The sequence below is a fragment of the Setaria viridis genome, chromosome 3 (genome assembly GCF_005286985.2).
Source record: "Setaria viridis chromosome 3, Setaria_viridis_v4.0, whole genome shotgun sequence".
NCBI lineage: Eukaryota > Viridiplantae > Streptophyta > Magnoliopsida > Poales > Poaceae > Setaria > Setaria viridis.
Window position 1 is genome coordinate 17,698,192 of NC_048265.2, and position 280,946 is coordinate 17,979,137.

At 46.3% G+C, this 280,946-nt stretch overlaps 24 protein-coding genes, 3 long non-coding RNA genes and 2 pseudogenes across 31 annotated transcripts; 17 read left to right on the forward strand and 12 right to left on the reverse strand.

Annotated features, from left to right (window-relative positions):
* Positions 1–9,030: 9,030 nt before the first annotated feature.
* LOC117847975 (uncharacterized) lies at positions 9,031–10,707 on the reverse strand. Its single transcript, XM_034729285.2, has one exon. It carries the CDS (start codon positions 10,372–10,374, stop codon positions 9,655–9,657), a length of 720 nt encoding a protein of 239 aa, XP_034585176.1. The 5' UTR covers positions 10,375–10,707; the 3' UTR covers positions 9,031–9,654.
* A 13,788-nt stretch (positions 10,708–24,495) lies between these two features.
* On the reverse strand, positions 24,496–30,380 carry LOC117849579 (serine/threonine-protein kinase Nek4). 2 transcript variants are annotated; one of them, XM_034731174.2, is made up of 15 exons: positions 30,055–30,380; positions 29,488–29,729; positions 29,335–29,401; positions 29,181–29,246; positions 29,061–29,107; positions 28,928–28,973; positions 28,767–28,847; positions 28,644–28,686; positions 28,484–28,533; positions 27,676–27,757; positions 27,524–27,573; positions 27,301–27,374; positions 27,011–27,062; positions 26,283–26,924; positions 24,496–26,199 (listed from the first exon to the last, which is right to left on the reverse strand). In XM_034731174.2, exons 2-15 carry the CDS (start codon positions 29,583–29,585, stop codon positions 24,760–24,762), a joined length of 2,838 nt encoding a protein of 945 aa, XP_034587065.1. In that variant the 5' UTR covers positions 29,586–29,729; positions 30,055–30,380; the 3' UTR covers positions 24,496–24,759. The 2 variants fall into 2 exon arrangements, with proteins under 2 accessions (XP_034587065.1, XP_034587064.1); XM_034731173.2 differs by having other exon boundaries at positions 30,040–30,380.
* Positions 30,381–38,579: 8,199 nt separating this feature from the next.
* LOC117850965 (histone deacetylase 8) lies at positions 38,580–41,762 on the forward strand. 2 transcript variants are annotated; one of them, XR_004639412.2, is made up of 4 exons: positions 38,580–38,964; positions 39,100–39,680; positions 39,765–39,989; positions 41,256–41,394. XR_004639412.2 is itself a non-coding variant. In XM_034732854.2 (3 exons), the coding sequence occupies exons 1-3, from the start codon at positions 38,676–38,678 to the stop codon at positions 41,556–41,558; spliced, it is 1,173 nt and encodes a 390-aa protein (XP_034588745.1). In that variant the 5' UTR covers positions 38,584–38,675; the 3' UTR covers positions 41,559–41,762. The 2 variants fall into 2 exon arrangements, 1 of the variants encoding a protein (XP_034588745.1); XM_034732854.2 differs by lacking the exon at positions 39,765–39,989 and having other exon boundaries at positions 38,584–38,964; positions 41,256–41,762.
* Positions 41,763–51,173: 9,411 nt separating this feature from the next.
* Positions 51,174–55,862, forward strand: LOC117847989 (uncharacterized). Its single transcript, XR_011897790.1, has 4 exons — positions 51,174–51,521; positions 53,067–53,186; positions 54,184–55,503; positions 55,682–55,862. It is a non-coding gene; the product is annotated as an uncharacterized lncRNA (long non-coding RNA).
* A 4,239-nt stretch (positions 55,863–60,101) lies between these two features.
* Positions 60,102–62,634, forward strand: LOC117850150 (protein LEAD-SENSITIVE 1). Its single transcript, XM_034731955.2, has 3 exons — positions 60,102–60,261; positions 60,389–60,462; positions 61,695–62,634. The coding sequence occupies exons 1-3, from the start codon at positions 60,242–60,244 to the stop codon at positions 62,417–62,419; spliced, it is 819 nt and encodes a 272-aa protein (XP_034587846.1). The 5' UTR covers positions 60,102–60,241; the 3' UTR covers positions 62,420–62,634.
* Positions 62,635–70,971: 8,337 nt separating this feature from the next.
* On the forward strand, positions 70,972–72,894 carry LOC117847222 (DIBOA-glucoside dioxygenase BX6). 2 transcript variants are annotated; one of them, XM_034728390.2, is made up of 3 exons: positions 70,972–71,133; positions 71,367–72,271; positions 72,377–72,894. In XM_034728390.2, exons 2-3 carry the CDS (start codon positions 71,408–71,410, stop codon positions 72,659–72,661), a joined length of 1,149 nt encoding a protein of 382 aa, XP_034584281.1. In that variant the 5' UTR covers positions 70,972–71,133; positions 71,367–71,407; the 3' UTR covers positions 72,662–72,894. The 2 variants fall into 2 exon arrangements, with proteins under 2 accessions (XP_034584281.1, XP_034584282.1); XM_034728391.2 differs by lacking the exon at positions 70,972–71,133 and adding an exon at positions 71,140–71,288.
* A 2,659-nt stretch (positions 72,895–75,553) lies between these two features.
* Positions 75,554–76,824, reverse strand: LOC117848016 (uncharacterized; annotated as a pseudogene).
* Positions 76,825–90,743: 13,919 nt separating this feature from the next.
* LOC117849096 (U-box domain-containing protein 27) lies at positions 90,744–92,518 on the reverse strand. Its single transcript, XM_034730692.2, has one exon. It carries the CDS (start codon positions 92,460–92,462, stop codon positions 91,104–91,106), a length of 1,359 nt encoding a protein of 452 aa, XP_034586583.1. The 5' UTR covers positions 92,463–92,518; the 3' UTR covers positions 90,744–91,103.
* A 6,601-nt stretch (positions 92,519–99,119) lies between these two features.
* Positions 99,120–101,413, forward strand: LOC117850605 (pentatricopeptide repeat-containing protein At2g20540). The gene has a single exon (XM_034732465.2). The coding sequence runs from the start codon at positions 99,290–99,292 to the stop codon at positions 100,937–100,939; it is 1,650 nt and encodes a 549-aa protein (XP_034588356.1). The 5' UTR covers positions 99,120–99,289; the 3' UTR covers positions 100,940–101,413.
* Positions 101,414–101,564: 151 nt separating this feature from the next.
* On the forward strand, positions 101,565–103,641 carry LOC117850412 (RING-H2 finger protein ATL8). Its single transcript, XM_034732239.2, has one exon. The coding sequence runs from the start codon at positions 102,574–102,576 to the stop codon at positions 103,282–103,284; it is 711 nt and encodes a 236-aa protein (XP_034588130.1). The 5' UTR covers positions 101,565–102,573; the 3' UTR covers positions 103,285–103,641.
* A 3,122-nt stretch (positions 103,642–106,763) lies between these two features.
* LOC117849640 (actin-1) lies at positions 106,764–110,213 on the forward strand. Its single transcript, XM_034731257.2, has 5 exons — positions 106,764–107,068; positions 108,177–108,244; positions 108,328–108,721; positions 108,814–109,427; positions 109,844–110,213. Exons 2-5 carry the CDS (start codon positions 108,188–108,190, stop codon positions 109,907–109,909), a joined length of 1,131 nt encoding a protein of 376 aa, XP_034587148.1. The 5' UTR covers positions 106,764–107,068; positions 108,177–108,187; the 3' UTR covers positions 109,910–110,213.
* Positions 110,214–110,699: 486 nt separating this feature from the next.
* On the forward strand, positions 110,700–111,385 carry LOC117849642 (histone H3.2). The gene has a single exon (XM_034731258.2). The coding sequence runs from the start codon at positions 110,782–110,784 to the stop codon at positions 111,190–111,192; it is 411 nt and encodes a 136-aa protein (XP_034587149.1). The 5' UTR covers positions 110,700–110,781; the 3' UTR covers positions 111,193–111,385.
* Positions 111,386–114,185: 2,800 nt separating this feature from the next.
* LOC117848483 (fructose-1,6-bisphosphatase, cytosolic) lies at positions 114,186–117,683 on the forward strand. The gene is made up of 11 exons (XM_034729913.2): positions 114,186–115,001; positions 115,321–115,395; positions 115,547–115,608; positions 115,739–115,805; positions 116,122–116,235; positions 116,323–116,409; positions 116,509–116,579; positions 116,687–116,752; positions 116,908–116,994; positions 117,130–117,205; positions 117,402–117,683. The coding sequence occupies exons 1-11, from the start codon at positions 114,795–114,797 to the stop codon at positions 117,513–117,515; spliced, it is 1,026 nt and encodes a 341-aa protein (XP_034585804.1). The 5' UTR covers positions 114,186–114,794; the 3' UTR covers positions 117,516–117,683.
* A 1,105-nt stretch (positions 117,684–118,788) lies between these two features.
* Positions 118,789–120,492, reverse strand: LOC117848484 (soluble inorganic pyrophosphatase). Its single transcript, XM_034729914.2, has 7 exons — positions 120,212–120,492; positions 120,052–120,080; positions 119,788–119,961; positions 119,605–119,670; positions 119,374–119,494; positions 119,195–119,276; positions 118,789–119,085 (listed from the first exon to the last, which is right to left on the reverse strand). Exons 1-7 carry the CDS (start codon positions 120,369–120,371, stop codon positions 119,043–119,045), a joined length of 675 nt encoding a protein of 224 aa, XP_034585805.1. The 5' UTR covers positions 120,372–120,492; the 3' UTR covers positions 118,789–119,042.
* Positions 120,493–121,345: 853 nt separating this feature from the next.
* LOC117848485 (sm-like protein LSM3B) lies at positions 121,346–124,897 on the reverse strand. The gene is made up of 3 exons (XM_034729915.2): positions 124,659–124,897; positions 123,775–123,870; positions 121,346–121,606 (listed from the first exon to the last, which is right to left on the reverse strand). Exons 1-3 carry the CDS (start codon positions 124,773–124,775, stop codon positions 121,526–121,528), a joined length of 294 nt encoding a protein of 97 aa, XP_034585806.1. The 5' UTR covers positions 124,776–124,897; the 3' UTR covers positions 121,346–121,525.
* A 4,377-nt stretch (positions 124,898–129,274) lies between these two features.
* LOC117849097 (uncharacterized) lies at positions 129,275–130,233 on the forward strand. Its single transcript, XM_034730693.1, has 2 exons — positions 129,275–130,121; positions 130,217–130,233. The coding sequence occupies exons 1-2, from the start codon at positions 129,275–129,277 to the stop codon at positions 130,231–130,233; spliced, it is 864 nt and encodes a 287-aa protein (XP_034586584.1).
* Positions 130,234–135,550: 5,317 nt separating this feature from the next.
* On the forward strand, positions 135,551–137,578 carry LOC117850531 (uncharacterized). The gene is made up of 2 exons (XM_034732376.2): positions 135,551–136,021; positions 137,148–137,578. The coding sequence occupies exons 1-2, from the start codon at positions 135,854–135,856 to the stop codon at positions 137,304–137,306; spliced, it is 327 nt and encodes a 108-aa protein (XP_034588267.1). The 5' UTR covers positions 135,551–135,853; the 3' UTR covers positions 137,307–137,578.
* A 7,230-nt stretch (positions 137,579–144,808) lies between these two features.
* On the forward strand, positions 144,809–147,952 carry LOC117850084 (tubby-like F-box protein 8). Its single transcript, XM_034731871.2, has 5 exons — positions 144,809–145,066; positions 145,645–146,197; positions 146,351–146,438; positions 146,694–146,826; positions 146,917–147,952. Exons 2-5 carry the CDS (start codon positions 145,832–145,834, stop codon positions 147,686–147,688), a joined length of 1,359 nt encoding a protein of 452 aa, XP_034587762.1. The 5' UTR covers positions 144,809–145,066; positions 145,645–145,831; the 3' UTR covers positions 147,689–147,952.
* A 2,157-nt stretch (positions 147,953–150,109) lies between these two features.
* LOC117846861 (uncharacterized) lies at positions 150,110–160,258 on the forward strand. The gene is made up of 2 exons (XR_004638481.2): positions 150,110–150,295; positions 151,566–160,258. It is a non-coding gene; the product is annotated as an uncharacterized lncRNA (long non-coding RNA).
* Positions 160,259–163,860: 3,602 nt separating this feature from the next.
* LOC117846860 (bZIP transcription factor 12) lies at positions 163,861–166,949 on the reverse strand. Its single transcript, XM_034727963.2, has 4 exons — positions 166,088–166,949; positions 165,885–165,956; positions 164,978–165,007; positions 163,861–164,252 (listed from the first exon to the last, which is right to left on the reverse strand). The coding sequence occupies exons 1-4, from the start codon at positions 166,679–166,681 to the stop codon at positions 164,175–164,177; spliced, it is 774 nt and encodes a 257-aa protein (XP_034583854.1). The 5' UTR covers positions 166,682–166,949; the 3' UTR covers positions 163,861–164,174.
* A 10,054-nt stretch (positions 166,950–177,003) lies between these two features.
* Positions 177,004–179,348, reverse strand: LOC140222103 (protein ALP1-like). The gene is made up of 2 exons (XM_072292302.1): positions 177,651–179,348; positions 177,004–177,549 (listed from the first exon to the last, which is right to left on the reverse strand). Exons 1-2 carry the CDS (start codon positions 178,360–178,362, stop codon positions 177,092–177,094), a joined length of 1,170 nt encoding a protein of 389 aa, XP_072148403.1. The 5' UTR covers positions 178,363–179,348; the 3' UTR covers positions 177,004–177,091.
* Positions 179,349–200,588: 21,240 nt separating this feature from the next.
* Positions 200,589–204,309, forward strand: LOC117850955 (protein YIP4a). The gene is made up of 3 exons (XM_034732845.2): positions 200,589–201,071; positions 203,406–203,480; positions 203,600–204,309. The coding sequence occupies exons 1-3, from the start codon at positions 200,589–200,591 to the stop codon at positions 203,858–203,860; spliced, it is 819 nt and encodes a 272-aa protein (XP_034588736.1). The 3' UTR covers positions 203,861–204,309.
* A 10,459-nt stretch (positions 204,310–214,768) lies between these two features.
* On the forward strand, positions 214,769–219,785 carry LOC117848218 (polypyrimidine tract-binding protein homolog 3). The gene is made up of 15 exons (XM_034729549.2): positions 214,769–214,937; positions 215,169–215,234; positions 215,383–215,454; positions 215,538–215,614; positions 215,896–215,977; positions 216,938–217,070; positions 217,515–217,579; positions 217,662–217,711; positions 217,798–217,839; positions 218,038–218,089; positions 218,186–218,234; positions 218,326–218,339; positions 218,483–218,590; positions 218,838–218,981; positions 219,070–219,785. The coding sequence occupies exons 2-15, from the start codon at positions 215,178–215,180 to the stop codon at positions 219,457–219,459; spliced, it is 1,335 nt and encodes a 444-aa protein (XP_034585440.1). The 5' UTR covers positions 214,769–214,937; positions 215,169–215,177; the 3' UTR covers positions 219,460–219,785.
* Positions 219,786–220,302: 517 nt separating this feature from the next.
* Positions 220,303–225,014, reverse strand: LOC117848220 (protein LIKE COV 2). Its single transcript, XM_034729551.2, has 8 exons — positions 224,714–225,014; positions 223,609–223,661; positions 223,405–223,514; positions 223,034–223,201; positions 222,554–222,651; positions 221,296–221,422; positions 220,899–221,018; positions 220,303–220,648 (listed from the first exon to the last, which is right to left on the reverse strand). Exons 1-7 carry the CDS (start codon positions 224,843–224,845, stop codon positions 220,912–220,914), a joined length of 795 nt encoding a protein of 264 aa, XP_034585442.1. The 5' UTR covers positions 224,846–225,014; the 3' UTR covers positions 220,303–220,648; positions 220,899–220,911.
* A 1,379-nt stretch (positions 225,015–226,393) lies between these two features.
* On the reverse strand, positions 226,394–228,817 carry LOC117848219 (uncharacterized). Its single transcript, XM_072292765.1, has 2 exons — positions 228,212–228,817; positions 226,394–227,338 (listed from the first exon to the last, which is right to left on the reverse strand). Exons 1-2 carry the CDS (start codon positions 228,534–228,536, stop codon positions 226,653–226,655), a joined length of 1,011 nt encoding a protein of 336 aa, XP_072148866.1. The 5' UTR covers positions 228,537–228,817; the 3' UTR covers positions 226,394–226,652.
* A 6,584-nt stretch (positions 228,818–235,401) lies between these two features.
* LOC117849098 (uncharacterized) lies at positions 235,402–238,096 on the forward strand (annotated as a pseudogene).
* A 3,634-nt stretch (positions 238,097–241,730) lies between these two features.
* Positions 241,731–245,870, reverse strand: LOC117849886 (protein S-acyltransferase 8). Its single transcript, XM_034731619.2, has 5 exons — positions 245,581–245,870; positions 245,070–245,255; positions 244,672–244,965; positions 243,078–243,311; positions 241,731–242,542 (listed from the first exon to the last, which is right to left on the reverse strand). Exons 1-5 carry the CDS (start codon positions 245,623–245,625, stop codon positions 242,012–242,014), a joined length of 1,290 nt encoding a protein of 429 aa, XP_034587510.1. The 5' UTR covers positions 245,626–245,870; the 3' UTR covers positions 241,731–242,011.
* A 28,364-nt stretch (positions 245,871–274,234) lies between these two features.
* On the forward strand, positions 274,235–277,878 carry LOC140222366 (uncharacterized). 2 transcript variants are annotated; one of them, XR_011897792.1, is made up of 3 exons: positions 274,285–274,737; positions 276,183–277,479; positions 277,621–277,878. It is a non-coding gene; the product is annotated as an uncharacterized lncRNA (long non-coding RNA). The 2 variants fall into 2 exon arrangements; XR_011897791.1 differs by lacking the exon at positions 277,621–277,878 and having other exon boundaries at positions 274,235–274,737; positions 276,183–277,574.
* Positions 276,928–280,734, reverse strand: LOC140222365 (uncharacterized). The gene is made up of 4 exons (XM_072292766.1): positions 280,602–280,734; positions 280,002–280,286; positions 279,156–279,854; positions 276,928–277,960 (listed from the first exon to the last, which is right to left on the reverse strand). Exons 1-4 carry the CDS (start codon positions 280,659–280,661, stop codon positions 277,199–277,201), a joined length of 1,806 nt encoding a protein of 601 aa, XP_072148867.1. The 5' UTR covers positions 280,662–280,734; the 3' UTR covers positions 276,928–277,198.
* Positions 280,735–280,946: the final 212 nt, after the last annotated feature.

Genomic DNA, 280,946 nt, shown 5'->3' on the forward strand with positions numbered 1-280,946 from the left:
AGCCATCAACCCTAGTTGTAGAATTACAAATCAACAAAGCATCCATATTCTTGTCATAATTCAACTACTTATTTCTACCTTATCGTGGCTTGCAGAAGTAAGTTCGCAGTAATCCTAAATGAGCTATTCAGCTCCCTGGGAAAAATTGCCCAATCGTGGCTTGTAATAACAAGTCTGCAAAATTTCAACGAGCTACTCAGCTCCCTAGGCAAAATCACCCAATCACAGCTTGTAATAACAAGTCTATGAGTCATTCAACTCATTGGACAAAATCGTCCAATCGTGGCTTGCAAAGCAAGTCTGCAGTAAACTTCATGAGTTAGTTAACTCATTGGACACATCTATCCCTTGGCGGCCTGCAAAAAAGAAGCCATCAGTACCTCAGGAGTTAATTAACTACCTGAGAGACTATCCACCAGACAAATCTGTCTACTCGCAGCTTGTAATAACAAGCCTGCAGTTCTAGCCTTTCCAGAGCGTAACATCAATACAACTCAGAGACGTTGTAAAGATAGGCTCTAGTCATCGAAACCCTAAAGAGACCTTTATTAAAGAAGTCTACAGCCCAGGCAGCTTGACTACTCGTGCACCGCAATAAAGGAGCACATAACAAGAGTAATCACAACTAGCACCTGATGAGGATCATCAAAGAAGCCTTGTGCACAGACACTCACATCTACTGTATGAGAAAATATCAGGGAAGATTGTAAGATGCACTAAAACAACAAGTCGAAAGCAACAAAGATTGCAACAAGACTTAGAAATATTTACATTACAAAGCATTCCTATCATGTTTTCAATATAGAACTAATGTTTGCGTTAATACAAAACTACACAAGGACCAGATGATTGGCTACTTCTTCTACAATGGGATCCATATCCTGCATGTACTGCTTGAAGAGCTTGTCAGAGCAGTCCTCCGCTATACCTTCTACAACAGGAGCCAGATCAGCTTGAGGATAGAAAGACTTAATGAAGCTCAGCAGTTGCTTGGAGACAGACTTCGCCATCTTCTGAATGTAGCTGGTGAATTTCCCTGGCACGTCCTTGAGTACTTCAGATAGCGGATGGGGCTCTACACCTTCAACATGAGGCTACACCATGTCCGCTATTGGCTGGGCCGCTTCAGATATCTCCTTCCAAGTGAGTTTGGCAGCTTTCAGCACAGCTTCGCGCTCTCAGATGGTCTTCATGCCATTGACCAGATCAACCTCGCCATCCTCGCGCATCTGCGTCTCTTTCTCTAGATCATGCTCCAACTTCTCAACATGAAGCACCAGCTTGTTGTGTTGATCTATCACTCAGTAGAAGGCATTTTTCCAGTTGGTGATTGACGCTTGAAGCTCTGGTTCCAATTTCTTATATTTTGTGCAACATTAGCATGGGATTAATAAGAATTGACATACAATCAGTAGTCGACGAACATCAAAGGAGAAGAGACTACCTTCAATTTTGTGATTGAGAGACTTATTGCGAGCAACAAGATGCTCCTTCTTATCCTCCAGGTCTTGAATCTGGTTCCGGAAGGCCGCCATCGAGCTGTCGTGCTTCATCATCAAGGAGGAGACATACAGTTTTTCTTTAGCAAACTCTTTTCCAGTGCTTCAGCATGAAGTACGGTATCACCATACCCCTCAAGCATTTCTAACTTACGACGGGAGCGATTGATCAAGTCCTTGAATTTAAAAATCAGTACTCATGTTAACACATGCGCGCCAGCCATTATGCCAATAGAGAAAAATAATTTCAACTCACATCTGCATAATTGCTGAGATGACAATGCATCTCCCTGGTAGCAGCTACCATCTCTGGGTTCAACAGTGGATCATCGATCAGCTGGATATCCTCCAGAGTTATCTTCCTAGTCCTGCCAATTTCAGCACCCGTGGTCACATGTGGAACCACGGCAAGACCACCAAACATCCCAGGCTCGGAGGATGAATCAATGGCCATGGCCCTAAGGGCTATCGTCGCCTCGACTTCTATCTCTGGCTCGGGGGGCCATATCCACAGCCACGATGCTAGAGGAAGTTGTCGCTTCACCCAAAATCAGTTGCTCGGGTGTTGCAAAAGCAATAGCCATGTCCATAGCATCCACCATCTCCTCGGGTACTTGTTGCTCGGGGGCTGGCAACATAACATTAGTCAAAGACAAAATAACTTCTCGCATCAACGTTACTACAAAGAAAATGGCAACTGGACTACTCATCGTTGCAGGGTATTCCTCCGGCTGTGGACTTGCTGGGGCCGGGGCAACATCTTGGGCTGAGATGCCATCGCCATTGGTCACGGAAATTGAGCCAGGACCTCCAAGGTCCATATCAGAGGATTTCCTGTATAAGACAAAGCTTTAGCGACACAACAAGTCGATTTTGAGTTACAATTAGTACTCGAAAGGAGCATAAATATTACTTTGAAGACCTCCTCAGCCGTAGGGTGGGTTCACCAAACAGTCGTAGTGGCTTGATAGTTGACGACGGTGCTTTCAGCGCGACTTGCACATCCACAATAGGATCTTGGCCAGCTTTGAGCTTTGCCTCTGTTGCTTGAGTTGTGTCTGTGTCAGTAGGGTTCACCACCTAGGGAACAACCTGAATGGCATCTTGAGGCTCTGGATCATCCTCAATCTCGATCAACTCCTTGGTGATTGGTGACTTGTTTTGAGCGGCCACAGCAGTCGCCTTCTTCGCTTCGGTCGCCTCATCGAGTACCTGCAAACCACCAATGTCATCTTGAGTAGACACGGTCGTGATATTGGAAACGCCTATCGAGAGTACACGATCCTCAGGGTCTTGTCCTTCCTCATAAGTAATTACCGTGGGAGGCACATCTTCTGTGGTGACAAACTCCTTCAAGACCCATTTTGCAATAACGATTCACTTCTTCTTTGGTGGTGGAGGAATCGTAGCTTCAAGATCATCAGCAGCTGAGCGTTTCTTCACCGCAGAGGAAGACCCAACCTTAACAGACGGCTGAGCCTTCACATCATCCGCGGCATTAGAACTAGTGTCGTTGGAAGACTCGAGCACCTCCTCCTTCAGGTCATCGCCTATCATGTCTTCCCGCGTAAACAAGCGAGAAGCAGCTTCACAAACTTTTTCAGATCCGAGAGGAGAGGGAGCAGAGAAGTACAAAGTAACATCTTCCTGCAAAGAAAGACAAGTTAGCAAACCCAACAACTTCAAATAAGTACTCAGGGGCTATGACCATGGGTACTTACAGGTTTTGGTGGGTTGGTGGCAGTGAATTCCCGCACAATAGTGGGGATCTCGCCCACATTTTTGAACATTCACTTGAGCTCCACCATGACTTCATCCGTGCTGATTTCATCATAAGTGAATTTGGAGGGATCGTCCAGGCTGGTGTATTGATAGCCATAGTGGCACCTTTGGTGCAAGGGCTGGATGCGTCGCTTCATAAAACTGAACATCACTCCGATTCCAGTAAGGCCCTCCTATTTCAACTACTATTCTACCGATCAGCTCAAGTAGTTGGAGGCAATCTCCATGTTTTGGTTCATCAAGCCAGCGGTTGCTGCATGAGGGGCGATCCCCATCAGCTTGGGTAGTTTCGGATCATGGTTGCCAATGTAGCACCACTTTTCCTTCCACCCAACATTGGAGTCTATCAACTCATAATCGAGATACTGGCCACTTGTTGTCCCCTGCATCTGGATCCCGGAGCCTCCAACTAAGAGAGTATGATGGCTTCACACGGAAAAATATCTGGAATAATTGAAAGTGCGGCCTGATCCCTAGAAAAGCTTCGCAAAAATGAAGATTGCAGTATGGAGGATCCCAATGGGGTTTAGATGCACCAACTCTAATTTATAATAATGCATTAAACCTCAGAAGAAATCTGAAGAGGGCAATGCAAGGCCTCGCTTGATAAAATGGGAAAAAATTACCGTCTCATTGGGATAGATCTCCAACGGGCAGGCGTTGCCATAAGCAGATCTCCAGTTAATGAATTTCTGATCTTGGAGTAACTTGGTAGCTACGAGCGCCTTGACTTCCTCATCTTTTAGAATCGACCACTTCCAGGCATAGATGGGATTTGGCGGTGTGGCCTGATTGGTTTTCCCATATTTGGGTGCCGGCAACTGCAGCTCCTTGTTATCAGACCTTTTCTTCTTCTCGCCCTCACCCGCTTTGGATGCAGCAGTCTTCCTTCCCATCTTTGATGTCACGAGCGTTTTTAGTCGCATACGCTCGGGGGCTGCTTGGTGGGGGGACGGCGGCGCAGGTGTTCATAGATCAAACAATGGCGGCGGCGGGCTAATGTGTGGAAGTTGGAAAGGTAAATGGCAACGGTAAAATGGAAGGGATAACTTCCTCCATTGTTTATCATAATGGTGCGGTACAAACGATGCAAATAAAGGGATTTTTTTATTTAAAGGATCCTCAGAATTTCGGCCACCTGATTGGTGGTTACCTTTATTTTAAGAGGAGATAAGATCTCCTTCCAGAGATAATCATGTTGACCAAAGGTTGACCCTTATACCTACCAAACTAGTCGACTAAAAGGCTCGGGGGCTGTGTGCCACGTGTCCATCAACAAAAAAGTTTTTTCTCTGGATTTTAAGGGAAAAGTGATGCAAATTACAGATTGACCCTCAGCCTGATTCTTCGATTCAACCTAAGGCTCGGGGGCTACTCCATATGGAGTGCAAATTTCATCACACTTCCATATAAAATTCAAGATTGAAGGATATGAGACTGAGTTAAATGAGGCTTGAGAATATTCTAGCCGCATGGTAGTTTTTTGGGTGCCTTTGAAGATTCAACCAGATGAAGTACTCAAAGAGCACCAATACTAGTCGGTGAAGTCTGCAAAGTACACAGAACTGCTACATTTGACTAAAAAGTATTCGGAGGCTTGTCGTACATACATCTATGGGCCCACTAGAAGGTTTGAACAGTCCTAAATATGGGGTTGGACGCCAAGACGCATCTGACATGAAGACCATAGTGCAGGATGGCGTAGTCTACATGGAAAGACTAGAACTAGTCGAGGATTAGGAAAGTACTCGTTGTAATAAGAGTAAAACTCCTCTAGTCGTATCCGACTAGTATTCTTGTAACCAACCGACCTGTAACCCTACCCCTGGCAATATAAGGTGAGGCAGGAACCCCCTCCAAATCAATTCAATCCAACCAACACACAGGACGTAGGGTATTACGCAATCTAGCAGCCCAAACAAGTTTAAATCGTGTGTCTGCATTTACCTTTGAGTTCTTGATCTCGACGAGCCCCACTAACCAAAACACTACCTCAGGCACCCCCCGGTAGGTTGCCGATTTTAAACACGCCAAGTTGTGAACCGCAAGCGCACGGATCATCGTAGCTTTTCCCTAAGAGTATTCTATCTAAGGTTTATCAATCTCTGGATCGGCAGCGAACTGACTAGGGATTTCCATCTAATCTAATGGATTAGTCCTAACATGAAGCATTGATTGCATATGAAGGCAACTTGTTGTAAATATCAATGGTATGAATAAGTGTAGATCACATCCACAGATATATATGATATAACACCACCAAGGGTAGCAAGAGCCTATCATCTTCTAGTTGTAATTCTAGCCAACGAGCATCACATCATGCATCTCATCCAAAGCAATTTTTAAATTACTACTACCTACGGTCAACCTCACGAAAATCCCCACCCTACTCGGAAGCAAACCCCGTCATGATCCCCCTATCGGCGCAAGCAGTTTAAGGGCACGAACATAGGTAAACATGTCGAGCTATCATGAAGGATCGACATACTAGATCTAATCACCATGATTACATAAAGCATATCATGTAGTCTAAACTAGCATTAGACTAAAGGACAAGCATATTCATGATAGGTAGAAAGAATAGAAGGAGACAACGAATCGCTAATAGATCGGATGACATAAAGAACATTGCTCATATTATATAAGTATTTAGATCATCACCTCTGAGTACATACCATTGACGATCTACTACTAGCTCTCCTGAACTCCACCATGTCACAACCGCGCAGGGAGGCCATAGCGGCTAGGGTCGGCCTATGCCATCTCCTAGATAACTCCAAAGACTTGCAGCGGCCCTCAACTCCCTTTGGTGTATGCCTTTGATTTCATCGAGTTCTGGTGGATGGATCTCGGGGCTCGGTGAATTTTTGGGGTATTTATAATCTGGAGAGCACGTGGCAAAAATTGGAAGGTAATCGGGCAAAGGAACACCCAGGTCGATCGGCCTAAGGGGGTCCAGGCCAATCGGCCTGGGCCTTCCTTTCATCGTCTCACACCTTCCTTCATCGCCAAGTCTCCCCTAATGTTTGGGAACCTTATTTTTGTATGAATGTGGGCCTAGCTCATCGATAGCCCCGGGATAAGGTTGGATCTTGGTATCTTTCCAAAGTTCTGGTTGCTTCCATCTTTGATCTCGAAGTGACCTTGCCATATCTTGTGAAACTTAGCCCCTCAGTGTTCTTGGAGGAGTGCTTGCCAAGAATGAGCATGATCGGGCCCCTAAGGACCCTAGGCCTATCCGCCTAGACCTTTATAGCCCTTTTTAGGCCCGTTGGCCTTCGTCTTTCTCTGGGTTGTTGCTTGTCCAGGGCCTTATCCAATTATGCTCCAATATAGACCAATTTCCTGCGGAAACAGAATATCCTCCAAAAATACAATACAAATGCGAAAACGGGGTTATTTCAAGAAGTGGCGGGTTAGTATAAGAATACGTGGGACTAAAAGTGTGTAGATAACGAGCGTCAACACATGCTCGCTGCAGCCTCCAGTGGCGGGATCCCTTCCACCCACCGGCTCCTGCGACCAGGACCGCCGTCCCTAGCGGGCGGCGACAACAACCTAGGTGCGTTGAGGCACGGCCACCTGGGCGACGCCCTAGGCCATGCCGGCCTAGGTGTCAAGGGAGGTGGCCGGGGCCCCCCTGGGCAGCCTGGGCGTTGGCCATGGCCAAGCCGTCCTGGGCAGCCAGGGCGGCGGCCTTGGCCCCCTGGCAGCTAGGGGAAGGGTGGTGCGGGTGAGGTAGCTCGCGGATGTGGAGGACGACCAAAGACCACTGCTGCTTTGTCGCCGTGCGCATCCTCATCACCAATCCTCCATTCGTCGTTGATTTGTTGTCTGGGGACCGGACATGACGTGCTGCAGAGTTGTGCTTGAATTGAATGATGACCGATGGGATGCTTGAAGTCACACCTCAAAGCAAATTTTATCGTTGATTGGAGGAGCGCTCGCGAAAGAACATAACCATGACCGCCGGCGATGGAGCAGAGCAACCGCGGTGGAAGAAATCCTCCCAAGGGACACTAACATACGGGTCCCACAATAAAAGGGTATAATGGAAAATTCGCACAAAAACATCTTATTCTAGAGCCAAGTGGGTAGAGTAGCTCCATGTTTTCCTGGATCCCACACCATCAATAGAAGGTCTCCAGGTGAAAACTTTATAAAAAACCGTGGGTAGCGGCAGTGGCGACTATCATCATTTCCTCGGTGGAGGCATCGTTTTGGAGATTTTTTTTACCCAACTCGAATTTTTTAACAGCTACATGTATCTTGCTTATCCCCGCTTGCCACTACCTATATTAGTGGAAGTGTGAATACTTTTGATGCGGTATTTGTTTGGTGGTCAGAATGTCAATCAGCAGATGGAGTTGTTTCTCCTCCCAGTTGTTGGAATTGTCTCATACTTCGGTTCTACTTTTACCTGATGTGGAGAAGTTGGTTCATTGGAGGCGATTTTACGAAACATGCAGCGAAGAGAGATTGCTAAGTAGTTTGTTGGAAATTTTGAGTTTCTTCTTTTTCTTTGATTTTGTTACTTTGGTACATCGGATCTTCTGATGTCTTGGCTACATGTTGACTTGAAACATATACCTCTATGTAATGTTTGTGATCTGATGCATTCTCCAAAGAGGATGTCTGAAGTCGGAATATTATCTTCTATTATTAAAAAAATTCTAGATTTGGTGGAGTGAAGCTGCATGAAGGTGAAATTGGTGGGGTGGAGTTTTTTTTATAAAGTGCTTCAAGACAGGGCCACGTTTGAGGGCTTTCCACCAGTTGTCCGACTTTGCACATGAACCCAGTCTCTGAAATGTGAGGAACGGCCCTGCATACTGGAGCACACGAACGTTGTTGATTTCAGATACTAGGTGCTAAATTTTATCAGTGTCATATTGGATGTTCGGATGCTAATTAGGAGGACTAAACATGAGCTAATTATAAAACTAATTGCAGAACCTTATGCTAATTCGCAAGATGAATCTATTAAGCCTAATTAATCCATCATTAGCAAAGGTTACCGTAGCACCACATTGTCAAATTATGAACTACTCGCGAATTAGACTTGCAATTTATATTTAATACTCCTAATTAGTATCAAACATCTGATGTGATAGGTGCTAACTTTAACGGGTGTATCAAACACCCTTTATCAGGCGACATCAACGTACCTCAGTTGTTTTTGCTTCCTCCTCATTCCTCAAACTGTCAATAGGTCTTGATTCTGAGTAGTAGCACAGAGCAGAGAGGAGCAGTGCCCGTGCTAGCCAGCTAGAGTGGGGCCAGCAAGCAAACAAACACGAGGCGCCACGCCGCAGCTTTCTCTAGCTTTTGTTGCTACGACACGCACTCCTCCACATCACAAACAGTATCCTCGGAGTATCGGGACGCGGACAGGGTAAAAAAAACTCATTTCACACGCAAGCGTCCATCGTTCGGGCACCAAATTACGGCGCGCCTGATGCAGCAACGCCCTGCACGGCTGCAACACCTTGGAGGCTTGGGCGTTCCTAATTTGGGAATGGTAAAATTGGCATTTTGCTATAAATACGCAACTGTAGCATTTCGTTTGTATTTGTGAATTATTATCTAAACATTGACTAATTAGGCTCAAAAGAAATCTTGATAAAACTGTACAATTAGTTTTTAATTTCGTCTACATTTAGTATTTACCGCAAGTTTGATGTCACGAGAAATCTTCTTTTTGCATAATGTCAAAGTTGAAAATTTAGGTTACTAAACATGACCTTGGTACAAGAACAAAGTACGCACCATCACATATTCACTTCACGTGCACGCTTTCCCTTGCACACGGACGCACACACATTGACATTTGCTGCACTGCTACTGGTAGTAGGACACTGGCATCTCACACAAGCTTTACTTTTAGCTTTGGAGCATGCGTTACAAACTTTAGGGAGTGTTGGGATCCCAGCTAAAATTTAGTTCCTATCATATCGAATGTTAGTATTAAATATAGACTATTTATAAAATATATTGGACTATTTACAAAACACATTGCATAGATGGAGACTAAACGATGAGACGAATCTAACCTAATTAGTTCATGATTTGAGAACATACTACCGTAACCATTTGCTAACGATGGATTAATTAGGCTTAATAGATTCATCTCGCCATTTAGCCTCTAATTAGTTTTATAATTAACTCATATTTATAATATTCAGTCCTCCTAATTAGCCTTCGAATATTTAGTCCTCCTAATTAGTCTTCGAATATTCGACATGACACCAACTAAACTATAAACTTTTAACTCAGGATCCAAACACCCCTTTAGCAACGTCACGGTATCATATTACCGGCGAGATTTGCAGCAGCCCGAGCTATGGTGGGGAGTGGGGACTGGCCGGGAGGTTCAGAGGAGGCACGGGGACGGAGGGCAGAAGAGGCCGCCGCGGGGCGCCCAGAGGTCGGCGAAGGCGGTCAGGATGAGCGGGTGGTGGCGCGGCGAGTTGAGCGCCAGGAACTGGTGCAGCAGCGCGTTCAGGTCCTCCCACGCGTACATCTCCTTTTCCGTCACCATCGCCACCATCGACTCGCGGAAGTCCTCGTACGGCGCCGCGGACTCCACCTCCACCGCCACCGCCACCGCCTCCTCCTCCTCCTCCTCCGGCGCCGCCGCCGCCGCCCTCCTCCCCTGCCCCCTCCTGCACTTGCTGCTCCTCCGCCGCCGCCGCTGCCGCCTCTGACGCCTCGCGTGCTCGGCGTCGTGATGATGGACCCCGTCGTCGTAGTCGTCGAGGGAGCTGGTGTTGATGGCGTACGTCGCGGGGCCCCACGAGTGGAGGACATCGGCAGCGGAGGAGCCTGAGGTGGCCGTGGTGGTGGAGACGGAGGACGTGAAGGCCGTGGTGGTGGTGGTCGACGTCGACCACGACGACGCGTGCGGTGAGTTGGCCTTGCCGCCGACGGCGCCGCGCGCGTGGGACTTGAGCGTGGAGATGAGGGAGCTGAGCAGCCTCGCCCCGCGGCAGGTGCAGCCGACGTCCACCACCACCGGCGGCTGCTGCCGCGGCAGCTCCAACCTACCGCTGCCACCACGTACACGCCGATCCCAACCCCCTGCCAACGACATGGTCGCTTCGATCTGGTTAGTATCTTGCTCTCTGCTTGCGGTTTGACGGTGTCACACGATCTCACTCTGTCACTCCTTGTAACTGGCGTCACCTGGCTTGGTACGGCTTTGTGACTTCACTTGTGACTTGTGAGCGGGGCGACTCGTGAGCGAGAGGAGGGGAGCGGCCGGCTTAAAAGGTGGTGGAGTGAGCGAGTGGAGAGAGAGGGGCGGCCGGGCGGTGCCATGATCGCGGTGAACAGTGAGGGATAAATTGAGGCGCCGTGCGTGACGAGATGTTGCAGCTTTGGCAACTAGGGAAGGGAGCAAGGGGCGTATAGGCTAGCCAGCCAGAGGTAGCTTGGGAATCATGGCGGTGCTGTGAAAGCGAACCGATGGTTCGGGGCGTGTTGCAGCGGTTGCAGAAGGCAGTGTGTCCGTCCGTCCATCCACGATTCCACGGCTCGCTTGATTTGACCCATCGTCGGTGGTGGATCGATCGAAGTTTATTACCGTGGTAAAATCCTGTGCAACCGTGAAAAGGATATTTCGTTCGAAAAGAAAACGTGAAAGGAAGGGTATGCTACCCTATTTCATTGCGAAAAGCTGTAGCAGTAGTGCAGTACCGCCAGAGAAATCAATTTCTGTGTCAGCCTTCTCTTAGGTCCTGTTTAGTGTCCGGAATCCAAACTTTGCCACTGTGAAAAAGAAGATTTCCTATCACATCAAACTTGTGGTACATATATGAAATACTAAACGTTGACGAAATTAAAAACTAATTACACAGTTTAGTTGTACTTTGCGAGACGAATCTTTTAAGCTTAATTAGTTAATGATTGGATAATAATTCACAAATACAAACGAAACGTTACAGTGCTATAGTGCCGTACAGTGATTTTCACGACGCCAACTTTGCTAAACTAAATAAGGCCTTATTCTAGTAGCTCGGCGGTGCTCTGTCCTTGCTACAACGTGCACCTTTTGTACATGGTAAAAATGGAAAATCGGTAGCAGCACGAAAGCCTGGCTCGAGTTGACCAACTTATGGCGTGAGGACAAGCGGCTAGCAGCTGAGGGAAATGTGAGAGGCAGTACTAGTGTACTGTACACTACCGTCCTGTGCGGAGGTAAGCTAGCTAGGTACGTCCGGCAGTGGGGCCAGTAATCTAAGGAGAAAAGGACACTGTCTGGTTATCTACGGGCAAAAAAAAATACTATCGTGAGCGTAGATAGCTTAGAATGGTATACGCTGCACACAATAAAAATCAGTTTAAAATGGTAGATAACGTCACAGAACAGTTACAATTGAATTTTCTAAAATAAAGTTTGCATGCTACACATAATTTAAGAACTACAATGATATTTTCAACATGTTCAAAGTTCTTGAGTATCTCAAGTGTATAGTCTTCCAGGTAGGATATGGTTCACCGCTAAAGTAACATGAAATTCAACTGAAGTCCTGACTTTACCAGTTCTCATGTCATGTATGGAGCTGTAAAATAGAGCATCATCTAAAAATTAGAAACATGTATATTTCCTTGGGATCTTATATTTTTAATCTAATGGAGATTAAGCTTAGTCTGATAGTCTCAAAACTTAATATTTAAAAGGGTTCACATGATTGAAGGGGCAGATTAAGAAATGCAAAACAGTAAGCTTGAAAGTTCGTGTTTACCTAGATCTGAAACACACTACATTGTGTTTTACCATGTAACATTCCTGTGTTCTTTTACTGGATTACTGGAGAGAGCAGCACATATTGTCAGGTCCAATTAATACAAAACTGTGAAGCACAATGGCAAACTCTGGAGGAAAGGTACCAAACGGAATAACCTTAGCAATCCCATCACCTTATAGAGATTTGCTCAACAACTACATTTGAACAGTCAGCTGAAAAATAAGCATAAATTGGAGACAGATAGATGCAACACCAGCTAACCCAACTTGCTTTGCTACGGGCTTAGATCATAATCAAATAAAATAACATCAACTTGATATTTAAACAATTATGAAGTTAACCTATAGTGAGATAAATCATTAACATTAAACATATGTTCCTATTGTGAACCTTCATATTGAATATTGATATAGGAGAGCGTTGCTACGGGCATCAGATAAACCAACCGGACATCAGAAAAATAATAACAATATCCCTGAAAAATAATGAAGTAAACAAACAATGCACAAACTACCTGCATACACTTGACGTGTTGTAACCAAATAGTAATTGAGAGAATAAATTACTTATGAAACTAAACTCTAGCCATTTTTTAATTACAACAATGGACATCTCATAGTAATGATTTACTGCATTTAATTAGGCTTATAAAAAGCTTTCCCCTCAGCTCAGCTTTTGTTAAGCCATACATCTACAGCGACGTTCAAAAGAAAATGTTTACCTTCAAGGGACAAACTAACACAAAGATAGAAAACACTCAGCTCACTCTATCCAATTACGAAATGCTTATAGCTTCAGCCCTGACAAAAATGCTGTTGAATGGCTCTAGACCTTCGTGGCTTCCAATCAAAACTCCATTGTCAAAAAAAGGCCAAGTTGAAGTAAAAAACCGAGAAGATTATTACACTTCAGATTGGATGACTTGGACATCTAATGCTTTCAGAGTTGTTTATGAGATGATCCAACCATGTCCGGCCAACACCGTGTCATCAATTTCACTTAATAGTTAGCTGGATCAATTGTTCTTAAAAAATAATGAATCCAGATAGCATTATATTGTTATAGTCAACTCACCTTCTTTCCATGTAAAACACAGAACAAAGTATCAGAATTTCCCAGAACCAATGCCGACAATGGAACCCTGAAAAAGGAACGATGATGCCACTTGAAGCTCGACCTCCAACTGCTCGTGCTCAAGCTTGTGGCTATGGAGTAAATAAGTTGGTCAGAATATTATTCCGCCTACGTAAATAAGTTGGTCTCATCATTTATGCACCATTGTTGCAACAGATGGCGATGGGAATGTCATATTTGAGGAGGATGACGAAGAGGATGAAGCTTACCTTTTTGCAGGACAAGGTTCACCTCGGCGCATTTATGTCACCCTTGAGTTAGCTTATTTCAAACATCTAATATTTCAAGCTTATTTCAAACATCTAATATTTCATATACGTTCTAATTATTAAAAGGTGATGATTGGGATGCCAACATGGATGTCGATCTCGATATGGCTAATGAAGATTCCAGTGAACCCGATGTACCGGATCCATACGATGAGGTTTACGCCAATGTCCCCGAGGAGACGCACATGCTCAAGCCAGTGGATAACTGCGAGCACTGCAACGCAAAGAAGTTTGAGTCCGAACCACCTGGATTCTGTTGTCGTAGTGGACAGGTTCATCTGTCCACCTGTTGACACCGATTTTTGTCCAGGGTCAACTGTTGAGCATAATGTTCCAAGAGCTGATGAAAAAAGAGGCAGCCAGGGCAAGTTAGGCACATCCGCCAGGGTCGATGACGGAAGGATCAGAGCCCCGGAGCTGATAGAATCCAAAAGAGCACGATGCGGACACGGTGTCTCCACCAAATAAGGGAAAGCGTGGAGAAAGTTATCTTAGATAGTTTTTAGGCAATAATTGTAATAGCTCATGTCGTAATCAACTAGGACTTTAGCTTGCTCCAGGGTATAAATATAAACCCATGAGCCTGTAATAGAGATATCTCTCGATCAATCAATACAATCTTTCGGCGCCACGCCGCCAAACCCTTAGGACTAGGAGTAATGTAGCTTTTTGACGAGTTCCTTCTAGGCGCAGGGCTGCATCGGTTTCGATCTCAGGCGAGCTTGTAAGTACCATCACTCGGTCATTATGACCTCTATCAGAACTTTCTAAGTTAAGTCTTATATTCTGATAGTTGTGTGGCTAGTTATCGAGTTCTTTTAGATTGCAAGTAGAACTTTCTAGGCTTTGTCTAGTATTCTACTTGTCTTCGACGTTGCTCAAGCTATCAAATGGCTTAGATCTGGTTAGGCTGTCTTCATCATTTCCCTTGCCTTGTTTAAGTTCACAATTATTAGATCGTATCGGCTGGTAGACTCTGTATGCTTTTACTGCTCTATATATGCTAGGTCCAATAGATCTTTACCCCTGCCCCTCGTATTGCTAACCATCAGGCCTCTAACGTCAGCGTGCTACCATTGAGAGCCGATGCTTCAGTCAGGTCTTATCCATATCTCATGAAAGCATGATGATGTCATTGGGCCGATAGGGGTGCATGCGAGGCCTTGGTGCCGCGAGCCTATCTGTTAAGATTAACGGGTCGAAGTTAATGCCCTCTCACCGTATTACCTTGTCTAAGTTCAATTACATGGTCATGACATTGATAATATTTTGTTACCTTAATAGGCTTGTAAGTGGTAGGCAAGAGGTCTTTTACATTGTCAAATCAAGATTAATGCCCTCTCATTCGTGTTGCCTTGTCTAATACACTTATCAAGATATTAATTAAGATCTATTAATGTATCTAGCTTGCGTACAGTCAACATCGGCTGGTCCTTGTTGCTATGTTCTAATCTTTTAAGTTAGTAGATTGATGCCAATGTCCTCTCATTCATGTTATCTTATCTGAGTTCAATACACTTATCAAGATATTGGCTAGATCTGTTAGTTTATCTGATAAGCACATCGTTAACAAGGGCTCCCTTTTATGGCTGTTGCGTTACAATGCTTTATCTTAGCCCGTCGGCTGACATAGTGGATGGCATATGCCATTAATATTTTATTTATTTACACCGCATGATTACATTGAATCTATCTATCATGGTGTTTAGTCAAAGAATGCCTACCTATGAGTCCAAAGGCTTCGCCGCCTATCAGCTCATGAATTTTACGTTTCCCTTGTCAATTGCAAGTCAAATTGACTGGCATGCATTGCACCACTCGTGAGTTGATTTGGAGCCTGCACTGGAGTTAAGCAGGTCTCTCAAGTCCTTCATGTTGTTCAACGCAGAAGCTTGAGGTCTAGATTTTGCGTCAACACCACCCCTGACACACCACCGGAACTCATGAGACTGTGTTCGAGCTCAAACGTTGATGCTAGGCACTTTTGTAAGAACATCAGATATTTCAATAGCCACTTCTCTTTCACTTCTCTATACTGTCAGCTTGATCGTGTGACCACGACATGCGAAACTATGGTGTGTACACATTCCGTGCACATGGCCAAATTTACCATAACATACAATCATTTGGTAAAGAGGAGGGTAAAGAACCTAGACACCTCGAACTTTATTTTTACAACGATGATCCGTCTCTTGAGCATAGGCTCAGCAAGTGCCATGAGAAGTCTACCCAAAAAGACAGGGAGGTCATCCAGAGGATGGTGGACATCTTTCATGGCATTAATCCCTATTCGGAGCATCTTAGGAGTATGGGCCAGGTTGACAACCTTGAGGATTACCATGTCGCGTTGAACCTTGACCAATGGCTGGACCAGAGAACATATAACATGCCATTAATGTCAGAGGTGTAGCCATTTGGATTGAGAGGAGCGAGCGTCGGGGCCAATTCGAACATAGTGTTGTCCTCCAAGGGAAGGATAGGTCTATACATGGCATTTGGTCCTATCATGGGTGCTACGACACACTCTCATACCCACTATTCTTTGCAAGAGGTGAGCTCAGGTGGCACAACTGCATTCCAAAACTTGGTGTGATAGAGGCTGAAGTCAATAAAGCTCGAACGATCCACAAGGCGCGTGCTGAGGGTGGTGGCGACAATGATGCTGGTAACTTCAGATGTCTTACAAACCCAAAACATAAGTTGCGCATGCCATCAATCACCATACTAACTTCAACAATATTTATGTGTGTAGGGTCTGCTGGGAATAAATGTGTCTCCGTGCGTGACTACTATTGCTACAAATTCTAGATGTGACCTGGGATTTTTAATCCAATACTATACGGCAAGCGTCTATTCCAGCAGTTTGCCGTCAACACCTACGTCAAGATTGAAAGCTCGCGTCTAGACTACATTCGCAACAAACAGGACACTTTGAGGGCTGACCTGTACCAAGGTTTGGTTGACAGCATGCGTGCGGGGGAGGGCAACGCTAATAATGTTGGAAGGCGTACTGTGCTGTCACCGACATTCATTGGAGGACCCCGTAATATGAGGCGTCGGTACATGGACGCAATGGCTCTGGTGCGAAAGTTTGGAAAACCGGATATCTTCCTCACAATGATATGCAATCCTAATTGGGATGAGATCAAGAATGAGCTTTATCCCAGCCAGAGTGCACAGGACCGTCTAGATCTCGTAACTCGAGTGTTTAAGGTAAAGTTGGAGGAGCTGAAGAGGAGGTTGATGGACAAAGACATACTTGGGAAGGTCCGTGCCTACATATATGTTGTGGAGTTCTAGAAGAGGGGCTTGCCTCATGCACACTTCTTGCTAATAATGCAAAGGAAGTACAAGATCACGTGTCCTGAGCAACATGACCTGCTTATCTCTGCAGAGCTACCAAACAAGAAGAAGTACTCTGACCTCTGTAGGATGGTGATGAAGCATATGATGCATGGCCCCTGCGGGACGCTTAATCCATTATGTCCATGCACAAGGGGACGTACTTCATGCAAGAACCACCCACAACCATTGTACAATTCAACATCGCAAGGCAAGGATTCATACCCCATCTATCGGCGACGTGATGATGGTCGTAAGGAAAGAATTCGAGGTCATGTCCTGGACAATTAGTGGGTCGTTCCATACAACCTGTACCTGCTGCGTACTTTCAATTGCCACATAAATGTTGAGGCATGTAGTAGCATTAAGTCAGTGAAATATCTATTCAAGTACATATACAAGGGCCATGACAGAGCGTCTGTGGCTGTTAGGGAGGCTAGCAAAAAATATGACAAGGGAAACATTGATGAGATCATGAAGTACAGAGAGGCCCGGTGGGTGACTGCCTTCAGAAGCATTGTGGAGGATATACTGCTTTGACTTGAGCAAGAACTATCCACAGGTGCAGTAGCTGCAGCTTCGTCTTCTCGAAATGCATATGGTTACATTTTATAAATGGGACATGATCGAACGATTCGTCAAGCGTCCAGGTGCCGACGAGTCAATGCTGACAGCGTACTTTGACTACAACAGGCTTCATGAGGAAGCCCACGGAATCTTGTACCATGACTTTCCGAAGCATTATACTTGGAAGTCTAATGGTAAATTTTGGAAACCAAGAAAAAACACTGTATACCAGGTCGGGAGACTCATCTCGGCTCATCCAGGTGAGGGGGAACACTACTTTCTTTGGGTTATCCTAAACAATGTTGCTAGGGCTACTTCATATAAGCACCTGAGGACTGTTGATGGTGTGCTCTTGCCTTCGTTTCGTGAAGCTGCAGAGAGGCGAGGTCTAATCAAAGAAGACAATACACTCAATGAGTGTCTTACTGAAAATAGTTTGTTCCAAATGTCATCCTCATTGCGTAGGCTCTTCGTAACAATATTGGTATTCTGCGAGCCAAATGATGTGTTTGGCTTGTGGACAAACACCTTGACGCAATGTCAGAAGACCACCAGCGCAACAATCCAAACCCAAGTCTGGTGCAACAAATGGTTTTGATTGACATTAGGAACATGTTGCAGTCTATGGGGAAGGACATAAGGTCGTTTCCTCTCCTAGAAATTTACGACGCATATGACGACACTAGCGGTATCCCTCGTGGAATATTTGAGGAAATAAGCATTGAGCAAAACTCGAAAGATGTGGGATTATATGATTCCCTAAATGAGGAGCAGAGGGCTGCCTACGATGAGATATTGTCCAAAGTCGACACTGAACAAGGCAGTTTGTTCTTTGTCGATGGACCTGGCGGCACAGGAAAGACATTTTTGTACAGGGCACTTCTCGGAACTCTGCGCAGTCAGAACAAGCTTGTTGTTGCTACAGCTACATCTGGTGTCGCAACGTCTATAATGCCAGGTGGGAGGACAACCCACATGTTTCAAGATACCCCTTACTCTTGAGGATGGCTGTTGTTGTAGCTTCACGAAACAGAGTGGTACTGCCAAGCTACTACAGCAAGCGTCTCTCATCATTTGGGACGAAGCGTCTATGACAAAGAGGCAAGCTATGAAAGTTCTAGACAACAGCCTACATAATATAATGGGCTGGCCGGGGCTGCAAAAAACTATTGTCTTTGGTGGGGATTTTAGACAAGTCCTCCCTATTTTACGGAAAGGATCCAGGGCTTAGATAGTCGATGCTTCTCTACGGAGGTCATATCTTTGGGAATCCATGCGCCACCTTAAGCTCGTGCGCAAAATGAGGGCCCAGAGTGACCCGTGGTTTGTGGATTATCTGCTGCGCATTGGTGGTGGCACAGAGGGGGTTAATGGAGATGGTGATGTACATCTTCCAGATGATATATCTGTCCCGTGGTGATTCTTAGAAAGATCTTGACAGATTGATGAAATGCATCTTTCCAAACCTCAATGCAAACATGACAAACAAAGACTACATCACCTCTAGAGCGATTTTATCTACACGTAATGATTGGGTAGATAATATTAATATGAAGATGATCGGCATGTTCCAAGATGGGGAGATGGTGTATTATAGTTTTGACTCCACAATTGATGATCCGCATAACTACTATCCGTCGGAGTTCCTAAACACATTGACTCCCAACAGGCTACCTCCACATTTGCTAAAGTTCAAGATCGGCTCTCCAGTCATATTGCTTAGGAATATCGACTCTGCGAATGGACTCTGCAATGGTACAAGGCTAGTGGTTCAAGGCTTCCAAAGAAATTCGATCGATGCTAAAATTGTGCTAGGACAGCATGCCGGGAAGAGGGTTTTCCTTCCTCGAATATCGTTGTGTCCCTCTGATGATGAGATGTTCCCATTCCAATTTAAGAGGAAGCAGTTCCCTATTAGGCTCAGCTTTGCCACGACGATCAACAAGTCACAAGGTCAAACTATACCAAATGTAGGTGTGTACCTACCCGCACCTGTGTTCTCTCATGGTCAGTTGTATGTTGCTATGTCTAGAGTCACAGCCAGAACGAACATCAAGATCCTCGCCCTTCCGCCTAACGCAGAGGTAGAGGAGGAAGAGACTAAAAAGAAGGAAAAGAAAAATGCTAAAAGGAAAGAGAAGGGCCAGGGTAATCAAAATGACAAGGAAAAAAAGAAGAAAAGGGTACCAATAGTAGATAGCACGTATACGAAGAGTATTGTATACGAGGAGGTTCTAACATCGTGGGCGAGGTAATATAATATTTATTATTCGTGTGTATCTTACACTTTTCATGCAAATTGTTCAAGTTCTAACTCATCAATTCCATGTTTCTTGCTTTTGCTAGGTAATTTAAATGCTTTCTCTGCATTCAAATTTTGTATCTACACGAGCTGCTAATTGTCGATACTGTTGGATGCAGGTCTCAGGATAGCAATGTTCAGTCTAGAGGTGTGCACATATCTGATACTGCAGTGCTCTATGCTCTGTTGCTGCATCACTACTCCCCTCTCAACTGAATCGTACCAACATTAATTCTCTCAGGATAGGCCTTTCTTGTTTGTTCTGGTTCAGTATTCGATCTGTGCAGTACGCCTTTGTTTTAATTAGTATTGCTTGGGACTACGTATCTGTTGCTGTTTTCGTAGAATGCGTGTAGGGATTGTGATTTTTAATTAAAGTAATCAGCACGCCTGGACAGCACACTTGGAAAGTGGTAACATAGCATAAAACTGAAACTTACATCCTGTTGTCAACTATTGCTTAAAACATTGTAATGTGGATATTTAATTGTTTTGATGAATGAACTTCACAAGAATATTTTGTGATCTGTGATGTACTTTAGCTTCTTGATTAATTCTAACAGGAGCAGCAAGCATCTGCTCAATTAGTTTGTGATTAAGGATGTTCTAATATGAGGAAGTACCAATTTGATACTACATCAGAGATGTAGGTTAACTAAGATTTTTCACAATCTTTCTTTCTCACTGTAACTGCCAGAAATTTCATGTTCTTGATTTCCTTATGAAAAAACTTTCACGAGAAACACCAATATCTACTGTGTCAGAAGGCAGTGAGCCACAATATTTTACTAGGTTCTTCAGCTGGGACTCAGGAAAATGTTTGGTAAGTAGTTTATGTGTGTTGCACCAAAAATTCAGCTATCTGGTGGTGAGCTCTTTAATACCAAAGTCAGTAAAAGGTACAGAGAACACAACTCTTTAGTTTCCACATCTGACAGAACACAGGGACCAAATGTTGAGTACCTTAGAGCAACTCCAACAGCTTTGCCATCTCCCTCTCCAAGCCAAAATTTGGCAAGTCGGCTAAAAAATCACAATCCAACAAAGTTGTTATCCGGATGGTCATCCCATCCGGCTTGCTAAATACTCTTCCACACTCTCCAAACTTAGCAAGCGGGTTTGGCTTGCCAAATGTGCAATAAAGAGAGTACGAAATGGAGAGTCTGTTGTAGTGAGAAATGGAGAGGCTATTGGAGTGGATGGAGAGTGTAGATTTTTAGAGAGGAAACTAGCTATTGGGATTTGGAGAGTGGGAAATGGATAGTCTGTTGGAGGGAGCAACTTAATATGAAGAGGAATCTTTTTGCCAACTTGGATAGAGAGCCAAATGGAAAGTGAAAAATGGATAGTCTATTAGAGTTGCTCTTACCTTTCTTGTCTGCGAACTTTTTGCAAAATGAAGCAAGCCCTGAGGCAGAGAAGGCTACAGGAGGAGGATGCCACATGCGATGGCGATGCTGGCGAAATTGAGAGGGAAGGTGATGAAGGGCGCATGACTACCCATATGAATGCCTGACAAGTGACAACCAAAGCTGAAGTTCCTGTCCCCGACGTCGACGTGACCAAGCAAGAGGTGAGCAACCAATATTCCACTTCGCAGTCGTCAGATTAGATGATGACATTCACTTACTGTTATCAGGTGAATGCAGTCCTACTTATCATCAGCCAAGTTCAGAGAGAAGTTCAGCATGATGAGAGCAGCGTTCTACAAGCTCTGCAAGTGGAAGTAGAACAAACTGAAGTCCGGTGTTCAGCTCTTTTAGCATGCCAAGGTCAAGAGACAGCAACCGTTTGTGAGGACCCTCTGAAGAACTATCCATCTACTAAAATTGATATATTCTGTAGCAATACAACATAGTATAATGGTAACTGAGGGCTTTATATTGGATGTAAGTGGTAGTTGTCGGAGTCTGGATATCTGTTGGCCAGTTGCTAAGTTATCAAAACTTGTGTCCAGTACTGAACTACGACATGATGGCTCCATGGGTTGCTTCAGGTTAACAACAATCCTCCAGTAACATGGCGCCAATGAGAGGGCGCACTGCATGTAAAGATATAACCAACACTGGCATGGTTCTTTTTTTTACTGTTTTTTTTACCCTGAAGTAGTTTTCTCTGGTTTTCCATAAAGTGCTTATGTTATTCCCTTTTATTCAGGTTCCTAAATTCAGGTGTTTGAAAGGCTGGAAGCAAGATGAGGTTAGCTTAGTTCTGAAGCTTGCTTTCATTCAGAATATATTTTAGCTAAAAGTTTTAAAGATCTTTTAGTTGCTATTTTCTTTAATTAATTATGTCAATCCTTTCGTAGGCAAGCATCATCTGATTATTAAAAAAATACTGCTACAAGAACTTCAAGACATGATCATGGAGGGTCAAGCCCAATATGTGGAATGAGTTTGACAATTCCTGCCCGAGTTTGGGCTCACGTACGGGGTTCTACTACCAGAGCTTCTTGAGAGTGCACGGGTATAGGTCCAAGGTTTCTGCTGCAGATGTTGTGTATAGTGCTTGAGGACAGGTTTTACATGACATGTATTTTCCTAAATACCGGTTCACCTGCCATTTCACTAACGTAATGAAAATGACACAAGCATTCTAGTTTTCTAAGTTTGAGCTGCCCAATGACCATGAGTTTAAAAACTGAGAAGGGGACTTTCCTCTGTTTTAACTCCCCCGATTAGCGAATGATAGATCCACAGTTGAGATGCAAACCTGATTCTAAAGTAGAGGGGGCAAGGTATATTTGTTTATTTTTTGTTATCTCTGGTAAATATACTTTGTTACAAGGTCCTATGTGATTTTTAAAGATATGATAAATTCCATCACATGTGACATAATATTTACGTAAAAACTTGTTCACGTTCGAGATAAGATTAGGATGCAGCGGAACTTAATCGGTCATTTAGCGCACGAAGCGAATGGGTATCGAATATGTATTCCTGCCATAATAAAATATTATCTTAGTCGCATCATAGGTAAATAAATATTATAAATTTGGTTGGTCTTTGGATAACGTTGCATACCATGTTTTGTTTAATGACATAACTATAATCTTGAATGATATACTTATTCCATATTTATAATTATTTTCATATTATTATTATCCTGTTGAATCTTATGTGTATTGCAATATAGATGTATCTTATGTGTATTGCAATATAGATGTTTAGTTGCCAGCGCAGTCCAACACTGTACAGCGTAGCGCGTACGGGCTGCACGAGCCACGATCGCGTACGACGTGACTACGCGCGTACGTACCGGTGTGTAACGTCAGGCGTCAGGCCTGCCGGCGCGTACTAGAAAATACACAGTACACGTACGAACGGACGTCGCGTGGGCACGCTGCCACTACAAGCAGCAGAGTAGTATCAAAGGTTGTTGCGACGTGCAGCTGATGATCAAAAGCCGAAATTTTTTACCGTCTTTCTATGATAACGACGGCCCCAGAGCCGCCTGTAGCAATCTTGAAAAGCCCAGAAACTTTCCTTCTTTCCTCAAAGTAAGACTGTACCGTAGCAGCAACGTTCAGCGACGATCGCACAGTGCGTATCTGCTTTCCGTACGTACCAAGCTCGATGGCGCGCTGCGCTCAAAGCCGAATAACTACTGCAGGCTCGCACCGATCATACCACGCCGGGCCCTAATCATGATCGAATCCGGCACGGTTAGCACTTTAACACGCACGCACACGCACACCAGGAATTCCCATCGATTCGCAGCTCGCCGCGCTGCGGTGCTTTTAAGAGATTGTGCGGCATATGGCTCACTGTCAGGTAGCAAAGGCAAATCGCACAGTTTCGGATACGTTGGAACGAAAAGGCGGCCGGATCAGCCGAATGCCACACGAGCTGTCAAGCTCGCGCGTGTTGCCGAATTTTCCAGTGCTGCTCTCGCTCGCTCATCAGTCATCATCATCTGCTGACGTGCTGTGCTGCCGCGAGAGGTTGAAACGACAGTTTTGGATCAAGAAGATCGGGCCTTGGTTGCCCCGCGGCCCGGCCGGTGCCCTGTGCTGGGCTCAAATTGTAGCCCACTCATGCATGTCTTCGTGGGAGGTAGGCCTGCTAAGGAATGAAAACGGATCGTGCTAAAGGAATGAAAACGGATCGGATACAAACGCATATATACAGATACAACTATAGATAGTTATTATTTTTTTTCGAATCAAATACGGATACGAATAGTACCAAGATGTGTTGAATAATGATATTCGTCCTATTCGCATATTAAATGTTCAACTTTGAGTATCCAAATTCGGATACGGCACATATTTTGAACGTCCGGATTCGGATACAAACTATCTATTAGAGTGTCTGGATCCCTTCGATCGGATGAACGAACAGATAATATCCGTATCACCTTCATCCCGCACAAGGCATGAGGAACAAGAGTCCATCCAATTTTTCTTTAGATGATCCTACTCATTTGGTACCCGTTTTTAATTCTATCTGCACCACATGTTTCTTAAGATAGCTACCCACATTATATATGCTTTGAAGTTAATTTATGTTTCTTAAGATAGCTACCCACATTATGTATGCTTTGAAGTTAATTTATTTGTTCTATCAACTTAAATGTAATGGTACTTAACAACATATGTGTAAACTTGGTGGCGAATTGATCTTCTACATAAATTGAGACCAGACCATGCAACCTGAGTTTATGAAATTTGACACAATGTCTGTATGTTTCTATGTATGTTACATATTATCTATATAAGTTGATGCAATATATCTACATAAGTTGTTCCAATCTATATAAGTTGACACCAAATTAAAGACAACATATTTTAATATGGAAAATGGCATTGGAAACTTGGAGTATTTGACTGTTAGCTCGAACATATGATCTTTCGGCATCACAACGGAGGAAAAGCTTTTATTGCTGTTTACAGTTCTTGGCTATGTACAACATACGCCAGAAAGAATGGAGCAATCAGAAAAGGCAAAAACTGGCAACAGAGACCACAAGCTGTCTTCTCAAAAAATGATAAAAAAAGAAGAAGAAAGAAGACCACAACTCCTCAAGCTGCTGTAAGTTTGAGTAACTCAGAGCACTGCTATTACCAAATCAAGCGGCTCCAAGCGAAATCAACCAATCATTAAAAAAAAAACTCACAAGGACGGGCGACCTGCATCGTCGCTCATCATCCCTTTTAAACTTCTGGCCAGCCAGATAGCGGTTTCTCGTGGAGACACCTTATTCTTCCCAAACGGCTTGAGAACAATGGCGAGCTCCTCCAACCTTTGGTTCTCCAGCAGGTCCGCGGAAAGCTCCAGAAGCCCTTCAAGAGCCTCAGCTCTCTGCCGAAACGATGTAACATCAAGTACTTCCTTAGTTGGGGGTGCCTCTTCCTTCATTCCGTTACTGATCTCTGATGTGGCAGCAGATAACTTTACCAAATCCGAGGTAACTTGCACTGTGGGAGCAGCATTGGCTTCTGAAACATGCGATGTAGCAGTAACTGATGAGGTGCGTGCTGGAGGCAGGGTGTTTGATGAACTGCTCCTTGCATCAGCATCTTCTGGTACCACATTCAGGAGTTTGATGATATCTGTGCTCTGAGCTTCCCTTTGAACACTTTCTTGTGTTGGCTGCTGCTCATCATTAACACGGAAAGTGCTCTGTCTCGTGGTCTGTGCAACATCATCAGCTGGAGGGTTTAAATGAGAAACTACATGTTTCTTCCATGACTGAAGAGAAATGGGTGACTCCAACAGTGTGCTTTTTGTTGCTGGAATAGGAGCAACTTCTGGTGCCAATGAAATAGAAGGAGCTACTTCCAATGCTGATAAAATAAGAGGGGCTTCTGGTGCTGATGAAAGAAGTTCTTGAACCGTGAACTTATCCTCACCGCTTTGGAATGTGGTGCTCTTCTCATGCTGGCTAGATTGCGCATCATCCTTGGAAACAAACTCTTGTTCAGAACTAAGAAAGGATGGCTCCAAAGCAGATCTCAGGATTGAACCACCATTATTAGTCACAATAATCTTGTCAGTGCTAATTTCTGTGGTGATTAGGTCATCCTCTTCGTTGACAGTATTGGGTGCAGAGCCTGTACATGGTGAAATCAAGGAGACAGGTGAATTAGGATCAGATAGTTCAGAGTGGTCCATATTTTCAGTACAACCAACTGTAGAATTTGAGCAAGCACTGCTGTGTTCCTTGGTTGAAACAGAGAAAAATTCCCAAAGATTTGTTGATTTTGCTTGTAAACCATCCAGTTTCATATGCTGTCCTTCTGAAGGATTCATAGAAATCATTACATTACATGAAGGATTACTGAGAGCATTATCTGAGCAACAGGAAGGTCGCTCCGGAGTTTTCTCTCTTTCTATTGTGACCTTGGTATAAGCTCGTCTTGTCACTGTGACTGGGAGGCTTGGCGCCCCAACGCCAGCTTGCCTCTGAGGGCTAGGGCGTCTAGTAGCAGGTGGTGTCTTGCTCTTAATTTTTCCTGAAGCCACAGCACCATTTTCTGTGATCAGTTTGGCAGGTTCAGGAGTTGATGGCCCAGCAGTTTTGATCTTTGGATTATGTTCAGCAATAGGTGACTGCAAGACCGGTACCAGGAGACATACGTAAGCAATATATAGAAAAAGTTGGATTTCGTACAGAAAAACAAGTTAACTCATACCAGTTGCTTCAGGGGTGGTGATGCTTCAACTTGATTTACATGTTCGTCGTGAGATAAAACGTTGCCAGACTTTAAACTGTATGGCATATCACCGTTTGTCCTTGAAACCGGTAATGGTTGATCTACTTGATTATTATTGCCGAGGCCAGAACTTGGCTTTACACCACCTCTGACAGGAGAGTTGATTTCTCTCAGCCGGCTCTCCTCTCTAAGGGTTGTCATTATCTTCTCAATGATCTTTGGTTGCTTAATCTCTGTTCTTGGGTGGTGGTCAACATGTATAGATTTAGATGAATCTTGCCTTTTAAACTGAACACTTGAATTATCTTTATTGCCTCTTAGATCTTCAGGTGTTGAACATTTTTCATCTGACATAGCTTGATCCACAACTCGAATGCTTCCAGTATCAATGGTCTTTCTATCAGAACTTGTTCCGCCTGATGTGCTTCTGTCACTTGACTGGGTACTGTCTATGTCACTACTAGAAACGCTACTGCTTTGGCTGTCAGACATGCTTCTCTGACTGCTCCGTGAAGTGGGTAATGGTTTCTCTGGCACCCGCATGGGGTTTGAAGCATCATAAAGAGGACGGTATTGATTAACATAAGGTTGCAGGTATGGGTTCTTCAGGATTTCAGATGCCTGTTCAAATAATATAACATATATTTTCACGATCCATATGAAAGGAAGGCAATTATCTGTAAGGTTTAAGCTTCATAGTAGCTTACAGTAGGTCTATGCTCTGGACTCTTCCTCAACATACTTTTGATTAGGGTTTTCCTGTACCCAACAGTAAAGAAAGATCTTATAAGCCATATATTCTATATGAAACTCCTCAGCAATATGTGTGTGGAAAAATGCAAAGAAACATTTAGCAGTTTGCTGTTAAGAATAAGCATTGCTTATATAGAGTGCATACCATGTGAGGGAATTGGTTACCAGGATCACTTTTAAAAACATGCAAAGGACAGCTGCTCAACTTTTACAAGACCTACACCATGCAGAGAAGTACACTTACATAGACACTGAGTAGCAGGCAGGCAAGGGACCCATGGAAGATCGATTTATCTTGCTTATTAATCCAGCCATATCCTGCAAGAAATGCAAAACAGGTAAGGCCATCAGAATTTTTCAGACTACGCGCATTCAATTTTGTTATGAAATTTCCAACTCATCAACCAAGGGAATCAACTTCTGGGTAACCATTGTGAAGTAAAAAAAACAATCTGATAAGAACTCACAAATGCCTTGAAGGCAGGTCGATGAGCTGCCATCTCATACATACAGCACCCTATGCAAATGCATATATGTTGAATTAGAAATTTAGAATAAATAGTCAGCCATGTAAACATCTAATATCACAAAGAAAACTGAGCCAAGTAATATGTAATACCAAGAGACCAGATGTCTGACTTGAATCCATAAGGAATATCAGCCAGCAGCTCTGGGCACATGTAATTTGGTGTTCCAACAACCTTAAGAAAGCATGGTGCCACAAGTTAGTGTACAATGTAGAATAAGAATTACACTTCCACATTTTCCATAGCATGTCTACATGGTTCACGGTAATAGGATGAAATATAAAGGAAAAAAATTCCTTTTCCATTGGTTCTTAATTTTAATTCCTATCTTTACTTTTGGCCTGTTTGGTAGGGCTCAACCTGATTCTAATTCTCTATGGGAGCTGATTCTCCAACAGTAGTGATTCTGTGGCTGAAAGTGATTCTCTGTGATTCTTTATGATAAACTTTATGGATAAAGAGTTTCTGTGCGATAAGTGAATCAAGAGAAGCTAGTTTTTCAGCTCCAAGCCCCTCGGTTCATTTCAGGGAGTCACTTCACGGAATTAGCACGGAATCACTTCTACCTGGAAAACTGTTTGGTAGAGCTCCTCCTAGATTCAGCGTAGAAGCTGCTCTGAGAGCTCTGCCAAACACACCCTTAGAATTTCCTTTCTTCCACTAGAATCTCTTACTCAAATGAAGGTTCCAGTTCAGTGGTAAAATGAAACATAATCCCAATTAAATGGTATGAGAAATATACTCATGATTCAGGACATACACCATTGTTAGTGTCTTAACTGATGTACGATATGAGTGATCAATAACTCAATTTTTTTCCTATAAACAGGAAAATTTAGGACCGCACCATTTTGAGATAGAAACAAATAGAAAGGAAGGAAACATGAAGGAAGATCATACCGATGAAGCTAGATCATCTTCCTTTAAAGTCTTTGCTAGGCCAAAGTCTCCTGCATAAAAACCAGATAATACTGTAACTTGATATGATGAAGCATAAAAGAAACAAATGTAACATGTCAGTTACAGACTGGCATTACTGTATTTGTTATGAGAAACTAACCTAGGCGTATGTCCTGATCTTTGGTGAGGAATATGTTGGAGCACTGCGAATTTGAGGAAGAAGCATGACCATCTATTGCATACAAAAATCGACAATAATGATGATCTAATTATATGCACTTACCTTTAGGTCACGATGCAGAACATAGTTCGAGTGCAAGTAGTCTACAGCCAATACCAATTGAGCGAACCATTTAAGCAATACCTGAGAGTTATTCGGTGTTATGTGTGCAATGTGGATGATTCACTTCCATCAATTAGATAAACAGACATGTCATCTCATACCTCCTCAGGGAAGTAAGTACCATTTGATTTCTTCATCAGCTCATCCCTGAAAAACAAGATCAAAGTGAGATATAATACAACATATAACGTGGCAAATAAAAGGCTAGCCTCCAAAGCCCTAAATCACACTCACATATCTCCACCTTCACAATAGCCCGTGACAATGCAGACATAACAACCCTGCATAACTCACCCTGTCAATCAAACGAGTTCAAACCAAAGAAAGTATGAACAAGTTCCTGAACTTACAAACCTTCTCAACCCAAGCCTCCTTGAATTCAACAATGTAAGGGTGCTGCAGCCGAGCAATCAGTGCCATCTGCAATTCACTTTTTCTCTTACTAACTCCTTAAGGCACAGCCAATGAATCAAATACAAAGCCTAAGGGTTTTCACATTGTTACCAACCTCTTGATGGGCAGACTTACGACAGCGCTCCGTCTGCCTCGCAAGCCGGATTTTCTTCAGCACATACCTGCAAGGCAAGCATACAGTCACTTAAACGGAAGGGAGAAAGTCATCTATAGCCTACAAACTGGTGGATGGGTGCTGTTTTCTTACTTCTTCTTTTCAATCTTGTGATTGACAAGGATGGCAGCACCAAAGGCTCCACGGCCAATCTGCTCCATGATTTCGTACTGATCCATCCGCGACTCCATGAGCCCCAATCCGTGACAAAACAACCAGAGCCTCGCAGCAGCAACACCGCAACAGGTGCGTCAATAGCTAAATAGCCGAACCAGTCACATTTCGCCTGCCCAAGCCCAAGTGGGGCTCAAACACCGCCGCATCCTAATCGAACTCTGCAGAACAAAGCACCCAGACACCTAATAAGCCAAGCAGCTTTGGTGAAAGCGCACGCGCTATCACGTGGCGTCCAATCAAATCCACAACATGTGCCTTTTCTTAGAAAGGAGAGGTGATGTAACATTGTTACGCAGGAAAGTTTTTGAACCACGGGAATCGATGAACTAGGCCGCGAGAATCTAGTGCATCGGTTATCCGAAACAGTAGCGGCAAATTTACTACTGCTTTCGCAGCAGTGTTGCACACAGCACGCTGCTCCCACCAACCGCAACCGGAACCCGGCGCCGACGGAGAAGGGAGCCTTACCGCGGCGGTCCACACCTGCATTGGCCAGCGACGAGAAGCAGTACCGGCGACGGCGAAGCTTCTCCTCCGATTCCGGCGACGATGGCCGGCGGCGACTGGACGGCGTCGCGGCGAGATCTCCCGCCCCGTGGACGCGGCCGCCTCTGCTCTCTCGCGAGCCGCGCGGGGCTCTCGCGGCTCCGCCTACCGCTCCCTACTGGCTCTGGATTTGATTTGGCTGTTGGTTTGCGCAGTGCGGCGTAGGCGTAACGGCGTGGGGGACGGAGTTTTTGCTCGGCGGCTTTTATACGGCGCCGGAGCAACAGCCGGCGGTGGTGGTGCGGTGGGGTTAAAGGCACATCAGCAGGAGCCACAAGCCAGGGAGATGGCTGCTGGTGCTGGGTTAAAGGGGCCAATATTGCAAGCGTGGTGTCCACCTTTTTTTTATGGGGCTTCCACTAATTACTGTCATCTGTCATGTGTTATAGTGTTATAAAATTTCACTAAGTACTGTTTACCATGCTGAAAGGAATTACCATTTTAAAGAGTAATTTTCACATGTTCATTATTTTAAACCCGTATTTAAAACAGTATAAATTCAAATTGTTTAATTGGATTTCAAATGGTCAGATTGTTTAATTGGATTTCAAATATTAAAGACCATCTCAGCATGTTGGGTAGTACTAAAGATAGGACCACACCTAGAAAGCACAGCCTCATCTAGCTTCTCATTTGACAGTAATTTTTAGGAAATACGGTGAAACAAAGGCACATTGTTTCAGCTTCACCTTTTTCTCATGAAAGAAATGTTGAAGCCAACCACAAATATAGAGGATGCACCTATTTGCGCACGAGTATCATAACATGGAAATGCTATGCCTTAGGCTAGTTGGGCTGGTACATCAGCTTCACTCACAAGAATAGTGTCGTGTGGAGTGTGGTCCTACAAAGTACAGTACACATTTATCTTTGTTGCCATAATTTTTGCGCAAGCTCATGTTCATCACTCTAGCTTTGTTTATTTTTGTCACCATCAACAACTCGTTTGATGTAATATCATTGTGTGGCAGATTAGTATAAATAATATACAAACTGACCATATGAATCTGCTGGGTTTGCTACAAATATGTGGCAACCATCCAACAGAACGATTTGATGTCTGAACCAAGTTAAGGCAGAACCATTATTTAATCCACCCCCACAACAATTTAAAATATTTTCTCAAGAAAAGAAAGTACATAACGTACTACATCAGATATTGTCCTACATGTCGTTTGGCATGACCAACTATACAGTGGCTGTCTGCGGGGAAAAAAATATACAAGTGGTCAAATTATTGTTCACATGCATATCGATCATGTCAACTTGCCTGACATTTCTTTCTAATAATGTACGTATAATGTATGGCTGGTTCATTTCGCTGTACTGTAATGTACTTTTAGCAGTTTGTTATTTTGGGCCAATCAGATATACAGATAGTAGATCCTCTAGAGAACGGTTTATGTTTAACGGTTTCTCCTCGATTGCAGCGTCAGCAAAAGGCACCAGAGCATCAGAATCAAAATATCAATTTCCTCCCTAAAAACATCAATTATTTCCCCAACCCGTTAGATCAAGGTAGAGTATTTCCTGGTAATTAATCGTATGCACACAATTGTAGAGTAATAAATGAGCTGCCATGTAGATAATTGTGATGACATGGCACAGTATTTATAAGGTAAGAAAAGAAACTAGTTTCATGAGGATGAAACCATGTGTGCACTATTTCCAAGATAGTTGTGCCTTGCATGTAGTTTTGGAAACAACAAAAGATGAAACCATGCATTGTAAATGTATGAACTATTTCATCTATGAACTGAATGCACTCTTGCTTATGTGAGAAAATATTGCATTAGAGAATGACATAATTAATTTTTAGACTACCGCCGATCACAGCCTAGTAGGAGACAAGAGATCCGGTGTTACAGTAAGTAATTAATTTTTCTGCAGGGCGGTAATAATTAATTTCTGGAACAGCGAGGTCCCGTTTGGTTACTTTGGCTTATTTTTAGCACCTGTCACATCGAATATTTAGATACTAATTAGAAGTATTAAACGTAGACTATTGATAAAATCCATTACATAAGTGGAGGCTAAATGACGAGACGAATCTATTAAGCCTAATTAGTCCATGATTTAACAATGTGTTGCTACAATAAACATTTGCTAATGATGAATTAACTAGGCTTAATAAATTCGTCTCGCCGTTTAGCCTCCATTGTTCAATTAATTTTATAATTAACTTATATTTAATCCTTCTAATTAGTCTTCAAATCTTCGATGTGACATGAACTAAAAATCAAAATCAAGTGAACCAAAGGCCTGGACTGCGCTCATCCGGTGATGAGTGAAGAGCTGCACCGTCCCAGTCCAGGCTGCAGCAGCATCATCGAGTACAGGATAGTACGGGGCTGCTCAAAATATACGGGCGCTGCTCACCTGCCTCACCAACGTCACATGCGGCAAAAACCGCTGACCCTTCTTCTGCCGATGACAGGTGGGTCCGGAGGTCCAGGGCCAGGTGGACGGACGACGTAGCTACAGCGAGATAACGCCATGTCGGCCAAGGTTCAAACCGGGCGTCCTGCGGATGAGGAGGAAAAGGAGTGCAGGAGCACAGAGCTGCACGTGACGGTCCCGTGCCTGTCGCTCGTGCTCTCGTGCTGCTGCTCCGGGGCGAGCCGCGAGCTCCAACTCCGAGGTCGGGTCAAGGTTGGGTTCACTCCGCTGGAACCAAAGCATTGACCTGTCCGCCTGTCAGAAGTGTTGCAGATGACCACAGGTAAAACGGCGTGCTGGTGATTCTCCATGCTCCCTGCCGGTGCTGGTGCCGGTGCTCGCGCACTAGTGGTAGTGAGTAGTGACTGTCATTAAGGTAACAGTGACTGCAAAAACATAGTGGGCAGTCAGATTGAAGCACCGGCCACAGCTACAAACTTCACCGAAAAAAAATCCTGCCTCTCAAAAACTCCTAAGGAATTTCACTGCATTTATCTTGAGAGGCAAGTGAAATCACCGTATTTTTGCTCCTCAGACGACAATATCATTGCGAGTGATGATTAAACTTGGACGTGTGCGTGTACCTGAGACGACGATGCGATCGATGCATGCATGATTACTGTTCCAAACGGCAAACGTATGTCACGGGCTGATGGCTGCTGGAGACAAAGGGCATTGAAGATAACCGGCCTCGTCTCCTTAATTAAAATCCCGAAAGCTAGCGACCGACCCCGACAAAAAGGAAACAAACGAACGAACCCATGAACCGTACGGTTCGTCGTCACCTCTTGCCCCTAGTGGCCAACCTAGCTGCTTCCACACTGAAAATCCAGCTCGAAGGTCCGAATCGCAGAGGCTGTACGCGTACGAAAACCCTCTATGGTTGGTGCCCCGTCGGCGTCCGGGAGCCACAACGGCGACCGGCGCCCAAATCCTCTCCTCGCCGTCGCAGCTGCCGTTCAAGCGAGCCTGCCTCTCGCGAGAATACCATCCCGGCTGCGAGGAAACCGGGTCGGAGATCCAAGAGAAGGACGCCGCAACCGCCGGAGAGGACACGCGAATACCCGACGAAAGCTACCGAGCGGAGAGGCGCGGATCGGAGAGGCAGCGGGCGACCTAATTAAAGAGCGGGGGGTTAGGACATTGATCACCCCTCAAGCCAGCGACTGGTCAGGGACGCTTTCGGGTCGGGGGCGTGCGCGAAGGGTCGTGTCGGAGGGGAGGCCTGATCCGCCGACGGCGATGGCTCGCTTGTGCGCGCGAGTGATTTGATATCCGCTTTAATTTTCTGGTAAAGTACTGTACTTTAGCCTACTTCAATTATCGATCGGGGCTTGATTTGGGATAGATTCTGGAGAGATCGCTTTGTCCGCCTAATGCCGCCGGGCCTACCTGCACCTACTTGCGGGAGGAATGCGGACGGCGACGGCGGATTTCGGAGGGTTCTACGTAGCAATCAGCGCGGTGCGACGTTTCTGTTGTAGCGGCCTTTTTGCACTGCGAGCCGTGCAAACCTCTCTCTGGAAGAGTTAGCGTTCCTGTCGTTTCATTCGTGCGGGAACCGGATGGTCTGATTTGAAGTTTGGATTAGCATCCGAGGATGACCCAAAATATCGCTGCAAAACGTACGGTAGTTACAGGCGGTTGCGGCCCCGGGCTGAACCGGTGCCATGAAATGCAAATTCCATTTACTGCGAATTTCGCATTGAACTCCACAGGAAATACTAACATATTGCATGATATGCACACCTCCAATCGACTCAACAACTCATACAAGATTCGATCCTGATTTGATCGGACGAAATGAGCCATTCGGGCCAGGACAGGAGTCTCCGCGAAATGGGGTCATCATCGCAGGGTTCAGGGTTGCTTCCACAGAAATGGGCCACACCGTACAGCCAGCCACAGGTTACACCAACCAACGCGAAGCTATCCTGCTGGTTGCGGCAGCATCTCGGTCGTGTGTGCCCCAGGAGGCCAGGACGCGCGCACGCGACCGGACCTGACCCGAACCCCGCAACAGGAATCAATCGATCGCCGTCGAGGCTGGAGACGGTGGTGGGCTGGTGGAGTCCACGTGCGGCCGCGTTGGCCACGGAGAGGATGCCGATCCGGCCGGGAGCAGCGGCACGTTGCCTGCATTACTGCGTACGAGCGTGACGCCGGGCGCCTCTGCGGCGAGATCGCACTCGCAGACGCTGTTGCAGGCTTGCATCAAGCATCATGAGCAATTGCCTCGTCGTCATTGGCACCCATCAAATCAAATAGGAACGCATTTAAACTTGGGTTTGTACTTTTGTTGGCAGAGACGACATGGCATTCAGATCGTAGTGCCACGTCTTTAAACCTGAAGTGCTGGGAACTTGTACTGGTGTCTGGTGGTACGTACCCTGCTGGAGGGTCTGTCTACGACTCTACGTCACTCAATAGTCAATATCCGTGCATGGAGCTCGGGTGAGATAATCAGAAATGGTGCGAGAGGTTCCTCCATGCATTTTCTTTAAAGAAACACATTCTATGCATAGCAACGAGCTTCTTGAATAAAAGGTTAGCTCCGCTAGTGATCGTAGCTGATCTTTCCTTTCTTTCTTTCTTTTTTAAAGTAATTTCCATTCCTTTCTTCTTTATGGGAGGTTTTTGTGAGCTCCATGTGATCCATTGGGGTAGGGGGCTCCATCCCACGTTGGATCCATCCTGATTGTGTCACCACCTAGAGTTAGAAAAGAATGGTTCGGGTAAAAGATTCATATTTGGGTTGGATAGGGATGGCTACCGATAACGGTTAGATGACGAGGCAATCCGGTGGTATGCCGCTAGCTACATGAAGAAATGACTAATGGTGGTTGAATTCGCACGACGGGGTGAGCCGTAAGCAACCACAATGATTATTGATAAGTAAAATGAAGGTAGAAGCGTCGATAGATGAGCGGTGAGATCACTAGCAGCCATGCACGATGGAAAACAATGATGGCACCTGTGTGGTATGCCGTGGCACCGATGGTTGTCCTACGACCCGCGGAGAGAGATTGGCTATGAGACATTATTGATAAAAAAAGCAATAGAGAAACGTCCTTCTTGTTGCTAAGAGAGCGGACAAAGATTGTGTTTTTGGTTATTTTGTTACCAGTAGCAAAGTCCACAGATCTTTTTTTCTTATTTTAAACCAATCTTACTATTACTAATCGGAAGTGCAGACACCTAGGAATCCCTTAAGTCGATATTTTAGAAAAAAAGAGAAATCCTAGAAAATTCTCAGAAAAAAGTAAAACATCTAGCGTCCTAGGTGGACACTTTAGAAAAAAAAGAGAAATCTCAGAAAATTCTTGTAAAAAAGCAAAATATCTAGCCATCAATTCGCTAGGCTCAATCATTATAGCCATTGGATTTAATATATTTTCTAAAAAAATTATCCACCTATGAAAATAGTCTAAAATAATTCCTAAATCTATATCTAAATTACCCACCTATGCCATTATATAAAATAAACTAAAGTAACTGCTTATCTTCATCTAAATTACCCACCTATACCATTATAAAAAGTAATTTAAAATAACCCCTTAAATTTGCATCTAAATTGCCCACCACTAACATTATAAAAAATAATTGTATCTAAATCACCCACGTATACCATTATGAAAATTTGAAAATCACTTTCATTAAAAATATACCCAGAGGGCAGAGGTACATCAATATATGATTTTAAAGTATATACACGTGATGTCTATCACCATTTATAAATATATAGAGGAAGCGATGAGGATATAGATTTTCATGTTAAAATATAGCTCAAATTTAGAGTCCATAAAGAAATTCAAGCGCATACATACAATGTAAAGTGAAAAGAAAGAAAGAATCTAAATATGGATGAAAACATCATAGAGTAATTACTAACTAAAGACTATCAGAATCGGTTGAAGATAATAATTATATATTTATGTAAGTATTATGTTGGCATATTTAACAAATAAGAGAGAGCTCAAGGTAACAATTTTGATAGTAAGCTATGTGCCCTTATTTTTCTAAAATTTGAGACTGCGCATTAATTTTCACAAGATGCATTAAAAAATTCTTACAAAATTCAAAAATATCTGAGCATCAGGCTCTAGTAATCATAGCCATTAGTCTATTATGTTTTCTAAAATTTACCCACCACTATTATTGTGAAAATATTTTAATAGCATATGTGACATACTTCCTCCATCCTGAAAAGAATGCAATTCTAGCTTTGTATATGGACAAACGTTTGTCTTGATACAAAGTCAGAATTGCATTCTTTGTGGGATGGAGGCAGTAGGTGGATAAGTTTTTAGAAAATATAATATACCCTAAATTGATATCTAAATTACCCACCTCTGCATTATAAAACATAATTTACAGTAACCCATAATATTTGTCTAAATTATCTATAATGACACTATAAAAATAACTTAAAATATCTTTCTCTAAATTACCCATGTATGTCGTTATTAAAAATAACCTAAAGTAAGCACCTAAATTTAATCTAATTATCTGCATGTTTATTGTATAGAAATATCTAAAAGTAAACAAATATATAATTCTAAATTATCTATTGTTTTGTCAATATAAAAAATACTAAGTTCAGGTATATATGCATGATGTGTGTCACCATGTAGACCATTCAACGCACCTCCATACATTGCATTTAACCCGTCCCGTCCCGTTTTCCACATTTGACCCGTCCGTTTTCATATTTACGGACAAATTCAGAAACAGGACGGGAAGCGGGAGAGGGTCTATCCCGACCGTTTTTAGCCAGGATGAAATCGTATTTATCCCATATTTGATAAATCCGGGATATACTTAATATGCATAGTATGTACCTAGCTCTAGTTCAATACTTTTATGGCCCAAGAGGTCATGCTAGCCATATGTTTTCTACAAGATCATTAGCGTAACCGTCCTTAGAAGTACCAAAACGTGGTTGGCAACTAGCAAGCAACAAAAATCAACAATGTCATGTGCGTGCGTACCAAAGTATGAGTTCCCGTTGAAGTACCAGTTCCTGTCCATTTTCATAGCCCCATTCATCCTGCTTCCACTCCCGCTCCCGTTCCCAACTATTCCAAAACCTGTTTTATTTTCTGTGATAAAATATGGTAACGAAAACGGGAGATGGGTTTTCCTGTCCGTTTCCATCCGTTTTCATCCCTAGTTGTAAGTGAAAAAAATATGAATTTAGATGAAAAGGTGTACAGAGTTATTACCAATTAAAACCAATCAAAACTGAAGTATTGTAAGAATATTAAATAAATAAAAGAATCGCAGATAAATAATTTTAATCATTAGTTAGAGAATCTAATTTTAAATAACTATAATTTTAAAAGTATTAGACCATGCGGAAACATGGGTTGATGAATTAAGTCTATAATAATAGATTCGGCATTGAATGAGTTAAAAAAAAACTTTTCAGCTGATGAACAAACTTCAAAGTCCAGACCCCCCCTGTCTCGAAGAAAAAAAACACAGGCGCACATCGTCGCAATTTACAGTATTTGCGTACAGTGAGATACTGACATCTAGCAGGTAAATCCATCTGCCGACACGTTATGCATTAAAGTGTACTTGTCCACCCTTGATCTGAAAACAGTTTACCTGTCTACCGACTGAAGACATTTTCTTACTGCCACCGAGTACTGCATGCTGCATTGCATGAGCAGCAGCCAGATATGACACTGATTTTTTTTTTTTGAAACGAAGATATGACACTGATGGCCTTAGCCACTGCCTCATATGCCAATAGATTACATTAACTTGTGTTTAGTAGTACTTGCTGGCTTGCTGCAGCCTGCAGGTCCAACTCAGCCTATCGGGTACTGTACATTTTCATTGGGCAAAAAATTAGAAAAATAAAGAAAGATGCACAAGAGAAATACTCTACCAAAGGCCCACATGGAAATACCACACGAAGCTCTCTTACTCAAACTTTGGGCCCATGGGCTGTAAGGACCAATTGCGTCTTCTCTCTATCACTATCAAAAAACCAGGCCCTCTCAAAAAAAAAAAAAACAGGCGACTCTGCTGAACGCAGTCAGTCAGACTGAGGCGTTGAACAGAGGGAACCGCCGCCACCGGAAAAATCCGCCCGCGCCGAGCTGCCGATGGCCTCCGACTCCTCCCCGCCGGCGGCGGAGGGGTCACCGCAGGGTCCGGGGGATAAGCTGGCGGTGTTCTGGCACGAGGGCATGCTGGCCCACGACGCCGGCCGCGGCGTCTTCGACTCAGGTCGCGACCCGGGTTTCCTGGACGTGCTCGACCAGCACCCGGAGAACGCCGACCGCGTCCGCAACATGGTCTCCATCCTCCGCCGCGGGCCCATCGCGCCCTTTCTCTCCTGGCACTCCGGCCGCCCCGCCCACGCCTCCGAGCTCCTCTCCTTCCACTCCTCAGGTCAATCCCCAAATCCCCTCACGAACCTTCTTGTAACCAATTATTACTGCCTTTCCCATCGCATTCTTGAATCTTGATCGAACAAATCATTAACCATCAACGGTATATTCTCTAAAATCTTGTTGTGGTTGGCAGAATACATAGAGGAGCTCGTGCAGGCGAACGCCACCGGAGCCAAGAAGTTCTGCGAGGGCACGTTTTTGAACCCCGGTTCCTGGGGCGCTGCGCTTCTGGCGGCCGGAACCACGCTCTCCGCGGTGAAGCATATACTAGACGGGCACGGGAACCTGGCCTACGCGTTGGTCCGCCCCCCTGGCCATCACGCGCAGCCCAACCGTGCTGATGGCTACTGCTTTCTGAACAATGCTGGGCTTGCTGTGCACTTGGCTCTGGATAGCGGGCGCTCAAAGGTTGCAGTAGTCGATATTGATGTTCACTATGGGAATGGTACAGCAGAGGGCTTCTATCGCATGGACAATGTGCTTACGATTTCTCTTCACATGAGGCATGGGTCATGGGGTCCATCGCATCCGCAGAGTGGCTCTGTCGATGAGATTGGTGAAGGCAAGGGGCTTGGGTACAATCTCAATATACCTTTGCCTAATGGAAGTGGAGATGCTGGGTATGAATATGCTATGAATGAGTTGGTTGTTCCGGCAATTGATAAGTTTCAGCCTCAACTTCTGGTTTTTGTAGTCGGTCAAGATTCTAGTGCGGTAAGTTTAGTTCATATTGTGTTTTACTTACTACATTGCATGTTACATCCATTAATCTTTTTACAGTTCCATGTACATGTGCAGCCTATCCATTATTACAGCAGTCAATTTTGCTAAGTAAAGTTTCCATTAGCAACTAGTGGATATGGTTGGTCACTTGGTTGACAAATAATGGGAAGAGGTATATGATAAAGTGGAACAGCTATCTTCATGCTAACTTGTGCTTACTGGTGTGATGCTGAATGCACATACACGAAATATATCTGGGCATTACCTTCCCCCTACATGTGCTTTTGGTGATTTTGAGCGGTTAGTTGCTACCCTTATATCATCAGGGAAATTTTAATTTCATAAAAAACCAGTCTATATTAAATTGGCGGAAGTAAATTTTGCTAGGTGCTGTTTACATTATAGAGAATATTGCTGCTACATTCACTGTGTAGCAACTTTTGTCGAAGTTGTTCAGATGCTCTTATTCTCTTTTCTGCCTTTCCTGAGACTAACTATAAAAGACAGAAACTACTTTGTGGGTTGTGCTAGCTTTGATTGCTCTCCTGAGACTATCGCCTGTAGTGGGTAGTGCTTTGATTGGCTCTAAACACCTGGATCAGCAGAACCATGTTTGAAATCTGGAGTTTTTCATCATTCCCATTGTTTGTTGCAAAATATGGGAATTCTTGTCTGTAAACACATCTGTATGCATCTTCAGCATCTACTTCACACTTCCACTTGTGGCTGATACCGCGAGTGAGTGCACAGTTGTGGGATCACAGGAAGAGACCTGAGCAGTCTGCCAACCAGAATTGCTGTGCTAGGTGTCTGCTTCTGGCTGTTGATCCTATGAACTCCACTGCTGCCCGCCTACCCCTCTTTTAGTCATCTCCTCTGTCTTGACTCTTGACATTAGCAAAAACTCCTCGAATTGCTCTGGGGGCATTCAACCATGGTTTCGTGATGGCCTTCGCAGAGATGACAAACAAGCGCACATGTGCATCATTATGACTTATGACAGCCACAGGCCAGAAGATGAGACACATTTTCCAATTTGTTGTATAAAAGATTATTATCGGGTTAATTTAATTACACAGGCCCTAAGATGATAGGTGTATCCCAATTCGTTATATATATTCTTGTAGGGTTAATTTCACAGATAAAATAGAAATTGTGTATTTATGTGGTAAAATTCTCTATGTTAGTTTTGTATGGTTCATCTGAACCAAGTCAAACTCTAGGTTTAAATAGAGGTTCCTACATAAACCCAGCTCAGTTTTGATAGATTTAGATTCTAGCGGAATCTGAAACAGTTTGCTTTTAATTTTTTTCTAGTTATGTGATGAGTTTCTGAAGTCAGATGTTGCTGGTTCGGTTGGATGAGACCTAATTTTACATTTCCCCCCTTGCTTTTGTTTATCAGAATACTCTTCAATGCATTGGTGGTGAAGGTGAAAATTGCACATATTGTCGTATTCTTAGATATGAAGGGTTTTTTTTACATGGCATAATGATGCTGTTTTCCTTTTAAACTGTGTGACACTCTTAAGTACTACTGATTTAATTTCACTTTTTTGTGCACAGTTTGATCCCAATGGAAGGCAATGCTTGACCATGGAAGGCTATAGGAAAATTGGGCAAATAATGCGGAGCATGGCTGATCGACATAGCAATGGGCAAATATTGATTGTCCAGGAAGGGGGTTACCACATTAGTTACTCAGCATACTGTCTGCATGCAACACTGGAAGGTGTTTTGGATCTGGATGCCCCACTACTGGATGACCCGATAGCTTACTATCCAGAGGATGAGAGATACACTATGAAAGTTGTTGACATGATCAAGAATACCTGGAAAGAATCGGTCCCTTTCCTGAAGGACATCTAGCAATCACGTTTCCCTCAAGTTCAAATCGTTTACTCTCTGCATCCATGGTCTTCTATTGGAACTAGAACAATATTGCACATTGCATTGTACATTTATAGGCCTTTTATGAACCCCGATCCCCTTGCACTGTTGCACAAGACAGATCAATGTTCTTGCACCATGGTTTGCCATGTCAAATACAGCATTGTTTGTTCAGTTTCAGAATACCAGGATCTCGTTAGCCTGTCGATAAGCAGCCGATCCTTTCCCTGAAAGCTCTTGGTTGAGACTGACAGTGGGCCATGGTACCACTGCCCAAATCTTGATTGGCTAGTCCGAGTAAAAGTATCCCTCCTGCTCGCTACCAGAATCGGAATGTGCTTCCAATCTGGCTCAGCTGATGGTCCAAATTGCCGCATGCCAAGGCCAGTCAATTCCAAGGCATGAAGCATATATGTGTTAGAAGGAAAAACTCAACGTTTGGTTCAAAGAATCGGATCCTTTCTGGAAACGACCGGCAAGAAAAAGGAACGCACCTCCTTGATCTTAGCTAGCTATTTAACCACTTTTGATCCAAACAGAGCTAAATTAGCTAAACTTGCTAAAGTTTAGCTATAGCTAAAGATCCTTAAAAAAGTTTAACGGGCTAAATTTAGCCAAAAACAGGACCTAGCTAAACTAGCAAACTATAGCAAGTTTAGTTGTAGCTAAAGATCTTTAGCTGGTTGAGTTTAAGCAACAAAAGACCAAAATACCCCTCATTCATTCACGCCCACCGGTTCCCGTGCCACCTCTCCCCGCACACTGCCCGTCCCCTCTGGCGCCGCCTCCCCACACCCCCTCCCCTCCGACGATGCCTCCCCTGCGCGGGCGTCACCTTCCAAGGAGGCGCGGGCCGTCCAGGCGGGCCACGCGCGCTACAATGGGCGCGTCGGCAGGATCTGAGCAGTCCCGGGCTAATCTTCACGCGGCGCGGTCGGATCTGAGCGCAGGACCGGCGCGAGCCGGATCCGAGTGTAGGATCGGAACCTGTAGCCGCGTAGCACCCCGACCGTCGTTGTCGATGTGGTGCACCCCCACGGTGATCCCTAGTGCGCACGGGCCAAGCGGTGGCGCTGCGACCCGAGCTCCAGCGTGGCCCTAGCAGAGGCAACACCCTCCTTCTCCCCGGCCACGCCATCCGCGCCGTCCCCCTCCTCCCTAGCCACACCCTCCGCACCGTCCCCACCTCGTCGTTCTCCCTCGGGAGGCAGAGCTGGAGCGCGCGCTCCGGCGCAACGCAGAGCTCGAGGAGAAGGCGATGGTCGCGGAGTGCCTGGCGTGGATGGGCGTCGCCAGGAGCCACGAGGCCATTGCCACTAGCATTCGCGCCACCCTCGACCAACTCGTCCAGTTGCCCTGCAGTGCCGTGGTGACCGCCAGCGGCGAGGGTGAGGCTGAGGACACCCAGTCGTGCTGCTACGAGGCACCCTCCGCGCCGCGTCCAGGTCCGAGGCTGTGCGTGGTCGTGCAGGTCCTGCGACGGCGGCGAGGCGTGCGTTCTGCTGCTCCCATGCAGGCACCTTTGCCTATGCCAGGCGTGTGAGGCCGCCGCCTACGCGTGCCCAATCTGCGCGGCCGCCAAGAACGGCGCCCTCCGTGTCCTGATCTCTTGATTCGTGGAAGTTCACAGCTTCTGATCTGGCTGTGCTCGTTGCCAAGACAAAACGGCCTTCCTGCCAGAGACCAAGGGGCTGGCTTTCAATTTTTTTTATTTTTAACCTATTTTTAACTAAAATTTTAAAAATAACCTGTCCGGAAGATTATTTGGGCCGGGTGACCCTTTTGCCCGCACCAGGCCGCTTGGCGTGGCAGGAAACCTCTACCACGCCACATGTACTGGCGCGGCGCGGCACGCGGGCCAACTAGGCGCTGACGTGGGTGGGCGGTTGTCGTGCCATCCCGCCTGGCATGGAAGCACCCCCTACCGACCTCGCGCCGGCTCACTCCTCTCTCCCTCCCTCCTTTCTTCTTCCTCCAGTAACCCCGAGCTCAACCCTTGCACACGCCGCCAGCCGCCTCCACCCCAAAATCGACCCAAAATCTGACGATTTTGGTGAGGGAAAAGAGTGAGAATTGGTCAACGATTTGTGTGGAAGGTATCCCCCAACTTTTTCCCTTGGTTTAGCGTTCCATTTGGTAGATCGGATGATGTTTAGGTGAGCTAGGGTTAAGTTGTTGATTTGAAATTTTGATGAAATGCAATGTTGTTATGAGTTAGATGATGCGTAGTTCATACGCAATAGAGTCTCTGCCCGCGATATTGACGTGTAGAACTTGTTGAATGCTTCGATTTAGGTATATATTCATCCAATTGTGTAATGTACATGAGATGTGTAGTTTTTTTTTAATATGTCCAATATGTTTAGTTTGTAATATAGTTGCTATAGTTTATATGGTGAAGTGTTTGTATTTTGTAGATGGATTGTTTAATTTGTATGTTTGATGGTGGGATTGTGAAAGTTGGTACGCAATTGTGTAGTGTACATGACATGGGTATGTTCTTTTTGCAATATGTCCAATTAATTTGTTCAATATTTTTATTTCTTAATAGAGTTGCTATAGTTGATATGGTCAAGTGTTTGTATTTTGTAGATGGTGTGTTTGTATTTTGTCGAATTGATGTATATAGTGGTAAAGTAGATGGATTACGTGTTTAAAGTTTATTTGTGTATTAATTTATGGGCACTTGATGTGCAGGTGAGATGACATCGTCCGGTTGTGAATACAAGCGGCGTAGGTGGTACGTGCGTCACGTGGGTGAGTCCAATGCTGGTGCTCCCGTACCTCCTGCCCTTTCGGTACCTCTTTGTAGATGTGGCGTGCAAGCTTAGGTGAAACAATCAAGGCATCCAAAGACAGCTGGAAGAGCCTTCTATGTGTGCAAGTGGACTTTTGATCCAATGCCTTCCGCGCCTTGTGATTTTTTTTTCAGTGTATAGATGGACCTGACAAATATGATCCTAGGATCCGCCTATTCCCATACCATAGCACAGAGCTTAAACCATACCATCAGTTTAGGCGTTGGATTCCTCCTCCACCAAACCCACCTAGAATGACCGAGGAGGAGAAGCAGGAGGCTGCTTGTAGGTGTGTGAGGGATCCTCCCATGTGCAAGTGTGAAGTTGCTGCTAAGCTTATGCGTCCTAACTTAGGGGTTCCACCTAAGTTCACTCCATTCTTCGATGCTCGCTAAAGACTCATGTAAGTTTATTATAAGAATGTTAGTATGACGTGTAGCAAGCAATGATAGTTTTATTGATTTATGGTCATTTTTAATCTTGTCACCGGTTTTATGCAGGATGGGTGGCCGTTATGTGATTTCAATGAGTATATCTACGGGCCAAAGGTGATGTGGCCAACGAAGGAGGAATTGCGGGAGTTCGAGAGTGGAAAGGCACCATGACCATGTGTGTCCTCTCCTAGTCGTAGATGCAAGTGTGGTATATTGGCAAGAAAAGGTGTGGTGCCTTCTGAGCTTGGATATGGTTTGTTCTATGGCAATGCACATGGCGAGTACTGGGTGAGTAACTACTCATCTCTTTTGTGTTTCTGAGGTTGGATCTTGTTTCAAATTTGTAAGAATATGAAAATCTTGTTGCAGGATGGAAGGACATGTGATTGGGAAAACTTTTCTAGTCGTTGTGATTTATTGTTAAAGTTGGGTAGTATATCGGAACCATGAAAGTCAAGACAAATACAAGAATTGATATAAAATATTAGGAAAGAGTATGATGTGCCTATACCTGACGACGACTTGCTTTGGAGGAAAATATACCAAGACATGGTTCGGGAGACTGGAGTGAAGCCTGAAAGACTTTATGCGAAGGAAAGTATTATTAAATATTGGAGGCAGAATAGAACCAAGTATCCACGACCTCTAACTGAAAATGAGAAGAGAGAAAATAGGAGAAAGTTGCAGGAGGAGAGGGAGTTGGAGAAACAAAGGTTGAGGGAGGAGAGAGATCATAAAGGTTTTGTGGTTGATCCGAATGCGAAATACCCTATGGGTTCATGGGAAGAATATTTGCAGCAGGTTAGGGCAAGGAAGAGAAGGATTGAAATAGAAGAGTTACAAGAAAAAGCGGAAGAGGCACAAATGGAGGTGATGAAGGCACTTGTTGCTGATTTACCACTCGATAAGGTTAATGTGGATAAAAAAGATAAGGGAGTTGTTATTGCGGGAGATGATGATGATGATGAGTTATTATGTGAAGGTGACTCCGAGTAGATGAACGTGTTGATTGAGTTGGATCATGTTTCTCTTTAGTTGTCAAAACTATGTTCATTTGTGAGACAACTATGTTTATTGTGAAAACTATATTCATTTGTGAGAGAACTATGTTTATTGTGAGAATTATGATTATTTGTTGACCAAACATGTAATATGACCAAACATGTAATATGTTATTTGCATTGAGTGTGTGTGCGTGGTCGTAGTCAACGTTTGCATTTTGATAGTATGTTATTTGCATATACTATTACAAGGGCTATTTCGTTCAATACCACAAGTCATTAACGATTACTTACTTTGTTCATGGATAGGGTACAAAATTACTTACTATTGCTAATACCATACTTTGTTGCAGCTACTTGGATAGTTTCGTGATATTATTGGAAACCTGCAAGGCAACAAGTGTCTCTGATTTAGCACTTGTGATCTCATACGGAAGGCAAAAATAGAGTAACCACCAAGGCAGTCCTTATTTTCTTCCTTAATCAACGACCAACTTTGAAAATTTATAATTTAGACATAAGCAACTGATTTGTGTAAATTGAAGTGAGGTATTTCTTTGTTCACTCTTAGATTAGTCTCCTATAAACCCTTGTATTTCTTTGTTAGGTTAGTCTCCTATAAACCCTTTGCCTAATAGCTTGAGAGGAGGTACTGTTGAGAGGGCCATTTGCCACGCCAACCTGGCTGACGCGGCAAGAGTGAGCTGCCGCGCCAAGTGCATACAACTTTTAGTAGGTTTTTAGCGGATGGGGGGGGGGGCAAGGGGGGAGAGGGGATGCCGCGCCACTCCGGCTGGCTGGCGCAGCAGGAGTGAGCTGCCGCGCCAAGTGCATACAACTTTCAGTAGGTTTTTAGCGGAATGTGGGGGGGGGGGGGACGCCGTGCCACTCCGGCTGGCTGGCGCGGCAGGAGTGAGCTGCCGCACCAAGTGCATACAACTTTCAGTAAGTTTTTAGTGGATGGGGGGACGCCGCGCCACTCTGGCTGGCTGGCGCGGCAGGAGTGAACTGCCGTGCCAAGTGCATACAACTTCCAGTATGTTTCTAGCGGATTGGGGGGGTTGCCACGCCACTCCAGCTGGCATGGCAGGAGTATGCTGCCACGCCAAGTGCATTCAACTTTCAGTACATTTGTAGAGGATGGGGCTGGCCGTCGCGCCACTCTGGCTAGCGCGGCAGGGCCCGCCAAATCCTCTTGAAAGAGAGGGGTGCCCTGGGGAACATGGACACAGGTGGTGCATGAACACGGATCCTCGTGTTTCTATTTTGGATCCAAATAAAAAGAATAAAATCCATAGAAGCTCCTAACTAAAAATGCGATTTCTAAAAATTTTGTCTCTAGCATGACCATTTGAGAAAATGTGAAGGAAAGTAGGGGAAATGGCTGATACCACAGCAAGAATTCCTCTTTGGCTGATGAAACTAAAATCAATTTTTTGTTGTGTTTTTTCTGACGCGGCTGTAGATGATGTAATTATTTGCTTCATCAAATTGTTCCCTCTCTCCCCTAGGTTGCCTGAGCTGACCAGTACCAACATTTAGTGATATATTGAGCTATAAATGAGAAATATGTTCACGAAAAAGATCACGAAGCACAAGTATGTCACCAAGCAAACATAAACCATCATACGGACAGAAATCAAACTAAAATCCAGCTTAGTCTTTTACACACGTGACAGTTCCAACAGTCTTATACACACAGATAGCACGAATTGCACCATAGTCTTGCAGTATTGTACACCTAGTGCAACACACTTGAGACATGCAAATTTTATTGTCGTGGCCGCCGCTGAACCGGGGGGCTAAAAGGATCTCTCGAGCGACGCTCCCTCCTTGGATGCATGGGCAGCACATTGGCGCTGCCAATGTTGGTGTGGTCCCGAGAACGACGCCGGCAGGGCATTCGAGTACAAGCTGCAGGTTCCTACGAAAAAATTGAGCAGGAGGCATGAAGGTGTATGACTCTTTGGGAATTGAACTAAACAATCCAGAATAGAATTTGGGGAAACTGGTGAATCTACCTGGCTGGACTCTTCCTGCATCTGAGTCACAAGTGGAGCATCCAACATGCCGGACATCTCCAGTTCCTCACCATATGTAGGGTCGTCATCCTTGGACTGGTTACCTTCAGAGTCCTCGCTTGCCTAATGGGACGCAGGTGCCTTGCCTCGAGACCTCCTGCTAGTACCTGCAGCAGTGGATGGTGATGCATTCCTTGGGGGAGTCGCCAATGGAGTCCACCATGATCCTGAAGAAGTGCCCTGGCCATTGCTCCCGTGGTGCACATTTGTGGTCGACATGCAGTTCATCCTCATAGCCATCGCCTGCAGCTTTTTTAAACCCTCTGCAACACGTAAGCAGCATACATTCACCATTATGATATTGAGAGGGATACAAAGGTAGTACGGGCATCAGTGCAAACTTGGTTGTGCTTGTACCTCTGTGAACTGTGAACTGACGAAGCACACCATCACCGGATCCGACTGCACACTCCATGACCACGCCCGCCTCGTTTGTAAGCCTTGCAAGCTGCTGTCCCTGTACGCATAGTTTTGATTCCATGATTTATCAATGTTACGATACTGTGATTACATTCCTTCGGAATGGATTCGGACAAACTGAAATCTTACCATGTAGTCATAGAGAGGTGCATGCTCAGGCTGTGTCCCATACCGTGTCACCGTGTCGTACACGTCAGCTATATCATCGGACGAGTCGGACGGTGCATCCTCAATGGGCACATTACTCCAAGATGGCTTCACTTTAGTTCTTGTGGAAGCACAGTACCATCGTATGTACTCATTATTTGGTCCTGCTCGCCAGTAAGGCCCATTTTCAGGATCGCATCTTTGCCTGTTCTCCCACTGGATGAGGTACTGAGCATGCTTCAACCTCCAATCATTCTCCTTGTACCTCTTCCTGCGGTCGATCCTGCATCACAAATTAGTCAAGTTATTAGTATAACATGTTAAATGTGTGTATCAAAGAAGCGAAGTGGGTAATGATTCATGCATACCTGTGCAGTTGCTATGAAGTCGATAATTCCAAAGGAGGGCACGGTTGCATCCTACCAAACTGCTGCATCACCCTATGTGGCATGTGGAACTCTATGACATAGTACAAGATCATTGGAGTCGTGCACCTCCACAACTCTCTGTCTCTATAGCACATTGGTGAAAATACGATTTGGCTCAACTGCTGATGGTTGTACGGTTGCCATTCAACCTTCAAAAATTGGTACACAACAGTTATTTCATAGGTCATTATATGGAATAGAGCTTAAAAAGACTGTGGTGACCAAATTACCTGGTGCTGCGTGACAACGTCCAACTCATTTGTGTAGGCCCTATAGCGCCTATCCGGATTGCCATGAATGGGCTGCACATGCTTCCACACATGATAGAATATGGGATGAGCATCGTTTCGATGCCATTGCTAGAATTTGAAAAAAATCCAATTGTTTGCATGGTACGGAAGTTTTGAGAACTGCAAAGAGAAAAAGGGAAGTCACTGTTGTGACTTACATCGACGCGAAGACGGGAAGGTCGACCCATGGGCATTCGCTCCCAAATCCAGATTTGCAGTGTTTGTGTACACCCTCCAACATTTGGATCCCTCGCAGTGCATCTGAGGGCCTCACACACCTGCCTGTACAGCCATGCGAGGACCACTAAGCCCTAACTGTACAAACGGATGTTGTCCCAATCCTGACCCAATATTGGGAGAACCATCCAAGACACCGTGTTCCCGGCTGCATCAGGAAGGAGGAACGTGCTGACAAAGTGCCATAGCCAAACACGAGCGTATCTCTGCACAACCTCATCATTTGCTCCATGAGGGCAAACGTTTAAGTGCTCCCTCAACCATGCGGAGCTCACACCGGAGGTCTTCTTGGAGTTGTCTCTATCCTCTGGCTCTGGCGGCCTAATCCCAATGTGCTTTGCTACCATGTCATGCCAATTCTCGTTCTGTATGTGTAACACCCGCCATTTTTAGTCATCAAAGTGACTTTGAAGAATTGAAAGCAATTCGAGAAGAAAAGAGAAAGTAATTGACCGAAAATCAAATTCGGGTCAAATTTGGCCGAAATTTGAATTTTGAATTTGGAATTAAGAAAAATTCGGCGAAAATATAGAATAGCAGTGTAAAGATGATCTGAACTTAAGGGTCAACAATTTGGAATAATATTTGATCCTAAACACTCAAAAGAAATCAGAGAAGGAAATGAAAGACTACGTTTACTATTCACCGTACGAAAACAGGAAATCAGAAAAACAGCTTCAGAGTACATTTTGGAAATTAAATTCTGATAAATTTCTCAAATAAGTAAATCAGGACAACTATACCATGTTAAAGTATGAGCTTTGGACTCCAAAGTTTGGGTGTTGTTGATCAGAAATAGCAGAGGAAACCATTTCAAATGGAGGCCTAAAGTTGGCACTTTGTCACAATCGGCAGCTTTGCTGAATTTTTGGTTAAGTCTGAAAATGGTATTGAGTACCTGACTTTAGGACCAATTTCTGGAGAAATTTCCTTAGAAGTGAGCATATGTTTTTGGACATTAGTGTAATATGGACTATGGATAAGGTAAATGAATAGTTGTTGTCCAGAGAAAGTAGAAGGTTTGAATTCAAATTGGAGCCAAAAGTCAGCAATTGAGCTGATTTCGAGGTCCTGGCTGAAATAACTCTAAGTCTGGAAAATATGATGAGTATCTATTTTTGAAACCGAATTTTGCCCAATTTTTCAAGTAAGTGAGCAAAGACAACTAGACAGCGGTGAAGTATGATCCTTGGACATGTTTAATAAGGTGTTGTTGCTCAGAGATAGCGAAAGAATCAAATTTAAATCAAAGCTCAAAGTCAGCACTCTAGCTATTTCGGCCAACTCTCGAAGCTGCATAAATCCTAAGTCTGAAAACCGTGTTAAACAATAATGTTTGGAGCAAATTTCAGGAAAATCCAGTGCAAAGGTTATATGGTTTCTGGTGCAAAATGGAATCATTATTAGTTTTAGAACACAAATAGGGAGTGGTTGGCCTATATGGAATACAATTGGGCTACTGAAATTGGTGCTAAAGAAGGGTAAACGACCACAAGTGAAGCCTGTCGAACTGAATCGCTAAAATTCAGTCACGGTACAAGCTGACAGAGACTTGGAGCTCCAAAATCTCGACGTTAGAGTACTCATCTCGGGTAAAGGCCAATCTATTAAATGGAGTGCTTGGATTACTCTACAAGTTTGCTTAAGGGAGTTCTACGAGTTGAGATGGAATATCTTGAGCAAGGGAGGGATGAACAGATTGTTTGAAAGGAAGAAATAAGAAACAGAGCAGCGCGGCAGTGCCGTGCCGCCGCCGGCTCTCACGCACGATCGGCCAGCAAGTAGTCACGTAGGCATGCAAGTAGTTGAGGTGGATGGCATGCAAGTAGTTGAGGTGGATGGCATGCAGCGGTAACAATTTGGGTAAGTCAAGCTTCTGTGCCTATCCGTTTATCCCGTTGGATTTCACCGTGACGAACACAGAGCTCGAGCGAGCTAGCGCCAGCGCCGGCCATCATCCTCGCCGTCAATTCCTTTGCGCCACCGCCCACCAACAACCCCTGTAACCTCACCATGACGCCCTAAAGCCGACCGTTGCCCAGTTTTTCGCCGTCGAGCTCCGAATCGCCGCCCTACCGGTCCGCCCGCCGCCACCACCATCCGCCGGTGAGTTTCTTCGTGCCGGTCCTTTCCCTTTCAATCGTCGGTCCTCATAGAGTACCTAGGTCGTATAGATGCCGTAGGTTTCGCCGGAGCCCCTTTTTGTGCCGCCACCGAGCCTTGCGCCGGCCGGCCGCCGGCCATGGTGCCGCCGCTCGTGGGGAGCACGGCACAGGCCACCTCCGGGAGGGCCGCCGCCACATGTGGGGGAGTCTCGGCTTGGAGATGCCCCCAGCCCGGCCGCGCCGCCGGGGAGGCGCCGCCGGCGAGCTCCCGCCCCCTGCGGCGTGCGCCCCTGTTTTGGCGCAAGGAGGAAGGAGATATGCGCCAGGGGGTTGTGAGGAGAAGAAGGAGAAGAAGAAAGGCCAGCCGCCGTTTTGGGCCGAGAGAGAGATGCCGGCCCAGCTAAGCCCGCGCGGCATAGAAGAAGAAAAGGAAATAGGCCGGTCGTTGTGCTTGGGCCGGGAATGCCGCGTCACGGAAGGAGAGGCCCAGGTGGAGGGGGAGAGAAAAAGATGAGGGCCGACCGCTCGTCGTGGGCCAAGGGGAGGCGATGGCCCAGCTGGTCGCGCGAGTAAAAGAGGAAGGTGGGCCGGCGGAGGAAAGAAAGGCAGTGGGCCAGAGTGAGCAGGCCGATTGTCGAAGAAAGAAAAAGAAAAAGAAGAGGTGGGCCGGCGGGTGAAAGAGAGAACCGGTGGGCCGTTGAGCGTTGGGAAGGAACAAGCTGTGCGGCCCAGGTGAAGTTAGGGAAGAAAGAAAAAGTGGGCCGGCCGGGATTGAGAAAGAGAGGAGAAGGGGGAGCCGGCCCAAAGAGAAGGCTGCCGCAAAAAAAAAAAAAGCCACGCGCCACGGGTTAAAGATTGACGGGCCACCTTTTGGCCCGAGGAAGGGTGCCGGTTGTGGGCCCCACTTGTCAGAGAAGAAGAAAGGGAGAAAATAGGAGACCGGATGGGCCCTAGGTGGAAGTGATGGTGGGTAGAAGCAAGTTGGGTGAGAAAGTTTGGGCCGGGGGTTTTAAGTAAACCTTAGGTTTTCCTTTATTAGATAAATAGATTAAAGGCTGTTTTCACCATTTAATTCACATGAAATTCTAGAAGTGCCCAAAGTTAGTGAAACCAATTTTATTAGGATTGCTTTATTTTCCTTTATGCATTAAAATTCTTAAACCCTAGGAAAAATAATAAAAATTTAGGTATTTATTTAATGCCTTTTTATGTAAGGTATTTAAATAAATGCTTAAACTTTATTAAATGTATAAAACTTGAAAATGCTTTATTATCCACAAATTATTATTAATTCATAGGAATTAGGTTTTTGAGATTAGAAAATTATTATAATGCTTTTAAAAATAAAAGAAGAGGTCTAAGGTAGGTTTAGTAAAGGAAATAAAAATGGTGGGCTAATCTTTAGGGTTTTTGTGTGTTGGCTTGCAACTTTATCATGATAAATTGTATAGTCCTTGTTGGCTTGCAACTTTATCATGAAGGAAAGTTGTATAATCTTGTATTTAAAAGTTTTGCATCTCTAACTCTTGCATATACTGAATCGTAGACGTCACAACTCCTGAAGTGGAATTCATGGAATTCAACCGGAGGTGGACAGCATTCGCGAAATGTGGAGTGCCTCTTTTAATGAACAAGTTTTCCGAAGAACTAACCTTGTTGATCCCAGGCAAGCCCCGGTGCATTTATACCTATCTATTTTAGAGTCGTCATTTCATGTGACTAGTTATAGGTTATTTGTTTATTGTATGCACTAAGTCTAGGAGTTGGATGAAACCTATTCTTGTGTATGATCCTGCCTTGATTTAAGGACATCTTTGCCACTTGTTCAAACCTTAGAAACTACCCAAGTCTAGAATTGCTTACTTGCTTACCTGCTTGGTTTACCAACCTTAAGGCAAACACTTAAGTCATACATGTTGCTTATGAAAGATAGTTTGGAACATGGAACCAGACAGAAGCTAGAGATGTAGTTCTGTCTGCTAGATTAATCTGGTTAAGGACCGATCCGTGTCTTAACCATTGATCAAGTGATAACCTCTGATCACTTACTGGGTATGGGACCAGTAAAGCCCAGTAGATTAGTAAATTCTATGATCAGGAATGCTTCGTACCCGCATTTGACGTGCTGGAGATTGGCAGGGGTGTAGCCTGGAACTCACATGGAGATCAGGCCAGACGTGGGGTCCCATGTGGGGGTGCATCCCTGGGTCCGGGTAGTTGTATTCCTAATCATTAACTTTGCTAATCGAGAGGTTGTGAGATACGACCGGAACAGTCGTATAATGCTGGTGATCAGGGTACTCTCCTGCAGGATGTAATTAGATCCGGATCGTCGCAATTCTCGGTTATGAATGCACTTGATCGCTGTTGAGCATCGTAGTATAAACTCATGCAATATAAAATCTCCTGTTGACAAGTACTGTATGATTTAACCGCTGTGATTGCTTTTACTTCTGTTATCATCTAGAATGGTTAGGTAATGACTTAACTCAAATAAAAGATAAAACTAAGGCCTCACTTATAGTAAGCTTTTTCGGCAAAATTGTGTCAACCAAGCACACCCAAAGGCTGACATGCATTCCAAAGAAAAATATTATATTGGTTAGTCGGGTAAGACTTGCTGAGTACTTCGTACTCAGGGGATCCCTTGTTGTTGTTTTCAGAAAGCCAGCAGGGACCCACCGAAGAGGAAGCCCCGAAGACGTAGGGTATCTTATGAGTCTCATGATACTCTAGAATAAAACTTAAATGTTTATTTTTAAATTCTTAAGAACCACGCTGACCTGCATGATTAAGTTGTTTCAAACTATGGTTGTAATATATCGTACCTTTGTTATGTCTTTAAAAATGTAATATTTGTTGATGTTATCCCATCGCGGATATTATCCTGATGTATGGCTATGAGACACGTCGTGGATCCTTCGAGGAGTCCTAGGGACACTCGACGGACTACCGGACTTAGGCTGTTTTAGGTGCGTTTCGGATAATTGCTGTTCCGACAGCGATTAGGTGCACTTAAACCAGCTTAAGTTGGGCGGTTCCGCCACAGTATGATTCCCGTCACTGGATGCCCCTCCAGTGGAAGACCGAGTATCATGGTGATGTCCTGCATCGTGATGGTCATCTCTCCAAATGGGAGGTGGAAGGTGTGAATCTCCGGACACCACCTGTCAACCATAGCGGTCAACAACGGTCCATCCATTGGAGGGACACCTGCAACAACCTGAACCACAATGTCTAGGAATCCTGCTCTCTGCAGGTAGTGCGCGTAGCGCTCATCCCACCTAAATGGTGAGTGCACTATCACCTGTAGTGGCTTCAAATCCTGCAAAACAACCAAATAATTGGATATAAGATTATTACTTACCAACAAGCAAATAGACATAGATGCAAAAGGTGGTTTCAAAAAAAAATGAAAAGTGAATGCATTTGAGATGAAAACTAGAAACCAAAACTACAGAAGCTCATCAACTCTAGAACTAAAGGGCTGCTAAAGTGTTAAGTAACACATATCTGATATAAATGGCATTTTCAGTAGGAAATTGTGCTGATTGTACACAAGAAACTAGAATGGTGTTTTCCATCACCGTTTTCAGGTTCAAACTTAATGTCAGCTGAGAATTAGACATAGTAATATTAAGGGACAGACTTAGCATCCAGTTATAAGATTTTTAGAACGGCTAGTCATATTTTCAACTTGCAAGTCAAAATGCATGTTAAGCACTATTGTGACAAATTAGCAAGCATTGATGAGAATAGTTTATACCAAAATGTTGCAATTCTCATCCTAAGGTACATATTCATCAGCATAAATTTTCACATTGGGGCATAATGAAATGGTACGGACTAGTAATGTGCATGCTTACATTGCCAATTTGTTTTCTACTTTTCTTACAGATATTTAAGGAAACACAACAGGAGCCTCTGGGGACAACTTATTTATCAACCAACTATTGGTTAATCCTGAACTTAAATTTTGATAGGTATAGTGTATTTTCTAGTCAGATATCTCGTTCACACTATTCTGAGGCTCCTTTCACAAGTAATGGTCATTTGAATAAAATTAATTGAGCATCAGTTGTCATGTCCAAATATTGTTTAATCGACAAGAATCTATTATCTTTCGTCATAACGCCAGAACTGATGCAGTAACTCGTGCAGGTCGGCGAGGTGGTAGACGCGGTGCTGCAAGTCGTACGTGACCTCAAGAAGCGGGTACGCTGGGGCCGCCATCATAAAAAACAACAAACAACATTCATTAGTAAAAAGGTTCATTGTATGATAAGTACAGTAAAAATGAAAATTTACTATCAATAAATGCTATAATGATAACCATGCAAAATATGAGCAACGCGCCTACCCTCATGTTGGAAGAATGCAGCCTATTAGTGTTCACCCTAGATTTCGTGGCGTTAGATTTTCTATTGCAGCATGTGCAATTCTTAATGATCTTGTGGCACTTCGAGCAATGATTTTCCGACTTGTCCCCATCAAAATCACCAGTGCCATAATCTGCAGAAAGCCTCCCTTGCGACATGTCCATGTCACCTCTCAAACGCTTATTTTGCCTCCTTCCTACTTTATTTCTCATCAAATTGGGGTTGGGCACATACCCTACCCCTTCATATGGCGTCCATTTTGATGGATCAAGGTAAGGTTGAAAGTTAGATTCCCATATTCTGATGGTGTACTCCCTAGAGTACAACGGTGACATGTACAAGGGGCTTTCATAGTTAAGACCTATTCCCTTGCCCATTTGTCCTTATCCTCCATTTCCCCCTTCAACCATTCTTTTGCATCATCATTCAAGTCCTTCACTAGATTTTCTAACTTCTCACTAAATTCTATCTCCGTATGTACCTTACATAAAGTCTTTAATTTTTCAATCACGCGATCGTTCTTCTGCCGATGCGACATGTTGGTGGCAAAGTGTCTCATGCACCACCTATGCACAAGCGGTGGACAACCATCCATGTGGTCGTTCGCACAATTTAGGAGCCCATGGTGCCTATCCGAAATCATACATACTTGGTGTGAAGGTCCAAGTACATGTCGCCAAACTAGTTTCATAAACCATGACCAACTCTCATTGTTCTCACTCTCGGCCAAGGCAAAAGCAAGAGGCACAAGCTGCTGTTGTGGATCTACACCAACTGCCATCAGTAGTGTACCCTTATACTTTCCGATCAAGAATGTACCGTCCACAAGTATCATAGGACGACAATGTTGAAATGCCTCACTACATTGAGGGAAGCACCAAAATACCCTTTGAAGCATGTGCTTCAAAACTCCATTGTCAGGATGCATCATGCCACATGAGTCAATGAACCATTTAACCCCGGGATTGTAGTACGCCATAGCTGTGAGTACCCTAGGAACCATGCCATACGACTCCTTTCAGTCCCCCCAAAGCAGGGCAACGGCGTGTTGCTTCGCCCACCAGGCCTTTGAATACTTGACACGATATCCACTAAAGGTGAAGATGGACTCCACGAGGGAGGGCACCGATGTCTCCCTATCTTTACGGATAATGCCTAGGATATGCCGCCCAAGGTACTTTGCTGTGCACTAGATGTGCACTCACTTCGGCTATGAAGAACGACAAGTATGCGGTTGCACAACATTTGAAATCCTCCATTGTCGAGTGCTTGATATTAGTTGAGACCATACACGCCAATGGCATCCTTGCTTGCACATCACATTGTACCTTAAGTTCTTGTCGGAGTGAACTACACTGAAAGGTTATGTAACCTCACTGCGTAGTCAGCCAAGAAAAACTTCACCTTCTCAAGACTTTTGAACTTCATTCCCTTCTTAATCACTAGACTCTCACCAAAGGGTATCCCTTCGGAATTCACCATACTAGATTCACATATGGCTTTGTGGACCATACTTATGTCCTTATCATTGGGAACGAATGGCAGTTTGGCATTACGTTCTTTCAACAACCGCAACTCGTTCTGGTATAAGAAAAACATTCGTCCATACGACCAATGTTTTGTACATCATGCACGGTTGCGGTGTCGAACTGCGGTCCATCCTCTTCATATTCTAACTCCTCGTCCTCATTTTCATGCCCACCACTCTGAGATGGTGACTCCTCCTCTGCCTCGGCACCTACTACCCTATCTTCCTCGAATTCACTATCTTCGGAACCCATAGATACATCACCATCATCTATATTTGCTTCATCCCTCTCAAAAGTGTCATTGGGAAAATCATCATTGGCAATGGCCAAGTCAAAAGCAGATTTTGTTTCACCTAACACGTGTTGCAAAATTTCTAACTCCTGGCTACCATTACGATTCACTACTGCCACTTCGTCCCTCAAGACAACATTTGGGCCAGGCATACGAACAATTTCAACTACAACCTCCAAGCGTGCAACATTTGCTTCATGAATAGTGCTTCCAATTTGAATCGGATGCCAAGTTCATGAGAACATAATGAGCTCTAGCTTTCCCACAATCAAAACGACCTCTCAATATCATCTCATCCACTCTACATCCATACTTACTCATTGCACGGTCAACTAAATCAGTAAAACTTGAAGGACCTTCGAAGAATTCAACTGACTCATTCATATTCTCTAACTCTCTATTTTGTTTCACAATACCACCATCAAAAAAACGAACTAAACGATCCATCTACAAAATACAAACATTTCACCATGTCATGTACACTACATATTGCACATATTGGACATATCTATTGGACACATTCCACATATTGGACATATTGCAAAAAAAATATACATATCATGTACACTACACAATTGGATGAATATATACCTAAATCAAAGTATTCAACAAGTTCTACACGTCAATATCGCGGGCAGAGACTCTATTGTGTTTGAACTACGCATCATCTAACACATAACAACATTGCATTTCATCCAAAATTGAAATCATCAACCTAACCCTAGGTCACCTAAATATCCTCCGATCTACCAAATGCAATGGTAAAATACGGGAAAAAGTAGGAGGATACCTTCCACACGACGCAGGGATGAATTTCCACAACTTTCCCCAAGCCAATCGCCGGAGATTTGGGGGATTTGGGGGTGGGGCGGTGGCCGGCGGCGTGGAGGAGGAGGAAGAGAGGAGGGAGGAAGGAAGAAGCCGGCGCACGTGTGGAGGACTGGAGCTGCCGCGCCAGGCGAGCTGGCGCTACCACATCAGCGCCTAGCTGGCCCGGCGCTGACCCGCCTGCCGCGCCGCGCCAGCGTGGCAGCATTCGCCACGCTAGTGCATGTGGCGCGGCATAGGCTTCCTGCCGAGCCAGCGGTCTGGTGCGGGCAAAAGGGTCACCCGGCGCGAATAATCTTCCGGACAAGTTATTTTAAAAATTTTCTTTAAAAATAGGTTAAAAATAAAAAATTCCTAGCTTTCCTGCTTCTCAACGAGGGCATGAGCGTGGTAATTGGTACGAGTAGTTTGGTGCACGCTCCACTTGAGCTTGAGCAGCTAAGGATTCGAAGTGTGTGCGGAGCTGCATGACATTAAACGGGATTGTGTGGGTGAAAGAGGAAGAAAATTAGCTGGTGAATCCAAATACCTCAGCTGAACTTTAGCTAGTCAAAGCTTAGCTGGCTAAAAAATAGTCTCTGGATCCAAACAGGATCTTATTTGGCTGGTGGCCAACGTCTTCCTCCGTCACATCGCATTGGCATCAGATTCTACCTGGACTCCATACGCTTGCTGCCCTTTCTACGCCACCTAGCTTTTGCAACAATCATATTCCAGAGTCAATCTGAGGTAGTCGGTCTATCTTCAGTCCTGGTGTTTTCAGTGAATCCGTTGTTGGATGTGTGAATCTGTTGTTGGATGTGAATCCGCTACGATATGAGAATCACTTGAGATGGCAGCGCGATCCGGGCACGTCTATTTCGCTGAATCGCTGCTTGCGCTGTTCGTGCAGTCACTACCACATTGCTATGTGGGCGTCGTGCTCCTCGATTGCCCGTGCCGCCGTGACGCACATCAAACCAAAGAATTCGTTGCAGCAGGTTATGCGACGGAGTTGTTTGCTCGTCATCATCAGTTCCAAAAACACTCGAACGAAACGCGTTTTCGCCGCGGGCCGTGCCTGCCGACAGCGCTTGTGCTGCTGACCCCGACCGACGAGGCAGCGAGTAGCGACTAGCGACCATCAATCAATCAGATAAACTTCGCCGTTAAGTCTTCGGCATGTTCCGTAGTCAACGAGCAAGATAATCATTGTCAGTGCGGATCATCCTGTTTGGCTCAAACATTGCTTTTGTTAGGATACCACTCGAATGGGAGTGCTAAAAATTATCTCTACAATTTTCTTGTGACAAGTTTGCAAAAACCATTATTCAAAGCGGTGAAAGATTTGTAGCTAACTCCCAATTTTTTATGCACGGTCAGTTCTCAAGCCAATCCACACATGACAATTGACAAGAGATATGAAGGATTCCGGACAACAAAAATACTGTTCTCTTCTCAAAGCAGAAACTCCACCAGGATACTTGCTTGAGCCGGCCAACAGCAGTTACGGGTGTCACGCACGCGTGAGATCAGCGTCTCGTGCATCCTACGGCCGACCGCTTTCCCCTTTTTGTCCTTTACTCAAAAGCGCAAGCCACCCCTTCGCTTCCGTTCCGTCCCTCTCATTTCTCCCCTTGTTCTCTCTCCCTCTACGCCGCCTCCGCTCGCCGTCCCAAATCGGCCCACCGGCCGCGCCAGGCTCCCCGTCTCCATGGGTCTCCTCTCCAACAGGTTATCCCTCAGACTCCATCCTTCTCTGTTTTCTGTTCCTAGATTCATCCGTATTGGTCAGTTTGATCTCTGCAGTGCGCGGTTATTTTCCCCCTTTTTTGAGATTTTTTTCCTCCTGTTGGAATAGGATTGGGAAGGAGAGCCTCAAGGCGGGGGATCACATCTACTCGTGGAGGGCCGCCTGGGTCTACGCGCATCACGGTGCGGGAATTCGTCTATTGCTCACTCCGTTGTGTTCAAACTTTGTGATTGGATGATTCGATCGGATTGATTTGGCTAGGTTTTGGGCTCATAGATTTGCGAAATGGGTGACTTGAATATTATGCATCGGTCTTTATGTCTCATGCTGTTAGATAACGACTAAATTAGTTGATGTGTTTATACCTCATTACCGATGTTGGGTATTTTGGGTTAGCCGCGGATTCATTTGAACTGATTGTGCTTGAAAATGTTGTTCGGAATGAGGTAGCTGCTCGGGGCTGATACTCATTCGCTAAATATCTTGCACACCAAAACCGTTTGATGAGCATAATCACAGATCGTTGGCTTGTGCATCAAATCAGCATAGATGATTTCTACATACCGTCCAGGGTTTGTTATACTGTCCTCCAAAATTCGAAGTCCAAGCTTAATAGTAGTATGTTGGACAAAAGAAAATAGAGAAAATCCTATGGAAGTTCTTTCCTTCCAAAGGGGGCCTAAGCTGGCTGTGGTTATTTGCCTTTCTTTCTTTTTTCTCTTCTTGTTTTTATTTACCATTTCCTAAAATTTCTCTTTGCTGTTACTCTCAGGCCCTAAGAGTCGAGTGGAATAGATGGTTAGTAACTTATGAGACACTTTGATTAGTGTGACTGCATGAGCAAATCATTCAATTCCTTCATCAAAATGCATAGGCAATTAGATTACTTTTCCCCCTCAAAGCTGCAGGAGAGCTGCCCTTTATTATATTAAGGCAGAATAAATGATCTGATTACATTCAAGGAAAAAGAAACAACAAGGACCACACGGCCCTTAGCTAAATAGAAAAGTAAGCTCCACAAACTAAAGGAACAACCACGACCTGACCTGCGGGAATCAAACTACTTTTGAGTGCTTTGTCCAATGCATAAATTTTATTGGGTTTAATTGACCGCCATTTGAGATGCGTGACTTGGCAAAATGAAATTTCTACAGCAGATTATGTATCTTGCAATAGTAACAATCTTGCGGTAACTCTGTAGGAAATGATCTGGGTATTTTGTTGGGAAAATCAAATGTTCATATTATCTGTTATATGCCACTCATTGTGTCACTGAAACGTGGATCTGAAACTGAACCCAACCTATCATTGACGCATTGAGGAATTTGTCAAACTTTCAATGCATACAATCCTGTTTTGTTTGAGGTTCCATTCACAGTAAAATATTGCAGAGGTAACCATACTTTTCTCACAGGAATATATGTGGGTGATGATAAGGTGATCCATTTCACAAGAGGAAGGGACCAGGAGGTTGGAACAGGAACTGTCATTGATATTATTCTTGTGAGTTCTGCACCGAAACGAAGCGACACGCCATGTCCGGTATGCACCAACGAAGGCAATGACAGCAGCACGGAGACAAATGGCGTAGTATCCTCTTGTCTGAACTGCTTCCTGGGTGGGGGTGCCCTCTACCGTTTTGAGTATGCGGTCAACCCAGCTCTCTTCCTTGCCAAAGCGCGAGGAGGGACGTGCACGCTTGCTCCCTCTGACCCTGATGAGGCGGTGATCCGCCGTGCCAAGTACTTGCTGAGCAACGGTTTCAGGTGCTACAATCTGTTCAAGAGCAACTGCGAAGACTTTGCAATATACTGCAAGACTGGCCTCCTTGTGGCGGAGCGGGGTGTTGTTGGGCAGAGCGGGCAGGCCATCTCCATTATTGGTGGACCTCTCGCTGCAGTAATCTCAACCCCGTTCCGCCTGGTCACCACAAACATCTACGGAATGGCAGTGATGGCCGTCGGGGTGTACTGTGCCAGCAGGTACGCAGCCGACATTGGCAACCGCCGCGATGTGGTGAAAGTGGAAGTCGAGGACCTGACTGCGGGACTGGCGAGCGGCAGGATCCGTGCGGTGGAGAACATCGCCCAGCTGGTGGTTCCTGCAGAAAGCCCGGCAGCAGCCACAATCGCAGCTTAAAAATGCAGCACTGCTGTTGTAATATCTGGAAGATTTACATCAGTCGAGACCTTCATTACTGCCAAGTGTATGAGTTGTTTGTTCTTTGTGTTCAAATGTGCTGAAACTCTGTTGAAGTGAGGTTTCCATCCGGCAATGTCTGTATGAGTCTATCGTGTATCACTTGCCCAGTGTTGTGCATCAAGATTAAAAAAAATGTTGTGTCTTGTTCGTAATATCGAACTTGAGTTCTAAGGAAACTTTGTTTATACCATGACGCAGCTTGAGAGGGGTACCTTTCTGCCGCCAGTGAATTTAGATTTTTCTCACAAGCAGGACCGGACTACCGAAGGGGCTTCATTCTGATAGCTGAAGTTTGTGCACGACAACAACCTTTATTTGTTGATAAGTATTGTTGACACTTTGCGTCAACAGATGCCTGAGCTGCCGATACAATATTTTTATTTAGCCACAGTTAAAATTTGGCTGCTATTAGTACAGTAGAGTATTATAGTAGAGATTGGAGCAGTGGTTCTAGCGTTTCCTGGATCATGGCCAATTGAATCGTCTTGTAGCCTCGGTTATGTGCTTCAGTGCTTGTGTGCGAGCATCCCTCGACCGCCTCGAATGGCCCAATACATCGGCTCCTGCAGCCAAACGAACAAGCACAAGCATGTTTGCATATACTTGAGATACGTGTTCATTGTACAGTTGTACGATAAGGTGGGTATGCAACTTTTCTCAATGACTTTGACACAACGAGAGCAGTGTGTCCTTGTCATCTTTTTTGCAAAAAAATAGAAAGCTCGTATGGGTGACTAGTAACGTGCGACTGAGGAGGCGTTTGGATACCAGGAGCTAAACTTAATTTAGCCTTATCACATCAGATGTTCGGATGCTAATTAGGAGGACTAAACATGAGCTAATTATAAAACTAATAGCAGAATCCCTAAGCTAAATCGTGAGACGAATCTATTAAGCCTAATTAATCCATCATTAGCGAATGGTTACTGTAGCACCACATTATCAAATCATGGACTAATTAGGTTTAATAGATTCGTCTCGCGATTTAGCCTAGAGGTTGTGCAATTACTTTTGTAATTAGCATATGTTTAATACTGCTAATTAGTATCGGAACATCCGATGTGATTGGATCCCGTCTTCCAAACACCCTGAGAGAAGGGGCAAGGACGCGTTACGAAAATCCAGTAAGCAGTTGGGAATTGCTGACCTCCTAATGGACTTGTCACGCGCAGACAGGAAAGTGACTGAGGCACCGTCGATCGGTCCGCCACGGGAGCCGCCACCGGCGCCGCGGGCGACTACAACCGCCAGCGAGGCAGCGAGAGCTGCAGGCGTTCGACGACACCAAGTCGTGAAGGGCCTTGCGGACGCGGGCGCCACGGCCGTCTCCGCCATCTTTCCACCATCCGCTGGACTCCCTCCGTGGCTCCGTCCCCCTGCGGCAGTGGTGCCCATGGTGGCACGGTAACGTGGTCGCGACCATCGCCGCCGGTCATCGACCTGTCCTGAGCGCGGTGGGAGGAGCTGGTCCACGGGGGAAAGGCGGTGGCCGAGACGGGATGGTTGGATAGCCATCAGGTGTATAGTGTACTGACATTGTGAATGTGGAAATGGAGGACCTGGCGGCCGGACTGGGCAGCGGCAATACCGCAAGTCTGCAATATCCGTGGGGTGGAGAACATCGCTCAGCCCGTGGCTCCGGCCGGCGGCAGAAAGCCCCGGCTGAGGCCACACTTGCTGCTTAAAAAAATGCAGTATTGTTGCTGTGGCATCTGGAGAGACGTACTTCGTTCCAAATTGTAAGTTTCTAAGTTCGTACATATGCATATAGATATTTCTTAATAAAGGAAATAGTTCCGGTCTCTGCAACTACACACAATCAAGTTGTTATATCATCACTTAAAAGCTAAACACAAAAATAGGAAAATGAGTACACATAGAGTATGAAAAATTCAAAAGCATAGTCTATTATTGCTTCTCCATCCATTCTTGGCGAATATATCCAAAGCGACGATCTCTAGTGCTTTGCTCGCCGAACAGATGGTCTCCCTTGTGTCCTCATGCTACAATAGGGACCAAAAGTGCAGCCAATATGCTCCCCTGAAAATAACATGCATAAATGAAACGTTTTTTCTCAAACACCAGATCGTTATGTATACACCAAATAGCCCACGTAAGAGCTGCCACCCTCACAAAGATTAAAGTTTTATCTTTTTCTGCAATGCCTGTTAACCAATTTTCAAGCATATGTCTTATTGATCTAGGTGGGGTTAACCCAGTAGCTATCTGAACAACTCTCCAAATGTTTGTTGACAATTAAAAAAGAGATGTTTGATTGTTTCATTACAATCACATAAACAACACTTATGACTCCCAACCTAGTTCCTCTTACTTAAATTATCCTTTGTTAAAATGACACCTTGTTACTGGTACCTAAGGAAAATCTTTATCTTTAGAGGAATCTTTAGCTTACATATGAATTATTATTGAACAGCACACCTTGGTTTATCAAATACTCATACATAGACCGAACTGAAAAACATCCATGTCGATGTAGGTCCTAGACGAAAATATCTCTGCCTTGCGAAAGCTGATAGTTAGCAATTTTAGCTATTAGGTTGTACCAAGCAATCAATTTATCCCCAACTAATACTCTTTAAAAAGAAATATTCAGTGGTCTTTGATTCATAACATTTGCTACTGTTGTATGAGGATAATTGGCTATATTATACAGGCTAGTAAATTGCCCTCCAAGTGGTTTGGAGCCCACTCAAGTGTCCTCCCAAAATCTGATTTGTGAAGAAGGTCCCACGTGTCAGAAAATCTCCCTGACCTTTAATAAACCCTTCCAAAAGCGTGAGTTTTCAGGTTTAATTTGAACCTGAGAAAAACACTTTGAGCTCAGATATTTATTTCTGAGTAGGGTTTGCCAGGTACCTTCTTCATTGAGTAGTTTAAATAACCATTTACTGAGAAGGCATTTATTTTTAATCCAGAGATATGTTATTCCGAGACCCCCTTGATCTTTGGGACAACATAAAATATCCCACTTTGCTAGATGATATTTCCGTTTATCATTGTTGCCTTGCCAAAAGAACCTGGACCTATAGAAATCCAATCTTTTAAGGATACCTTTTGGGATTTCAAAGAAAGACATCATGAACATGGGAAGGCTACTTAGAAATGAATTCAATAAAACCAGTCTACCCCCATAGGATAGGTGTTTGGTCTTCCAAGTGCTTAATTTACGCTTGAATCTTTCCTCGATAGTGCTCCAATCCGCATCACAGAGTTTACGGTGATGCATCGGGATGCCTAAGTATCGGAAGGGATATGACCCTAGGCTGCAGCCAAACAAACTAGTATACTCTTGTTCATAATCTCACTTTTGTGGAAGTTTATTTAAGTCTTGATAACTGTTCAAAGACAGAGAGCAATAATTTCATATTTTTAGCTTGCTCCAAATCATGGTCCATGAACAAGATTGTATCATCTGCATATTGCAAAATAGACAACCCATCTTCCACAAGGTGAGGAATGGCCCCTTTGATTTGATTATCATTCTTTGCTCTTTTAATCAAAATAGAGAGCATATCTGCCACTATATTGAAAAGTATAGGTGACATGGGATCTCCTTGCCGGAGCCCTTTATTTGTTTGGAAGTAGTGCCCAATATCATCATTAATTTTGATGCCTACACTTCCTCCCGTAACAAATCTTTCAACCCATGCACACCATTGATGGAGAAATGACCATTTTACCTTTCAACCCATGCACACCATTGATGGAGAAATGACCATTTTACCTTATCGTAGGCTTTCTCAAAGTCAATTTTGATAATTACCCCCATTAAGATTTTTAGTATTTAATTCATGGATAATTTCGTACAATATCACTACTCCTTCCATGATGTTTCGACCTGGTATAAACGCCGTCTAGGAAGGTCGAACCACCTTGTTAGCTACCCGCATGAGTCTATTTGTAGCAACCTTGGTGAAAATTTTGAAGCTTACATTTAGCAGGCAAATAGACCTATATTGTTGTATTTTTGTCGCTTCCTTTATCTTTGGAAGCAGGGTAATGACTCCAAAATTGAGGTTGTATAGAGGGAGGTGCTCTTAAAAAAATCCTTGAAAAGGGCTAAAAGGTCCGCTTTTATGATATCCCAGAACACTTGATAAAATTCTGCTGAGAAACCATCAAGAGCTTTATTATGTTCCATTTGGAACACTGCCTCTTTTACCTCTTTCTCTGTAAATGGAGCTATGAGGAATTTATTCTCCTCATTAGTCACCTCAGGTATATCCTAATTATTGTTTTCCACCAAGAGTAAAATTGTTTTCATCTGGTGGTTCAAGAGCCCTTTATAATAGTTTGTGATATATGTTTTTAATTCAATATCACCTACTATAACCCCCTCTGCTTTTACGCTACCTCTAAGTGCATAGTAAAAACTATGCACTTAGAAAAGTCAAAACGGCCTACAATTTGGAACGGAGGGAGTACATCAGTCCATCTGCTTGACTACTACTGCTAAATGCACGATTTGTTCGTTTATTGTGTTCCAAAATCTGCTGAATCTCTGTTGAAATGAGCTTTCCACCCGGCAGTATCTGGACGAGTGGTCTGTCCGGTGGTGTATCGAGATAAAACAAAAGACTGTTTTGCGTGTATTTCCTTAATCCAAATTTAACTATTTTCAAAACGAATTGCGTTCATGCAACAACGTGAGAAAGGTCTGTTTCAGCCGTCAGTTTCACTTGTTCGGAAGATTAATGCTTTCCTCACAAGGACACTATTGCGTTGTTGCATGAGGTACTTCATTCTGGTGTAGACAGCCAGTATGACAACGGAGATTTGCGTGGCTTTATATATCTACATGGGTATCATGCGCGTCAATACGTGAGCTGCTGATTTAAATTTTTACGTAATCGCAAACCCAATTTGGCTGTATGGGGAGCATCTACAGCAGTCCCCTAATAACTATTTCTCAATAACTAGTTAATATGATATCTCAATATCATTTTCATTATTATTGGGATAGTTGCTTTTGCAGTCTCCCAATAATCTCATCCCAATCCAACCACAATATTGGGAGAGTCGCAACTCCTTTATTTAGATAGAGTCAAGGTGAATTATACTTTTGTCCCTATAGTTATTTTTTTAAGGCTTCCAGCATGTGAGTTGGATTGGGAAATAGGATCTGCCAGAGATGCTCTAAGAAGTTAGTAACAGTAACATTAGGAACTACTCAGTCATTTTTATCCTTTTAGTGAGTTACTTGGAAGCAGATGAAAAAGGTCATTTTTACCCTCATGCAACAACGTGAGAAAGGTCTGTTTCAGCCGTCAGTTTCACTTTGTTCGGAAGCTTAATGCCTTTCCACACGAGGAGACTACCGCGTTGTTGCATGAGGCACTTCATTCTGGTGCAAACCGCATGTATGACAACAGACATTTGCGTGGCTTTATATATCTACCTGGGTATCATGTGCGTCAATATGTGAGCTGCTGGTTTAAATTTTTATGTAACCGCAAACCAAACTTGGCTGTATGTATGGTCCAAGAGTATCTCCGTTAGTCCCTCAATAAATATTTTCTAATAACTAGTTAACGGGATATCTCAATATCCCTTTCATTATTATTGGGAGAGTTGCTTTTACGGTCTCCCAATAATCTCCTCCCAATCCAACTACTATATTGGGAGAGCCACAACTATTCCTTTATTTATGGAGAGTTAGGGTAAATTATTGGAAAAAGAGTCACAACTATATTACAGGGAAAAGAGTCGTAACTATATTGGTTTGTCCCAATAATTATTGGAAAAAGAGAAAGGGAAAAGGAGCATGGTGGAACACTATTTTTTCATTAACTCTCATAATATGGTAGTTCGACTGTGGGATGGAGATATGCTGGAGATGCTCTACACAAGTTAGTAATAGTAACATATGGAAGCACTCGATCATTTTTATCCTCTCAGGAGGTTACTTGGAGAAAAACGTAACAGAAGATCTCGTTTACCGAGGCATGCTCTGACCATTACCTTATTTAAATTTGAATTTTCTATTTTTTAATCATTGTATTTGTGGACACCAAAAAGTGTGTTGACGCAAAAATTAGGAGGCGACCTTCACGTACTAACACACGAAAGGCCTGGGAGATCCGCTTTACTCCGACGCAGGTCATGTAGATCAGCACGCATGGTGTGCGCGGGCGTGCCAGTCAGTTTGACCATTCAACTTACAAGGAGAAGATGATCCTCTTGAAGTCCGAGGCAACCGGCAGATCAGGTCGATGTGATCTTGGCACCAGCAGTAATAATGATGTAGCAAAATAAAAAATGATGAATAAATATATCGGCTATGAAGCCTATTCTGATATCTTGATGAGCGTGAATGGTTCATCGGATATCCAACCGATTTAACATAATTTAGCAATAACCATCGGCTAGTAAGCCGATAGGAAATGGAGCGTCGTCAAGTTCTTGCTCCACCGTAGCTAGAGCTGCAAAACCGATGAGATCTAAACTAACGTCACCACCAATATTTCTAGGTGAAACCACAGCGATGCGCCCGGTAGTTGTAGCCTAGAAACACTCAGCAGAGCGTCAATCTAAACCCCGCCAGCCGATGAATCTAATCACAATGGAACTTGATTCCAACAGCACTCGAAGGGTAGCCAAGATTAAGATGCAACAGGCTATTAAGCAATCTATCTATATGATGAACCAATTTATAGCTAATTAAAGCAAACTGAATGGCAAGACGATAGAACAGATAAATATCAGCCGATGCAAGCTTAATCAAGGCAGGATAACTGGTGAATACCGTAGATCGAGATAGAAGCGATGTGCCATAAGTCAAAGATATAAGATACTCGATAGCTGGTAGATGAAATTAGATGAAACTACAGCGATGCACCCGATAGTTAAAGATTAGAACACCTGGTGATGAAACTTGTAGCTTGCCGGAGATCGAGGTCGATGCAGCCCAGCTTGCTAGAAGGAACTCGTCGAGAAGCTACATTACTCCTACTCCTAAGGCAATGGCGTGAAGCTGAAAAATAGATGCGTAAAGGTAAATATGTTTGTTTATTGATCGTTGGATGATTTACAATGAGTCACGACCCTTTATATTTATAGGGTGCGGTGGACTTTTCGTACAAGGTAAGACTCTAGACTTAAACCGAATATGACTAACTTAATTCAGTTACCTTAATTATCATTCCATATCCTTCCTACGTATAATAATAAATTATCACATGCAAGACCCAAAAGAAATAATACAATATTCTGGCCACTTTGCTAATCACTTCAGATAATGAAAATCTTATGTGATTTGCTCTATATACCATTGCTTCCTTCATGTAGACATCACGGACTCCTTCTGGCCGGAACATGTTGAACTTCCTTGTACGCACGCCTCGTATCGGAACCCGACATGATCATGCTGTATTTCCTTCGCCATGCAATGTGAATCCATTATTTTTCCTTATTCTGAAATTTACTGAAACATCATCCAAAATCCGGTGTGAATAGTATTGTTGTCGCCACTAGGTAGTTAATAGTGAAATTGGCAAAATTTCAACCGGCAATCATTGTGTATGGATCCCTTAGACCGCGTACATGGAAATTAGAGTGGGTTGTAGTTATTTTTATTTAAGCATGGCCGTCAGGATTTAAACTCGAGGCATTTGACCGTGATACCATATTGAGTTGTATGTACCGACCAATCCAACCGAAAAGTTTAAGTTGATGGGGCAAGATTGACAATTCATTTATACTAACACTCTCTATATTTATGTTTTCTTATTTTCCTATCTTGCCCTTCAATGCTTGAAATTGATGTTTTTAGCTTGCGTGTGCGATCTGATTTTCTTCTTGCCCTTCAATGCTTGAAATTGATGTTTTTAGCTTGCGTGTGCGATCTGATTTTCTTCCTACACAACTTCACAATGGGTGTTTTACTTTTGTTTTATGGGAAAGTAGCAAAACTACCTTTGTCTGTCAATAAATTTTCATGTATCTCAATTGTTTTACCGCCAAATATTTTTCGAAAGATAAAAGGATAGACGGGAAGATATTCCTCGATATTACACTATCTATATTTAATGTAACACATTGGTTAGTCCAAAATTAAATTAATTAACATCATACATATAAAAGAATAGAGGGAGTAGCATTGACGGTCCAATCTTATATAACTCAACTGGCTTTTGATGTGGCTTCAGATGCTCCACCAGTGTTTAGTGCCCCTGTAATTCAACATGTGTTGCACCCGTGCCGTGATACTCTCCTCTTCTTACGCATCTTGTGACATCGACTATCAAGCGAGGATAGTTATCCTGTCATTATTATTATTAAAAAAGAAAAGCTCAAATGGGCCACGTTTCTTGTTTTGGGAAATATAAAAAGGACGGCTATGTGGCAATGTACGATCGAGATAGAGTAGGAAGGACGTTTTACCTCCGAGTGAAGACTGAAGACGATGTTTTTTTTTTTGATAAAGACTGAAGACGATGTTTATATACGAAACAGTAGGTACAGTCGCGACGAAAGGCCTTTGGGCCAAAATTTCCTCATGCGGCCTAGTGGACGGGACCATACGGAGACCACGACTGGGATATATCATCAGCTCGCCATACATCTCATTTGGCGGAACCAGATCAACATTTCTTCTTCGTGTGCATCGCATCTTCACCTATAGCAACAGGGTAAGAACCTGTATCTCCTCTCACTCTTCCTTCCTCGGGGCATGACCCTGAGCCACTTCACGCCGGCGAAGCCGATAGTCGTACAAGTAGCTAGCTTCGGCGTTTTGCTTGTGTGCAGTTTGAGATATGTTAATGGCGACAGTTGCAGTGGACATGTCTGGAACACACGAATTTTCACGTGGAAAATCTAGTAGTACAAACGAGTTTAATTAACCTGTGTTGATTTGTCGCAGAGAGCAGCGAGATCGAAGCAGCGCCGATCATTCGATAGATCATGTCCGCCACGAGAGCCGCCGCCGGCGTGGGAGGCTACGACCGCCAGCGCGAGCTGCACGCGTTCGACGACACCAAGGCCGGCGTGAAGGGCCTCGTGGACGCTGGCGTCACGGCCGTCCCCGCCATCTTCCACCACGCGCCGGACCCCCTCCCGGTGCTGCAGCAGGCGTCCGGCGACAGCAACGTGGCCAGGACGACCATCCCGGTCATCGACCTGTCGTGCGCGCGGCGGGACGATCTGGTGCGCGGGGTGAAGGCGGCGGCGGAGACCGTGGGGTTCTTCCAGGTGGTCAACCACGGCGTGGCCGGTGGGCTCCTGGCCGAGACGCTGGCCGCGGTGCGGCGGTTCAACGAGGCGCCCGCGGAGGCGAAGAGGCCCTACTACTTCCGGGGCAACGCCCGCAAGGTGAGGTTCAGCTCCAACTTCGACCTGTTCCAGGCGCCGGCCGCCAACTGGCGCGACACCCTCTTCTGCGACCTCGCGCCGGAGCCGCCGCGGCCGGAGGAGCTGCCCGAGGCCGTCAGGCACGTGATGGTGGAGTTCGGCGACGCGGTGCGGGCGCTGGCCGAGCGGCTGCTGGAGCTCCTGTCGGAGTCCCTCGGCCTCGCCCGCGATCACCTGAGGGAGATGGGCTGCGTGGAGGGCCTCGGCGTGGCGAGCAACTACTACCCGCCGTGCCCGGAGCCGGACCTCACGCTCGGCAGCACCAGGCACACCGACGCGTCTTTCCTCACCGTGCTCGTCCAGGACGACATGGGCGGCCTCCAGGTCCTCGTTGATCGAGGGGACGGTCGCCGGGGTTGGCTGGAAGTGCCTCCCTTGCCGGGCGCGCTCGTCATCAACATCGGTGACCTTCTTCAGGCATCCTCTCGATCACACTTCATCTCTTTTCATCTCTCAGTTAATTTCCCTATAAGTTGTTTACTCCTTCCATTCTTATTTGCTCTCGTTGTCGAACGCATGCAGCTTGTTAGCAACGGCAAGTTCAGGAGCGTGGAGCATCGGGTTTTGGCGAACAAGAGTAGGGACACACCGAGGGTTTCGGTGGCGGCGTTCTGCAGCACGGACGTGATAAGGTCCACGAGGGTGTATGGCCCCATCGAAGAACTCACGTCGTCGGATGGCAGCGATCCACCGCTTTACAGGAGCATCACCATTCACGAGTACCTCGCGCACTTCCTCAAGAAAGGCTTGGATGGTCGCCACACGCTGGACCACTTTCTGCTGCTGCAACCGACTCCTACCGTGTAGATCCAATGCTGCGGTCACTGCTTCTCAAATGAAATTTGGAGTTGCTTTGCGAATAAAAAAAAAAGGGTCCACTAAATAAGCAAGGAACCCAACATGGGGAACATGATTCCAGTTATGAAGTAGTAGTAGTAAAATATTATGCTAGTATCCTCGGTGAACCTTGTGTGCATAATAGTTTATACTATGTCACTGTTTACCACTTGCGTCAAAAAAAAAGGTTTACAATTTGATAATCTATCTCGTTCATTTTTTTTTGTGTTGTGATATAATAGGTCCATAGGCCTTCGGTGAAGACTTCTAAACGATCCTAACCCTTCTCACTTACTCACGAGCGGGCCCGGTCAGCACACAATATCCCGGCCTTGACCGAGGGTACTGGCGCGGGTAACGGCGATATCTCGCTGCCGGCGAGGTCTCTGACGACGAGACCACAACGACTAGACTCACCCTGCGCTCGCGCATCGAATGGTAGTGGTGTTTCCCTGGTTTTGACACTGCACGACGACGAACGACGATAGCGGCGGCGGAGCAGGGCGGCGATAGGGTTCGTGGCGGCGTCCGGCTAAACGATGGCGGCCCGACGCAAACAAGCCACACTAGAAGCTTCGCCTCGACTCAAAAAGCACGACGCGCTCCAGAACCAGGGCTCTCCACAGCCAGAGCAGAGCTCTCGACTATGGCGTGACTGAGGCACGCGCACGGTGGCACTGGCGCTCCGACCAACCTGACCACGCTCCAGCGCAACAAGCAGCTCCTAGAGCTTCTAGGACTCACGCGTGATACAACAAAACCCTCAGACGATGCTTAAAACTATGGCAAGGTGATGCTCACAGGTGATGGCTTGGCAAAAACAAGGTCGGCGGACGGGGGTTGAGGAAGATGATGGTGGGAGAGCTTTGTGGTGATCAGAGCTGCACAAGAGCTAGTGGAGGTTGTAGGGGACTTCAAGGCGAAGATGTGGGACGAGGGAATCGACGGATGATGGCCGGACGACGGCAAGCTTCGCCGGCGACCCTGGGGTGGTTAAAATGATGTGGCGGGAGGAGGAAGAGATAAATCCAACCGACGGATCGGTATTTATTCAAATTTTTACCCTCCTTGACCGCGCCACCTCTTGCATGCACGGAGTTGTCCTTGCGGCTCGCTTGCGTGTGTGGCACGGACGAAACCGACGTCCTCATCGGCGGCAAACAGCTACGTGGCAGCGCTGCGTTTCTTTGCACATCCCTCTCTTCTTCCAAATCCGCCATTTTCACTTCCAAAATACTCCCCATTTCGAATCCAAACTCATTTGATTCCTTAAACCAAAGTTGTAGCTTAATCATAGAGCTTCATCTTCTAGTTTCGCTCTATGGCCAAAAGATCAACCAGTCTCTCAATTTGTAGCTCCGATGTTCAGGCAAAACACTGCCATTCAGTGTTTAATGGCTTGCTCGAGTCAGTTTCGTCAGCTAAGGGTTCAAAACAGTTTGAACTTGCAAACTTTGAGCTCAATTAAAATACGATATAATTTGATTCTCTGCTCAATAACTCACCCATACTGACCACTAGATATCCAATCTCACTTTTTTTCCAAAAGTATCCAAAGTATAAATGTAAAATCTCTCAGAAATTTAGCTCAAAGTTGGTCACTTGGTTCAGTTTTCAGACTTGGATTTTTCTTCTTCTGAATTTGATAGACTTGACCTTGTTCAACACCTTTGACCCTGGATTTGAGACATTTCTGATGTCATTCTTGGTTCCAAACTTGATTCCATCATGTTATTCACTCTCCAAATTCTTTATTTAAATTTTTTCCCATTTTTTTCAAATTTGAATCTTTTATTTGAATTTTTGACCAAATTTGACCTTTTTCAATTGAGTTGACAAAAAATCATTTGATCTCTCTTTCAAGATCATCATTCAATTTATTTTCCTTAATGACATTTGATTAAGGGTTCCAAACATAGGGGTGTTATAATAATCGCATATGCCTTCATGTAAAATTCAACCTGAGTCAAAAGGTCTAAAGAAAGCTGGAACCAAAAAAAATTATTTTTACTTAATTTAGCTTGAGAATACATTATTTGCATCAAATTGTATACTTTATGTTTCTTTGTAGAATGCACGAGGGAGTTGTGAACATACCTACATTACAACATACCTTAATAATTATTCTAACCGATTACAAATGAAATTGTGGATCAAGAATATTTTCAAAAGTTATTTAATCCTAAAAAGTCATTGGTTTACTGATTTTTTAACTATGAAATATTTAAATACTATTTTCTAAATTTTTATTATCACCGCATGCATGTCACACGGGCACCTATGCTAATAAAGCAAGTTAGTAAAATGGGAACGTGTGCGTTGAAAGCACAAGCCTCTGCTTTTATTTGCGCATGCAAGAATAAGAATTATGTTGATCTCGCTATCTTTACATATTTTTAGGTACAAAGAGAATGACATTTGAACAGATGAAGTAATCAAAGAAGAACATTTGACAATATACCGATTCCTTCAATTGGAAATATAAGTCCATTAGAACATTGAAATGGTTTTCACGATCAGCCTTTAGCAATATCTGTAAAAAATATACTATATAAAATAGAAAGGGTTATACATTAGCCTGTTCTGCTGGACTTATAAGCCGGCTGAAAAGCCAGAAACAGCTGATTTGTTGTAAGAGAAAAATACTGTTCGATGGCTGATAAGTCGGCTGATAAACTGAAGCGAACAAGCTGGTTACGTAATTTTGTAACAAATCTAATAATGCCAATGGTGTGTTAATCTACTTTTTTAATGCTTATGGTTAAATGTAAAAATATTTTACTTAGGATAGCCCTAGATAGACTTGTATTTCTGTTCCGAGGAAGTAGTTGGAAAGGGGAGAAATGATCTGTTAAACAGGAGTACCAAACAAAGTATCATTTTTTTATTACAATTCTTTCTATCTCACATGTATACCCCTTTTCCCCTTAATATACATCATCTGGACATGTATATATATGATCTCTATAAATTACTTCTGAACATGATCAAAACCTGAAAAGAGAAACAACAATGCATAAAACAATCTCAAGCATGGTAACAAATAAAAGACGGGTTAAAATTACGGCCTGCAGAGAGCGGCTTCCAGTCCTTGACATGCCAACGCACTGCTCCACACGTCGTCACCGCCGGAGATGCCGCCGTGGAGGCTCATGGCGTCCTCGGGCAGCGGATCGAACGGCTCGTACTTGGCCTCCGGTTGCCACGTCGACGGCAGGATCAGATCGCCATCGTCTGTCGACAACCCCAGCGAGTCGTAGCAGCTCTGGTCCACGCTGAAGCCGAGCTCCGCAAGCACCTCCGTGCGCGCGTCGGGGCACTGCGGCGCGGCCGCTCCGGGATCCGCGCTCGCCGGCGTGGAGAGCTCGCCGAACGCGTCTTGCCTCGTGAAGGGATGGTGATCCGGCGGTGGCGGGACGTCGGGGCTCATGTCACTTGACGACCCTCTCAAGGCGTCGAGCGATTCCGGCAGGATGGCGCACGGCTCGACCGCCGGCGGCGGCTGATGGTTCAAGAACTTGGCGTACAACAACGCCAAGTCGATCGTGGACCCCTCAACCACGGCCGGCTTGTCGGCGGCGGCTTCCATCGGCTGGCACAGGCCGGCCGGGCTGCCGACCATGCCTTCCAGGAGCAGGTCCGGCCGCAGCGTGCCGGGGAACGACGACGACCGCTGGTAGTACGGCGCCGTCGCGCCACCAGCAGTACCGGTCGCGGCCGCGTCGACCGGCATGGCCCGCACCGGCTTTCCCCGGCGGTTCTTCCGGCAACCACCGCCGACAGGCACGTTGCGGAGGGAGCCGCCCTTGGTCCAGTAGCGGCGGCAGCCCTTGCAGAAGTACCTGGGCTGGCTGAGGCTGTAGTTGTTGTAGTAGCAGAACTTGGTGTTGGGCGAGTCGCAGCGCGGGCAGTTGGGCGCCACCTCCACGTTCGGCCGGTACCGCCGGTGGTCGAGCAGCGCCGCCGCCCGCCGCCCCGCTGCGTAGGGCGGCAGCACGTTGTCGTAGTGAGGAGACAACATCCGCGTAACGACGACGATGTCGCGGTGGTGCATACGGTGGGAGGATCTCGGAGCTCTCAAGAAGGCGCGATGATGAGGAGAGAGCTAGCAGCTTCATCTGCCAGAGGAGATCGAGTGTGGATGGGGCCGTATATATATGTGGGGGAGAGGGCAACAGGACGACGAGTGGTTTCCTTCATTTCTTTCTCCGGTTGGTGGCACGGTGGTACATGTGCATGCGCGAGCGGCGAGTCTGTGCTGCCTATCGCCACGGATGCGTCCAAGCTCTGTGTGGCTGTGGCTTGCAGATCGACATGAGTGAGAGTGAGTCCCTGTGCGGTGAAACGGAAAACTGGCAAATCAAAAGGTACCAGCCCCAACAACCAGTGTCTGTGCAGTCCCTTTAACGGCTACAGCGATGCTGATGGTGTCGCGTAATGGCGCCATGACGGCGTGACGCTAACAGCCATGCGAGAACAGTGCGTCCCATGGCCATTGATGGGAATGTAGAGAAAAACTTTCAGGTTAAAAGAGCGCCTGAGCAGCTGAGCTGGAGGTTTAAATTAGCGAGGAGAGCGCTAAGATCGACCGGCATCAGGTCACGATCGCAACTTCGCTAGGGTTTAATGCATGTCTCGCACGACTTTGGAGGAAGCCAAACACTCTACTAGATGTACACAATACGTGTGTGTGTGTCTATATATATATATATATATATATATATATATATATATATATATATATATATATATATATATATATATATATATATATATGTATATATATATGCAGATCATGGACACAGTACAAAGCTAGAGCTGTGTTTGCGCGATTGCTGGATTTGGCGCTGTTCATGTAAGGCTGTACTCCGAAAACGAAGCACTCGGCGCCATGGACACAAGGTGAACGCTGGGCGCGCGCTGTCGTCGCTCGATCGCTCGCCGGCCGCGGCCGGCATGAACTCGGCAGCCAGGTGCAGTATATAGCAGACTAGGAGGCCGTACGTCATCGTCGTCGTCGTGTGGTCCAGGCTCCTCATGTGGCGGCCTTACACGTGAGGTACGGGGACCCGGGACGAGCTCGGGAAGCAGATTCTCCGATCCTCGGGATCGCCGACGACGACGTACGTTCTCGTATCGGTGGGTGGTTCGTCGGCGTCGTCAAGCGTTGCGTTGTTCGTTCCGGCGTGCCAACTTGTGGCGTGATGCGTGTCTATGATGATGCACCCCACACGTTCACGCATCGGGACGCAACGCTTTTATAACCCGGCAGCCCGCGTCAGTCATTGCATTGGATCGGCCACACCTACAGATGCGTGCCCGATCTGGGCAAAACGACGCTGAGGGCGTCCATGAACTCGGAATGGGTACAAACAGCCATACAGGGCACTCTGCGTGTTCATGGATGTCCACACAGTCGCGTACCAAGGTCGTGTTCATATGTTGATCAGCCAACGCAAATGTATGTATGCCAAGATGATGGGTATTCTGTTGTTCACGTAGTATCGGACACTGAATAAAAGTTTCCAAGATCGACCAATCATGCGATGCTGCAGGCCGATAATGCACGGCCGGACCCAGCGCCACCCACCAAGCAAGCAGGTGCAGTGCAGTGTGCAGGGTCTAGCTCGCTCACCCTCTCACGCGCAGGACATGCCAATACGCCAACCTGCTGCACAGGTGCGTGCTCGCAGCACGGCGCATCCGTCAAACAAACAAACCAGCAAAACCACCGAAGCGCGCACCAGGACCGGCCCCCCGCGCCGCGCGCGCGTCAAATACCACCAGCTGCGCTGCGCCCGCCACGCCACACGGCCGGCCGGCACCGAGCCGCAGCACAACACAAATCAGCCGATCTCGACCGGTCGTCCACACGCCGACGCAGCAGCCTCGTCCTGCCTGCCTCCGTGCGCGCGGGGGCGGCCAATCAATAGCCCAGCACGGCGCGCTGTTGGCGCGCCCGCCCGTGTCCTAGCTGGCTCGCTCCTACGTACCGCCGCCCCGCCGCACGGCACGGCGGCCCATGCCATCGCCGCGCGCGCGACCTCTTTGTGATGACTCGCGAACGGCCGGGGCGAGCCTTGTTTGTCCCCCCCTCCCCGCGCCCGGCAGGTGGAGACGCGACGGGTCTCGATCGACCCACCGGTCGGCGACAGCGACGGCACGCTACGGCGACGGGCCGGGGTGGCCGGGCTCCTCCTCTCCGATCCGGATGGTGGGAATGATGAGCGCCCGCCCGCGGGGATATTAACTCCGGGAGAGCGACCGGTGGCAACGGAATCACATGGGCAGGCGCTGGCTACCTACGTGACTACGTCGGCCATGGACGACCGTTCAACCGCTGCGCAGTTCGGGCAAGCCAACGACCGCCGGGCGGTGTTGACCCGGCTGTGCACGGGACGTTTTCGACCTCAAGGCTATGGTGTTCTCTTGCTCCGCGCTGATGCATGCACGTATGTCCACAACTAACACAAGTAAGTTCGTTGCTCTACACTGCTAGTACGTGGTACGCGTCAAATTCGCCACAGAATCATCAGCTCCACACATGCACATCGTTCGAAGTTGGATTGGGATCTGGCCACACCATGGTGACCCGACCCTCGTCCACGCCCCCGGGAGCCGGGACGGGACGAGTCGGCATCAAGGAGCCGAGGTAACGTGGGCCCGGTCCAGACGCCGATCCGTTTGCCGCGACCACGATTGGGATTGATGTAACAGAGATGGCCCTGGAGTTGGACTGTTCACCATGTGTGGGCCTGCTGTTTACTTGGGGACTGTTGCGGCAACCGGCAAGGGTGCCTCTCCCTGTTCCTGTTTGAAAAGGACTGTTGTTAGATGTATAAAAGCTGCATTCTCTCCAAAAAAAAATTGTCCATGTTGCGGCAAAGGTTCCTCTTTCTGCTCCTGTTTGAAAAGGACTGTTGTTAAATGTATAAAAGCTGCATTCTCTCCCAAAAAAAAACTTAATTGAAGCTGCATTCTCTCACCAGAAAAACTTGATTTAAGCTACATTGCGATCGTACAAATACTAACAAGAGCCTTTTTTGCGAGGAAACACTATCAAGAGCCTGCAGATAATGTAACTAGTACATATTTTAACTTTTGTATATGCCATCACTACATGCTAAGACAAAACACTTACAATATCCTGGAGATACATAGCAATGCTTTTCATTACCACTACTATAGGTTAATGCAGAATATCTTGTCACTATCTAAAGTACCACAATTTGCTTATGGTTCATTTTGCTGATGATTTAAATCATTCCGGTTGCCTCCTTTTCTATTGTTGTTAGTTCATATTATAATTTTATCCCCGCTAAAAACTAAAAATTTTATTCGGTGATATATATATATATATATATATATATATACTTGCCTCGTGGAGGTTTTCAGATAATTGTACTTGTAGGTTTGTTAGGATCTTTGCCATAGTGTTTCATTTAAAAAAACTCAATCCAATAAAGCTGTAATGTCAGGTAGAAGTATTTCGGATGAAACAAGTATGAGTAAAAATAATTGTCATGCAACAAAAACCTCACAAACATGAAAGAGAAGTGTAGGCAGGCCATGAGTACAAAATTGATGTTTCAACGATTCTGTCCTGACGCAGAACTGTTCATGTTCCGATGTGACAAGCTGTTGTCATGATTTGCCGAATGTACGCTGGTACGTATCTGGATCTTATTGTCTTATACGTACATACGTACGTACGTACATGCATGCATGCATACATACATCCTGCATTTCACGTCACGATTGATGTTCCCGTGCTTGCGAATGCGGCGGAGAACAAATAAGTCAAGCACGCAAATTATTAGCGGCTCGGGGGTCTTGTTAGGTTCACATATATAACCCACATCAAATCATTGTTGCCAACATGTCGTCGGTTATACTTATATGTCATGATACTGTGCCATCCAAGTAAGTACTGGTACCTGCAGCTTCTAGTCTTCTCCAAGTGCTGAAACATGACGGTGTGAAATGCAGCAAACGATACATGTTTATGCATAAATCAGCAAAATTTCTGCATGTGCAGCAGTGCGCAACACTAATTTAAGCAAGGAAGAACAAATAATAGATCCAGATCCCAACGGACCAACGAGCAAGCTAGCCAGCTGATGGGGCGTTAACATTGGAAGAATCGCTACTGAACCATTGGACTGCATGCATGTGTGTTGGTTTCAGAAACCTGGAGAAAACGATTCCTCCACTTTTGCACATGTAGCCAACATGGCCTCATTGAGCCATAGTTTGTGATTCTGGCCTCATTGCACCTACGAGCTTCGATTCCTTTCAGGACCAAGGGGCTAAAATCTGGTTTCGCATATATGAGACATCGACAGGAAAAGCGGGAATTTTTCGTGGAACGAACAACATATGAACTTGCTACTGCAATCAAACCCTGCAAACACAGAATGACAGGACACGGGTCGTTACTCATTAGCCGAACACAGATTCATTACATCAAAACGGATACTGCTCATCTTGACGATTTCCAATTGAAGCTCGAATCAATCCGCACGGCGCCAAAGTAAAGCTGCCGACAGCTTAGTGCATGAAGGGCTCCCTCGCTGGATCGCTTAGCCTGCACGCCTCAGCTGATGTAGCCCGCTCTCGCTCGTAAATTAATGCCGCGAACAACCGGGGTAGCGGCCGGCCGGCCAATCGGTGCTCCGAGGAAGAGGCTGGACCCGGCAGCCGAGGACGGCGGTAAGGCGGGAGAATTGATCGAGCTCTAGCGGAGAAGCGGACCATCTGCACACGCGTTGGGCTTGGACACAGTGGCAGGTGCAGGACGACGGACGGCTATTACTCGGATTGCTGGAGAGAACACTCAACACTGCACGGCTACAGAGTACACTGACCAGAGAAGCCAACAGGCTGGCTGGTTCGCGATGATGAGCCACCAGGAGCTACGAAGGCGTAAAGAAGGCGACGGTGATCGTTGTCCAATTGCCAGAGTGCAGTGGGTGCTTCGGGTGGGATGATCCAACATTGCATGGAGATCTGGTATGGTATCATGCGCCCGGGGCAACGCGGATGCAGGAGGGCCGGGAGACCGTAGCATCTAGAGTTCTAGACTTGTAGTCATGGACCATGGACGTCATCCGCCATTGCCCACGTCTAGTACAATACACAGATCACTATTCACTAATGGATAGCAATTAAGCAAATAAAGGCTCCTTACTCTCCTAGCTACTATATGCGTGGTCAATATTCTACATACCCCTGGTCCGATTTGCTTGTCAGTTGGACGAGGACGTGGACTAGGCTACGAGTCATAGACCATGGACGCCAATTGCCCACATCTAGTACATCACACATGGATAGCAATAAAGCAAATAAAGGCTCCTTACTACCTAGCTAGCTAGTATATGTGTGGTCAACATTCTACATGCACCTGGTCGATTTGCTTGTCGGTTAGACGAATGGTCATCTCTACAAGATTAACAAAAAATTATGACAATAATCATGGCAATGAAGAAATTTTCTAATAATGAATCTATTCAAAGTATCCCTGTGCGGAAAAAAAAATCTAAATACTCCACGTATCCACGATTGCTAAAGCCGATTATGCAAATGCTTCTATTAAGTAGTAGGGATACCTAATCTCCAGCTCACAGTGCACAAATAGGGGGATTTATGTAGAGGTTTGGCCTTCTCTTATGATGATAATCCCACGTCCTATATTTTTTGCCTTGATTATGCTCGGCATAGACAATTATAATAGGGGTGTGTGGGTGTGCTCGCCATTATAACGACTAGTGTTTTCCTAGAAGTTGAGGGTGCAAACGGAGTTGGGACAGCGAGCTATACTAGCCATAGATAATGCGTGTGATCATCTTGCCCATTTTATTAATATGATCAAAACTTGGCATTGGACGCTTGAGGAACTATGGTCATCTTGTCAAGCTTCACATAGATGTCAGATAATCATTATGAAAACCTTCATCAGAATAGCCCGTTCTCACTGCAAGGTCAGGTGATTAAACAAGTGGACAAGATTAAACAAGTGGACAAGTTCAGGAAACACTGTATTTGGCGAGGAGCTGACATTAATGCAAAGCAACCCTCAAAAGCAGCATGGCCGTAACAAAACCAAAATCTGAAGGTCTTGGAGTCCTAAACCTTATAACTCAAAATGAAGCCCTGTTGCTTAAGAATCTTCACAAATTCTACAACAAAGCTGATATACCTTGGGTTAAGCTTGTTTGGGAGAAGCATTATTCCAATGGCAAGGTGCTGGGTCTTGTTAAGAAGAGGTCCTTTTTGGTGGCGGGACATTCTCAAGTTATTAGACTCCTTCAAAGGAATGGCTTCAGTGGCAATACGTGATGACACCACTTGCCTGTTATGGGATGACCTTTGGGGTGGCCATGTCCCAAAGCATGCTTATCCAGATTTTTTCTCGTTTGCCAGAAACAAGAGCATCACCCTGAATTCAGCCAAGATAGCTTTTCAACAGTATTGGCTTTTACAAAGACTGAGGAAGCTTCTCAGTTTCATAATTTATTTCATTTACCAATGACAGAGGAAGCTTTTCAACAGTATTTGTATTTCCAGGATTCAATCTAATGGTTGGGAGTAAGCAATGAATGGTCATATATTAAATATATCTTCTTCTTTTGCCTCAACAAAAGCCTACAGAGTGCTTATGGGTCACTATGATACTCACCCTGTGTTCAAATGGCTGTGGAAGTCGTCATGCCAACTTAAGCATAAAGTGTTCTTCTGGCTTTTATTACATGACAGACTCAACATGCGAGGTATTTTGAGGAGAAAGAACATGGCTCTGCCCTCCAATGATTGTGTGCATTGTATGATCGATACTAAAGAGACCCTTCAACTCCTCTTTCTAGAATGTGAGTTTGCACAAGACTGCTGGGCACTCATTCATTTGGTTGTTCCTTATCAGATTCTGACTAGCTTCAAGCAGCAATTGGCAGTACCATTTTACATGAAGGTCATCATACTCATGTGTTGGACAATCTGGTTATCTCGGAATGATTTCATCTTCAAAAGCATTGCTCCCAACCTTGAAAGAAGTAGAGTAATCTTGAGGAAGTTGTTTGATCTGATGTTGCATCGAGCAAAGAGAGTTTATTTTCCCCTTATACAATAATGGCTAGATAGCCTTATGTAGCTTTCCCTCCTCCCTCTCTTGTACATATTCTGTTCTTTTTTTGCACTTATATATATTTATAACTAGTAGAGGGAAACCCTTAATGTTTCTTAAAAAGTAGCCCATTGTCGGACATAAAGTGCCATGTTCTTGGAAAACTATTGTATCTTGTTCAAAAATGTAAAAGTAGGTACGTGATTTTTTCTTCTTCTTTTTTTTTAAAAAAATAGGGATACCTGATTTCTAGCTCATAGCCTGCACACTTTTGAATTACCCTACGTATTTTGCCTTTGATAATCCTCAAAGTATTACGACGGGTTCTATCTAACCTAATAATCTTACAAGTCTCGATAGGTCTTTATTATGGATATCTTGTGTCAGGTTTCATCCATCTTGTTTGGGCTTGAGATTAGATACAATCCCCAGCCTTCACCATGGCCTGGCTTATGTGTCATAGAGGTGTATCCTGTTCGGAGTCTTGAATGTAGTTTGGCTAGAGTCTCCTTGGACTCGGAGCCTGCTCTTTCAGAATCAGGAGAAACTCATCTCTTGTGTAGAGGATGGTTTCCGGAGGGGACAAGAAAGGCTTGTTTATCCATAGCGATTATTACTTTCCATATCCGTTCGGTCTACTAATTTTAAATGAAATTATAGCACATAAGAGTTTCTCGTGCTCCTTCCACGATCCGGTGTTGACTGGTCAAATACAGTATGTGCTCCTTCCACGACCCGATGTTGATTGGTCAAATACAGTGTGTGCTCCTTCCACGGTCCGGTGTTGACTGATCAAATACAGTCTGGTTCATTAGAAGGAGGATGTTGCTCAGTGGATTGAAAGCTCTCACCAGAGTAGTTTGTTAAGCTAATATAAAATTCAAAAATGCTATCAAACATGCTGATGGCGTCCACCAACACCATTACTGCCAAGGAAGATGACATGTCAGAAGCAAGGAACAAAGAAGGCTGTTTCCTCTCACTCTCACGGCATAAATGCGAGCGCAATTCCGACGAGGGTCACAGGGCGGACAGCGACGCGGCCTACATCGTCCTACGACACCCTTCCTTAACAAGCAACCGAGCATTCAAGCTGAGCTTCCGCAAACCGCCTAACAGACAATCATCAGCGCGCCGTCGATGGACGCTTCTTCCCTTAATCGTTCGTGCATGCACCAACAAACAATCAAAACGACCATTAACGCTTGGCGTGGACGACGACCTTTTTCCGCATGATGGAGACCTGGACAGTGTCCGTCCGTCCTAGACGACAGATCGAGCTTCGTCACGCTCGACTCGTAGCAGTGGGAGGGAGTGGCGTGCTACTCCACTATACCACCAGCTAGCAGGCCCGAGAGCCGAAGGCCCCAGGCTAGCGGATGCGATCGAGGAGAGGACCATGAATCCATGACTCCATGAGCATGTTGCGCGCACAATGCGCGAGTCCTAGGCGAATCGGCCGGCACGGTTGGTGTGGAGGCGGCCGTCGGGCGCGGCTAATGGCCGTGCCGGGGCCACGGGTAGGTGGTGGTGCTCCCGCGAGCGCGGTAGCGGGGGGCCACCGTTCTTGTGCGGCCGGCCGCCCGACCGGCCAGGGCATCGACGCGCGCGCGACACGGCCACGTTGCTTCGCTCCACAAGCTGGCGCGCGGCCGCGCGTCCGGTGGATGGCGGTATGGTGGGGATTCCCTGTACATGTCCGACGCTATGAGCCTGCTGCTGGTCCTGACTGCTGAGCATGGTGGCCGACGGCGCGACGGTTGGCACGCTTGCTTGGCTTGCTTGTACGCCGACTCTGCCGAGGTGACAGGTGAGTACGCAGGCTGTAGTTCCGTTTCGCCTTGAGCCTTGAAAGCAAGGCCGCGGCAATGTCGTACTCAGGCTTGCTTGTACGCCGACTCTGCCGAGGTGACAGGTGAGTACGCAGGCTGTAGTTCCGTTTCGCCTTGAGCCTTGAAAGCAAGGCCGCTGCAATGTCGAGCTGGGATGAGCATGGTCGTGGGCCGAGAGATCAGAGATGCAATCGCGAAAAGCACACCAGGCCGTCCTGATTCCTGAATCTCTCTTGGAGAGGAGAAATAGACAAATAGTAGTAACCCACACCGAGGAGATCAGCAGAGACGAGTACAAAATTCTCTGAAATTAGCAGATGTTCCATACCAATTGACTGGTCTCTTGGGCCGAACAAAATCTCTAGCCAAAACTTAACATCAGATCAAAACGGCTTCCACGGGAGGAGTAATATAGTGAGGCTGGAATCGCTACTGCACATCAATCTCCGTAGTATTGACGGTCACGAGAAGGTCCTCCTCCTGACGGGCGCTGCTTGCTATCGCGCCGGTACTCGTAATTGGGCGGGGGCTCGCGCCTGGCTTGGTGCCCGCCGTTGGCCCTGTCGGACGCGCCGCCGTCCCGTGCATAGGGATGGTACGGCCGATCGGGGAAGTGATCACCGCCACGGGGCGCCTTCCTTTGCTGGTACGCGCCGCCGTTGATGGGCTGCTGCGGGGGTCCCTTCCGTCCGCCGGATGAACTGTCCCTGCCGTGCGCTGAGGACGGCCTGAGACTTGGCGCTTCCCAGCGCTGATGATACCCACCAGTCTTCGGTGGTTCTTGCGCCTGATTCTGCCGACCGTGGCAGGAATCCTCCCTGCCGCGCGGTCGAGAGGACTGCCTGAAAGGAGGCGCTTCCCTGCGCTGGTGATACCCACCGTTGCCGTCGAAGGGTTCTCGCTCCGGACTCTGCCGGTCATCGTCGGGCGAACCCCACCTGACGAACGACCCAGATAACGGATCGTAAGAAGAATAGCCCACCTTTGGCACCTCATGGTGACCCTGATGGGCCTGCTGCCTTTCCTGGCCTCGAAAACCCTGCGGCTGTTCCCGGCCGCGGCCCTGCTGCTTCTGAATTGGGCCCGGGTACTGGTGGTACCCGTGCTGCGGCCGCCGCTGCCGTCGCCGGTTCCTCGGAGGCGCGCCCGGCGGGCCATGCGTCCCCGGCGCGCGCCTCCCACCACCTTGTTCGTAATGCGGTGGGGAAGCGAGTTCCGAGCGCTCGTAGCGGCGCGGGCAACCGGAGCGGCGGTTCCCGCTCCGGGACGACCTGGCGTCGTCGTCGTAGTTGTCGACGCGACGCTGCTTGGAGATCGCGTCGTCGTCGCGGGGGTCGTAGGAGTACGGCCTCCGCCGGGACCTGTGGGAAGACGCCGTGCCGCTCGCCGACCGGGAGGGGCCGCGCGGCGCCGAGTTCTCGGGCGACGAGAGCCGCGCCGTGTCACCCAACGGCTCGCCTTGGCCGTTCGGCCGAACCGGGAGCGCGTGGGGCGCGTCCACGCTGGACGATGACCGCGCCGGCGCCGCGGCATTGGGAAGGCCAAACGGAGGCAGAGGCGGAGGCGGGGGCAGCTCCTCCTCGTCGTAGTCGTAGTCGTCTTCGTCGTCGAGAGAGGACAGTGGGGCCTCCAGGTCCAACACCGGCGACGGCGGATGCAGAGGATCGCGCGGCGATGGCTCGTGAGTCGGCGATGGCAGCGGATCGCGCGGCGAGGACTCAGGCACGGCCGCCGGCAGCGGATCGCGCGGCGAGGGCTCGGGCGACGGCGCTGGCAGCGGATCGCGCGGCGAGGGCTCGGGCGACGGCAGCGCATCGTGCTGTGGCGGGGGCAGCGTATCTAGCGGCGACGGGGGCAGCAGATCGCGCGGCGAGGGCTCGCGCATCGGCTCCGGTGCCCGGGCACCGGAGGCGTCGGCCGCTCCGTCATCTTCCTCCGGCGGAGTCGGCTCGTTGAGGTCGAAGTCGAAGGGCGGCCCGCGTTGAGCCATCTCGCCTCCCTGTTGCGGCGGCGGCGGCGGCGGCGGCGGTGGCGCAGGAGGATCGATTGCAGTCCTAAACGCGCGAGGAACAGGACCTATTCTGGGATCGTGTAGGGTTTAGGCTTTGGACTTCATATTCACGCGCCGACTCCCCGATCCGGAAAGAAACATGACGAGGTTTCCCGAGCCGCGCATGAGCCGAAAGGCGACGCCAGGCTGCCGATTCGAGCCGGGATCGAGCACAGATCGCGTCCCAGATCCGAAGCGGATCTCTCCAGCTGTGACCAAATCATGCAGGGAACACATGCTGCCTGTGACCAGACTCTGATCCGGGAGCAAACACAGGCGGTGACCAGGATCGAGTTGATCGAACACCTCGGTCATCTGCCAAAATCGCCGAATCAAACCCGAAAACATGAAGTTGGCCGCTTGCTATAGTTCGGCCTGGGTTGGTTCCTCTCAGGGGTGTTTGGATACGAGGTGCTAAACTTTAACAGTGTCACATCGGATGTTCGGATGCTAATTAGAAGGACTAAACATGAGCTAATTATAAAACTAATTGCAGAACCCTGTGCTAATTCGCGAGACGAATCTATTAAACCTAATTAATCCATCATTAGCAAATGGTTACTGTAGCACAACATTGTCAAATCATGGACTAATTAGGCTTAATAGATTCATCTCGCGAATTATACTCCATCTTTGCAATTAGTTTTATAATTAGCCTATATTTAATACTCCTAATTAGCATCCAAACATCCGATGTGACAGGTGTTAAACTTTAACAGGGTGTTCCCAAACATCCCCTTACTTATTTTTAGCACCCGTCATATCAAATATTTAGATACTAATCAGGAGTATTAAATATAGACTATTTATAAAACCCATTACATAAGTGGAGGCTAAACGGCGAGACGAATCTATTAAACCTAATTAGTCCATGATTTGACAATGTGTTGCTACAGTAAACATTTGCTAATGATGGATTAATTAGGCTTAATAGATTCATCTCGCCGTTTAGCCTCCACTTATGTAATGGATTTTGTAAATAGTCTACATTTAATACTCTTGATTAGTATCTAAACACTCAATGTGACACGTGCTAAAAATAAGCAAAGGGAACTAAACGCTGCCGTTCGTCTCCGAGCCAGGTTGCCAGCATCTGGAGGCCCGTTCGCTTCAGCTTATAAGCCGGCTGAAAAGCTGAAACGGCTGATTTGTTGTAAGAGGAAAATACTGTTTGGTGGATAATAAGCTGGCTGAATAAGCTGAAGCGAACAGACGTAGGATTCTGGGTCATGAGGCGGTGACCATCTGCTACAGCGCCGTGAAAACGAAGGGGCCGTCAGTCCGAGATAACACCGGGGTGCACCATGGTTGGACGGAACGAGTAATCCACCGGGTAACAACTCCTTTTCGGCGGGTTTGTCCTCTACCTCGGACATTCAACGTTGCGAGCGACCTCTTCCCATGGAAGTCCACGTTGGCTGCTGCAGCTTGCAGAGTTTTTATACCATGAAAGGGAATTTTTTTAAGTTGACCCGGAGACTTGTTCTGAAGAAAGGGCAACAAGGGCCAAAGGGGCCACGGAGCTCAGTTCAGCAAGAAAAGAAAGAACAGAAGCAGTGAGCTCACGAAACAGGGGATGATCCTGATCGGTCGATTGAGAGAGCTGAGGATCTGGTGACCACAGAAACCGTTAACGATTTGTCAATTTGTCATCCCCGTCAGGCGCCAGCCGCGGGCGCGGCGCGCTCGCGCAGCTGGCGCGTCCCGCTCGGCGGCATCGCCCGGTCCATCCACGCACTCGGACGGCGGCCAGATCCTCTCCTCCACCGCGGCCGCTGCGTCGCCTCCACAAAGAGCTTCGCACACCACACGGGCGAACTCAGCATGGAGCCATGGACGACGGCCCGTTCCTCAAGTGGAAAGCTAACTTTGTCCCCACACTCTGCAGCTGCGTCACGCTCGGCGCTTCACCAGTCTCGTCAAACCGCTGACAGAGTCCACTCCCGATTCCCAATGGAGGGCTCAAGCTTCGCTTTGTCTGGATCATCAGCTCGCTGATTGCTGCATTTGTGAGCGCGAGGCATTACCTGCTGCAGCGTGCAGCCAAAAATATCACGCAATGCTGAACCTGACGGCCACCGATGGACAAGAGGCAGAGTGGCACGCACTACAACTGCTTGTCGAAATGCTGCCAGGTGCCAAGGTGAGCGAGTTTCAATCCCATTTGATCCCATATGCTTCGAGATGTACCGTAATGTTATTTGCTTGGACACTTCAATTTATGTGCTGCTGATGTAGGATTTTTTTTTGTTGGTATTAGGAACAGATGTGCCTCCTTCAGAAATTACTTGAGCATAAAGAAGCCTTACGATAACAATTGTAACCTCTTTAAATTTGGTATTAACCATTCGTTGTCTCTGTTCATGATGTATTATTTGATTTAAATACTGCATCTTAGTAGTACATGTGAATTACTCTTGCAGAATTTGATATAGCATGTATATAACATCTGAAATTTAGCAACTCATTATGGAACCCAGTGTAAACTAAATATATTATCTTTAACATATCTGAAGCTCTAAACTTCTATCTCTGAATTTGAGAAGTCATCATCTGAAATCACTGATTTGTCTACTAACAAAAACATAGCCCTTTTGTTTGACATGCCGTAGTATTACACCAAAACAGTTTTTTTTTCCTCTGGCAGCGAAGTTTAAATACCATCAATGTTCAGCTTGAATTGCATGTACTACACTTTGTGCACAGCCGTGTTGGCATGGTAGACACTATCCCCTGTCCAACTACCAAGATATTGATATTCCATCTTGCGTCATACTATCTACATAACTCATAAGAACATTCTGTGGCCTATTATGCAGGTAATGAAACACGCTCCAGGCAGATAAAATGTACTCGGTACTCAACTATGACATACAAATTAAACAGGCTCTCCAAAGAGGGCGCGGTAAAGCCGCGCCTGTCACTAGCCGAATCTTGGAACGAGATATATTTGCTTGACTGAGACCGTCGTCTCATGTCGATGAGCAGAGATGACACCGGTAGGCGACTCGACCCGTGTGCGTCTGAGTGCGATCGATTGGATCACAAACATGCTCCAGAAAACAGCATCTTAATCGCAAGAAGGGGACAAAAAGGTAGCATTCTGCTCCAACACCAGCACAAATCGGAATCCCATGAGCAAAATAACGCTACTCCCATTCTGTCTTCGCTTTGACTTTTGTGCCTTCGTCCCCAACCAGCCAGATCGGTGCCAGAATTCGGCACGCCTGCCTGTGCGACGAAATTCTCGTTCTTATTTGAGTTTCTACAACGATTTTTCTCATCCGATTCGAGCAGCATATTTGCAAAGCAGATGATCCAATTCCCGATACCCTACATTACATACACCACTACGACTGCGTTACAGCTGCTGCGAGCTAGGCGCGGGGCGGTGCGTTCCCGCCGCGTCGATCAGTACGGCATGACATGGATGGTGCGGCTGTCGTAGGAGGCGGCCATGCCCTTGCGCTCCTGCTCCAGCCGCACCGCCCGCAGCAGCTCGCCGGCCATCCGCGAGGTGGTCGGGGCGCAGTCCCCCTGCATCACCACCAGCAGCTTCCCCACGGCCTCGGGCGCGGACGCCACCGCCTCCCGCATCCTCCGCTCCCCGCCGCCCGCGCAGCAGGACAGCCACAGCGCCACCACGGCGGCCTCCCTCCCCGCCGGCCCGACGCGGATCATCCGCCCCATCACGGCGGCCGCCACCTCGGCCGCGTCTGCCGCGATGGCCGCCTTGCCGTCGCCGCAGCGGGCGGCCTCCGCCAGTAGCCGCAGCGCGGACTCCGCGGCGGCCGTGGGCGCGGCCGCCACGGCAAGCGCCAGCGCGGGGATGGCCCCGGCCCGCACCATCGACGCGCGTGCCGGGCGCCCGCGGACCTGCACCGCCGCGGCCATGCACCGGATGGCCGCCGGCGACGCGGCGTCCCTCAGGATCCGCACGAGGTCCGGGAACAGCTCCGGCCTGTCGGCGATGGCGGTCTTGGCGTCGGCGTCCGCCGCGGGCAACGTCAGGATCGCCTCCAGGACCGCGGCGCCGTTCGAGCCCGCGCCGAGCAGCGTCGTCGCGATGCGGCCCAGGTCCTCGGCGACGAGAGTAACGACGACGGCATCCTTAGCCTCTTCCGCAACTCCGTCCGCGGACAAGACTGCGGCCAGAGCCTCCACCGCCATACTGACCCTCCCAGGCTTCTCCTTTCCATCCCCCGTGAGATAAGCGACCAGCTCCGGGGCCACGGTAGCCAGGATCCTCACGGCGTCCACGCGCGCGTCGGCGCCCGCCCCGCCCTTCGCGAAGGAGAGGAGCGCCGGCACCGCGGAATCGAGGTCCGCGGCGACAGCGGACGCGACGGACGCCCGCTTCCCTTTCTCCGGCGCGATCTTGGCCGCGAGCGAGCGCACGGCCTTCTCCGCGGCCGCGGGCTCCCCGTCCGCAGCCGCGAGCTGCGACAGCACCTGCTCGGGCGACGGCGAAGGCGGTAGCGTGGCCGCGTGCAGGTGGATGAGACGGCGCAGGAGCAGGTTCGGGACCAGGTCCGTCGACGCTAGCGGCAGCCGCGTGGCGGGGCAGGTGCGGTGGCCGGAATCGAGCCACCGCTGTATGGAGGCGCGGTCGTACGTGGCGCCGGTGGGGAGGCTGACCGGCGACCGCATCACCTCCAGCGAGATCGGGCAACGGAACGCGGCCGGCGTGGGCGGCGCCGCGGCCATCACGAGCGGCTCAGGCGGCCGGATCCGACGCCTCGACTGCTGCCCGGCGACGGCTGCGTCCATGGCGAGCGAGCGAGCGATGAGAGCTGTTGGGTGGGACGGGGGAGGTGAGAGAGAGAGTGGCGCGCCTTTAAGAATGGTGGGAGTGACGTCGGCGAGTCAACGGTCAAAGTCAAGTGGCGTGGGTGGTGGTGGTGTTGACGTTTTCTTTTGGAAGGATGGCCCCCGGGCTCGTGCCATCAAGGACAAGAGCCGGAGGATGCAAGGTGGGTGGGGACGAAGATGCCAGTATACTCCAGATCTTTTTTCTGCGTGTGGGTCCTACTCCCCCGTCCTGTTCCGGTTGGATTTTTGGATTTTCTGCGTATGAATTTCGGTTGGAAAATGCAAATTGTTTCGGAGAACAGCTCGAAAGTCCATGCGCCTAATTTGATGGTTTAGTTGTGGGAGCATGTCACGGAAATTTGGATGTGCTAAAGACATGTCTTTACACATAAAAGCCAACAATTACTTGAAAAAATAGGACTTTCACAAGATTTTCATGTACGACTCACACCTACACCCAACTAGCACCAAATCAACAAAAACTAACCCCACCAAAAAATGTATATCAAATAACCTTCGTACATTTGGTTTCCTGGAAAGCATTTTATGGGACCAACGGAAAGGCCGGTCAAGCTTTTCCTAAAGATAAGAATCTACTTTAGAAGGGGAAAAAGATCTTTTTATAAAGGGTGAGAGAGATCAAGATACCAAGGTAGAAACTACAGGGAGAAACATTCATAGGAAAACATTAGTTGTCACAGAAAAACACCACAAAAGAGCCACGTTTCCCTCTAACACGTACTTTGCGATCGGGAGATGCATGCATGCAAAAGCCATGAACCAAAGCTAAACCACACTTTGCAAGCAGCATCCTTTTCATCCCGACTATCTGAACTCAAATCACCACAAGAATCCGTGATTTTGACACTGGGGCGGCAGGCCACAAGAACGCTGGAAATGTGGCCACTTCTTTCCCGAAAGCACCACGCCGACGAATCCCGCAAAGCCGGCATGATTGGCCAGGGCGACGAAACGAGCGAAAGCGAGACAAAGGCGCGCGGGCACATATCCTCTCTCAGCCCTCACCCGGCCTCGCCTCCCCGCCGGCGACGGCGAGGCAGCCCCAGGCTTGGCGCTCGGGAAGAATCGCGATCCTTCCTTTTGGCTCCTGCAGTCCGCGTTGAGAGAAAAGGGATGGAGATCGATGGACGTCAACGGGGCGCGAGAGGATCTAAAACTGGCTCACGAGGTTAATCGGCCATTTGGGGGCGATGTTATGGCTTGGATACCTTTGTTTTGGCCTGCGAAATTGAGGATCTGGGGAATCCGCCTTTTGACGGAGGTTAGCATCACGGAGAGAAAAGTGGAGTCAAGACGGATAAGGAACGGGGAAAAGAACAGATGCTTGGCTTGGCTTGGGGTGTGCTGAAACGCGGCTGCTTTGCTCCAGCACAGGATGTGGCTACTGGCCAGCAATGTTAGATCCTGTTTAGGTCCATAAGATTTTGTTAGTGTCCTGTGTCCATAGCTACCAGCTAAAATTAGCATGTAGCAATCTAAGCATACTTTGCTAATAGACCTGCTAATTGTTAAAAGCACATCCTACTCATAATTCGTCTATTAGTCGGTTGAAAACTGCTAGTAGTTCAAACAACTATGGAACCACCTTTTAGCATAAGTTGTACACGCGCACATGCTCGCGAGTACCTCGATAGATTAAGAGTGTGGGTCACATCGAATGTTCGGATGCTAATTAGGAGGACTAAATATGAGCTAATTACAAAACTAATTGTACAGATGGAGTCTAATTCGCGAGACAAATCTATTAAAGCTAATTAATCCATCATTAGCAAATGGTTACCGTAGCACAACATTGTCAAATCATGAACTAATTAGGCTTAATAGATTCATCTCGCAAATTAGACTCCATCTATGCAATTAGTTTTGTAATTAGACTATATTTAATACTCCTAATTAGTATCAAACATCCGATGTGACAGATGCTAAAGTTTAGCCCGGAGTATCAAACACCCCTAAGCCAAAGCCAGCTAGATCAGCTCCATCAAAGAGGTCCTATATGTGCTGCAGCATGTGTTTTTTCTTCTTTCATGAGATCTTTGGCGAGCTTTAGAGTCAGAGTGGCTAAAGGGGTGTTTGGATACTAGGTGCTAAACTTTAGCAGTGTCACATCGGATATTCGGATGCTAATTAGGAGGACTAAACATGAGCTAATTATAAAACTAATTGCAGAACCCCTATGCTATTTCGCGAGACGAATCTATTAAGCCTAATTAATCCATTATTAGCAAATGGTTACTGTAGCACTACATTGTCAAATCATGGACTAATTAGGCTTAATAGATTCGTCTCGCGAATTAGACTCCATCTGTGCAATTAGTTTTGTAATTAGCCTATGTTTAATACTCCTAATTAGCATCCAAACATCCGATGTGACATGTGCTAAACTTTAGCATGGGATATCCAAACATAGAATCCGGAATTTACTGGTTCCAACCATAATTATCCTTGGCATAGCAAGGTGGACAACGAAATTTTAGCTATCGATATCACCGAACAATAATTTTCTTTAATATATGAGATCATCATGAAATTTGGTGTTACAAATATTTCTTCAAGTCTATTGGTGTTATAGGATAACAATGATTACACTGTGGATGCCCCTGAGAGTAGCACAGATGATTGTGATAGGGTAGTACTCCATTTGATCGAATCACTGGTTAGTTTAACTTTGTTCCAAATCAAATTTGATCAATTTTGACCAAATCTATAGAAGAAAGTACCAATATGTATAACAGCAAATTAGTTTCATTAAATCCAACTAAATATATAGTGACAATATATTTATTTGGTATTATGAAAATTAACATATTTTAGATTTGATCAAAGTTAGAGAGATTCGGCTTAAAACAAATCTAAGGACAGAACTAGTGTTGAGAGAAATCGAACCGCAGATGTCTAAAATCGTAGAGAGCATGTTGCAGGCATCGACGTCTATGTTAGAAGGAAAATTGAACTCTAAATGGGAGTAACAATGATAAGAATTGTTGATGGGTCCATAACCCAGGATCCCCAACGGAACTGGCTTCCCGCGACACTTGGCCCAACGAAGGGCGTAGCAACAACGCGTATCTAGGCGAGCCCAGCTACGCGAAGCCAGGCCGAGACCACGATCTGGCCACCAGCCGGCCCCTTCAACCCGGAAGCCTGGTTGGTGCCCTGACCAGAAGGAATCAGTCGGGGGTGGGGTCACAGTCCGACCCCGACTGAGTTCTCCCGACTGGGTACTCCCGACCGGGGATAGTCGTACCACTCGTACTGCTCCCCCCCCCCCCCCGACCGACTCAGTTGGGGTCGACTGGGATAGCCGACCGGGGACGCCCGCTCAGGTGGGTCCAGGGAGCAGGTGGGATAGATAACGAGGAAGCACCCGAGTCAGCCGGCCGTACGCAGAACCGTACCGTGCCATGCCCTGCACACGCCTGTACAGTGCCGCCGTAAACCTACTTTCTCCGACAGAGTGGCCTAACATGGAGAACAGGGACCGAGGATGGAGGCCATACCGTACCTAGCGACGAGGACTTTGACAAGATCAGGTAGTGCCTGTACACTCGCTCTCTTATCCTTGCCGACCTGTAAGGCCGTTCTCTTATACTATAAAACGGGACGGACCCTCCACCTCTAGAGGAGACGAACGTTCACACACACACTCTTACGCTTCCACACTCTCACACACTTAGCGCGCGTCTGAACTCCTGCCACTCTCCTCCACTGAGATGAGAACAAGGTCAGGACTCAAGCACCCCCTCTCATCCTCCTCTCGTCTGTACCCCCACTGCAAACTTTGAGCACCTAGGCTCAAGAATAAAGTCGACCGCCTGACCCGAACTGGGCGTAGGGCGCGTTGCCCAAACCAGTATACATCTGTGTCATTGTGTGCTAGGTTATATCCGATCTAACGCACAACAAAACTATAAATATTTACTTGTCGGCCAGATTTCGCATCGACAGTTGTGTAAGTCAATTCTTATCAAATATGGTTAATAAATAGATTCGTAACATTATTTCATATAGTTGTTAATCTATCATGGAATTTGTTGAATGATTTTTTTCCAGTGATGAGGGAGTATGAGTATGTCTCGTAGGACCACATAGGCTCGAACGTCACTCTGAAAGGCGACGAGGCTTCTCAGTACTGCCCCTGCAGTGAGTCAAGGCTAGGCCCAACGCTCCATGCTGTCTAGGAGCCCCAGCCTCCACCTCTCCGCAGGTTGTCAGAGAGATCTGCAGGGGTAACCAGTTCCTCATCTGACACAGCGCAGAACTTTTCATGCAAGTGGGACCATGAGCATGTAAAAAGCACTTGTGCAGGAGCTTTAAGGTTTGAACATATAGCTGCCTAGTAAGGTCGTGTTAGGTTCCTTTAGTCCATGGACTAATACTTTAGTCCCACTCCTGTTTGGTTACATGGACTAAAATGTATTAAAGTCCATAAATACTGTTAAGCAAAGATCCTTTTACCCTTCTTCCCTACCCTTTTACCCTTCTTCCCTACCTCTGGTACCCCTATGCCATCTCGCACATGGGATCATCCTCCGCTCGTACTGCAATAGACTCCACTCCATCCCTATGCCGGCCTCGTGCCCCTCCCCTTGCTCCTGCCCGCACCGGCCTCCTCGCCAGACGGCCGCTCATCCCGATGAAAACAGCACCCCGCGACCCCGGCAGTCTGTGGCCGCCACGCCCGTGCGTCCGTCTGTGGCCAGTCAAGCGCTGTCGTCACTTGGGTTTGCGCTGGGACGCAGGCAAGCGGGGCCAGCCTCGCGCCCCTGCTCGCACCGGCCTCCTCACCCGACGGTCATTCATGCCGATGGCAACGGCACCCCGCGGCCTCGGTAGTCCGCGGGAGGCGACGGTGGCGGGTGATGACGGTGGCGGGCGGGAGGGCGGCGGCAGGCGGGAGGGCGGCAGGGGCTGGGAGGGAGGGCGGCGGGCGGGAGGGACGACAGCGGTGCGAGGGATGGCGACGGGCGACGACGGCGGCGGGCGGGAGGGAGGCCGGGTGGGAGGGAGGTGGCGGGCGGGAGGGAGCTGGGTGGGAGGGAGGGCAGTAAATGAAGGGTAGGGGTCTCCCAACACCCTTTAGTCCACTTTTGTGGACTTTTGTGGACTAAAGGACTAAAGGCTTGAGTCCTACTTTTAGTCCAAGTGTTTGGGTGTTTAGTCCCACTAAATTGCACATTTTAGTCCATGGTGGGAACCAAACACCCCCTTAATCCACAAAACTGGATTAAAGTGGACTAAAGGGTGTTGGGGACACCCTACCCCTCATTTACTGCCCTCCCTCCCACCCGCTGCCGTCACCGCCTGCCGCCGTCCCTCCCGCCGCCCGTTGCCTCCCTCCCACCCGGCCTCCCTCCCACCTGCCGCCGTCCCTCCCACTGCTTCCCTCCTGCCTGCTGCTGTAGCCGCCCGCCGCCCTCCCTCCCAGCCCCCGCTGCCGTCGCCGCCCGCCACCATCGCCTCCCGTGCACTACCGGGGCCGCGGGTGCCGGGGCCGTCGGGGATGAAGGGTCGTCGGGTGAGGAGGCTGGCTCCGCTTGTCTATGTCTCGGTGCAAACCCAGGTGACGACGACGCTTGACTGGCTGCGAACAGACGCGCGGGCGTGGAGGCCGCAAACTGCTGGGGCCACGGGGTGCCGTTGCCGCCGGGATGAGCGGCCGTCTGGCGACGAGGCCGGCGCGGGCAGGAGTGAGGGCAGGGGTGCGAGGTCGGCACGGGGATTGCGGTATGGGCGGAGGAGGATCCCATGCGCGAGATGGCACAGGGGTACCAGGGGTAGGGAAGAAGGGTAAAGGGGTAGGGAAGAAGGGTAAAAGGGTTTTTGTTCAACAACATTTATGGACTACATTTATGGATTTTAGTCTATTTTAGTCTATGTAACCAAACAGGGGTGGAACTAAAGGAACCAAACAGGATCAAAGGACTAAAGGCTTTAGTCCTACTTTTTAGTCCAAGTGTTTGGGTGTTTAGTCCAACTAAAATACACATTTTAGTCCAAATTTTAGTCCATGGTGGGAACCAAACACCCCCTAACTTTTATACGAGACCACAACTCTTGGTAGCGTGCGTTGGGCTTGCTCTTACGTGTGAGCATCTCAACTGGAGAGGGAAGATCTGTTTCCCTCCAAGGAGAGGTGGGAGAAGCAGAAGTGGTACAGGGGCAACCACGGAAGCAAGTCAGAGGCCCGGAGCACACTCAGAAATGGCAACAATACAATGACAACACAATCAAGGCACGGCTACTAAAGTCAAAAGTTAGATCATTTTGTTGGATACTACTCCGTAGAAAGGCGCCAGGGTCATGTTTAGTTCACTCCAAAATCCTAACTTTGTCACTATGCAAAAAGAAGATTCCCCATCACATCAAACTTGCGGTACATGCATGGAGTACTGAATGTAGATGAAATCAAAAACTAATTGCACAGTTTTATTGTACTTTGCGAGACGAATCTTTTGAGCCTAATTAGTCAATATTTTAACAATAATTCACAAATACAAACGAAACGTTACAATGTTGCTACAATAATTTTAGTTGCCTAAAGTTGGGCAACTAAACAAGGCCCAGGATTGCTACCTTGATAAGAAATGTGATCAACGATGCACATATCTGATTTCATTGACCTCGTGGATCGGTGCTACCCAACCTTTAATTAGCCCCCTGTTTAAAGCCAAACGCAATCAAATCTGTATCCTCCCGCGGAAAAGCTCACGAAAGCACCCCCTGGACGGCCGATTCCTCGAACACCTTTGCTTGTCGATGCCATGGGGGCGCCGTCCCCCGCGGTTTGGCGGCTGGAGGACGCGGTCATCGCGAGGCTCCGTGCCTGCGCCACGTTCCGGGACGTCCTCCGCGCGCACGGCCACGCCGTGCGGCTGTGCCTCTCCCAGAGCAGCTACGTCGCCACCCAGATCGTCCACCTCTGCAACGCCCACGGCCGCGCCGAGCACGCCGCGCGGGTTTTCGCCCAGGTCCCCGATCCGAACCTCCACCTCCACAACGCCATGATCAAGGCCTACGCGCAGAACCACCTCCACCGCGACGCGGTCGAGGTCTACGTCCGCATGCTCAGGTGCCTCCCGCTCCCTTCGAGCGGGGGATTCTCCGGCGGCGACCGGTTCACGTACCCGTTCCTGCTCAAGGCCTGCGGCGGCCTGGCGGCGGTCGAGCTGGGAAGACAGGTGCACGCGCACGTGGTGAGGTCTGGGTGCGAGGCACACGACATCGTGCGGAACTCCATGATCGAGATGTACACGCGATGCGGCGACCTGTCGCTCGCGCGCAAGGTGTTTGATGAAATGCGGAACAAGGATGCGGTGTCCTGGAACACGCTCATCTCGGCGCACGCGAGGCTGGGGCAGATGAGGAGGGCGCGGGCGTTATTCGATTCAATGCCAGACAAGACGGTGGTTTCCTGGACGGCGTTGGTGTCCGGGTACACAGCAGTGGGCGACTTCGCCGGCGCAGTCGAGGTGTTCAGGCTGATGCAGATGGAAGGCTTCGAGCCAGACGACGTCAGCATCGTCGCGGTGCTGCCGGCCTGCGCCCAACTGGGGGCCCTGGAGCTAGGCCGGTGGATATACGCTTACTGCAACAAGCACGACATGCTGCGCAAGACATACATCTGCAACGCGCTGATGGAGATGTACGCCAAGTGCGGGTGCATCGACCAAGCGCTGCAGCTGTTCGACGGCATGCCCGAGAAGGACGTCATCTCGTGGAGCACGGCGATCGGCGGCCTCGCGGCGCACGGGAGGGCGCGCGAGGCGGTCTGGTTGTTCGAGGCCATGGACAGAGAAGAAAGGGTGAGGCCGAACGGCGTCACGTTCGTGGGGCTCTTGTCCGCCTGCTCCCACGCGGGGCTCCTGGACGAAGGCCTGCGGTACTTCGACCGCATGAAGGAAGCCTACGGCGTCGAACCCGGCGTCGAGCACTACGGCTGCCTCGTCGACCTCCTCGGCCGGTCAGGGCGAATCCAGCGCGCTCTGGAGACCGTACGAGGCATGCCGGTTCCCGCCGACGCTAAGATATGGGGGTCGCTGCTCAGCGCGTGCCGCAGCCACGGCGACGTGGACACGGCCGTGGTGGCGGCCGAGCGCCTGGTCGAGCTGGAGTCGGGCGACGTGGGCAACCTCGTGATGCTCGCCAACGTGTATGCCTCGGCGGGGCGGTGGGACGACGTGGCGAGCACGCGGAAGGAGATAAGGAGCCGGAGCACGAGGAAGACGCCTGGGTGTAGCATGATCGAGGTGGACAACGTGGTGCGGGAGTTCGTCGCTGGGGAGGACCTGGGGCCTGAGCTGGGAGGCCTTGCTGCCGTGCTGGATATGCTGGCCTCGGAGCTTGCGGACGATGATGAAGAACTCATTGATTCAGATTGCTGGGTTAATGCAAACGTTTTTGCTAGTGACTGATTACTGTTAATCGGTCACGCAGATATCTTGCAAGAGCAAAATCAGAGATAAGCAGGCTCATTCCAGCAAGCAATGATTTTGGCTTGTCAGATTTTGGTCAGCGTAGCACTTTGATGCCAAGGGACTCTCTTCTGTAAAATCAGCATACAAGGTGGCACTGGCAAACAGAGATGCAAGTGATGCTAGCTGTGATGCCTCCGGATCTGATGTCCTCCGGCTCCAGGAGGAGTGAGTTTGAGTGGCACAAGATTTGGCAACTAAAAGTCCCCAACAAAGTTAAGACGTTTATATGGAGATTGGCCCATAATAGTCTCCAGGTGAGAAGGAAAATGTGGCAAGGCGTCGGTTTTACTGGACACTATATGTCCAGTAAGGTTGTAAGACTAGATGAGGATTGTAGGCATCTCTTTTTAAAGTGCAAGTACATCAAACAATGTTGGCGCCTATTGGCCTCATATCAGAATTTAGCCGGAAGAGGAAGCCTTCGAGCAAAGAAAGGAAGAGTTGGTGAAGTCAGAGTTCCTTCCCTAGATTCATGGAAGGACTTTTTTTAAAAAAAGGTTTCAAATTGATCGAGAAATGAATGATGAGTTGTTTAAGTTCCTGCTGAATCCACCCGCGGATTCAATAGGCAGCCGCACCGCCGGCGGGCGAGACAGCAGACAGGAGCCGCGGGAAACCCCCCAGGCACAGACACGTCGGACTCCACGCAGACCGACATGGCCGGGACGAGCCACTAAACCGTTGACAAGTCACCGCCGAACTGGCCGCCGCCCCGGCCACGTGCGCCCCCGCCGTGCGCCGGCGAGTCGCGGTTAGTGGCTGGGGCCCGGGATCCAAGAGTGCTGGCTCCCCACGGGCTCTTCTGGTCGCGGGATGATGGAACCGATTGGCTGCGGGCTCCGGAGATTGGCCCTTGCGAGTTGGTGCAAGCTCCCGTCGCTGTAGGCACATTCGGAAATGGGGGCGTAGATTTGGCCCTGGAAATTCTAGTTTAAGCGGGGTCGCTTTGCGGATATGCTCGCTGTTCTATCATGCGTCCGTGGTGATCGACGACACTTCACACTCGTTTAACTTTTTCTCTTTCAGTTTGCAGTTGCAGGCTTGCAGCTGCAGGCAAATTAAGTCCTCATTTCTCGGATTTCAGATTGATCAGCCATGATTCAGTTTGGCACTTGTGTTCCTGAGCGAACTGTGCTCGCGTAGTTTTTGGGTTGTTCTCTTCCATCAGATGGTCCGACGGAGCTGAGATTGAGGGATCCTGGAATTCTCTGCTTCTGCCTGACTCTTTCCATGATCCACGATCACCTTGGACCTTGGTTCGCCGGCCAGTTTCTGCACCTTTACGTGCGTCTGTTCCCTTCTCTTTTGTGCGTCTTATCTTGCGCAGACTTACAGCAGCACAGCATTAAGCCCATCTCTAATTTGCAGCTTGCCGACTGATCAATCACGCCAAAGATAGCGACTTCAGTCTCAGATATCTGGAATAGTTTATCGCCTCCCTGTGTAGCACGAACCCACATCGCAGCCTCAACCCTCACGCTGTATATATACGCCTCTGCCCGCGCATTCCCGCGTCCCATAAGTTCAGAACTCTCGCACTACACGCACTTCTTGGAGAGTCCGACCCGGCCATGGATGCCCGGATGCACTACTCCAGGCCGCTCCTCCTGCAGCTGCAGCAGGGGCCGGCCGTGAGCCCGGCTCCCGCCCCCGCTACGACGGCCGGCGCCGTTCCGGACGCTCTATCGGTTCCGGCGCCGGCCGACGCCTTCACCTTCCTCAACGCCAACGCGATCCTCATCCTCGCGCTCCTCGTCTGCGGCCTCGTCGTGGCGCTCGCGCTCCACGTCGTGCTCACGTGCGCGCTCCGCGTCACGCGCCGCGCGTGCCGCCACAGCGGAGCCGCCGACGGCGACGCCCCGCAGCAGGGCCCCGGGAACGGCACGGGAGGAGGAGGAGGCGCGGGGCAGCAGGCGGCGGCGGCGAGGCACGGCGGGAAGCCGCGGCGGCTGACGAAGCTGGTGCAGGCGCTGCCGTGCCTGGCGTACTCGTCGGGTCTGGAGCTGGCCGGGTCGTCACGGTCGGAGTGTGCCATCTGCCTCGCGGCGTTCGCGCGCGGGGAGGCCGTGCGCGTGCTGCCGCGCTGCAACCACGGGTTCCACGCGCGCTGCATTGACCGGTGGCTCGCGTCGCGCCCGACGTGCCCCACCTGCAGGCAGGCGCCGTTCGCCCAGACCACCGCGCTCCTGCAGCCGGACGGCTCCGGGCAGGCGCCGGCCGCCGTGCCGTTGGTGCGCGTGGTCATAGTAGGCGACCGCGTGGCCCGCCTTGTGGAGTCGTAGCACTTCGCGCGGTCGGCCGGTCTTTAGAGTGTTTGTACATTTGCAATGTGCTAGAGCCTAGCGGACGAAGCACTTTGGACGCGTTATGTTTACTGGGGAATATGGGATACTGCGCCTAATGGTGTTCACTGTTCATTTCCCTAGCTTTGGTTCTGTCTCCGTTTGTCTTTTAAACGTCTTGTGAAAGTCGTTCTGGTACTATGAATGTTGCATACAGGAAACGCTGGCACCAAGCTGAGCATGAGCCTGCGAGCTAATGGTTCATGGTTAAGCATACTGTCAGTCTGACAAACCTGTTTAAGGGTTACGTTTGCGCGTTGGGTGTTGGTCTATATCTTAAACATGTTCTCTTTTATATTGAAGTTGCACAAACAGTGGCATAACTGGTCTCTGGAATCTCCTTGACGTGTTTGCTCAGACGAGGAGATTGTTGATACGAATGGCCACTGGAATCTTGTTGATATGATATGCTATAGCGTCCTACAAAGAGCAGACGTTATTATTACAAAGCCAACCTGCTAACCAGCAGAAGAATATCTCACTGGACGAGCAGCATAGGTCAGTTCAAGCTGAACTAAGTTGAGCCCATAACAACAGAACGAGGTCGGCCCAACAGTCCGTGACGTCCTTCCAAAACTCACCAGATTCAGCGGACTGGGCAGAAAATTCAGTGAGCACAACTGAAGCTCATTTCTTTATCAGGTCGTTCTCCCAACCTCCGGGCCGTGTGCTTAACACAGCTTCAGGATAACGGACCATGGTTCGAATTAAAGCTACTCAATTTTGCGTCGTAGATTTGTTTTCGATTATGGTTGTAATGACCATGCGGTGTAACGTTGCCTTCCCATCAGAATATTTAATCAATTGGAGTCCAGCCATCATAGATATTTCTCCTGCAAATAGGAATGAAAATCCTACCCCCGGGGTGCCACACCCAAAAGTTGTGGGTGCAAAATTCCCCGCGCTTATGGACACTAGTTCTAATCCTCCAGCAGATACCCGACTTGCAACAACGGAATCCATCAATTCTAATGGCAGTCTAGCTCAAAGGTGAATGTACGGGTGCAAAACTCCACCTATAAGTGCAGGTGTAGAATTTTCACCCGTTAGACAATGTGTTGATTTTTACTCTGCCCGTGCTGATCTGTTGCAATCCCTACCTGTAGACCCTGTGTTTGTGATACATCGTAGTTGTTCGTTAGTTCCTACAATATTATGTGTGTCCACGAGCAGAGCCAAACCTACGATAGGGGAGGCTTATCTCCCTTCTTCTTACTCTACTTTTTTACATTTTCTTCCTCCTCTTCTTCCATAGCTATAATTTTTAGAAAGGGTTCCATGAGCTACGGTGGTCGGGGGAGGGGAGCTGGAGTGTAAAACCTCGGGTGTTTAGCATATCATTATGTATTAATCTTCATCATCACATGAGCATAAGCATCTTCATATGATTGTTTGAGGGGAGAAAAATTACACGAAGATTTTTCTGCCCTTGGGAATAGTGCGGGCATACCAATGTACTATGTACATAAAGAAATAACAGGAACAAGGACTTTATTAATCTTTACAGAAAAATAAATACAAGTCCCTATGCGCTCCATAGTCTGCTCACAGCGATCTTGTCTTGGGCGATATAGTTTTCTGGTTCCTAGGGCCTCAGAAGGCTCCTAGTTAATCACCTCCGCAAGTCTTGCTTGACGAAGTACCTTCGATTCCGCTGCTATGGTCGTCATTTTCAGTCTGCGCTTCACGTTCTTCATGCATGTGTGGTGTTGATGTGGGTGTGGTGCCGACGTCATCCATAGCCTTGTCAGTCCATGAGCCTGTGTAGTGTAGCTGGGACATCAGCTCTACCTACCCGCGTCGTCCATCCTCATCGGTGTCGTACGACGCGTGGTAGTTGTAGTAGTGGTTGGTCGGGGATGCATGGGTCAGTGTAACTAGAGCCGAGTGGACGTCAAGACAGGGTTGATCGTCGAGGTGGCGATGGCCTCCGGGCGTCTTGGCAGAAACACAGGAAGCCACGAACTCCAGGATGGGCTCCCTTGCTTGCTTTCTAATTGGCTCATTGGTGCACATGCATGCGCACACACACACGCGGTTTTAAGTACGTGTTGACCGGATTAACCATTAAGAAGATGGTTACGGACTTAAGCCGATTTAATTGGGACGGTTCTGCCACATTTAATTGGAACGGTTCTGCCACATGGAGCCCCTACCAAATCCGCTCATGTATGCATGAGCTGCCTTCGCTCTCTTTTCCTTTTGAAAAGTCTGAAGGATGCTCGGATGATATGGTTTGGGGATAGTTGGTTTCGCTGGTAAGGGATGGCAGCTTGGTTTCTCAAAGTCGGTGAGGAGTGTGGACTGGTGAAGCAAGACAGCTATGGCGCTGCTGCCCGAAGATGATGGAGGACGTCTAGTAGGTAGTGTCGGGCGGGTGCAACTATGACAATGATGGGAAGGGCAATAAGGAGATTGCTGCAAGTGCAATAGAGTATCTAAGAGGGGATCAAGCTGGCGGTCCGTCTACGTTGGGCTAAATCAAGACCATACGTGACGTCATGGTAGGACATGATCAATGGGGTACAGATGAGAAAGGTTGGTATTAGAGTCGACTTGTGCTTAAGGTAGAAGGAGAAGGATGGATGTTTGACCTTCATCCAAAGGCGTAAATAATCAGGCGCTACAAATAACCCTAAAACCCTGTAGAGACACTTCCGTACTCTCTTAGGCCTCCTTCAGTGATGCTAACTCAATTAGCTAATGGGTATGTCACATCATATTATCAATATATCATACATGTATCCTTAAATTATATGAAGCTAACGCATGAGGCTATATAGATATAAGAGTTAGTGTTTGACTCTAATTGTTACAATATCTGTCTTTTCACTATCTTTTAGTCCTTATGAAGCTAACTCATGAGGCTATATAGATATAAGAGTTAGTGTTTGTTTGACTCTAATTGTTACAAGATCTATCTTTTCACTATCTTTTAGTCCTATGAGCTAGTATCACGAGAGAACCAAGTTAGAACACAACATGAGCTCATTTCGTCGGGCCATCCGCTGAATGGCGTGAAGAAAGAAAAATTGGGAATAATTAACAGTGCGGCCAGCATCAGCCGGCAGCGATGCGTCAGTAGCCGGCGGTCGCCAGGCGCCGGCGTCGAGGGGCCTACAGAGCAGCCAAATTCTCCGCTGGCACCGACGTGGTAGCACCGCTTTGGCCACCGAAAGTTTTGTTGCGACGGCGACGGCTAGGCCGGCCCGGCGTAGCCTTTCGGGCCCTTTTGTGTGCCGTCCCCCGGTACCAGCAGGCAGCAGGCCGGACGGGTCCCAGGAACAGTCGAACAGAGACGAGTCCCGCACGTCTCAAGCTTTGGGGTACGCTCGGGACGTGTCGATCGAGAACGACACGTGCTGATTCCTTCGCGTTACGTGGAATACAAGCGGCTCAGGGGAGCAAAAGGTTCGGGACGAGCCCCCCGCGGTCCGCGTCGCGCACGCAGGCACGCCGCCCCCGGCCGTTTTCTACGGGCGGGGGCAGGGGCAGCACACCCTTCCTTTTCTCTTCGAGGAGAGGACGGCGGAGGCGTGTAGTATAAACCCCAAGCTCCGCCCGTCACGCCGCCCATCCGTGCGTTTTCCTTCCTTTTCTCTTGCCTTGCTTGCTCCCGAGGCTTTGCGTCATCATTTCCTCGCCGATCGGGTTCTCCAGAGTTCAGAGTCCGGACAGGACGAGCCGCCGTCCGCCGAGGCGATCGCCACTCCTCTTTGAACAGGTGATTCTCCTCCCCTCATCTCTCTGGTCCAAACCCTTTGCTGAATTGTAGTACTTCTCCTCCCATAGATCGCTTCACCAGGTTCCGATTTGCGGTCTCTTGTGAATTTTTTTGTGGTTTCCGCGTCCAGCGGTGCTGTTTTCTCGTGGTTTATTTGGTGCGCGGTCGATCCCTTCGCAGGGCAAAGAAATTCGCTGGATGTTTAGTTGATGCGCTATCCTGCTGCGTGGTATAGCCTGTAGTAGAATTGTGCTATGGCGCTGTCACTATCGAAATATTAGGTCCACCCGTGTGCCAGTGGTGAGCTCCTAACGGACGTTTTAGCAGAAAAAACAAGAAGCTGTGAATTAACCTGAAATCGTAGAAACTGCTGCTGTGAGCCTTTCGGTTCCACGCTGATCTGTAGTTGCCAGGGCCCAGGGGGTGGTACTTAGTGTATCAGTGTGCAGTAATGACTTGATGAATGCATACACATAGCAGCAGTAAAGGCTAAATTATGTAGACACAATGTTTTCGCTATTTTGACAAATATCTCCCAAATGAGTTCTTTGTTTATTGCGAATCCATATGTGATGAATAATGATATCTGCTTTATTTTATAAAACCGAGATCACTGGGGAGCAGAATTTTTTCTATTAAGTCCACCTGTGTGACAGTGGTGAGCTAGTAATAAACTTTTTAGCAGAAAATAAAGAACCTGGGAAATTAACCTCAAATCATAGAAACTGCTGCTGTGATCCTTTCGGTTTCCAGCTGTGCAGTAATGATTTGATGAATACATACATATAGGAATAGTAAGGCCAAATTGTGTAGATAAATTTTTGCTGTTCGGACAAATCTCTCCAAGAGTAGTTCTCCGTTCCTCAAGAAAACCTTGTGTGATGAATGATGATATCTGCTTTATTTTAGAAAACTATCAGTTGAGAGCAGAGTTTGTCTGATCCAATGTACGCGAATATACACATGGCACAAGCAAAGGAAAAATAATTGTTGATTTTTTTAACCATGAAAAGAAGGGGTATTTGATTCCCGGTCCAGGCAACATAACTAGTATTGAAAATTCTGCATTTTTCTCTGAATGTGTACTGAACATTGATCTCTGTTACAGAAAACTCGAAAATGGCTGACGAGGATATTCAGCCTATTGTGTGCGACAATGGCACTGGAATGGTCAAGGTTATTATCCCGCGCAAAGAAGTTTTCAATAGAGCTATTCTAATCCCATCAACTAATTGATGATCAACTCTTGATATTAACAGGCAGGTTTTGCCGGTGATGATGCACCAAGAGCCGTCTTCCCAAGCATTGTGGGAAGGCCACGCCATACTGGTGTCATGGTTGGCATGGGCCAGAAGGATGCTTATGTGGGCGATGAAGCTCAGGCAAAGAGAGGTATCCTGACACTGAAGTACCCAATTGAGCACGGCATCGTCAACAACTGGGATGACATGGAGAAGATTTGGCATCACACCTTCTACAACGAGCTCCGTGTTGCGCCTGAAGATCACCCTGTATTGCTGACTGAGGCCCCTCTCAACCCCAAGGCCAACAGAGAGAAGATGACACAGATCATGTTTGAGACCTTTGAATGCCCGGCAATGTATGTTGCCATCCAGGCCGTTCTTTCCTTGTACGCTAGTGGGCGGACAACCGGTAAGATTGCTGTTACCATGGAAATGGGAATATTTACTACAAAGATCATAAGGTAGGAGTAGAACTGACACCATTTCTCTCTGTGTGTGCAGGTATCGTGCTGGACTCTGGTGATGGTGTGAGCCATACCGTTCCAATCTATGAAGGATACACACTTCCTCATGCTATTCTTCGTTTGGACCTTGCCGGCCGTGATCTCACCGATCATCTAATGAAGATCCTCACAGAGAGAGGGTACTCCCTCACGACAAGTGCAGAGCGTGAAATTGTCAGGGACATTAAAGAGAAACTCGCGTACGTTGCCCTTGATTACGAGCAGGAGCTGGAAACTGCCAGGAGCAGCTCCTCTGTTGAGAAGAGCTACGAGATGCCTGATGGACAGGTTATCACCATTGGATCAGAAAGGTTCAGGTGCCCTGAGGTGCTCTTCCAGCCATCTCTTGTTGGCATGGAATCTCCTGGCATACATGAAGCTACATACAACTCCATCATGAAGTGTGATGTTGATATCAGGAAGGATTTGTATGGTAACGTTGTGCTCAGTGGAGGATCTACTATGTTCCCTGGGATTGCTGATCGTATGAGCAAGGAGATCACGTCCCTGGCTCCTAGCAGCATGAAGGTTAAAGTGATTGCACCACCAGAAAGGAAATACAGTGTTTGGATTGGTGGTTCTATACTGGCCTCTCTCAGCACTTTTCAGCAGGTACATACTGTTAGGCACCATATCCATCAAGTGCATACTAACATACTTGTACGTTGCTGCAAGATTTTCATTTGTTCATTTACATACATATTTGCATGGTATATATGATTTCCTCAAAAGTTGTAGATGATAGATGTGCTCACCCTGGGTATTTTAGATGTTGCTCTGACCTAGGTTAGTCAGAAGTGGTGAAGCGCCACCTGAGTAGAAACTATCAATATTCTAGGAGTTGAACATGGCTACTGCCCACTGCTAGGGCCTGATTTAGCGATAGACATAAGCGGAAAGTGGAATATCAACTATAATTTTATTAGAACACAATTAAATATTGTGATAGCGCGCTATACAATTTTCTTGCAGTGTTTAACTCTCTCTGCACTTCAAATTGGCTCTGACTCTGGGTAGTTGTTTGGCAGATGTGGATCGCCAAGGCAGAGTATGACGAAACCGGTCCCGGCATTGTCCACATGAAGTGCTTCTAAGTTTCTGAGTGAAATTTGACGTCCAAGAGGTTGCCGGCTTGTCAGTCCGTTGCCTCGAAGCAATACAGAAAGGGCAGAGGCAGAGTATAAGTGGACAGAAATACAGTAGCCGTGTACCTAGGTCGTGATAATGAATTAAGCATCAACACATTATATTCTGTGGTGTTTCATGCCGTTTGGAGTGGATTGTTCGTGTATTTGGTGTACTGTTTAGTTCGCGGTTTATTGGTTCCGGCTGATGCCTATGTGGCTATGCGAGCCTAAGATAATAATACAGGATGAAGCAAACCTGTGCCTTTTCTCTCGTTCCTTTTCCCGGAAGACCCTCGTTGTGCCCTTTTTGTTGCCGTGCAGTCTCATGTCTATGTGTCGAAATTTCACCCAGATGCTGCATCAGATGTCAATATGTCATCATCAGTAGTCTGTTCATTGCAAAACGGTCCCTCCCCACAGGAATGGGGAAATCAAAGCGAGACATTCTTGTACTGCTGGGCCAGAAGCTGTGAACCAACAGTATCCAGCCCACAGCCCACGCCCGCACGGCAGTGTGGGGCCCTCGACTCCCGTCGCGCAACCGCAACCAATCAAAACGCAGGAAACCCCCGCCCACGGATCACCCCCTACGATCCGTGTGCCTCCCACCAAAACCAATCGGAGCCATTCAATCTCTTCGAATCCAACGCTCGGAACCGCGCCGCGCCTCCCGAAAACCAAGCCCACCGCCGCCGAAAATACGAAAATTTCCCAGCCTCCCGCCCACCCGCCGCCTACATAAACGCCTCCCCCCTCCGCACTCTCTCCTCACTCCAATTCCCCAATTGCCAAATCCTCCTGCAACCTCGCGCCCTCCACTTCCCAACCCTCCCGCTCCGATGGCCCGCACGAAGCAGACGGCGAGGAAGTCCACCGGCGGCAAGGCGCCCCGCAAGCAGCTGGCGACCAAGGCGGCCCGCAAGTCGGCCCCGGCGACCGGCGGAGTGAAGAAGCCCCACCGCTTCCGCCCCGGCACCGTCGCGCTCCGTGAGATCCGCAAGTACCAGAAGAGCACGGAGCTGCTGATACGCAAGCTCCCCTTCCAGCGGCTGGTGCGGGAGATTGCGCAGGACTTCAAGACCGATCTCCGCTTCCAGAGCTCCGCCGTCGCCGCGCTGCAGGAGGCCGCCGAGGCGTACCTCGTCGGGCTCTTCGAGGACACCAACCTCTGCGCCATACACGCCAAGCGCGTCACCATCATGCCCAAGGACATCCAGCTCGCGCGCCGCATCCGTGGCGAGAGGGCCTAGAGGGCGTGGTTCGCCGTCTTTTGTGGTGCCTGCCTGATCGGGGGAAGTGTAGAGATGTGTTCCTAAGTCACTTAGCCTGTGTTATGTCGTTGTGAGGTAGAAGTTTTATTTCTCGTGATGTGGTTCTGTCCTGGTGATGTAGCGTCTGATGTAACCTCTCATTATCATCAGCAATGGAAACTTAATTATCTGATATTGGATCTGTGCTCTCCAGTTCATTGTTTTTGTGTCCTGGATCTCGTTCAGCACATGAGGCCTTCTTTAATCGGATGCTAACGTTTCTGTTTATCTGATATCCCACCTGGATGTGCTCAGCTTTGAAGGATGGATGTTGCCTTGTCAATGACCTCTGCTCTACCGAGCTATCCTGACCCTTTCTTGTGCATCATCCTCTAAGGAAGAACGTAGGCTAAACTTTTTGATTTTTTATTATAAAGGCTTTTCAGCTTGGTTTCATTTAAAATTACTAAGGTTATCTGGTTCATGTTCTGAATGTGATGACTGATGAGTTGGCCTAGGGTGTTGTTCACCAAATTAGGACTACTCGGATCCTTTCTGTACCTTTTAGCAGTGTGTACCAACTGTTGAGCCATTCAACATTCAGTCTGAGGCATTGCATTTTCTCAGTTCTGCTATGTTCAGAACTTCAGATCTAGAATTTGAGACTCGTATTTGTGCTTCGTTGTGTTGTGGAGATTTCGTTGTGCAATTTGCAGTCATGGTTTTCTGGATCTTTGGTTGTAGTGTGCAGTTGTGATTCAGTGTTTGAATCTATGATCTCATTTTTTTGACAATGGAAATGGTGGTTGTATGATCTTAAACTAGTGCTGTTTGATATGTGTTGTGCGTTTATGTTCTGCCATTATCTCTGATTTCAATTGTATTTTGCCTAATTTAACTGTTCTGAATATTTCCATATCAAGCAGCATGTGCGAAATTGCTTCTTGTATTCAGGTTAAGTGAGTCAAGTCAATCCATTTCAAATAGAACCAAAAGTTCACCCTGGTTTGCTGAAAGCGTGAATCCAGTTCAATTCCACTTCAAATTTCATGGCTCTGTATCAGAAAGGTTACCTGGTTCTGGCTGGGTCTCAGATTCTCTGAGCTTATGTCCATGTATCCAGTTCATTGCCCTATCTATAGCAGCAGGGTAGTAGCACTGCAGGTTTGCTAAATTCAGTGCTGCAATTCCCGTATCCATATATCTCAGACTGGATCACAAATCACACAGCGATCCTTATATGTTTCTTAACCGTGTCTAGATGTATAATCACAAAACTTTAAGGTCAACTTTCAGGCATGAGCATGCCTTGCTGATGTCCTGAACCATCGTAATTTCTCATTTGCCGGTATTTTCAGTGCTCCTTGGTCGCTGTCTTCCAATGTACATCAAAAAGGCCAGAGACTAATGCGATCGAACAGTGCATTTTTCTTTCAGAAAGTAGTATGGGGTGCAGGTCTCCTGGCTTAATTCAGTCAAGCAACAACTGCATTCGCGTATGCTTTCGTACTTCACCCCGCAGGAGACTCCATTCGTTTGCTTGACCCGGTAAATAGAAGGTAAGTTTCTGACAATGATCTAAAAAATTTGTCTGCCCTGCCTGACTTATGCCATTATCTGTTTGTTGTCCAATGGATTGCTATTCAGTGTCCGTCACAGACTAAGAGGTTCATTGTAGCATGGCATTCACATGTAACGTTTGGGCAGATCAGCTGAAAGCAGCATGAACGAGTGCTGTAAGATTCAAGCAGCTGCATGCTCCACAAATTTCCTTTTAAAACAAAACTACTGGGTGGGTAATGGAGTTATTAGTATTGTGTGTTGAGTATTAGCCACCCAGAGTTCCAAACTGACGCAGCACATCTGAAGAAGTCCATGCCATGAAACTGTCCAAGAGGCTGATGACCAATGAGTGGCGACAGACTGACAGCATATGGCTCCATCAGATGTTCAGATCAGTAGAAAGCACTGCCGCCGGTTCGTCGTGAAACGCATTATCCAATGACATCTTCAGCACGTCAGTCAACTGAACGCGACGCGTTACCGTTCTGAGGAGCGATTGCCTGTAAGGTTGTGATTGCGGGCTTAAGCCTTTGAAACTTGTGCAAGTACCGGGCAGTAGAGCTACCGATTATATTAAAAAGAAGAATAAACCCAGACTGAACGAACAACAAAGAAATAACACCGGCTGGTTGGATCGGGGTATCAACCCGTGCCGTACCACGCCAACGCACAACTCAAATGTGCAAGTACTTCTGTCCTGTACTTTTGTTTACTGCTTTAAAATATGACAGGTTCGAATTGGTCAAACCTGCAGTCGTCGATGGATGGAGATGCTGAAGCTGGACTGTAAGGTGATTGGCCACCTTCCCACCTCAGTGTCTCACTCGTCTCGCACCATTTTCATGGTTGCTGAAGAGATGATGGATGTTTCGGGCATCGAGCAAACAAGGTTCATTTCTGGGATCGCACCACCAATCCCCGTAGAAAGGGGGGAGAAGTTGTAAAATTTTGTGGCAAAGGTGCGCATACTTATCGCACGATCTGCTCAATCCACCGTGTACCGATTCCGGAACAGGCCTTAACGGTGTGTACGCGCTTGCAAATGGACCCCGGCAGGGCCAGGAATCTAAGGGCATGGAGGCAAAACTCAGGCAAGCCCAGCTTTAGCCACCAACCCGATCGTGATATGGAATAAAAACGTCTCGTTCCGTCGCTGCCGGGTAGCAAAGGCGCTGTGTCCCTGGTGCCAGTTGCCAGCTGAATCGTCGGCACAAGGAGAACGTTGCAGCGAATCATCCTACCAGGAATCCAGTCATCCACCCAGCCAGCCCAGTTGGCCTTCCCCCCGTTTCTCGGGCACGCTTCCTTTGCTTGACCGCACGGTGCGAGCTTCCCCGTTCCTGATGAGCACATCGCGGTAGATATCCGCACCCATGCGGATCAGATCAGACGTGGAGTCCGCAGCCCCCATCCAACCGCCGGCCAGCACCACCACACCGAGGCCCGAGCCCCTCCGGCCCCTATTTCAAGCCACGGACCCTAGCCTAGCCTCCTCCGGCAGATCAGATACCTCACCGGCGTCACCGCACAGACGCACACGCATCCTCCGTTGCTTTGCTCACTTGTTGCGTTGTTGTAACCATCCACCGCTCCCGAGTCCCGAGCCCCAACAATTTGCCAGTTCATTCCGCGCCGCGATAATCGGCACCGGACCCTGGCCTCTACTCCGGCAGATCAGACGCCGCACCAGGCACCGCACACGCATCCTCCGTTGCTGGTCAGTTGTAATTGTAACCATCCGCCTCTCCCAAGCCCCAACAAATTGCCAATCCTCACCGCGAGAAACGGCGCCGCTCAAAGATGTCGTGACGCGCTCGCACCGTCCGTCCCGCCCGCCCGTCCGTCCCCGTCGCGCCACAGGACAAGGCATCCCAACCGCCGCCCATCTCCTATCGTCATCAGGCATCTGCCGATCATCCCTGGGGCCTTAACTCCTCCCAGCTAGCCTCACCGTCCCCAAACAGAGTCCAAAACCCGTAGACGTGCGGGCAGCGCGAAGGCGGGCGGTGATCCGGCCTGATCAACCGAGAGCGGAGAAGATGGACCACGCGGCGGAGGCGCAGCGGACGGACCTGATGACGATCACGCGGCACGTGCTCAACGAGCAGAGCCGCCACCCGGAGTCCCGCGGCGACTTCACCATCCTCCTCTCCCACATCGTCCTCGGCTGCAAGTTCGTCGCATCGGCGGTCAACAAGGCAGGGCTCGCCAAGCTCATCGGCCTCGCCGGGGAGACAAACGTCCAGGCAAGCAACCACCACCACACGCGCACTTTCACGGGTCATGGCCAAGCCATGATCGATTCTTCGCCTTTCATGTGTAGACAAGCGTGCTCTGAATTACTACTACCCTCTGAGACTCTGACGGGGTGGGGCCACGGTGATCCTATGAACATTTCACATTCGTTAGCTGCATAATCCTTCTGACTGACCATGCCTGGGTCACTACGCTCTGTTATACTATCGTTTCTTCTTATTTTTTATGCATACCTGATCCAAGCGATATTTTTTTGTCACTTGATTTGATTTTTCTTGGCCCTCATTGACATTCAAGAGCGCGCTGCAGGGTGAGGAGCAGAAGAAGCTTGATGTGCTCTCCAACGAAGTCTTTGTCAAGGCGCTCGTCAGCAGCGGCCGCACCGTAATGCACTCTCCTACACATCCGTACACGTTCCCATGTTTCTCCCATAAAAAATTCATCAACACTACTCCAGTTCTGAACTTAGCCAATCACATGTTTCGTGGGAAAAAAAACACACACCCTTACACGTTGACTTTGCGTTTGCGTGCAGTGCGTTCTTGTATCTGAAGAGAACGAGGAGGCCATATTCGTCGACCCGGCACTCCGTGGAAAGTCAGTGAATTCAGTCACCTTATGTTATTTTTAGTTGCTTGTTACTAATTGTTTTGACGACTTCTTGTTCTACAACATCATACTGTTGCTTTCTCTGACTGTGACATGCACGGGATTCCTATCTGTTCAGGTACTGCGTTTGTTTCGATCCACTGGATGGTTCCTCCAATATTGACTGTGGTGTCTCCATCGGAACAGTACGTGTCATTATCACTTTAATATTGTTTCCACCTGTGATCTGTACTAGTAAATGAGTCAAACGAGATGAAAAAGATAGGATGTACTGATCTCGATCTGAGTTCCAATGAAATGGACCATGTTTACCTTTCTAAAGATACTATATCCATTATCAGCAAGTGCATATCTCAGTCGATGCCTTACTCCAATAGTTAATTAGAAATCTGTGGACCTTTTTTTCTGAAAAAGAAAAATTATGCCGACTTTAATTTTAACTAGTTTTAGCTGCTAGAGCTCTTAACATCATTACTTGTTATATTCTGTTTGGTTCTACAGATCTTTGGGATTTACATGATCAAAGATAAAGACAATGTGACTTTGGATGATGTGATACAACCTGGAACAAACATGCTTGCTGCTGGCTACTGCATGTATGGGAGTTCCTGCACGGTAATTATGTTTACTGAATCCATTTTACCTTCAGGTTATTTTTTTTACTCTTCTTCTTGAATTGACTGCTGCTGTGGATTATGGCAGCTTGTGTTGAGCACTGGGAATGGAGTCAACGGTTTCACTCTTGATCCTTCCCTTGGGGAGTTCATACTGACTCATCCGAATATCAAGGTCACTAACAAAATAACTTTTTTTTTTCTTGAATAGGATGATCATGAAACAAAATAATGTTTCTATTTTTACACCTGTAATCCTTCTTTTCTTGTGCAGATACCCAAGAAAGGGAAGATCTATTCTGTCAATGAAGGGAATGCCAAAAACTGGGATGCGCCGACAGCAAAGTATGTAGGGATCATTTTATTTTTATTTTTTTTTGAAAAACCATCATTTTATTTATAGATATTGAAGTGTCTTAAGAAGTTGGCTAAATTTCCAGCTAACATTGCAGGTATGTGGAGAAATGCAAGTTTCCCCAGGATGGTTCGTCGCCTAAATCATTGAGATATATTGGAAGGTACTCATTTTCCACCAATGCATATCAGTATTTTACAGTTTACTTTCTTTTGGTTGTGAACCGCATGTGTCTGAAGTTATTTGAATCCTGTTGCTCTTTCTTTCATTGAACTAAAATGGTTGAATTCTAATGTTATGGTCCTTAATGGTTCACAGTATGGTTGCTGATGTCCACCGTACCTTGCTATATGGAGGCATATTTTTGTACCCAGCTGACCAGAAGAGCCCAAATGGAAAACTCCGGTATATCAAGGCTGACAACCTTTCTCTTACTATATCTAGAACTGTAGTTCAAATGCTTATAACTATCGTTATAATCGTTATAAAAAATGCTTATAAATATACAAATCCTGAACTTGGTTCTATGTGGAATAACAGTGTTCTGTACGAAGTCTTCCCAATGTCATTCCTGATGGAACAAGCTGGAGGTCAGGCTTTCACAGGCAAACAACGGGTGTGTCTCAGATCTTTTTTCTCAGATCCCAAATTCCACCTGAAAAACATTGATGCTACAAATAGCACATCCTCCTGTGATTTTGGTGCATTTTAACCTACAAGTAGAGCTTGATGATAAAAGGCACTATGGCCACACTTTTACCAATAGTTGGCATGCCATAACTGAAAACTCTGCTGCTAAATTTACAACGCAGGCCCTTGAACTTGCTCCTACTAAGCTTCATGAGAGATCCCCAATATTCCTGGGGAGCTACGATGATGTTGAGGAGATCAAAGCATTGTACGCTTCAGAGTCAAGCACCGTTTGATTGTCCTCCTGACTTCCTGAGTGTATCATTCTCCGGAGGGGGACACTGTAACTGTATTGATCAGATATTTATGTTCTGATCTTGCCTTCCTGGCCTCAATGTAAAATATTCACACTATACAGACACAGTACAACTCAATAAGCTATCAAGGCTTATGTTTCATACTCATTTTACTTGCTATCGTGATTCCTTAATAAAATTTGGATTCAAAACATATGAAGACATGTTTTGAAACGAACGTGGCAGGAGATCTACCGATTGTACTAAAAAGATGAAGGCATGTTACTTGTGAGATTTTACTTGGTTGCTGGTTCTGGATGTTTTGTTCATCATTGGATCTGTGATTGTACTCTCTAACAATCCTTTACATTGATCTGATGCATAGCAATTAGACTACTACTGTCGACGTGTCTTTTAAATTTTGGGGAAAATAATGGCTTTATTACTCAACTCACTTGTAAAGCCGGTAGCTTCCCTAAAAAAAGTGAGAGAAAGGCTGGTTGGTAAATTTTGCCTAAAAAAAGGTGAGAGAAAGGCTAGTTGGTAATTTTCCCTCAAAAAGACTGGTAGCTGCCGTGTGCATTGATACAGAAAAGATTTTTTTTTTTGAAACTGTAGGCCCAGCAGAGATTGTCGGACTTGTATTAATTAATAAAGGAGAGAGTTACAAGGTCTAAGCCAATATGTACAGTCGTATGTAAAATGGAACGAAAAAGTGATCACTCTCCCAATTGACAGATAGCGCCCAGGTGTTTTGAGCCGGCCAGGATCCAACATCTCGCTTCCTCCTTGATCTTGCTGAGTATTTGTTGAAGACTTTGGAACTTGCGTTGAAAAACTTTAGCATTGCGTTCCTTCCAAACTTCCCAAGATACTAGCATTGCATTCCTTCCAAACTTCCCAAGATACTTCCAAACTTCCCAAGATACTAGGATGATCACCTTCCAAACTTCCCAAGATACTAGGATGATCAGAGATCGTAATCCCTTCAACGGGGCTCCGCTCAACAGAAAAGAAATTAAAACCAAGGGATGATCCAGATAAGTACTCAGGTATCCTGCCGAAAGTAAACCAGAACTGCAGTGCATTCAACACAACGGCACAAGACATCCAACCAAAAGACTCAGGTATCCTGCTGAAATTCTGTAGATGTCTCTGAGTGAACGAACACGTGACTGCAAGTATGCAACCGGTTCTTCAGTCCCTGTACCATCAGCAATATGTAGACATTCAAGCCAGAAGCAGGTCGACGAAACAACAAAATGACACACTATTAATTTTATGAGTAAGTTTATTTATTCATTCTTCAAGAAATGTAGGAGTACATAGATGAAACCACACTGTGGACAAATTTCAAAAAACTAATAAAGAGGAAGATACAGACTAATATCTCTGGGAGAATATGATCAGCAAGCATGCGACAACTCATGTGCTTTGCTGTTCATCAGATTCCAAATGTTCTGATGATTTGGTGCTTTTGCTTCAGATCGCATAAGATCTGGTAGGGAGAGAAAAAAGGGGCACGCTCTACCGCCTCAAGGTCTGCATAATGTACTGTCCGTACAGATCCCTGCACAAAACACCGCAGATTGTCAGTACCAATCCAGAGTTTCAGACTCCAATCTGATATGACTACACATTTTTTCATGCCATCTTCCAAAAAAAGGACCAGTACTTACATGGAGTACTGGATGGCTTCGCGGGCAGCTGCAGCAGGAAGGAAGTCGTCGACGGCCACATCCTTGTTCTCGTTCTTCTTGTCTGAAAGATTTGGGCAAGAAACCACAAAGTTGAAGGGACTAGAGAGTGTGCAACAGCAGAGACGTGTTTATATGGATTAGTGAGACGGCAATCATACAGTCTTCGAAGAAGCGTCGAATCTCCTGGAGGCGGTGAGGGGAGAGCTCGCTGATGTCGTTGTAGTGGCGGTACTCGGGATCGTCGGCGCAGACGGCTATGATCTTGTCGTCCTTCTCACCCTGTTCCAACATTTTGGGAATGACAGCATACCGTGAGATTGGGGCAAATACTTGCAGCTGAAAATCGAATTGCACAGAGCTAGATGGAAATGATTCATGTATTCGCCTGCCTGATCTATCATAGGCATGAGGCCGATGGCCCTGGCCCGGAGGAAGGCGCCGGGAAGAACTGGTTCCTGGTTGCCAACGGGATGCAGTTGTTAGAATAAAACAGGTGGATAATGCAGAGCACAATCAATTGAGCTTTGGGGCTAATAATCCTACTGAAATAAAGCCTGAGAGTGATGAGTCACCTGCATGAGGACGAGGACGTCCATGGGGTCGTTGTCCTCGCAGAGCGACCGGGGGATGAATCCGTAGTTATGAGGGTAGACGACGGACGAGTAGAGGACCCGGTCCACCTTGATGAGCCCCGTCTTCTTGTCCAGCTCGTACTTCACCTTGCTCCCCTTGGTGATCTCCACGACCTGCTCCAAGAACGCGCACCGGATCAAACATTCACGCTCCGTAGTGATTGCAACTTTGGATTGGGGGAGAAATGGGATCCAGGTACTTACCACGTTGAAGACGGCCGGAGCTTCAGGACCTGCAGGCACGCATGCACGGTCAGTCAGCTGATCGCGCGATTAAAGATTTCTGTCACGCCTCGCGTATCTATCTGGCAACTATCCGGTCAACTAGGAAGATTGGGGAGGGAGGGTGACGACGGGGACTCACCGATCTCGAGATCGTGCCATGGGTGCGCGGCGACGGACCTCCGCGACAGCGAGGAGAGGATCCGCTCGTTGAGCCGCGGCGCCCGGCGCTTGGGCTCCACCTCCATCACGTCCTCCTCCTCGGCGTGCCTGTTGGTGGCTCCCTTCTCCTCCTGGCTCATCTTCGGATCTCCCTGCTGGAACTGGAAGGCTGCAGCTGGTCGTCGTCGCCGGCTCGCCGCTCGTCTCACGTCGTGCTCGGCAAACGTCGGGGGTGAATGGGATACGGACGGCAAACGCTCGAGCGGCCCGCGCGCACATATAGGGGGGGAAGGGGGAGGAGCGCCGGAGCGGTGGCGTGGGGTCCCCGGTGGGTTGGTGGTGGGGGAGGCGTGGGGCCCTGATCGACGCGGCTGAGTCGTAGGCGGCACGTGGGATGGGAGAGTCCGCGGTGCCGAACTGCCGATGCGGTGCCGAGTTGGCGTCGGAAGCTTCGTCGTCGCGTCGCGCGTTATTGGCAGCAGCCCCGAGCTGTTCTCAGCTATCCATCCGGTGATCCGGCGGCCTCCCCGAAAGGTGGCGCACCGTGCGGGGACACGTCCGAACCGACAGGGCTCTCCGGTCCCAGCTCTGCTCTTCGGCTCGTCAAAAGTCACGCCAAACCAGAACGCACGTTCCCCCTGAAATCCTGAATGCAAATCGCAAAGCCAGCATTTGAAATCCCAAACCTGATGCTCTGGAAAGGGTTCGTGACTGCATTTTAAGTGCGGTCCTTCAAAAGGGAAAGCTAAATATTGGCATGCATCTACTCTGTTTTTCAGATCCTTTTGAGATCGTGATGCACATGATCATGTCACGACACCCACGTATTATTAAGCATAAAGAAACCGAAAGGTGGTGAAAACTAAGTCGTGCCGCACATGTTCGTTGGGCTCAACACTCGGAGAGACGGGCCATGGTAAATGGTGGTCAAGTAGCTGGCACGGATTGCGATCACATGGATCAATGTCAACTCAGTTCACACAATCACACAGCAGCAGAAAACAAGTGCTTATGAAGAGGACCAGAACACCACCAACCAGTCAATCCACGATTTGCTGGAACGATTGATCAATTGATGTCGTCCGCGGTACTGCACCCAGCCCGAGCCGATCACTGAATAAGATTAAGTTGACCAAACTGGGAAGTCAGATTCAAATACACAGACATTGTTGGAGTACAATGATCCTGTCTAAACATGTGCAGCGTCTCAGAAACCTGCTGCCTGCTTCTCCAGATAAAACTTTCCCAACCAGCTTTCGTAAGGATTGCAGAAGGAATGCACCGGCCCCAACTTTCACACCGTCCGCAAGGGTGGGGAAACCAGTATTACACCATCTCCTCGGACAAAAAGGAAGGGGATAGTGCGTTTGCTCGTCTGGAGGGAACACAAGAATAGTTAGTTCAATGGATATAAAATTCCTTCAGTGACAAAGTATCTGACAACATTTTGTATTGCCATATTGAATCACATCGTGCAGAATTTAACTTGACAACAGATGAGCAAATTTATCACACATGGCACGAAGTAAGAAAACAAAGAAAACTTCTTTCTACAAGAATAATTGCTTTCATATACACTGCATAGATCATTTGCGCAAACAGGAAACATGGTCAGAAACAGTGTGTGCTAGATGATTATCCAGAAACTCCAAATGCTGTTGCCTTGTTAAAGCCTTAAAGACAATTCATCACTAATTTAACTCATCGAATGCCAATTTCAAAACCAAGGCAGAGACATATGAAGTAGTTTTACTTGTACATCGCAAAAGATGAGTGGCTCTATAATTGCTGATACTACAACAATACAAACTTCACACTGTCATATTATATATCATGCTAGTGATTGATAGCATGTAATGTAACAATCTAGAGAAACCAGGTAAATGTTGCAGGCAAAACACTACAAGATACTCTTGCATGAGCATGTCGTGCATGTATCAGGACATAACTGAACCAAGCAAGCACAGATCAATCTACTGCTTATTTTGGTGAAGATTGACAATGCAGCAGAGCACGCAACAACCAGTTGCAGAATGAGGTTGGCAGACTTTCTGAGCAGCAAGCACTCCGTGCACTGCCCTGAAACCTTTATACCACCCCAGTGCAGGGACTCAAGTGGCGAGGATTCAGATACACCACTCATCAAGCTGCCATAGCACAACTAGCAGTAGGTCTAGCTTACTACAAACAATGGGATAACTCTGTGACAAAGTGAAGATGACAGAGGAAGATGAAAGGTTGTGAATACTACTGTTCTTTGTTTGGGCTAGGGATGTCGCCCTCCCATATATGGCCCTTTAAACTGAATGTGCAGAGCTACATGTGATTAAAAGGCTCTTATATGGGGGGAAGGCATCTCCAGCCAGAATGACAAACAACAATAGTCACAAGCATTCTCCTTCCTAGGTCTCTTGCACTTTGCCACAATGCTCTGCACCGCTGTCCATTCCAAGTTAGCCATGCTGCTCGTAGTGAAGCGACAACTAAGCAAAGGATATCTCTGAATCCTCACAGCTCCTGCTTGGGAGCAGTGTAAAGGTTTTCTTGGCAGGACATGGATTGCATTGCTACTCAACATCTTTGGCAAGTTGCCCAAGATGCCATGCTGATCATGCTACTGTGCTGCTTTCTAATCAGCACCGCAATGCATACTGAGATCAACGCATATCCTTTGACCTAACTTCAATGGATTGGTTAGCGCATCACTGGTCTAGTTTCATCCAGATACATGCATGCAATCCTCTGACTGCTTGTTCACTGGACCTTTATATCAATGGCTAGTTAATTGTGTATTGCAACATTATCTTGTTTCTCCATCGGGTTAGGTGGTGTTATCTAATCACTAGCACGATTGGTAGCAGTGGTAGTATCTTGACGCTGATTTGGTAGTCTGTATTGCTGTAGAATTAACCACCTTGACCCGGAGAAAACAAGGATGAAGAGCAAGTTTTGATATAATCCAGTTGGTTGAAACAGAACAGGTGCTAAATTTTTTTTGTTTAAATCAGAAAAAGGAACAGATGAGTTTAACCTTGCATCTCAGTCAAGCAATTCGCAGGCAAACCAGCAATTAGTTAGTATATTGGCATAGTGAATAAAAGATGACAGGCGCATATTACTAAGACAACCAAATCTTCAAATTTATACAGTACAACTGCTGATAAAGAATTGACTATTGGCCAGGACCTTGGCAAGATGGCATGACTGAATTCAGCAGAAGTGGAACAATCAAAACTGTCAGCCTTGGAGTCTTAGCTGTTGAGATGCCTAATAACTAAAACATATAAACAGTACTGAACTGATGATAGTGCAGTTTGCCAAATGCACGTGAATGATAATTGTGGGGCGTAGACACATGACTGTTGTGTGAAACAACAAGTAAAATGCTCTACACATATTTTTAACGCAATCAAATAAAGAGACTGCAATTTCCTCCTTGATAGACTATAAAAATAATTAATGTGTAAACTTGGAAATCAAGTTTAAGCCCTGAATAAACTGATAAATGTAGTTGAAAAAAGTAAGGAGTCAAAAGATGCTTACGCGAACGATTTCCTCATAAGTTTCATCATCAATTTCTACAGTGGTCACTGTCTCTTCAACATCTCCAAGTATCATATTGAGATGCTGATCGTATGCCTGGATTGGTGGAAGCATAAAAAGAAACTTAGAACCAAGAAAAATAAGAATGCATGCAATAGCAAAAGAAAACCAGGGTGTATCATTACATAACCAATACAAACATTCACAATGAATCAGTCGAGCAATCATGCCGGTACCAGACAAAACGTAATAATCACACAAGCAGATACGAGCTGCTAAGTTTTATGAAAGATAGCACAAAAGAAATGGAAACACAAGATCAAATGTCTTATGGACAACCAGTTGAGAGATGTATTGTTAAGCAACCCACTTATTATAGTGTCGAAGTCAGTATGATTTGTGACTATATGTTACATGTTGTTAATATTTCCAAATTACATAGGACGATTGCTGACTCTTCTAACTACGAGATCCAAAGCTGTTTATACTGATGATGTCTATAATGATAGTTTATGCTGCATACTTTCATCAAGAGAAAATAGATAGCATCAAAGTGTGTAGTGTTTCAGAGATGTTAGTATACTGGTATGAAACTGTGCAAGAGTATATGCGTCCAACATAAGAGGAAGCAAAATTTTCTCAGAAAAGGTTCTTAAAAAGTAAAATCTTATTATGTCTCAGTGCCTACAATTTGCCAATAAATCAAAATCCCAATATTTCGTATACATATTTCCTACCCGGAAGAATTACTAGTTACTACATTTTTACTTCTTCACTAACAGCTACCCCAACGAAGGAGCTTCTGGACCAGAAGCGCCTCCACGCCCATAAGAGAACAGAGCCTACCACAGCTAGAGGAAACCACGAAGGGAGACGAAACCTACATGGAGCTTGCCGCGGAGCTCGCGCTCGGAGCGGAGCTTGACGTAGATGCGCTCGTCGAGGCTGAGCCGTATCAGATCCAGCGGCTCCTTCACCGCCATGTCCTCCTCCGCCGCCATCGCCGCCGCGCCGCCGCTCCTCCTCCTCCCTTCCCCCTTCTCGATTCGCAACGGAAGCCTAAACCCTAGCCTCGATCCGAATCGAGCTCGCGGCCGCGGAACCAGCTATCGCTGCGCTTGTTTTGTCGGGTCGGATCCGTGCCAGGGAACTTGAACTCGTTTCCTTCACTTCTACGGGCCCAAATTTTGGCCCAAGATAAATGATTTTTAGGTGTGGGATACGGGCCTAATATACTTTCTGGGGGCCCGTTATCAGGTTTCCAGATGCTTTGGCTCTCCTTCATCCTCTCAAAAAAAAAAAATGGCTCTCCTTCAAGCAACCTACTACAAAATATAAGTAACCCCAAACATTCATACGCCAAGTCGCCAACGACCGGTTCATGTATGTGCAACCAAATCTGCCCGTCGTAAACACCAAAGCTTTGCCAGGTTGCACACCAAGCCCGGCGATCGTCAAGTTCACTATCCTTCCAGCCCGGCCTATAAACGCTGCTCAGTGAGTCACTCATCAGTCTCAGGGCCCGAACGCCGCAGAACACCCCGTGCCATCCTCATCATCAGTTCCCACAACTCCCTGCTGAATTGGCATGCAGCGGCTGACGCCCGCCGCCCTGCAACCGGCCGGCCATGTCCTGAAACCGCTGGAACACATCGCGGTCGCGGCGAAGGGTACGGTTCTGAACAGGGCGTCCTACGGGCTCCTCCGCCGCACCAACCATCCGCCGGCGCCGGCGCCTCTGCCTGCGCACTCCAACGTCCGTATAATGAGGCACCGCTCGTGCCCGGCGGCGAGGACGAAGGCGCGCGACGACGAAGCAGAGCCTGAGCCCGAGGCGCCGGCGCCGAAGCAAGGCGAGGAGGCAGCGGCGGCAGGACGCAACCGGGGGCAGCGCAGCATGGCGTACCAGATCTTCGAAGCCGTCTACCTGTGCGCCTACGTCTTGTCCTGGAGGATAGGCGAGCTCATCGTTGTGAATGCCGAGGATGCGCTCAAGAGGCTTCGTGGATACGTTCTCGAGAAATTCAACCAAAAGCGCTGACATGTTTATAGGTTCTTCAACAACTGATTTGTATTCTTTCAGTCCAATAAACGTGGGTGAGGTGCGACGTTTGTTCTACAAAACGTCGTCGTACTCATATGCCTACGATGTATATGCTTGATTCGAAGAAAGTTTCCCCTGCATAGGCTGTTGTCATACAGATTGTCTTAGTTGCAATGGAGATATGTGAACAAAAATATGGCAAAAAAACACATTACAAACACACATCCTCACATACACCCACACATGCACTTTTATGAATACACATACACGTTCTATTCTATCCCTACGGATACTTTTAAGAGACTAGCCTATAGATTTTAAGATTGACAAAATCACTGCATACACTTCTTTATCAACGGATATGTTGTCCACACACTAAATTTACCCATATGAACAGATTTTAAGCAACTAAGATATGCTCATTACATGTAACCATGCTTTTTGATAACATCTTTGGTTGAATAAAAACGGAAGCTCGGAAAACAAAAAAAATCCATCCATAGAATAACTTTGCTAAATTTTTGGCAAAATAATATAGAACGTACATTATTATAAAAATTTGCCTTGTTCCACCTAGGAATCACCCCCGAACCGTTCATTTGCCGACGAGGCGATGACCAGTTCTTCTACGTGCCACCAAAACCGCCCCTTGTAAATACCAAAAGCCTTTCAGCTAGTGTGTTTAAGCCGGCAAGCGATTGAGTATATAAGTACATAACTAACGTCGTCTCCTTCCGTATTCAATCCACCAACACCGCAAGACCACGATCAGCTATGTCATTCCGTACTCTCCTGCGCCTGAGATCCGCTGCTGGCCGCGCCCTGAAACCGCTGAAGCGAATCGCGGCGAACGCTACCGTCCCGAGCAGCACTTACGCGCCCTACAAGCTCCTCCCTCGGATCGGTTACTCTTCCGCGTACACCTCGCCGGCGCTGAAAACGATGGAGCCAGCGAAGAAACGCGAGGACGGCAACTGGTGATCGTGGCGGGAGGAGGCATTCGAGGACGCCGGTGCCCGCCGGGCAGCCGGTGCGAAGTGCAGTGCAGCAAAGCGTGCCGGATCTACGGCGAGATGCACGCCTTCGTCTACGTCCTCTCCTGGATGATAGGCAGGGTCGTCGTTCTAGCTGCCCGGGATGGTCGAGACTGGTTTCGCAGATATGTCCGCGAGAAATTCAGCCAAAAGCGCTGAAAACATGTAGCTAGGTTCGTCAAAATTCTACTAGTACGGATTAGTTCGTTTCCGAGGTTTTCGTGTACAAGAAAGATCATGTTGCTGTATGCGCCGAAGTATGTTATTGGATTCAGAGTTGTCCGTACATACGCTGGCAGCTGGTATACAGTTGAAGAGTGGAAGATGAGTGTGAAAATTGTGCCATGTTCCTGCGTCCTCGTGGCCGAATGTCCTGAAGTAACCAGTCGGCCGGCTGGTTGCATGCTCTTTTGGCTAAAAAGGTTCTTAAAATTCACGATGACGCACGATGCACGATACGATTAGCGCAAGTAGAACATTTCAAGCCTGACAAATGGCCTCTGCTCCAGTTTTGAAAAGCTTCCGAAAAGACGCCACAACTTCCTTTGCAGTAGCAAGTACTCCCTTCTGGACGGCTTCCGATCTCATTCAGGTAAGCGTATATACATGATGGTGATCGGTGATCACGAGATGGACGTGCACGAGTACTAGTAGTAGTAGTCAAGCACTCATACACGGTCACATTCGCTATATCTGCACGAAACAACGACCTTGACGTACGGTTTGCTTGTAGGTTTGTTCTGACGATAGAATTTTGAGTGTTCATGTGTAGGTACGATCTCTTCTGCCAGACGCTCCTAGGAGATGCTTAAGACGGCCCGGCTCAATAAGAATGTGCTCGCCCATTAAGCAAGCGTTGTATATCTAATCACCGGTCAGAAAGGTGATTAACCCTAGGGCCACCTGGTGCACTGCTGCAGTCCTCCCTCCCGGATCAAAGATTGATCGTGGGTATCTTCGAGTACATGCCGTGGAGTGCTAGCACGCTCTGGTCGTCGTCCCATCCCGTACGTGTGGACTGTCATAGAGGTGTCACTCGGTTGCGCACTTCGTCAGATTGTACGACTACTTCCTCGACGTCGATCGGATCGACCACTTGTGCTTCATTAAGACTACCACTGCGACGCGCTACGAGCGAAGGTATATTCTATGATCATTTACTCGCAAGTGATTCTGTTTACGTGGTTATATTTTTGTGCGCTAGCGAGTAGCATATCGCGTTTTCTAATAGTGGTATCAGAGCTATGCTTGTGTTATTTTTGATCTAGATTAAAAAATTTTGCATGGTTGGTTGTAGATCAAATGAATAGCATTACGCTCGAATTGGACTGTTTTACTCCGTTCTTGCTTCCTCATTATGTGACTGGCAAACTGGCCATCTTTACGACATCTCGCGAGCGTCATCCGGCTAACCACGAGGCTGTGAGTTCGTGTAGCAAAGCAGTCGATACGCGATGTGAACGGCTATGTCGGCTAGAGCGAAAAATCTGTTCTATCCGTTATCGGCTGACGGGACCAGATCATATTTTTAAAAATAAAAAAATGGGGACGCGTTGCATCGTTCGTAGAAACGCCTAACTCATTTTTGCAGAGAATGATGTGATGGTATGGCCTCAAAATTATGTGTTGGTCTATGTGTAATAAATTCATGTGGCCCGCGTGTCACAAATTATTACTACCGGGTTGAGGCTGTTCCTATTCGTCCTGCGTGCCATCCTGTGATGTAATTTATTATTTTGTTTCAGCTACTAGCGTGTATTAGTTAAATTAGATTATGTAATTCGTCTACACGAGCCAAGCGACTCGACGAACGTCGTACCTTGGAGAAGGCACCCAAGATGTGACGTCTCGGCATAGGCATGCACACTGGCGATCGTCGACATGTGTTGATTTTCGTTGGACGAAGAAAGGCCATACTATCACAATAATTTGATTATCTGTGATGATTATTATTATGCACTGCCTGTGATGAGCATGATAAATCCCTCACGAAAAATTAAGATTTCATACCCTTCCAATAGCTGCACCATTGGAGTCTTATTAGTAGGTGATGGGTCTGCCAAAGCAGGGTGTCATCTTCTATCTTGATCCATTAGGTGGTGTCGGACACCACGGCATAGTGTTGGTTTGCTTGACAAAGCTATCAAGTCGGACTTGGACTTTGGGGTATAAGTGTTGGGAGCCGAAACATATGATGTCACCCAACAAACAAGAGTCGCATTGGATGCAATTGGCAAGTGTTGCATACCTTGTTCACTATGATGCTAGCGGTGATGCCAAAGCTCACTAATGCCATAGGGAACGTTGGATCTCATCCTGCTATGCAACGCCGAGGGATGTTCACAAAACATAGTAGGAATTCTTTCTTTAAAAGTGTTAACAAAAGAAGTGCTAACCATTGCATATCTTACTGTTATAGAAAATGTCGAGTGCATCAAACTTCAATCTGCAATCGATCCTAGATAGAGATAAGCTGAACGGGACAAACTTTGTTGATTGGAATTGGAACCTGAGAATTATTTTCAGACAAGAGAAAAAAGAGTATGTTCTTGATACGCCTTACCCAGAAGAGCCTCAGAATGGTGCACACACTACTAGTGCATATCGTGCTTATGTGAAGCATACTGATGATGCGGTGGATGTGCAGTGCCTGATGCTTGCTTGCATGAACCCTGAGCTACAGAAGCAATTTGAGAGCACTAACCCGTACGATATGATCGTGGGGTTACGTGGCATGTTCGAAAACCAGGTGAGGGTTGGCAGGTTTAATACCTCAAAGGTCCTGTTTGGTTGCAAGCTTGCTGAAGGTGCTCCAATCAGCCCTCATGTGATTAAGATGATTGGGTGCATTGAGAGCTTGCAGAGATTGGGTTTTCCCCTCAATGACGATCTCGCCACCGATGTGGTACTGCAGTCCCTGCCTGATAGCTTTGAGCCGTTCATCCTAAACTATCACATGAATGGTTTGAAGAAATCGCTAACTGAGTTGCATGGGATACTTAAGACGGCAGAGGCGAGTCTTAGGAAGACTTCTGGTCATGTGATGACAGTCCAAAAGGGTAAGAAGCGTAAGCACCCAGCGATGGCTAAGAAACCTACTGAAAGTGGGACTTCCGGGCAGGCTTCCAAGGCTAAAGAAAAACAAAAGAAAGCGGGTGCCTCCCCTGACGATGCTTGCTTTCACTGTGGTGCTAAGGGGCATTGGTCGAGGAATTGCAAGAAGTACTTGGAAGATAAAAGGAAGAAAGGAGGTGCGACCTCCACTCAAGGTATTAATGTTATTGAAATTAATCTTGCTATGCGTTCTAATAATGTATGGGTATTTGATACTGGTGCAATGATTCACACTTGCAAATTGTTGCAGGGGATGAAAATAATTAAATGCTTTGCAAGAGACGAAGTGGATTTACGTGTCGGGAATGGAGCAAAGGTTGCTGCGTTGTCCGCCGGAACTTATCCATTGTCATTGCCTTCTGGATTAGTGCTAGAACTCAATAATTGTTATTTTGTTCCTGCATTGAATAAGAACATTATTTCCTCCTCATGTTTAGAGGATGATGGTTATGAATTCATAATAAAGAACAGGTGTTGTTCCATTTTTATGAATGGCATGTACTATGGGAGATGTCCCATTGTGAATGGGCTTTACATTCTTGATCTAGAAGATGCAGAAATTAATAGCATTAGTACTAAGAGAACTCGCATAGATAACTCAAATCGTACTTACTTGTGGTATTGTCGTTTAGGCCATATAGGCGAGAAACGTATAGAGAGGCTCCATAAAGATGGTCTTCTCGATCCTTTCGATTTTGAATTGATTGAGACATGCGAGTCGTGCCTACTTGGAAAAATAACTAAAACTCCCTTTGTTGGACAAAATGAGAGAGCAAGCGAGTTATGAGGCCTAGTACATACAGATGTATGCGGTCCAATGAACTCGGTCGCAAGAGGTGGTTTTCAGTACTTTATTTACTGATGACTTAAGTAGATATGGCTATATCTATTTGATGAGGAATAAAGCAGAGTCCTTTGAAAGGTTCAAAGAATTCCAAAATGAAGTACAGAATCATACCCGCAAGATAATTAAATTCCTATGATTAGATCGTGGTGGAGAATATTTAAGCCATGAGTTTAGCGATCATGTCAAGAGTTGTGGAATTGTTCCACAACTGACTCCGCCAGGAACACCGCAGTGGAACGGTGTGTCCGAGCGGAGGAACTGAACCTTGTTGGACATGGTGAGGTCTATGATGAGTCAAGCTGATCTTCCATTGTATTTTTAGGGCTATGCACTAGAGACTGCTACGTTCGCACTAAACCGTGTAACATCTAAATTTGTGGAGAAGATGTCATATGAGATATGGATTGGGAAGCGTCCCAGTTTGTCGTTCTTGAAGATTTGGGGCTGTGAAGCCTACGTGAAGCGTTTGATGCCCACTAAACTCGAGCCCAAATCTGATAAATGTGTCTTTGTGGGGTATAATAGGAAAACCAAAGGATACTATTTTTATAACCGTCAAGAGAACAAAGTGTTTGTTGCTAGAAACGCTATCTTTCTTGAGAAAGAGTTTCTCTTAAAAGAAATTAGTGGGAGCACGGTGCAACTTGAAGAAGTTTAAGAAACACAAGAAAATGTTTCAATTTCCAATGATGAGGTGCAACATGATGAATCAGCGATGGTCGCTAACCAACAAACCTCAACCACAAAGATCAACACGGGCACGTCGCGCACCAGATAAGTACATGCTACTGATTACAGGGTAGCAGGACATCCTATTGTTGGATAATGAGGAGCCTAAAACATACACGGAAGTATTGATGGGACCGGAGTCTAAGAGATGGCTTGATGCCTTGCGATCCGAGATGAGTCCATGAGAGAGAATCAGGTTAGGAACCTGGTTGATCCACCCGATGGCGTAAGAGCCGTTGAGTGTAAATGGATTTTCAAGAAAAAGATAGACGTTGATGGAAAGGTTCACATCCATTAGGAGGTGTTCGGTTTCATGGACTAAAGTTTAGTCCCTGTCACATTGTATGTTTAGATACTACTTAGGAGTATTAAACAGACTAATCACAAAATCAATTGCATAGATGGAGGCTAATTCGCGAGACGAATCTATTAAGCCTAATTAATTCATGATTAGCACATAGTTACTGTAGCATCACATTGTCAAATTATGGACTAATAAGGCTTAATAGTTCATCTCGCGAATTAGCCTCCACCTGTGCAATTGGTTTTATAATTAGCTCATGTTTAGTCCTCCTAAGTAGTATCCAAACATTCGATATGATAGGGACTAAACTTTAGTCCGTGGAACCAAACACCCCCGTATGGATGTGAACCTCATGAATTAATTAGGCTTAATAGTTCATCTCGCGAATTAGCCTCCACCTGTGCAAATGGTTTTGTAATTAGCTCATGTTTAGTACTCCTAAGTAGTATCTAAACATTCGATATGATAGGGACTAAACTTTAGTCCGTGGAACCAAACACCCCCTAAGGCACGACTGGTAGCAAAAGATTTTCGTCAAATTCAAGGTGTTGACTATGACGACACATTTTTGCATGTCGCAATGCTGAAGTCTATTCGGATCCTTCTAGCAATTGCCGCATATTATGACTATGAGATTTGGCAAATGGATGTTAAAATAGCTTTCCTTAATGGAAACCTAAGTGAGGATGTGTATATGACACGGCTTGAAGGTTTTGTCGACCAGCAAAATGCTAGAAAAGTGTATAGACTTAGGAAGTCTATATATGGGCTAAAGAAAGCATCCCGGAGCTGGAATCTTTGTTTTGATGAGGTAGTCAAATCGTTTCGCTTCTCTAAGAATAAAGAAGAGGCATGTGTTTACAAGAAAGATAGTGGGAGCGCGCTCGTGTTTCTAATCTTGTATGTGGATGACGTACTATTAATCGGGAATGACATTCTACTTATGGAGGATGTCAAGACCTCATTGAGAAAGAGTTTCTCTATGAAGGACCTTGGAGAATCAGCCTACATACTGGGTATAAAGATCTATAGAGATAGGTCTAAACGCTTAATTGGATTGAGCCAGAGCATGTACCTTGACAAGGTGTTGAATAGGTTCAACATGAATGATTCCAAGAAAGGATTCATACTACGTCACATGGTGTAACCTTGAGCAAGACTCAATGTACTTCGTCGCCTGATGAGCAAGAAAAGATGAGTCGGGTGCCATATGCTTCAGCTATTGGCTCGATCATGTATGCCATGTTGTGCACGCGCCCAGACATTTCGTATGCTCTAAGTGTTACGAGCGGGTACCAATCCAACCCGGGTGATGGTCACTGTATTGCAGTAGAAAATATCCTTAAGTACTTTCGAAGAACTAAGAATATGTTCCTAGTCTATGGAGGTTCGAAGGAGCTCATTGTAAATGGTTACACCGATGCTAGCTTCCAAACTGACCAGGACAATAGCAAATCTCAATCGGGATATGTCTTTTGCCTCAATGGTGGGGTAGTGAGCTGGAAAAGTTCCAAGCAAGAGACAGTTGCAGATTCGACAACAGAAGCCGAGTATATTGCAGCTTCGGAAGCTGCAAAGGAAGTTGTATGGATCAGAAAATTTATTTCTAACTTGGTCATGGTCCCTAGTTGCTCCAGTCCAATAGACCTCTATTGTGACAATAGTGGTGTTATCGCACAGGCAAAGGAGCCTAGGTCGCACCAAAAGTCCAAACACATACTATGGCGATATCACCTAATTCGAGAAATCATCGATCGAGGAGACGTGAAGATATGCAAGGTGCACACCGACCTGAACATTGTAGATCCGTTGACTAAGCCACTCCCACAAGCATAGCATGAGATGCATACAAAGTCAATAGGCATGAGATGCTGGCATAACTGACTAGCACTAGTGGGAGGCTTATGATGATTTATTCCATAAAGTTAGTCATAAGATGATGACATCATGTCAACGTTTGTAATCTGCATTTTTCAGTGATATGTTCCATGACTTTATCATTATATATGATTAGCGAATACATGATTCGTTAATGAAACTCCATGATATAATATTGACATTGTACTAAAAATGATCCCCAGCTTCCATCCATCATGCGGGACTGTGATGTAGAGATAAGCTGGTACATGTGTTGGGTTGATGATCTTATTTCACAGGTCATGGCAATATGGTATATTGCACCAACAATGAAGGCACGTGTTGGGAACACGGTGCCGGATAGACCCACTACGAGACACCATGAGTATACTGCTATTGTGAGTCTCGTAACAACACGCATATTATGTCCTCTGACCTGAGATCGGTGCAGAGTCCCAGATTGTGGAGCATCACATTTTGAGTTTGCTAAACGTTATTCCATAACTGAGTAGTTATAAAAGCAGCTTTCGGATGTGGTTGAAACAAATCGCAGGGTGTACCGAGGTAAGAAGGAATCTGCCCCTCCCGTTTTAGGAAGAGACTCCTCTGGGCCCTCTCGATGTGATGAACTAAAAATGCATGGCCATGCCTTGACTAAAGGTTAGTTGATCAGAAAAGTTTTTCACCGAGTGAGAAATGACTAAGAATAAGGGTAGCACTTCACTCGCCTTATACTTGGCTAGGTGTCGTATGGTGGAAGGATATAATATTGGTGACTGTTACAGGTTATGCAAGATATGATCTTCATGAACTTTCGGAAGTCAGTATGCCTTGCTCGAGGCTAATGCTAACTATTGATCGGAAATAGTTTTCAAGTCATGTTCGTTGGTTGCATGAACCTACGGGGTCACACACTTAAGGGATTGTAACATATGGATAATTGCATAATTAACTCTTGTACAAGTGGGAGACTGTTGGAGATGCCCAAGAGGGCCTAGCCCAATAAGAACGGGTTGGCCCATTAAGCAAGCGTTATACATCTAATCACCGGCTAGAAAGGTTATTAACCCTAGGGCTAATAACGTGCTAGCCCATTAAGCGAGCGTTATATATCTAATCACCAGCAGCAAGAAAGGTGATTAACCCTAGGGCCAATAACGTGCTGGCCCATTAAGCAAGCGTTATGTATCTAATCACTGGCCAGAAAGGTGATTACCCCTAGGGCTAATCTACCTGCACCCTGTCGCACGCACTGCCTAGTGCGCGGCCGCCGCCACCGCATGCACCTGCCTGGTGCACTGCAGCAGTCCTCCCTCCCGGTTCAAAGGTTGATCGTGGGTATATTTGAGTACGTGCCGTCGAGTGCTTGCACACTCTGGTTCGTCATCCCATCCCGTACGTGTGGACTGCGGTAAAGGTGTCGCTCGGTTGTGCACTTCGTCAGATTGTACGACTACTTCCTCGACGTCGATCGAATCGACCACTCGCGCTTCATTAAGACTTCCGCTGCGACGATCGAAGATATAATCTATGATCATTTACTCGCAAGTAATTCTGTTTACGCGGTTATATTTTTTATGCCAGCGAGTAGCATATCATTTCCTAACACTACATGACGCTGTACATATCAGTGTGTATCTGTATCCCGTATCCGACGTGAGGTTATCTCTGCATCATGGAAGCACGTACAAGTCATGCTTCTTTCGAGCTGTTATACACATGAATGGATGGTGACGGCCACGAATCCGTGCTGCGGAGAGATCCCGATCAGTTCTCCAGAAGATCAAATCTCTTCGATGCCATATACAACAAATAGCACCAACTGCCCAGCTCCCGGGCATTATCTTACAAGATAATTCCAGCTGCGCTAATGATCCTGATCAATCGCAGCCATATGTCGCCCACACATAGGACCAAGAAACCGTCGCTGATACCAAAGCTTTGGCCAGCTGCACTCACAGGCCATCTAGGCTGATCGAGCGGCACAGCTGCTTATTATACACCGTCGACTTCGTCCGCGTCACGTATATACTTCTTCTGAGCTCCTCCACCCACCGCGCCGCGACATTCCCGTCTTGCTCGGTGGCCTTGTTCGTTGCTTTCAGTTTCAGGCTTTCAGCACGTCGCGGAGGCAACAGGCGGAAACGACGATGGGCAACTGCGGGACGAAGCCGAAGACGAGCGACGGGGACGACGCTCCTTCGCCGGCCGAGCAGCGGACGCCGGCGCCGGCGGCCGAGGGGGAGCGGAAGGACGAGGAGGTCGCGGGGGCCGCGCCGGAAGAGGCTAGCCACGCCGTCGTGGCGCCACAAAGTGAGGTAATGATCTCGAATTCCGTTCCGGTCTTTCCCGTTTGGAAATACTATTGGAAACTTTCCCTCCTCTGATCCATATGGAAACTGATGAATTGCTTCGTGTGGCATGGTCCAAAGTTCCGTGAAATTCCTATATGTTCGTCAGTTCGTGGTAACTTGTCCTCCGTTTAATTTGCAGCTTGCGGTGTTCACCTGCATCCGACTGTAATTGTTAATTGCTACTCCCTCCGTTTCCGTTTCTTAGGCGTATGACGATTTTCAGCGTTTCTCGTTATGTAGAGCGCACGCCCTCGGAATGCAGCATCCATGCGCGCATCCAGTCAGGTGCCAGGCAGTAGCAAAGCGATACGCCCGGAGCGCACGCTGCATGCAGCACTAGGCGGATAATTAATCGTGACTAGTGGAGTCTCGGTATTTGTGTGAATCGCTACCGCGCGCGCCTAAGGAGGTGTTTGATATTCTCTAAACTTTAGCAGTTTAGCAGCTAAAGTTTAGCAACTTTTAGTAAAAAATTTGTCAAACACTCTTGCTAAACTTTAACTCTTTAGCAAGTTTTTATTGCTAAACCTTGCTAAAAGGTGGGGTGGACACCCTTCGCCCCTCATTATTGCTTGTCTGGTGCGTATTTATTAAGGGCATACAGGTTTTTATCCACCTGTTTAGCAAAGGTATCCAAACAACCTTGACTAAACTTTAGCAACTTTTAGCTGCTAAAGTTTAGCAAAGGTATTAAACACCCCTAAGAAACGAAAACGGAGGGAGCAGTACTTTACAAGCCATTCCAATTGAGTGTGAGAGGCATTTGGGTAAATAAATGGGAAAAGGGAGAGGGGGGTGGGGGGTATTTTAAATGAATGAGAGAGCTGGACTGCTAGAGAGACTCAATTTGGACCACCTCTGCTTCCGAAACTTCTTTTTTGAAGCAAATCTGCTTCCGAAACTTGGGCCTTTGTATTTAGCCCTTTTCTGTAAGATATGGCCCATAGTAGGGGCCGGGTTAGTCCAACCAATGGTGAGAGAGGCTCCTAGTTCTCATTTACGTGGGCCGTATCTCTTTGCTTAATTGCCTCACTTTCTTTTTCATGATGTACTTGTTGATGATCCTTGCCTAACAGCTCCCGTGTGGCAGGAAGCTACGACTACTACAGATGAAACAAAAGAGCCCGATGAACCAAAGGAAAAGCAGGAGGTTCCCAGGGAGGACGCTGATCAGGGCAAGGAGAAGGAAACGCCGACGACAGAGGGGCCCGGCGAGCTTCCGGCGTCCACTCCGGCGAGCGTCGCCTGATATACATACACCCAACCATCACGCTAAAATTACGGCGTCCAACGATTCCCGTTTTTGCTTCCACATTGTTTGAGGCATGTCAGATTGGCACGCTCCCTACTACCGTGTTATTTTTGTCTCGCTATTTGGGCGATGCAGTTCCTTCGTTTGATTCATACATGGATCGGAATTGGACCTTTCTTTTTTTGTTCCGTGGCTGTTGGTGGTGTGGAGAACGTACGGAACTGAGCTACCCTTTATATTAAAAAAAAACTGAGCAACCTTTTTGTTGATTTGCTGAACAGGTGGGGAGTGCCATTTCTAACCTTTGCACTAGCCTTTGATTTTGAACTCGATACTTGGATGGAGGTGACGATGTTTGATTCCATGGGTTAAAGTTTAATTCCTGTCGCATCGAATATTTATATACTAATTATGAGGATTAAATATGAGCTAATTATAAAACCAATTGCACAGATGGAGGCTAATTCGGGAGACGAATCTATTAAGCCTAATTAATTCATGATAGCACATAGTTACTGTAACATCACATTGTCAAATCATGGACTAATTAAGATTGATAGATTCGTCTTGCGAATTAGCTTCCATCTGTATAATTAGTTTTATAATTAATTTTTGTTTAATACTTCTAATTAATATCTCGATGTGATAGGGACTAAACTTTAATCCGAGCGACTACACACGACCCTTAAACAAAGGGATCCCTCCGGTTAGCACTACACGGAGAACCAGGGCTCACACAAGGCCAGCCGCCCACCGCATCTTATCCTCTTCTACCTCGCTACCGCAAACGGCCACATCTTGTCTTCCTCGCGCGATGCTGTCGGATGTAGGCCCAGCCCCACCTTCCAACCACCCACCTGGCCTCCAGCGCCGTCCTCGGCGCCGTCGGCTCCACCCCACCACCCCTTCCTCCACCCACCGCCAATTCGGCGGCGCCTCGCCCATTCTCCTCCTCCTCTCTCCCTCTCCCCCCCCCTCTCCTCCCTGTTCAGATCCGAGCTCTCCCACCTCTTCCACCGCCCTTCCCGGCTTCGGCGGCGCCATCGCCGCCGGATCCGCCACCCACACTACCGCCGCCACCGCTAACCACTACAACCACGACACCCCCGCCACCGACCTGGCCCAACCGACCTCCACCACCGCGGCAGCGGCGGGCCCGCTGTTCCGCCCATACCCCACCACCACCGCCGGTTCGGCAGCTGCCCCCGACCATCCCTCTAGGCCCGGCAGTCATCAATCCCCTTCCCAACCCAAAACCCCGAGCCCTAACCTGATTTGGAGCTCGTCGGAGAAGAAGAGGTCGCTGGATTGCTCGTCGGAGAAGAAGAACCGGTCGCTGGAGTTGGAGTCGTTGTTACTTTGGCCCTATTTGGCATGGCTCCAACTCCGGGTCACCGGGTGGAGCTGCTCCACTTCAGAACTCCACATGGAGCCAGCTCCGCTCCAAAACTTCAGAACAAAAATGGGGTGTTTGGCTAGATGGGTGCTCTCAGCTCCAAAAAAGATCGATTTCAGTGTGGATTGCCATTGTTGCCCCCCAATTAAGGCCCCACTTGTCATCCTCTCTATCCCATCTTCTTCTTCTCCTTTTTCCATTGCACTGTGCCGCACACGGGAGACCCTCCACGGGCAGCGGGCTGGGTGGCGACGGGCGGCGGGGCCGGCCGGCCACGGGGGCGGCGACGGGTAGGGCTCTGGCAGCGAGTGGGGCTCGGGAGAATAGAAGGGAGAACAGAATGAAACGTTTTTTTGTAACCAGTGGCATTGGTGGGTGATTACCTACCAACTCTACGAGGAGGTTCAAAAGAGAGATTTCTGAAGCAGCAAAAAAGGTGCTCCAAAACTCCACCTCCATTTGCACTACAGCTCCATGGAGTTGGCAACTCCATGGAGTTTTGGAGTTGGGGTGTTTGGCTGAATTTTTTGATGGAGTTGCTGGAGTTTAGAAGTGGAGCCGTGCCAAACAGAACCTTTTTATTGGATTTGTTACTTTTCTTATTTTTTCCCTTTTCTGACTTCTTCATCCCCTCCCTTTACCTCGTTTTTTCAAATCGGGGAGGCTCTCGATTTAACACTAATCGAGAGGTCTCTCCCTTCAGAATTTCCGTACTTGGATTGCATGCTACGTTCCATGAGACTTTTGTAATTCCCCGGCCCCTTTCCCAAGGGACACGTAGGAGCACATTGCGGCCGATATCAAGGTCACCTGTCACCAGGTGCGGACGAGGATCGCGAGACCGTGCGCACGTGTGCCGCGTCATAGTTTTCACGGGACAACCAGTTTGTTTTCACGGACTTTAACTTAAAAGTTTAATTATCCATCGAATATTACATAGACTAATTGAAAATCAATTGCATAAATGAAGCTAATTCACAAGATGAATCTATTAAGCCTAATTAATTCATGATTAGCATATAGTTACTGTAGTACCACATTGTCAAATCGTAAACTAATTAAGCTTAATAGATTTGTCTCACGAATTAGCCTCCGTCTGTGCAATTGGTTTTATAATTAGCTCATATTTTATCCTTCTAATTAGTATTTAAACATTTAATATGATAGGAACAGAACTTTAATCCGTGAAACCAACATCCCTAAATCGCCTAACCTAGCTAGATCGATAGCGGCGTATTCAAGCCAATCCATCTAGAAGAGAGGCTGCCGTGTACGGTGTATCGCTAGATGCTATCATCGCGTCCATGTGACACGACGGCGGGTTCACCAAGGTAGATGCGATGATTTCGTGGAAGATGTTTTAGTTGATTCCAGCGAATAAAAAACAAATGAATAATATAGCAACGTACTCCCTCCATTCTAAATTACAAGCTATTCCAACTTTCTGGAGAGTCGAAACATCTCAAGTTTAACCAAATTTATACAATAAAATAATAATATTCATAATACCAAATAAGTAACATTAGTTTTTTCATTAAATATATTTTTATAGTATATCTATTCAGTGTCATAAATCTTTACAAAATACTCTTTATAATTTTGATTAAACGTACCATTTGAGTCTGTATGAAAGTTGGAGGGAGTAGCATCCAACTCCGTTTTGAAGTGCTACACTGCTGCCACTAGATAAGTGCTCCCGCTGGCAAGCCACTATGCAGTTTCTAGAAAGAAAATCGGGAATTCATTCACCAGTCTCGCAAGCAACTCCGCGGGAAACCAACAAACCTTTCTGTTTTTTTTTTCATGCATTTCTGGTTGACTCAAAGGCTACTGTAGCATGCAACGCAAGCCCTTCCTTATCCATCCGAATAATAATCGAGCGTCCACTTCGACAGCAGTACAGCACAAGCAAGCAAGCGCAAATCGCGGGGACGAAAACATAAAGGGGTGTTTGGGAGCAGACACAAAGGGGTGTTTGGGAGCAGGGAGTTCCCGTTGCATCGAATATTTAACACTAATTAGGAGTATTAAATCTAGACTAATTACAAAACTAATTACACAACCTCTAGGCTAAATCGTGAGACGAATCTATTAATCCTAATTAGTCCATGATTTGACAATGTAGTGCTACAGTAACCATTCGCTGATAATGGATTAATTAGGTTTAATAGATTCATCTCGCGATTTAGCCTAGAGGTTTTGCAATTAGTTTTGTAATTAGCTTATGGGGATGTTTGATACACCCTCCTAAACTTTAGTACCTGTCACATCGGATATTTGATACTAATTAGGAGTATTAAATATAGTCTAATTACAAAACTAATTGCACAGATGGAGTTTAATTTGTGAAACGAATCTATTAAGCCTAATTAGTCCATGATTTGACAATGTGGCGCTACAGTAACCATTTGCTAATGATGGATTAATTAGGCTTATTCGTCTCGCGAATTAGTATAAGGGTTCTGTAGTTAGTTTTATAATTAGCTCATGTTTAATTCTCCTAATTAGCGTCCGAACATCCGATGTGACCCTCAACTTTAGCACCTCGTATCCAAACACCCCTATATTTAGACAGGGATAAAGTTTAGCCTCTTATCCAAACGCCCCCAAAGAAGAAAAGGGCGAGAATGTGCGTGCGTCATTCAGTACGAGGGCAAGAATGTGCGTGCGTCATTCAGTACGCGCACGGCTGAGGGGCTCCGACCTGACAGTGGTTCGTTCCAAGCGCAACAAGCCCGGCACAGCCAGGCAGAGCCTGCACGTATGCAGGTGGGGCCGCGCCCCACGCGCAGGCGCTAGCTGACAGGAAGCGCATGCAGAGCCTCCGACCAGCTCGAGCCGTCCCCTTCCGTCCCGGCTGCCACCTCGGACACCGACCTGTACCGGCCGGGGGCTTCGCTTGGGCTGCTGGGCACCTCGATGTCTCGTTGTCACGCTCTGGCTGGTCCACGTGCACCGTCACGTCCGGCGAGATCTCGAGGACGGCAGCACGCTTCGCATCCAACGGTGTAGGTACCGCCACGTTATCGATCACCTTTTGAAACTCCTGCCACCTGACTTCACGGGGGTGGGTGGTTCGGTTGAGGAGTTCGATTCGAGCTTCGTTCTTCCCACCTCCGCGATAACCGCGATTAAACTATTTAATTACGACTTCCGTGCAAGGTTTTATTACAGTCTGTGCTAATCTCTTCTTTTAATGGCGGCTGCCAATGGAAAAGGAGCTTTTTCTTTTTGGGTTACGGCTGCGGCTACTAATGAGTGAGCGCCGATCGAGCACGGCAGCGTGCACGGCGCGCCGGGGTCGCCGCCGGACGCGCGCGGCTTTCCACACCCGCGCCGGGCGCCGGGCGACCCTCGTCACGCCACCGGCAGAAAGGGGTTGGCGGCGGCATCGATGATGAACCAGACGCGGCAGCGGGCGGAAAGCAGTCAGGCACACGGACGGGAGCGGCAGAGAAAGTTAGGGTGCGTTTGCGTTTGGATGGGAGACGACGTAGGTCTGGTTTGGTTCACTGACTTATTTTTAAGCACCCATCACATCGAATGTTTAGATACTAATTAGAAGTATTAAACGTAGACTATTTACAAAACCCATTACATAAGTGGAGGCTAAACGGAAAGACGAATCTATTAAGCCTAATTAGTCCATGATTTGACAATGTGTTGCTATAATAAACATTTGCTAATGATGGATTAATTAGGCTTAATAGATTCGTCTCGCCGTTTAGCCTCCACTTTGTAATGGGTTTTATAAATAATCTACGTTTAATACCCCTAATTAGTATCTAAACATTCGATGTGACACGTGCTAAAAATAAGCAAAGGGAACCAAATACCACCGTAGAACGGGACGGTCCCGTCCTAATTCTTCGGGATGGGATGATCCCATTCATGTTTAGTTAAATGGGATGGGTCCGTCCTAATTTTTTATTTGGTTGGAGAGATTGGTGTAGACGGGACGAGCACCGTTTTCTCCTTCTGTTAGGCACCGTTCGTGGGCCCACCTGTCATACTAACCGCCATCTTCTTCCTCTACCTCGGTTCCGCTCGTGGCATCGTTCATGGGCTCGCCGTTGCGCCACCGGGGGGAGCTTGCCCCGGGCGCGCCGCCCGTGAATCAGGCCCTGCCGGCCTCGAGCCGTCCCTCGCCGGATCTCAGGGGCCGTGGGGGAGCTCGCCCGCGCCGGCCCCTCCGCCGGTGCGGACGGACGGCGCGTAACGGGGGCGAAGTGGGATGCCCCCGTCCGCTCGTTTTGGTGGGATGGGGGCATCCCGCATCTGGAGGGTATATTCCCTCATAGGGATGTCCCCGTCCCACTTGTCTCCAAACCAAACACGGGACGAAGTGGGATCGTCCCGTCCCGTCCCACTTCGTCCCTCAAACCAAACGCACCCTTAGGGACTGTTGGGATGATAGTGGCTAAAATTTAGCACTTGTTATATCGAATGGTTGGATATTAATTAGGAAGATTAAACATGAGCTAATTATAAAATTAATTGCAGAAGCTCTGGGTTAATTCGCGAGATGAATCTATTAAGCCTAATTAATCCATCATTAACAAATGGCTACTGTAGCACCACATTATCAAATCATGAACTAATTAGGCTTAATAGATTTGTCTCCCGAAGTAGCCTCCCTCTGTATTATAATTAGTCTATATTTAATATTTTTAATTAGTATCAAACATCTGACATGATAGGAGCTAAAGTTTAGCGTGGCAGCCAAACATGCCCTAACCTGGCCCCGTTTTCTTCCACTGACTTATTTTTAGCACCCGTCACATCGAATGTTTAGATACTAATTAGGAGTATTAAACGTAGACTATTTACAAAACCCATTACATAAGACGAATCTAAACGGCGAGACGAATCTATTAAGCCTAATTAGTCCATGATTTGACAATGTGTTGCTACAGTAAATATTTGCTAATGATGGATTAATTAGGCTTAATTAGGCTTAATAGATTCATCTCGCCGTTTAGATTCCACTTATGTAATTGGTTTTGTAAATAGTCTATGTTTACTACTCCTAATTAGTATTTAAACATTCGATGCGACACGTGCTAAAAATAAGACACGGGAAGAAAACGCCCCTTACCTCGCACCACGGTAAAAAGCTGCGAGGCCGCGAGGATTACTTGAACGCTACACCAGCGCGGTGAAAGTAATTATCGAGGCAAAACACAGCAACACGACGCTGATTGTTGGGTGGCCGTCTTTGGCGGACAGCAATGTGCGGATCGCCGAGCACGAGGCCTCGCTAGAAAACACGCCACTGCGGCTCTGTCCAGTGCCCACCGCGCCTCTTGTCCCCAGCTTCAAGCCTTCGAGCTCAGCAACTAGTCCATGAGAAGAAAAGCGACTCTCTTCTATTGCGCTAAATGTTCGCGAACCTTAAACATGGAATTGTTGATGCTGACGAGATGAGCTGCTCTCCCTCGCTAGTATTATCCTTCTCAACGTCCTAAATATCGTACGAAGTAATGCTTGTTTTTAGCACTCTATCTAGCGTATCAAGCGATCCTAGTGGGCAAGAAAGCATATCTTGTTCATCTTGAACTCAAAACAAGATCGATTTGCAAAGTGAACTAAACCATTGAAAGTGACATAATGCTTTGTTCTTTAGCTCCGACGTTTCCACGTATGGATAGATGGTTCCCTTGTGTATATAAGATCTCGGTTTACCTTCTTTGCAACATGAATGAATTCAGTACTAGGGTCCAAATGATTTTTTTTAAAAGAAGGTTTGCCTAACGGGATACCAGCTGTATCTCACTCCAACAGAATTGCTAATACAGTACAAACGTTTAGGCCTTGCCGTGCAAGTCAGCAACGTTAGCGTTAGCGTGCCGCTACTACCCCCCCCCCCCCCCCCCCCCCCCCCCCCCCCCCCTGTCCCTGCCACGATGGCAACGAACCAGAGGATCCAGCAGCTCCAGTACACCAAAGACGACCCGCTTTCTGTGGCTCGGGGCACCGGGCCGACCAAGTCGAAAGGGAGAGGGGGCCTGGGGCCGACCTCCCAAACGGAACGGAACGGAACGGGATGGTCAACCCCCGCCCTGGACCGAGGCCGGATAATAAACACACACCTCCTCCTCGGCTCCTCCTCTGTTTCTCACCTTCCTCGCCCCGCTCGTCTCCCTCGCTCGCTCTCCGGGTCTCCGTCTCGAGCCTTCCCAGTCTCCAGACTCTCCACACCCACCTCCACCTCCCGTTCCTCTTCCTCTGTTGCGCGTTCACCTCTCCTCTCTATTTCTCCAGCCCCCCGCCCCCTCCTCACCGGTTCACCTCCCTTCTCTCTGTCGGTCTCCCTTCGGCACGTCTTCGGCGGGTCCTTTGCCGGCGGCGAACCCACCAGGTATGCCTGCCCCTTCCCTTCCCTTCCTGCTGTGCAAAACGGAGCACCCCAAACCCTACTGTAAGCTGTTTGTGTCCGGATCTGACCCAGTTACAACATGTGTCCGCCTCTGCTTGCAGACCTGTTAGATCTCGCGTCTCTTCTGAGATTTTTGTAACCCGTCGATGTGTTGCTCGATTTGTTCCTTAAAAGGCTTCTCCTTTTTTTTATCCCACTCCCAACTTTGTCCTTTGATGAATCAGGAAATAAAGGGGTCCCTTTGATCTTTCGGGGAGTGCCTAATTGCTAGCATACGAATGGGTTGGCTGTACGGGGGGCCGACGTTACCTTTCTCGAAATGTTGCAACATGCCACCAGAATATGGTTGATGTGTGATGCGACCCCTCCGATATTAAAATGTTATCGCAGCCTCGCTCCTGAAATTCTGTTGTAATAATAGTGTATACTCTCATAGGTTCACAGACTCCCGTGTGGTGAGCTGTACTTGGAATTGGTCTATAATTCCTAAGATATGTCGCTAGCTCTATTCCATGCTATTATTCGCACGCTTTCTCATCAAGATTCTTTTCTTATCGCAGGAACAAATCGGCGACTGCTTCTGTCTAGACACACCCAAAGGCAGCGATCCCCTTTGGGGTGGCGTGATCTCCACTGTTCCATAAGTGGAGTCACCAGGAAGGCTGTTGGGCACCTTCCCTGTTATATATCGGCAGGGCTAAGCCTAAGGTTCTTGTAGGCCTGACTGCCCTGTTCTAGTTGGCGTAGATGTCGTTTCGCAGCATCGTTCGTGATGTTCGGGACGGTTTTGGTAGCCTGTCAAGGCGGAGCTTTGAGGTGACCATTGCTGGCCTTTCTGGACTCACCGGGCATCACAGGGGGAAATCTCAGAGCACGGTGCATGAGCTCCGTGATACAGATCTCATAATCCAGGAGAGCCGTTGGGCTAATCTCCCTCCTGAGCTCCTCCGGGATGTGATCCGGAGGCTGGAGGCCAGCGAGAGCACCTGGCCAAATCGCAAGAATGTTGTTTCCTGCGCTGCTGTTTGTCGGACGTGGAGGGAGATGTGCCGGGAGATTGTGCTGAGCCCAGAGTTCTGTGGGAAGCTTACCTTCCCAGTCTCTTTAAAGCAGGTGAGCTTTACATTCTCTAATGAAAGAAATCCTTGACCTGATTACCTGAATGTTTGCAGGAATGATATTGTGTAGCTAATTATGGCATTTCCCAATGCTTATTCTTACATCTTTCATAGTATTAATTACATCTGCTAATGCTTGTCTTCACAGCCTGGGCATCGAGATGGAATGATTCAATGTTTTATAAAGCGAGATAAATCAAAGTCTACATATCATCTCTACTTGTGCCTGAGCACTGGTAAGTTGCGCCTTTTTTTGCTTGTATCAATAGATCATTCCTTTATTATTTTAGCATTGCCTCAAAAAAACATTTTGGCAAATGTCTGCTATCATCCAGTCTCCATTCTGGTACTTTATTCTGCTTGCATGTTTCCAACATTTATGCCAAATATTTCCTCCTTTTGGTTATGGAACTTCAGCTACATTTTATTTCATCTGTTTGAAAAGTTGGCACATTGTTGACGCTTTTTTTGTGTGTGTTTTTGGGGATCAGCTGTACTTACGGAGAACGGCAAGTTCCTCTTATCAGCTAAAAGGAACCGCAAGACAACATGCACGGAGTATGTTATCTCGATGGATGCTGACAACATCTCAAGGTCAAGCAGCACATATATTGGAAAGCTGAGGTAATTGAAATGCATGTGGATGGCAAACCTTCTGTTTCTCCGGTTTATTTGATTGTGTAAGCTAATTGAGGTGTTTCTTGTCATTTCCAGGTCCAACTTCCTAGGCACAAAATTTATGATCTATGACACACAGCCCCCTTATAATGGGGCTGTTGTCCCTCACGCTGGACGAACCAGCCGGAGATTCAACTCCAAGAAAGTCTCCCCTAAGGTGCCAACTGGTAGCTACAACATAGCTCAGGTGACATACGAGCTAAATGTTCTCGGCACGAGGGGCCCTAGGCGGATGCACTGTGTCATGCACTCCATACCTGCCTCCGCGGTTGAGCCTGGCGGCATAGTCCCTGGACAGCCTGAGCAGATTCTGCCTCGAGCATTAGAGGAGTCCTTTCGCAGCACTACCTCCTTCTCCAAGTCATCCATCATGGACCGGTCCATGGATTTCAGTAGCTCCCGCGACTTCGGCAGTGTCCGTGACTTCAGCAGCGCCCGCTTTTCTGACATTGCCAGAGGCGCCATGGTTGGCGACGAAGAGGAACAAAATAAGGAGAGGCCTCTTGTGCTTCGCAACAAGGCCCCCAGATGGCATGAACAGCTGCAATGCTGGTGCCTCAACTTCCGCGGCCGAGTAACCATCGCGTCAGTGAAGAATTTCCAGCTGATTGCTACATCAAGCCAGCCCCCAGCCACTGGGGCTCCAACCGTGTCGCAGCCTGCTCCATCGGACCAGGACAAGGTCATCCTGCAGTTTGGCAAGGTGGCGAAAGATATGTTCACGGTGGACTACCGCTACCCGCTCTCCGCCTTCCAGGCTTTTGCGATCTGTTTGAGTAGCTTCGACACCAAATTAGCCTGTGAGTAGATAGACACCCAGGATTTGATGGAAGTGGAGCTGGAAATGCACAAAAGAAGAGGTGCATTTGGCCCTAGGATTCTAGCTTTTGATGCTTTTGCATTTTGTTGTATTCTCTCATGGTTGTATTGTGTTCTGCTTCATGTTGTAGCCTGGAACCAGACTTCTTAGTATGCGTGTTTCAGCTGCCGGCACCATGGTTGGTGCCATTCGTCTGATGTGCATGAGATTCCACCCTTAACGTGAAAGGTTCCCTTGCTGAATTATTTTCAAGCTTTGCGTGGATTCCGCGACTGGTTGAAGCACAAAAAAGAAGATAACGCCTTATTTTTCAAATCTGTTGTGCACAGATGCTTGCATTATTATACAATGTGAGCATCACGCTTGCATCCCGTTGTGACGGGCTTGTCTCGCTCGATGGAGCCTTCCTACCTCTTTTTTACCCTTTCAATACGGTTGGTCAGTCACCAGCCATCATGTACCATCATGGCATGATTCCGCGGATGCACCCTTTGTTCGGCGCGTCGAGTGCAGTGGTTGTGCCCCTGATAAGAGAATCATTGCACATGTGTGTGCCCCTTTATCTCAGCACAAAGCTGTGCCTTTCAGCTTCTTTAGGTTGGGTTTTTTTCTTATTTTTTTGTTCACTCTTCTTTTATATGAGAAGAAGGTTGAACACTTTCTCTGTGGAGGAAGATGTGCATTTCTGTAGTGACAGCAAGGAGCAGTACAGCTAGGAGATGTGATAAAGTAGTAGTAGGAGGAAAGGGCGCATCTGATCTGGACCCATGATGAGTGCGACCGGGTGAAGGAATGGGCTTTCTTTTCTGCATGCGAGTGTGTGACTGGGTATAATTTCAGAAAAAATAAAAGTAGCATCTGCCTGAGTACATATATTTTAAGGAAAAAAAATAAAATGCGTCCGAGCTGGAATGCACAGAACTGGACGATGAATGGATGGATCCAATCTCCACTCCAATCACTCTTCTTCCAGGGAACAAAGCGTATTGCCGTATTGTGGCTTGCTTGGACGGCATGAGCTGAAGAAACAATCGAGTACACCGTGGCTGGCAATCATTCCCGGTGGACACACGAGTGCCTCGAGGCTCCCTGGACGGTGGCAGCGCGCACGCATTACCGGGGCAGAGGGCTTGTTGATGTGCGCGCGCTTTGGCCAGGGCGAGTCCGCGAGTGGCCTCATCACTAGACCGGCAGTGGCTACCGGACCTGGTGCTCGATATGATTCACGAGGATGATTGCTCCGTGTCGGCTGCTTCCTCGGCCGGCTCTTCGGAGGAGAGGGCATTTGATCGCGTCCGTTTGGTTTGGGTGCTCAAAGTTTGGGGGAGATCGAATAAAATCCCTCGGTTTACCTGGGCCAAGGGAGGGACGCGACGCGTTCGTGTGCGATGCAGCTCGGCGGGCATCACTTCCCTGTAGTCTCAGGTGGGGGAGTTTCTGATCTTGTCTGCCGGCTTAGCTTTTCTAGCCGATTCGTTTCGTGGGCGCGCAGCACGGTGGAACGACGCCGTGGAATCCCACTAGCCGTATGGCGGCGGGTGCGATGGCGATGCGATGGAGGGAATGATGGCCGGCGGGTATAATAACACGGTTCTGGCTGCTCGCCAGATTCTCCCCGTTGTTGCTGCCCGGATCTCGTCGTCCTCCTGCATGATTGAACCGCATTATAGCATGGATGGGGGCCCTTGGCTGCTTTTCCCAAACGGAACGCCGATGAGCTTTCAGTTTTGGAGTATGGGCGGGTTCCAATTTTTGGTAATCGAACTGGTTAGAATAATTTCTTTTTGGCGATCTAACACTGCCGTCAGGCTCAATTGCACGTGTGAGAACGTCAAAAGTAAAGTCCAACCACTCAAATGTCGTTCAAATACAAATCCTTCGATCTGAATCCTTTTCCTTCGACGACATAAAAAACGACATGCTTTTGTCTTGGTTCATGCTTGCGTGACGCCTCCATCTAACGCACCTAACGTTGGGTAGAGCACCTCAGCCGGCAGCCGGCATCCGCCACATCATCTGGACACGAGAAACCGGCTAATCTCCGGCGGTCCGGCCGCGGCGAGCCAGTGAAATGCGAGCCGCCGCCACTGTTTGTTTTGGGAGGGAAAAAGACTGCCGCCACTGCTGCTGATTATCCTCGCGATTGCGGGCTGTGATTATCCTCGTGGCCTTGTGGGCCGACGTTCTTCTACCGCGCCGCGCGCGCGGGTGGGTCAGGAGAGGGAAAGAAAGAATGGCCATAACGGATTCAGGCCCACGGGCCGGTGTTCTGCTGAAGATACACGAGAGAATCCGAACATTACGGCCCGCGCCGCTTGAAGCAGAGGCAGCCCGAGTCCGTCCGCGTGGCCTTCTTTCGATTCCTCGGAAGGTGCGCCGAACGACTCCTCCAACGCCTAAAAAGCAGGGCCTGCTGGTCTGCCCTCTGCTGGAGTACTGGCGGTGGCAGGCAGAGGAGCACCACGAAAATCCGAAATGGAAGGGGTTTTGTGCCGCGGCGCGGGTTCGGGGAATGGGGGCGGAAACCCTCGTCCTCTCCGCCGACCTTGAGGAGGGCTCCATCTCAACGATCGGGAGGTCCTCCGCTCCCGCCTCGTACGTTTGATTCGTCTCTCCGCCTCTGCGTTTCGCCCGTTTCAATTTTGCCGTGGTTTTGGAACTTCGACTGGGATCGCGGCGTAGATTCGATCCGTAGGTCATTCTTTTTTCTTTCGTGCTATCGATTTTTGCGGTCGGTGCTTGGATTTTGCTCTGCCCGATGATGATCATGATGACTCCATAACCTGATGACTGGATGGATGGATAGATAGATCATAGATCGAGTCGGATTTGAGCTCCCTGAGGCCACCCTTCGCTTTTGCAACGGAGCTTCTGAAATGGCTAGTGCAGTGTTGGCTTCTCCGTCTTCTGGGCGCCGAAGCATGCTTGGGATGCTTGGGGTAGGGTGATCATTCCCACTGACAAGTGGGACCGCCCTTGTGGCAGTCTCGTCACCTCCCTCCTCCTCTTCCCCCTCTTGTGGAACTGCAACATCCATCTGGACTTGGATTGATTTCTTCTTCTGTTGGTAAGGAACGCTGGCTAGCTAGCTTGGATGGATTCTTCTCTTCTCCTAATGCCAAACCCCTGAGATGTGCTTCAGTGCCAGCATCGAAGCCCGCTGCATTAGCTTCTGATGGAGGTCAAACAAGGTTGTCAAATCTGAGGGCCATGAGCTATTTGATAATATGAATGTTCTGGTGTTTCGATTGGAATCAACTCTGTGACCTCCTATTTGGGAGTTTGTGTGAACAAACTTTAAAACAATCAGGGTGTTCAGGATTTATGGTGCTGATCTGATGCTTTGATGTAATGCTCAGTGAGGAGACTTGAGCATGTGGGTTGTGGAATGTAGCAGAGACATTACAAGGTTTATTTGTAGTACCCATCCTCTGCTTGTCTTCCGTCTCCTTGTTGGCGCTGCCAAGGTTTACAGCATTGTTTTAATAAGCAGTCTTTGTTTGATGGATCAAGTTGTGTGTATTTGAATCAACACAACACACACTCATCCATCCTTCATGTATGGTGTTTCTACCACTTCTACTTCTATAGTTGCTTGGTTTGCATTTTGCTGTTAATACTTATTATGTGAGTGTTTTTGTTGAGTTTTATTGAATTTATGACCATCTCTTGTGCCACCAATGAATACCATAACTCTATTGCTGTACTGTATATAGTGATATTGTTAGTCTTTTTCGTTTCGAAAGAAGAAGATATTGTTAGTCTTAGCACTTTATTTTAGGCCATTTTTTAGTTTTACTGTCTTGTTGCTTGGTTTTTCTTTTGGACCGATGATGATGAGACCACTTGTGGATGGATAATGCAGTTGAATCGATTTGAGCTTGGTGGGATCAACTAGTTGAAAGGTTGTAGCTCCTGAAATGGCCTGTGTTGTGTTGGCTTCTCCATAATCTGGGTGCTGAAGCATGCTGAGGTATCGGATGTGACACTGAATTGTTCCTCTTTCTTTCTTTCTTCTTCTTCATCATCCTCCTTTCCACTTGTTACCACTGCCGGCGTGCTCGTCATCGTCGTCATCCTCATTCTTCTATTCTATTGATCCCTTGGGACATGCTCTAGTGCCAGTTTTGGAGCCCACAGCTTCTTTGATGAAGATGGAGTTACATGCCTGCCACATAGTCTGAGGGCCATTTGGTAATGCTGACCATTGATAATTTGGTATTTTTATTTTCTCCACCTTTTTATGATGGCTTCATCTGTCGGAGTCAAAGATTCTCATTCAGTTTGGTTTATTATGGAGAGCTTGGTGTCATATTCAAGTGGAAGTTTATTGCTAGGCATTTTTTGATCATATTTGTTTTCATATGTTTGTGATTTTGCACCTCTTCTCACACATTTTTTTGTCATTGTTTTCTCAAACTTCATATTGTGCTAAAACACCCCCTTTTTGCTCTCCAATTTGTGAAGTTATGGCCGCACCAAATTTCTAGTTTGAAGAAATAGTGGCTGCCCATCTTTTGGACAATGAATGTCAGCATGACATCTTATAATTTCTTAAAAGATGTGTCGCCCAATGATGAAATGTGAATAAGTGAGATGGCATTTGGTTTCCTCCTCCTCCTCCACCACCACCATCACTGCCACCTTACTCTCCCTCTCCCTCCCTCCCTCTCTATCTGAGAGTGTGCGCGCGTGTTTGTATGTGTTGTCTGTGGCTCTGTGCAGCAACAACTGCATATTGTCATTAAAGGGCCTCACTGGAAGCAGTAATTCTTACTGAAATGCACTGCTCACCATCTCTTATGCCATCAATGAATTCTGTATTTGAGATCTGAGGGCATGCTATTTTTTCTTACTCGCATGTATTCATTTGAGTTCCTTCTTTTAATAAATATATTTGCATTTTCATCTACCAGGTTTGTCTCTGCATATAGTTGCTTGGCTTGCATTTTGCTGTTAATACTTGTTATGTGAGTGTTTTTGTTGAGTTTTAATGAATTTATGACCATCTCTTGCGCTATCCATGAATACCATAACTCTATTGCTGTACCGTATATAATGATATTGTTAATCTTTTCATTAAAAAATAGGAAAAAAGAAAAAAAATCTTCTTAATATAATGATACGCAGCTCTCCTGCGTGTTCGAGATTTTTTTTTAAATCAAAGATATTGTTAGTCTTAGCACTTTATTTTAGGGTATTTTTTTAGTTTTACTGTCTTGTTGCTTGGTTTGTCTTTTGGCCCCATGATGATGAGACTTGTGGATGGATCATGGACTGAAACTGATTTGAGCTTGGTGGATCAACCTATGCAGTTGAAAGGTTGTAGCTCCTGAAGTGGTTTGTGCTGTGTTGGCTTCTCCATGATCTGGGTGCTGAAGCATGCTGAGGTATTGGATGTGACACTGACACATGGGTTAACCATGTGGTTGGTGAATTGTCCCTCTTTCTTTTTCTTTCTTCTTCTTCATCCTCCTTTCCACTTGTTGCCACTGCTGGCATGCTCGTCGTCGTCATCGTCGTCATCATCCTTATTCTTCTATTCTAATGATCCCTTGGGACATGCTTTAGTGCCAGTTTTGGAGCCCACAGCATTATCCTTTGATGAAACATGGAGTTACATGCCAGCCACATAGTCTGAGGGCCACTTGGTAATGCAGATCATTGATAATTTGGCATTTTTTTTCTTTACCTTTTTATGACGGCTTCATCTGTTCGATTCAAAGATTCTCCTTCAGTTTGGTTTATTATGGAGAGCTTGGTGTCATACTCAAGAGGAAGTTGATTGTAGATATTTTGTGATCATATTTATTTTCATATGTTTGTGATTTTGCACCTCTTCTAACACAATTTTTTGTTGTTGTTTTCTTAAACTTATATTGTGCTATAACACCCCTTTTTGCTCTCCCATTTGTGAAGTTATGGCCGCACCAAATTTCTAATTTGAAGAAATAGTGGCTGCCCATCTTTTGGACAATGAATGTCAACGCGACATCTTATAATTTCTTAAAAGATGCGTTGCCCAATGATGAAATGTGAATATGCGAGATGGCATTTGTTTTCCTCTTCTTCCACCACCAACACCATCACTGCCACCTTCTCTCTTTCCCTCTCACTCTCCCTCCTTCCCAACGTCCCTCCCTCCCTCGAGTGTGTGCGTGTGTGTATGTGTTGTCTGGGGCTCTGTGCAGCAACAACTGCATATTGTCATTAAAGGGCCTCATTGGAAGCAGTGATTTCTTACTGAGATGCACTGGTCACCATCTCTTATGCCATTGATGAATTCTGTATCTGTGAGATCTGAGGGCATGCATTTTTTTTTCTTACTTGCATGCATTCATTTTTTAGTTTCTTCTTTTAATAATTAGATTTGCGTTTTCATCTACCAGGTTTGCCTCTGTTAGTTTAATTGGTGCGTGGATGTGGGGGTGAGTGGTGGTGGTGGTGGTGGGGGGGGTCTCTGCATTCCTGCCTCTTATGTTAATTTGTTATTGGTTTTCACGTCCTTTAGTAATTATTTTATTGCATTTCTAGTGACTTTTTATCCAGTTTCTTGTTTTGTTTCATTGGCAGTATTTGTGTATCTTATCTAGCTTATTCAGCTGTGGAAACTCATCTGCTTTTGGCCTGTTGGTGCCTGTAAGGGCACCTTGTCATAAACTGGATTCTATATGGGGTCCAAGTGGGTAATTATTGCAAGTTGTAGTTCCTAAAGTGAGCAGTCCATAGTTGGTTTCTCTGCTGTGTTCAAACCAAAGCCTAGTTGGGAGCAGAGAGAGACAGATGGTCGCACCCCTGCAGTGCAGCCAACTCTCCCCCTTGCCTTCTGGATTTTGTGCTTGGCCGATGATGATCACGATGATCCCATCACCAGATGAATGGATGCACGGTGTCATGTATGTGGATTATTGGGGAGGGAGGAGAGGGTGGCTGGTTGCCATGGAGCTGTCAGCGGCGCAGGGGAGTTACTGTTCACGACATGAACAGTAACGTGGGGAGACTAGGAGGCTGTTTTAGAAGACCGTAGCAAAAGGTAGGATGGGATTAAGCCCTTTTCCTACTTGATTGAATCCATTACCCCTCCCCTCATATTTATGGGGAGGAGCTGCCTTGACTTACAAGCGAATCTAACTTGACTCGAATTACAAGCAAATCTATTTTCTAGATTCTTCCTAAACCCTAACCTAGACTGACTCCTAGCGGCTGTGGTACAGTAGCCGCGAATTACTGTAGCGGGCCAAGATGGCTGACGTGTTGGGCCAGTTGGGCCTGCCCTTGCCCCTAGCCTCCTTAGGCACATGACAAAAGGATATATAGATCGACTAGGATTTGAGCTCCATGGAGTCACCCTTTGCGTGTGCAAAATTGGAGCTCCTGAACAGTATGGGCTTCTCTGTGTTCTGGGCACCGCAGCATGCTTGGGGATCGAACGATCACTCACCAACAAATGGTACCTCACCAGGTCAGGCTCTTCTCCTCCATTTCCTTCCCTCTACTGGCATTGCAAGTGCAGATCCATCCACTCATCCAGACTTGGATTGATTTGTTCTGCGGTGGAATAGCCATTATCGTCCTCGAACTATTAATTGAAGCTCAAATTAGTCCCTGAACTACCAAAACGGTCATTTCAATCCTTGAGCTTTCTCCCACGGCTCAATTTCATCCTTCATCCTACATGTCACGTCATGTTGGCGGCCATGTCAGCATCCAATCAGGTTGGGTTTCAAGTAGGTTTGAAGTGAAAGAATCCATTCATCCTACATGGGGCACCGACGCGGCATAACACATAGGACGGAGGACGAAATTGAGCCACATGAGAAAAGTTCGAGGACTAGAACGGTCGTTTTGGTAGTTCAGGGACGAAAATGAACCTTGGTTGATAGCTTGAGGATGAAAATAACTATTCTGCCTTCTTCTGCTGGTAATGAACTGTTGCTTGCTTGGATGGATTCCTACGTGCTCTACCGCTTTGGTGCTAGCATTGAAGCTCACTGCATTATCTTCTGGTGACGATCAAGCTGGGTTGTCGAATCTGAGGCTATTTAATAAAATAAACGTTTTGGTGTTTAACAATCAAGGCCTTTTCTTTTAATTCAAATAATCATGGTGTTGATGTTTTATTCCTTGGTGTGACTGATACTTAGATGAAGTGGTGAACTGTCTCACTGACACCTGGGCAAAGAAGTGGCTGGCCCATTGTCTCTTCTTTATTCTTTTCTTTTCTTTCTTCTTCTTTCCTTCCCGGTTTTGCCACTGCCGGTGCTATTGTTTCTGTCGTTATCTTTGCCATCTTGCTCTATTCTTCTGATCCAGTTCCAGTGATGAAGATTAAAATATATGTTGGGGCACTTGCTTGTCACATAATCTGAGGTCCATTTGGTAACAAGACATTGATGATTTGGTGTTTTTCATTTTCTTTCCGTATTTATGATTACTTCATCTGTCCATGGAGGCAAGATCTCCTCCGTTTGGGTTTCTTATAAAGTTTAGATGCCATTCTTGTGTGGAAGTTGGCTTTCTATTTTAAATTTTGTTATCAAATTTATTTTCGAATGTTTCAAATCCCGGCATGCCTCACATCTTATAACACTCCTTTTTTGCCCTTCTGTGGAATCGTGGTTGCACCAAATTGCTAGTTTTTAGAAATAGTGATGGCCTATCTTTTGGATGATGAATGGGATCATTGCCTTTTGTATTTTTTAATATTTTTAAAAAATGTGTTTTCCCACTGTTGAATATGCAGAGATGGCATTTGGTATCCTCTGCCACCGCCGCTGCCTGAAAGTTCCTTTATTGCATTTATAGTGCCTTTCGTTTATTGATTTCTTTTCATTTAATTGTTAGTATTTGAGTCTCTTATTAGTTTGCAGAGCTGTGGAAACTCATCTGCTTTTGGCCTGATGGTGTTCATAAGGGTACCTCATTGTAAACCAGATTTGGAATGAGGTTTGGGTAATTCTTGCAAGTTGGAGTTCCTAAAGTGGGTAATGCATAACTGTTTCTCTGTGTTTTTGTTCATACTGAAGTTTTGTTGGGGGAAGAGATACATCTACGGACAGATGGGTCCTCTCCTGCAGTGGGCCAACCTCTTTTCCAGCCCCCTCCTGCTTTTCTTCCTATTCGTGTCACATTGTCTCTGCTGTTGCTACTTTTATCCCCATCACTGCCCCTAGAATCCAGTACCAGCATCCGCTCCACCCACCCCCACCCCCACCCCCACCCCCACCGCACCCACAAAGCAAAAGCAAGGTATACCCTCCAGCCACAAATAAGCAAAGGTATTGGGGTTGTCCTAAGTCAAACATTTGAAACTTGGGTTGCATATTACTTGTACTGGGTTTGGATATTTGAAAACGAGCCAAGTAGATTTGTCTTGAAATCTAGTTTCAAAGTATGCTTTTGCTATGTTCCAAAAATATTTTGTAACAAAGATTGCTAGTCAAAGTTGTGTGCTGGAGGCCTGTCGATGTCCAGAACCTCATTTATTTGTGACTAGGGAGATGGAAGTAATAACATACCATCAACGATGTCCAAAACCTCATTTATTTGTGACTAGGGAGATGGAAGTAATAACATACCATCAATCAGTGTCTGATATCCAAGGCCATAGTATTTATTTCAATGGTAGATAATCTGAATGTTGAGGTAACAAGGGACATTCAAGGGGATATCCCTTGGTGTATGCTCTTCGCGGATGATGTAGTGCTAGTTGATGAAAGTCGAGCAGGAGTAAATAGGAAACTGGAGTTGTGGCGGGAGATCCTAGAGTCAAAAGGTTTTAGACTCGGCAGAACTAAAACTGAATATATGAGATGTGACTTTGGCACTACTACACATGAGGGAGATGTCAGTTTGGAAAGCCAAGTAGTGCTCAGGAAGGATACATTTTGATATTTGGGATCAATGCTACAACAAGATGGGGATATTGATGAGGATGTTAGTCATAGAATCAAAGCAGGGTGGATGAAGTGGCGCCAAGCATAAGGAATTTTATATGACAAGAGGGTACCATTGAAGCTAAAAGGCAAGTTTTATAGGACGGCGATTAGACCTGCAATACTGTATGGTGCAGAATGTTGGCCTATCCAGTAGATAGGTGTTACGGAAATGTGTACGTTGCGTTGGATTTGTTGTGGTCATACGAGAAGGGATCGAGTCCGGAATGAGGATATATGTGATAGGTTAGGGGTAGCACCAATTGAAGAAAAGCTTATCCAACACCGGCTGAGATGGTTTGGACATGTCCAACGAAGGTCTCCGGAGGTACCGGTGCGTAGTGGAACCCTAAGGTGTGACAGTAATGTGAAGAGAGGTAGAGGAAGACCAAAATTGACATGGGAAGAGGCAATAAAAGGAGATTTGAAGGAATGGAATATACCCAAAGCTTTAGCCTTGGATAGGAGTGCTTGGAAAACAGCTATTCATGTGCCCGAATCCTGATTTGTGCCTCTTATTGGGTTTCAACTCTAGCCTACCCCAACTTATTTGAGACTGAAAGGCTATGTTGTTGTATGTTGTTGTTGTTGTTGGTAGATAATCTGAATCAGATCAGACTTAAGTGGTATTAGGCATTTGCATGGATGGAGCTCCTGAACTTGGCCAGTGCTCTGCTGGCTTCTCCATGGTCTGCGAGCTGAAGCATACTCATCTATTTAGATGAGATGTAGTTGATGAGCTCGCTGACAGGTAGCCTCATTCAGTTGGCTGGTCCATCGTCTCTCCTTGTATCTTTCCTGCCCCCCTTCCCTTTTGTGGAAGCTATCACTGTGGTCGTCATTGTCCCAATCCACTTCTACTGTTATCTCAAGAATCGAGGCATTCTCTAGTGCCAGTGTTGAAACCTGCTAGATTAGCCTTTGATGAATCACGATAGTATATGTCATCACATAGTTTGAACGGAGAGGGCTATTTGATAATAGAGACCAATGAACTTATTTTCATTTTTCTTTCCTTCTAATGAAGGTCTCATCTCCTGCAGGAATTAGTAGCCTTCTTTAGTTGGGGTTCTTAGTAAGAGCAGGAGGTTCATGTGATTTTCCTAATGGAAGTTCGCTTTTTGTATGTTTGTATTTGTGTTTGTCCCCTGCCCTCCTTCTCATCTCTTAACTTAGTTCTTTTTTTCTCTGCATTGCTTTGTAAATCTTTATGTTACATTAGAACATCACATTCACTCTCCCAATTGTGTTGTTTTGGCTGCACTGAATTATGACTGCGGCCTACATCTGATGATTGCTCTGATCAAACATCTTATTGTGCATGTGTTCTTGTCCTTGCTTAGCTTTTTTTTTGCCGCTTACTTTTTGTTAGTGATCTTTTGTATAAAAAGGATTGGAATTATGGAATATCATAGCTCTTGTTGCCCTTAATTTTCTGTTTTACAACCAATATGGTTTGCTGCTGTATCTGGACGGTTGATGATACAGGACCTATTTCTATCTTAACAATTGCCCAATGATGGTAACTCAATATGCAGAGATGGCACATCCCTCCCTCCCTCCTCTCTTGCAAGCTGGCTGGCTGGCTGCTGTCTATCTACCTATCTATCCTACTATCTGTGTGCGCGTGCGTGCGTGTGTGTGCCTGCTTTATGCAGTGACGACGGTGGCGGTGGCGGCGGAGGCAGAACAGCAGCAGCAATAACAATCCTTTCAGAACAGCTCAGTTTCACTGCCAGTTCATCCCTTGTGCCATCATTGAATGCTGCATCAACAAGATCTGAGGGCATAGTATTGATTTGTGTCTTGATTTGTTTTTTCACATTTTTATGGGGTTTTAAATTCTGTATACTTCTCCTTGTGATTCTGCTGCTCTTATGACCTTATTTGTGGCTACTGGCTACCATATACAGTACATGCCATCTTATTACAAACTGGGTGATTATAGAATATGCATGTTTGTTTAGACTGTCCACCTGTTTTTCTATCAGTTCTATCTTATGCATACTGTAGCATTGTATTAATTTGTTTTCATCCTCTTCTAAGTGCATCTGTAGTTTGCACATGATCAACGAACATGAGAATATTAGATTATTGTCATTTATGACCGTATAGTCAGTTCAGTTTTTCCCCCTTTGTCTACTGTTTCCAAGAAAGATGGGTGCATCTTATGTTCCTTACTGTGTTGAGGGGATAGCAATAACAAATTGTGCTGATCTTTGGTATAACAGGGTTTGTACCATAAAAGTGAGATGCATATGGTGTTTCTGGTAGTTTGGATTTAGATTGGTTTCTGTCACCTTCTCCAGGGAATGGTTTTCCCTCGTTCTACGTACCTTCGATGGAAGATGGGTTGTATTCGTCAATTGAATTGTGGATGGAAGATTAGGTTGTATTTTCAATTAAATTCTTCCTTAACGGAACTCAAGTGATACATTGGATGTTATTGTCCAAAGGCAGCATGCAGCTCATTGTTACTGTATGTAGAATCTTGATATATGATGGTTAGGATATTCATGGTATTTATTATTTATTCATGTTGTTTGTATCATGAATCTTGGAAATTGGATTGCTGATGAATGGGTTCGGGACAGCTAAGGCTAATCCCAGTGGGGGTTTCATAGAGGTTCATGCACATTAAATACAGTGACACATCAGCATATGTGATGACATGGCATGATAGTTATAAAGTGGGAGTTTCATAGAGGTTTCATGCACATTAAATACAGTGACACATCAGCATATGTGATGACATGGCATGATAGTTATAAAGTGAGAGAGGGAAGGAGTTTCGTCAGGATGAAACTGTGTATACACTGTTTCCAAGACTATGAAACTTGCATTGGGGCTATGGAGTTTCATTTCATCTAACCATATCCAATCACATGTCTCACAATTAAATGTCATGGTCATCCTATGAAATTGTGAAATGAAACTATGCACTGGGACTCTTTGTTTCATTCATGAGAATATACCTCATGGGATGATGTGGCATCCTTAAAAACACTGCGATGAAATCTTGCATTGGGACTAGTCTAAGAATACGGTTCATACATACCTTGGTATCTTTTCTTCCGAGGTCCGAGGCAGTGGCTGCTGATTAGGGTGATTAGGGTCGGTAAAGGTCTTCTAATTTAGTCTAGCAAATTTAAGGATCTGGCTCAATAAAGGTTGGGCTATAATATTATATGATTTTAAATTAAAAATAATAAAATAATAAAAATAATAAGGGATGGGTTGGCTCAATAAAGGTTGGGCTATAATATTATATGATTTTAAATTAAAAATAATAAAATAATAAAAATAATAAGGGATGGGTTGGATTGTTAAGGAGGCACGAGGGTTAGGAAACAAATTCTGTGCGGCACCAAGCCGCGCCCAGACCTGTTCCACGTGTCTCGCAACTGATTGCTTGCGTCTGATCGTGGGCCGTAGTAGTGCGCGCGAGGCCTAGCAACACAGTCAGGCGCGACATGACTGAATGGAACGTACCGAAGGGTGATGGACGGAGCGGGGGGATTGGAGCCAGCTTCTGATGATCATTGTCTATGACACATTCGTCGTAGGGACGAAAGCAGGCGGGCGGCATGGTCCTCTGCAACTGAACCTTTCCTTTTTTCGTTAAGTTCAAGTCTGGCGAGAATTGTATCTTCTATCTCAGATAAAATTGTTTGTGCTACTGGCTGATAAAATTGTTTGTGCTACTGGCTTAGTGAAAAGTTCAGAATCGTTTAAATAGTGCAATTGGAACATTATAGTTTTATGGTGGCTACAAAATTTATAAAAGCATGACTACTACTCAAATTTTTCCGAATTTGACACTTCATCAAAATGTAATTTTCGATCAGCAGATGCATCTTGATGAAGGCCAGCTATTGTAAATCCTCCTTGAACTGGAGGAGGTATCCTGTTTGGACTGGAAGAATCATATATCGTGCTTGGACCAGAAGAATTATATATCCTGCTTGGACTGGAGTAACTATCCTGCTTGGACTGGAGGAACTATATATCCTGCTTGGACCGGAGGAACCATATATCCTCTTTGCATTGAAGGAGCAAACAATATATGTTCCTTGGTTTGAAGGAGCAACCATGACCGAAAATTCACTATACGTATTGGTCGAGAAGTCTGGTGGTGCAATATCAACTCCACTGCTTGCACCAGAAGAACCCTGCACAGAAAAAAAATTTGTTCAGGACATGTTTGTAAATGGATCATTCAAGAGGTAAATAGAACTTCGTTCTATGTCTTACAATCAATTCTTTTGGATGTTGTGCGACGTCCCTATTGTGTGTGTGGCATCATTTTGACTTTTTCTGTACAATACAGATATATAAAAATATTACTACCTATAAATATGAGGTGGTAAAATATATGCTTTAATTGGCCGCAGTACCTGTTTTCTTAGTAGTTTTCTTTTTCTTCCCTGTCTTCTTCTCAAGTACATCTTCTCTTTTTTTCTTTGCACCTTCTATCACCTCAGGAAGTCTAATAGATACTTTACCTTTTAATATGTTTGTATCATATTCATTACAACTTTGGGGAACTCCACAAAATTTTCCAAGTCTTTGGTTCAGTGTAGTATCTGCTTCCAAGTCCAATTGATCAATTTTTCTCTCCAAGTCATCGAGAAGCTCTTTTGAAACTGAGCACTTCAATGCAATAGACGTCGCCTTTCGAGCGATACGTGCTGCTTGTGCTTTTGAAGTTTCATTTTCAATTATTTGTCTCTTCTCACAATAAAACTCTCTTTTTGCATACTTTGACCATCTATTTAGTATATACTGAGATGGCAAGATAAAAACCTCATTGATAGTAAAGACTCGGATAGCATGCTTGCACAAAATACCTATAGGTACAAAGATTTGAGCAATATATACTATGAAGTAGTATTAATTTGAAATGTGATCCGTACCAATGCATTCATACTTTCGGCATGAACATGATACGGTCATATCCTTAGACTTAAAAGATAACTATTGCTTCGTCTTGAAATTTGGTAGGCGTAACCCTGCAGATATGATCAAATGCATATAGAGAGAGTCCCCGCAAGGAATAACGTGTCAAATGGGATGTCGCGCCTGACGAGTCTCATGGATCACACGTGGGTTGTGTTGCTGGGCCTCGCTCATGCTACTACGTGGGCCTCCACAATCAGACGCAAGCAATCAGTCGCGAGACGCGTGGAACAACTCTGGGCGGTGTCGCACGCGCGGCTCCGTGTGGCACCGCTGCAGAGAATTTGTTTCTTGAGGCCTATGATCTATTACCACCGTGTGCTGATTGAGCTGCTGAGGTGCATCGCGTAGCTCGTGGCCTCGTGGGAGCACCAACATAACTTGCCGGTGCTTGGGAGTCTCAGGTGTGACTCGATGCGCCGTTCTGAGCCTCGGCAGGGTGACCGGGCGGTCGTAGACGTGTTTTCACCTTTTGCAATGTAGCAACACATCCGTAAGACCGTAACCGTCTAACATGTATTCTTGAGTGTTTGATTTGTAATCTTAAGTGGTTGCAAGCGTGTAGGTTGCATGAGCGTGCAGCTCATTTCAATGTCATTAACAATTTGAAATGATGGTTATTGACTTGATAATTCTATTAAGCAACGGTTCTAAGAAGTTTTTTCCTGATGGACCAATAATGTGCTCTGGTGTCTGGGAAGAAAGTCCCAAGAGGATTCTCCTCATTGCTCAGATTTGTTTGGACCTCCTAGTCCTAATTGCTCGCATTGTGCCGGTGGCAGGGCGGGAATGTCACATTGTGTCATGTTAGTGAAGTGGTAGAAGGCAGTAGGGAATCCGGCAGATAGGCGAAAGAAGCTCGACGGAGGGAGTACCGGTGGTAGCCGGAGGGGAAGCGGAAGAGAACTGTGCTCCACGGTAAAATTCAGGGGTGAGTCGGGTGTAAAATAACCAAGTGGAACTGTGGAAGTGCCGAGCAGACGGCCCAAAAGAAAACCCAACCAACACGATCTGTATCCGTTCCATCAACTCAAAAAATTGTTCTGCCTCTGTACAATTATGAATGCGTCATAGAAACTGCATACGTTGAGCTAGGGTAAAATACCTGAATGCCGATTAGACGGCCCACAAGAAAATCAACCAACATGATCTGTTTCCATCCAATGAGCTCAACAAATTGACTTCCTCTGAACAATTATGGATGTGTCATAGAAACTGCATGACGTTGTCAATGGAACAGTATTAAAAAACAGTTTGGATCAAATATTTAGAATGTAAAAATAGCTGCCTTTGCAATGAGGAAACTTTGATCCACCCTTCAAGCGAACCTTATTGTTCTTGTTTGTACAACACAGCCACATTCACAAGGAAACCAGTCAAGCAGACAACAAATCAATTCTGAATGGCGTGACTTCTTGATCACGCACAATCCCAACCCTACAACAGTTTTCATGTCACCTAAAATGTTTTCTGCTATTCCTAACTGCCAATGAAAACTAGGGAAAAACAGAAATCTAAAGAAAACAAGAAACTCTGTAACTTCTAAGAGATGAAGAGCATCAGGGCTCAGGGTCATTTTTCTACCATTCCATGGAGTTGGTTCTTCTAAGATCTTGTGGCAGTTTTTTCCTTATGACTGGAACTGCCCTTTCCATCAGCTGCACGAACAGGTAAACTTCTTTAAATAAGTGAAGAAAGAACAGTCACTTTTACTCAAGTAACCATGGCGTTAGAATGGTATGAACATGGAGAATAAAGATGAAGATTGAAGACTACACCATGTCCAATCAATGTTGGACCTCTAATTGCTATGCTGTAACAAATGGAAGCTACTTTTCCTTTATATATATGAACCGTGTAGAAAAACACCCTCCACCCCCATCGATAGTGACAAGGTAAGACCATAAGATGTAAGTTACACGATTATGATGCTTCAACTTGATAAACAGTGCTGTACTGTGAGATTAGCAGGGTCACAGATTAGGCCAGTGGCAAGACTACATGTTTGTATTTTACGGCTATGGAGAATGCATCAACAGAAGGTGAAAAAAAAAACAGTTGGCACATGCTCTTCAGAATTCAGATTGCAACCGAAGATGTCAAAAGATATTCCTTCCAGGCACAGCAAGCAAATTTGAGCTAGTATTGCCCAAAAGAAACAGTTCTGACATGTTTTTAGAGATGGACAAAGAGCTACTTACTGCAAAAAAATGTCTCACTAAAATCATGCGGAAGCACATTATGAGTTCAGGTTCAGAAAAAAAATGTAAATCTCTGAGGCAGATGGAATCTTTGTGCACATAATTTGAGTGCTAAATACACACAGAGCAATTTATCTATGCTAAACATATGTTGAAGTAATTATGTTGATAATGAAGCTTACCTCCGTAAGTCTCTTTTGGCGTCGCTCCTCCTGCAAAATAATAATGGCAAAATAAGATCAATTGAAGGGAAGACCAAATAGCCTAAAGTTAAGAGACAAGTACATATACTGATATAGTTAGCAGTGTTTCTCATGTAAAACTCTTCATATTTTTTTTCCCTATCCTACACTCTGCCCTTAATCTAATTTGTTCAGCGACACACTTCTGCACGAAACTTCTATAAGTAATCGATACAAGTAACAGAAAACCTGAAACTAGGATACACGAATGAATTGATGGACAAGGACATCTGATACCATGACAATTCAAATGAAGATCAATTTTCAGATATTTGACATTTCACCCAGCAAATGTATGCAAGACTCATTTCTCCTTCTCTAGTGGAAACATGTTTTTTCCCTCAAGAACTTTTTAAATTCTTGATAAAGCCTCTGAATGCAATGCTAAAAGATTCAGTGCTGTTAAGATACATCACACTTCCAAATAAAGAAAATAAAATAAGAGGGAGGGAGATTCAGTTCATTAAGTGTCCAGTTCCCATTCGTTTTGGGGTGATCATGTGCCTGATGGTATCTTAGGAATACTATGACCATTGTAAAGGGCATAGCATTATACCATGACTCGCCAGATGCCTTACAATTTCAAATTTCGAGCAGAGCAGTACATTATGGTCACACAATTCTGCACTTTCCTTTTTTTCCTTGTCTGCCCAACTACTACAGCTGGGCACTGTGCTCTAACAAGATGATTCATGGCATCACCAGCTGACGAGTTATACAGTACTGGTAGACAAGGTAATGTTATTGCATAAAACTGTGGAAACAAGACGTGGCCCAGGGCATGCTTGGAAGGCCCACCCCACATGTCACAGCAGCATTTGCTGAGTGCAGAACCAAGGATAAATACCTGCTCCCTTAACAGTTCTGCTTGCTCCTCCTCGAGCTGCGTAACCTGCGATTCCAGCTCTGCTACATACGCCTGCATATGGGACCAAACAAAAGCATCAAAATCACCCGCTGTCGCAACAAAATCTGCACTCGGAACGTCTCCGGATTACGCAGAACGCATCGAATCAGAGAGCCTGAGACTGTGAGGCATTTCAACGTTACCTGTTTCCTGTCCCTGGACCTCGCCGCGGACTCGCGGTTCTTGATCATGCGCTTCTGGCGCTGCATCACCGCGCGGTCGGCGGGATCCACCATCGCCCGCTTCCGGCTTCCCCTCCCGCCGCCGACTCCCCCGGGCGCATCCCCGTCGGGGACGGGGAACCCCAGCGCCATGCACCCCTCCACCGCCGCCGCCGCCCTAGCGCCGGAATCCCGCGCCAGGAAATCCTCCAGCGTCATCTCCGCCGCGCCGCCGCCGCCCCTGGCCCCGGAGCCTCCGCCGCCGGCGGGAGGGGGTGGGGGGAGCGCGGGCACGGAGAGCCCTCCGGCGGCGGAGATCTCCTTCCACACCTCCTCCGACGTCCGCCGGGCCGCGGGCGCCGGTGGGGTGGCCGGGGATGGCTCCGCCGCGCCGCCGCCGCCGGCCGCGGCGGCGTTGACGGCCTCGGGGCCGTAGATGTTGCGGATGATGTCGTCCATGTTCATGGATCCGATGCCGCTGCCGCTCCTGAAGCGCGCGAGGTCCGAGGATGATCCGGCGCCGGCGCCGGCGGGCTGAGGTGGGGACGACGACGCCATCACTCGCGATGACGCCATGCGCCGGCCGCCGGCCAAACCACGGCCCAACGGAGAGAAGGGGAAAAATTAGGAAAGACGCTCACGCCAGGCGGCCGGCGCGGCTCTCGCTTTCCGCTCCTCGGCTTGCCGTGCTGTGTTCCGTTGCCTTTGCCTCGTGTCACACGCAGGACGAGGTCTGGGCCTCTGGGAGGAGGAGGGAGGGGAGCGTGGGGAAAAATTGTGGTTGGACGGGAGAGCCGTCTGTGTCCGCCCCGGCGGCTCGGTGTGTGTGTGTGTGTGTGGGGGGGGGGGGGGCGGGTCTGGGGGGCTGGGACTGCCTCGGCCAGAATGGAAGATTTGCGGCTTCGGGCCTGCGCATGCGCACCGCGGCCGTTGTTGTGGTGCGCCTTTCCGGCTTCCTGCGTGTCCGTCCTCTGCACTTGGCCGCTGTCTACTTGCCCAGTGGAGTGCTCCTACTCCTCAGGCCCGGCTATAGGGGTGGGCAGGCGGTGCGACCGTCGAGAGCTTGTGAAACAGGAAATTGGGGGAGATCATAGATAATTACTGCATATAATTTTTTATTTGATATAGTAATTATTTGAAGCTCCATCATAAAACAGCCCATGCCGTAGGTAACTCTCATTTCCAGTCCTATTCTACGTAACTTGATCCATCGAGCGCAGGGCAAGTTGCAGGCGATGCTTTGTTTGATCGTTTCCTGCCGCCGTGTGGCGGAACCGCCCAACTTAAACTGGTTTAAATGCGCCTAATCGCTGTCGGAACAGCAATTATCCGAAACGCACTTAAAATAGTATAAGTCCGGTCGTCCGTCGAGTGTCCCTAGGACTCCTCGAATGATCCACGTCACGTCTCATAGCCATACACCAGGATTGTTTTCATGATGGGAAAGCATCAACAAATATTACATTTTTACATACATACATGAGGTACGAGTTATTACATGACGTAGTTTGAAATAAACTTAACAGTGCAGGTTAGAGAGAGATTCTAGGATTTAAACATAAACGGGTTCAGGTGGGAGATGAGCATTTAAGTTTTCTTCTGAGGGTATTGCGAGACTCGTAACAATACCCTAATTTTTCGGGGCTTCCTCCTCGGTGGACTCCTGCGGTGCCTCTGAAAATAGCCACAAGGGATAACCCTGAGTACGGGGTACTCAGCAAGGCTTACCCGACTAACCAATATAATAGTTTTTCTGAAACTATATGATAGCTTTTTCGGTGTACTGGCTGACACACTTTTTGCCCAAAGAGCTTACTAAAAGTGAGACCTTAGCTTTATCTTTTATTCCAATTAAGTTATCACCTAACCATTCTAAATGATGACAAAAATGATTATTTTGCAAGCAACAAGGTATTAAGTCATACACCAATCATTAGTGGAAAGATATTGCATTCACGAATTTATACTACGATGCTCAACAGTGATCAAGTGCATTCATAACCGAGAATTACGGCAATCCGGATTAAATTACATCGTGTAGGAGAGTACTCTGATCACCAGTTACGTACGACTGTCCAGGTCGTACGTAACGACCTTTCGATTAGTAAACCCAAGGATTGGGAATAAGGCTACCCTGACCCAGGGACGCACCCCCACATGGGACCCCACGTCTGGCCTGATCTCCATGTGAGTTTCAGGCTACGCCCCTGCCAATCTCCAGCACGTCAAGCACGGGTACGAAATATTCCCGATTAGAGAGTTTACTAACCTACCGGGCTTTACTGGTCCCATACCCAGTAAGTAATCAGGTGTCATTCACTTAATCAAAGGTTAAGACAACGATCGGGCCTTAACCAAATTAATCTAGCAGACAGAACTATATCTCTAGCTTCTGCCTGCCTTTCAACTTCCAAGTTACCTTTCCATAATTAGCATGTATGACCCAACATTTTACCTTAAGGTTCGGTAAACAAGTTACTTAGGCAACTAAGCATTTCTAGACTTGGGTTACTTACTAAATATTTGAACAAGTGGCAAAGATGTCCTTAAAACAAGGTACGATAATGCACAAGAATGGGTTTCAATCAACTCCTAGACTTAGTGCATTCATATAGAAAATAACCGATAATTGGACACATGAAATAATAATTCCAAAATAGATAGGTATAATGCACCGGGGCTTGCCTTGTTCTATAAAAATGTTAGCACTGCCCGACGGATTGGCTTTGCAGGGGATCAATTCAACAATTTCTTCAAACTCCGGAGATCCTTCTGATAATTCCAAGAAATCCTCTTCCGGTGCTTCGGTGTCTATGATAAAGCATATGCAGGGGTTAGTGATGCAACTTTTTGAATACAAGACTATACAACTTTCCTTCATGATAAAGTTGCAAGCCAACAAGTGACTGTACAATTTATCATGATAAAGTTGCAAGCCAACACAAAAAAAAACCCAAAAAGATTAATCCACCATTTTTATTTCCTTTACTAACCTTACCTTAGGCGATTTCTTTTATTTTTAGAAAACGTTATAATTATTTTCTAGTCTTGAAACCTAATTTCCTATGAGTTAACAATAATTTGTGATTATGAAAATATTATTTCATATTTTATGCATTTAATAAAGGTTAAGTATTTATTTAAATACCTTAAAGAAAAGGCATTAAACAAATACCTAAATTTTATTATTTTTCCTAGGGTATAAAAATTTTAATGCATAAAGGAAAATAAAACAATCCTAACAAAATTGGTTTCACTAATTTTGGACACCCCTAGAAATTTCTGTGATTTAAAAGGTGATATTCGGATTTAATCTATTATTCTATAAAGAAAATCTAAATTTTTCCCGAAAAACCCCCAGCCTACTTTTCTCACTCACCCCCTTCCTACCCCCTCTCTCTTACGCTGGGCCCGCTGTCAGTGTTTTAGACCGGCAACCCGCCTAGGGGGTACCCTAGGTGGTCTTTTATGCGGTAAGGGTCGTCGAGAATCAAAGAATCAATGGTGACGCAAGGAACACGATTTAGACAGGTTCGGGCCACTAGATCGCGTAATACCCTACGTCCTGTGTGTTGGTTTGTATTGATGTTTGCTTTGATCTTGAGAGAGATGTCTTGAGGGGGGTCCCTGCCCGGCCTTATATACGCGGGAGGGCAGGGTTACAAGTCTGAATCCTAGTCGGGTACTATTACAGAGTTCTACTCATTATTGGCCCGAGTAGTTTTCCATAAACATACAAGACTAATTCGAGAAGGATACGCCCATCCTTGTTTTGATCTTGTCCGAGTACGTCCCTTGGTGGGCCGTCCAAGGCCTACTCGAGGACCTGGGGAGTATGCCCGACACCCGCGGCTCGAACCCACCTTCTCATCTATTCCTTTAACCCACCGGCCCTTCTCTCCTTTGCTGGGCTCACTGGGCCGATTTCTTCTTCCCCTCACTTTCCTTAATCTGGCGCCGGCCCAACAGTCCACCGCTCTCTTTTTCTTTCTTTCGCGCGGATCCCGGCCTGCTAAACCGGCCCATCGGCTTGCTGGACCCCGGCCCGCCTAAAACCTTCGCCCGGCCGACCTTCTTCTATCCCCTTCCTTTTACTGACGGGCGGGCCCCCAGTGCCAGCACCGTCTTCTTCCGCGCGCCAAAACTGAGCGCGACAGGGGGCGGCGCGGCTCGCCGGCCGGCGCCCCACCGGCGACGGGGCTAGGCTGGGGAAGCATCCCCAAGCTAAAGCGAGCCTGTGCGCGGCGGCAGCTCCCCGGGAGGTGGCCGGACTCTCCACGGCGGCGGGCGGCGAAGCTAACGGCCGGCTGTGACTAAGCACGACGACGGCGCAACTTACCTCTTCAACTACCCCTACAGCTTCCTAGTACCCCAAGAACTTACCTACGACTGACCACAAGGAAAGGAAACAACGGCAAGGTAAAGCTCACCGTGAGCAGGGGGTGCGGCGGTGGCGGACGGAAACGACGGCGGTTTAGGGCACGCCGGCGGAGAGGCTGGGCAACAAGCTACTAGGGTTGTTGGTAGGGTGTGAGTGGAGACGTGGACGGAAGGAATCGACGGGAGCTGCGTTGTGGTGGTGGAATTTTGATCGGCGGCGGCGGCTTGACAGAGGATTCACGGGCGGCGGTAAAAGGTGACACGGTAAACACGGCGGCGGGAGCGGTAGTTATTCGAAGGACTTACCGCGTGCATGGGCGACACCGTGGCCTAGTCGTAGGCTGGCGTGGTGAGGAGGTGGCGTAGCTGCTGTGCTGGCGGAGGATCGACGACGCCGGCGGTGGCATGTCCCAGTTCTAGTTCTGTCGCTCCCCCCTTCTTTCTTGCGTCAGAAAGTTCAGATTCCCTCCGTGGCCGATTTTGCATCCGACGGTCCCAAGGTCCTTTAAGCAAAGTTGCAGATAATCTCGAGCTCTTCAAGTTTTATTTTGGCTCTTGCCCAAGATAAATATCCAATTGTTGGCAATTTCAAATTATTTGCCCTTGGGTAACTGAACTTCGTTGAACTTCTGATTCAGTTCGTCAGGCTTCATGGATGGCCATTTACCCATCTTGTGACTCATTTTCAGTGGCCCAAATCCATTCTCCTTAGTCCAACCATTAACCATTCATGTTCTACAACCATCAGAGGTTCCATTTTGCTCATAAGCACTCATACTTTCTGCACTGCATTTTTCTAAACCTTGCTCCAAACTTAGGTTCTTGCTGCTGTTTCAGACTTAAGAAAAATGGCAGCTTCAGTAACTCAGCCGAAAATGGCAAGGTGCCAACTTTGAGCCCTAAATTAAATTTGTTTTCTTTGTGATTCCTGATCAACAACACCCTAGTATTCTTGCCCAAAATTCATATTTTATTGCTGTGTAGTTGCTTTGGTCCACTTATTTGAAAAATGTGGCAGAATTTAATTTCCAAAATGGATGCTTACACTGTTTTTCAGAAATTCTATTTTCGGACAAGGAACGGTAGTCTCCTGTTTTTATTTTTCAAATGCATTTCTTGAGATGTTTAGGACTAGGTTTAGTCTCCAATCTTGATTCCCCAAAGTTCTAAACACTCTCAAGCTTCCATTCCATATTTTTGCCAAATTTTTTTGAATTTAGAATTCAAAATTCAAATTTCGGTCAAATTTGACTCGAATTTGACTTTTCAATCAATTTCTTCTCTCTTTCTCCATAATTTGCCTTTAACTTTTCTTAACCATCTTTGATGATTGAAACACCAAGTGTGACACGCTGTGATCCTGCCTACCCATCGACGCACTCTGGCTGAGGAGAGGAGACACCTGCGCCGATCCGATTGGCTCCTCACCCGACGAGGCGGTGACCAGCAACGGCAAGGACACCGATCCGATTCGCTCGTCACATTAAGCAACCCATAGATTGATTAGTATTTCCAAATTTTTTTCTTATTTATTTTTTGTATGCGCTATGCTTATACTGATTGTGCTAGGGTTAAAATTTCTAATTCAATGTATTTATTTGAATATGATAGATATTACCTAAGAATTATTTGTCGGGTGCTCAGAAACGAGAAAAAAGAAAACAAGAAGATCAGTTCGTAGAATCGTATAGAGGTGCTCTATATAAATTTTTTCCAATTTCAAATAATACTGAAGTCAGTCAAGATCAGAAACCCTTATTATTTAAAATAAAAATTTTGCTTGCCCAAGGACCCTTAAAATTATAGAGCCGGTCCTGCTCTTGCTGCCCCGTTCGTGACGTGTGTGACACGCTCGGCGACGACGATGGCGAGGGATTGATTCCTCCGGTTGCATGAGTTCGTGGGTGGCTTAAGGCTACGGCTCCGCTTGCTCCCGGCGCATGTGACGAGAGATCGTCGGCACACATTTTAGCCCGCGATCCCGTCGGTCGGCGTGACCCCAAGTAAGCGAACTGCGAACCAACGCGACGCACGAAATGGATGGCGGAGGCGCGGAGCAGATCCCGGAGGTGACAAGACAGGTTCATCTTTTCGCACGACCACGACTCGGGTAAGGCCCTCTCCATCGAGTACCTCCAGCTCATATAAAGTGAAGAGCTAGCGCTAGAATAAGAAATGTCCTTAGCGTATCTCCCAATACATTTCTCTCCCACGACACGTCTCCTAATGCTATCTGCTGCTCATGTTTTTCACCTCTCACTTCCGGGTTAGAGCTAGCCGCTGGGCTTATATCGTTGGAGAGGGCCTGAGCCCCGCACGGCCGAACGGGTGCGCGCACGTTTTCTACTCACAACCACGCTGCCTCCTTTATCAAAAAAAAAAAAAATCACGCTGCCTAGGAAGCAGCTGGCGCTGGATGCCTGCGACAGTACGCTTGTGTGTGTGTGGTAGACTGATAGCGACAGGGAAAGCCAACGCGGGGGATGCTGCTGATTCACGGGCCCGGCTAGGCGAGAGTGAGACCACGGCGTCTCGCGCGGATGTTAAGTTGGTAACCTCGTCACGGCCTTCCATCGTAGGAAGGGACCAAAGGTTTGCTCGCTTCATATTTGGATGGTGGATCGTGATTTTCACGAGGTGAAGCGTAAAGAAACAAGCAGTCTTTTTATCTTTTATCTTTCATCACGGTTTGAAAGAGCCCACTAATTTACCTCCGGCTGACTTTTGCTAGATCATATTACAATTATTTATCTAACATGCTATTACAAATATACAGGCCCGTATATTGGATGTGCAACACGAGCGACTGCGCAGGGCCACCCAAAGTTAGGGCCGCCAATCTAGCGCATGCATGCATGCATGAAGTTGATTTTTTTTCTATCTGTTAATCTCTATCCGCTTCCTTGCCTTTCCTGAGTCTTGCCTCCTCACGAATCTTAATTTGTTAGCACAGATTCAATATTTCCTTTCTTTTAACATGCCTATAAAATCTCCAGGTACGCTTGCTTGCTTCTCTCTTGCTCTTCTTTTTCTTCACGCATAAATTCCAAACGCAATCTTCTATTATTTTCTACCTTGACTTTGATCTAGCTATTTTTTTACTGCAAAAGATGAATTAAACTCAAAATCCAGCCAAATAAATTACATGATCAGGTCAGGTTTAAGGAATTGGAGGTGCCAAATTTTGCTATCAATAATTAGTACTAATCACTAAGCCACCAAAACAAGGTCGAACTACTCTAAATTTGCTGCTAACTTTTCTCTTTCCTTCATCGGGTTCTCCGACGATCGTCGCTTCATCTTCTCAAAATAGTCTTGTTTTTTCCCCCCTCAAGTAATCTGCCTTCCAATTATGATGCAGCTTATCAAATTTTCTCCATACACTCTCTTCTATTACTGTTCCGTTGATCAGGATAGCAAGCGCCCAATCATGATGCGTTCTTTGATCAAATCAAAATACATTTCGATTACCTATATTTTATAAATATAGAGCCTCATTTTATATTTCACACGAGAGCCTCTAAATCTTAGGTACGACCCTGCAAATATAGCACCTAACAAATCGCTCCCTCACCGCTCGTGCTGCCACACTAGCTTTCCTCCACCCCTGCTGTTGTTTGCTTGCGCATGCCGCTTGCCCAAGCTTGCCGCTTTTTGGTCACCCACATCATTTGTCGGGCTTGATCTCCTCATACGTGCAAGAAACGGAAGGAGAAATAGACAGCAAGGGAGGAGAAAGAATCGTGGGAAATCCATTTTGTGTTTGTACGGGGACAAACTTGCAAGGGGAGGAGGGATAATGAATGCATAGCCGTATAGCTATTTTCTATCTATACGGGAGGAGAAAGAGATGTGTGCGAAAGAAAATAGTGACACGTGTAAAGTGAGAGAAGAAGAGAAAGAGGTTGCAATCCACGGTCTAGGTTGCCAAACGATCAGCTTTGTATAATCCAAAGCTAAAACAAACAATACCTAGCCTGATTATTTACAACCTACCGACAATGGTCCACAACACATAGAGGCAAGCTAATTTTTTCGTTTATTCCCCTTTTTATTTCAGTCTAATTATATTTATTGGATTATAATTTGTACATTTATACATGCTTCACCATTTTCTATTTAAAACTTGATTCAACGATCCATGAAATCTAACTAAACGTCTATTATCTTAGTACAATAGTGTTAAAAGAATCCACCTTGTTCGCAAACAAGAGGTATAGAAATTCCACATTAATCGAAAAAAAGAAGAATAAAACCGTTGGATTTTACGAAGATCTAACAGTCTCGACTAACCTAAAGAGTCCATATCAAATTTGACTTAATAAATGTAAAGTAATTGATTTGCTTTGTTCAACATTTGCATGACTCTAAATCCAACCTGATAAAATATTGCAAGAGATGGAAATAAAAGGCTTAATAGCCATTTTGGTCCTCAAAGTTATCTCATAGGCTCGTTTTAATCCCTAAACTATCAAAAGGGCCACATCTGTCCTTGAACTATTATATTTGGTCCAATATACTCCGTGGTCCACGTATATATATAGTACACTCGCCATTGAAGAAACTGTTGATGTCTAATAGATTTTTTTTTCTAAAATAGAATGTATTGGCACTCTTCGTTGTAGCTGTAAAAGGTCCAGGAAAGTCTGCACGACCTTTGCCCGATCCTTCCCCCAATTGATTGCTCTTGCACCACATTGATCAATCAAAAGGCAGCTCTTGCATGGCCCGAAATATACCGTACACACCAATATCACTTGTTAATCTGCACACATCTATGTCCTAAACGAAAGATTAAGTATACCAAAGAAGAGGAGCATCATTCAGCGCTTGCTTCTTTCGTGACCCAAAGCAAAGTTAGCTCCCAATTATAGATGATTCCCTTTCTATTTCTACTAGGAGTAGCTTAGCATTAGCTCACTCACATGTGCAGCTGACGTGGCATGCCAACATGGCACACCACATAAGACTGGGGACTGGATTGGAAAAAAACAATAGTTCGGGGACTGAATTGCCCTTTTGATAGCTGAACCTCTGAGCAAAGTTTGAGGACCAAAACGACTATTAAGCTGAAATAAAATAATGTTAGGAAATCAAAATCAATTGCTTTGCTGAATCTTGCTCGACTCTGTTGATACGTATGGCATGGAAATAAAATTTGTTTCTCTCTCAAATAAACCAAAGTTGGCGTCATGATGACTTTACATAATCGACGGGAATAGCCGACCGTCAACATATCAGGCGATGGTGAAGAAGACCATGGTGGTGCGCTTCGCCGATCCATTGACTCTTCATGTAGGCTCTAAAGTCCTGACTGTTAAGTGCGATTGAGGATGCGAATAACGGTGTGGAACACCCAGCGCCAGCGGTAAAGGAGACGTGGTCGGTTGCGACGTAGTCTAGGGTATCCCATCAACGACGAGGGCTATGTTTATGTTTAGACTTTAGAGTTACTCAGGCGACCCTCTAAGCAGATTCTTACTTCAAATTTAGAGGATTAAGTTTAGAAAAAAGCCCTTCAACAGACCTTCTATTTAAGCTCCCCATTTTAATCAGGCCTCCAAATTCCTCCCTCCATCTTCCATTCCTGAAAGATCTGGAGCCCTCTATCCATAAGACTATTGTTGGAGTTGGAGATATTTTTATAACCTTTAATAAATAGAGAACCATATTCGATCTTTAGAGATTTTGATAGGAAAACTATTGCTGCAGTTGCTCTAAGTGAACAGTCTCCGCACGCAGATCTGGCGCAAGTTTTTGACGATGAACATTGTGATCCACTCTGGTGACTTTCCGAAAACATAATGGCATATGGACAGCACACGGCGGTTAATGCCAAAATCTTTAAACTAACCAGATCGGTTGGATTGCTCATGCCTCATGCACGCGCTGTCACCTAGCACCAAGTGGCTCCTCGAAACTTCCGGAAACTAGCATCGTTAGAGGGGAATATGCAACCACTTCTAGCTATTTAGTATTGAACTAATTTTAAAAAGCATAAATTAAAAAGCAAATATAAATACTGAACTAGCTATTTAGTAGCTGATTAAATATGTAAACAAAAGTATTAAATATGGAGTACTGCGATACAGCACATTAAATCCATAGTTTTTTGATATGACAAGTAGAATATGTTTTCACATGCTATTTCTGTTTCTATGGTAGATTTAGTTAGGGCATGTTTGGTTCTTTAGTCCATGGATTAAAGTTGGACTAAAGTTTTAGTCACTCTTTAGTCCATGGACTAAAGGCTGTTTGGTTGGAGTGACTAAAACTGCCTAAAGATATTAAATGCTATAGCAAAAGGATTATTGTGCCCTCCTACCAGTTAACCCTCCCACCTTCCTGGCGCCATTTTCTCCAGGCGTTGGCGCCATATTTTGCTCCTCCGATCCAGCATAAGCAACGCACCAGGAATTCATGCGCACCAGCACAAGTAACGATCCAGTACAAGCAACGCGCTCAACTCCCTGGTCAGCATCAGAAACAAATCTCCATGCGCACCAAATGCCAAAAAAACTATTATTGTGTCACATGTTTGTACAAAAATTCATCCATACAAAAATTCCACAAAGCAACACACAAATCACCATTAAAAGTTCAAATCTATGATCTACTAAACAAACCATCGGCAATCCAATCACGGAATTCGTTCATGTTTTGATCTTCATCTCCATGACGTATACTTGACACATTACCATCAGAAGATGTTCCTTCGGTGAACGAAACATAGTTCTCATCATGATCAACCAAATCAAAGTCTGCATCCCCTATAAAACTCTCTCTAATGAAATTGTGAAGTGCCATGCACGCAATAATTATTTCGCTTTGCTTTTGCATAGGATAGCTAGGTAGGTCAAGCAATATCCTCCACTTCATCTTTAAAACTCCAAACGACCTCTCAATGACGTTACGAAGTGAAGAATGGGTGTAATTAAATAGTTCTTTTTTACCTCTTGGCATTGGCCCTTGTCTAAACTCTGGCAGGTGGTACTTGGTTCCTTTGTACGGTGCAAGATATCCTGATCGGTTTGGGTAACCCGAGTCAACAAGGTAGAACTTACCTAAATATTCAATATAAAGCTTGTCAAGATATACTTGGTTATGTATGTTACATGACAAGTGTCAAAATAGTAAGTCAACGCATAAAAGAAGTAGTCATTACCTTCAGGTGGATGCGGATATTTGTCTCCAAACTTCTCAATGGCATCTTTGAACACCCTCATGTCATGAACTGACCCAGGCCATCCCGCCACCACAAAAGTGAACCTCATATCAAAGTCACATATGGCCATGACATTCTGACTCGTATATCCATGCCTGCCCGTATGTTGTACTACCAAGCTAGTTGGCACTACAACTGGAATATGAGTACCATCTATTGCTCCAATGCAGTTGTCAAAGAAGGGTGTGAACCTAGGGGATTGCAACCTAGAATGCACGCTCCTAAACTCAGGGTCCTTTGGCTTAATGATGTCCACTGCCAGCTTGTTTACACTCTCTAGTACTTCATCAAACTTTCTACATATAGTCTCCAGTGATCTTGTGAAACGGTCCTCTGCTTGTCTAACTGATTGAGGTGCACCACATATCCATAAAAACAGGCCTAGAGCCTCTACAGATGACATCTTCCTAGTTGACTTTAATCCATATGAATCAACTAGCACACTGTGCAACCTCAGAAACAATTCCTGACTCATTCTAAACATATTGAAGCAAGATGTTCTATTTCCTAATGTCTTCATGAGCCATTCAAACCCACTTTCTGTTGGTACTCTATAATCTCCTTTGTTCATATAAGTGTCAAAGTGGTACATACCCAACATAGCAGCAGCCGTAATTATGATTTTCCTCCTCTTCTTCCGACACCTCAACATGAACTCTTGTACTCTTCGATCATATTCCTCTCTATCATCGTCCTCTTCATCCCAATAATCATCTTCTGAGTCATCTTCTTCCTACACACAAGAACAAGGAGAAATCAGTACATTGTCGACATGTACAAAATTAGATCTTAATAGAAATCAGTACATATGAATCAACTAACAGACATAACATGACATTCCACACAACCAGCAATAACATGACATTCCACACAACACACCAACAGAGTCTTAACATAGATCTTAACAGAGTCTTAACATGAATCTTAACATAGAGTCTTAACATAGAGTCTTAACATGAATCCTAACTAAAATTCATAACACTCATCGATAGCCTTTAGTATACTCCTGCCAGGTATTCCTCAGCCAAATCAATCTCTCTTCTGGATTGTCGACCATGTGAAAAACCTCTCTGTAGTACTCATTTTGAAAAAGAGTTGTAGCCATTCCAAACTCCTCAGAAGTAGGTCCTGCTCCGGCTTCTTTTACCAATGTCAAACAATTTTTTATGTCCTCCCTAGCCTCATCCTTCAGTTTGTTTCTCATTTCATGCCTCAAATGTTGCCTCTCTTGCAACTCTTTCTTCCTCAATTGGTGCCTCTTTTCCAACTCCTCTTCCCTTTGCTTTGCCATTTCAGTTAGAGCTTGTTGCTCATTAGCCATGTTAACTTGCAACTCAGTTAGAAGGCCCTGGAACATCTTCATCAATGGACTCTTCCTCTTCTTGTTGGGACTTGAGGCTGTGTCAACAGTGCTGCTTGTTCTCTTGCGACTGCTGCTGCTCGCAGGACTTCCTACCAACTCCTCTTCCTCTTGTTCTCCACCTTCCTCGATATCTAGGCCGGCTTCCTCATCATCCAATATTTGAGGTGAAGATCCTGGGATACAAGCAGCCAGTCCATCCACTGCAACACCTCTGAACATCTCTATAAGTTGGGGAACATATGTAGGCACAAACTTCATGAACTTCCTACACTCAGTCCTCCCCTGAAACCCACAAACAAGTGATTAGGTACATAAAAAACAGTACAAAAATGGAGCAGTACATAAAAAACAGTACACCTCTGAACATGGAGCAATACAAAAATGATTTGTTTACCTTTAACTTCTTTTCCCACCATGCTCTTGATGCTATGACAGTACCATCAGGTCTTCGCCCTAGAGCGGTACTAGTTTGCAACTCTTTCCAGAAAGTGTATAGAGTTTTGCACTGAGTCCATCTGTTCTTCAATTGCTTGATAGTTAGGTTCAGTCCAGCCTTTAACAGAAATCCTTGCTTCATGTTATTATAGCCTCTACGGGACATTACTCCCTTACAACAATTCCCTGCCCTTATTTCCTCAACAGCAAGTTCACAGTAAATATGGGTATTTTCCTCGGACCAATCGGCCCTGTCATGATGGTTCTATAGTAGAAAATAAAATGTTACGCTACGCATTGCAATGTCAATCTACAAGAATTATAGCAGAAAATAAAATGAATAACATGGAACCATTCACAATTGACAGTAACATGTAACCATTCACAATTGACAGTAACAAGCAACCGTTCACCATTCAAAATCTATAACATGCAACCATTCATAACTGACAGTAGCAAGCAACCATTCACCATTCAAAACCTATAACATGCAACCATTCACCATTCAAAACCTATAACATGCAACCATTCACTGTAACATCAAGTGGATTGGCAGTGGAGGCAATTACCTGGGAGGGAGTTTCAGTGCCATGGGAGGGAGTTTCAGTGCCATCGTCATCTTCTTCGTCACCAGCATCAACATCAAGTGGATTGTCAAAGCCCTGACCACCAGAGGAAGATGCACCGCGACCTCCTCCCAATCTTGCTCCCCCACGGCTGCCAGATCTTCCTCCACGCGAACCTTTGCGTCCACCTCGTCCCCCGCCCGCAGCTATCTTGGACCCGCGACCACACCCTGTGCCACCGCCTGCTCCCACCCTCCTTGCAGGGGCCCGAGGAGGGAGCTGCAGCTCCAAACCAGTTGCAGCTCCCTGCAAGAATGCCTGGTACGACCCAATATTAGGGAAGGCAGCACCCTCTGAGTTGAGGTCCAAGTGCTCCATGTGGCGCCGGGAAGCGGACAGGTAGGAGGCCGGCGGCGAAGCAAACGGGCCGAAGTCATCCTCGTCCGCATCTTCCTGGGATGTGTGGAAGGTACGGGCACCGGAAGAAGATCCCTGAGACATGAAGTCCCTGTAGTTGTAGTTGTCCATGGCGCGGAGGAGTGGCGGGCGAGTTCGGGGTGGAGGAGCGGCGGGCGAGTTGGAGGCGAGTTGGGGCCGGCGGGCGGGTTGGACGCGGAGCAGCCGGCGGTGAGCTAGGCGAGTTGGGGGTCAAGGAGCGGCGGATCCGACGGTGAAGGACGCAGGGATGGTGTATCCGGCGGGGGTTAGACGCGGAGGAGCCGACGGCGAGCTGGGTGAGTTGGGGGTCAAGGAGCGGCGGATCCGGCCGTCGGCATGGATGAAGGCTCGGGCGGGGGTGAGCGGATCCGGCGGGGTGGAGGGTGGCCGGCAAAGGTGGGCGCCGCCGCAGATGGATCGAGAGGCGGCGGATCCGGCCGGGGGGAGGGTGGCCGGCAAAGGTGGGCGCCGCCGGAAAAGGGAGGCGGCGGCGGCGGGTTGGGGGAGGAGGGGAGTGTGCGGACGGGAGGGTGCGGACGGGAGTGGTGCGGACGGGAGGGTACGGGGCCGCGGGGGTAGGGCCCGTCAAAATGGTGTTTTAGGAGATTTTAGGAGGGGTTGGGATGACTACAAAGTTTTGAGCCTCCTAAAGATTTTAGTCCCCTTTTAGTCAATGTGTTTGGTAAACTAGTCACCTTTTAGTCAGTTTTTAGTGACTAAAATTTTAGGAGGTGGAAACCAAACACCCCCTTACTTGCCGGTCATTTACTCATTTTATTCAATTTATTCTTTTACATACTTAATTGGATTAAAGTGTGTGGTTATTTTATCACGACGTATACCCACTTCTTTTTATTTGCATGCGAGAGATGGTCATCAGGCGTTTTGAAGGGAGGAAAGGTCAAAATATCATCAACAACCTAAAACAAGAGTGATACAAACTATCCGTCACAGCGTTCTAACTTAAAAATTTGATGCTAGCAACAGAGTTGCGCATGCCATTCTTGGTAGAAACAGTGTTAAAACCGTTCCCCTTGACTTCTAAAAGGTGTAGAGCAACTATTTGAGTCCTTTATATGATGAGGCCTTACGAGGCCATGTTTGATCGATTTTCATCAAGGAGATTTACCAATCACACAATAGATATTGAATTTATATCAAACTAGCTGTTGGGATAAGAAACCAACCTTAAGATGATAGCATAGCCGTGGCACACTTTCATTGGACAAAGAAATAACCCGAGGTCACAGCATCAGCATGGCAGAATGTTGAGTCCAGCTGGCTTGGGCAACCCAAAGGTTGGAGTTTTTGTCTGAACAACCGAATACAAATATTGAACTATGTCTGACTGCATTTGTGTAGGAAACACATATTTCAATAAAAATGCACCGAACAATTATGCGCTTGTGAACAAATTCATGACGATAGAGATATTACAAAGCCAGAGAAAGATATATCAATGATGACTTAAGCTGCGGTATTAGCGTGGGTCACCATTCGATTCTATGAAGATCTAACGGTTCTATTTGAATTCCATGCTCCGTAGATCGCGTGAGCGAAAGATTAGTTTTACGTAATGTTAAAGAGGGATATGAATTAATGTGATGCTTCAAATTAAATGAAAGCAAATTAGGAATAAAAATGGGTTGTACCCTATGCCGGCACTTGCTTTTCAAAAGAAAGGATAAAGTATTTATCACTATATCTTCCGAACAAGATCAAACCAGTCTTCTCACCGATGCTGAATTTATTGTTGTTCATCCAAACATTCTTGCCAACACAGCCCCTGTGATATAAATGCAAAACAACCTCGCCACGGCCAAGAACAACCTCGCCACTGACGACAAGTCACTGGAATGAACATATCAACAACTAATAAAACAAAAGTGGTGACGTTTTTTTTGCAACCGTTGCCCCGAAGGTTTTCATCCGTTTGCCAACTGTAACATCCCTAATTTTAGCTAGAAAAATCAAGAGTAATCAAAGTAATTAAGCAAATAAATCACCACTAGACTCAAATTGGTCACTTGTCAAAATTTCAAATGCATTTCAATTGATCTAAGTGTTGAAAACATCAGTAAAGGGCACTTTCTTTGGGCAGGTTTTAAAAACAAAATTTTGTTTAAGAACTCAACTTTTTGCCAATATAAAATTTGTAGAACTTTTCAAACTAAGCAACTTTTGTTATGTGAACTTTCACTGATTTTGAGTGGAAGGTATTCAAAAACTGAGTTGAAGATCGGTCAAATTTCAATCAAATTCAAAAATAGCTTTGACCGGCTTTCCGCCAAAGTTCCCACGGTCCCATCTCCAAATCCGTCAAGTTTTTCACCTATTGGTCTTTATAAAAGTTATAGCATGTATCTTGAACTCCAACTTTTATCTTTGGAAATGCAAACGCATAGTTCAAATTTGGTGAGAAAACACGCGTTAAACATGACACCTTCACATGCCATGCATCATGAGTATGAGCATCAATTGTGCACTATTGAGCATCATGAGCACCATTTGTACATAATTGAGCATCATGAGCATCACTTGTGCATAAATGAGCATTTTGGCCATGCATTGTTTAAGTTCCCATAATTGTTGTTTATTGTTGAAATTCAAATTTGTGAAGCAACTCAAATTTTTGCTATGCAACTATGCCTAGATGCAAATTTATGATTTAAAATATTTTTGACTTAATTTTTCAGTGATTTTTTCTTGTCTTAAAAATTCATTTGAATTTCAGTTTTGGCTGTTTTCTTTTGTTAATTGTGTGAAAACCTGAATAGATCTTGAGATTATTATTGTAGCATTGTATTCCTTGTAATTTTATCTTTCAAACGAGTATTTTTGGCAATTTTTGGATAAGTGTAGCTGGGTCAAATGAGGGGAGAAAGTTGAATTAGTTTTAAAAACTTGCAGGCCCACACGTCAGCACCTTTCTTCCTCCTCCGTTCAACGTTTTCCTCCCTGACTGGCCAGCACAGATGACGAGGCTCGCCGTTGGGTAGCACCTGCTGGTGCCCCACCACCAATTGGCCGCCCAGACGACGCCTACACGAAATTCCACCTCTGCCCCGCTCCTCCTCGCCCTTGCAAGCCTGACCGCTAGCCAAAACCGTTTGTTCACTACCCCGACCAGAGCACCGGCACCACACGGCCGATGACCGCCGGCGCCTGCCCGCGTCGCCAATGCCTGCACAGATTGGCCCGCCATACGCTCCTAGATGCCTTGCCGTCCACACCCACACATCCCAGCCTTTAAACCAGCTTCTCCTCCCAAACTTCCAGTGCCATTACCCAAAACACCAAGCTTCGAGGTGCACCTGTTCGCCGGACGAATCCTCCACGCCCCGGCCATCTCCCTCCAATAGCCTCCACCTGAAGCTCCTCCACTCCCTCGGCTACACCCTCCGCCACTTCCTGTCGTCCGCCGTCCACTGAGCCGCCGGGAATCGAGTTTTTCCCCATCCGCCTGAAACTCCACCCGTCGCTGCCTACCTCGCCGTGGAGCGCCACCCTCCAGCCTTCCTCGTCCTCAACCGAGTGCTCAAATCAACCCTAGGTGAGGCCCTGGTGCTCGTTCTCGTGTTTTTTTTTCCGTGTTGGTTAACTTTGCACGCGTGTTCCCACGCTCGCCGCCGGCCGTCGCGGGGCAAGCCTGAGTTTGGGAAGCGCCAAGATAAGAGGGGGGGAGTGCGCAAGGATGTGGGGAACGTTTTGGGGTAGTCGTTGGAGAGGGAAGGAGCGCCGCTGCGCGTCGCCGCCACCGTGCATGTGCTGGAACATTTGGAGGTTGAAGAAGGGGAGGAACCCGATTGCAAAGGGGAAAAAAGTGCAGGGGGTCCTGCATAAAGTTCCGAATTTAAGTGTGAGGTGGGTTTTGTTCCAGGGGCATAAGCGCAAGTTGTAGGGGGTCGAATGAGAAGGGAAGGGCAGATCTGTGAACAAAAAGTTTTTCCTAGGGGCCTAAATGTGAAGTTGGTTTTGGTTTTAATTAAATTGCTCGATTTAAATTGTTGCAAATTTGGAAAATGCATATAAAAGTTTAGAAAAATACTAAAATTGTGAATCTTGTTTTGTTGGGTTCCTAATGATGTCTAGTTTATTTCAAAAATATTGTTGTGCATGTTACTATTCTATATTTGGTGCTATGATTTAATTGGTCTAAAGGTCATTAAATGCTTTATAAATCATATAGTGCTCTAAAAATTGTGAAACCATTTTTGTTAGCCTCCATTTAACATGCATGTTTTAGATATGTAACTTGTGTTAGTGTAATCTATGATATTCATACTATTTTTAATTTAAATGCTTGTTTGCTATCTTAATATTGTTAAGTGCATGATAATTAGTGAAAAATTGATAAAATGATGAAACCACTTCTATTAGCCTTGTTTTCCACCTACAATCCAATGATGTTGATGCTTTTCTGGTTGATTTACAAGCCTTTTTAGATGTAATATGCTTAATGGTATTTGTTTAATAACTCAGAAACATGATAACTTTCCAAATGAATGCGAAGCAACACCAAAATGACCCCCACCTTTCTTTATGAGTTTTAAGTTGTAAAATCTTATATGTGTACACAATCACCATCAAAGTAAACCATGAGTTTTAATCATGTCACACCTTATTTTACGAAGAAAGAAAAGTTCAAAAACTTGTCTAAGTAAATGTGGTCCAAAATACACCCTATGCTTGTGCAACAATTAATGAGATAAAACCTATGTTATGAAAGTTTGTGAACGAAATCTTATGCATATGCATCTTGTGTAGAAGGTAACCTCGCTGATGGAACGTACGAGCTTGGCTCGGAACGTGAAGAAGGACACCCTCCTGCTGAGCTGAACATGATCGAGGAAAACCAAGGCCCGAACTAAAGTTCGGAAGAGTCCAAGGCTGATTTAGGGCAAGAAGGCAAGCCCCGGAGCATAACCTTGGTTTCTAAAATTATGTAATACGTATGTTACTTATGTTTGTGCATTAAGTTCATAGGAGTTGCTTGAAACCTTAGTTGCATGCTCCTAGTACCTATGTGTTGAATACTAGTATATTAAGTCGCGTAGTTGCTATACTGAATAATGACACAATAAAAGTCAAGTGATTTCCTGTCACTCGCGAGTTATAGGAGTTGCTTGTTTACTTATGTTGGAATCATAAGGTTGACGGGTGGGGCTTGGTACTCTATTCTGAGATGGTTGATGCCCCGTCTGTATAGACAGAAAATGCTAAGGTCAAAACATGTGGGAGTCTTGGTCAAGTGTTTGAACGTACTAAGCACATGTTGAGAGTATGGGGAATCAGTAAGCCTAGTACCTGATTGAACCAGCTTAGACCTTTCCCCTGCTCTCTCTGGAACCGAGTTCTCCTATGCACCATGTGGGTACAAGTGCAGCCACGGTACAACATCGTTCCGGGACCAGTGGGGCCTTGTATCCAAGGGAAGTGGGATCTGGAAAAGCACCGCGAATTGATGGGAACCGTTGATATATGTGAACCCGTGGCGGTAGTAGCATATTTCGTGTGTTTAGGTCCACCTTGCAAGGTTAATAAATTTGATTCGAATCGTCTACTTCTCATAATTTGGGACTGCTTGACCTCTTTTCTTGCATTGAGTAAGAAGATGAACAAGGATGGTGCTTAATACTGATGCTTGATTAAATTGCTTCTTCTACCATGCTTTCTTAGAACAGGTGCTTACTTAGAATGGTTAATCAACTAGAACTTGATGCTAAAACTTGAAAGTAAGGATCCACTTTAGAAGCTTTTAGCAAAAACAAACCCTCAGCCAAAAAGCCTTGCATATCTAGGAGTCGGTGGATTAGATGCCACCTAACGGGTAAGTCTTGCGGAGTATTAGTATACTCAGCCTTGCTTGTGGCTATATTTTCAGATAATGTTGAGTTGGCTGCTAGTCTGACTTGGCCATCCCAACTCCCTCCGGATTGGACTATCGAGTGGGACCCGTCCTCGGTCAGCGAGGAACGCGGTGATTGATATCATGGCAGGCTTCACCATGGTATTCTTGTATCGATGTTAGACTACCGTAATATTCCACTGCTTTGAAACTCTGAAATCTACTTTTATGCATTTGAACATTCGGTTGTAATAACTTAATTTGGGACATGTAATTTCTTATCTAGATTGTTGTAATCTCTGAACTTGTCTTCGTGCGAGCTTTGTATGCTTGTTTCGATTAGAAACACATGGTTGTATTGGGTGAAACCTGACAGACTACCATCTTAATTCGATTAAAGTGTCTATTCGCATTTAAGGCGATGTTAAGCACACTTTAGCTGGGTCAATTTGGGTGGTTCTACCACACCAACACCGAGCATCAGCCTTCTTATCACTTGCAGATGATCGGCGTCCCTCTCAACTCCTCTCACCCCATGTTCCTCCATCGCACCGAAAGTGACATCGCACAATCGCGCACATGTCGTCGCCAGTCCTTCAGATGTATCTCTCCTTTATTTCTCTACCACTTCTCCCTTCGATTAATTCTCATGAAGTGCCTCGACCTCTAACCTATTCGCCCCTCATCGAGCTCACCCGATGTGCCCGTCACCAATGAAGTCTGGGAGCTAGCGGCATTGAGCTACAGACTCGGCGCACAACTGCCGCAGGCGACCGTCACCAGTGACAACCGCCTCACCCTAGGGTTCATTGGCAATGTCGTGCCACTGCTTCCCTATGAGTCACCAAAGGTGAAATCCCCATCCCAAGAATGTTTCCTTTTGCCTAGAATTGTATTCGTTTTTGAACAAAATGAGTAGTCATCACGCATGAGGGCTATTAATAGTTTTTAGGTCTATTAGCATGCCAGTTTTATCCCCAACTGCTCATTTAGATGCTAAATCTTTTAGAACTAATGGATACAAATGTGGCTTAGACAAAGTTGATCTTTTATGGTTTACCAAACAAAGATTCTACAATTGGATTCGTTGTCAAGACTCTTTTTTTACATAACAACATACAAACGCAAAAAGCTTAAATACGGGCATACTCATCTATATGCATACTCATCTATGTAAATACGCATATGAGCAAGGCCAAGAGGCAGAGACAGAGCTTGCAGTTCTTGAGGTTGACAAAGTCACCATAGGTGCTTGACCATCGATGCACAGATGCCTACCAACAAAGTAATAGAATCTTTAATTCCGAAAATAAGTCTAACATAACATGAGCACCTATCGCAAGTCGAGAACTCAAACCCGTGTGGTATAACAAACCTAACTAATTGAGCTACACTCAATTCATGGCTATCAAGGGTGTGGTGGAACCGCCCAACTTAAACTGGCTTAAGTGCGCCTAATTACTGTCAGAACAACAATTACCCAAAACACACTTAAAATAGTGTAAGTCCCGTAGTCTGTCAAGGGTTCTGTTCACAGAACTCCTTGAAAACCTCCACGGTGTGATCCATAGCCATACATCAGGATCACTTCCACGATGGGAGAGCATCAACAAACATTACATTTTTACATATATAACAGAGGTACGATTTATTACAAACCATAGATTGAAGAAACTTAACAGTGCAAGTTAAACCATTGCTAAGATTTTAAAATATAAACCAGTCCGGGGTAAGTAATTAAACATCTAAGTTTATTCTAGGGTATCATGAGACTCATAAGATACCCTGGTTCTTCACAGCTTCCTCCTCGGTGGGTCCCTGCTGGGTTTCTGAAAACAACAACAAAGGATCCCCTGAGTACGAAGTACTCAGCAAGTCTGATCCGTCTAACCAATATAAATACTTCCTGTATACTGTATGATAGCTTTATGGTGTATTGGCTGACTCACATTTTGCAGAAAGAGCTTACTAGAAGTGAAACCTTAGTTTTATCTTTTACGTCAGTTGAGTTCGTTACCTGACCAGTCTAGATGACGAAAAATATTTTAGCAACCAGATAGAACTAAGTCATACAACATAGTTATTCAAAGCAAATGGTTCCCTTCTCTTTGTTACACTACGATGCTCAAGCAATGATCAAGTGCATTCATATCCGAGAATTGCGGCGATCCGGACCGTTTTACATCCTGCAGGAGATACCCGACCACCAGCTATATACAACTGTCCGGGTTGCACATAACGACCTTTCGATTAGCTGTACCCAACGATCGGAAATATGACTACTCGAACCCAGGGACGCACCCCCACATGGGACCCCATGTCTGGCCCGATCTCCAATGTGAGTTTCAGGCTACGCCCCTGTGTGGCGGAACCGCCCAAATTAACTTGGCTAAAATGCATTGAAGCCGCATAACACACGATGATGCACTTTAAGCAAGTCAACCTGGTCGACCGTCGGATTTCATCTGATTAACCACGTGAACAGGATCGAGAAGCATCGCTCACATGAAGGTGAGTAGCACATAGGTTACAACATTCCATCACAACTTAGTCTCACAAATTATTACATCAGAGTTCTGAAGTTCAAACGAGTTGCAGGGTTCGAAAAGTCAAATAAAACCAGCGGAAGCTAAATGTCGATACATGACATCACGACGGAGCCGATCATGACATCAAAAATCCCTTCCCTCGCCGTCCGAGGAGGGATCCCACTTGACGGTCTAGCCCAGAGGGAGCTGGGTAGGCCAAGTGGTACCAGCAACCAAACTATTAACATCACCTGAAAAAGATTAGCCACAACAAGGCTGAGCAACTAATACTCAGCAAGACTGACCCGTCGAGGGAAAAACACGACCAAGACCTAGACATGCAAGGCTTTCTGGCTCTGGGGTTTTCTTTGCCAAAAGCGTCTAAAGTTGGTCCTTGTTTTCAATATTTTAGCTCATGTTCTACGTTCTTTATCCAGTCTAGATTAGCATGTATACTAAGCAAACATGATCTCCAAGTAATTACTTAACAAGCATCAACTTAATCTTGTAATCATGTTTCATCGTTACTCAGTGCAGAATAGCGATCAAGTAGTCCCAAACTGTGAAAGGCAGACGAATCGATTCGAATTTATTAACCATGCATGGCGAACCTAATCTCACGACATCCGCGCACCACAATGGGTCGCTTCATTTGTCAGCCGTTCCTATCGATCCCTTAGGCACGTGTCAGGGCCAAACTGCCTTTGGTGTGCAATGCTCCACAGTCCCGGCCTCTGCCGTACTGTGAGCGCCACTGCACCCACATGATGCACCATGGGAACGACGTTCCAAGGACAGGAGGAGTATAAGCCACGTCCCAGTTCACTTAGGTACTAGGCTTCCCCATCCCATACTAGGTATGAGATTAGTACTTTCAAACACTTGATCACGAACGCCGACACGTTTCGACCTTAGATCAATTTCCTTTAGACAAACGGGGAAAACCACCAAGTATCGAACATAAGTCCGACCCCGTCCGTCGTCCTTATAGTTGCAACATAAGTAGACATTCAACTCCTATAACTCGCGAGTGACAGGGAATCACTCGACTTTTACCGGAACCTATTAAGCATTGCAACTACGCGACTTTAGCAGCTAGTATTCAAACAAGGTACTAAGTTTATGCATCTAAGGGTTCATTACAACTCCTAAAGACGTAAATGCGCAATCAAGTAATCAATAATATTGCATGAACTCAAGATAGGAAATTATGCTCCGGGGCTTGCCTTCAGGAAGGGTTAGCGGGTCCTCAGGGTCTTGCTCCGGTTCGGGCTCGCCTTCGAAGGGGTGAAGTTCCGCAGCGGGGTCTTCTTCCGGTGCCGGGTGGAGCTCGTAAGTTCCGTCGGCGAGATTTGCTTCTATACGACATGCACATGCAAACACTTAGTTGGACTCGCACGTTTAATCAACGATACAAGGCATGGCTGAAAACAAGAGTTACAACAGCCATAACAAGGCGAGGTTTGCTTTCTTTTAACTTCAACAGGAGTGGTCGCTTTAAACTTGAGTTCGCGTTGAATGGCGATTGTGTACATATATAGTGCTTTTGCATTTAGAGTTGCATAAAGAGAGTGAAGGGTTGCATTTGGGTGGTTTGGGTGCAATTAGCTCAATCACTTATTTCTGAATGTTTTTATGTACCTCTTTCAATTTCCACTCATTTATCGTATTAGAGTTCGTGTTTTCCTTTTATTCCTTTAGGTTGCTTAATTAACCGAAAATGACATCCTATTTCAAACAGTAGTTAAAGGCATTGCTAGAATTACAGCACCTCTTTTAAGCCATTACTAGGTCACTGTAAAAGTTTGAGGGCCAACGGATGACTTAAAAAGGAGTTATATGCATTTCTTTATTTAAGGTAAAATGAACTTAACCTTTTCTATCTTTAAAGTTACTGTGCAACAGGGGGTGAAACTTAACCCGTGTATTAAGGGTAGGTTACAGGAGCATTGGTGAATTTTTCACAATTTTTGGAGAAGATTAACTATTTATTCTATTTCCTTTGTAATTACACATGTTTAATGAGGAAGGTGGTCTTCTTTCTGATTTGCATAACAACTTACATTTTCTTGCAAACTTCTCAGCAAAAAAAAATTAACCCAACTAGTTTCACATTTTTCTGAGTTCTAGAACAATTATTATGCAAAAAAGAAGATTTATACTTAGATTACCAACTTAAAGTCAAAACAGTGACTTAAAGTGTTAGACCAGTGCCCTAACCATTTTTCTGAGTTTCTACACATATAAACAAGCATCATAGAGTTGGTTTCATATTTTTCCTACCTTTCTTCCATTTATTAGAATTTAAAAGGCCTAAACCATGATTAAAAGCATAGGATATTATTTACCACAGTAACCTGAGCAAACTTATTTTTCTTAGAAACTAGACAGATCAAGGATTCCAACAAAAGTGGTTTGGCATTTTTATGATTTTTCTATGATTTACTGGGCATTTCCAAAGTTAAACCCTTTTCGTGCCTATTATTAAAAGAAAAGCCGTGGCAAAAATGCAAGCTAGCCCCTGGGTTTATGGTTAAGCTATGCAGAGGTCCCTGAGTTTTACGCCCAGACCCCTGGAAAGAAAGAGGACGATGCAAAGTGGTCCCCGGGGCGCGCGCGGCGGTGGCGGGAAAATTCCCGGCGGTTCGCCGGCGATGATGGGATGACAAGTGGCCGGGAGGGCGCGGGGGCTCACCTGAGCTTGGTTTGGCAGGGTTGGGGCAACGGAGATGGCCGGCGGGAAGCAAAACGCGTCGGTGGCGGCGGAGCTCGGCTGGCGGCGGTGCGGGCGGCGTTCCGGCGCACCGGCGGCGTCGGGAAGGCGACGGACTGCTCGAAGACGTGCGCGGGGAGGTGACGAAGCGGGCGGTGAAGTCACCAGAGTGCGGGGTGGCGCGGAGGGGTGAGCTCCACGGGAGCTTAGCGGCGGCGCAGAGGAGGAAACAGTGGCGCGTGTGCGGGCGGTGGCAAAGGGGTGGCGTTGCCGGTGAGGGGGACCCTTTTATAGGGCCGGGGTGGAGCGGAGGGTCGAGGCGGGGCTCCGGTGGGGGAGGGATAAGGCCGGGAGTGGCGGGTGCGTGGGCAAGGCGGCCATTGGCCAGCGGCGCCATTGGGCAGAGGAGGCGGAGCTCCGGGTGGCCTCCGGCGGCGATTGGCCTTAGGCGACGCGCGACTGAGGTTTCCGGTCTGTCGGGCGGGCGAGGCGGAGGGCTACCGTGGGGGTTGGACGAGCAGGCGGAGGCGCGGGACGGCATTGGCGTGGCGGCTTCTCCGGCAGACGGGCGCGCGCGCGGTTGGCGGAGCAGAGCCGCGGCAGGAGGAAGCGGACACGCGCGCGGCCGGCGGTTGGCTAGCCCGGCGTTCGCCCCGTCCTGTCGCAGGCACGGGTTGGGCGCCGTGGCCCTTGCCCTGTCGCTGTCACGCTGGTGATAGGGCGCCGGTGAGCTGCCGGTGGCCGGCGGCCACGCGGCGCGCGGCGCGCGAGCGAACGTGCTCTGGCGCGCGGGCATCGAGGCTCCCTTCGGGCAGCAAGCCCGACCAGCTTTGGGGCAATCTTTCTCCAGATTTTTCAACACAACTTTCAAAACTCTTTTAAACAAACTTTCTTAACTCTGGACGTTCTTCAAACTTTGTTTAAGGTGTCGGTTTAGATTGTGAAAGGATTTGAAGATAAATCGTGCCAAAGTTTGCTAAAAATCTGGAATTCCAGACTTAGCCAAATTTGGCCGGAGAGATAAGATTTCAGGGACCTAGCTATGTTTGAGTCGATTTTTGGGCAGCTTCCAAGTCGAATTAGACCAAGGTGTTATTGAAAGAGTTGTTCTACAAACTGAGGACTTGAACATTTATTTAGGTTATTTCTTGAGCTTAGTTCAGAAAATTGGAGGAACACCCTCGCCAAGAGGTGTAACCTGCTCAGTTTTCCAGACTTAGGATTTTTAAGGCATTAGGGGTGAGTTGACTGTTTTACCAAACTTTGACCGGGGTTTTGAACAGGTTATGGCCCGATTTGGACCTAGGTCAGTGTAACAAAGTTGGAACACACTCGAGGTACTACAACTTTCGTTAAGGGCCTGACTTGAGTTTAGATAGGAATTTGTGAGATAAAAGCTTGCAAAGTTGGAAGACAACTCGAATTCCAGGACTTAAGGGGTTTTTGGGGTTCTTTAGTAGTCCGGTTTTGATTGCTGTTTTTGACTTCCTTCCACTCCGAATTAGTCAAAGTGCCTTTAACAAAAGTTGTTTGAATTAAAAAGTTTTACAACTCTTATTTAGGCAGAAACTTAAGTTTGTATATAAAATTCCAAGTTTTAATTCAAACTCCATAAAGAGCTTCTTAGGGTTATAAAGGTCATTTCACCTTTTTTAATTAGGGATTAAACACTGGTTTACATTTAGAAGCACTTAATTTAGGTAGAGTTGTTATACCCTGCCCTTCCACTGCACGCCAAGCATGGGTACGAAATATTTCCGATCAGAGAGCCAACTAACCTACCGGGCTTGCTGGTTCCCATATGGCAGTAAGCAACCAGATAATATCACTTGATCACTGGTTAACACAACGATCGGTCCTTAATCAAATTAACCGAGTAGATGGAACTACGGAACTCAAGACTCCTTTCTTGATTTCATCCAAGCCTCCGTCCACTATCTTCCCTAAAATCGGTCATTTCTTTGATATACATATGTATGACAATGTTACCTTAAGTTGCTGAGTACCATATGTACTCAGAAATGATAAAGGTAGCGCGACTATGCTTTGCTAAACATGGGATACTTACTAATTATTGAACAAGTGGCAAAGATGTCCTTACTAACAAGGTTAGATTATGCATAAAAGTAAGTTTTCAATCAACTCCTAGACTTAATGCATTCATAAAGAAAGTAACCAATAGTTGGACACATGAAATAATAACTCCAAAAGTAGATAGGCTTAAATGCACCGGGGCTTGCCTTGATCTGTAAAAATGTTAGCGTTGTCCGACGGTCCGGCTTCACAGGGGACCAACTCAACAATCTCTTCAAACTCCGAAGGTTCTTCAGAAATTTCCAGAAATCCTGCTTCTGGAGCTTCAGTGTCTACGATAAAGTGCATGCATGAGTCAGAGATGCAACTTTTAAGCACAAGACTATACAACTTCCTTCATGATAAAGTTGCAAGCCAACAATGACTTAGACAACTTAACTTCATGATAAAGTTGCAAGCCAACAAAACTCGACCCATAACGTCTAACTCGCGATTTAAACTCCCTTACTTAAACACATTTTAGACTTTTCGTTTTATTTTTGAAAAGCATTTGAGATAATTTCTAATGTAAAAGAAAATGCAAAACTATAGATTAACATTTGTTTGGAATTAATCAAAACATTATTCAGAAAATTTTATTTATTTATAAAGCTTAAGCATTTACTTAAATATTTTAAGTAAAAACATTAAATAAATACTTAATCTTTATCTTTTTATTTAAAAACGTAAGCCCTTTTCCTTTATTTTTGAAAAGAACCATAAATATTTTCTAATCTTAAACTTCTAATTACTATATATTATGATTAATTTGTAATTAGAAAAGCATTAGTTCATATTTTATGTATTTTGGAATTATTAAGTATTTATTTAATACCTTTAATTAAAGGCACTAAATAAATACCCAAAATGTTTCTATAAACAAATAAGTTTTAACAATTTTAATGTGTAAAGGAAATAAAAACAAACCTATTAAAATTTATTTCACTATTTTTGGGTACTTCTACAAATTTTGGTGAATTAAAAGGTGCAACAGTTATTTAAATCTATTTTAAAACCGAAAGTTCCTTATCTTATCCGAAACCCTCCCCTGGAATCTATTTCTACCGGCCCCTACCCTACCTTTCCTCACTGGCGCGTGGGGCCAACCGGCCAGACCTCCCCTGCCCGACACCAAAGCAGGGCGCCGGGGCGGGCAAGGCCGGCGGCTCGCTGGCGGCGAGGCCAGGCCGGGGAGCACCCCCAGCCCCTGGCGCACCTGCAGGAGCCGGGGTCTCCACGGGCGGCGGCGGCCATGGCCGAAGGCTGGTCGGCTTCTAGGTCCGGCGGTGGCGCAAGCGACCGGCGGAGGCGCCCTACGGTCCCTATGCGACCTGGATAAGCTTCTAAACCTGAGCACAAGAATGGAGAAGGGCGGCACATAGAGCTCACCGAAGGAGCAGTGGTGGCGGTGGGCGAACAGGAGATGCGGCGGGTGTGGCTTGCCGGTGGGAAAACTGGTGGACGGAGTGGTGTAGGGTGTCGACGAGGGGCTAGCGGAGCTTCGTGTGGAAGGAATCGAGGAGAGGAGCGGCGGCGCGGTGGAATCGGCCGGCGGTGGCGCTACTGTCGTGCTCTGCTTGCTCTGGTGAAAAAGGTGGCAGGTAAACGGATGAAGGCGGGAGCGGTAGTTATTCAAGCGTTCACTGCGTGCATGGAGGCCACATCGGCGACTTGAAGGCGTGCGTGGCGCGGTTGGGGTTGTTGCGCTAGCTGGCGGGCAGAGGTGCTGGCAGCGGCACAGCTCTGTCCTCTGTTTCGCCTGTTTCCTCTTCTTTCTTCTTCTTCTTCTCCGAAATTCAGACTTCCCCATCGACCAATTTCAAATCCAAAGGTCCAAATGTTCCTTAAGCAAACTTGTAGAGTAGTCCAAGTACTTCCATTGATATATTGACCCTCAACCGAGATGAGCACCCTAACACTGAGATTTTGAAGCTCTAAGTTCGACCAGAACCTTGTGTAACTGAACCTTGGTCATTCAGTCTCGTCAGGTTCCAAAACAGAGACTTCTTCCCTACTTTGAGCTCAATTTAAATTGCTTAAACTCCTTCCATACAGCTTGAACCTTGGCTATCCTTGTTATACAACTAACAAATATTCCATTTTGCACATGAACTCATATACCTTTTATACTGGATTTTTCTGAAATTCACTCCAAACATTGCTAGTCAATGCTGTTTTCAGACTTAGGATTTTCTTGGCGATAAGGCTAAAATCTGCTTACTTTCTGATTTTAGGCTTCATTTTAAATTCGAACCTTCCACTTTCTGTGGCCAACAACATTTCATTTACCTTCTTCATAGTCCATATTTCACTAATGTCGAAAAACATCTACTCACTTACAAGAACAATTCTCCAGAAATTGGCTCCAAAGTTGTGTACTCGATATTATTTTCGATTCACGCGTTTTCGGACGATGCACAGTAACTTCATCAATTTCATTTTCAATTGTATTTCTAAGAGGTTTATGACTTGAATTAGACCACCAACTACACTCTCTTGAGTTCTAAGTACTCTCAAGTCTCCATTTCATATGTTTGCCAAATTTATTCGAATTTGAAACTCCAAATTGCAAATTTGGTCGAATTCGGCTCAAATTCGACTTTGGCTCAAATTATCTTCCTTTAATCCAAACTTCACCATTAGCTTCTTAATGTCATACTTAAGTTGTCATTAACACTGGGTGTCACAAAGGGGTTCAACCCTACATTGAACAACGGTTAGAGGGTGTTGGATAGGGCACAGCTACTCCATTGATGACAACAACAGAGTACCATCGCCAATGAGGGAAGGCCACCTCAAGACCTTGATAGCGTGGATCCGGCACAGGGTAGAACGGATCTAGTGACCGGCACACTTAGCTTTGGCTTGGATTCCTCCCTTGCATTTTACTTTCCCCTGCTGCAAGTAGAATGTTAAATGCCTGGGACCATGTTGCTACTATTTCTTTCTCCTCCATCACATTGACCTTTTTCGTTTTTACCGATCAATGACTAGCTACCAGCCTACAAAAGGATTCATTTTTTCATATCACAACTACTTACTCCTTTTTATATTTTAAAATATGGTATCCTATGTACGTTATCTTGACGAAGGTATGGAGGCTCAGTTCATGCTAGGGGTAGGGTAATTATATGGGATTGCTCAAGAAGTGTACTCGATCTTCGGATCAATGTCCCCAGTTGACTCTCTCCCCCTTTCTTGGGGTATGGACCCCTACGAGTGAGTAGAAAAGGAAGATTGAAATGCGTGGCTAGAAATGCAAAAAGAATATTAGTGCATTAAAGGGGGGGTATCGAAGGCCTAAAAGGATTCGAAAGTCATAACCCATGGTGCTAACACGCATTGAGGCCCCACCGTGGAGGAAAGTAGAGATGTGACCTGGGGTATGAGTGAGAGAGAGAGGATCCACTCTAAAATTCTATGGTGAAATCGCTCGAACAATTTCTGAAGCCCCCTTTACCTGCTATGTCAATCCAACATAATGAACTAAGGACCTGAAAATTGAGTAGTGGAGCAGTCTCAAACTGGATAGAAAAGGGTGGTATATTGCCCGTGCAATGATGAATTTATTAATCCCGTCGGATGATTCATGGTGGGAAAATGTGCAATAGCAATAAGAAGTATAAAAGAGTAATTCGGATATGAAAGAACTAAAGAGGATGTGACTAATGCTCAATAATGTTTTGGTTCAAACTCAATTCTGATTATTATATCTGATCGTAAACATTCACCTAGATCTTCTTTCAAAAAAAATTATAAGGATAATTGACCACCATAATGAAAACTCTTATTAAAAAATGTACATCGCAAGTGAATAAATTAAAATTATAGTTATGTTAAAAAAGCAAAAAATCTTTATATTATATTTAATAAATACAAAAAATATGATTATACATAAGGTATTCCTATTTCTCCTTAACTCAAGTTGAAAAGGAATACATCACAAAATATGATCATGAAAAAACATAGATGGTACATTGATTGAACTATTAGAAAAAAATTATAATAACAAAATATGCTAGCTACCTGCGCTATTTGCGCGGGCCACCTTGTCATATAATTGAGGTCAACAGTCTATGTGGAAATGTTCAAATAGCATGTAAAAATATATGTTTAGAAAGTTAAAACATTCTATGTGGAAATATTGAAATAGCATATAAAGATATTAAAATTGTACGCTTAGGATGCTAAAATAATACATTCCAAACATTGCTTCTTAAAAATAAGAAATGAATAAAATAAAATATATGTATTGGATATCAGTTTGTTGCATTTATTCTATACACCGATTTTCTTGCAAAGTAGTATTGGGAAATTCGATGATCTACATATATATATGCCTTCCCTGACTTTCCAATTCCACGTGATCACCTTTGTTCTTCCTCTCCGATTCAGTTCGATCATGCCGCCACCACCTGGCGCGCCTCCGCGCTCACCTCATCGGCGTCACCGATCTAATAACGTCGATGAGCCACCCATCAAACTGAAGCACCTTGGCCCGTCCCTTTGCCGGAGAAGAATGAGAGCATACTTTAGCTTGTCAGTTGTCACATCACCGATCGTGGAGGCTGGAGCAAGACTGCAAGAGCAACAAAAATCAGGTGAGGTTAAGTGGTTAACCTCCAGAAGACTCAATTGTCATCTGCCGTTTTCTATAACTTTTGTACTGTTCTCCTTCTCCTTAGTAGCTAGCAGTATTCCCATATACTATTTGCAGGAGTGGAATAAGATAAGATAAGACGATCTAGGAAGCAGCTCGCTTTACATTTCAAAAAAAAAAAAGGAAGCAGCTCACTGATCACGCTTGACCGCTTATTATATTGTTTCTGTCACTGGATATAGTAACAACTAGAGCAGGGCACGCTAAACATGCTGCCAAGTCACATGCATTGTCCCATCTTGATCTGTTACACTGCATTCCATTACTGTACTGAAGCCCATTGAAGCCGTGTGGGAGATATCAACCGGCCAATGCCCGTGCCGTACCTCCCAGTTTAGGCCTGCCGCGCCGGGTCGCAGGTTGCCAAAACTTCTCGTAAACACGCTGCAAACACACGCAGCGCCTCGTCAGCTGTTAACACACACACACACACACACACACACACACACACACACACACACACAAGTTCGGGGCACTGCTTCATCTGTCGCTGCTTGCTCACTTCAGCCTGCGGTTCTGTTCATCTTCAGCCTCGTCGCATGTGATCGACGCGGCTCGGCAGTACATATGCGTTCGACGAAATTTCCCGTCGTTGCTTGCTCACTTCAGCTTTCCTCTTCGGGCAGTGTACTTGCACCCCGCGAGCAGTCCGGCAAACGTCATTGAGCTAGCTGGTGCATCAGAGATCAGCGCCTCCTCCGATCCCACCATCCTGCCCCGCGTTGAGAAGTGAGAACCAAGGCGCCGGCCGGCGGTAGCCATCGCCATGGCGTCGCCAACCCTTCCCGCCCTCCTCCTCGCCTTCCTTTTCCTCGTAGTAGCTGCAGCACCAGGCGCCGGCGCGTTCGATGAGCACGTCGAGGGAGACGGCCGCTTCCTCCTGCTCGACTGCGGTGACGGCTCAGGCACGGCGTCCAAGAACAGCAGCGCCAACGTTGCCGATCTCCTCGCGGCGCTCCCCTCCGCCGCGACGCCGGAGGGCTCCGCCGTCCTGTCCCGCGGCGGCGCCTTCGCCCGCGGGGTCTGCATCGGCAACGACTCGTCCCCGGAGGACTGCCGCGCGTGCCTCGCCGCCGCCGCGCGGAACATCACCGGCGGCTGCGGCGGCCCCACCGGCCGCCGCGGCGGGGCCTGGTCCGACGGGTGCTTCCTCGCCTACTACGCCGACGCCGCCGCGGCGCGGGACGGCGACGACGACCGCCGCAAGGTGCTGTGCGACGGCGACATTCCCAGGTCGTACCTGGACGACGGCGACAGGGGCCGCCTGTTCGTCGACAGCTACTACTACTCGACGTACCCCGACCCGACGTTCTTCTGGCTGCTCGCGGACCTGGCGCAGCGCGCCGCCGACGAGCCGACGCGGACACTGGCCGCGGGGGAGCAGCGGAGCGACTACAACCACGGCATGACGGTGCGCGCCCTGGCGCAGTGCACGGGGGACGACCGCGCGGACTGCCTCCGGTGCCTGAAGGGGTCGGCGTATCAGGCGGCGCTGTCGTGCGGGGGCGCCGGCGCCGGGTGGCTCCGCGGCGGGCGGGTGCTCAGCTACGGCTGCTACATGCGGTTCGAGGTGAGCTACCGCTGCGGTAACCCGGTGCAGCCGGACAACGGGAAGGCGAGTAGCAGGTGGGGCGACTGCTCCTCTGCGTCGGCGCCCGCGACCGCGAGCGGCGGCGGCGCCTTGCTTCGCTGGCTCGCCGGTGGACTCGTCGCCGCAGTGCTGCTGTGTGGGCTCCGTGGCATGTGACGAGGTGCAGAAGCGTTCTGCATTTCGCTGTCAGATACGAACATTGCATGGCAATAGTAGCAACAAGATTAGATGGTCCGGTTCTGGTTCTGGCTGATGCGTGGAGTTCTCATCAACTACGAGTAGTGTTAGAAGTAGTTTACACGATTCGCAACTTGGTACTGTGCAGAAGGTCATGCAAACTCCGCTTTATCGTGCTGTTATAGTGTTGTGCGAACCCGTGCTTGTGGATTTTCACTGATCTTTGATTCAAGGAGCATGCATGCATGCAGCTTAGGCTTATCGTTGCTGTGTCCATGCGATCGAACGCACCGTGCGCATTTCTCCGACCGATTCCCCCCGCCCGCCCCGTCCGTCGCCCGGTCCCACGGAGCTCCACGTGTTCCCTCCTCCGCTCGCCTCTCCCCTCCTTGGCCCAACGCAGCCGGCCGGCGGCAGGCAATTCCCTTTCCCTTCCCTTCGAGCGAGGGATCGCGGATCCTCCCGCCGCGTCGCCGCCCGCCCACCATGTCGCACCCCCTCCACCCCTCGTCGGCGCGGTCCGACATGGACGAGATCGAGACCCTGGCCCGCGCCTCGCCCTCCCAGCAGGTCGCCATCGTCCCCGCGGCGCGGTCCTCCTCCCCGCCCCGCGCCTCCATCCCCGTCTCCTCCTCCGCGCCACCCGCCGCCGCCGCCAAGCTCCCGTTCTCCGCCACGGTGCCGCCGTTCTCCGCCCCCGCCTCGGGCACCATTGCTGTCTCCGTCCCTATCTCCTCCGACGGGTTCGGCGGCCCCGAGCCCGCCAGCGCCAACACGCTCACCGAGCCCGTCTGGGACACCGTCAAGCGCGACCTCAACCGCGTCGTCAGCAACCTCAAGTTCGTCGTCTTCCCCAACCCGTTCCGCGAGGACTCGGGCAAGGCGCTGCGCGACTGGGACCTCTGGGGACCCTTCTTCTTCATCGTTTCTCTCGGACTCATCCTCTCCTGGTCGGCCACCACCGAGAAGGTACCACCTGATCTGGACGTTCGTTACCTGCATTCCTTCTGTCATGTGAAATCAAATGAAATCAAAGAAGAATGTAGTTAGCTAGCAGGTTAATCATCTAAATGGGGTACTTGTATCTAAAAACAAAGAAAAAACGACCAAATGTGAAGTCTACAAGCACACACAACTATCAAACTTCACGTTCTTCGGAGTTGCTAGTAGCGAAATTTCCATCATGAGCACCGCAACAATCGCCAATGTTACGCTGCACCACTAGCTAGTGGTGAAAACTGCCCATTGTGATCATCACAAATTCACAATTGTCGCCAACGTTAGATCACTACTCCTACATCATAAGCATACCACGGTGGGTGCTCTGTCTCTGGCATGACTTCGTCTTCCTTTTAAATTTTAAGTGTAGGTTGGTTTGGTCAAACAGATACTTTTGCCACCACATGTCGGGCCTTGCTATTAGAGAGGATTGATATGGTGATCATGCCCTAATTTGACTAACTTCACTACGTATTCTATATTTATTTTCTGAGTGATTGCAATGTGAAATATTATATTGCTATTTCTTATCGAATAACTTCCTAAATGACTGAATATAATGTGAAGTACTACCTCCATCCACAAATATATGACGTTTAGGATAAACAATGTAGTTCAAAAATGAAATAATTTGCTTGTCCTAAACGACATATATTTGAGAACGGGTGGAGTATTATTTTGCTATTTTCTAGTGGACCCAAAGCCAAACTTTTTAACTTTCTAATATCCACATAGAAAATTTGGTTGCTTAGGCTATGATGCGAATTTACAGTCTAATAAATAGGTGTTGAATGGACAAATTGTTTGTTTGTCACACAATCATACACCAGTACCTGCACATAGTCTGAAGAAAAATACTGAATATCATAAATTCTGCATTCATATCCATCGGCTGCAGAAATAGAAACTTACTCCTTAACTCATAGAATGAAGTGTATGTGTGGCAACCAAATCACAGTGGAGGGGAAAATGCAGTTGCCAGACTGGTTCATTGTTGAGATGCTGCTGCTTGTTGAAGTGGCAACAAATAGTGGAATACTTCATTTAAAAAAAATAGCGGAACACTTGCACGGTTAGATACACCACCAGAAAAACAACAAAAGTATCTGGTCTGACCGATCTGATTGGTATCTTCATTGCATGGTCTTACATGAATGTTGGAATGGCCGAGAAGAAAACAATTGGTGAAGGAGAGCAGAAAGACTAATAACTGTATCATATCCATAACCTCAAAAAAAAAACTGTATCATATCCATTGATGTGTCTGAAAGGAGGGCTGTTAGTGGCCAGATTAAGTGGACAGGGAAAGGATCCTGAAAATATCTTCTGGAATTGTACAACAGTAATAGTTTGCTTCTCTTTTAGCTCTTTTCTTATAGCTGAGTTCCCGTCCTATATTTCAGTATTTCACCCTATCTCTAGGACCTCCTTGTTGTATTAAAATGTGCCTCTTCAATCTTATCGCAAGATGGCCATAGTAGTGGAGGCATTCCTTCACTGCCTGTCATCTACAGTTGTTTGTAGCCACCTCACCTATACCACTGAAAACTGGACTTGCAGTGATTTCAGCCACTTAGTTTTCTGGGTGGGCTCAAGATGTCAAAAAGCCATTCTCATGGCATGTCTATTGGACAGGGGTTGCGAAGTTGGGGACAATGCTATTAGAAAACAGCATGTCTTATGAAAGAGACAGTATGCTTTTGCCTTGCGAAAAGAGAATATTGACAAGAAGGTTCTAATAAAGTTGGTGCTGAACTCTTCAACATTTGAAGCGATGTGTTTATGCGGTCTTCAAATACTGAACATTAATAAGCATTTCCACCCTTTCAACATATGTTTATTAATGCTAAAATTCTAACCGTCTCCTATTTGGTGGCAATTTATAATGTTTCTCGTGCTGCAAAATTGAAAGGTGGAAATAAATATCCAGCAATAATAACCATTTTCTGCGATTTAATGATTTCCTTCCAATGTTTCCATGAGCAGAACACCCTCGAGTGTTTAAAAGTGATAAACGTTTTACTGTTAGATTATGTGTTGAGATTTGAGAATATACCGCTGCTGGCCCTTTCCTTCTGACGGGATGTGAATCCTATTTCTTTGTTGTATGTATAACTTGTTTCATATGTCATTTCTCAGACTCTCCTTTTATTAGAACTTTAACCTAATAGTATGACAGTAGTCTTTGTAGACTTAACAATTCAAACTACATTAGGTTGCAATATTGCTTCTCTCATACAATGTGCTGTGTAATGTATAACGTATCACGTGCTAATTTCAGTTACCTGGTTTTTGTTTTTGTAGTCTCAAGTGTTTGCAGTTGCCTTTGCTGTATTAGCTGCTGGTGCTATAGTCCTCACGCTCAATGTTCTACTGCTGGTATGCCCCTCCTCTCCTTACTTCTCTCTGCTTGCAGTGTACCACAATGCAAACACATATAAAATTGGCGGATCCCTGACATGTAAATATTTGGTGATGACTGTAATGTTCTGCTACAGGGTGGGCACATCATCTTCTTCCAAAGCCTGAGCCTTCTTGGATACTGCCTGTTCCCTCTGGATGTCGGTGCTCTGATATGCATGCTGAAAGACAGTGTCATGCTAAAGATAGTTGTGGTGACGGTAACACTGGCATGGAGCTCCTGGGCAGCATATCCGTTCATGAGCGCTGCTGTAAACCCGCGGAGGAAGGCCCTGGCGCTGTATCCTGTGTTCCTCATGTATATCTCAGTTGGGTGCCTCATAATTGCGGTAGATTAAGGTGGGGAACTGGTGACGATTTGCTATGGTATCATCAGAGATACTGAGTTTTGTTTTCTAGGTGAATGATCTGAATGCATGCGCCTTCTTTTTTCTTGCATACAGATCTTAACTGACGTTTTCTTTCTTTCTTCTTGTTTTTGCTGGCTGCTTCAATGTGTTATCAAATTTTTGTAAGAGAAGGTTGCGGAGCTTAGGATGTAATAGGCAAAAGTTACAAGTGCTGTATAGCCATATAGGTATTCTGTTCTGCATCCATGCATGTCGATAATTTGGAGTGACTGCTGAAGCCTGGATGTACTTTGTTTATCAGATCTGTTTGGGTGTGCGGAACACTCGAGCAGCGCTCAGTTCTCGTTTCATGGAAGTTGACAATCACATTGATGCATTTCGGATCATTGCGTGTTGGGTCAGCATGGTAAACTCGATACGATTCTTGCTACTGCACAACTTTCCTGGTCATTGCCGACGACCTATCTATATTGGTCGAAGTAGTCTTATTACTACCAAGGTTCTTTCGATCATCATGACGTGACGCGGCTTGTTCCTTGGCCGCCGGTCCAGGTCAATGCATGCCACAACGACACGGCCCCGTCAAGACGAGAGCCAATGCGCGTGATGGTCTGAGGACCAGAGCATGCGTCGCCATCGTTCCGGGAGCGTCTGCGTTCGCTAGAGTCGCCGTGGAAAACGAATAGGATCCAAATAAAATAGGCTTGGCGACGCAGCCTGCAAAATTAAAATGCTGCCGAGCTCTCATGGCTGCCTCTCGGGCTCTCGGCATTGGTAGAATATACAAATTTTATTTCAAAAAACAAAACAAACAAATCCACAGAGAACCCGAACATTAAAAGGGATTCGATCGCATATATGAATCCGAACAGGCAGCAGTAGCTGTAATTTGTGGACGGGGTCCAAATCGATCTCGAAGATGTGTTCCAGCCGCGAAGGCTTCTAAATCTAGCCGGGCCAAACGCACGAGTCCAAGGCTCCAAGCAGGCAAAGCCTCTAAAACCGGGGAAGGCCGCGTCTGCTTCCTGCCACCTTCCGAGTCTTTCCTCGGCACCACCACCGGACCTCCTCCCTGCCCTTGCCATGCCAGCACGCCGTCGCCCCCACCTATATTTAAGCACACGCACGCCGTCCACAGCCGGCGGCCCCACGCTATTTTGCGCGATCGCTAGCTAGCCGCGTCGCGAGATCGACCGTCGACGACCTCCTCGATCGTCTTCCGGTGCGGCGTCTCGGCCGGCGGGTGGCTATGATCCATCAGGAGGCGGTGGTGGTGGTGGAGGAGGAGCCCGTGGCGGTCGGGTCGTCGTCGGTGGCGCCGGCGGGGACGGACCAGCTCGACCTGGAAGCCGCGGAGCAGCTCATCCAGCTCAGCGGCGGCGACGGCGGTGACGACGACGGCGGGTCCGAGAGCAGGAGCGCGGACAGCGTCAAGTGCTGCCGCGGGAAGAAGGACAAGGAGGCGGCGGTGGAGAGCCACAGGAGGAGCGCCGACGCCGGAAGGTCCTCCGTTGCTTCGCCCGGGAAGGATGATGGCGACGGCGACGGCGGCGAGCCGGACGGCAAGGGCGCGGAGAGCTTCGCGTGCTCCACGGCGGCCGGCGTGGAGGAGAAGGATAAGAAGGGTGCGGTGGTAGAGAGTCCTCGGAGGAGCGCCGATCGGCCGTGCCCCGAGGGGAAGGATCGCGACGGCGGCATCGTGCACGGGGAGGAGAGGAAGAGGCCCAAGTTCCGGTCGCTGGCAGCTATATACAGGGAGACCGAGACGACGAGGCGGATGGCGCCGCCCGCGGGCGGCGGTGGAGAGGGCCACGCGGATCGGGATTCCTCGGAGGGCGAGAGGAGGAGGAAGAAGAAGAAAAGAGCGGCCGAGGTGATCCCCCAAGATTGGTTCATGGGTATGCATGTAAACTAGTAGGCTCGATTTTCGTATTAAGATTTGCTCGATCATGCATAGAGCATAGAGTATAGATAGTTAATTAAGTCTGATGCAATGGAGTCGAAAGTTGCAAAGATGAATCGATCTTTAACTGCAGGATAGCTGTGTTTGATTGTTTTCCTTTGACTATCGGAAGAACTTTTAGCAGTAATGGCGTTCTTTTCTTTCTTTCCTGCAAACCTTTGCATTAAACTGCGTTCAGAAATTGGCATGCCGCAATAGTGTTCGTGAAGAACACACATGCATGTACCTGATATGATTCAGACTCCAGAGTATCAATAATTTGTAATTTCACCATTATTTGCATTGGTTTCTTCGGGTGCTTGATATCATCCTATACTCGTGTGAAATCTTTAGTCCCAAGATTGTGGATAGCTTAAACCTGAAATTCATTCACAAACACAACTCCAGTAGATGGTTGGCTCTGAATCAGTTGAACGGTTATGTAAAGTAACTGCATCTCGCCAAGTCGGCACAGTTGGTTAAGATAGAACGGTGCTTCTCACATTCAACATTACCAAACCAAGCTCTTGGTATAGCAGAAGGCACTGCCGTACAAATACCAATCCAAGAAAGCAAGGTGGTTCCAAGGCCGCGGGGCCGTACAAAGACCATCCCATAGAAAGCAGTAGGCGCGCTCGCAGGCGTCAATCTAGTCCTACAAGTCGACAGAATCTGTTTTCGCTTTCGCGCTGCTGCCGTAGCGCTTGCAATTGCAAACGCCCGCAACCATGCTGTAGAAAGCAGTAGGCTGCTTGCATTGGCAGCTTGGGTGATGGAAGGAAAAAATAGAGAAAAGGGAATATAAGATCATGGAGAATTCCATTTTTGCACATGGATTAGGTCGAGATCACTCCAAGAGTGCTCAATAATTTTACTCCCAATAAATTAGGATTGGGAGTTGCCCAAAACAAATTGTGGGCAGATAAAACATCCCTTCCTCCAACAGTTCCCAATTTCCATTTCCAAAAATTATGAAATATCCCACGCATCATCCTTTTTCTTATTTTTCAAATTAGCAGTGATCTTTTGCCTTAGACTTTTCCTGAACGACGCCACTCGCGGTTCTTTCGTCGCGGCGCCGCCAGGCCATCCACTCACATCCTCCTGTTTCTTTTCCTCGCAGCGGCGCCAGGCTGCTCCACCAAAGACATGCCCTCCACAGCACGCGCCAACGGCGAGGGTGGCCTGTGCACGGCTAAGCGATGATAAGGGGTAGCGAGGGCAAACTGAATTTATCTAAGTTCAAACCCCGTTAAACATTCTCAATCTCTTCTCACATGACTCAAAGATATCGCAAATCAGATAGATACAAATTAATCATGACACACGAGTATTCATCAAATGAAGTAATAAAAAAAATCTTGCTCTGGAACTTGAATTTAGATTAGCCCAACTCGATGGGACGACCTGGACTCATGGAGACGGCCGCATGGCTCCCTGTCAGGCCACGCACCGCCGCCGTCCTCGACGCTTGCGGAAAGCGGAGAGGCCGGCGGCAGGGTGATGCAGTGCAGGCACGCGGCGTCACCTCCTGCGGCAAAACGGATGAACGGAGGAAAAATGGCGCCTACGGGAGGAACTCAACGCGGGAGGAGAAGAAAATCGGTGGGCTTCGCTATTATTTCGCCGATTGGGAGTGCGGGTTCGCTGCGGAAAAATGGCTCCATTTGCCGTCGGGATTGGGCGTGCGAATAAGTTGGGCATGGGTTAGGTAACTGTTGGAGCTGTGTTTTTCTATTTACTCCCAAAATTAAGTTTTGGGATAGTATTTTGAGCACTTTTGGAGATACTCTAACCATAGCTACCTTCTTTGCATGTGAAGATAAAAATAGGGAAGGAGAGGAAGAGAAATATCATCGAGCCTACAAGGAATGAACAGGAAACAGAGAGAAAAAGGGAAGAGGAGATAACGAGGAATCTATTTCTTGTTTGAATTAGACTAAGAGTAACTCTAATAGTTCCTAGAAAATTTTCCTCAAAATAAGATATTGGGGGTTATACTAAAAAAATTTCCCCTAAAAATATATCAGCCCACAACATATTGCTAAAAAATATCCCCTAATAATTCAAAACAGGTTACGTCATCATATTGGGTCCCATTAGGATCCGTTATTTTTTTTCCACCACCGTGACCAGAAACCCCCTCGCATCGCCCGTGGGTACCCCCTCAGTCACGCCGCTAGGCGCCAGCCCCTGCACACTGCGCCATCCTCACACCGGCAGCCCCTGCGCACGGGTCTCCTCAGTCACGCCGCCAGGCACTAGCCCCTGCGCACTGCACCATCCTCCAAACGCCGGCAAACTGGAAACGGGTCTGCTCACTGCGCCAGCCCCTGCGTCACGCCGCGCTAGCTCCTGCGTCACCATCAGTCACGTCGCGCCAACCCCTCAGTCACGCCGCGCCAGCCCCTACGCACTGCGCCATCCAAGTAACGCCGGCAGCCCCTGCGTCTGGTGCCGGCCGTCCAAGATTCGCTATGAGATGCCCCCTTCCTCACATCTCTTCTTTCATCCGCCCATCCTTATCTCATTTGCTTTTTCTTTCTTCTTCCCTTTTCCTCCGGGCACGGGTGGCGGAGCCCCCGGGAGCGACACTGCAGCGTGGTCGCCCCAAGCAGCGTGGGAGCTGGAGCCTAGCGCGCCCCACGCGGTCCGTCCGAGCGTCGCGAGCTCACGGCAGCCTGGAGCGCAGCAGCGCGGCGCGAGGGGAAGCGCCAGGAGGTGGCGCACCGAGGGCCCGGCGGAGCAGCGGAGCAATAGGGATTGGAAGCACTGGCGAGCGGCAAGGGCTCATGCGGCGGCAGCCATGCGCGAGGCTCCGCCCGGGGGCACGGAGGGGCCCCAACGATGACGAGCGCGGCTGCGGCGGGGCCCAACGGTAGCGGCAGCGGTCATGATGAGGCTCCTCGTGAGTGCAGTGGCAGGGGTCAGGGCGGCCTTCGCGCCGGCCATATCGACGCGGCGGCGCATGGGAAACGGTTGGTGCGCGGGAAATGAGCGCGTGAGGGGCGATTAGGGGAAGCACCGGCTCCTGCAAATATGCGGGAGAATGGAGGTTGGATTCAGGTTCCCGTATTTTTTGGCAACTATGCGGGAGCTGTTGGAGCATGGAATTTTTCTTTTTCTTCCTAAATTAGGTTTTCGAGTTGTTTTACGGATCCTCTTGGAGTTGCTCTAAGGTAACAAGGAGAGGAGCGGCCATGGCTACCTTCTCGGTACGTGGACACAAAGATTAGTGGGAGGAAGAAAGTAGTAAGATCCACATGAAAGTGAGAGAAAAGAGCAACGATCCAGAATCCAAGTTTTCAAATAACTAATGTCTTTTGGAACTGTACAACTTTTATGATGCAACTTTTAATTAAGCAATTTTGGGAAACATGGATGGTGACTTATTTCGAAACCAGATTTCCTTTATAGATCAGTTTTGCGAAAGGGTCTCGAGCCTAGTGTTTAGACCATGTGGGAGTGAATTAAGTGGTTTGGAATAAAAAAATATATAAAAATAGGATGTGGTTTCCCTTACCGATTTTGATAAAAAAAAGGATGGTGACTTATTTCAAAACTAGATTTTATCAGTTAAAAATATTTTCCTAATGGAGATTTCATGTCGACCATAGAAAAGAAAAGAGAATGTTGAATATTTAGCGGACCTCTTATCTTCTAGGGGTTGAATAGCCACTCCTACATAAAATAATTTGTAGTAGATTAATAAAAACCGAAACCTTAGGTTCAGGAATCAGGATAGCAATCCTCCCATATTAAAAAATTGCTCAAGCCCGCACACACCCTCTTTGCTAGAGCTTCTCAAACAGCTTCTCCACCGGCTTTTGGTGAAGCCCTACCAAAGGGCCAATTTCAAAACGGCTCCACCACCAAAACCGGGGAGAAACCATAAAATGGCTTACACTAAAGAGGAGGAGCCAAAAAAATTGACTTCATCTACTCCTTCTCCCTCTCCAAGTATTAATTGACCATAAAATTACCCATATTGCTATTAAGAAGCCGTTTTACCAAACGTTTTCCAAAATAGCTTCAGCTACACTAGTGAAGCTACTCCACCAGAGGAGCCGGAGCCGGATCCGTTTTGGCAAGACCTAGAGCTCTACCAAACAGAGCCTATTAAGAGAATTGGATGGTTTTCATTTATTCTTGGAAAGCTCTACCAAACAGAGCCTATTAAGAGGAATTGGATGGTTTTCATTTATTCTTGGAAAAGGGAGAAAGACCGAAGTACCTCGCAAATCAAAACTGGATGTTATAAAAAAAACATCAAGTTTACCTATTTCTCCATTGATTCATAAGTGGTATATATTTATGAACAAAGTTCGTTTTGGGTGTGAGAAATTGAGGTAGCCGTTAAGCAAGTGAGCTTACTATTCGATATAGTGTGTTTTCATTAGTGTAAGAAATTGAAACTAGGGCTACCTATGTCCGAACACTTGCCATTGCTAAATTGGATAAAGTCAAGAGCTGATCTAGAATTTTCTTCTATTAAAAGTTTAGAGAAAAAGTTAGTTTTGATTCATCGTAATTGGAGGAACTCAACAAGCCAATCTAAATCTTTCTCCAACTACTCCCTCTTTTCCATTTATCGGACTCATTTTAGGGTCGTGCACAGTGACAAGGGGGCCGGTGGATCCCCGATTGCCATTAAATCATGGCTTTCCTTTAACTCCGTCGGCGACTATTGAATTACCAAGTAAATACTCTGCTAATCCCGCTCCAAACACCGTTACCTCGCACGCATGGCTCCTTTCCTTTTCTTCTTTGCCCAGCAACGTGATTACCGCGCGATTTCCTTTCCTTTTCACCATGCCCGGCATCGCGCGCGCAATTCTCTTCCTTTCCTTTTCTTCTTTGCTGCGATGCCTTCAGTTTTAGTTGCTGCAACCAAAATTGAAAAGCAAATTTCTTTTGCCACCAAGTGCCCATCAACAGACATCCCACCTAGCGTTGCATGGTCTATATAAGACGCCCAATAGAAGTAACTATCGGTATTCGGATCACTGAACCATCCATCTCTCTCTATCTCTCATTCATGCTGTAGCACACCAACAATGCCTGGGCTAAAGATCGACTTGAACCAAAATCCACCAGAATCAGCCTTAGATAATCCTGTAGATTGGGATGACATAGGGGAGTGGGATGGCCCTGCCAATGAACTCAGTTATGACATGGTCTGCAATGATGAATATCAAGGGGATTAGTTAACCATGATCCACGATGTGTTGTGTCTTCCTTTTGTGCATGATCTGAATTTTTTTTGCGCCTGTGTTCCATGTCATAGATGACCAAGATAGAGATGGACGAACTGAAAGAGTGCTAGTACCTGCTGACGATGGCCAAGAAGCATATGGAGATCAACATGATGCTGCAACAGATGGCGTGCAAGCAGAGGGTCTTTCAAATGGTGATTTTCAGTTTCATGTCTTAATCCTTTTAGATCAACTACCTGTGTTTTTTTGGCATTTAGTTAAAAAATTTCAGTGATTTGTTGGTTGGATCGGGTTCAGTTTTCAGATACAGTCACTTGTCAGGTTCAGTTTCAGCTATCTCTACTAATCACAGTACATGCTTCTGGTTTACAGGTTCCAATAATAACAAACAGAAGTTCTACTCGGATAACTTAAAGATCGCCATATACCTAGAGCTATTGGCAAAAACTGATCCTCCTATTCTGCGCCGCGGGGTTTCAAAGGGAGTTGCACAAAAATTTGATGTGCCTCTAAGAGTTGTGCAGTCCATTTGGAAAAATGGATAAACTGGTGGAATAAATGGTATGAACAGATGGTCTAAGAATTGTGGTAGGAAAAGAATAGAAATAGACTTGGAATCCATAAAAGACGTTCCTCTTAGCCAACGCACCACTTTTTAGGATCTTGCTAATGCATTGGGTGTCAAGAAGAGCACACTTCATAACCGTTTCAAGGAATGCTATTTTTGTCGGCACACTAATGACCTCAAGTTTAGCATGACCGATGAAAACAAGAAGGCCCATGTCAAGTATTGTTTATCCATGCTGAATGATCTGTCTTTGTCTTTTTAACCAATGTACAATGTCGTGCACATCAATGAAAAATGGTTCTATAGGACTTGTAGGAACCAAAAATATTACCTTGCAAATGATGGAGAAAGACCACAATGAGCAGTTAAAAGCAAAAATTTTATTGAGAAGGTGATGTTCCTAGCCGTGGTTACAAGGCCTAGATTTGATGACAATGGTCAATGCATTTTTTATGGTAAACTAGGCATTTTTCCCTTTGTGAAAGTAGAGCCAACAAAGAGATGGAGCCCAAACCAGGACGCGGATACTAAAAATTGCAATTTTTTTTGGCATATCCTGCATGAATCATGAGTCTTATTAACAATGTTTACATCTGTAGGTACCCTTGTAACAAAAGCCATGATGTTGGTAACAAAAGAAGTTAGCAGAGATTTCCTTGTGAACAAGGTTCTATCCACAATCAAAGCAAAGTGGCCCGCAGAAGAGAAAGGATTGCCCAAATACATACATCAAGACAATGCTAAGACTCACATTGATGTGAATGACCTTACATTTGTTCAGGCCGCCCAAGCAGATGGTTGGAACATTAGGCTCACATGCCAACCTCCTAATTCTCCTGACCTTAATGTATTGGACGGTTTTTTTGCAACAATTCAGGCGCTGTTTGAAAAGGGAACACCAAACAACATTAACGACATTGTGTCAAAGGTTGAAAAGGTGTAGCGGAACTATCCTATGCAAAGGGCCAACCGTATTTTTCTAACCCAGCAGGGTTGCATGATGGAGATCATGAAGCACAATGAAGGCTAGCACCACAACATCCCTCATGTGAAGAAGAAAAACTCTAGAGTTGCAAGGATGTCTTCCAACTACTCTGAGCTGCCCTTTGCAACTTCACAATCAAGCCATGCAGTTCGTCGCTAGTTAGAATTAGAAGTTATATATGATGCTTTTTTTTGTCGCTTCGGTTCGAGTAATGGAAACTGCAAGCAATATTATCCTTTGTTTTTCAAATGCAATTCATCTTGAATATGAAATTTTTCATCCATTAGCTAACAGAACTTATAGTACTGCTAAACTCAACACTAAAATTGCTCCAACTAATACTAGGACTAGTACAAGGAAGGAAAAATAATCTTGAACATGGACATCTTAGTTTCTTCAAGCTTCTCAGCGTCCAGACCTCTATCTGAAATCTTTGGCAATCCATTAGAAACATTACAGTACCCACGACCAATCCAAAGTAGGGTTGCTGCAGCATCATTGACGTCCTCCTCATGACGTCCATACAAGAGAGGCAATAACACTGGGAACATCAAACTTAGGGGACATCAAACTAGAGGCTTCATGATTCACCTTGTTGGATTGAAACTTGTTAACATATATTGAAGCCAGCTTCACTAGGGCATACACGGCGTCAGGTTCGTCGACTTCGGCGATGTCCATCTGGGAGTCCAGCACCTCAGTCTCACCTGCAAAAGTATCCATCACGAACTGCACCTCGCACGTAATGGATCTCAGTCATCATCGTCCTGGCGATCCATCGCATGCAGGCAGGCAGCAACGTGGCGGCGTGGAGCCACTCGGCGTCGCGGCGGCGTGGACTCGACGGCGCGGAGGTGTGGTGTGCTGGATACTTTCATGAAGGCTAACGGGAGGGAACGGAGGCGGTATTTGAAGTAACATCAAATACCGGGAGGACGGCGCCACATCAATTGTTGTGTTTTGTACAAGGAGCTGCGAGCGCCTAGGGACGAGGTTCGAGCTTAAACGACGTCGACTCTTGGAAAACTTTTTTTTTCTCAGATGACTCTGATAAATGGAAGGAGGGAGTAGAAAAGAGAAAAAGATTAACCCTCTGTTGCTATCTGTTTATAAAGTAATTAAGAGCAAAATAAAAAAATGAAAATAAGACAAGAGAAAAGATCAGAATGTTTAGTTTTTTTAAAATTCAAAAGGTGAATAAGGAATTTCATTATCCAATTATTTAGAAGGAAAAAATACCAGTATTGGTTGGAAGAGGAAGGATTGAGTTTAATGATTTAATGGATTAATTTCCACTAAAAGTTATTTAGATTGGTTACTAATAGACTAATCCATCAAATAGTTTGGTTTAGTTTGAACAATCCAAAGGTCCGACTCGCTACGGGGTTCACATGTAAATCCAGCAATATTTTTTTTGCACAAGTAGTAGAGTGTCAAACTGAATTATCTCCAACAAATTCCAATCAATTTTGCTAAATTTTTAAAGTGTGCACGCGAAGTTTCAGTTTCAGGTCCGGCTCTTGACGTGTGACCCACATGTAAGCCCAACCACACTATTTTGCACAAAGTGGCAAACTGTCAAACTAAGCCATCCTCAACAAATTTCGATCAATTTTGCTAAAATTTGAAGGTGCGAACGCGATGTTTTAATTCTAGGTCTGGTTGGGGCCTACATGTATATCCAGCCATACTATTTTACACAAATTAGCGGGTAGCCAAACTGAGTCATCTTCAATAAATTTCGCTAAAATTTTAAGGTGTGAATGCGATGTTTTAGTTTTAGAGTTCGGCTCTTGACGCGGGACCTACATGTATGTTTGGCTGTACTATTTTGCACAGCGGGTAGTCAAACTGAGTCATCTCCAATAAATTTCGATCAATTTCGCTAAAATTTTAAGATGTGAACCCGACAGTTTAATTATAGGATCCGCCTCTTGAAGTAGGGTCCACATGTCGGTCTAACTTTTATTTTAAATATCTGCACAGTTTTTATACAAGTCTAGGGTCTTATGGGTTCTATTAGTAGGGTGAATTAGGGTCTTATGAGTCATTGAATTGATTGGTACGGTTAGAGTTGGATTACAACCCAATTAGCAGGCCGGTGAAGAAAACCTAAGCAATACGCTGCCATCGAAACGGCTTGAGCGCATCGCTGCCTGCTGCCTGCTGCCTGGACCCTGGAGGCCCTGGACGTGCACCCCTCATCTATTTCTTTCTCCCGTCGACCGCTTTGTGCCCCTCTCCCTCTCCCCCCTCCCTCGTGGCCTTCCTTTCCTGGCGGCGACGACTGGGCGAGCGGCGGCGCCCTTCCCTCGACTGTACCGGGCCCTTCGCCGGCGACGATCACCCACCAGGTATGTCGCCCCCCCCTCCCCCCTTCACTTCTTGCTGTGCGCAGCGGAGCACCCCAAACCCTAATGTAAGCTATGTGTATTTGGATCTGACGCTGTTACGATTATATACATGTATTATACCTTCTAACTTCGATTTTTTTGGCAAAAATTATCGGGTCTGCATGTGTACACCCATGTTCTATACTGGGTCGCCCCCCTGGTGTTGATTAGTAACTGCTGCATGTGTTACAGTGCGGGAGGATGGCTGAGCCGTCCAAGGTAATCCACATCCGCAACGTCGGGCACGAGATTGCCGAGGTGAGAAGGGGAGCAGAAAAGGGGAATCTTTTGAATCTTTTCCGATTTTTGTGTTTTTCTGGGTTTAGGGTTTAGGTCGGGTTCGTCTTTTGTGGCTAAAGATTTGATTTTTATTTTCTATCTACTCACCGTGCTGTTGTGTTTGCAGTCTGATTTACTCCAGCTGCTGCAGCCGTTTGGGCTGGTCTCCAAGATCGTCATGCTGCGTGCCAAGAACCAAGTGAGCTCTTTCTTCTTTCATGCTCTTGAGATATAGAGTAGGTTGACTTGTTATTGCTGACTTCTGGTTGTTTCATGGCGAAGGCTCTTCTGCAGATGGAAGACATACATGCCTCCGTGACAGCTCTGCAATATTACAGTTCTGTTCAACCTAGTGTAAGGTAATATAGCTTTTGCCTATTTGCTCTAATGGTTTATGGATGCTAAAGGCTCCAGAAAGAGATATTTCATACATGTTTTGCAATGTAATCTGCTTAGTAAATGACTATACTGGATAGATAATGTGTGCAAATTTATGAATTCTGGGTATATATATATTTTTGGCTTCCTATTGTGATTACATTCTTGTTTAGCTTAAGAGCAACCTTTTTTTTCCAATTGAGTTTCACGTTCCATTAGGTATGTGATATATCATTTTTGTGCATCATGGTTTCCGTTTTAGGGGAAGGAATGTATACATGCAATTCTCATCCCACCAAGAACTTACCACAGACCAGAGTTCTCATGGAAGGAATTCTGATCAGGTACGCCACACAATTCTGTACTGAAGAATTAATTTATTAGATATCCCAAAATTATAATGCTATAGACTCTGAATGTAACTAATGCCTGTTAGCGAGTCACATGTTGTTTTATTTTCTTGTTGATCTTTTTTGGCACTTAGTTGTATGATATTCAGTTATTGCATCCAACATGTAAGCTTGGAAGCAATAGGCCATTGACTTAACAGGAGAAGATTAAGATTTATTAAGACCATGATTCACATACTTTCAAATTATGTGTTGGTTGCCCCTTTTGCTAGTATGTTTCTGTAAAACATCAATTTGTACTTCCATAGACTTCGTGTAGTGACTTAACAGGAAAAAGAGACAGATTTATTATGCCTACGTTGTAGGACAGCTATTTGTGTGAGGGCATACTTTTAAGTTATATAACAGTTGCCCCTTTTGCAACATCAATTTATACTTCCATAGACATGTAGTGACTTAACAGGAAAAGAGTTGGATTTATTATGCCCAGTTGTAGGACAGCTATTTGTATGAGAGCATACTTTCAAGTTATGTAACAGTTGCCCTTTTGCTAGTATGTTTCTTTAAAACACCAATTTGTACTTCTGTAGACTCCATGTTGGTTTAGTTGCCTGCATGTCGATAGGAATAGGCTTTGTAATTTTTCCTAGTTTTAGCAATCTTTACAAGTTGTGTAAGATGGTAAAAGGTTCTTAAAAGTTGGACATTCAATTGCAAGAGTGGTAAAACTAGTTCTTTATAAAAATCATTGGCATATATGCAACTAAATGTTACAAAATTGTATATGTTTAGCTGTATTTTATACCTTTCTACCTCCTCTTTTAGATAGTTGAGTTAGATTGGCATGTCATGTCTGGTCTCTTATTTTCCAACTCTATACACATTCCTCCCTATTTATTCTTTTCTTTCTATCTCCTCTTTTCCGTCTTGGTGCTTGTTGCTGCTTGGCCTCAGGAGTCTGAACCCAACCGAATCCTCTTAGTTACTATCCACCACATGATCTATCCTATAACGGTGGAGGTTCTACATCAAGTATTCAAAGCTTATGGATTTGTGGAGAAGATAGTCACATTTCAAAAGTCAGCTGGTCAGATTTTCCTGCTCTCTCTCTCTTTCACCACGCACACGTTCACCTGATATACATTTTCTGATTCACTTATAGATTGCATGTGAATGGTAAGATTGCTTTACCAATTCATATGAGCTTTATATGTATTAATGTGAGTCCTCTGAGTTGCATCAAGTAAAGTGTAAACAACAGCTTTAAGAACTAACAACATTATGTGTGGTCATAGCAATTGATTACAAGTTCTAGATGTGCCTGCAAATGACTGGTGCAGCTTGGTACATCTAAACCTGTTGTCCTGGTTGCTAAAGACATGATTTTCACAGACTTAACCCGTCTGCCCCTGGGGTTGATTAAGTATTTAAGTTCTAATATTTTCCTCATTGTGTCACACATTCATTTCCTGCCAGATATAAGCAAATTTGTCATCTTTAAGGTTCTTCATACTTTTCTTACTTGATGCAGGTTTTCAAGCTCTTATCCAGTATCACTCGCGCCAAGAAGCTGTCGAAGCATTTGGTTCTTTGCATGTAATGTTATATGATACTAATGTCCTTGAATTGTGCATCTATATTTGATATTACTCTGTTCTTAACAAACACAATATCCCAGGGAAGAAACATATATGATGGTTGCTGCCAGCTAGACATTCAATATTCAAAGTATGAGCATCCTATCATATTTGAAATTTGTCTTCCTCACTTTCTATAGCTTAATTTCTTCTTGTTTTCCATTCTCGAATATCCAGCCTCAGCGAACTGCAAGTCCACTACAACAATGACCGGTCTAGGTAATGTTGACTTTTTATCCCTGCAAGCGACGTTGCAATGTGTATTAATTCCAGTTACTTTCAGATAATTGTGCCATCATAGATCTTACAAAGTTAAAATGTAACTTCAGATGGCAGCTCTGAGTCTTTCTTCTATGATGAAATTAATTTTCTTCAAGACATAAAAACTGCCTGCTTCTAATTCCTTTTTTTCTTCAGGGATTTTACAAATCCATCATTGCCTACAGAACAACGTCCTAGGACCTCTCAGGTTGGTGGCGATACTTCCTTGTGTTCTCTTTTTACCTGGACCATTTGATGCTGTAAAGCTAAAGTGTGTGTGTGTGTGTGTGTGTTTTTGGAGCAGCAAGGTTATCCTGATCCAGCTGGTCTCTATGCCTTCCAACAACCTGGAGGTAGCGCACTGAAAAGTTTGTTTACTTTTGAATTAACTGTACATGCCTGATGTTTGCGAAAATATCTTACCTTTTTTTTTTGGGTTTGCAGCTTCATACGCACAGGTTGGTGTCTGAATGGATTCTTCAATGCCGTATATTTAGCAGAGAATTGATTTAACTGAATATGCATTTGTTCTGATTTATGTTATGTCTTGTCTAATGCCCATGAATACTCATACAACGCGTTTGCATTTGGTGCATACCAGATGGGAAGGGCTGCAATGATTGCAGCTGCATTTGGTGGAACTTTACCTCATGGAGTGACTGGTACCAATGAACGGTGCACGCTCATAGTTAGTAATTTGAACACTGATGTAAGTCTTGAGCTGTTTTGATTTTTTTCGAGTTTTCTCCTATCTGCTATCATCAAATATAAGCTAGTGCAAGTCCTTTTTGTTACTTTGTGTTAGTTTAAGTACTCTTTCAAATAGCTTATATTGGTGGTCGGTGAGTTCATGTACTTTAAAGCTTTTATTTTATGAAATAGGCAGAAGTTTTAAGTACTACTGCGAAGTTTAGACCTTCAAACTACTATCTTTAATCATTCCCTACTCTGTGCAGAAAATTGATGAGGATAAGCTTTTCAATCTGTTTTCTTTGTATGGAAACATAGTACGAATCAAAATATTGCGTAATAAACCAGATCATGCCCTAGTTGAGATGGCTGATGGTTTGCAGGCTGAGCTAGCTGTGCACTATCTGAAGGTTCAATCTCACCGGCATTTCTCTTCTCAGTTGCATTCCTATTCTGTTCACATCTGTGACACCCATTTGGGATGCCTATGTTTTGCAGGGTGCAATTCTTTTTGGGAAGAAACTTGAAGTTAACTACTCAAAGTACCCCAACATCACTCCTGCCCCTGACGCTCATGACTACTTAAATTCAAGCCTTAACCGGTTCAACAGCAATGTGGTAAAGAACTACCGACATTGCTGTGCTCCAACAAAGATGATCCACATTTCTGCCCTCCCACAAGAGATCACTGAGGAAGCAATCCTGAACCACGTGTCTGAGCATGGTTCTGTCATCAACACAAAGCTGTTCGAGGTGAACGGCAAGAGGCAGGCTCTTGTCATGTTTGAGACGGAAGAGGAGGCGACCGAGGCCCTCGTGTCGAAACACGCCAGCACACTGGAGGGGAACACGATCCGGATCTCGTTCTCCCAGATGCAGAGTATATAAGCCGCTCTTCCAGGGAAAGGTCTTAAGCCGCTCTCTTGGCCCTTGCGAGCTTTTATTTAGGAAGCATTTGAAACTAAATGTGAATCCTATGTGCTGTTCTCCCAGACTGATGCTGTCTGAGTTGTACCAACATTTCTCGTGACACTGGCCTTTGCACCAAGGGGTTTCTCTTCTGTTTCTTTCCTGTTCTGTCGTTTAGGTTATCAAAGGATTTTACCCCCTTCATGTCGTGCTATTCTGAGTTGAAAGGCCTGTTTATTGTGTGCGGATCATCTCTTATCGCCTTGAGGCCCCACGAAATAGATGTTCTGTGTTGGTTTTCGATCTGTGTTGGGTCTAGGAAGCATGTGCCTGTGATGTTTTTTTTTACATAACCTTGAAACGTGAATGTTCTGTGTTGCTGACTGAACATAGGAAATACTTCCTTTCCTCCGTTTCAAATTATAGGTTGTTTTATCTTTTCATTCATAGTATTTACTACTTATCTAAACATAAGTATATATCTAGATGCACAGTTAAAATTATACACCTTGAAAAGTCAGCATAAGTATATATCTAGGTGCATAGTTAAAATTATACACCATAGTTAAAATTATACACCTCGAAAAGCCTAGATATATAGTTAAAATTATACACCTCGAAAAGCTAAAACGACAGGATTCCGCATAAGGAGTGATCTATACCTTAGCTGCTGCTTGCCCTTATAGTTGAACGTTGGTTGATTCGGTTTGACATAAGTAATCCAAAATCGAACACGCACCACCCTCCTGCTACGCCACTTCGATGCCTCGAGGGACACCTTGCGAAACCAAGAATCCCCTCATAAATCTTTGGAAGTCCGGGTGCAAGAGTTGGTGTACTTTTTTATTTTAGCAGCTTTTAATGTAGCAAACTTGTATATACAAAAGTGAACACTTGTTGATACAACTTGAATCAGAGTGGTGTTCATCATTACAGGCAAAGGCCACGCTGCTGGAGCATCACTTAACGAGCATCTGGTGCTTTGCAACCGAAGCTGCAATTTTCGTGTCACCGGACAAACAACTGCACAACACAAGACGGTGCAGGACGATCAGATTTAAGTTTGCCATGTATCTGCCAGCGCCGCGCTTTTGAGTTCTGAATGCTCCGTGCCCCAGCTTCTAATCCATAACGATCATGTGTTGGCACTCACCCCTCCAAATTCAACCTGCAATACAACGTATTGCCAACAATCATGTATCAGTCTATATTGGATTTGAAGAACCTTGACATTTAGGGTTATGGATCAGTATTTCATCATCAAATGGCGATTGGACATTCCCTTCTCTACAATAAATGGATTTTTGGCTGGCATTTTCAGATGCGAACGGACCAAAAGACGCTAGTAATGAAGGGCTCTTGAAAAGGCAGGCCTCAAACCCTGCTTGTAGCAGACTGTGCCTTATATGTATATATACCTAGTTTCATGCCTCATACAGTCATCACTCTGTCTAAACGGATGTTCTGACTCTTGCGAGGTGTTGGTTCAAGTGACGTGATCACCTGTGGCATAGTCATTCCTCCAGAAACAATTATTTCTGTAGAAAGCACAACAGCAAAATCATAAGGTTAGAAAACCAGCTAATGTAGGAAAATTTTTATTATAAGTTGATGGTTTGTATCAGCTTGGGAAAGAAACGCCAAAAAAAAAGGCACTAGATCTAGCACCTGAAATATAACAGAACATCAGAATAGTTTCTAGCAGGAACAACTTCTCAAATAAAACCATTCAGAGGAACTACTATATTAGACGTTATACATTCTTTTCTCTGGCCAGAAGTAGAGGGAAGCATAAAAAGAGAGCAAGGAACCAACCTATGCCTTCCCGAATGGACAAATTGGGCCTTATAATTTCGGCAGAGTTTACCAAAAAGATGTCACCAATGTATAAATGATTGGTTGGCACATAAACACTACAAAGTTCTTCATCACCTTTGTCTGTCTGCAACGAAACAATAGATGGTCACCTCAGAGTTCACCAAGATTCCAAGAAACATCATAACCTTTAAAAGGAATTAACTGAAGCAGCAAATGCGCCTGTTCAGGCAAATGCTGAAAACAGAGCTAGCACCGATGGAATTGCATAAAAATCTCTTTCATATGCTATATCGTCAATAGATATCCGCCTCTAGATTTGTGTTTCATACGCAACTATTTGATTTGACAAAGCACAAGAAAAGAACATAGGTGAACCTCAGGAAATAAGAAATGGACGGATGAGCATTCTATCTCTAAGCTTTTCTCCCTTGGCACCGAGTCTAGTATATACTATCGATCATGCACATTTGCTCGCACATATTGGAAGAGTTCGCAGCACTAATGGATTCTTCCTACTTAGGTAAAAAGGTTCTCGTTCCCATGAATCTTGATCTGCCTCCTGGCATTGATAGCGATTGATCGAATTCCTACTCTGGTTTGAGAAGCTTTTCTGTTTTCCTTATCTCTCGTGCCTTTGAACTGTCCTGACTTAAAGAATTCAAAATAAGTATATTAATTAGTAAATAAACCGCCTTCACTGGCTACTCCCTATGTCTTGGTACTCTACCCTCCCATTCATATGAGAGTGGTAGCTGTCACCGGAAGCAGGTGTGAGTTGCATAAGTCATTGTGTTTTGGCGGTGGAGAAGTACAGAAGTAAACAGTGTGTTTAAGTGCAACATTAGTCCGAATGGAACAATAAATGTCCAAATTAGTATGGATCATTGCTATACCCCAAGAAAGTGGGTGTCAACTCCAGGCTGTCTTGTAGGGCTAAAGTTTTAAGGCCTTGTACAATTAGTTGTGTAAAAAGAAAATGACACTTATGGAAAAGTCTGCCTTACTATGCTATATGCTATGTAAGACTTAATTTTCCATTATTGTGGCTAACCTTAAAGTCTTAAACACAAGAAAACGAGAACACAAAATATAATGGAATGAATCTTCACATGCATGCTTCTGAATCACCAAAAAAATATGTATGAAAAGTGTTTGATGGCATATTAACTAGGAAAACATCCATAATGAAGTGTCAAAAGATCAACATCTGCTGGTCAAAGCCATCTACAGCATGCAAATATGCACGGACAAGTACCTGAAGAACCATGGTTGATGTTATGAATCCAAATGCATATTCACCAACACGGGGATGGCTAATAATAGCTACTTCTTTAAATGCTGTTGTATTTTGATCTGTCAAAAGGAAAAAAAAATATTATAAGAACATTTCTGGCTGAAGAAAGGAACTATAAGAAAGTTGGAAATAAATGTTAACTATCGATAGCTACTTGCGCACAACATGTAGTGCATAGAAATTGGCGCTGTTGAATGGTAATAAAAAATTTATGCAAGAAAAAAAAATGACCATCAAACTGTTCTATGTTCTTTACAGAGCATAATGTTTACCTGATTTAAGAGTTATCAGTTTTTAGATATAGTGTGGTCATGTGCTGGCAATGGAAGCATAAATTACCCTTCTACAGAAAAGCTACATAAATTTTCTCTGAGACAGACAAATAATATAGATGGTCATCATTCTGGTGCACGTGGAATAGCAGCTGTGCGTGTACATTACCTGGCGAAACAGCAGTGCTAACTTGCTTTGATGCAGAGTATATGTGCCTTACAAATGGCATTTTCTTTATAAACCATTCTCCAACCCAGAAGACAGTAGAACCCACCCAAGAAGACACAAATATTCCAACAAGAAGTATAAACACCAGGGAGGTCAAGAACCCAAGGCCTGAAATATTGTCAAAAGCACTTGTCACAAAAAAAAAATGAATTCAAGAAAGAGATAGTGTATGCACTCGACAAATCATAACAGTTTATCATGTACTCAAGAACTTTAAAGAATCTAGTTATAGGTAGCACATAAACAATTCTACAATTTTAGCAATATATAATGACAAGAAAGTATAGCGCCAATTGAGTATAAACAGTTACCAAATATATCAAACCCAAGCTTTGCATAGAGTGGGCTGAAAAAACCATCAACAAATTGAATGAACCACCAAGTGATGAAGAACGTGACGGCAATTGGGAAAAGAACTACACTGCAAAGAAAAAGTAGGCAGACAAAAACAGGATATTAGAATGGGCATATTGTAGCTCTTGCAAAGTATCTGAATTAGACCTTGTGAAACATACCAGCCGGTCATAAATTTTCTTGACACCCAGCTTTGAAGAACAGCAAAGCATGCCTATTGAAATGAACAAGGTTATTAGGTACATTACCAAAAAAAAAGGTTATTAGGTACGAAAAACTGTCAATATTCCGTCACATGCATGTAGACTTCTATAGAGAAATATATTAACGTGGATACACCAGAGAAAACAAAAAGTAAAATGGCAAGATTGGGTACTCGTTTTTTCTAATTTGCAGGAATAAATTCATTACTGTTGACTTGTTGAATCTAAATGATGCAAAAATAGCTGGTTCATAAAATGGAAAAAATGGTTAGAGTGCCTAAACATGTGAACTGACATTTGCCCACCTGGATAGATCAAAGACTAACACCCAAAAGTAGTTAATTTATCATACTTCTACTGTTGAGTCCAATATTTTCTCTCTAACAAAATTGTAGAACTAGTTCATGCATTCCCTCTGTACAACTCTGCATGCTCAAGTTCAAAAATTCTTTCAACATCGTGCTAGATATTGTAGGTCAACTTGGCATCCATGTTATGACAAGACTTGTTTGAAATCAAAATTAATGTGTAGTAGAATCATATGCAGCGTTCAGCACAAATCTTCCTAAGGATAACGCCCAAAAAAAATTCCAGTTCCTATTTCAAGCACAATGTAACCTGCATTTGGTGCCAGCAGAAATCACGTTATACCCCTTAAACCTTCATTTCCAACATGATCTACACTCTAATGCCCCCACATTACCACGACCAATGGCTTTCAGCCTTTCACAATAAACGTCGAATTGGATGAACAAGCGCATGCACAAAATAGCAGCGCAGAGACAAATTAGCACCACAAGAGGACCGATAAGAAGGGGTAAAAAAGAAAAAAAATCAATGCGTTAATTTGACCGCAGAACACGCGGTCAGGGGTCAGGTCCGCGCACATGGACAACTCCTACTGCCCAATGCCCACCCGAAACAGGGGGACGGAAGATCAAAGGGCGAAACGGAAGTTGAAGCGGAACAGCGCGGCCGCACGGACGCGACCAGATCCGAGCGCCTAGGGTATACGGTAAAAAGCCTGCAGGGGGGTAGGGTCTAGGGCGAGACGGATCCGGACCTTGCGTGTGGACGTGGCTGGCGAGCTGGGCCGGGGCGGCGACTTGACGGGGTCCTCGGGGTCAGGCGCCGCCGCCGCCTCCGCCGCCGCCTGGCCGAGCGGCACGGGCGCGTACTCCTTGTCCTCCGGCATTGCGATCGAGGGCCGGATACCGCTCGCCGGAGCTTCCTCGCGGGGCGGGGAGGAGGAGGAGCCGAGGGCCTCGAGGTCGGGAGGGCAAGGTGGTTGGGCTCCGCTGGCTACCACCACCAGCGACAGCAGCAGCTAAACCAGAGACAGAGAGTACCTGCGGGAGCAGTTGGTGGCGGAGTTGAGTTCGAAAGGGACACGCCGGCTGAAGTGACCGGACTGCCCTCGCGTGGGGCCCGTTCGATCCGGGACGGCGCCGGCCCCGCGCGTCACTGGGATATGGGGACAGGGGCACGTGGGGCCGAGGCGTTGACGTGCCTGCGCGGAAGAGAGGCCGTGGCGGGCGGCGGTGGTTGCGGACCGCGAGCGGCTCGGTTTCGAAGCCGGCGCACGGTCGCAGTCGTGCTCGGTTCGTCCGTCGAGCGGTGAGTGGCGGGTTCGAGTAGGAGGACGTCCGTGTTCGTCTTGGGCTCTTGGCGACTGACCGTAGCGGGCTAGCGGCACATCAATAGAACGGCCGCCATTGGCTGGGCTCTGTTTTGTGTGATCTTGGAGCTACGTCTCACCGGGAATTGGCTTGGAAAAATGAGAAGACCGTGTTCTTGAGTGCATTGTCATTTCCATCTGCCATTTTCTTTCTTGCATTTAACTTATCACATTTTGCAGATGTCCATTTAGTACAACCGACGAACCCCATCATCCTAACACTTTCCCTCTTTCACCTCTAGTGCCATCAACGCCACTACTTGAGTACTTCCATTGCTCACCTCAAACTGCTCACATTGCCTCCTTTTCATCTCATCTCTTACACATTGTTGATGGCACCTCCAACCTCTCATCAATACCAATCATATGTCAAAATGATCCGTGACACCATACCATCTCATTGCTTGTTCATCTCTCACCTTTTTCTCACGTTTGGTGCTTCCCATTCATGGTCCATCATCAGCACCCTCCACCTACATGCATAGTACTACATCTGTTCTTGAATATATGACACTGGTGATTTTTTACTCAAACTTTGACCAGTCATATTAATTCAATTAATTAATTATATCATAAAAATATTTTAGATTGAACTTTGAATTTATTTATTTATATAAATATTTGTGGATAAGATGTCAAATGAATGAAAAACATTAATGGCGTCGTATATCAACGCCCCCACCCGGCTTGTTGCCATGCGCTTTTATGAATTTTTGCCCAAACCAAACCCCTAGTTCTAATTCTAATCCTAACTCATGAGAGCAACTCACAATGCTGGAGAAAAAAAAAATCTTATCCATACTCGAATCTTGAAAGCCATCAGAAAATCTAGAAATCTGTTAAGGACAAAGTTCACAAAAAAACTCATGTGGATTAGTCTTTTATTCTGTTGTCCGTGCAAGAGTTCGCCCACTTCAAACAGAATGACATATGACCAAAATTCGGTTGAAGTCACAATTTTTGTAAGAGAGAATTTGACACCCACGTGCTTCATACCAAACAGCCCCATGCCAGCGGCTGCGAACTTGTTAGATCAGATGGTAGGACCTCGCATCACATGTCTCATGGACAAATAAAGATTTTTCTTAATAAAATGTTATTTATCACGTGCTTTTCCATTCAGTTGCAAGAGAATAATCGCCACATGATTAATACAGGATCAACTCAAACAAGCAAAGAAGAAACAGAATACTGCAACCTTCTTCTGGATCTTTGCACGGATGCATGCATCTTGAACGAATTCTCGCTATCTTCTCGATCAAACAAGCTTTCTTCTTTCGGACTTCGGAGAGGAAAAAAAGAAGGGGAGACGATACTGCATGGACTATTGAGGAGGACGAGTTGACGGTGGGTAGTGGCTGGAATCAGACCAAGAACCAGTAGTCGCCGGATAGCTCCACGCACTCTCCGGCCAGCTCGTGCTGCCCCACTGCGCCGCCTCGCCGTAGCCCGGAGCAGAGGACGGCGGCACAGAAGCCACGGTGACAGAGGAGGCGGGGAAGGAGTAGGAGCCCGAAGAACTGCTCATGGCGCCACCGCCGTAGTACTGAGGAAAGCCGCCGCCATGGCCGGCGGCGGCTCCCTGCAGGAGCATCTGGTACTGCAGGTACTCCGAGGCGGCGCTGGCCGGGTACGCGCCAGCACTCGAGGCGGCCATCGCCGCCGTCGCGGACGCCGCCGCCGCGGCAGCCGGAGCGGCGGCGACCGCGTTGGACGGGGTGGTGAGGCGCGCGTCCTCGGGGAAGTTGAGCTTGGCGCGGCTGCCGCGGAAGCGGAGCGCGGCCTCGTCGTAGGCGCGCGCCGCGGCCTCGGCGGTCTCGAACGTGCCGAGCCACACGCGGGCCGCCTTGTGCGGGTCGCGGATCTCCGCAGCCCACTTGCCCCACGGCCGCTGCCGCACGCCGCGGTACCGGCGGCCGCCGCCGCCGGCCTCGCCGGCGGCCGTGGGCGAGTGCTCCTCCATGGCGCCCTGCCGCACGTCGTGGTGGTGGTGGCCCTGCTGCTCTTCTCCTGCGCGCGCGCGGACACGATAGGTGAGGTGAGGCGAGCGCGCGCACACACTTGCGCAGCCGGGCATGCGTATAGCGTAGGGTAGGCGGCGATGCCATGGATATATAGTGCGTCGCATTTGACTGCTCCGGCGTCGTTCTGAGTCTTCTGACCCAAACACGGGTCGTATTTTTGTAGCAGTGTATTTAATACGCATCTATCCGTATCGGCCAGTTGCGAGCACGTACATACTACGTAGCTTCCGGCACATGTACAATCTTGTCATCTTTTTTTCGATCTAACTGTAGCGATATCTCGTAGTGATGTGACACGACTGAGATCGAGATCCTAGCAGCTGTGCACAATGCATGCGTGTGTCCTGAGATATATGTCTCTTAGAGATGTATACGTACGCTAGCTAGTGGATTGTTTGGTGGGAGTTGGGCGAGGTTGGGATCAATATGCAACTTGCCTAATCTTTCTTGGCGAGATCCACATGCAGGGCTCTCATTTTGCATGCATGCTCGTGCTCGTGCACGCCTGGCAACCGAGCCGGTCTGCCACGTGTAATCCATGCTTAGACGCGACGTGGGATTTCCTCTTGGCGCAAGCAAAGTATATCCATAGCAACAATAATCGAAACATGCTTAGCTTCCTTATGCACGACTAACACATGCAACGCTAATTAAACAATAACCGTTATGAAAGGAAGGCCACAACTAAAAAGGTTCCAATGGGCACCGGTTTGTTATGAAAGGAACGCACGTCACGCGAAGCTGTTCTTTAGGTTTGTTATTGCTATAGGACTCTCCTTCCGATACCTGCTCTGCTATAATAATGTGCTCGAATGAAATGTACTACCATATACTAGTATAGAATAAAGTGAAGGCTCACCTGCTGGGAAGAAGTGATCCGGCGTGCGTGCGGCAGCCGACGAGTAGCTTCCTCCCCACTGCTGCGCCGGCTGCACGTACGACCCGCCCGCGGCCATTGCTGCCGGCGGGTACCCTTCGTCGTCGCCGCCGGCAACGACGTGGGCCAGCGCCGACACCATCGTGGACATCTCCAGCGCCTGGTACTCCCCGGACAGCACCGCGCTCGCCGCCGCATCCCCGTCCTCCTCCGCCGCCGTCCAGCCTGCTAGCCGTGATCGGCGGCGCCCGTCGTCGGCCATCGTATCTCCCACCACGCGTGGCTGCAATGCCGCCGCCGCTCGCATGCAAATAAAAGATCTGGCTGGCTAGCAGCCTAGTAGTACGACGCGCGGAGACTTTGAACAGACTCGAGGCCGGGGACGCAATTCAACTAGTAGATGGATGAAAGATCGGGCGAATGGCAGTTGGTTAATTCAAAGCCGACGTCGATCCTTTTATTTCTCAACACGAGGCGGACTAACGTGCCGGGCTGCCGGCTACTATATATAGACGGCCGGCCGGATGGATGTGTCGATGAATCGTACGTAATGACACAGATCGATGCGTGTGTTGGATGGGTATACGTTTCAGACGTGTTTGCTTCAACTTATTTAGCCGGTTTATCAGCCCTTCAAACAGTATTTTTCTCTCACAACAAATCAGTTATTTCAACTTTTCTCTTGCCGCCGCCGGGGAAAAGGCGCGGTTCAGATTTGGACCTGGTCTCCGCTCTGACCGCTGCACAGCCGCTTGCGCGCCGAGAAAACTGTGTGTCAGGACGATGTGTTGAATACTTGAATCCATCTAGACTGCATGCGTACTACCAAGAAACTGCATTGATTATCGAATTGTGTACCGTAGTCGCGTGAGAGAATTATAATAAATCGTGTAACCTGGCTGTTTACCCCCTAACTATCTTGTGTTTATTATGGAGAGTCAAAGCGTGATGGCGGCCGGTTGCTAACAACGTTTGTGGGATGCGCGTGTTGCCGACATATATGGGACAACCCGGGGTCAAATTTCGCTATCCGAACCTACGGAGATGACGTCTAATGCAGGGCGTGCTCAGGCCTTTACTACTAAACCTAGGGGTCTAGATGATTTGTCTTTTTTTTTCTTTGTTAACCCACTCTTGTTTGAATGAAAATAAAGTCTTATTGGGATTGTCTGTACACACATAGTACTCTAATTTAGGAATTAGGATGGTTGAATTGAATATGTTACAAAATATTTGTCATGAAAACATTGAATTGTATACACCATTATACTAGCTAGCGGTCGGTCAAAGGCATGAAACGGATGATGACCACGTACTGATATATAGGTGCTTGTAACATATGATCTATTTCTAAAAGTTAGAAAGGATCAAGAGCAAGCCCCTTGTCAATGTGCTAATAAGACGGCCGCGACAGAAATGGCCGAGGTGTGTGCTTCGTACATGCGCCGCCGCGGCCCGGTAGCATATAGTTTGCACGCGCGGGGGGCGCCCGCCGGCCGGCCAAGCCAACTTATACATTCGTTCGGTACGTGCGCAGCAGCAGGCACTCGTCGCCCGCCGCCCACACGACGCCCTCCGCGGCGTGCGAGCCCGGCCGGGTCTCGTCCACACGGAGCACTTGTCTCCTCGCCATTCGTCCACCTCGTCCGCGCGCGGACACGGCGTTCTTCCCGGCCGATCAGGGACGCGCGCGCACCGCCCTGCGGAATGTTCCGGTCGGGAGGTCGCCATGAATATGATGGCGAGCTGCATTCGTCACGTACGATGTTTGATTGTTTGAGCATCCGAAGCCCGTCTTCTTATAAAAAAAAAGGGAGTGCTAGTAAGCACCGAAAGCGCTACTAGCTTTTAATGCCAGTTTTTAGAAATAGACTGCATAGGTATAGTACTCTCATACTGTGTTAACATAATTGTACTCTCTCGCCGTATACAACTGTCGCTCTCGACGACGTGGAGTCAAACTTTTGACTAGCGCCATGGGCGAAGGCACCTGGCCGATCGAAGTGGTGGAAGGAGAGTACTGTCAGATCCAGCAAAAAAAATAAAATAAAACCATACCGTATTTCTGTAGTAGCTTTTACTAGCATATTCTAATAAAAGATAGTTCACATATACTTAAGTGTACAATTTTTTTTTGAGGACATGTACTTAAATGCGCGCATATTGCTTTGCTGAATTGCTCAACTGGTGTGGCGCTTTGCTGTAGCGGTAAACGATCGGAATTCTTCTTCTTTTTCTCAACAATGACGTGTTAAATGAGTCATTTTTCGTGAGGGACCAAAGCTTTCCAGTGTAGTGGCGTGCTAAACATTTAGTTTTTCCAATAAAGGAACCGTGTCAGATGGCAAGGTTGACACGGGTTGTCGTTACACTGAACTCTGACCAAGTCTTGTGCATCCTAGGACGGGCCGTAGCTAGCTTTTTTCTAAAGCACTCTATCACTCTGCTTTCTGCTTGTACAGTGTGGCTTATCCCGTTGTCCGAGAGTAGAGGTCGGTGTTGACCGTACTACAGTAGTCAACAGGGGGCGCTACTCTACGCCCAAATGAGATCACAATTTAGAGCAATTTAGAGGCTCCTTAACGCTCCAGGTGAAGCCACGTAGAATTCATAAGTGGACACTAGAGAGATCTTAGAAATTCTCAAAAAAAGAGCAAAATATCCGACCATCAATCGATATATTCAAATTATCGTAGCCATTGGATCTATTATGTTTTCTAAAAAATTATCCACCTATGCCATTATGAAGATAGCCTAAAGTAACCCTCTAAATCTATACATAAATTACCCACCTCTACCATTATATAAAATAAACTAAAGTAACTCGCTAATCTTCATCAAAATTACCCACTTATGCCATTATAAACGATATTTAAAATAATCTCCTAATTTGCAACTGAATTGCCTACCACTATTACTTAAAAAACTTAAAGTAACTCTTAAATTTGCGCCTATATTATCCACTCATGCCATTATTAAAAATAACATAAGGTAACCCTACGTTTGAATCAAATAACCTTTAATTAAAAATATACAACAATATATGATTCTAAATCATCTATATCTTGCACTATTGGTATATGATATAATAATTAATGTCTATACACATGATGTGTGTCACCATTTATAAGGATGTAAAGTGATGAGCATATAGATTTCTATGATAAAATTTTATCTCAAACTTAGAGTTCATTAAACAAATTTAAGCGCATACTTGCTATGCAAAGTGAAAAGTTAAAGATTATAAATGTGGATGAAAATATTATTGAGTAATTACTAACTAAAATCTATCATAATTGGATGAAGATATTAAGTATATATCTACATAAGTATTGTGTTCTAATATTTAACAAACGAGAGGTCGCTTATGGTAATAGTTTTATAGCAATGTAGTCTCTTTTTTTCCATTGGAGACTCCGCATTAGTTCCCACGAGACAAGCTAGAAAAAAGAGACAAATTCTCATAAAAAGTAAAAACATCAAACATCAATCCTGTAAACTCTAATAATCACAGCCATTGATCTATTATATTTTCTAAAAAGTTACCCACCACTGTTATTGTGAAAATATTCAAAAATAAGCTCTAAACCTATATTTAAATTACCGAGCTTAGCTATTATAAAAAAAATAATCTAAAGTAACCCATAATCTTCATCCAATTTACTAATACACATCATTATAAAGCATAACTTAAAATGTCATTCTAAAATTTTATCTATGTGTATGTTGTTATTAAAAATAACCTAAAGTAAACACCTAAATCTTAATCTAATTATCTTCATGTGCATCATACAGAAATGTCAAAAAGTAAACTAATATATGATTCTAAATTACCTATTTATATCATTGTTAATATAAAAATACTAAGTTAAAGTATATACACATGATGAGTGCTACCATTTAGACCATTTATACATGTATGTGAGGAATCGATGAAAAAAAATGTACAAAATAGCAGGCTATGGGATTTAGTGTAGAGCTGTGCTCAACCGCTATAGCACCGCTATAGCCCGCTAATTAGTATAACACTATTGTAGCAGCATTTAGCATCAACCACTATAGTGCCGCTATAGTCTCGCTATAGCCCGCTATTTCGTGCATTGATGAAAAATATTGATTTGTATGCTAAACATAATGTATGGAGGATTGGAGGTGTGATACAAAATGGAAAAAGTATGAATATGGATGAAAAAGTGCATAGAGTAATTATTAATTAAAAACCAATCACAACTGAGTATTGAAAAATAAGAGAGTAGTAGGTAAATAATTTTGATTATTAGTTAGAAGTTTAATTTCTAAATAATTTTTAAATACAATAGCTTCTAAAAATATTAGCACGTGCGGAAGCACGGGTTGATGAACTAGTTCACAACAATAGTGCTAAACCAAAAGTTGCGTGGGCTCGTGCGTGCTCTAACGTTCAGGCTAACCCAACAACGGACATGCCGTACACTGCGTCAGAGAAAAGAAAACATATATCAAGCACACGTTACGAACAGAACTTAGATGTTGTGTGGTTCTGTTTGGAAATACTAAAGAATATTATAATTTCTACTGAAACAATGTTGCAATTTAAATTATAGTGCACTTTAAATTTGTTCTAAATCAAATTCATCTATTTTGATGAAATTATGAAAAAGACATCGGCATATACAGTATCAAATTGGTTTCATTTAGTCCGCTATAAAATATCTCTCGGCGGTACATTTATTTGGCATTATTGATGTTATTTATATTTTTCTATAAACTTGATTGAAATTAGAAAAAAATGATTTAATTAGGACAAAACCGGCGGCAACATTTTGGCCCCAACTCAGAACTTTTTCTAAAGATGCTAATGTAGCTACCAAAGCATCACAAACGCCACGTACCTAACCTGAAGCTCGTCTAGAAGGCTATGCAAAGTGCATGGGGATTGGCGAGTTTGGGGAGGTCAAGTTTCTTAGCTCGAGGAGGCTCTGCATGCGCTGCAAAAGTAGCTCGGGTAGCCGCATTTCGTCAAACGGTTTGAAATCCGCGATCTGCCCAAAATCCACCGATTTTGTACGGAGCTACTTGAAAAACCTGAGGACAGGAGAAAAACGAAGGATTTGTCTCCACAAAGGCCATGCAGGGTTTGGCCACGCCCACAGACATTTCATCTCGGAGCATGATTAGAACGAAATACACACGACCTTGGAGCTGATGAAGCCGTTGTTGCTAGGAGTTGGTTTCATACGTATGAATTCGTTTTTTCAGGTCGTCGATGTTTGCCTGTAACGTTTAAGCAGAACATTTTACCATAAAAAATGTTGACATATTCAAAGCATGTCTTCCATAAACAAGGCAAATTAAAGGTGTTGCCAAACAAATGGCAAAGTCAGAATCTTTTTATCACAGGGCATGATGATGTGAGGAGGGGGACAGGCAGATGTCTCTGGCCGTTGTTTATTGGATTGCTTACCTTTGTGGCATGCAGCAGTTCAAACTCGTCCAAACTGGCAGGTTTTCAGCACCGACAAGTTAAAAAAAAAAGGGGGGGGGGGGGGGGTGGAGGGGATGTTCCATTTACATTCCTTTTTTGACAACGGTAGTCCATGCTTGAGTGAGCGTGCATCCATCCCTGAAAGTGCTTTGTTTCTTGGATTTGCATGCCAGGAAGACTCGCACACACACGGCTAAGTCTAAGGTCAAATGGCCTGCAATGTGACGGGCCTAATATTGGAGGGGACTCTCGATCTAGGGCGCTGTTCATACTACAGCATGATTACTTCACGTTCACTGCACATTACCTTTGCCATTCTGTCGAATCAAGTTCTAGAGAAGATACACTACTCTCTCCACATCGGGCCTTTGTGGATTAAAGGGCGAGATGCTGAAAACTCACATGCTGTGGGGTCTCGTATGGAACTTTTGGAGCCCCTCTGGGAGCGCAAATCCCCTTCGGGATCCCAGCATTTCCCTGGGCTGAAAACCCCCATGGAGAATCAGCCACGGACCAAATTGATCCGGCCTTTGGAAACCCTCTCGAACGGGCTCCCCCACCCGACCCACCCGTTTTCCACGGGGCGGAGCTCTCCCACCAGCGGACGTCGGGCGTGTCCTCCCCATCTCCTCTCTCACGATGCGCCACCTCCGCCTCCCTCCACCTCCTTGTGCGTCGCTCCTCCTCCTTGCGCGCCACTTCGCCTCCCTGCGGCTCGCTGCTGCTGCCTCTCCATCCCCGGCTGGCTCGATCTCCATGATCCGGTGACTTCCCCGCCGCCTCTCCATCCACTACTCCGTGACTTCCCTGCCTTGCCTCGTCCCAAAGGTGAGCCCTTCCTTTCTCCTCCTTTTCCTCCCTAGATCCAGTTGCGGTTCCGGGCATAGATTGCTTTGCCTGTATGCTGCTGGTTGCCTGCCTTATTGTGGTGCTATGTAAGCAATCTTTACTTGTGGATAGACCAATAAGGCCATGGCTTGCTATGATTGCCTGCTTGGAATTTGTTGCCTACTAAGCTTCAGCCTACACTCCTGTTGCAATCAAAGATTTGACAGTTTTCACATTGGTCACTTCGAAAGGAGTCATGATGTAGAAGTCATGCAACTAGGAACCACCATGCATCTATAGTCATTAGCAAAATACTGGAACGAGTCTCTCTCTTTTTTTTCTGTTTATCCTTGCATTATGAGTTATAACACCTTTATCTATGATGACTTCATGTCCCCTCTTCCCTTTGAAATTGAGTACTTTGAGCGGTCTCGATGGTACATTTATTTACAGCTTCATGCTTTATTGTTTGTTTGTAGGTTAGTTTTGTAACAATTGGTATTGTAGGAAAATTGTTGGATGATGGGTGATGCAGGCACCTAGATCAAGCTTTGATTGCTGCTCAAGATTACAAATTCATAATATTAGTACTGATAATATATATTTCAAATTATACTGCTGCTTCAATCATCAAATTATACTGCTGCTTCTCCAAATGCACATAGATGATGTTTTTTCATCTAAATATGTAAGAACATTACTTCACGACAGTGCATGCTTAATGTATCTCTTGTGCTTCATGAGTCAGGGTTTGGAAGCTTTTTCTTTTTCTTTTTCATCTAAATTTGTAAGAACCTGTGAGCTTTTTCTTTTTTTTTCTAGACCATATGCATTTGAGTAACATAGTTTACTTGCCTTACCATATACATACATATAGATAATGGAATATTGGGAGAATGAAGTTAGGAGATTCATGCTAGAGGAGGAAGAAGAGGATGATGAGCTATTCCTAGTTATGGTCCCTGCTCTTCAGCAGTGTTTATATGAGGAGAAAAGGCCGGAGCACAGCTCAACTCTGTCTGGTGTTAAAAAGGTCGTACAAATCTTGGAAGGCCACGAGAATTGGTGCAAAGTGGAGTTCAGGATGGAGCCTGAGATATTTAGAGTTATAGCAAATTATCTTAGAGTGGAGAACTTATTATGTGACACCCGTGGTGTTAGAGTTGAGGAGCAGCTGGGAATGTTTATGTTCATGCTCTCTCATAATGCAAGCATCGATAGGCTAAAAAAGGAATTCCAACATAGTGGTGAGACAATTCATAGGAAAATAACAGAGTTTTTCGATATAATTCCAGCATTGACTCATAGATTCTTGAAGCTCCCAAATGTGAACCATACACATGTGAAGATTGCATCAGACCCTCGCTTTATGCCTTTCTTCCAGAACTGCGTTGGGGCTATTGATGGCACTCATGTTCCTATCACCATTGCACAAGAAAGAGCTGCTCCCTACAGAAATAGAAAAGGAACCTTGTCACAGAACGTCATGTGTGCATGTGACTTTGATTTAAATTTCACTTTCATCTCATGTGGTTGGGAAGGATCTGCATCCAATGCAGGGGTCCTACGGTCTGCACGTGCGAAGGGTTTTCATGTGCCTGTGGGAAAGTTCTACCTTGTAGATGGTGGATACGCAAATACTTCCTCATCCATTGCTCCATACCGAGGAGTTAGGTATCACCTTAGTGAGTCTAGGATACATGGAAATCAATATGCAAATTACAAAGAATTGTTCAACCATCGGCATGCGCAGCTATGCAATCATATTGAAAGGTCCTTCTGCGTGCTAAAAAAGCGGTTTCCAATCCTCAAAGTTGGGACATTTCATCCAACAGAGAACCAAATTAAAATTCCAGCGGCAGCTACATATTTCATAATCTCATTAGAGGGCTAAATGGGGATGATAGGTGGCTGGATCACCGACCAAATAATATCAACCTATCTGGTTATGTTGAGTTGCCCTGCAATCAAATGAAGGAAGCACCCTACGAGACCAAATTGCTCTTCAGATGTGGGCTGCCTGTAATAATTAGGTGAAGCATAAATGTTTTCATGACAGCCTGTATTGTTTTTTTCCTTCATTACTTATTTCTATATTGTTTTCATGACAACCTTTTTCTAATCTTATTTATTTCTTGCAGCCATGTTAACGGAAAGGGCTACATGGAACTACATGTATGAAAAGGGACTTGTGGATATTCTGAAAGAGCTTGCAAACATCCCAACGTTTAAGGGACAAAATGGGTGGACAACTGAAGGTTGGAGGAATATCACAAACATATTCAATGATATGTTTCCAACGACACATTTCACAAAGCAGCAAGTGCAAGAAAAGGAGAAAGAGCTAAAAGGAAACTATAAGATAATAAAAGAAGCGAGAAAAAGTGGTGTTGGCTGGAACAACACTTTGGATATGATCATTGCAGAACCAAAAGGTTGGGAAAAGTTGATTAAGATTAGGTCTCCCAAATGGAGAATCAACTTTATATAACATCCCTTTATATAACAGCTAACCTTTATACAAACCATCTAATCATATGTTTTTGTTGTACTTCAATAGGATAACCACAAATGTCAAGTTCCGCAAGAAGCCATTTCCTTTATATAACAACTTGGAATTATTGTATGAAGGTAATGCTTTCATCTTGCTGTTCATTGCCTCTATTCTTGTTCTAGTGCTGTGGTGTGGATGGTGCTTTAGAGAGTCACTTCATTGTAGATCATGTTTCTAGTTTGAACTCTCGCTATTGTAGATGCTAAGATGTTGATATTGTTACCTTAATTTTTTATTTCATAGGAAGTGTGGCCATGGGGGATTAAAATTTTACATCAATTCAGCCACCACCACGAAGAACTGAGTTGCGACCTGAACCCGCTCCCAAAAGTAGTGAGTTGCCAGCTGAACCCAATCCCCAAACAAGTATCTCAGAGCAAAGCAATCATAGCATGGCTTCTATTGATATAATTCCACTCAGTTTTGATCTTGGTGGTGTAGAAAGCATAGAAGTTCAATCTGCTCCAGCTAGTCGTAATTTAGAGGATCAAAATGTTACCGGTGGAAAGAAATGCAAACAAAGTCAGATGGCTGCAAAACTTAGGGATTACATTGACTTTAGAAAGGATCAGATTGAAAAAACTCTAGAAAAGTTAGAAGAGAAGAAGAGACGTGAAGAAGACTACTCAATAGAGAAATGTATTGATATTGTGGATGCCATGGAAGAGCTATCGGATGAACAAAAGGTAGATGCAAATGAAGTTTTCCAAAGTGAAACGAACAGAAAAATATTGGTGGGTACAAAAAATCCAAGTGTCCGACTGATTTGGTTGAAGAAAAAGATTGTAATGGTATGTTTCTTTTCTTAGTATAAAGCCTCATCTACCAACACACATTTATCCAAGTCAGCATGCATTCATTCAGGGAAACAGCAAGCTTTAGATGACAACAACATTGGCTGAATAGTAACTTGGCTGTGTTTGCATCCATTCCTGTCTATTACATGTCTAATGTCACTAATGTTACATGTTTTTTGCTGCAGTTGTCTGCCTCAAGTGCAGCTTGTGCCCACTTCACATGATGAACACAACTTCTGTTTCAATTGGACTTTTCAATATTAGCTACTGTTCTTTTTTGTCAGAATCAATGAGGGTTGAGGAGCATGAAAAGATAGGATGTTGAATAGCAGTTTATTGGCATATTTTACTAGCTAAATCTCTTACACTAAGTTACATATTGTACTTGCTTTGTGAGTTGTGATGTTGCACTCATGGTAATTTGGTGGTTGATACAAGTTACAGATTGTACTTGCTTTGTGACTTGTGATGTTGCACTCATGGCTTATTATCTATGACTTTTTTTTTTTTGAGGTGCCAGATTAACATCTGCATTGTTCTGTATCGTCTGAAGCTTGCAATGTCCAGCTGGTATTTGATTCGAAGCAAGTACAGTTGCTGCTACAGTTGATTATCTGGTGCATATCATCTTTTTGGTCCGAAGGCTGATGATCTATTTTGATTATATGTGTTCCTAGTTTGCTAAGTAAGGAGCTATTTTTATTATGATGTGCCATCCTACCTCCCGCTGGGCTCCCCTGCGTCAGGCAGGAGCCTTCCAAACAGCAACCGGCGAGAGGGGGTAGCTCTGCCCTGTGGTGGAGGGGATTCCAAAATCCAGGAAGACCCCGCAGGTGTAATTTATTTCGGGGGCTAATTAGCCTGAGCTGCCAGACCAGCCCTTGGATGGCATTTCATTGCAATTTGTAAAGAGGTTGATTGAACGTAGGATCTTCAGGACACATGTGCAAACCTGTTGCATTGAATCAGCTCTCCCCTAAGTTATTTTCTTATAAAAGTTTGTAAAATTATAGAGAAAAAAGGTTACATGCGAGTGACGTACATTAAGGATAGAAGAACCAGAGCCATGAATTTAGGACGAGGGACGCCGAAAGGTACAATTACTGTAATTTGTTTAGACGAGAGGGACAGTATTAGTACTGGATACAGCAGTATTTTTTTTATACGAAGGCTCCATTCTTATATAGGCAATCTTGTTTGGTGGCCTAGAAATAGATGTACATGCAGCCCGCAGCCTGACAGCCCGGCACGAAGCCTGGTTTTTTTATCCGTCCCAAGCTCGGCCCAGCCCGTACCTCTTCGGGCTCGGGCTGGCCCGGCCCGATGCCTCGTGCCGGGCGTAGGCCGTCGCCTAGGTCTGACGGGTGGCACGGGTGGCACGGCCCAGCACGAAACTAATGGCCGGCCCGTTACTAGCCCGTATCTCACCCTTATCCACACTCACAATCTTATCTCACCCACGGTCCGCTCCCCTTCCTCTCCAACCTCCGCCTCCCCAGCCCCCCCAAGGCGGCCGCCTCCCCGACCTCGTCGCCTCTACCCCCACCAGCCACTGCTCGCCGCCCCTACCCCCACCAACCACTGCTCGCCGCCATGCCCTTCTCCTCCACGATGACGTGGGGCTGGCCGCGGGGAGCGGCGGCGGCGGCGCGGTTGGACGGCTCAGGGACTAGCGGCGACAGCGAGGGGTCTGGCAGTGGGGAGCGGCGACAGACCTGGCTGCGGCGTGGGGGGCTGGGGGCCGGCTGCGTGAAGCGGCGGTGGCGGCGCGGTGGGCTAGTGGCGGCGAGGGGCCGGTGGCGCAGCGGCGGCTAGGGGCCCGGCAGCGGTGGAGGCGTGCAGGAGGAGTCGAGGAGACGACGCACAGCACAGGGAGCAGTCGAGCAGGCTGTGAGGGTCCTCCGTGCCTCACGGTGGCTTGAAGCCGGCCGTGCCTTACGGGCTAGCCCGGCACGAAAAAGACCTTGCGGGTCTGTGCTTGGGCCGCCGGTGTGGCCCGTGGGCCGGCACGGCATGGCACGACGTTGCCGCCGTGACGGGCCAGACCCGGCATGAAAAATAACGGGCCTTGCTGGGCCCGTGCCGGACCGGGCCGGGCAGTCCGAATGTACATCTATACCTAGAAAGCTTTTAACATTTCAAATCACGCAAATATGTTAGGCACAACATCTGCTGAGCTGCATAGCAAAATGCATCTGATTTTCAGTATAATCTCGCAAGCAAAGAACTCTATCAGGTAACGGGGCTGATAAACCGACACGTGGATGCTGCCGAGCTAGGGAAGTTACGATCGCTGATGGCTCAAATTCTCAGCGATAGGAGGTCAACCCGCTGCAGCGCCGTCTTTGGCACAGGACTAGAGCGACAGGCAGGTCGCTTTCAAGGTCCAACGCCAGCTCACCGTTCAAACCACATCAGCTAGAATGTCAGGGGCTCACATGGATCGTAACGGCATCGCCACGTTCGATGCACGATTACATGCGAAACGGAACAAAAGAGTCGTCAGGTCAAACCGGTGCAGAGTCGCCTCTTTCCTCCTTTGCTGCTGGTGTTTTCTGGGGGCCAGCAGCCCTCCCATCCCAAACAAAACACTAGCTAGTGGTATAGTATACCCGATGTGGGAATCACACGGAATTTATCCGAGGGAAATGGACAACGGATGATGGGCTTGGTAGGTACAGTGAGGTCTTCGCCACTGGAGCGACACTGAGCAAAGGTAGCTTTCATGGAATGATCACTGCCAAAGTGCCAAGAACAAAGTTTCAGTCAGGAATCAGAATGTTTCAAAAACGCGTCAAGAACAGTGAAAAGGAATGTGACAGCCTCGCTGGTCGCTGCCTCAAGATTATTGCAGCTGAAACTTGAAGCTAGCGGAAGAACGGACCAGGACAGTAGACTCTCAGTGCCTCAGTGGAGATCCTAGAGTTTTCACACTTTATGCACATATGATGAGGTAATAAGGTTTGTGCCCCTAAGCTTGTAGAAATAAAGTATCAGAGAGCAACACAAATGGCATTTAGTATAGCAATACTGAAAGGTAAGCCGCATGCAGGCTGGTATGCAAAGAAGAGAGCTCTTGCGTTCCAAAACATGTCATAGACGTTGCCACTCCGCAGCTCCATTGTTATCACATACACCAGAGGATAAACACCAAGCAGGGCTCATCAGAACTGCGGCGCATTGGTCACACCAATGCAGTAAACAAAATCAGTCTCAATCAGTGAACTGACTCTCCTTACCATTCCACTGTCCCGTGGACTTTGTCTGCCTCAAAATCAACTGCAAAGTTAGCTAGTGGGAGTCACTTTCAGAACATACCGCAACTGGTCTCCAAATGATTAAAAGGACAAAAACTTTCATTTTCAATTATTCTTTCAGCCGCACAGGAATTCAATGAAAACAACCATTGCAAGAGCCAAGCATCCATAACGGCCTCAAATGCTCCAGTCGACCGGCGACCGGCGAGGTCTTCTGGCTCCGGTCCTCCGGTAAGTCCGTCACGGTGGTCAGAAACCAGAAAATCAGCAGGGACACTAACAGGAATCTGGATGTGTTCCCACTAGAAACAAAGCAGGCATCAACGTTCCAAGAGTCAATTCAAGAAGCAAACAAGGAGTTTGCCATGCTTGCAAACAAAGGGATGATGGGACATTTTTTGTTGGATGCTTTGAACTCCTTGGATAATGGTTCCGGAATTCAACCCCGGGCATCACGCGGTTCAGGAGACCTAACTGAACATAAATCCAGTGGCAGTTGAGAGCAACCTGGCACCCATGCTCCTTAGAAGAATGTGAGCTGCAAGATGATGGTAAGGGCTAGGTGAGATGCACATTATGACATTAAGCATTCTCAAAGAAATAGCCAAAGAAGAATTGCAATTGGATTTGCATTTGCAATTTACAGGCAATGTCAGATAAGACTATGGCACAAACACACGAATATATGACACCAATGGGGCTAATTCTTTGACTAAATAATTGTTCATACATGATGAGGATCAGGAAAAAAAAAACCAATCAAGGCAGTCAAAGTCAAAATGCATGATGGGCGTTTTCTTCCTTGCTGTCTGGGTGTGCCACCATGAGTTAAACGGCCTTGCAATCCAAATTTCCCACACATGCTCTGAATGCACAAATAATTCATTTGTGAGTTTCTGCTTGAGATGGATGTGCAGCCTCGGTGGCAAACACACTACGTTCAATTACATCTGATGCACTTCTTGTAAGTACATCTGATGACATGTCCCAGTTCCCACTTCGCCGATCCCAGCTTGAGTGTCGTACCCGTACATCACTCCCAACTGCAGGAATATGTGATTCTGAACCTATTACTAGTTTCCCACTGGCCATTCCTTCCATCTCATTGCTGCGACGACCTCCCATTTCTACATCAACGTCCTCATAATTTCGCCGCTGAGAGATCTTCAAAAGATCGCTACCAATTTCAAGATCATCTTCAACTTTCGACCGAGGACCACCAACTGGTTCCTCTTCGACCTCCCTACCAAAGCTAACTGTTGGAGGTCGCACTTCCTCTTGTGCATAGGCTCGGAACTTGTGTTTAGAAGGTTTTGTCTTGCTACAGAAGACTTCTAGGAAGTTATTCAGGCATCCTTGATTATAGATATTAGGCCTGCTGTCTGATCTGTATCGAAAATTCTCGTACGTGGTCTGCAAAATCAATGCGTCAGAACAGAAACTGCAGCATTGCTCATTCATTGTACAACTATCATCAAAGGTTGAACAAATGATAGATATTGACTAGTAACCTAAATTCCCAATTACATCACAGAATATATACACAAGTAGTAGGCACGTGACCTGATTTTTTTTAACATTACTTGGACTCTTAAAGTTTGTAAACATCATATGTTCAAACCTAAATAACGGCAAGTATCCCTACGATTTTGTTACATAAATTCATAAAACTATAAGATTTTTCATTCTCCATGGAGCCACTACAGAACAATAGCTTCAGTGAAGCTAGCTGGTTGTTGAACATAAAAGATCTCACCTTTTCACATGGTTATAAAAGACATCACAAAACTTAATCATTAAATCATTATCATGAGCATGTCCAGCACTTCTGGCTAGCATTTGATTAGTCAAATATATATTTTAAAAGAACTAGCATTCATGAAAACAAATTCTTGGTCAAGCAAAAATAAAAAAAAGAATTACTCAATCTTGTATCAAAGAAACTAACCTGGTTAGTGCTAATGAGGTACAGATGAAATCCAGTAAGTCCACCAACAAACCAGAGAGCAATGAAACAATATATCAAAAGCCCCAAAGAAGCTGGAGAGTGTTTGAAAGCCTTCCATACTGTTGGATAACCCTCATCCATGAGAAACTTGATGTACAAGGCTGACATTGCAAATACATAAATGCAGAGAAGAGTCGAGGAAGAAACAAACATGAAAAAGTACCGGTAATTGCGCTGCACAATGTAAAAGTGAGCCAATAAAGATCATGTTAAAAGAAGGTAACATAAGAGAAACTGAAGCAAAATTTCCTAGAGATTACAAGAAATCATTCTTTCAACATAAAAGGTTCTGAGCACCTGTCACTTCGAACTAAGTATTTCCAGTAGCACCTTGTTATGGAGAGGATTTTAGTGGGGTTGCAGAATTAAACAGTTATTTTGCTAGCCATAGTTTATACATAGTCCAAGGGAAACTATCATGGAACACTAATATAATGTGCATGGTGCAAATTATATTAGTGCCGCAAGATAATCAGCAAGAGAATTGAGCATGCATATTTCCACTCCTAGGATTTACTGCCAGTTATGCACATTTGATAAATTGGTCAGGATGGAATAAGGTCACATCCCACCTAATACAAACACAATAATGCGTCTATATTGAGCATACAACAATAGTTACAGAATACAGAAACATGTTATATTTATACAGAAATAGTTACAGAAGCATGCCCAAAAAGTGGAATTTTAGGCTTACAATGATGAAGTGTATCACGCTTATAACAAGGAAATACAACAGTTATGCATCAAGTATACTAAATAGGTAACACCAAGAACTGTGTTAACCATGTAAAGTGGTGCCAAATACATTAAAGATCTTGCTATGATATGATTGTTATTTCTTATCCAATCTTATCTCTATGCTCTAGATGAGCTCAAAAGAAGACATTAGAGAGCATCACATCACACCATTTCAATGTGATTGTCCAATCCAGATGTAAAAAAGACAAATGCACTAGAGGCATTAGATTGTAAGTTTAGGACCGACAAATTTCAAAGGAACGCACTACAAGGATCAATAATCTACTACAGAACTACTAAGATTAAACAAACAAGAGTAGATATGGTATGCATATGACATCAGTTAACAAGGCTCAAATTTATAGGTATGTGACACAATCCAACACCAAACAAAGCCCATACAGAAAAACTCATATAAGGCTAGTCCAACATGCCTCAGACACTTTGATATGCTTACACAACATTACACTATTTGAATTCGCACTCACTTTGCTCCTTACTTTTTTGTGCTCTACAGTACTTGAAATCCCCTTAAAGAAAAGCAGGTCGACTAGCAAAACACCTTATACCAGTACACCTTATACCAGTATGAAGCAAATGCATTCATAAGAAATAATCAGAGGGACAACAAATCTTGTGCAACTCGTCTTCTGGTGTGTAGTCATTCTAGGAATCAAGATATGAAAATTACAGGCAGAGATATAATTAACATGTTCAAGTTTTCTTCATGTTTGATAAAGATAAAAATATGAGAATTATGGTAGCTTTCAGTAGGAAAAATAAGATTATTTACCTGTCCAATGCACTGTCCAACCCAGGGGCAATGATGATCAAAGCGCTCCACGCAATTGTTGCATATTGAACAGTGTGAACACCGAGGGGGCCTGTAAATCATGCAGGTATCGCAATACTTCACTTTCACAAGCATCCCATTAACCATTACTTCCTTTACACGGGGGAACTGCAGCCTCCCAGGCGTGCCCCCAGACAATGCATTCCCATACGAGAACTCTTCCTCCGGTGGGTGTGCTGCGCGAGGCACAATCCCAGGATCCTGGGCTGAAGTAATCAAGAGCAGCACAAGCACCTGCAAACGTACACAGAAGAAAACCAATGTTCCGTGCTCAGCTGAGTGCATACTCCCAGATGCTCATTGATTAGTACCAGCAGGAATCAGCACACAGAACTCACATAGATCATAAACACTAACGCTACCGCAGGAATGGCATATCCCGCATTGTACGCCGAGAAATGGTGGCGGAGATGCCGAGCAACAAACGCGCAGAATACCAGCACCGGGACCACGATGAGCGAAACAGACAGGATCAGGGACTTGGCGTCAGGTCCGAATATGAGCCTCCCACCAAAGAGGAATTTCTGCAGACAGCGAGCGAACCACGTCAGAATGCAGCAACACCGCACATTGACACTTCCGCACACAGACACACAGCACGCAGCAGATATCATGATAGCACCACAACCAACGCATCCCAAGCTATCCGCTGTTCGTGCCTGGAACAGGAAGCGCCGAGAACAGTAGACCGCATACTGACATTAGTACTACAGACTACAGAGACCAGGTCTACCAAACGATACAGCAAGGAGCGGAATTCCCCAAGAAAGAACCGGACAGACTCAACCCAGATTCCCCAGTCCACGAAGCCATAAGAGGAGCAGAGGAAAGAGAGGGCAGGATCTTTACATTGTTCCCTTTCCAAGCCTCGTACACTCGCTGCGGCCGCGCCATGGGTGGGCGAATGATCCGGCTCCGGTCAGCGCGGCCTCATCCGAGGCGGCGTCCTCCCGAACCCGGCAGCTGAGCACGACGGAGTCGACACGCGCACGAGGAAATGGCGATTTGAAAAAGGAAAAGCGGAAGAATCGCTGAGGCAGGCAGGGGAGGGGGGGGAAGCGGCGAGGCAGAGCAGGGAGAGGAAAGGAAAGCAACGCTGCTTGCGTCGCCTTTGTGCGTGGGGGGACGGGGAGGTGAGGTGTAAAACGAAAGCCTCTTTGAACGGAAAAATGGGTAAGATATTACGAGATACAAGCTGGCAACGGGGGGCCGGACAAGACTCAAGATGGGGTCTCACTGTCTCAGGCTCAGTGTTCTTGCACATGACACCTTGTGTTCTATAAAAATAGGCTGCACGTGTATGAAAGTAAGGTTCCTTCCTTTTAGAGGAAAATACCTATAGATAAATATTAGGGATCAATTTAGAGAGCTAAAATTTTATATGAAATAGTTGTAAAATGGAAAATGCTCTTTTATTTGAAAGGGGCCCTAAGTGGGTTTCATCCATGCAAAAATTTTCGGAAAGAGGAGTAGTCCGATACGTAAGCACAACATTTCTAGTCAAACTACCGAACCACACGTCTCTTTTTGGCGGGAGGTACTCCACAAGTAGTGTGTACCTTGCCTCGACCTGCGTACTCTGGTCTTGTATGAATATGCAGAAAGGGTGCTCCTAGGTGTGTGTAGGAGGTGTGTTTGTTCGTGAGAATGACTCAAGGGGACACACGCACATGTGGACAATAATAATAATTCTAGACAATGAAAGAACCAAAATGCAATAATAATAATTCTAAAAGCAATGAAAGAACCAAAATGCAAGGTGTGCATTTGACTTCCTGTCCATGAAACGTCATGAAGGGATATGACCTTAAAAAAGTAAAACAGAAACATTCAAATTATTTTCTGAAATTCAGTTCCAATAGTAGGAATCCCCTCCCTCGAAAATCAGAACGAGCTACCAAAAGATCTACTGAAATACTGAAGTCCAAACACGTGTGAGGGGCTAGCCCAGCAGGCAGCAGCAGCAGTCCATCTCCAATTCTCCACCAAAAGGCAAAGCGGCTGCAGATACTCCTATACACCGGGTCTACAAGGGACGCTGCCAGTGCCAGGTGCGTGTAGGGGTCCACGGGTGGTCAAACAGCCAAGTACTGTTCGGAACGCACCGTGAACCGGGCCCAGCCAGCGAATTGCGGGGGGCATCGAAGCTCGGAGGGGAGCCGGGTGGGGCCACAGGACAGGCGCCGGAAGAGAGCCCTACGGGGAAATCAGTGTCCTACACCCACCTGCGAGCCTAGGGTAATTGTGGCTCGTGCCCTTCGGCAGATCAGCCTTAATCTCGAAGGGCACACAAGATTTGATCAAGAGTTGGATTGTTATTACTGCTACTAGTTAAAGAAATGCACGTGTGGCTTCGCTAATCCAGTGACCGAAAGACAGAGGATGTCAGGATCAGAATAATATAATAATATAGGGATCAAAATAGTATATCGATGGATTGAGTTTGACGCTGACGGACCAGAACTGACGTGTATTTTTCATTTCCGTCAGACGTATGTGTTTGTTTGCAGATTGAAAAGACTGACGCACAAATACTCTCCGGGCTGTTTGCTTCTTTAGGAGTTACTAAAATTTATGTTACCTCGAGTATTAAATATAGATTAATTACAAAACCAATCGTACAGATGGAGACTAATTTACAAGACGAATCTATGAAGCCTAATTAGTCCATAATTTGACAATGTGATGCTACAGTAACTATTTGCTAATGACGGATTAATTAGGCTTAATAGATTCGTCTTGTGAATTAGCCTCCATTTATGTAATTAGTTTTATAATTAGCTCATGTTTAGTCCTCATAATTAGTATTCGAATATTCGATGTGACACGAACTAGAGTTTAGTCCATGGAACCAAACACCCCCTTAGTCCTCTATCGGAACAGGGAATCTCTCCGAAAGAAATCGAACTGCTTGCTGAAAAACTTTTGCAAACCTTTTGCTTTACAAATAGACCCTCTAATGGTGGCCAAGCACCTAGAGCGAGGATCCGAGATGGGACCCCCTTTTAGAGATCCAACCTGGGGTTAGTTCGTGCGTAGGGATTCGAGAGATGTTTAGGGGAGTTAGTGTATGATTTTGCTAAGAGAGCTTTGAGACAGGTTCAGGCCGCTCGGAAGCGTAACACCCTATGTCCTGTGTGTCTTGTTGCTTAGAGTTGTCTGTCTTGTGTTTGTACAAGAGCTTGCTTTTTATAGGCTAAGCCCATTAGGAGGGCTGATTGGGGTGAGCCTTGCACCCCAATGTGTGTGTGAACGCGGCGACCCAATGGCCGTCCTCTTGCTACAGTTCCTCTGATGCGCCATCCATTTGCCCTGACGCTCCCTTGCCTTGGTACGCACGGCGCTAGAGCACTCCGTCCAAGTCCTCTGTATGTCCATTCCATATTTTACCATCTTACTTTGGTAATCCTTGCTTTTATCAGCCTGGCCCCACCGTCCCAGGATGGGGAGCGTTGAACCTAGCTCCCGGGGACCTTCCCGGGAGCCCTTTACCGCTTCCCGGGTCCACAGTGTGGGCCCGCCCTTCTAACAGAGTCCTCGGAGGGCCTTTTGCTGCTTCACGGGTCCTCAATGTGGGCTCGCCTCTTTGGTAGAGGGCGGCTGGAAACCTAGCAAGGTGCTCTTGACACGAGGGCGACGCCCGCCGCCTGTTGGACAAGACAAGTGAGACCGTCAGCCCCCACGCACCTAGACGCGTCCCATCAACCGTAATGATGGTGTTCTTACGGGGATGAGGCGCCTGCTGATGGCCTACCTCGACTGTTGCACCCTTCTCATGCCAGGATACGCCACCGCTTGCTTAGTTGCGAAGCAAGCCTTCCTTGGAGGCCTCCTCGGTCGTGTCCGTTCCCATCACGTGGGCCCTTGGCGGGTCCCGCAATGTGGAGACGATATTTTCCTGGTCCTTTCTGAGCTTCATATTTGGGGGCCATCCCCTTAGTGGGCTCCATGAAGAGGGAGCCTTTTTCAGCAGGCGGGCCCTAACTGTAAGTGCCTCCTCAAGGGAACCCCATTCCCTTAGCGTTGACAGCAGCCCCTAGCCTTATGCTGGACCGTCTTCCTCACCCCAAGCGTGGGGCCCAGTAGAAGAAAGGGGGTTGCCTCTCGATGCTCCCTCTTCACCTCGCGCCCTAACTCATGTGTTTCAGTTGGGATTCCCCTAGATTCTAGGTCCTTCCCGTACTTATTTTTCGGCGGCCGTTTCTCGAAGTCGAGGCGCCGCGCTCGTGGCTTTATAAGGTCGCATGGGCGAGCTTTAGGGCTTCCTTCTCCACTTGTCATCTTCTTCAACTCTTTGCCATAGCCAGGAGTGATTGCTTCAGCCGCCATGTGCCTCCGCCGCCGCAGCATGATCCTCAGGTCGACCACCTCAGGCGCTCCACGATCACGTCCGCGGATGCTCTAGAGAAGATCTGGGCGATGCTGCCTCCGGTCGGGCCGGATGGTGGCGTGGTGATTCATGGAGCGACGGATCCGGCGACCCCCGACGAGCCAAGGGAGGTGGTCATGTTCCTCCCTTTCTTCTTCTGCGGGCTCATTCCCCCGTTCTCCACCTTCTTCCTCCGCGTGCTGGAGGAGTACCAGGTGCATCTGGTGCACCTCACGCCCAACGCTGTCCTCACACTGGCCATCTTCATCCATCAGTGCGAGATGTTGGTCGGTGCGTGGCCTTCTGTCGAGCTCTTCCGCCACTTCTTCTACCTCCAATGTCCGAGCGCACCGGTCGGCAACGCTCCCTGTGTGGTTGGGGCGTGCTTCTTCAAGCTCTGGGCTGCACGCGAGGGGGAGTACATTGCCATGATCCTCCACGATAAGTGGGAATATTGGAAGTGGCGGCGGCTGCACATGAACGCCATCGTGTCCCACCAGCGCCTCTGCCTCCCAGCCTCTCGTCCGGTCCCTTGACACATGGTATGCCTCGCTGGTCCTTGGAGAAGGATGGCAGCCGGTGCTAGACCGGATTGTCTAGCTGAGGCAGGCTGGGCTGACGTCAACCATGGTGGTGGCGGACTTCCTCCACTATTGTCTCACCCCCTTGCACGCGTGGGTTCGCCCAGCATGGTTCTACACTGGAGACGATGACACAACCCGCACCGTGTGCGGGCGGGCACGAACCTCACCGAGACAGAGATCTCGGAGCTGTTGATGCTGATCGCAGAGGTACGGGACCTAGCAAGGGGATCCGACCGAGGCGTGGCGTGCCCCTGTGTGAGGACAGGGCATGCCACGCTCTCCTCTCAACGCTTCCAAAGACCGACGCGCGCGGACTCATTGCACGTCATGCTCGCCCCTCCCCCCGGTGGCATCTGCATCACGGGGGGAAGAGATGGATCCTTAGGGACAGCGGCCCCTAGAGGGGAGGGGAAGCATCAGCGACCCTCCTCTCCAGTCCTAGTGGGCTCTTCTTCTTCATCATCGCCGCCGCCCTCTCCTCCGCCCATCTCGCCTGCCCTGGGGCAAGGATCGTCGGTAGTAAGATCGTCAAGCGTGAGCATCGATCGCTCTCCCCCGCCCAAATGTTCGAGGGCAGGGGCGGCCATCTTGGCCTCGGCCTCCTGGTGGCACTACGTGGGTCCCAGGTGCAGGTTTGACTCTCGCTTCTCTTTTCTTTATTCATCTCTTTTTTTCTACACTGCTTCTTCTTCAAGGGCACAAGTGATTCACCGGGGCAGACCCCACTTAGGGAATCCAGCAGGAGGGCTTTCCATCTTCACCTCCTTCCGTCTAGAGATCCACCCCTGCGGGTGGTCCCTACCCGTGGGGTTGTCCTCTCCTATGGATGGGGCCACGAGCGCCACTGGGTGGCCGCGCGAGGCGGCCCCTACCCCACTTGTTCCCTTGAGTAGGGACGACGCAAGAGTAGTAGCGGTGGTCGCAGTGGCCTGGTCCCCTACTATTCCATTGGCAACAGCGGCAGGAGCAACCGGAGTTCATGGAGCTCCGGTGGTGGCGATGTCGGCCATCGAGGTGCTCAACGCGCCGCCGCTGCGAGCAGTGGTGGGCGAAGTCCCCGGTGCGCCAACTGTAGCGGCGACGGTGGTAGCGGTCGAGGCTCCTGACACACCGGCAGGGGTAGCGGCGTCGGCGATCGGGGGTATCGGTGCACCGTCTGTGGTGGTGGGCACAGCCCTGGCTGCTATCATGGCGGCGGCGAACGCCCCTTCCCTAATGGAGCTCGCCGGGGTGTCTGCACCCCCAGCGCTTGCGGCAACGGTGGTGATGTGCTGGCCGCCATTCTTCTCCGGATGCAACACGCCCTGGAGTCTGCCCTTGAATATGTCCAGCGAGATGCCGTGGATCCCGACGAGGAACTTCCAGTGAGGTGTGTGGCAGAGGTCTAGGAGTGCGAGCAAGAGCTCCGTTCTCTGGTGCTCGATGTTGCTCGCCATGAGGAGCAAGCCCATCTCTGGGAGGCGGACCTGGTGGCCCATGAGGAGGCAGCCGCCACGCAGGATCAGATGCTTGACTCATCTAACATGGTTGTGGCCGTTCATGAGCTCGAGTTGCAAGAGCGCACCTGTGGCGGAACCACCTCGGATTAACTCAAGTAAGGCACAGTTAAGTCGCTTAAGACGCGACACTCATGCCTTAATCGCGTTAACTCAAGGTGCCGTCGGATTTCATCCGATTTGACCACCTAACAGGACCGAGTTAGCATGACCCACGCGAAGGTGAGTGGTTCCAGAGAATACAATAGGTCCACCATTAGATTAACACGTTGTTACACACTTGGTTGTAAATCAGAGTTTAACAAGTTTTGAAGAAAACAAACAGAAGGTAAAAACAAGCGGAAGCTACTCATCGGGGTCAGACGTCCCTGGTGAGGCCAGCCAGGACATCAATGATCCCATTCCCCGCCGTCCGAGGAGGGATCCCACTTGACCGTCCAACCCGGAGGGAGCTGGGGCGGCCAAGAGCCAACAGGAGCAAACTCAGGAGCTTCGACTTCACCTGAAAGAGAGCCACAAACAAGGCTGAGCTGCTAAGCTCAACAAGACTTAACCGACCGGTGGAGAACTACTCCACCAACGTCTAGACATGCAAGGCTCTTTGGCTGAGGGGTTTGTGTTGCCAAAAGCGACTACAGTGGGTCCTTACTTTCGATATTTTAGCTCAGATTTTAAGTTCATTAACAGTCTACATTTGCATCTTACTCTAAGCAAACATAGATCCAACTTTATGTATATAAGCTACTCATCAAGACCATGTCATCATCAGACTCTTTTATTACTCAGTGTAGCATAGCGATCAAGCAGTCTCAAATTGTGAGAGGCCGACGAATCGATTCGAGTTTCTTAACCATGCTTGGCGAACCTAATCTCACGACATCCGCGCACCACAAGGGTCGCTTCTTGTGTTGGCCGTTCCCATCAGTTCCCAGGCACGTGTCAGGTCCAAACTTCCCTTGGCATGCAATGCTCCACAGTCCCGGCCTCTACCGTACTGTGACCGCACTTGCACCCACATGATGCACCATGGGAACCTCATTCTAGGGACAACAGGGGTATAAGCCACGCCCTAGTTCAATCAGGTACTAGGCTTCCCATCCCATACTAGGTATGAGATTAGTACTTTCCAACACTTGATCACGAACACCACCACTGTCGGGCCTTAACAGATTCCATAGACAGACGGGGCGATCAGCTGACCACCAAAGAGTTAACCAAAATCCTACCCCGTCCATCGTCCTTATAGTTGTAACAGGAGGGAAAACAACGAACTCTTATAACTCGCGAGTGATAGGAAATCTTTCGGCTTCTACCGATACTTATTTAAGCAATGCAACTACTCGACCCAACAAACTAGTGTTCAGATCAAAGGAACTATGTCATGCACCTAAGGTTGCAAACAACTCCTATACGTAAATGCACAAACAAGCAGGAAGGCATGTGCAAGTTTGGAAATTTGGGGTTATGCTCCGGGGCTTGCCTTCAAGCGGAGGGGAGGGAAGCTGGTCTTCAGCTGGGGCGACTTCGGCTTCTGGAACTGGTAGCTCAGCTACAGCTCCGTCTTTTGGCGCCGGGTGTAGCTCGTAGACGCCGTCAGCAAGATGAAACTCTACACGAATGCAATGCAGGAGTTAGTGTTTAGACGGTTATTTCAACAGCAATACTTGCAAGTCTTAGCCCAGAAACTTGTAGGAAAGCTACGGAAAAAGTGTGGGGGTTCAAGCTTCAATGGATAGAGAACAAGACCAAAGGTCGGATTGGAAGAAACTTATGATCTGACCCTTAAACTTTAAGGGATAACTGTGTTTGGGGTCCTCAGACTTATCACAGAGAAGTCCCCGAAATTACATAGATACCCTCGGGTCAAGGAAAAGGATACAGCCGAGTCCTTGGGTGACGCGGATAAGGGTCGGCGGATAGACAGGGTCAGGTGAGACGGAAAGGGGTCGGGCGAACAGATAGGGTCGAGCGAACCGGTAAGGGGTCGGCAGTTTACCTTTGGTTCAAAGGTGAAGCTTTGGGGCCGGGAAGGAGCAGAACTGGGAGGAAGGTCTTAAGCACTAAGGCTTGGGCGGCGGCGATGTCCGGCGGTGCTCCGATGGCGGCGGAGCTTCTTGTGAGTAACAAAGAAGATCTAGCACAGCGCGGAGGAGCAGGCAGCTGGGTGGATTGGGGAGAAGCAGACTTGAGCAAAGAGGGGAACTTTCGAGAGTTTTAGCGGGAGTGCTCAGGTGCGCTAAGAGTAGGGGCGGCGAGACAGCAAAGGCGAAGGAACTCCGGTGGAACTCTGGCATTCCATTTTATAGCGGCGCGGAAGAGAGAGAGTTGGAGCGGCACGAAGACCGGAAGAAAAGGGTGGAGTGCGCTGCCATGGCGGCGATTGAGCGGCGATGGGCAGCGGAACAGGACTTCGGAGATAGCGTCTTCGGCCATTGGGCACTGAAGACAAGGCGGCGCAGGCGCAGTTTTGCCGGGGCTGAGATTTTGGCGGGGGTGCGCGTCGTCGAGCGGCAGATTTGATTGGTGTGACAGGGAGAAAGGCGCTGCAAGCGAGGTTGCAACAGGCGAAAAGATAGGGCGAACGGCATCGCAGTCGAGCACGATACAGCAGCATTGTCGGCGCACGGCACTGGTGGGGCGAGAGAAGGGAGCTGATGTTGCCGAAGTTGGGGTTGGCGATGGAGGAATCGTCGCATAGCGAGTTCGTGGGCGGCGCGACTGTGGAGAGGCGGCGGAAAAGCCGGACGGCATCGGGCCTTGCAGCCGGGGATCCGGCGAGATGATGGGCGCGAGCCGCGAGGCGGTTTGACGCAGCAGGCGGCAAAGTTCTGCCACGGTGGCGACGGAGCAGCAAGGCACGGCCGGCGAGGGCGCGAGCGAGACGAGGTGCTACAGAAAGGGTTGCAGAGGGGCTTCCGCTGCGATTGGGGAGGAGGGCGTGGGAATCCATCCTGTCGCGGCCGGTGACTGAGCGAAGCGGCGGGCGTCGGAGAGCTCAAGCCGCACGGCGGAAAAGCTCTTAAGCGGCACATGCTGCTCGAGTGCATCTGCCTCGGGAGATCCGGGGAAAAGATTTGCGAGTCCACCGGTCAGTCTCGGTTGTCCCACAGCTCCAAGATTGAAAGGAACACCACCGTTTGAGATTTAGAGGAACCGGTGTTCCTGGTTGGGTTTCCAGGGGTCGGGACCGGAAACTGGGGTTGAGCACTTAAGCTCAGGGAAGCTGAGTCAGCAGGATTAGGGACTCGGATTAGGATTAACTCAGATGATTCGACCAAGGTCGTTACAGCGCCGCCCAGATTCAGCATCACGAGGAGGAGCACAGGCAGGCGGTGGCCGTCACCCATGCAGCCGACCAAGAGTGGGAGGTGAAGCTGGCTCATCACGCCAACGAGCTTGACGTTCTTGCACGAAGCCTAGAGTCTCGTGTGCAATCGTTTTACCATCGTGAGCACGAGATGACGTAGCAGGCAGCTCAGGCAGCCGCCATTAGCCGGCAGGTGGTGCCGGCGTTGGCGGAGGCCAACGAGGCGGTTCAGGCGGAGCCCCTAGTGATGACCTCCAAGATTTGCGCGGCTACGAACGCTATCAGCGCCCAGCTTCTTGATGTGCAACGGCAGGTTAGGGAGGCCAAGACTGCACACGCGGTGGCCTAGAAGCGAGAGGAGGAGGCCGAAGAGAGGGTTGCCGACATGCTCTCTCTCTCACACGGCTTCTCGAAGGAGCTCCAACAGCTCTGACTCTCCTCCTGGGCAGCCACCGAAGGCTTTCGCACCATCAGCCTTTGCTTCCGCGACGTGCTCTCAGACGGTGGCTAAGAGTGGTTCCCTCTGCCCAGCTTATCGGCTGACCATGGGTTGGAGCATCTTCTCCGTGCCTTCACTGGGCTGGCGGAGCACTTGAGGCATTCTGATCGGCCGTGGACGCCGCCACACTGCAAGGGGCGCGTGACCTCATGTAGAACATCGTGGATCACATCCTCACTTGTCTGAGGGCTTAGTCGGGTGATCAACCCGTGGAGGCACTGCGCTAAGGCCTGACCGTCGAGGAGGAGGAAGCTGCTCGTGCCACCATCTGCAACTTGGCCATCGAAGTGGTGGGCAACTTTGCCCTAACTTCAGTTGACAAAGAGGCCAATGGTGAAGGGGAAGAAGGCCCAGGCACTGCTCCCGCGACCTCCGCAGGCGAGGCATCTGATGGCTCCTCGGCGGTCGCCGCGCGTTAGCAGCCCCTTGCGGGCCCCTCATCTCATTAGTCTTGTTTTATTTATTTTGTCTGATCTTTTGTGTCGTCTTGCTTCAAGTGTGGCACCTGAACTTTTGGGTACTGTGTGTGCCCTCCCACTTTTGTAATAATCCGGAGTTCTACTTTTGGCTTCCAGATTTGGCTTTTGCTCTTTTGCTCGGATTTTTCCTTTCCTTTGTCCCAGTTGGGGGACTTCCTAGCTAGGTGGCGGTTCCTGATGGCCCCATGCCAGTGCATCCTGTTGAGAACACTCGTGTGTCGCCCCAATCTTGCTTGCATCGCATCCAAATGCTGGGTCCGCCCTGCGCTCCTTTTGAGGGGGAGCGGCACCTGGCGACCGCCTGCCCGGGCGTCGTTTGGACCGCTGGGTTGTGCACCATCTTCGGTCAAACATCTGCCTCATGAACAGGTCACCCTTATCAGGTAGTGTGACTTCCCCAGCTATAAATAGCCCCTAGGGTTGCCTTCCTTGTTCACCACCGACGCCATGGAACTTGCAGTCCGTTTAGTTCTTGGGGGATCCAATGGCTTAGCCCCCGGACCTGATCTTTCTCATGCCACTTCACCTAGTGAGGAAACTGTATGAGGTTGCCCTCAAGACAGTCGGGTAGATGATGCAGGTTGTCAACACCCAGGTCGACATAGAGGAGGCGGCGCAAGTACAGTTCCAGGGCGGCAAGCATCGCCAGAATGAAGACAACGATCCGCCGACCCATGAGGAACACCAAGCACGACAAGAGTCCTCCCGATTTCAAAAAAGGGCCCCCAAGGTCCTCACTGCTGAAGCCGACCCCACCAGGCCGACTACCTTCCTCCGGGAAGAGTTCAACGACACCCTAAACGCTCCGTACCCCTTCCACAAGTACGCACATCATAATCTTCGGGACTGCACAATCCTCAAGAAAGAGCTCGGCGCCCCGGTCGAGTACAAGCGACCCCGTTGCAATGACTTCCGTAGGGACGACAACCGTCGCGACTACTGCCACCTCGATGACCGCGGCGATCGTAGCTGCAACGACCGCTACCGCGACAACCGCGACGACCGCTGTAATGGCTGCGACGACCGCCACGATGACCGCCGATGTGATGGGCACGACGATCAGCACAGGGAGGAGCGCACCGACCAGCCAAACCAAAGCGCCGACCAAAACGAAGAGTTTCAGCAACCGGACCGTCAGGTCAACATCATCGTGGGCGCCCCAAGGAATTCTGCAGCAACTGTAAGCACAAGCTGCACCAGCAAGAGGTGCACTTTGTCTTCATACAGCCAGTCCAGTATCTGCGATGGTCAGAGCAGCCCATAACCATCTCTAGGGAAGATCATTGGGTACACATTCTAGATCCCGGGTCCTACCCGCTGGTGGTCTACCCGACCATAGACCGAGCTCTCCTGCCCAAGGTGCTGATTGACAGCGGTAGCGGGCTCAACATCATCTTCACAAAAATCCTGAAGCACTTGGACTTCTACTTTGAATGGCTCCAGCCCTATGAAGACCCCTTCTACGACATTGTGCCCGACAAAGAATCCTATCCTATTGGCCGAGTTGTTTTGCCAGTCACCTTTGGCACTCCCAGCAACTACTGTACAGAGCACATCATCTTCGAGGTGGCTAACTTCAAGACTTCCTACCATGCCATCTTTGGCAGGCCCATGCTGGCGAGGTTTATGGCAATCCCACACCCCACCTACCTCATACTCAAGATGTGAATTCCAAGTGGTGTCCTATCCATCTACGGCGACGTCGAGACGTCCTACAAGTGCGATATAGAGGCAGTACAACACGCTGAAACCCTAGACTACTCAGCCGAGGCCACCGCCTTGCTCGCCGAAGCCCAGAAGGTGGACAAAGACCAGCTCATGATCCCAGAGATGGAGCCGATGCCCACAACACTGCGGCCCGACGCCAAGGTCAAGAAGATCAACCTCGGCCTGAAAGACCCGACCAAGACAGCCCTCATAGTGTTTGACCTCTCCGCCAAATAGGAACTCGCGCTCACCAGTTTCCTCCAGGAAAACTTGAACATATTTGCGTGGAAGCCATCCGATATGCCCGCTGTCCCGCGGGAGCTAGGTGAGCACTCCTTGGACTTGAGCAAGACAACAAGACCGGTCAAGCAAAAGCTTCGTCGTTTCGCCCAAGATCGCAAGGAGGTCATTAGGGTAGAACTCAATAAGCTTTTAGCTTCTGGTTTCATCGATGAATGTAAGCACCTCGTTTGGTTAGCAAATCCAATCCTTGTAAAGAAGAAAACCGGTGAATTAAGAATTTGTATCGATTACACTAACCTCAACAGGCACTGCCCTAAGGACCCCTTCCCTCTTCCGCGCATCGACCAGGTCGTAGACTCAATGGATGGGAGCACCCTGCTGTGCTTGGTCCTGGGTCTTGACGACAATGTCATCGACATACGCTTCAATGTTCCGCCCTTGCTGGTCCCCCAGCGTGGTGCACATAGTTCGCTGAAAGGTGGGACAGGCATTTTTCAGGCCGAAAGGCATACGCACATAACAATACGTTCCCACCGAGGTGGTGAACTCCATTTTCTCCTCGTCCTCCCTTGCCATACTTATCTGGTGGTACCCGGAGTACGCATCCAAAAAACAAAGGAGGTCGCACCCCGCCATGGAATCGACAACTTGGTTGATGCGGGATAGCGGAAAAGGATCCTTCGGGCAAGCTTTGTTGAGGTCGGTGTAGTCGACGCACATCCAGAGCTTCCCGTTCGCCTTTGGCACGATGATCGGGTTGCCCAACCACTCTGGGTGGAGGACTTCCTGATTGATCCCGGCCTCCAGCATCTTGCGGACTTGCTCGCGGATGAAGTCTTGCCTCTTCGGGGCTAGCCGTCGCACTTTTTGTTGTACAGGCTATGCGTCGGGACGCACGGTAAGTTTGTGCTCGATCACCTTCCTGGGGACCCCGGGCATGTCCGACGGCTCCCACGCGAACACGTTGGTATTTGCTTGGAGGAAAGTGATGAGCGCGCCTTCCTATTCATCACTCAGTTGGGTCCGACCTTGATGGTCTTGCCGGGGCCATCCCCGAGCTGAACCTCCTTGGTGAGCGCGGCGTCATCGGGGATGATGCGTTGTTGGTTGAAGGGTGCGGGTTCTACTCTGGGTGCTCGTCATCATCGGCGGGTGCGGCCGTGGCTAGTGCCTCGAAGAGCTTCTCGGCATAGTACACTGTCCCTTTCATGTCGGTTTTCACTGAGATGACACCGGATGGACCCCCGAGATCTTCAGGGTTCAATAGGCGTAGTGCACTGCTGCCATGAACTTCGCCAAGGCCGGCCAACCCAGGATGGTGTTGTATGGCAAGTCGAACTCTGCCGCGTCAAAAGTGACGTTCTCCATCCGGAAGTTGTTCCGGTCGCCGAAAGTGACGGGTAGGTCAATTTTCCCCAAAGGGGTGGTTTTCCCCTTCATCACCCCGTAGAAGGGGTGCAAGAGGATGAGCTGCTAGGCACCCACAGTGGAAGACCTGGGGCAAGATGAGGTTGAGCTTGGCACCACCGTCGATGAGGACCCTCGCCACCCCTATGTTGCAGATTGTGGGGGTGACCACTACGGGCAACTGACCTACCCCCGCCATGTTGTCGGGATGATCGTTGCGGTCGAAGGTCAGGGGTGCGCCTGACCACTTCAGTAGTTGGGCATCCTCCGAGCAAGCCGCGGTGGAGCACACCTCCCGCCAAAGGAGTTTGGCCTTCCTTCGTGACGGCGGAGTGTTGGCCCCGCCAAAGATGGTGGTGACAGCCTGTTGGGGCTTGTTGGGGCTCGTGGAACCCCAGACTGCCTCCACCGGCTTCACCATCACCGTCTCTCCGGCGACGATCTTCCCGCTCCTTCTGGTGGTTCTTAGTCAAACCTTTGACCAACCGACATTCGGTCAAGTCGTGTCAATCAGTCTTGTGGATCTCGCACCATTTGCCACCAGCTAGACGTGCTAGCACTGGCCGCTTCTTGTCACCTCCCGGACCCCCAGGTAGTGAAGGTCTATTTCGCACCTCCCAAACCCTCGGGTAGTGGAGGTCGGTTTCATCCCTCTAGACCCAACGCGGCTACAGCCTTCCTTTTGTTCTTTTTGTCCCCCTGGCCCTTGTCGGGTCGGGGGTGTTTCTCTTCTTGCTAGGCGGCTACCTCCCGCGGAGGGGGCAGGGCTTATGCTTCGGCCTCCCTAGGCGTACTTATCGGCCAGGGCGAATAGTTTGGCCACCGTTTCGATGTTGTGGGTCCCCAGCTTCCCCCTCAACCGCTGGTCAATGAGACCTTGCTTGAAGGTGACTATCACTGAGGTCGGGGTGATGCGAGGGATGGTGTTGCGGACTTGACTGAAATGCTGGATGTACTGTCACAGCGTTTCATCATCACGTTGATGAACGGCGTGGAGATTGCTCTCCATGCCAGGGCGGGTGAATGAACCCACAAAGTTGGCGACGAACTGCTCACTCAGGTCTGCCCATGAACGAACACATCCCACAGGGAGGTTCATTAGCCATGACCGTACCAACCCGCGGAGGGTGACATGGAAGTAGTTGGCCATGACCTCCGGCCCCCCGCCGGTAGCCTGAATTGCCGTCATGTAGATTTGGAGGAACTCCTCCGGGTCGATGGTGTCATCGTATTTCTCTAGGATCTCAGGCCGAAACTTGGTTGGCCAGTTGACCCGGTGGAGGTTGGACGTGAATACGCAACACCCGACCCTGTAGGGGCCAGCGTCGTTGTCCCCATTCGTGTGGGTGCTCCCTTCTCGCCGAGAGTCCCTCCTAGGGGCAGACCCTGACAAGGCTTGGTCTTCTGTTCGGGGTGGCTTGCGATGCCACTCCCGGCTCCACTCCAGGGTGACTCGTGCGTCCTCCCTCAAGCGGTTCCGCTCAAGGAGGGTGCGTAAGTCCTGCTACCCGGAGCGAGAGAAGACATGATGGACTTCCGCGAGCGGCTAGGGGATGGACGGGGGGCTGAACTAGACCCACGTCCATCCCGGCCAGTTTGGCCGCGCGAGCTTTCGCCCAGCCCATAAGGAGCCTGGGCCTTGCCTACTAGCTTGGCCAAATCTTCCAACTATCGCCACTCCGGAGTCTCGACCCCAGCCTCCACCGGTGGGTGTCGGAGAAGGGCCTGGGCGGCCACCAGGGCGTCTCCTGGCAGCAAGCTGTCGAAGTTGAGGCGACGGCGGGCGCGGGAGCCGCGTCGGCGGGCCGCTGCCTCGACGCGTTTGTTCACCTCCTCCTGGAAGCGGGCCACCCGACCCACGACGGAGACCGTTCCGCCGGAGATCGAGTGGGGAGTGTTGATGCATGGCGGCACCGAAGCTGCGGTGTCCGGTCACCACGGAGCAGGGACGAGTGTCGGCGACTGCGACGCTGCCGCCTGTCGGTGGGGTGTTTCTTGCCCACCGCTGGCTTCACCGTTTGACTCATTGTAGTGAGCCTGACAACAATCGAAACGGCTCCCCATTGCCTTTGCGCAGATGGGAAGCTTCGAATCTCAATGCACCACTATCCCCCTACCTAGCACGCCAGCTGACGGTGGTCAAGCACCGAGAGCGGGGATCCGATTGGACCCCCTTTTAGAGATCTAGCCTGGGGGTTAGTTCGTGTGTAGGGATTCGAGAGATGTTTAGGTGAGTTAGTGTATGATTTTGCTAAGACGGCTTTTAGACAGGTTCAGGCAGCTCGAAAGCGTAACACCCTACATCATGTGTGTCCTGTTGCTTAAAGTTGTCTGTCCTGTGTTTGTACAAGAGCTGGCCTTTAATAGGCCAAGCCCATTGGGGGGGATTGATTGGAGCGAGCCTTGCACCCCAATCCATCTCTTTACATTGTGTGTGTGAACGCGGCAACTCAATGTCCGCCCTCCTTGCTACAATTCCTCTGATGCGCCATCCATTTGCCCTGATGCTCCCTTTCCTTGGTACGCACAGTGCCGAAGCACCCCGTCCAAGTCCCCTGTATGTCAATTGCATATTTTACCATCTTACATGGTAATCCTTGCTTTTATCAGCCCGGCCCCACCGTCTCGGGATGGGGAGCGTTGAACCTGGCTCCCGGGGACCTTCTCGGGAGCCCTTCGCCGCTTCCCGGGTCCACAGTGTGGGCCCATCCTTCTGACAAAGTCCACGGAAGGCCTTTTGCCGCCTCCTAGGTCCTCAATGTGGGCCCACCTCTTTGGCAGAGGGTGGCCGAGAGCCCGGCGGGGCGCTCGCCGCCTGTTGGACAGGACGAGTGAGGTCGTCAGTCCCCGAGGCACCCAGGCACGTCCCATCAACTGTAATGATGGTGTTTTTACGAGGACGGGTCGCTTACTCACGACCTACCTCGACTGCTGTTGGGATACGATTTCTACCGCATAAAACCAGGAAGAGCTGTCGTATAAGTATCATGGGATTACCACTCGACGCACTACTGGTGCGTAAGATGTAGATTTGCGTCGGTGCAGTGAAGACGATCAACATAGTCGATCAACGTAGTCGTACGTAGTCGATCACGTCAACGTCCAGCAGCTCCTCAGCAGCTCGTCCACGTGCAGCAAGATCGCCCTCGTGCCGCGGCTCATCGTCGGCTTGTCGTGGCTCGTCGGCGGCTCGTCCAAGTGCTGCAGGCGCAACACCTCCAAGGTATCCACACGTGCAGGGAGGAAGCGTCGCAATCCGGACTGCTAGATCCGCGAGTTGCAACAAGCGAGGGCGTGGGAGGCGCGGCAGATGTATTTCGCCAAAAGGTGTAAACCCTAGGGCGCCCCCACCCCTCTATTTATAGAGGTTCCTGACGGGCCTCTAGGTCCGAGGCCCATTAGTACTTCTAAACCTAATCCAACTCGGATCAGATCCAAATTGGGCTTCCAGCCCCTTAAGTGTGTGACCCTATGGGTTCGGATACGTATAGACATGGCCCGAGTACTCCTACTCGGCCCAATAGTCGGTAGCGGCCTCTAGCAAGACGTGCCAACTCCTATACGCACACGAAGATCATATCAGACGAACCATCGCAACATAATATACATGCTATTCCCTTTGCCTCACGATATTTGGTCTAGCTTCAAGCCGACCGCTCTTTCTCGATCCTGTGATTCGGAATCCCTTTGTAGGTTAACTCTTAATCGTACGTAGCATGGCCATGCATTTTCGGATCCGATCACTCGAGGGGCCCAGAGATATCACTCTCAATCAGAGAGGGGCAAATCCCATCTTGATTGACCATGTTTCATAGCATGCTTCTTGACAAACCCGAAAGCTACCTTTATAACTACCCTGTTACGGCGTAGCGTTTGATAGCCCCTAAGTAGGTCGATCCACATCTTGAATACATGCGACAATCTCAGGTCTAAGGACAAAGCGTATATGTTGTTTAAAGAGAGAACTACTTCTCGTGTTGGGTCAGTCCTAGCACATGTCTCCACATGTGTCCACATTATTAGTTCAACATCTCCATGTCCATGACTTGTGAAACATAGTCATCAACTAATACATGTGCTAGTCTAATATTCATGTGTGTCCTCACATGAACTGCGACTAGGGACTACTTTAGAATAACCATACAAGTAAAGAGTTTCACATACAATTCACATAATTGCAAATCAATTCAAGTAGCCTTTAATGGATATTCAATGAACACAATATACAAATCATGGATACAAATGGAATATCACCATCTCTATTATTGCCTCTAGGGCATACTTCCAACAGTCTCCCACTTGCACTAGAGTCAATCTAGAAGGTACCTAATACCCATAGCTCTTACATGCGCATCATGCTTAGCCTGCGGGAGTGGTTTTGTCAACGGATCAGAAATTTTCAGATCCGTGTGTATTTTGCATATCTTGATCTCACCCCGATTAACGAAGTCTTGAATGAGATGAAATCGCCGCATTACATGTTTGTTTTTCTGGTGGTTCCTTGGCTCCTTTGCTTGCGCAATTGCCCCATTATCATCACAGTAGAGATTCAATGGGCTGGACGCATTCGGGAACACACCAAGCTCAATGAGCAAATTCCTTATCCAAACACCTTCCTTCGCGGCTTCCGAAGCCGCGATGTACTCGGCTTCTGTCGTAGAATCGGCCACCGTCTCCTATTTGGAACTCTTTCAACTAACAGCACCACCATTTAGCGTGAACACAAATCCTGATTGTGACTTTGAATCATCTCTGTCGGTTTGGAAACTAGCATCGGTGTAACCTGTTACAACGAGCTCCTCCTCAGCTCCATAGACGAGGAACATATCTTTAGTCCTTCTCAAGTACTTAAGAATGTTTTTCACCGCTGTCCAGTGACTCTCACCTGGATCAGATTGGTGTCTGCTTGTCATACTTAGCGCATATGAAACATCTGGGCGAGTACTTATCATTGCATACATGATAGATCCAATAGCCGAGGCATATGGCACTCTACTCATGCGATCCCGCTCATCAGCAGTCGAAGGACACTGAGTCTTGCTTAGATGTATGCCATGTGACATAGGCAAGAACCCTTTCTTTGCCTCTTTCATGCTGAACCGCTTCAACACTTTGTCAATGTAAGTATCTTGGCTTAAACCCATAAGCCTTCTCGATCTATCTCTATAAATCTTAATGCCCAGAATATATGCCGCTTCCCCTAAGTCCTTCATCGAAAAACTATTTTTCAATGAAGTCTTTACGGACTCAAGCATAGGAATGTTATTTCCAATCAGTAATATGTCATCCACATATAAGATTAGAAATACTACAGAGCTCCCACTAACCTTCTTGTAAACACAAGACTCTTCTTCGTTCTTGGTGAAGTCAAACCCTTTGACCACTTCATCAAAACGAATGTTCCAACTCCTAGATGCTTGCTTCAATCCATAAATGGATCTCTGAAGCTTGCATACCTTTCCAGCATTTTTTGGATCGACAAAACCCTCGGGCTGTATCATATACACGTCCTCAGCAAGGTTTGCATTCAGGAAAGCTGTCTTGACATCCATCTGCCATATCTCATAATCGAAATATGCAGCTATAGCTAGAATAATCCGAATGGACTTAAGCATCACTACGGCGCGAGAAGGTCTCGTCATAGTCAACTCCTTGAACTTGTCGAAAACCTTTTGCGACAAGTCGTGCTTTATAGATGCGAACATTTCCATCCATGTCCTTTTTCTTCTTATATATCCACTTGCACTCTATGGCTTTAACACCATCAGGCGGGTCAACCAAGTTCCAAACTTGATTGTCTCCCATGGACTCTATTTCGGATTGCATGGCACTGTGCCATTTTTCGGAGTCTGGGTCCATCATTGCTTCTGCATATGTCGCAGGCTCATCATTGTCCAACAATAATATTTCCCGCATTTCGCAGAGCCTTGCTGACCTTCGTGGTTGTGGCGGTGCTTCTCTTGCCATGGGTATCTCAACTTGTTCTGCTACGTTAGCATCACTCATTGATTCTTGCCCGATCGACTCATCTTGAACTTCTTCAAGATGCACTGTCTTTCCACTCGTTTCTCCTTTGAGAAACTCTTTCTCTAGTAAAACCCCGTTCCGAGCGACAAACACTTTGCCTTCTGATCGGTTGTAGAAATAATATCCCAAAGTTTCCTTTGGATATCCCACGAAAATGCACTTATTCGACTTGGGTGTGATCTTGTCCGACTGAAGTCGCTTGACAAACACTTCACATCCCCAAATCTTTAGAAAAGACAAACTAGGAACCTTTCCAGTCCATATCTCATATGGTGTCTTAACTACGGACTTAGATGGTACCCTATTAAGTGTGAAAGCTGCTGTTAATAGAGCGTATCCCCAAAATGACAACGGTAGGTCCGAATGGCTCATCATTGATCGAACCATGTCTAACAAAGTTCGATTACGTCGCTCGGATACACCATTTCTCTGAGGTGTTCCAGGCGGCGTAAGTTGTGGAACAATTCCGCAACTCTTTAGATGATTGCTAAACTCGTGGCTCAAATACTCGCCTCCACGATTAGATCGTAAGGCCTTAATTTTCTTGCCACGCTGATTTTCAACTTCATTCTGAAATTCCTTCAACTTTTCAAAGGTTTCAGACTTGTGCCTCATCAAGTAGACATAGCCATATCTACTAAAATCATCAGTGAAAGTTATGAAGTATTGGAATTCTCCTCTAGCCGTCGTGCTCATTGGTCTGCATACATCACTATGTACGAGTTCCAACAAGTCTACTGCTCTCTCAGGAAATCCTGTGAAAGGCGTCTTGGCCATCTTGCCTAGCAAGCAAGCCTCACATGTCTCGTATGATTCAAAATCAAACGAAGTTAGAAGTCCATCAGAATGGAGCTTCTTCATGCGTTTTTCACTTATATGACCCAAACGACAATGCCACAAGTAGGTAGGACTCAAATCATTAGGCCGAGACCTTTTAGCACTTACGTTACAGACATGTGAACCATCAAGATTTAAAACAAATAATCCATTCACAATGGGTGCAAAAGCCATAAACATATCATTCTTAGAGATCACACAACTATTATTTTCACTCGCAAATGAATAACCATACTTCATCAAGCATGAAGGAGACAAAATGTTTCGACTTAAACTAGGAACGAAATAACAATTATTCAACTTCATAATAAATCCTGACGGGAGGTGGAGTTGCATCGTCCCGACGGTCAACGCAGCAACTCTTGCATTATTGCCCACGCGGAAATCAACTTCTCCTCTTTCCACGCTTCTACTTCTTATCATTCCCTGCATCGAATTGCAAATATGAGCAACCGATCCGGTATCAAATACCTAAGAATTAATAATTGTATCAGCAAGAAAAATGTTGTCTATAACATTAACAACAAGCGTACCTGAGGTAGAAGTACTCTTACTTCCGCCATTCTTCAACAAAGCTAGGTACTGCTTGCAGTTTCTCTTCCAGTGACCAAGTTCATGACAGTAAAAGCACTCTTTGTCTGGAGCAGGTCCAGGTCCAGCTTTAGCCTTGGGCGTTGGGTTTGGCTTGGACGTTCCAGCCTTGCCCTTCTTCTTCCAAGAATTGCCCTTCTTCTTAAAGCTAGGCTTGTTCTGTATAGCCATCACATGGCTGGTACTAGCGCTTTTCTTAATGTCTACCTCTGCTGTCTTGAGCATACCACACAGGTCATTCAGACCCTTCTCCGTCCCATGCATATGGTAGTTCGAGATGAAGTTCCCATAGCTAGGCGGAAGAGATGAAAGAATGAAGTCAGTGGCCAACTCTTTGCCCATTGGGAAGCCTAGCTTCTCCAATCGCTGAGTGTAACCAACCATCTTGATTACATGTGGTCCTACTGTTGCGCCTTCTGCTAGCTTGCACTCCAGAAAGGCTTTGGACACATTGAACCTTTCAGTCCTAGCCTATGTCTGGAACATGTCTTTGAGCGCCACGATCATATCGTGTGCCTCATGATTTGTTTCGAACTGCATCTGCAGCTCGGGTTCCATGCAAGCAAGCATAAGGCAGCTTACCTCAAGATTAGCATCAAATGCCTTCTTGTAAGCAGCCTTAACGGTAGCAGATGCATCATCAGCAGATACTGGTGGTAGTGGGGTGTCTAGAACATCTTGCTTTTTATCGGTCCTAAGAACAATTCTCAGGTTACGGATCCAATCCGAGTAGTTTGTTCCATTCAACTTGTCCTTCTCAAGGACCGAACGCAAAGCAAACGATGTGGTGGTTTTGCTAGGTGCCATTTAATCTACAACAAAAGTAATGCAAAATACACTAAGACAAACGTATCCATGATAGAGCAAATCACATTAAGCTATTTTAACAGAATCTACTCCCACTAAAATCAATATCCCTCTATTGAAACTTAGTGATTCAGGATCCACAACTAACAAGTCTACTAGTGAGCTTTAGCATCACCGCTAGCAAACAAGGTAGATCGGGAAGCAACTTTTGCTAATCATATCACATATGACTTTTGTTGTTGACATCTCTATGTCTCGGCGCCCAACCTTTATGCCCCAAGGTCCTTAACCGTTAAGATAACCTTGTTAAGCAAACCAACCCTTATGCGCGTAAGTGTCCGACACAAACCCGTCTAGTCAAGGAAAACTAGTGGTACCCTAATTTCATAGACCTACCACTAATTGTACAAGACATAGGACGGTGCAAGTTTTAGTTGGGAGGGCATACTAACTTAAACTTTGTGAGGGATCGTTCTACTTCTAACATCACAGCATGCAGAAAGTAAAACATAAATAGAATAGCATTCACACAGTTGTGACACAGTATGGCCCGTTTTTCTTATGGTGATCTCCATCTCCATAGAATCTGTTCACCATGGTGATCTCCATCTCCATGTTCCATGTGCGCCATCCTCCTGGTGATGAGTCCTCCAAGAACTAGAACATGCTATTACGCCTAATAGCTAGTAAAGAAGCTAGTAATGAAGATTACATAGTTGCTTGGATCATCACAGATTGGTACGCAGACCATTAAATACATTAAGGTGACAACACATATGGCTCCTGCCGTGTTGCCGTACGCGCGACACGCAGGTCACGAATGAGTTACACACATGCATCACATACACAAAGGGGCCATACTGATCACAAGATATATACATACATCCTGCAAAATAGAGTTAGGCGTTCTAACGTTCCAAACTTCGGATGCCCGAAACTCCATGTTCCAAGCCGAATTTGGGAAATCTAATTTCGCCGAAAACGGCAAAGCGGTTGAATTTCATGTGTAACTTTTTCTGTAGATCAATTTTCATATAAAATTCGCCCCGATCCGAGATCGTACCAAAAAGTTACGGCTGATTTACCGAAGCATACGCATACGGCAAAAATCCGGACCCCGGTTGTAGCTCCCATCTACTTTTGCACATCTAATGCGCCTGGCGTATGACCCTGGATTTCGATTCGACCAATCATATTGATCTTCGCTCACTGCAACTGGATTTACGTGTATCACTTAACTCCGATGGCGGAAACCGACCGGTAGGAGTATGTCGTTACACTACCATTGCAGCAAGAGCACGAAACCAGGACATAGATCAAACTGAAAACTCGCATATCTCCATATGCACACATCCCGAATCCAAAACTAAACAGCTACGGCTCATGATACCACTGTTGGGATACGAGGTAGGCTACACTAGCGCAAATCAAAATTTCTACCGCGTAAAACCAGGAAGAGCTACCGTAGAAGGATCACGGGATTACCACTCGACGCACTATTGGTGCGGAAGATGTAGATTTGCGTCGGTGCAGTGAAGACGATCAACGTAGTCGTACGTAGTCGATCAACGTAGTCGTACGTAGTCGATCACGTCAACGTCCAGCAGCTCCTCAGCAGCTCGTCCACGTGCAGCAAGATCGCCCTCGTGCCGCGGCTCGTCGTCGGCTCGTCGTGGCTCGTCGGCGGCTCGTCCAAGTGCTGCAGGCGCAACACCTCCAAGGTATCCACACATGCAGGGAGGAAGCGTCGCAAGCCGGACTGCTAGATCCGCGAGTTGCAACAGGCGAGGGCGTGGGAGGCGCGGCAGATGTATTTCGCCAAAAGGTGTAAACCCTAGGGCGCCCCCACCCCTCTATTTATAGAGGTTCCTGACGGGCCTCTAGGTCCGAGGCCCATTAGTACTTCTAAACCTAATCCAACTCGGATCAGATCCGAATTGGGCTTCCAGCCCCTTAAGTGTGTGACCCTATGGGTTCGGATACATATAGACATGGCCCGAGTACTCCTACTCGGCCCAATAGTCGGTAGCGGCCTCTAGCAAGACGTGCCAACTCCTATACGCACACGAAGATCATATCAGACGAACCATCGCAACATAATATACATGCTATTCCCTTTGCCTCACGATATTTGGTCTAGCTTCAAGCCGACCGCTCTTTCTCGATCCTGTGGTTCGGAATCCCTTTGTAGGTTAACTCTTAATCGTACGTAGCATGACCATGCATTTTCGGATCCGATCACTCGAGGGGCCCAGAGATATCACTCTCAATCAGAGAGGGGCAAATCCCATCTTGATTGACCATGTTTCATAGCATGCTTCTTGACAAACCCGAAAGCTACCTTTATAACTACCCTGTTACGGCGTAGCGTTTGATAGCCCCTAAGTAGGTCGATCCACATCTTGAATACATGCGACAATCTCAGGTCTAAGGACAAAGCGTATATGTTGTTTAAAGAGAGAACTACTTCTCGTGTTGGGTCAGTCCTAGCACATGTCTCCACATGTGTCCACATTATTAGTTCAACATCTCCATGTCCATGACTTGTGAAACATAGTCATCAACTAATACATGTGCTAGTCTAATATTCATGTGTGTCCTCACATGAACTCCGACTAGGGACTACTTTAGAATAACCATACAAGTAAAGAGTTTCACATACAATTCACATAATTGCAAATCAATTCAAGTAGCCTTTAATGGATATTCAATGAACACAATATACAAATCATGGATACAAATGGAATATCATCATCTCTATGATTGCCTCTAGGGCATACTTCCAACAACTGCCGCACCCTTCTCATGCTAGGATACGCCACCGCTTGCTTAGGTGCGAAGCGAGCCTTCCGGGAAGCCTCCTCGGCCGCGTCCCGTTCCCATCACGTGGGCCCTCGGCGGGTCCCGCAATGTGGAGACGATATTTTCGTGGTCCTTCATGGGCTTCGTATTTTGGGACCCATCCCCTTAGTGGGCTCTATGAAGAGGGAGCCTTTTTCTGCAGGCAGGCTCCAACTGTAAGTGCCTCCTCGGGGAACCCTGTTCCTTAGCGCTGACACCCTCTGATTTGGCAGTAAAACTCTAGGTGATAGCAAGCACGCCAGACTTTTGGCAAAGAAATTAGGTTCATGAGGGAGGGAGGGAGGAACGGAGGAATTTTTTTTAAAAAAATAGAAAGAGAGAGGAGTATGACATCCAGCATAGAAGTGCAAATTTTAGTTTTTTTAAAAAAATGAAAAAGAACGTGGGAAAAATCCGAGGCTTTGGAATCCTATGAAAAAGCTCCTTTTTAGTTGTCCCGAGGAAGTACAATCAACTTTAGTAGTCTCCTTGCTACACCCTACACAATCTGCAGGGTGAAGCTGGATGGAACATGGAACCTATGCGAAAGCTTTGCTCCCACAGAAACAAGCGTCCTCCAACAGAATCAACTCCTATCTCCTCTTTTCCGACTAATTTCTTTTTCCTGAAAGGATCTAAACACTTTGTGCATTTTAATCTGCAGCATACATCCCATCCCAATTAGAGCAAACTGCGGAATTTTTTCGGAGCCAGTAGTTTCCTCCAGCGTTTTTTTTTTTCTGTACCTGTATCCTTCTACCTTGTCTGAATTCTTAGGGAGCGTTTGATTTCTCGAGCTAAAAGTTTAGTTCGTGTCACATCGAATATTCGGAGGCTAATTAGGAGAACTAAACATGAGTTAATTATAAAACTAATTGTACAGATGGAGGCTAAACACTAAACGGCGAGATGAATCTATTAAGTCTAATTAATTCATCATTAGCAAATGGTTAATGATGCAGCACATTGTCAAATCATGGACTAATTAGGCTTAATAGATTCGTTTCGCCATTTAGTCTCCATCTTTGTAATGGATTTTGTAAATAATCTACATTTAATACTCCTAATTAGTATCTAAACTGGATGTGACAGGTGTTAAAAATAAGCAAAGTAACCAACCGCCGCTTATAGCAGGTGTGGTCCATGAAATCAGATAATAAAAACAAATCCAGAATCCGCTCATGGACAGCGTATTTCGAACAGTTTGGTGGGCAGTGTGGGAATGTGGGCCACTGTATAAACATTCTGCCAATCACCCCCGCAAGACTTTCATAGCAAGCAAGCTGATAAAATAAAAGATAGCAGTAGTAGGAATAAAGGTAAAGCAGTTGGGAGTAGTGAGTACCGACCTCTTGCTGCTCAACTACTGTGGCATCACAAGGGCGGTCAGGAGTGAGCTGGAATACGGGTTGGACAGCATCAATTCCCAGCTGCAGCTGCTCGCTTCCTTTGGCCCGGAGTCCAAGACTGCCGACAGGTCAATATGTTCAGAACTTGAGATGCCTCTCCTGAAAAACAAAGGGAAGATTCATTGATAAGATTTCATTGATAAGGATGTTCATGATTACGCCAAACACCTTTTGTGCATTACTAGTAAATTAAAAGTTTAGAAAGTGGTATCTTAGCTAGATGGTAAGTGAGGGAAAGACATACCTGGAAGATTAGCATATGCTTGGAACAAACTCGTTTGTGTCTCTTCTTTTTTTTTGAAAGATGTTTGTGTCTTTTCTTTCCTGCTCATTCCCATCTCAGATCAAAGACAACTGTGTATAGCAAGCATATGCTTGGAAAAAAAGTACTTTGTGTCTCTTTTCTCTTCTCATTTCCATCTTTCATATCAACAGTATCTGCACCTTGAGCATATGCTCGAAAGTCCTTTATGTCTCTTTTTCCTTCAGTTCTTTCTTTCAGATCAACAATACTGCACACTGAAACATAAAATCATCATGTGATAGACAGTATGAGAATCAGACAACTCATGTACTCTTGTCAATCATATGACAGATGAAGCGATGCATACACAAGGTGATAGCCAAGTTATATACAGATAGGGTGCAATAATATGTCAAATACTTGTAACAATCAGTGGTTGCATAGTTTTTTAGTTCAAATGGAAGTGTTTCGTAGGCTCAAATCTAAATAAAATACTGAAGTTTTCTGTATATTAATTTTTTATTGCTACTATCCGTATCTGGCCAATGTTTGTTTATCAAGTCACTCTATCAAGAGGCAAGTGCCCATTAAATTCCTTTTACTTCCGTTTTTCTTTTTTTCAGTCCTCACATATGAATCCAGCTTCGACAACATAATAGACTAGGCCATGTCCTTGAGGAACCTTGTAGATTTCGACCAGTGTTCGATTGATCCATGAAAAGCTTCAATCCATCAGACTCACATTGCTAGGTCCTTCAACTGAACCCACCATCTTGAGTTCCTCATGTACCCATTGATGCTAAGTAACAGCCTGGCTCTGCTGCAGTGCTGCAAAAGCTATCTGCCCATCTCCCTGACTATCTATGTATAGAAGTCCAAATATAAGAGTCCATCTTTTTATATATAAAAGAGATACAGGCAATTTACACTTCATAGAATAGGCTATGAAACACAGCTTTTATGCCACAAGCAAAAGTGCTCAACTAGACAACTATAGCTCCTTGTTCTAAGGGCATCCACAATGTTGGGAAAAGGCAGTAAGGAAGCTTATTGCTGACTTTGCCATTGTGGACGCAGGTTTATGATGACCCTGATTTAAAAAATTGTTCTCTCTTTGCTCCCTGCCTAGCACAAAGTTTCACAGCCATGCTGAACGAATCTATTCTTGTGTACTGACACTGGACAAATCTCTACTTCGTAGCTATATCAAATGTAGGAGCACAGAAAACACATGAATTTGTTTTCAACCGTGAAACCAAAAGCATACGAAAAGGGGAACAAACTATGACACCTACAGTTAATAGTCAATGTCAATCATCCAATTTGCAAGGTATGTTCTGGGCTCCACAATAATGTCTCTCTCTTCGTGCTATTCACATAAAAAAGTAGTATAATGGCAGGTACGTGCTGCTTGACAGCTTGAGTACATGTGAAAACTGTAAAGGCTTTATTTTTCATGGCAGACTTAGAGTGTTTGGATACGAGGTGTTAAACTTTAACATTGTCATATCGGATGTTCGGATACTAATTAGGAGAACTAAATATGAGCTAATTATAAAACTAATTGCAGAACCCTGTGCTAATTCGCGAGACGAATCTATTAAGCCTAATTAATCCATCATTAGCAAATGGTTACTGTAGCACCACATTGTCAAATCATGGACTAATTAGTCTTAATAGATTCGTCTTGCGAATTACACTCCATCTGTGCAATTAGTTTTGTAATTAGCTTATGCTTAATACTCCTAATTAGCATCCAAACATCCGATGTGACGGGTGTTAAACTTTAACACCTTGTTGCCAAACAGGCCCTTAGCAGTTCGGGAATCTTCAAATTCCATGTGGTGGGAATACCACTTCTAACCTTGACAAACAAAGGAGAACCTTTTTCAGGCAAGGAGGTAGTCAGAAAAGAAAGTATCATCTGATTAGATGGGATATTATCCGCAGGAGTAAGCAGAAAGGTGGCCTGGGTGTGAAGGATATTAGAAAGATGAATGTGAGCTTGTTGTGCAAATGGTGGTGGGCTGGAAACAAAAGAGGGGGTTTGGCAGGATATAGTTAGAGCCAAATACCTGGGGGGTGGCACTATTAGTTCTGTGAAGCATAGACTGAGTTACTCCCCTGTATGGGCTGATCTTCTGAAAATCAGGCATATATATACTTGAGAGTAGGAAATATAATGGCAAGGAATGGTAAGGGCACCTTATTTTGGAAAGATGCATGGTTAGAGAAAGATCTATTGCGTGTCTTGTTCCCAGTTCTATTTGACTTGTCCAAGGAGAAAGATATAACTGTATATGGCTTCTTGACTCTACATGGTCAACTAACCTTCAGCAGATGGCTCCCCTCTTTCCTCTTTGAGCAAATGGATAGGAGTGGTAGAATCTTCTTTCTTCAACCAATACGAAAACTCAAAGGATGCTGTAAACCGGAAATGGTCCAAAAATGGCAAATACACTACCAAATCTATCTATGAACATATGACCAGAAATGACTCTGGTCAAAACTTTATGCATATCTGGAAAGCCAAGATTCCTTTAAAAAAATCAAAATATTGGCATGGCTTCTTGAAAATAATGCTGTCCTGACCAAGGACAATATGATTAGAAGGAAATGGGTGGGCGATCCCTCTTGCTATCTTTGTTCAGAGGCTGAAACAGCCGAGCGTTTGTTCTTTCAGTGCCCAGTTGCTACAGTGATTTGGGGGATCATTGGACACTGCTTAGGGGCTGATAACATACCTCGGAACATACAACAATATAAAGGGTGGAAATATGGCTGCCTAATGGCAAGGTGACACATACATTCGGCTTCGCCGTTGTGTGCTGAGCTATCTGGAAATGCAGAAATAAGGCTTTGCTTCGACAAGAAAATGATCAGGAGCCCTGCTGAGATTTTAACTCATGCCTGTGTGGCTGTGCTTTTATGAACTACTGGGCAGGTCTCTACGGCTCATTCAGGAAACGCTCTTTGAAGGCGTCGTGGTTCTGCTGGCCTGTGCGCACAGGGTCCTGGTGCAGCACCCGACCTCTTCTGCAAGACTGATGCTGGCGCCTCCGGAAAATCGGCAGGACGACCTCGAAGGGGACTGAGAAGACATGAAGCAATTTCAAACCACTTCAAAAGGGGAGGGGCTTCATATCGATTGCAAAAACTGTGAGATCTGTTATACGACTGCCTTTTTTGTTTAGCTGCCTTGGGAATCCTGGGGTGTTCAATCTAGCATAGACTATCTAGCTATCAGGTCTAGATAGATAAGCTCACTAGTCCTGTTTCTTTAGGCTGTAACGAATATCTGGTATTTCAGTTTTGCATGAAATGGAAATGGGGTCAAGCCTTGTCTCGAAAAAATTGGGAGGGAATACAGTATAGTTAAAGAAATAGTATACTACAGATTGACCTTCTGTGGCAGAAACAATAGTGCAAGTAAAACTGTGAAGGAATAATATCTCCTCGTACTTGCGCAGAGAAAAATACAGAATCAACTGTATCACTGGCTGAGCATCCAGATAAACCATTTGTTCTGGTCTTCAGGCATCTGGAAAGACAGAATACCAGAAAAGTCAGTTATAAAGCAGGCTCTTCAGGAACCTAGTCATCAATATTGTTTAGAGTTGGTTCATGGTCGTAACAAGAGTAGAAATTATGTTTACGTTGTCCAACCCACTCATTCTGGCATATATTCTGTTCTAGACAAAATAGTCTTGTCTCAGCTGAAGCTGACGCTAATTTCCAGCCCTGAATGCCAGCGGATACCCATCTCATGGCCATCTTGCAAAAAACTAACAGACAGCAAAAGAGATCAAGATAAGATAATTTTTAACTAACATGAGGCTGAACTTCGGCACCTGGATAGATATTTTCTGCTCCCATTAGCAAACTGTGATGCCATATTTTTTCAAGCCCTATTTTGCCATACATCATTTTTACCAGCAGCACCACACAAGATTCCAAGGACCGGCTATTAAAATTTCTATTAGAAAGCCAACTACAGAAAACGGACACAAGATTCCAGGTGGAACATGGAATGCCCTGTATGTTCGTTACCTGAACGAGGGAAACAATGGATCAACAGTGTAACATCATCGACTGCAGTGCAGGCACTGAAATAAAGTAGTACAGAGCCTACGAATGGAATATATTAATTAAACTGTGATAACAGCTTATTACTTGCCCACCAGACTAATCCTGATTCAAGAAAAATTTATAGTGTTTCCTTTTGCAATAAAATCATGTTGTGACTTAACCATATAGTATTTTTTAACAAACAAATACTGGACATACCATTACTTGGTAAGTTTTTATTGGGTTAGAAGTCATGCACATCATCAAAATATACATACTTCAGATTAGATGCAACTATAATTAATTGTACAAAGGCAAGAGACCCCCAATAATTGAACAAAATTACAAAGATAACCGATGAGTGATGTTCACACTTTACACCTAACAACAATAAAGAACCATTTGGTCCGAATCATTAAACTGTATAATTGAATACTGAAGTCACTTCCAGAAAATAAAATTTAAGGGCATGATTCAAGTACTTTGACACATCCATCTTTAAAGACTGCATGTTAATGCTCTCGTGCTGACTGTAGGTCCTGGGTCAAAAGCATCTCAAAGGAAGCTGCTCCACATATGCGATCACCACACCTCCATGTACATAACATGCAGATGAGGGCTCCAACGCTAGAAAATGCCAATTGCCTATCTTGGCCAATTGATCATGCCACTGCCAAATTCCAATTATCTTTAAGTGCAAAACTAGGATTTGTTCTTATAAGCTCATACTTCAAAACATATGAGTAGAACCAGGAAACGAGTTGATCCTAAGAAGCTAAGGAACAAATTGAACATGCAAGTAGGAAACAATCTGCCAGATATCTTACTAGTAACAGCTGAAAGAAAACATTGTCTTTAAGAGGCAAAATAGCTAAATAAAAGACTGCAATTCACCAGAATACCATATGCCAATGCAGGAAAATAGTGCTATCTCACCTTCCGAACATACAAGAGCTTCCTGAACTAGTGCTGAATAGATACGTATGCATCAATCACCGACAATGGTCAGTGCCATGACAACCATCACATTGTAAGCTCAGAATCAGAAATGCTGAGTACAATTCAAAGGTTGTTGTAGCCTCTGTAGTCTGTACTTCTGAGATACATCTTTTACCTAGTTCATCAGGTCATAAACAGAAGTGAACCTATGTGTGTCTTTACTGTCTTATATGTCAAGTATTGCCAATCCACACTGCCCTAATATAACCTGGTAGAAACTCCCATATTAATTGTACAGCCCATAGTTAATGGAGCTATCTGGTTTATGCAGAGACAAGAGAATGAGGTATGGTATGTTGTAATTTCAAGTACTTTCAATATTCATATGGCATGGTGAAGCAACATTATCACAATTAACTTACATCTCTGGAGGAACTAGGCAGCAAAATTAAACACAGCATAATAGGCAGACAGTAATTGCATATACATATTGCTAGTGTCTAACGCTGATGACTAATTCAGTTGGCAACATCTTATCCAAGTGCAGCTTTACGGAAGATAAAAGAAGAATGCTTTCTATAGGCAGCTTGGAATCAACACTGTAAGAACCTCCTTATTCTTTATCATCATCATGGCAACTATCACTAGCATCACCATCAATATCATCATCCTCACTATTTTCAACAATGTGTGCAAGGGAATTGGCTTGCAACTTTTTGAACTGGCTTATAAAGTCAGTTGCTTCTGAGATGAGAGCATTTTTTGCAGCCTTCAGACCACCAACTTGCTGCCGAGAAAGAGCCTTCCCAGAATGAGCGGCTTTGGAGCCTGGAGTCCTTTTGCGAGGCCTTTTTGTACCTTCTCTACGAGATAACTGGTTCACATATTTCTCATGTAAGATAAGATTCTTGATGGGCTTCAGAACTGCTGGGCTTGGTTCAGCTCGCTCAGCTCTTAATCTTGAAAATGTTTTCTTTCGCGCTGATGAACTTCTGCTGAACTTGCCTAGAGAACCTGAATTCAAATAACTTTCAGGAGTCCCAGGAGAGTCCTCAAAAGATATGTTCAATGGAAAGGCACTTGGTGAGGTTTCAAATAATGAGAAGTGATCAGCCTCTTGAGCTTGGTCAATGAGGCTATGCTTCTGCAACAAATGTCTGACCGTCTTCTGAGCTGCTAGGCTCTTCTGTTTAGCAGTCCTTTGCCTTCCGACAGTAGATTCCAATAGGTTGGGAAGCTTTGGATCAGACAATGCGAAACTTCCTATGGGAGAAAATGTTGTTTTACTTGTTCTGGGACGTGGGGCAATGGGAGTGGGTGTCGAGAGGTCAGCATGAATTCTGTTGAAGCAGTCTTCAGCAGATCTCCCTGGCACCTGAAAAGATTTGTGTCAAAGATCACTGAGCTAATAAATGATAAAGGTAAAACTCCACACAAAAAGGAATATGTCAAATAAGAAACAGGACCTGCCACCAAAGTATTTCAGTGAAGTATGAAAAAGAAAAGAAAACTCTTACTATGAGACCTCATACTATTTTGATTGAATAAACAAGCCCATTTAACTCTAAAGTTTTTAGATTTGAGGCCCCTAGCTATTCGTTTTTTAAGATGTTGTATTATTTGGTTAAGAGTAAAATTCATCAGTGGTCCTTAAACTTGTTCACAAATGTCACCTATGTCCCCAAACTATTAAGGAGGTTCATGTCCCTCAATTTGTTAAGCGTGTCACTTGAGGTCCAAATCTTGCTAATTAGTGTCTAACTTGGCATGCTAGGAACCCACCCACATGGCAGCAACACATCTCTCTTCTCTATCCTCCTCTCCCACCACCACCAGTCAAGCAACACCCGCCAGGGAGAAGTGACACCTTCTGGATGCCACTTATATGCCAAAAGAAGGTTTGGACATTAACTACTTAGCAAGGTTAGGGACATGAAACTGAGAGTTTGTTGGGGCACCTACATGACACCTTTGAACAAGTTTAGGGGCAGCTGGTGCAGCTTTCTCTTTAGTGAATTCGAACATGCAGGAGAGCTGCATATCTTTGTATTATAGTGAGAAAGAAAGGACAAACCTATACCCCAATTAGCAAATTTGTAGTCTAGTAAAACAAAATAATGAACTACTATTCAAATTTAATGTTGGTTTAGAGACACCGTTTTACCAAAATGATGCACTAGGGTCTTAGCATACACAAAAAATAATAATAATTGATCAGCACAAAATTTCTCACCATGTCGAGTCATAATTAGTGACTTTACTTTCGGTTATGAATCTTCATATAACGCCAATGTCATATATATGTTAGCAGGAAGGGCCTAACCACAGAAACTTTGATAGTAAAAAGGGATTGATCAAACAAAATAACATGACCAATGAACAGACCAGGTGCACTGAGATCTATTCTGAAAAATGCAAAAACATTTTCAGCCTTTATTTTAACTACAGCGTGCTCATAATTTTTATGTAAGCAAGCCAAATTCATGTTAATAAGGTTTCTCTGGTCTTCTTTAGCAGTTTGCAAGAGATGATCAAACCACTAAACTAAATGACGTTAGAACTGGAATTACCAATTTTGAGACTCTCTTCCAGAAATGTGGGGATGGCCGTGCAGCGAAGTAAGCTTTACGCAATGCCATGTCCTGCTCTTCTGTCCAATCATCTTCACCACAAAAATTTTTCATTCCTTCTCTTTTAGTCCCACTTGGCTCATTGATGTTTTCATCTATTGTCGATCTTTCATGACCAACTTTATGCTTCACCACAATAGAAGGGTCCTTTCCAGTCTTTTTGTGGATGGCTTTTTTAGGTTCTTTGCTAGGTACATTTTCTTGGCAATATGCAGGCAATGATTTAGACTCCTGGTAACTTCGCCTCTTTGCTGACAACCTCCCTTCAGTGCCTCTCTTCCTCTTTCTTGTCAGCACCTCAGAATGATTGGGCTTTAGTTCTTGCTTCTCACTCTTTATGTGAGTTACATCTGTAACCTTTTTCCTAGTAGGAATATCTTGAGGATCTTGACAAAGTAGCTGGGGCTTATTATGGCTTTTCAACTTTGTCAAAGTCTTCAATCCAGCATTTTGCCTGTTCCTTTTCAGATTCTCTTGACTTCTGTATTTCACAAGAGCATTTTGAGCCTTTCTGTTATGAGATGTCTCCTGCCAATTAGGTGGCAAGAGGGACTTGCCCGAACCCTTATCTTCCTGATGCAACCGTGGAGATCTTCTGAGAGGCACAATTGCCAATTGATCATCCCTTACCTTATATTCCTGCAAGAGTGAGTACAAATTACAACAGCCTTTCTCCAAGCTATGAATCAAATGTGAACTGGATCAAGCTTTCTAAGTGTAACAAATATGATATGTTAAGATTGCACAGGAATGAAATAGACAAAATCAAGCAAGAACAGCTCCTACTTCGTTCACTTCATCATCAATCACAATTGGGTGCTCTGGATCCCTCCCGGTGTTCCGCGGTGATTGGCGTCGAAGAGCCTTCGGCCGCTGCGCACCTCCAGCGTTGCGGCCTCTCCCTGTCTTCTTGGGGCCAGCCTGCTTCTTCAACGTTTGGACATCATCTTCCTCCTCCTGGTTCTTGGCCCGGGAAGGTAGACTCCGCGTGGGCAAACTTTGAGGGGTTGAGTGGTAAGAGCGCAGCCGCCCCTTCCATGGGGTCCCACCAGCGGCTGGGGCACACGGTTCCTGGTTCCAGTAGCGGATCCAAAAAAAAAAATTAGGTATGGGGGGCAATATCATTATTAATATGCACAGCAAAACCAATATTAACATCGAAATAACAAGCCATCCAAAAATTGATGAGGATTGAGTAGCAAAATTGCAATCCTTGTGAGCAAACAACTAAGCTAGAAGCTAAAATAACACGACGCCGTAAAAAATGTACCACATGTTAAGGAGATGGAGCATTTCAAATGGTGAGGGGAATCTGTAACGGAAACAGGTAAAGAGATACGGAGTAAGAGAGATGCGAAGAGAATAAAAGGGGGAAATTGGGCTCACCACACCGGCGGACCGTCCAGCCGTCGTGCTGTCTGGCTCACCGCCGCGGCGCCGCGCCATCCACAGATATCGCGTGCTCCCTCCCTCCGCCCTCCGCTCTCCGCCGGTCCACTGGCTTACCGGCGGACGGGAACCGCTGCAGGATGCAGCGGCCAAGCGGCGGCCCGGCGCCCAAGGCCCACCGGCCTAGCCCTCCGCGATGGCGCAATCCGCCCCTCTCCGGCTGGCTGGCTCCCCGCGGACCCTGCCTGGTCGCGGAAGTCGCGCCCCGGCTCTTGCCGAATCCGCCCGCCGCCGGCCGCACTGCTGCTCGTCTTGAATGCCGCCCTAGGGTCCAGAACTGAG

What these genes read in the sequence shown, in the direction of transcription:
- LOC117850084 (XM_034731871.2), top strand. Translation starts at nt 145,832, where the DNA reads ATGTCGTTTCGCAGCATCGTTCGTGATGTTCGGGACGGTTTTGGTAGC. An exon ending in TCCCAGTCTCTTTAAAGCAG is followed by an intron (nt 146,198 to 146,350) that starts GTGAGCTTTACA and finishes TTGTCTTCACAG; the next exon opens with CCTGGGCATCGAGATGGAAT. An exon ending in CTACTTGTGCCTGAGCACTG is followed by an intron (nt 146,439 to 146,693) that starts GTAAGTTGCGCC and finishes TTTGGGGATCAG; the next exon opens with CTGTACTTACGGAGAACGGC.
- LOC117849579 (XM_034731174.2), bottom strand. Translation starts at nt 29,585, where the DNA reads ATGGAGTCGCGGATGGATCAGTACGAAATCATGGAGCAGATTGGCCGT. An exon ending in GTAAGTCTGCCCATCAAGAG is followed by an intron (nt 29,247 to 29,334) that starts GTTGGTAACAAT and finishes AGTGAATTGCAG; the next exon opens with ATGGCACTGATTGCTCGGCT. An exon ending in CACCACCCCTGAAGCAACTG is followed by an intron (nt 26,200 to 26,282) that starts GTATGAGTTAAC and finishes CCGGTCTTGCAG; the next exon opens with TCACCTATTGCTGAACATAA.
- LOC117847222 (XM_034728390.2), top strand. Translation starts at nt 71,408, where the DNA reads ATGTCCGCCACGAGAGCCGCCGCCGGCGTGGGAGGCTACGACCGCCAG. An exon ending in ACATCGGTGACCTTCTTCAG is followed by an intron (nt 72,272 to 72,376) that starts GCATCCTCTCGA and finishes GAACGCATGCAG; the next exon opens with CTTGTTAGCAACGGCAAGTT.
- LOC117849886 (XM_034731619.2), bottom strand. Translation starts at nt 245,625, where the DNA reads ATGGCGCGGCCGCAGCGAGTGTACGAGGCTTGGAAAGGGAACAAT. An exon ending in AGGCTTGGAAAGGGAACAAT is followed by an intron (nt 245,256 to 245,580) that starts GTAAAGATCCTG and finishes CGCTGTCTGCAG; the next exon opens with AAATTCCTCTTTGGTGGGAG. An exon ending in CGTTAGTGTTTATGATCTAT is followed by an intron (nt 244,966 to 245,069) that starts GTGAGTTCTGTG and finishes GTACGTTTGCAG; the next exon opens with GTGCTTGTGCTGCTCTTGAT.
- LOC117846860 (XM_034727963.2), bottom strand. Translation starts at nt 166,681, where the DNA reads ATGGCGTCATCGCGAGTGATGGCGTCGTCGTCCCCACCTCAGCCCGCC. An exon ending in GGTCCAGGGACAGGAAACAG is followed by an intron (nt 165,957 to 166,087) that starts GTAACGTTGAAA and finishes TCCCATATGCAG; the next exon opens with GCGTATGTAGCAGAGCTGGA. An exon ending in CAGAACTGTTAAGGGAGCAG is followed by an intron (nt 165,008 to 165,884) that starts GTATTTATCCTT and finishes ATTATTTTGCAG; the next exon opens with GAGGAGCGACGCCAAAAGAG.
- LOC117847975 (XM_034729285.2), bottom strand. Translation starts at nt 10,374, where the DNA reads ATGTCGTTGGCAGGGGGTTGGGATCGGCGTGTACGTGGTGGCAGCGGT.
- LOC117848218 (XM_034729549.2), top strand. Translation starts at nt 215,178, where the DNA reads ATGGCTGAGCCGTCCAAGGTAATCCACATCCGCAACGTCGGGCACGAG. An exon ending in TTAGTAATTTGAACACTGAT is followed by an intron (nt 218,591 to 218,837) that starts GTAAGTCTTGAG and finishes TACTCTGTGCAG; the next exon opens with AAAATTGATGAGGATAAGCT. An exon ending in TAGCTGTGCACTATCTGAAG is followed by an intron (nt 218,982 to 219,069) that starts GTTCAATCTCAC and finishes TATGTTTTGCAG; the next exon opens with GGTGCAATTCTTTTTGGGAA.
- LOC117850531 (XM_034732376.2), top strand. Translation starts at nt 135,854, where the DNA reads ATGGGCAACTGCGGGACGAAGCCGAAGACGAGCGACGGGGACGACGCT. An exon ending in TCGTGGCGCCACAAAGTGAG is followed by an intron (nt 136,022 to 137,147) that starts GTAATGATCTCG and finishes CCCGTGTGGCAG; the next exon opens with GAAGCTACGACTACTACAGA.
- LOC140222103 (XM_072292302.1), bottom strand. Translation starts at nt 178,362, where the DNA reads ATGTTGAGGTGTCGGAAGAAGAGGAGGAAAATCATAATTACGGCTGCT. An exon ending in ATATCCGCATCCACCTGAAG is followed by an intron (nt 177,550 to 177,650) that starts GTAATGACTACT and finishes TTGAATATTTAG; the next exon opens with GTAAGTTCTACCTTGTTGAC.
- LOC117848483 (XM_034729913.2), top strand. Translation starts at nt 114,795, where the DNA reads ATGGACCACGCGGCGGAGGCGCAGCGGACGGACCTGATGACGATCACG. An exon ending in GACCCGGCACTCCGTGGAAA is followed by an intron (nt 115,609 to 115,738) that starts GTCAGTGAATTC and finishes CTATCTGTTCAG; the next exon opens with GTACTGCGTTTGTTTCGATC. An exon ending in TCATTGAGATATATTGGAAG is followed by an intron (nt 116,753 to 116,907) that starts GTACTCATTTTC and finishes AATGGTTCACAG; the next exon opens with TATGGTTGCTGATGTCCACC.
- LOC117848220 (XM_034729551.2), bottom strand. Translation starts at nt 224,845, where the DNA reads ATGCCGGAGGACAAGGAGTACGCGCCCGTGCCGCTCGGCCAGGCGGCG. An exon ending in AGAAAATTTATGACCGGCTG is followed by an intron (nt 223,515 to 223,608) that starts GTATGTTTCACA and finishes TTTTCTTTGCAG; the next exon opens with TGTAGTTCTTTTCCCAATTG. An exon ending in CATCAACCATGGTTCTTCAG is followed by an intron (nt 221,423 to 222,553) that starts GTACTTGTCCGT and finishes GTTTCGTTGCAG; the next exon opens with ACAGACAAAGGTGATGAAGA.
- LOC117850412 (XM_034732239.2), top strand. Translation starts at nt 102,574, where the DNA reads ATGGATGCCCGGATGCACTACTCCAGGCCGCTCCTCCTGCAGCTGCAG.
- LOC117848485 (XM_034729915.2), bottom strand. Translation starts at nt 124,775, where the DNA reads ATGGCGGCGGAGGAGGACATGGCGGTGAAGGAGCCGCTGGATCTGATA. An exon ending in AGCTCCGCGGCAAGCTCCAT is followed by an intron (nt 123,871 to 124,658) that starts GTAGGTTTCGTC and finishes CCACCAATCCAG; the next exon opens with GCATACGATCAGCATCTCAA. An exon ending in CTTATGAGGAAATCGTTCGC is followed by an intron (nt 121,607 to 123,774) that starts GTAAGCATCTTT and finishes TGTTCCCTCCAG; the next exon opens with ACGAGCAAACGCACTATCCC.
- LOC117849096 (XM_034730692.2), bottom strand. Translation starts at nt 92,462, where the DNA reads ATGGACGCAGCCGTCGCCGGGCAGCAGTCGAGGCGTCGGATCCGGCCG.
- LOC117848484 (XM_034729914.2), bottom strand. Translation starts at nt 120,371, where the DNA reads ATGAGCCAGGAGGAGAAGGGAGCCACCAACAGGCACGCCGAGGAGGAG. An exon ending in CTCCGGCCGTCTTCAACGTG is followed by an intron (nt 119,962 to 120,051) that starts GTAAGTACCTGG and finishes TTCTTGGAGCAG; the next exon opens with GTCGTGGAGATCACCAAGGG. An exon ending in TCATGCCTATGATAGATCAG is followed by an intron (nt 119,495 to 119,604) that starts GCAGGCGAATAC and finishes ATGTTGGAACAG; the next exon opens with GGTGAGAAGGACGACAAGAT.
- LOC117849640 (XM_034731257.2), top strand. Translation starts at nt 108,188, where the DNA reads ATGGCTGACGAGGATATTCAGCCTATTGTGTGCGACAATGGCACTGGA. An exon ending in ATGGCACTGGAATGGTCAAG is followed by an intron (nt 108,245 to 108,327) that starts GTTATTATCCCG and finishes TGATATTAACAG; the next exon opens with GCAGGTTTTGCCGGTGATGA. An exon ending in CTCTCAGCACTTTTCAGCAG is followed by an intron (nt 109,428 to 109,843) that starts GTACATACTGTT and finishes GTTGTTTGGCAG; the next exon opens with ATGTGGATCGCCAAGGCAGA.
- LOC140222365 (XM_072292766.1), bottom strand. Translation starts at nt 280,661, where the DNA reads ATGGCGCGGCGCCGCGGCGGTGAGCCAGACAGCACGACGGCTGGACGG. An exon ending in CTGGACGGTCCGCCGGTGTG is followed by an intron (nt 280,287 to 280,601) that starts GTGAGCCCAATT and finishes TACTGGAACCAG; the next exon opens with GAACCGTGTGCCCCAGCCGC. An exon ending in TTGATGATGAAGTGAACGAA is followed by an intron (nt 279,855 to 280,001) that starts GTAGGAGCTGTT and finishes TCACTCTTGCAG; the next exon opens with GAATATAAGGTAAGGGATGA.
- LOC117850150 (XM_034731955.2), top strand. Translation starts at nt 60,242, where the DNA reads ATGGGTCTCCTCTCCAACAG. An exon ending in ATGGGTCTCCTCTCCAACAG is followed by an intron (nt 60,262 to 60,388) that starts GTTATCCCTCAG and finishes CTGTTGGAATAG; the next exon opens with GATTGGGAAGGAGAGCCTCA. An exon ending in CTGGGTCTACGCGCATCACG is followed by an intron (nt 60,463 to 61,694) that starts GTGCGGGAATTC and finishes CTTTTCTCACAG; the next exon opens with GAATATATGTGGGTGATGAT.
- LOC117848219 (XM_072292765.1), bottom strand. Translation starts at nt 228,536, where the DNA reads ATGCGAGCGGCGGCGGCATTGCAGCCACGCGTGGTGGGAGATACGATG. An exon ending in GGATCACTTCTTCCCAGCAG is followed by an intron (nt 227,339 to 228,211) that starts GTGAGCCTTCAC and finishes GCGCGCGCGCAG; the next exon opens with GAGAAGAGCAGCAGGGCCAC.
- LOC117850955 (XM_034732845.2), top strand. Translation starts at nt 200,589, where the DNA reads ATGTCGCACCCCCTCCACCCCTCGTCGGCGCGGTCCGACATGGACGAG. An exon ending in GGTCGGCCACCACCGAGAAG is followed by an intron (nt 201,072 to 203,405) that starts GTACCACCTGAT and finishes TTGTTTTTGTAG; the next exon opens with TCTCAAGTGTTTGCAGTTGC. An exon ending in CGCTCAATGTTCTACTGCTG is followed by an intron (nt 203,481 to 203,599) that starts GTATGCCCCTCC and finishes GTTCTGCTACAG; the next exon opens with GGTGGGCACATCATCTTCTT.
- LOC117849642 (XM_034731258.2), top strand. Translation starts at nt 110,782, where the DNA reads ATGGCCCGCACGAAGCAGACGGCGAGGAAGTCCACCGGCGGCAAGGCG.
- LOC117850965 (XM_034732854.2), top strand. Translation starts at nt 38,676, where the DNA reads ATGGCCTCCGACTCCTCCCCGCCGGCGGCGGAGGGGTCACCGCAGGGT. An exon ending in CCTCTCCTTCCACTCCTCAG is followed by an intron (nt 38,965 to 39,099) that starts GTCAATCCCCAA and finishes TGTGGTTGGCAG; the next exon opens with AATACATAGAGGAGCTCGTG. An exon ending in TCGGTCAAGATTCTAGTGCG is followed by an intron (nt 39,681 to 41,255) that starts GTAAGTTTAGTT and finishes TTTTGTGCACAG; the next exon opens with TTTGATCCCAATGGAAGGCA.
- LOC117850605 (XM_034732465.2), top strand. Translation starts at nt 99,290, where the DNA reads ATGGGGGCGCCGTCCCCCGCGGTTTGGCGGCTGGAGGACGCGGTCATC.
- LOC117849097 (XM_034730693.1), top strand. Translation starts at nt 129,275, where the DNA reads ATGTCGAGTGCATCAAACTTCAATCTGCAATCGATCCTAGATAGAGAT.